Source organism: Arachis ipaensis, chromosome B5 (assembly GCF_059453495.1).
Source record: "Arachis ipaensis isolate K30076 ecotype BB chromosome B5, ASM5945349v1, whole genome shotgun sequence".
Classification (NCBI taxonomy): Eukaryota; Viridiplantae; Streptophyta; class Magnoliopsida; order Fabales; family Fabaceae; genus Arachis; species Arachis ipaensis.
The window spans coordinates 2,034,336-2,316,783 of NC_142440.1; the positions used below are offsets into that span (position 1 = coordinate 2,034,336).

General features: G+C 32.9%; 31 protein-coding genes, 1 non-coding gene and 2 pseudogenes across 57 annotated transcripts in view; 15 read left to right on the forward strand and 19 right to left on the reverse strand.

The window, feature by feature from the left end:
* The first annotated feature begins 566 nt into the window (after positions 1–566).
* LOC107641617 (protein BREVIS RADIX-like) lies at positions 567–8,610 on the forward strand. Its single transcript, XM_016345099.3, has 7 exons — positions 567–823; positions 1,078–1,125; positions 2,606–2,796; positions 6,909–7,303; positions 7,530–7,659; positions 7,867–8,177; positions 8,272–8,610. The coding sequence occupies exons 3-7, from the start codon at positions 2,686–2,688 to the stop codon at positions 8,348–8,350; spliced, it is 1,026 nt and encodes a 341-aa protein (XP_016200585.1). The 5' UTR covers positions 567–823; positions 1,078–1,125; positions 2,606–2,685; the 3' UTR covers positions 8,351–8,610.
* Positions 8,611–10,628: 2,018 nt separating this feature from the next.
* On the reverse strand, positions 10,629–16,025 carry LOC107642395 (Protein kinase superfamily protein). Its single transcript, XM_016345732.3, has 16 exons — positions 15,424–16,025; positions 15,262–15,340; positions 15,114–15,182; positions 14,931–15,020; positions 14,705–14,843; positions 14,334–14,436; positions 14,201–14,253; positions 14,035–14,101; positions 13,776–13,884; positions 13,122–13,187; positions 12,951–13,019; positions 12,746–12,806; positions 12,549–12,665; positions 11,677–11,708; positions 11,334–11,409; positions 10,629–11,097 (listed from the first exon to the last, which is right to left on the reverse strand). Exons 1-16 carry the CDS (start codon positions 15,429–15,431, stop codon positions 10,874–10,876), a joined length of 1,362 nt encoding a protein of 453 aa, XP_016201218.2. The 5' UTR covers positions 15,432–16,025; the 3' UTR covers positions 10,629–10,873.
* Positions 16,026–16,453: 428 nt separating this feature from the next.
* Positions 16,454–17,721, reverse strand: LOC107642397 (uncharacterized). Its single transcript, XR_015883819.1, has 2 exons — positions 17,405–17,721; positions 16,454–16,499 (listed from the first exon to the last, which is right to left on the reverse strand). It is a non-coding gene; the product is annotated as an uncharacterized LOC107642397 (transcript).
* A 7,036-nt stretch (positions 17,722–24,757) lies between these two features.
* On the forward strand, positions 24,758–26,386 carry LOC110271685 (putative disease resistance protein RGA4; annotated as a pseudogene). Its single transcript, XR_015883799.1, has 2 exons — positions 24,758–25,773; positions 26,249–26,386. The product of XR_015883799.1 is annotated as a putative disease resistance protein RGA4 (transcript).
* An 838-nt stretch (positions 26,387–27,224) lies between these two features.
* Positions 27,225–32,429, forward strand: LOC107642398 (disease resistance protein RGA2-like). 3 transcript variants are annotated; one of them, XM_088489130.1, is made up of 5 exons: positions 27,334–30,684; positions 30,783–30,935; positions 31,150–31,313; positions 31,561–31,872; positions 31,985–32,429. In XM_088489130.1, exons 1-2 carry the CDS (start codon positions 27,345–27,347, stop codon positions 30,902–30,904), a joined length of 3,462 nt encoding a protein of 1,153 aa, XP_088345256.1. In that variant the 5' UTR covers positions 27,334–27,344; the 3' UTR covers positions 30,905–30,935; positions 31,150–31,313; positions 31,561–31,872; positions 31,985–32,429. The 3 variants fall into 3 exon arrangements, with proteins under 3 accessions (XP_088345255.1, XP_088345256.1, XP_088345257.1); XM_088489131.1 differs by having other exon boundaries at positions 31,561–31,614; XM_088489129.1 differs by lacking the exon at positions 31,561–31,872 and having other exon boundaries at positions 27,225–30,684.
* Positions 32,430–33,242: 813 nt separating this feature from the next.
* Positions 33,243–37,341, forward strand: LOC107642399 (disease resistance protein RGA2-like). 5 transcript variants are annotated; one of them, XR_015883802.1, is made up of 4 exons: positions 33,243–35,719; positions 36,299–36,691; positions 36,776–36,960; positions 37,007–37,341. XR_015883802.1 is itself a non-coding variant. In XM_088489134.1 (3 exons), coding segments are annotated over exons 1-3 (2,673 nt in total). In that variant the 5' UTR covers positions 33,243–33,441; the 3' UTR covers positions 36,778–37,341. The 5 variants fall into 5 exon arrangements, 2 of the variants coding, with proteins under 2 accessions (XP_088345260.1, XP_088345259.1); XR_015883801.1 differs by having other exon boundaries at positions 33,243–36,691; XR_015883800.1 differs by having other exon boundaries at positions 33,243–36,670.
* A 523-nt stretch (positions 37,342–37,864) lies between these two features.
* LOC107642400 (putative methyltransferase PMT20) lies at positions 37,865–42,809 on the reverse strand. Of its 3 annotated transcripts, none has more exons than XM_016345741.3 (8): positions 42,562–42,809; positions 40,825–41,108; positions 40,586–40,734; positions 40,273–40,468; positions 39,869–40,079; positions 38,830–39,502; positions 38,630–38,707; positions 37,865–38,536 (listed from the first exon to the last, which is right to left on the reverse strand). In XM_016345741.3, exons 2-8 carry the CDS (start codon positions 41,086–41,088, stop codon positions 38,320–38,322), a joined length of 1,788 nt encoding a protein of 595 aa, XP_016201227.1. In that variant the 5' UTR covers positions 41,089–41,108; positions 42,562–42,809; the 3' UTR covers positions 37,865–38,319. The 3 variants fall into 3 exon arrangements, with proteins under 3 accessions (XP_016201227.1, XP_016201228.1, XP_088345261.1); XM_016345742.3 differs by lacking the exon at positions 42,562–42,809 and adding an exon at positions 41,644–41,862; XM_088489135.1 differs by lacking the exon at positions 42,562–42,809 and adding an exon at positions 41,445–41,650.
* Positions 42,810–54,327: 11,518 nt separating this feature from the next.
* Positions 54,328–57,773, reverse strand: LOC107642401 (uncharacterized). Of its 5 annotated transcripts, XM_021122789.2 has the most exons (5): positions 57,606–57,744; positions 56,619–56,791; positions 56,211–56,498; positions 55,010–55,610; positions 54,328–54,552 (listed from the first exon to the last, which is right to left on the reverse strand). In XM_021122789.2, the coding sequence occupies exons 2-5, from the start codon at positions 56,763–56,765 to the stop codon at positions 54,533–54,535; spliced, it is 1,056 nt and encodes a 351-aa protein (XP_020978448.1). In that variant the 5' UTR covers positions 56,766–56,791; positions 57,606–57,744; the 3' UTR covers positions 54,328–54,532. The 5 variants fall into 5 exon arrangements, with proteins under 5 accessions (XP_020978448.1, XP_016201229.1, XP_088344832.1 ...); XM_016345743.3 differs by lacking the exon at positions 54,328–54,552 and having other exon boundaries at positions 54,762–55,610; positions 57,606–57,773; XM_088488706.1 differs by lacking the exons at positions 54,328–54,552; positions 57,606–57,744 and adding an exon at positions 56,993–57,505 and having other exon boundaries at positions 54,762–55,610.
* A 798-nt stretch (positions 57,774–58,571) lies between these two features.
* LOC107642402 (replication protein A 70 kDa DNA-binding subunit A) lies at positions 58,572–62,305 on the reverse strand. Its single transcript, XM_016345744.3, has 2 exons — positions 61,718–62,305; positions 58,572–61,173 (listed from the first exon to the last, which is right to left on the reverse strand). Exons 1-2 carry the CDS (start codon positions 61,993–61,995, stop codon positions 58,839–58,841), a joined length of 2,613 nt encoding a protein of 870 aa, XP_016201230.1. The 5' UTR covers positions 61,996–62,305; the 3' UTR covers positions 58,572–58,838.
* Positions 62,306–69,124: 6,819 nt separating this feature from the next.
* LOC107642403 (uncharacterized) lies at positions 69,125–73,776 on the reverse strand. Its single transcript, XM_016345745.3, has 5 exons — positions 73,605–73,776; positions 71,453–71,798; positions 70,464–70,658; positions 70,240–70,365; positions 69,125–69,853 (listed from the first exon to the last, which is right to left on the reverse strand). The coding sequence occupies exons 1-5, from the start codon at positions 73,774–73,776 to the stop codon at positions 69,730–69,732; spliced, it is 963 nt and encodes a 320-aa protein (XP_016201231.2). The 3' UTR covers positions 69,125–69,729.
* Positions 73,777–73,846: 70 nt separating this feature from the next.
* LOC107642406 (exopolysaccharide production negative regulator) lies at positions 73,847–76,598 on the forward strand. Its single transcript, XM_016345747.3, has 5 exons — positions 73,847–74,054; positions 74,800–74,930; positions 75,170–75,295; positions 75,445–75,572; positions 75,945–76,598. Exons 1-5 carry the CDS (start codon positions 73,847–73,849, stop codon positions 76,255–76,257), a joined length of 906 nt encoding a protein of 301 aa, XP_016201233.1. The 3' UTR covers positions 76,258–76,598.
* Positions 76,599–76,865: 267 nt separating this feature from the next.
* LOC107642405 (protein CYCLOPS-like) lies at positions 76,866–81,701 on the reverse strand. Its single transcript, XM_016345746.3, has 10 exons — positions 80,720–81,701; positions 79,971–80,017; positions 79,640–79,780; positions 79,480–79,528; positions 78,656–79,391; positions 78,257–78,300; positions 78,106–78,151; positions 77,687–77,735; positions 77,455–77,583; positions 76,866–77,287 (listed from the first exon to the last, which is right to left on the reverse strand). Exons 1-10 carry the CDS (start codon positions 80,909–80,911, stop codon positions 77,164–77,166), a joined length of 1,557 nt encoding a protein of 518 aa, XP_016201232.1. The 5' UTR covers positions 80,912–81,701; the 3' UTR covers positions 76,866–77,163.
* Positions 81,702–89,889: 8,188 nt separating this feature from the next.
* CLPP4 (CLP protease P4) lies at positions 89,890–93,166 on the reverse strand. The gene is made up of 2 exons (XM_088489182.1): positions 92,605–93,166; positions 89,890–90,593 (listed from the first exon to the last, which is right to left on the reverse strand). Exons 1-2 carry the CDS (start codon positions 93,051–93,053, stop codon positions 90,110–90,112), a joined length of 933 nt encoding a protein of 310 aa, XP_088345308.1. The 5' UTR covers positions 93,054–93,166; the 3' UTR covers positions 89,890–90,109.
* A 1,687-nt stretch (positions 93,167–94,853) lies between these two features.
* LOC107642408 (uncharacterized) lies at positions 94,854–96,530 on the reverse strand. Its single transcript, XM_016345750.3, has 2 exons — positions 96,303–96,530; positions 94,854–95,683 (listed from the first exon to the last, which is right to left on the reverse strand). The coding sequence occupies exons 1-2, from the start codon at positions 96,443–96,445 to the stop codon at positions 95,032–95,034; spliced, it is 795 nt and encodes a 264-aa protein (XP_016201236.1). The 5' UTR covers positions 96,446–96,530; the 3' UTR covers positions 94,854–95,031.
* Positions 96,531–98,268: 1,738 nt separating this feature from the next.
* LOC107642410 (uncharacterized) lies at positions 98,269–100,793 on the reverse strand. 2 transcript variants are annotated; one of them, XM_016345752.3, is made up of 5 exons: positions 100,452–100,793; positions 99,972–100,067; positions 99,843–99,891; positions 99,510–99,629; positions 98,269–98,565 (listed from the first exon to the last, which is right to left on the reverse strand). In XM_016345752.3, exons 1-4 carry the CDS (start codon positions 100,776–100,778, stop codon positions 99,541–99,543), a joined length of 561 nt encoding a protein of 186 aa, XP_016201238.1. In that variant the 5' UTR covers positions 100,779–100,793; the 3' UTR covers positions 98,269–98,565; positions 99,510–99,540. The 2 variants fall into 2 exon arrangements, with proteins under 2 accessions (XP_016201238.1, XP_088344937.1); XM_088488811.1 differs by having other exon boundaries at positions 98,470–98,562.
* Positions 100,794–118,374: 17,581 nt separating this feature from the next.
* On the forward strand, positions 118,375–124,449 carry LOC107642409 (polyadenylation and cleavage factor homolog 4). 2 transcript variants are annotated; one of them, XM_088488114.1, is made up of 7 exons: positions 118,375–118,502; positions 118,605–118,862; positions 121,771–121,872; positions 121,966–122,229; positions 122,474–123,433; positions 123,514–124,052; positions 124,146–124,449. In XM_088488114.1, exons 2-7 carry the CDS (start codon positions 118,809–118,811, stop codon positions 124,228–124,230), a joined length of 2,004 nt encoding a protein of 667 aa, XP_088344240.1. In that variant the 5' UTR covers positions 118,375–118,502; positions 118,605–118,808; the 3' UTR covers positions 124,231–124,449. The 2 variants fall into 2 exon arrangements, with proteins under 2 accessions (XP_088344240.1, XP_088344241.1); XM_088488115.1 differs by lacking the exons at positions 118,375–118,502; positions 118,605–118,862 and adding an exon at positions 120,479–120,861.
* A 3,402-nt stretch (positions 124,450–127,851) lies between these two features.
* Positions 127,852–138,256, reverse strand: LOC107642412 (putative polyamine transporter At1g31830). 2 transcript variants are annotated; one of them, XM_016345754.3, is made up of 2 exons: positions 137,901–138,256; positions 127,852–129,613 (listed from the first exon to the last, which is right to left on the reverse strand). In XM_016345754.3, the coding sequence occupies exons 1-2, from the start codon at positions 138,078–138,080 to the stop codon at positions 128,156–128,158; spliced, it is 1,638 nt and encodes a 545-aa protein (XP_016201240.1). In that variant the 5' UTR covers positions 138,081–138,256; the 3' UTR covers positions 127,852–128,155. The 2 variants fall into 2 exon arrangements, with proteins under 2 accessions (XP_016201240.1, XP_016201241.1); XM_016345755.3 differs by lacking the exon at positions 137,901–138,256 and adding an exon at positions 130,057–130,385.
* A 3,890-nt stretch (positions 138,257–142,146) lies between these two features.
* Positions 142,147–142,977, reverse strand: LOC148563200 (uncharacterized). Its single transcript, XM_088486070.1, has 2 exons — positions 142,711–142,977; positions 142,147–142,650 (listed from the first exon to the last, which is right to left on the reverse strand). The coding sequence occupies exons 1-2, from the start codon at positions 142,975–142,977 to the stop codon at positions 142,147–142,149; spliced, it is 771 nt and encodes a 256-aa protein (XP_088342196.1).
* Positions 142,978–143,549: 572 nt separating this feature from the next.
* On the reverse strand, positions 143,550–148,519 carry LOC107633312 (RINT1-like protein MAG2). Of its 2 annotated transcripts, XM_016336953.3 has the most exons (6): positions 148,397–148,519; positions 147,279–148,277; positions 146,201–146,530; positions 145,998–146,099; positions 145,656–145,756; positions 143,550–145,570 (listed from the first exon to the last, which is right to left on the reverse strand). In XM_016336953.3, exons 3-6 carry the CDS (start codon positions 146,460–146,462, stop codon positions 143,678–143,680), a joined length of 2,358 nt encoding a protein of 785 aa, XP_016192439.2. In that variant the 5' UTR covers positions 146,463–146,530; positions 147,279–148,277; positions 148,397–148,519; the 3' UTR covers positions 143,550–143,677. The 2 variants fall into 2 exon arrangements, with proteins under 2 accessions (XP_016192439.2, XP_088344242.1); XM_088488116.1 differs by lacking the exon at positions 148,397–148,519 and having other exon boundaries at positions 147,235–148,277.
* Positions 148,520–148,529: 10 nt separating this feature from the next.
* On the forward strand, positions 148,530–149,129 carry LOC148563201 (putative disease resistance protein RGA1). Its single transcript, XM_088486071.1, has 2 exons — positions 148,530–148,658; positions 148,842–149,129. The coding sequence occupies exons 1-2, from the start codon at positions 148,530–148,532 to the stop codon at positions 149,127–149,129; spliced, it is 417 nt and encodes a 138-aa protein (XP_088342197.1).
* Positions 149,130–150,035: 906 nt separating this feature from the next.
* Positions 150,036–152,399, forward strand: LOC107633314 (P-loop containing nucleoside triphosphate hydrolases superfamily protein). Its single transcript, XM_021117335.2, is given in 3 exon segments — positions 150,036–150,173; positions 151,482–151,966; positions 151,968–152,399. Coding segments are annotated over 3 exon segments (771 nt in total). The 5' UTR covers positions 150,036–150,170; the 3' UTR covers positions 152,251–152,399.
* A 7,893-nt stretch (positions 152,400–160,292) lies between these two features.
* LOC148563202 (uncharacterized) lies at positions 160,293–161,390 on the reverse strand. The gene has a single exon (XM_088488117.1). The coding sequence runs from the start codon at positions 161,274–161,276 to the stop codon at positions 160,293–160,295; it is 984 nt and encodes a 327-aa protein (XP_088344243.1). The 5' UTR covers positions 161,277–161,390.
* Positions 161,391–164,912: 3,522 nt separating this feature from the next.
* On the forward strand, positions 164,913–166,868 carry ACBP6 (acyl-CoA-binding protein 6). The gene is made up of 4 exons (XM_016345757.3): positions 164,913–165,068; positions 165,793–165,910; positions 166,287–166,349; positions 166,557–166,868. Exons 1-4 carry the CDS (start codon positions 165,057–165,059, stop codon positions 166,634–166,636), a joined length of 273 nt encoding a protein of 90 aa, XP_016201243.1. The 5' UTR covers positions 164,913–165,056; the 3' UTR covers positions 166,637–166,868.
* Positions 166,869–169,656: 2,788 nt separating this feature from the next.
* Positions 169,657–170,521, reverse strand: LOC107639941 (RING-H2 finger protein ATL52-like). The gene has a single exon (XM_016343501.3). The coding sequence runs from the start codon at positions 170,342–170,344 to the stop codon at positions 169,760–169,762; it is 585 nt and encodes a 194-aa protein (XP_016198987.1). The 5' UTR covers positions 170,345–170,521; the 3' UTR covers positions 169,657–169,759.
* Positions 170,522–173,651: 3,130 nt separating this feature from the next.
* Positions 173,652–178,195, reverse strand: LOC107642416 (Ribonuclease P protein subunit P38-like protein). 4 transcript variants are annotated; one of them, XM_016345761.3, is made up of 4 exons: positions 177,275–178,195; positions 175,069–175,124; positions 174,789–174,981; positions 173,652–174,175 (listed from the first exon to the last, which is right to left on the reverse strand). In XM_016345761.3, exons 1-4 carry the CDS (start codon positions 177,968–177,970, stop codon positions 173,825–173,827), a joined length of 1,296 nt encoding a protein of 431 aa, XP_016201247.1. In that variant the 5' UTR covers positions 177,971–178,195; the 3' UTR covers positions 173,652–173,824. The 4 variants fall into 4 exon arrangements, with proteins under 4 accessions (XP_016201247.1, XP_016201244.1, XP_016201246.1 ...); XM_016345758.3 differs by having other exon boundaries at positions 173,652–174,178; XM_016345760.3 differs by having other exon boundaries at positions 173,652–174,178; positions 174,789–174,978; positions 177,275–178,185.
* Positions 178,196–194,109: 15,914 nt separating this feature from the next.
* On the reverse strand, positions 194,110–195,520 carry LOC107639942 (phenylalanine ammonia-lyase class 3 pseudogene; annotated as a pseudogene).
* A 2,071-nt stretch (positions 195,521–197,591) lies between these two features.
* Positions 197,592–217,472, forward strand: HAF01 (HAC13 protein (HAC13)). 4 transcript variants are annotated; one of them, XM_088489011.1, is made up of 21 exons: positions 197,592–198,321; positions 198,652–198,758; positions 200,540–200,602; positions 200,772–200,868; positions 202,209–202,451; positions 202,819–202,940; positions 205,621–205,771; positions 206,010–207,120; positions 207,848–208,050; positions 208,265–208,502; positions 209,096–209,432; positions 209,739–209,948; positions 210,125–210,217; positions 210,738–210,941; positions 211,948–212,154; positions 212,834–213,320; positions 213,518–213,702; positions 213,848–213,973; positions 214,931–214,987; positions 215,597–216,637; positions 216,792–217,472. In XM_088489011.1, the coding sequence occupies exons 7-21, from the start codon at positions 205,681–205,683 to the stop codon at positions 217,152–217,154; spliced, it is 4,953 nt and encodes a 1,650-aa protein (XP_088345137.1). In that variant the 5' UTR covers positions 197,592–198,321; positions 198,652–198,758; positions 200,540–200,602; positions 200,772–200,868; positions 202,209–202,451; positions 202,819–202,940; positions 205,621–205,680; the 3' UTR covers positions 217,155–217,472. The 4 variants fall into 4 exon arrangements, with proteins under 4 accessions (XP_088345137.1, XP_088345138.1, XP_016201251.1 ...); XM_088489012.1 differs by having other exon boundaries at positions 202,819–202,925; XM_016345765.3 differs by having other exon boundaries at positions 200,772–200,817.
* Positions 217,473–221,074: 3,602 nt separating this feature from the next.
* Positions 221,075–229,034, forward strand: AFH14 (Formin Homology 14). Of its 2 annotated transcripts, XM_016345767.3 has the most exons (17): positions 221,075–221,312; positions 221,439–222,142; positions 222,274–222,495; positions 222,624–224,239; positions 224,499–224,625; positions 225,059–225,130; positions 225,274–225,372; positions 225,899–225,940; positions 226,038–226,118; positions 226,191–226,241; positions 226,322–226,403; positions 226,541–226,635; positions 226,982–227,053; positions 227,180–227,296; positions 227,588–227,656; positions 227,752–227,818; positions 228,370–229,034. In XM_016345767.3, exons 1-17 carry the CDS (start codon positions 221,240–221,242, stop codon positions 228,525–228,527), a joined length of 3,747 nt encoding a protein of 1,248 aa, XP_016201253.2. In that variant the 5' UTR covers positions 221,075–221,239; the 3' UTR covers positions 228,528–229,034. The 2 variants fall into 2 exon arrangements, with proteins under 2 accessions (XP_016201253.2, XP_016201255.2); XM_016345769.3 differs by lacking the exon at positions 221,075–221,312 and having other exon boundaries at positions 222,006–222,142; positions 222,278–222,495.
* A 105-nt stretch (positions 229,035–229,139) lies between these two features.
* On the reverse strand, positions 229,140–233,241 carry DUR3 (urea-proton symporter DEGRADATION OF UREA 3 (DUR3)). The gene is made up of 9 exons (XM_016345770.3): positions 232,741–233,241; positions 232,191–232,298; positions 231,949–232,044; positions 231,719–231,801; positions 231,288–231,508; positions 230,938–231,200; positions 230,551–230,789; positions 229,733–230,382; positions 229,140–229,630 (listed from the first exon to the last, which is right to left on the reverse strand). Exons 1-9 carry the CDS (start codon positions 232,921–232,923, stop codon positions 229,335–229,337), a joined length of 2,139 nt encoding a protein of 712 aa, XP_016201256.1. The 5' UTR covers positions 232,924–233,241; the 3' UTR covers positions 229,140–229,334.
* Positions 233,242–236,398: 3,157 nt separating this feature from the next.
* Positions 236,399–240,791, forward strand: LOC107642422 (ubiquinol oxidase 2, mitochondrial). Its single transcript, XM_016345772.3, has 4 exons — positions 236,399–236,696; positions 237,551–237,679; positions 238,459–238,947; positions 240,483–240,791. The coding sequence occupies exons 1-4, from the start codon at positions 236,433–236,435 to the stop codon at positions 240,540–240,542; spliced, it is 942 nt and encodes a 313-aa protein (XP_016201258.1). The 5' UTR covers positions 236,399–236,432; the 3' UTR covers positions 240,543–240,791.
* Positions 240,792–243,639: 2,848 nt separating this feature from the next.
* Positions 243,640–246,050, forward strand: LOC107642421 (ubiquinol oxidase 2, mitochondrial). Its single transcript, XM_088488710.1, has 4 exons — positions 243,640–244,378; positions 244,476–244,604; positions 245,070–245,558; positions 245,674–246,050. The coding sequence occupies exons 1-4, from the start codon at positions 243,968–243,970 to the stop codon at positions 245,731–245,733; spliced, it is 1,089 nt and encodes a 362-aa protein (XP_088344836.1). The 5' UTR covers positions 243,640–243,967; the 3' UTR covers positions 245,734–246,050.
* Positions 246,051–246,456: 406 nt separating this feature from the next.
* Positions 246,457–255,730, reverse strand: HGL1 (heteroglycan glucosidase 1). The gene is made up of 23 exons (XM_016345774.3): positions 255,398–255,730; positions 254,601–254,889; positions 254,280–254,348; positions 254,060–254,197; positions 253,836–253,953; positions 253,258–253,340; positions 252,619–252,714; positions 252,243–252,411; positions 252,012–252,154; positions 251,807–251,893; positions 251,387–251,572; positions 250,915–251,082; positions 250,081–250,201; positions 249,930–249,999; positions 249,612–249,699; positions 249,379–249,499; positions 249,075–249,268; positions 248,823–248,931; positions 248,193–248,348; positions 247,897–247,999; positions 247,600–247,773; positions 247,115–247,260; positions 246,457–246,969 (listed from the first exon to the last, which is right to left on the reverse strand). The coding sequence occupies exons 1-23, from the start codon at positions 255,559–255,561 to the stop codon at positions 246,776–246,778; spliced, it is 3,186 nt and encodes a 1,061-aa protein (XP_016201260.1). The 5' UTR covers positions 255,562–255,730; the 3' UTR covers positions 246,457–246,775.
* A 2,426-nt stretch (positions 255,731–258,156) lies between these two features.
* Positions 258,157–265,751, forward strand: RECQL2 (RECQ helicase L2). Of its 2 annotated transcripts, none has more exons than XM_088487857.1 (20): positions 258,157–258,277; positions 258,397–258,617; positions 259,267–259,413; positions 259,541–259,756; positions 259,906–260,010; positions 260,119–260,223; positions 260,374–260,496; positions 260,926–261,014; positions 261,194–261,230; positions 261,345–261,378; positions 261,795–261,847; positions 262,206–262,283; positions 262,583–262,648; positions 263,234–263,300; positions 263,409–263,462; positions 263,624–263,731; positions 264,044–264,108; positions 264,497–264,575; positions 264,769–264,986; positions 265,240–265,751. In XM_088487857.1, exons 3-20 carry the CDS (start codon positions 259,282–259,284, stop codon positions 265,417–265,419), a joined length of 1,809 nt encoding a protein of 602 aa, XP_088343983.1. In that variant the 5' UTR covers positions 258,157–258,277; positions 258,397–258,617; positions 259,267–259,281; the 3' UTR covers positions 265,420–265,751. The 2 variants fall into 2 exon arrangements, with proteins under 2 accessions (XP_088343983.1, XP_016201261.1); XM_016345775.3 differs by having other exon boundaries at positions 258,161–258,299.
* Positions 265,752–282,165: 16,414 nt separating this feature from the next.
* KUF1 (KAR-UP F-box 1) overlaps positions 282,166–282,448 on the forward strand; it is a 1,342-nt gene continuing 1,059 nt past the window's right edge. The window contains exon 1 of the mRNA XM_088488400.1: positions 282,166–282,448. This exon is cut by the window's right edge and continues 1,059 nt beyond it. Within this exon, the coding sequence (XP_088344526.1) occupies positions 282,287–282,448 (162 nt within the window). The 5' untranslated portion in view covers positions 282,166–282,286.

The following is a 282,448-nucleotide window of genomic DNA, read 5'->3' on the forward strand; positions in this document are numbered from 1 at the left end:
ACAAATCCCCCCAAAAATGATATCCACAAAATCAAATACTTATCTTCTTTTAATTACGCAGTTACTTTACTATTTTATACTATATTTAAAGATTCACTTCGAGTGATGATGATGATACGTTAATAAAAAACAAAAAAAAAATTAAATTATAGATAATTAGAATACTAATAATAAATAATAATGATGACAATATTATTCAGCTATGATTATTATGATTATCAAGATCCAACAACAATGACATCATTGAACAGCACAACAAAACCTGGATGGGAAGGTTCCAAAAAATAAAATAAATCCCCTAACTAAATCCTAGCCCTCCAATAATCCCATCAAACTCAATCACAAAACGCCACGTGGCACACGAACAAATAACGTTAAAAATCCCCACCCTTGGATCAACCAAGAAGAAGGACATGTAGGCCCCACGTGTCTCCCATCGGTTGATACTCAAAAACATTTTCCGTCAAACTTAACGGCGTAAGGCTAACGCCGTGAAGCCTTACCCAGTAGATGTATAAATACGACAACCTCAAACGCTGTCTCCCTCCTTCTCTAGTCTTCCCCCCCTTCAACCTCGTCTCAATCTGTAACCGTAATTCTCTCCAATTTCTCGCGCTTCAAACAAAATCTTCAAAATATCGCCACCGTTCACTATCATTCATTATTTTCATATTCTCATTCACGCGCGCGTACGATCCTCTGTTTCCAAAAACAGAGAAACTCTGCACCTCGCAGCTCATCGATTCTTCTTCTTCTTCTTCTTCTTCTTCTTCTTCTGAATGCGATTCACCTTCCTTCAACTACAATCTGAACCTCACACAAGGTAGTATTAATAGTAGTAGTAATGTTAGTAAAACGCTAACACCATTCTTCTTTATCCACTTTTTTCTTTTATTCTCTCTGCTTTCAATTTTTGTTTGTAGCGTCAATATTTTAATTTATTTGCATATTTGTTAGCTCGATAACACGATAACCAAGCTTCAGATCCCAACATTAGAGTCTCGTTTTCTTCTTATTATTGTTATTATTATTGTTGTTGTTGTGGTTTTGAAGAGTTTAGCGTTTTTGCATTTTCAGAGGGACAAAGGAGAAGGTGGTGGCAGAGGAAGCTGAAACGATTGTTTGGTAAGTCGTTTTCGAATAACCACTTTTTTTTTCAGCAGAGAAAAAAAAAGGCAAACAACATTATTGAATGTGCAGAGAAGAGTTAGAAGAATTCTTCTTCTTCTTATTATTATTGTTGTTGTTGTTGTTCTTTTTATTTGATCCTCCGCCCCCACACTTTTTTCTGTTGTGTTTATATAATAATTCCTCTGCATGTGTCTGTTTGCCCCCCTTCCCCCCCTCTTCTTCTCACAACACATTCAACTCGATTTGTCATTTTCAATATCTCAACCATATATTAATTAATTACCAACAAACACAACTCAGTGAAATTTCCAAACAAAAATAGCCTCTACCTTGGTATCTCTATTTTACTACTTGTATATATTAATTAATATGTGTCAATGTTTGTTTTAGAATTAAATGTAGTTATTCATTTATATATAGTAATAGTACACGGTTTTTGTTGTTTTGTGTAGTGAGAAAGAATGTGTAGTGTAGTAGTGTAGCTGCTTTTTGGTGATGGTCTTGGAGAATGGGGATTGATTGTGATTTACACAAAAGATAAAGAGAGAGAGAGAGAGAGAATCAGACTGAGTAGACGGGTGGGTGGAGGAGCAACAATCACCCATTATGTGTCAGAAAATTAAAACTAATTAAATTTTGTTCTTCAATTCAAACCACTTTTGCCTTGTTTCTTTATTATTATTTATTATTATAGCATCATTTGTTTTGCTTTGCTTTGCTTCATTGTTGTTTCTTGTTTCAATTCTTTGTCTAACAAGGGGAAGAAGCTAAGGTCCCTTTGAAAGCCTTTGCTTTTTGCTTCCCCACATTTTGTTCTTTTTTTAATCTCTTTATCTTTTCTTTCTCTCCTTTTAATTAAATCTTGGCCCTTTTTTTCTCTTCTTTAATTCATTCATTCATTCTCCTTCTCTTTGCTTCTTTTTGGATTCTGTGATCTCCTAAGCTCTGATCCCGAGCCTATAACATTCAAGATTGCTTTTCCTTTTTGGTTTTCTACCTCAGGACCATCTTGTTTTGCCTCATTCGGCACCTCATTTATTCATTCATTCATTCATTTTTATATTATTTATTACATTCCCCTTCCTTCAGTTCCATTCCAACTTAGTTACATACTTTGCTCCTCTCATTCTCTTGTCACTGTTTTATTCAACAAACAAAAAAAGTGATTGTTTATTTTCCTCCCCTTACCTATTCTCAACTTTTTTCTCCCCTTGAATCAATTATATATAATAACCAATAACAACAACAACAATAATATCGACAACAATAATAAATAAACACTTTACTAAATTAGTACAAATGTACAATGCATTGTTGTTATTATTGTCCTAGTTCCATTGTAAACCAATGACAGTTGATATATAGCTTTTTTGTTTTACCTAAATTTCTTTCCAACACCGGAACTTTAAATATTTCTTTTGAATATCTAATTCAATGTGATGACCATTAAATGAATTTGTTTGTTTTGGTGCAGGTATAATTAGGGGGAAAGAAAAAAAAAGTATATAAATATATATATACATATAGAGAGAGAGAGAGAGAAAAAGAGTGAAAATGTTTACATGCATAGCTTGTACAAAGCAAACGGCGGAAGAGAGGGAAGAAGAAAGCCGTGAAGGTGGCACGCCCAGTACAAAAGAAGCCGTCAAAAGCCTGACCACGCAGGTTCCACCCTCCTCACTTTCTTCTCTTACCACCATTATTAACTTCCATTAATGATACTCGAATCAATTATGTTATGTGTACATAAAAAATCAGTTAGAAAAATGCTATTTGTACACTAAAATCAGTCACTAATGTATTTGTATATAAATACATATGTGGTTTAATTTATTGTTAATGTGTATTTATATTTTACCATGTATTTTATACTGGTGACTGACTTTGATAGCTGATTTTAGTATACATTTAGCATTTCTGAATTAGTTATTTAAAATTATTTGATATATACATCTTGAAAAAGAATACATGTAGAAGTGATATTTTTTAATTTATTTTAGAGTAAAATAACATAATTTTTTTAAAATTTATAAAAAAAATAGTAAAAAAATTTTTTAAAATGATAGAGGTAAATAAATTAGTTTAAATTAAGACATTTTATTCTAATCATAATATTTATTATATTAAAAGATTTTATTAGTATTTTTTTGTAAAAAATTAATATATTTAAAGGATAAATTTTTTAAGGATTTATAAATGTGATTGTAGTGTAGCATTTTTTTTAAAAATTCTGGTTATCTCTTTGCTACCTACAAGTTTTGCTTTTGCAGCTTCTTTTTTTTCCATGTTGGTGAAAACTAACAAAATGAATACCTATTAGGTTGGTGGGGGGACCACATTTTGATTCTCTCTCTAACCTCCACGCATACCTATAAGCCCCCCCTATGTGTTTACACAACTCCACACTCACACATCTTTCTCTATTTTTTATGCATATTAATATTCATCAGATGTTTTGTGATCTTGTCATGTCATACCACAAAAACAAAATTATTCATACAATCTAATTTTGTATACTATATTATAGGCATTTAGCCAAATTTGGAATACTTGTAGGTAAATTTGTCCTCTTCTTACTTGGTTTCATACTTCAAAGATAAAAGATAGTTACAAAAATTTCAATTAAATTAGTCCATTTCTAATAATAAAACCAAACCAAATGCACGTTTATCCAATTAGATGTAGCTACATGCTTTTTACAACTTAGTTAATTAGACAATTTTTCACTTATGAAAAAGAAAATCCTGGTCCAATAAGAATGCACATGACACACGGACACACGAGACATGTTTTTGTGAGTATCAAGGAGGAGGGAGATTGTTTAGGATGACGTTTGTAATGGGCCCACCTATGGTGTTGAAGAGGATGGTCCACTTGTTGCCATGTATTGGTCCAATTTATTGGTTTATTTAATGGCATGTGGTGTTACTGACCGGACGTGACCATCATGATCAACCAATCAATCCCCTATATTCCTTCTTCTTCTTTGTAGACTTTGATTTGATTTTACGGGGAAAAAATTCCAGCTTGTCAATTAGGTCCACTTATAATTGCACTTGTATAATACACCACCTAAGTTTGTTTTTAATCAAAAAATTCTATCATGATTGTGACATCTTTCAACTAGTAAGGGGGTAAAAATTTAGAAAAGTTTTTAAGTATGTCAGTGAATTTTAATTATATATAATATAGGAAACATTTCAAGTGTACTGGGAGTACCGGTACACCAATTGTTTTAACCGTTGATCTGAATTATAAAAAAATATATAATATATATTAATTGAAATCAACGGTTAAAATAACTGATGTACCGATACTTTCTGGTGTATTTGAAATATTTTTTATATTATATATATTTTTTATAATTAAGATTAATATTAAAAATTACTAAAATATCAGTATACTAATATATTTAAAAATTTTTCAAAAATTTATAGGTGATTCTTATGATATTTAAAAAGGTTAAAAATTATTTAATTTTAAAAATATAAAAATAAATAATTATTAAATAATCAAAATTTATTATAAAAATAAGTTAGACAAAAATTATAGACACCATAAAATTTACTAAATTTATAAAACATATGATAAAAAGCACAAACACATTGGCTTCAAATCTAACTACACATGCCACATTTTAATAATAACAATAATAATAATGCACTATTATTCTCTTAATTCCTTGTATTTTGATTCCTAAAGTAAAAGCAATATAGCAGTATTTAGTCTTTGGTCAAATATTCTCCAAAATTTGTGTGTGGATAATGGCAGCAGTGGGAACATGTTCAACACATCCATCGGTTTGGTTAATGTTAAGAAAAGATGTCTAGGACACAAGGGTATGCGAATCCATTGTATGGCCCATCCATTAATTCTTGTCGTCCTACTTTTTTTTTTAGTTTGTTTTTAAAAGTATTTTATTATATATCAATGCTTAAAAAAAAAGAAAAGGGGAAATTAAATTTGTATAGAGAAATTTGTTCATGATTGGACTATTTTCTTGATGGAAGAAAAGTATAGTGACATTTACTATTAACTATTTGTGTTTTACAGTACTTGTTATATTAATTTAATAATTTTCTTTCAGTCAATGTTGCATGGAATTTTTATCCTTATCTAAATAGGTAGGCACTTTTTTAATTTGATGCCTATATATCCTAACAATTTAGAACCAAATGTATCTGAATTGTGGAAAAAAAAATTGACAATTGATATTTGGATAGATATTGTTGGAGATATCTACAAATAGAAAATGCTTTCCATTTGGGGTACATAGATTGATTCTATGACATATGTAATGTAACAATGTAAGGTTTCTGTAGGATATATAGTAAATGGTTTTTTCACACGTTAAGGTGATGTTGTTTTCACCCACTTGTATGTAGTGTTCTAGATATAACATAACAAGTACATTCTCCACTATCCTAGCTGTAAAGTATTTACATGGTGCTTTGAAAATGACCCAAGCCTGTGAAACCTTAAGACTCCATTCAGCTTCATCCAAACACACTTTTTTTGGTTTTGTATTTCAGAAACTTGCAGGGACTATGTTTCCCTACTTGTGTGTCATTTTGGACAGATACTTTGTTATTCAGCAGAACCAGTTTCAATTATTTTATTTCTCACTTTTAGGTTTAATTAATTAATTAACTTCTAGAGATCTTTTTAGTTTGACATGGTTTTTAATTAGGACTATAGTTTTAAAATTTTTAACCAAGTTTCTAGAGCAATTTTTTGTCACAGTTTTTTGTTGAATGGAATATATTTTTAGCTTAGACCTTAACCTTATAATAAAATTAGATATAATAGAAAAAAATTGGTTTATCTAGCATGCAAGGTTACTTAGAAAGTTTTTATGAAAAATATATAAAATTATAGAAAGTTAAAATTTTCACTGACAATGTTAACATGTTTTTTTAGGACATATGTTAGCTAAATTTCTTTGAAAAAAATTTAGGGACATTTAGTACAATTAAACTACTTTTTATGGGATTGGCTTTATTTATATTATAGCAAGTTGTGAATTTTGTATTTTTTCATGTTCTGGAAAGTGGAGAAGTGTGGTTATCCTTGCATGCCTTTCCTCCATTTAGTGGATCATATTGGATGAGACAAATGATATTCAAATTCAAAAAAGAAAAAGAAATGTGTGTAGGGTGGATCTACACTGGGGGGAAAGTGCCACTCAGGTGTCTAAGAAAGCCTTAAAACATTATTAAGATATAGTGAGTTTCTTTTATAGGGCCCCACCTGCATAGTTCTAATTATAGGAGTCAATGGTCAAAATACATGTAGATACAGAATATTTGTAACTATTCAGGAATCTATATTTTCCTAAAGTTATGATATCAGATACACATTTTGTTAAAGTTACATGATCTATTGTGATCTGTAAAAAGATGATTTATATTGAAGTTGTTGACCAAGTATATGTATGTATGACTTTCATGAATTTTTAGATATGTTAAGCTTTTGTTGGCTTATTATCAATTATTTTTTTTTTTTAATTTTCTAGTAAGACTGAACAGTATTATTCTATTTAATCATAACACTTTGATGATTGTCATATACCATTCTTAACTGTGTCAAATATACTTGTGTTTTATGACATAATCTAAATTCTAGAATGATATATTCTCTATTAATTTAAAAATCAAGCAAATACAAATACCAAAATTAAAAACTTTTACATTATTAATCACTAGCAATTAAACTCTATTTGAATACAAGTTTGAATGCATTGTTGTTAATCTGAATTTGATGATTGTTATATGCAGTTAAAGGACATGGCACTGAAGTTTTCAGGTGCATACAAGCAGTGCAAGCCATGCACAGGGTCAAGTACCTACAAGAAAGGACAGAGACCTTATCCTGATTTTGACACCATCTCAGAAGGGGTTCCATACCCTTACATGGGAGGTGCAAGCACAAGTTCAACCCCTGCTTGGGACTTCACTAGCTCCAATCATCCTGGTAGAACTGACCCAAGATTCATGAGAGGATTTGGTGGGGATCAGACCCCTAGAGCTCGCGATTCGGCCTCGGTTTGTGATGTGGTGTTGGAGGATGAGGGTGAAGCCAAGGAGTGGATGGCACAAGTGGAGCCAGGGGTTCACATCACCTTTGTTTCTCTTCCTAATGGTGGAAATGACCTCAAAAGAATTCGCTTCAGGTTTCTTAAACACTCCATTATCCTTGTTAATTACATGTTTAGTGTATACAAGATTATCAAACTCTCAAATTAACTCTAAATTTACAAGCATGCTAGTTGAGTGTTGTGTCTTGGGACTCAAGCAACCTTAAAAAAAGTGCCAACCTTCAAGTTTCATACTTGTACACCAGATATGAGAATTTAGTTCTTCAAATCTAATCATTTTTTTTTTTTTTTGCATTTGAAGCCGGGAGATGTTCAATAAATGGCAAGCACAAAAATGGTGGGGCGAGAATTATGACAGAATCATGGAACTTTACAATGTTCAACGATTCAATCGACAATCTCTTAACACTCCTCCAAGATCCGAGGATGAGGTATGAAAGGACTATATAACAAGGTGAAAACTCAAGTCCAGATAACTTCATGTGAAGTTGATAGTTGAGAGCACCTGTCAACTCATTTAACGACTCTTATCTATTAACTTCATATGAAGTTAACTGCACCTGAGTTTTCACTAACACGCAACAAACACAAATTGAATTCAAGATTTATAATGTGTTTGCATTGTTGCAATTGAACAGCCAAGGGATTCTACATACTCAAGATTGACATCTGCGCGAGAAAGTCCTATGACCTCATCTTTAAACAGAGATTGGACAACACCAAGGCATCACTATAAACACTTGGAACAAGGTGGTTCCGGCCACCAGTTCCATGCAGCAGGGTCATCCATGGAAGCATCAAGGACTACAACCTCTTCTAGAGACGAGCCTTCGGTGAGCAATGCGAGCGAGATGGAGACAGAATGGGTAGAGCAGGATGAGCCTGGAGTTTACATCACAATCAGGCAGTTAGCCGATGGAACGAGGGAGCTTCGACGCGTGAGATTCAGGTAACATTAGTGCATATCAAGAACATGATCTAGAAAACTAACATGATTCTTGTTTTATTTGAATTGACACTTGATGAACTAACTATTTCTGCAGCCGGGAAAGATTTGGGGAGGTAAATGCAAAGACATGGTGGGAGGAGAACAGAGATAGAATACAAGCTCAATACCTTTGAAGACATGAAAATTAAGGATGTCCTAAACAAAGATGGAATCCCCAATTTTGATTGGTAGTGATTATTGTAATGCAGCTTGTTACTTTTGGATTCTTTTGGAGTTAGAGAGTCCTATACACAAAAACTAGTTAGTCCCTTCACACCATTGGTGATAGTCTCTGGCATATTATTAAGATTGACACTGTCTTATTATACAGTGCCAAATTCTGAATTTGTTTTTGTGATCCCTATTTTTCCCAAAAGTTCTATCACCATGGGATTTGGAGGTCTAATATTTTCTTTCATTATATTATATATATAATATATATATACATATCTATATTTGTTTTTTAATTCTCTCCCTTTAATCTTGGTTTCTTACACTTTTCCTTTTGTCATTGTAGTTGCTGTTAATTATCATTTATTTAATCACAACATAGTTGAAATCTTATGTTGACAAATTGTTTACATACATATCAACCAATCATGTAAGTTTCATGCATCTAACTTTAATTCTAAAAACTAAAACTAATACTTCAAACAATTCAATCGAAATAATAAAAACACTTAAATTTATGCATTCTGAACTAAAACTAAATCATTAAGCTTTAGCCTTTACTTTTAGAAACATCGCTATATATGTTGGTATTAGTGACTTAATAGAGTTTCTCTCCCTACACCTTCAAATATATAGCATTTTCCAAGAAATTGACATGATCCTCAACGAGGTGGAGGATCACACACACGAGCTTATGACTCATCACTTTGGTAATTACCTAATTGAGAAATTTTTCACATCACGAAAGCTCTGATACGATAATAAAACGGAAAGAGTACCGAAAGAGTACGCAAAGATAATAAAATTGTAAAAGAATAATAAAGAAAAGATGAAGAAATTTTATTGATTGTTGATTGATTGAAAATTATAAACTATGAAGGTAAAACTAAGTATATATAGAGCATTCCTCTATGAAAGATAAAAACAAAGATGAGATAAAAATAAAGATAAGATAAAATAAAGACTAAAATTATAATTGAATTTATGTATTCTGTTGAGTTGAATTTGTGGGCCATAAAATGTCTTTATTGTTGTCATGAACTAAGGTAGAAGAGTGATTTAATATGACTCATAAATATTAAGTCCTAATAGATCTTATAGTATAAAACTTGCATATTAACATACTTTATTTTACTAATTTTCCATTAAATAAAGCAAATATCATTCAAATTTGATTGATTTTTTCAATTCATACCTTAATATTTGCAATTATTCGATTTCGGAGAGTAAATGGATACTTTCGTGTTTTTCAAAAATTGGATTACACACACTTCACACCATATTAATAGAGGAAAAAAGAAAATTAAGAAGATCCATTTCATCCACTTTGCAATTGTTAGTTGGGTTAGTTATGGTCCTCCCAAATAAAGATGCAAGTTACATTTTATGTGTGCATTTATGATTGGTCAATATGTTCTTTTAAAATTTTTATATTGACCCCATTTAATTTTCTTATTATTTTTACTACATTTTTTCACTAACGTCAACCCAATATACCCCACGTCGCCCCTCCCCTTCTTTTTTCGAGTTCTTCGATTTTTTTTAATTAAAATTATTAAAATATAAATAATTCTACACATTCAAATCTTTTTATTAATCAAGCTAATCAAATTGATCTAACATAACAAAGATTAGTTATGATTAATATTATTCCAAATTTTATTGTTTAATTTGATTGTAGTTGATTCATAAAAAGACTTAGATATGTAACATTAGTCTTATCTTTCTAAATACAAGGGAAAATAAGATCTGAACTACAAAAGCCAAAATGGCACCAACGATGCTGCTGGTGTTTTCGGCAATGATTTCAAACTCATCAGCTTCCTGAAGGGCCAAGACTCTCAAGTGTCAAGTATCAACAAAAGTGGTTTTAAAATATGAATATTACTTTATTAATGAAAATTTGCCTCCTTTTTAAAGTTTTGGACGATGGAAATATCGACTTAAAAAATAGTTTCTGCTAGTTATATATGTATGTCCAATGTGTTGCCATTTATTGACCGATTGATGTTACTTCTTGACAAAATTATACAAGTATATCATCACTTAAACAAAAGTTTGTTCGTAAGAAGTATAGAATGCAACAAGTAAAAACGGTGGTTAGTTATAAAAAATATTCTTTGCACTAAAACTGTGTTGTAGCTAGAACGACGAGAAGATTTTCGTAACAGTACTCATTTTCAAAATATAATTTTAGTTTAATAACCACATCACGCACACAAAATTAAAGTGGAGTTCGACTATTTACATAGGGAAAGAAAAGCATTTTATTTATATATATAAAAAAACATCAGCACAACTGTATATGTCCCAACAACTCAGAAATATCAAACCATTATTAAAAACAGACACAAGCAAGACTAGTTTTGTAGATTAGACTCGAGTCAACAGATAAGTCGAAAAACCCACAAATGTGATACTAGAAACAGTCACAGTATTGACTATCATAGAATTCTCCCACGGTAACAGTAACGGTAACGCAATCCTCATCCAGCAACCTTTCGACTGAAAGTTCTTCCGGTGGGGATCGGCTGTGCAGCTCTCAGCATGAAGTTTCCAGATTCAGAAATCCAATTAACTCCAGCCTTCATTGGAGGAGGGCGGGGTTGTCCTATAGAATGTCTTCGAGTACCACTACCAACATTCATATTGGTCAACCTATCCGCTGTTTCAGAAATTGCCTTCGCATTCCTACCCTTGTTCATAGAAGCTGCCAACACCAACATGAACTTCTCATAAATAGAGCACCACATGAATAGATCACAAGAAGATAGTATTTATTGATTTTAAGGCAGAATGGAATTGAGGAGAAGTAACAAGGAATACTGGGGGAGTTGATTTACTTGTTCACACCAAATACATGCGTAAATTAATATATGGAATCATCCCAACAAATGATTCCAGTTATGAAATATCCAATACAACAATTAAGGCCAAAAATCTTACTTGGGCTATCCTTTCCAGGCTGTCGATATTTTGATTGTTTAACAGTATTCATGGACTTCTCATTCTTACTTCCATTCTGCAGAAAAAAAACACAATGTTTACATCACATTGGAGACTGATGAGTAGCGCCAGCTTAGATGAGCAGCTAATCACTAATCAGTGCATCAAAAAGCATATTACTAATGTAGAGCTACTCCACTAATATGAAGAACGATTTTGATTTGAGATAAGAGCTACTCTAGTATGTGACCGAATTCAAATGATTAGCAGATTAAGATTTTCTTGCTGCCACAGTAAAAAGAAACAGAGAGCTGAGATGGGTGGCAAGATCAAGACAACTAACCTGATTCACCATATCCAGCTTACGTTGCACACCTGTAATATTAAATGAAAATTCTTCAGCGCACAGCATGAAATCAATTAATAAAATACTGGTACAACCCAAAAGAGTAAAACCCGTCATATTCATCAGAATTTCCATCAATGGCATATATAATAGTAGTATCTGACTTAAATATATTTTCGGGTCAGACTGGTGTTTTGAAAACCAACAGCTTAAAGGCACCTGTGGAAGAAGTATGGAGAAGTTTCAAGTCTCCAATCTAATGCCTTACCCATTCATCCACTCATTAGAAAAAACCAAAGAACTATTAACCACTACCAGCAACCCTTGTGGTAATAAAATAGAGAATGCATGCATAATGTGCTGAGGCAAGAATCCCCCAAAGCGTTTGGTAACCAAGGCAGAGTTTTCAGGCTCCTCTAGCATGACACAGGAATATCCAATCTAGGCAACTGATACTTAGATGAAACATGATGGTAAGAATCGACTGTTATCCAGTCTATTCTTGTGTTATGGATCAACAATCAACTTTAAGTCACTACGAAGAGTGGTGTTCTACAGAGCAGTTGACAAGCACCTTGAAACTTTTTACCAAATTTACAGGAGCCAATAGCATTATTTGATTCATATAACTAATCCCAGCTTTGAGAAGACCAAATATCTTACTCTGTTTCTCTAACATTGTCAGATTTCTATAGCAAGATGTGACTTTTTGGTTCCCTCCAACTCAAAAAAACAATCACCCTTGTCACCTTTAGGCCACAACCTTTGCTTCAACGTTATAACCAGTGTGGAACTCAATTTTTTTTTTTAAAAAAAAAAAGGCATGCAGGGAAATATAATATATAAATAGAAAAATCCAATCAGATCACCTGAAGCTAAAGGAGGATGTAATTTCGGAGAAGAGAAGTTATTGGTGAGCTTTGAATTAGGCAACATGCCAGAATATCTCCTAACCCCTTGCTGATCAAGGGCTCCCCTTGTTCCAGCTGAGAAAGAACAGGAGATAACATGGTGTCATCCAATGCTTTCGTAAATCAAGAATGTAAAGAGATAGATAAATACAAACCAGATGGAGGAGTTCTTGACACTGCTCTAGTACGAAGGGATGGAGGAACATAAAAACAAGTCTACAAGTTAACAACAAACAAGTGTGTCAAAAAATCGCTCACGGTTCTTTTATGTTGGGAGGGGTATTGTTAACATACAGATCAGTTGACAGTTAAGACCAAAAAAACATGAAATAATACAAAATGCATGAGCCAACTGACTACCTGGAAAAAGGGATGTTGAAGGGCCTCTGCAGCTGTAGGCCTCTTGCAGGGATCCCATGAGCAAAGTGACTTCATTAACAGCAAACAAGAGCACGGGAATTTATAGACAAACTGTTAGTTTGTGGTGCCTCATCCTAACAGCTATAACCAGTAAATGAAAAACTACTTTACCCTGATAAGGCTGACTGCATCATCACTCGCAGATGGTATCAGTGCCGAAAGATGTACACCAGCAAGCTGCAGCAGAAGGCAAATACCACTAAGCACGAGACGGTTTTAAATTAAGCAGAAAAACATCATATACCATATGCAATATCTAGCTACACCCAGAACAGGGAATCAAGCAAGAGACTTGACACTGGACAAAGCACATATTCAACAACAAAGATAGAATACCTATATCATCTTATCTACCTAGCAACTATATATAACAGGATTCCCTTTTGTAATAACTTTTTATTATCTGTTAAGTAGATTGAAAACAATTAAGCCCCACAAATATTTAACAAATATCTTCATACATATATAGAAGCAACTCCATTCAGTAACAAAATTTTATTCTCTTAAGATTAGATTGAAATCAACTTAATCTATACAGAACTACTGAACTAATATATAAAGATAATCAATTGACATAAAAACTGCACCAATAATTGATCACACTCCAACTATATTCACTTTACAACTAGTTGCTACAAACCAACAGCACAGTTTATTAGTAATTGTAATTTATTTTGCAAAATAAAAAATATATGCTTGATAGGAAAAATAGTATTCCTGAGGTATACTAACAAAGACAGCAACGCCAAACTAAGGGATTCTAACCTGTGGGAACTGATAGTTTATATCCCTTGCAAGTTTCAGCCCATCAGCCCATGATTCAATGGTTGGGCTGCCTATCACACTGCATATTTTGTAGATCTCATCCGCTTCACTGCAGGCACAAATATGAAGGAGAATATTTATTTCAACATAGTAAGATATGAAACCAAATTGCTTTGAAACAGGATATTAGTCATGGTCTCTATGCTGTAAAATCATAATAGTTTATAGCACCAGGGGGAGAGAGAGCGAGAGAGACTACCTGGCACCAGGGAAAAGAGGACGAAGAGAGAACAGTTCAGCCATTATAGCACCCATTGCCCACATGTCTAAATGAGTGACAGAAAATTCAGTAAATAAAACGGTACTTATCATCACTCCAAACAATATTAATTTGATCATTATCGCTGTTTAAAGCATATACTTACCAACTTTGGAGCTATACAGATAAGATTGAAGTAGCACTTCAGGAGCACGATACCTAACAGAAGCCAGTGTACAACTTATAAACTGCACAACACACAACTGAACAATTTACATACAAGAGTTGAAAGCACTTACCACCGTGTGGAGACATACTCAGTGTAGGGTGGTTGTGAACTGATCTCACGTGCTAGGCCAAAATCAGCAATTTTTATGATATCCTTGGTAACCAGCAAGTTCTCTGCCAAAAAATGAGTATACATTGTGTCAAAACAAAACTTGCAATCAAGTGATAAAATTAATCAGAATAGACCATGGTATAAATCTCCATTTGCTGCACAATAACAACTTCATTAAAATGTCAACCAAAACGATGCATAATTTATAGAAAAAGCTAGGTAATTCTTGAGAAGTTTGAAAAAAAAAAAGCCAACATATTCAAAAAGCATGTTCTCTATTTTATCATATAGCACATTTAACAAAGGATTCGGATGCAATGATAAACGTACCAGGCTTCAGATCACGGTGGAAGTATCCACGCTGGTGCATATAAGCAAGACCTTGGAAAACTTGAAAACACCAATTCCTAACTTCACCTTCAGAAAACATCTTCTCCCTGTCTTTCATAAGTTGGTACAGGTTGCATTCCTAAATCACCCAAAAAATTGAAACATCAATTACTGGACTTTGCACAAGATGATGCAGACCACATCTAATGAAGAACTGGCCACCCACCATGTACTCAAAAACAAAGTACAGAATGTCACTTTCTCGAATAACTTCCTTTAGCTTCACAATATTTGGGTGGTTCATTTTTCTTAGTGACTGTAAACCAAGAGAAATTGAAGTAAGTTATAAACAGAAAATAAAAAACCATATGGCAAATAAGGTTTCAGAAGGATCGGCAAAATGAGACACCTTGACTTCTCTCAGGTTTACACACTCCTCCCAAGAGTAATATTTCTTCTTCATTTTCTTAATTGCAACCTGCAATTTTATGACTTAATTATTACTAAAGCAAACATCAAATGAAGCACATTGATCATGCAACTTGGAGCACACTTACAACTTCTCCAGTTTGCTTATTAATAGCTCTCCAAACACTCCCAAACGTTCCATCACCAACTTCCTTAATTAACTTGTACCTGTATCCACAACCAAAAAATTTGTAAGAAATTCTAACATACGGGTATAAGGAAGGGGATAGCAACTTCTGGGGAAAACGAACCTCTCCATTGTTCCCGTGAAAATACAAATCAGCTCTTTCTTTATTCAACTAAAGTAAACAAAAACACAAATGATAGATGGCATTTATCTATTGCAGATGATGCTCAGAGGTATATAAGATATTAACAGATGACTGCTGATCCAGCAAAATCCACCATCAATTTTCTGTCGTAGCAAAACAGGGCATGGAAGCAGAAACTATCTGATGGAAGGGCTGCACAGCCTTATTCATTAATAGACCCACGGCTTTATAATGGTTGCAGGACAACGGTAGTAGAAATGAACAAGTACCAGAGATCATACTGATGCTTCTCAGGTTCTCAGGTCCAACCACAAGAGTGATCAAAGCATTAGCATTAATCTCTAGCTAAAATCACTGTGACCCAAGACTTCAAGACTATGGTAATATCTACTTCATCTAAACTATGCAGTATTTGTTTCAGAACTTTCAGGTAACTGATGTATCGTCACCAACTATACCCCATCAAGAGCAACAAGAAGACAATTGCCAGAAAACTACAGTCTGCAATGATTCAACGCAAATGCTTCACTCAAAGACTAGTCAGCATCCAGTATACAGTCACCAATCTATATACTTCAGCCCTGTAAAGGAAGAAATATTATATTAGATTTTGATAAATCTAAACAGACAATTGTTGTTGAGGCTCTCCATTGTAGATTCTTACCCCAGAAGAGGTTCTACCAGATATAATAACTGAGTGTTGGGTCAGCAATGCACTGCCAAGGGAACAATGATCAAGAAGCTACCATTGGATTGGTGTGTCATCCAAAACAAGAAAAAGAAAAAGTTCTTACTTGTACAAGTGCACTAAAGATGCAGCACCTGTATCAGAAGAAACTAGCATCACGTACCCTGTGCCGATCATTAAACGGGAGCAGAACACTAAGTGCAATTAACAAAGGAAACCAGAAGAAAATTTCCGATGATGAAGAACCGCCAGTCGAGCACTTCTTGGAATGCAAAAAACCGATACTGGTAGCAATTCGTCGAGAAACTAACTCCCTCCATGTCTGGGAAAATATATCACAACTACTTGGATTCAAATTCAGGCCAACCTGCAGCAGATAACCGGGTCCAAACCTTAGATTGGATTATAAATCCCAGAATGCACATTGTTAACATGTCTCCCTATATTAATAAGAGCAAAAACAAAAGTATCAACAGAATGCTGAGTGACAGAAATTAGACAGCTTATAGCTTCAGATGCTCTAATAAAAACAGTGAAATTAGAAAAACCCTATCCAACAAGTGAACGTTTTCCGGATTAATATTTACTATTTAGTAACGAAACTATGCAAGTACTGACTCCACAAAACCAATCATGTATAGACCAAGCTGAATCCCAAAACTGAATTCACGTTTCAACAGCAAAATTGTAAAGGTAATCAGGCAAGATTTCCAGGTCTTCATATGAAAAAAAGATAGATGATAAAACACACCAAGAATACCTAACAAACAAAATTGTACAGGAGAGTTCAGACGCCAATAATTGTCCAACAACCACAAACGCAACCAGAATCCCAATCCCCAAACCCTAATTATCTCCGAAGCTCAAATTAGAAGTCACAAACCTAATGAACAAACTATCCAGACACATGACGATAGCCAAATTCAACCACGGAGGTATCTTACACAATCCATAAAACAAAAGTACAAAACCAATCCTCATGATCTTCAATCAAACCGAACGCCATTCCTCGATCGCAACCGTCCAAAGAGAAAAGATACAAGCAGAAATCGAAGAAATCCAAAGCAAAACAAAAAATTAACAAAGAAACAATCGTAAAATCAAACCGCGCAGCTAAATCATAAGGATCTAAACGAAGATCAGATCTGATCTGAAAAAAACGCGTAGAATAAAAAGATAATAACAAATTGGCGTCGGAGAAAGAGAGAGAGAGAAACAAAGAGCGGTTATAAGAAAGCTAGAGAGAGAGAGAGAGAGAGAGAGAGAGAGGACCTGAAAAATAAGCAGCATAACCACCGTCTCGAAGGACGGGAAGAGGCGGAATCCAGAGCTTCTTCCTCTACGATACCCCCTATTTTTTTTCCTCCTTTTTTTTGTTTTGCCTTTCTCTCTATTTGTGATGTGTTATATGCGATTCGTGCCAACAAAGAAATAGGGGAATTGTGTGTCTACCCTTTACCTAATTTATGCGCACCTTTGTTTTGAGGCACCGCCTCGTTTTCTTTGTTCATTTTTTAAAAATAAAATATTTATTTTTGAATTTTAAAAAAGATAAAAAAAGATTTGGGTATTTTCTGGTCTTGGAGTCCAACTCCGATTCACACTCTTGGATCTATTTATAGCTGCTTTTCTGCTACGCTCTCGCTTCCAACCTGTGGGTTCTCATATGTCGCTCTCCTTTCTCATTCCGCGTCCCTATTCATGTTTTATTCGTTTTTCTAATAATAATATGGAGTTTAATTTTGAGGAAAAAAATTTTAATATTGTAATTAGGTTTAGTTTGGAAAATTTTTACTCTTTAAAAGTAATTTATAAAAATTAATTTTTAAAAGATAATTTTTTAAAAAATGTAGTATTTACTATTTATATTTAGTAAATCAAATTAAAAATAATTTTTAATAAACACAAGTAATAATAATTACATTTAATAAAATAACTTTTAAAATTTAAAAATATTATAAAAGACATAAATTTAAGTGTTAAATTTGAAAATTAGTTAATATATAAAATTATATTAGACTTTTAAATTTTGAAAAGTATAAGTTAACTTTGAAAAGCTTCACTTTAGTTACTTTTAGCATATAATCTTTTTTATTTACTAAACACAAAATAAAAAATTTATACTTTTAAAAAACACAAACATCTTTTTAAAAATCATCAAATATTTTTAAAAAATATCAAAATTTTTTAATATTTATTAAAATTAATCTAACTTTAATGTATTAACAATGTAAAAATATTTTACAATCATTTATTTTTTCAGATAATTATTTATGTAATTAATTAATATAAAAATATCTTTTTTATTAGTATAATATTACATAATTAAATACACACGTAAATTACATGATACATTAAATTCAATTCAGTAATATATCACAATTATTTAATTCTTTAAAAAATAATTTCTCTTAAATATTGATAACTATTATGATACTATAAACTTAGTATTTAATTTTGGCCTTAAATAGATATTAAGACACACAATCTCAACACGTATAAATTTGACTAATATATACTAAATTGTATTTTTTTATATATGTAGTTTATCTTATAATTTAATGTTGGTTTGAATTGGTTTATTTGAAAAAAAAATTATTTTTTCTATAAGTACTGTTACATATTTAAATTTTTTTATGAATTAAATTCAACCAAGTTAAACAATAAAAATTAAAATAATGTTAGTCATAACTAATTTTTGTTATGTTAGACCAATTTGATTAAACTTGATTAACAAAAAGACTTAAATAGGTAGCATTATTCGTTTGTTATTATTAAATTTTTATTTTATTTTTATTTATTATCTTATCTTTTTTTTCTAGAAACAAAATTTGATATACTTATTTTTTTTTATGTTAGTTATGTTTATCTTTCTTTAATAGAATCATCTAGAGATTCTGATTATTTTAGCTTATTTTAAAATTCAAAATCAATTTAGTAATTAGTATAAATAAATAATATTATTCTCTCATAAAAAATAACAACAAAACAATGAAAATTATTCATTTTTTATTTTCTCATTCTTTCATAAATTTATTATGGTATTACTAAGTTTTAGATATATTTAGATAAATCTTTATAAAAAATATTTTTTATAAAAAATATAAAAAAATTTAAAACTAACAAAACCTTGTTTAAAAAAAATAAAAAATTACATTTTTTATATTTAAAATTTATTTTTAAAATACTTATCCAAATATAAAATAATTCTTATTTATTAAACTTTTTTTAAAGGTCACCATAAAAAAAAAGCTTTTTTTTAAAGATAAAAAGATATAAATATTTTTTTAAAAGTCAATCTAAACTTACCTTAGTAGTTAAGTAAAATTTATTGTCTCATTTAAATGAAATGCTATATTTGACTCCTATCTTCCTTTCCATATGCTATTATTTGGGAGATATACACTATTTAGTTTACATTGAGTTAGATTCGATCAATCTTAAATTTTAAATAAATCCATGAAATTTATAAAGCCAAATTATAACATATAAACCAAATCAATATTATGTTATCATTCTTTGTTCTTCATCAACCTTATGAATTTCTAAAACTAACAAGTTTAGGTTTGAAGTTAGAACTTAGAAGTGATCTATTTGCACTGTATTTGTAACCATCTCCTAGAGTGTTACAAGTCATTTTACTTGCATTGATTTATATAAGCACCTAGCTAGTGTTAAAATAAAGTGATAATAACAACTAATAATTAATGTGTTAGTAATTTTAAATATTATTAATCCTATAACAAGAATATTAGTCATAAACAATTTAAAGTGATAACATGATAACGGGAAAGAAAATCAGATATGATTGGATTTTCGATTGTTTTGAAAAGAAAGAAGCAAATAAATTATTAGTAGTGACAAACATAAAATATTAAATTATAGAGTAAATGTCCTTTTTGGTCTTAAGACTTTCACCCCCTAAAAAATATAAATATCCAAATCGGTCTCTATTTATTTTGGTATATGTACGTTTTACTCTCTGGTTAAAGACTGAAAAGGGTATTTACTCAAAGTAGATAGGAACTATAACGTACATATATCAAAATAGATAAAGATCGATTTTGGTGTTTAGATTTTTTAGGAGGTGGGAAGTCTATCAGACAACTGGTTAGAAATCGGAAAAAACATTTACTCTAAATTATATTATATTATAAATTTATAATTAAGAAGATGGGCCTACTACAATCACCGAGCAATAAATATAGATCTGATCACAAACTTTTTCCCATTCGTGACCTAAGACAATACGACATGTTATGGTCATTATTACACAGTGGAATTGTCAAATTAGGTATGCCTTTGGTTTCTTCATAATTAGAATGGTGATGATGTTGACCCATTTAGGCTGGCCATCGTAATAATTAAACAAGAATAATGTTTCATTTCTCTTGTTACTTTCTCGCAACGTTACACAAATAGTAATGAGTAATGACCATTATTTTTTAATATAACCCTTAATTAGCTTCCACAAAATAACAAGTTGTAAATGATTTCTTCCGGGGAAAGCGGATATATTATATATATAGTTGCCAACCCAAACCGGACCTAATAATAATAATAATCAAACTTTCAAATTAACGACTTTGATTATTATTGTCAATAAACTCAATAATGAGTAATGATGCAATCGTATATATGAACATCCTGAAAAAAGGTATGTTTAAATTTACGTATTCCATTTATATATATTTTTTTTCAAAAATGTTGGTAAAAGAATTGTTAATGTTGTAAATATGAGAAATACACGAAATTAGTCTCACATCAAAAAAAATAAAAATGAGTGAAAATTTTATAAAATAAAAGGCTCATTAATTTAATATCTTAAAATTTTAAATTGAATATAGTGTTTTTTTATTTTATAATTTTTTATTTGGTTTCTTTCTAAAAAATTTTCCATGATTAAGAGTTTCTCACAGTTGCTCAACAGGAATAGAACGAAAAACATGACCCATAAACCATTGGAAGAATTTCAAATGTACCGGAAACACCCGTGTTTCAATTATTTTAACCGTTTATCTAAATTATAAAAAATATATATAATATATATTAATTGAAATAACAACTGGAACACCGATGTTTCCGGTACACTTGAAATTTTTCCTAAACCATTATTCGAATTTTTAACATTTTTGTAACCATAGGCATGCACTAGAGCGACTTACAATTCAAGCCTTCTTATAGTAACTTGGATTCCAATTTAGGCATGTCCTTATATATTATCATATGTTCACTTTTATTTATTTACTTATTATTTATTTTTATTATTTGTTCTCTATGTTTTTTTTTTTTCATTGATCTTTGGTTAATTCAAGTGTTCAATAATTATTTCTCTAAAATTAAATAACTTCAAGTTTGATCTTCATGAAAAAGAAAGGGAATGTTGAGAGAACGAATTTTAGTTTATAGTTACAGGTAATAAATATCTAATATTAGTAATAGATTTTTAAATAAACTCAAAAGGATAACAAAGAAAAAGGATAAGACTTCATCACTACCAATTAGAGTGTTGTTTAGTTTATTTTGATATCTTATGTTTAATTTTAATACAACAATAGTATAATAGTTGTAATTAAGTTGGGACCATAAACCTTAATAACATAATGGATAAAGTTCGGTGAGGCCAGTGGCCACTGGCTACTAGATGGTGTGAGATTTGTGGCTGATTTGATCTAATTGGATGCTTCGATTAGGTCACAATTTGACAACCAATTTTCATGGATCATATGCAGATGAATGTTATCTTATCTTACCAAAACTTTTGATTTACATACAAAGTCACAAGTCACAACGCATATTAGGTGTTTTTTTTAGGGTTTATCTATTTTGTATGTTAAGTTTATAAATTTAAATTTTTTAATTGAAAATTAAAAAAATTAATTTTTTTATGTATTTATTTTATATTTAATAAATACAAATATTTAAAATTTTTTATTAATGATAAATTTATCATGTATAATAAGAATACATATTAGCTAAATTTTGTTAATATATTATCGCACGAATTTAATTTTAATATAATAACAGTATAAAACATTTTATATAATTTTTTGAATGACTATTCATAAGGGTGGCAATGGGTAGAGTTTAAAGTCAACCCTAACTCTATTCGTAAGTTGAAATTTTTTATATAAACCCAACCCTATTTTATTTGCGGGTTGAGAATATCTCAACCTTAATCCTATCTGTTCTTAATTCGCGGGTTACAAAAAAGATGCAATATTATTATTTATTATATAATTTGATGATAATTTAAAATAGAACTAATTTTTATGTTAAAAAAATATTAAATTATCAATTAATGATCTTTTTTTAGTGGCTAAGAATCTTTTGCATTTAGTGAGAGGTCTTTGGTTCAACATCTACTTAAAACATGTTTTTATATAATTATATAACATATTCATACATAGAGTGTGAGTTAGTCGAGTAGGGTTGAGGCTCAACCCGTCTCTACTGGACCTGCACCCTACCCTACTCGCTGTGGAGTGTGGATCGGGTTGAAAATCCAATTAGGTGAGGTTGGATTGGATATCTGCAAATAAGATGCATATTGCCACCCATAACTATTCACACGATTAATATAAAAAATAATTATTTTTACTGATATAATATTATACAATTAAATATTCATATAAAATTATTTTATACTAATAGTATATCAAAATTAAAGTAAAGAGAAATAACAATAACAATAATAATAATGCTTATATACATATATCTATTATTATGATTATAATAATATAAAAGAATGGAGAAAGACAAATTTGTGGTTGAAGAATGCACTCCAAAAAAGAATGGAATATTCATGAGACAAGGTGTGTGCTAATGCTATCCTATATATATCTTTGCCGAAAGATGATGAGGTTGTATGAAGATATGTTCTAACTTCTAAGGTGGCAAAATGCTGGCATGCCACCACACAAATTAGGTCTCCTATATCCTAGGCAAGCAAGTCAACAACTTTGAGCTGCTAAATTATTGTTTGTGTGGTTTAAAAATTATAAAAAGTATTTTATATTTAAATATATTTCTAATTTTTTTATTGGAATCATATTTAGTAAATTATTTAACTATGATAAACATATAAACCTTTTTATAATAAAATTCCAACAAAGATTATACTTATATTTGAAAAAAAAATTATATGATTGTTTTTAATTATTTAATAATTTTAATTTTTAACATTAAAAATAAATAATTTAATCATTTAAATTATTAGTAATAAATAAAATTAAATTATCACTTATATTTTAAATATTTTTGTTTAAAAATATCATTTTAACATTTTAAAATAATATTCAATACTCAACATAAATATTTTTAATAAGATAAAAATATCTAATTTAAACTAAAATATATTTTGTACTCTCTCTATCTCTCTCTCTCTCTATATATATATATATATAAAATGTTAGATTTGTTTTTTTTTTAAATATATGTAAGGATAGATTGAAACAAAACATTGATCATAAAATATTAACAGTTATAAATGTTTATATTATTTATTTTTAACGGCTTCTCATAAAACGTTGAAAATGGTGTATTTCCTACTTTCAAGTTTTAGAAGCATAAATAAATGACTACAAAAATAAAACAAGTATTCATTTTTTTTCTAAGAAAATATATTTTTTTCCCAAAAACTTAAATAAACAAGCTCATTTCCTAATTAAATTTATTGGCTACATCAAACTTTTTTTTAAAAAGGTGTTGGTTGGTGGATTGATTCAGGTATAGTATAACTATTCATGTTTGTCATGACAAATACTTGTTCAAAAAATTCTGAAGTTAAGGGATGAAAATCATGAAATTCTTATGAGAAATGGGACACAAGTTGTTGGCAAGAGCAATTTGAACTCTATTTCTCTTTAGAATGTAGTTATGACTTATGGTGATGTTAAGAAGTGCATCTTATGTGCATGACATTAGAAACAATTTAATATCTTCCAATTTATTATGTAAAATGGGACTGAAAATTTACAAACCAATAGTCATTAAAAAATTTGTTCATTAAAAGAGATTTTTTTTTCCTACGATATTCTCTAATTCGACAAGTCAAGGACTAATCCGTCACAGATCTGAGCTCTATTTGAAGGTCTATCGCTGGCCAACGAGTTGCTATATGCACAACACTTATTTAAGCGAATGAGTAAACTAACTACTCGACCAATCCAAATTGGTTTATTAAAATTTTTTTTTTTCACGACCGTGGGCCACAAAGGACCAGACCCAGAAAACAGAAACCTTATTCCCACCTGAGTTTTATGTAGTAGTTTTTGGACATGAAAGGGCCTAGGCGGACCAACAAAAGAAAAGAAACTACCAGGCCCATTTATGTTGACGTGGAATCTAGTTTCTCCAAAGGTGAATTCCAAATCTTAATCTTGAGATTCTGGTTTGTCAAAGTCAAAAGATTTGACTTTCTACTTGAAAGAATGACTATCAAACGGTACCAAAATGAGTGGCGCGTTTTAACCTCCGGCCACCGTTTACGTGTTACCATAGATGACGTTCTCCATTGAAATCTTCAGTGCAGAGCCAAACCAAACGAAGTCAAATTACCGATCTCTCTCTCTCTCTCTCTCTCTCTCTCTCTCTCTCGTTGCAGTGTAGCTCTCATATCTGCAAATGGCCGATGCTCTACTTGGAATGTCGTTGAAAACTTGCACACTTTCTGCATGACCAGCTCGCAGCCTTCTATGGCGTTCAATCGCAGATCCAAGAACTATCCAGTAATCTCACTGCAATCCATGCTGTAATTCAAGATGCTGAAGAGAAGTAGATAACAAGCCATGCCGTTAAGGATTGGTTGAACAAACTCTCTGATGCAGCCCACGTGCTCGATGATATGCTGGATGAGTGTTCAATAAAATTCAACGCTCTGCAAATCCCGCACAGAAATTGTTTTTCTTGTTTCAATCCGGAGATGATTTTGTTTCGTTTTGATATTGGTAAGAGGATGAAAGCTACTAGAGATAGGTTCCTCCAGATTGATGAAGAAAGAAGAAGGTTTGAGTTGCAGCCAGGGGTTGTAGAGAGGCTTCAAGAAGATGAGGAATGGCGCCAGACGAGTTCTCTCATCACGGAGCAGAAAATTTATGGTAGACACCAGGACATAGAGACTATTGTGGAGCTTCTTTCAACGGGTGCTGGTGATGGTGATGGTGAAGATCTTGCTGTGTATCCCATTGTTGGGGTTGGTGGACTTGGAAAAACAACACTTGCTCCATGGGTCTTCAATGACGAAAGGGTAATCAAACATTTTGATTTTAGAATCTGGGTTTGTGTTTTCAATATGATGAGAATTTTGAAGTCAATTGTAGAGTCTGCCACTAAAAAGAACCCGGACCTATTTACTCTGGAAGTGATGCAAAAGAGAGTTCAGGAAGAGTTGCTAGGCAAAAAGTGCTAGATTGTTCTTGATGATGTGTGGAATGAAGATCAAGATAAATGGGAGAAGTTGAAGTATACCTTGCAATGTGGAAGTGGAACTAATGGTTGCTTCGATTCTAGTTACCACTCGACTTGAGAGTGTTGCTTCCATCATGGGAACATTCCTGTTTCATCACTTGTTACCTTTATCTGAGGATGAAAACTGGTTATTGTTCAAACACTATGCATTTGGTCAAGACAGGGAGGAGCATGTACTATATACCTCTCCATTCTCTCTATATTTTTAATACAGTCTGTGCCACTTATATTTCTTCATTTGTTCCTTTTTTACATGATTTTATAAAACAAACTTACATGATTTAGATTTTCACTCCACTCCATATTATTAGTTCTGTGTGGATGATGTTTTTATTCTACATTTGTTTTCAACTAGCAACTACAATCAGCATTCATCTATTATCTAGTATATTCCTCGCATTACTTCGTTCAAATAATGTGTTTCTTCCTTTTTTAAACAAAGCAAAATATTCTTTACTAATGATAAAGTTTGTGTTTCCACACGCATATAACCCTGTTTACTATGACCAATTATGGCAAAATTGAACTTCAACGTTGTTCATAAAATTTGCATCCATTTGTAGCATGATACTGTTTTGGCTTATTCTACAACCTGAAAATTCTATGTTCAATCATACTGAGAAATCTCTTCATTTTTTTTCATTGAAGCTGAGGTTGCAGCGTAGGCATGAGTCCATGCAATCACACTTGAAGAAAGTAGTTTCCGGTTCTATCAAGATTCCCAACTTGCTTGACCTTTCATATTCAACTTCACATATTTGAAGAAGTGTTTTGCTGTTAGTTTTGCATTGAAGTACCACCTTCTCATATTCTGCCCGTCAAGCAAAGTGGCTCTGGTGTGTTTTCCATTGACTTTTATGAGACAACATACTACGTTGGAACTTTAGCTAATTTCATATTCGTTTAACTAATACTCATGAAATAAAGAATACATTATATTTTGTAATCATTTGTAGTGAATGTTGTCTTTGGTAGTATACTAAATTGAGGTAATAGGAAGGAAGGGAAATGCGGGAATGTAATGAATTAGGCTTAGATGGCACAACAAGAAGAGATAAAATGGCAAATAGCTTTGAGGGGCCACTTTGTTCTCTCTTTTAATTTATAAAAAATAATAAATAGATATGATCTGATAGCTCCAAAGAATTTGTCTTTTCTGTTAATTTGAGACTGATGAGATTGGTCATGGGGGCCAGGACTTATGGAGGTTTGGAGTTGGAAAGTAAGGAGGATGATATTGTAACTTAATTAATTTAAACATAATTTCTTAATTACATGTGTTAATTTTATAATAAAACATTCCGACCTTTGATTACAAGAATTAATGGCAAAGATGGAAGTTGCATGTAACACACAAACATGTTAGGAGCATGTAAGAATTCACCTCTAATCATATATGTATATATGCATACTCACATGGAAGACTTATGTTTACCAAGGTCTGCTTAAAAATACTAAAAAATTGTCACAACCACCCACCAAATGCCTCTGTTCTTGAAAGGTAGGCCTACCCCAATCATTTTTTTATTCTTCTAATTTGTTTTCTAATGGCTCGTTCTTTGGGAGTAATGAGCACGAGATTCCAAAACTATGTTAAAGTGATTCAAATTGCAATTTGTGAACTTGCATGTTCAACGCATTCACATTCTCACTCAAAAACAGTTTCATAATATAGTAGATCTATCCACCTTCCTCACCAGTCTCTTTAAGCTCAGAGACCTAGTAGTGCACGTTGTCAACTTGCATGTGCATAGCATTCAGTCCAACATCTGAGCTTTCATTCGTTCTAGCTTTTCAAATGGCTGAATCTCTACTTCAAATGGTGATTGAAAACTTGCAAGCTTTTGTTCAGGACGAGCTTGCAACTCTTTGGGGCGTCCATTCGCAGATTCAAGAGCTGTCAGGGAACCTTGCTGCAATCCATGCAGTGCTCCAAGATGCTGAAGAGAAGCAGATCAGAGAGCGTGCTGTGAAGCTTTGGCTGCAGAAGCTTTCAGATGCAGCACACGTGCTTGATGATATCTTAGATGAATGTTCAATAGAGTCCAACCGTCTACACAGTGAGCAGTGCTTAACTCGTCTTGATCCTGTGACGATTATGTTTCGTCGAGACATCGGTAAGAGGATGAAAGAGATGGTTGACAGGTTTCGTCAAATTGATGAAGAAAGGAGAAGGTTTGAATTGCGTGGAAGAGTTCCAGAGAGGCAACAAGAAGATGAAGCATGGCGCCAGACATGTTCTGGTATCACGGAGCACAATATCTATGGAAGGGAGCAAGACACAGAAAATATTGTGGAGTTTCTTTCAAGGAGTGCTGATAGCAGTAACAACCTCTCTGTTTATCCAATTGTTGGCATGGGGGGCCTTGGAAAAACAACTCTTGTCCGATGGGTTTACAATGACAAGAAGGTAATTGAACATTTCGATCTGAGAATTTGGGTTTGTGTTTCCACTGAATTCAATACCATGAGAATTCTAGAGTCCATTGTGGAATCTATAAGTGGACATAACCCAAACCTCTCTACTTTAGAAGCACTGAAAAACAAAGTTCAAGAAATACTGCTAGGCAAAAGGTATTTACTTGTTCTAGACGATATGTGGAGCACGGACAAATGGGAGGACTTGAAGTCTGTTTTGCTTTGCGGAGGTGGGACAAAAGGTGCTGCAGTTTTGGTCACTACCCGAGTTGAGAGTGTTGCATCTGTCATGGGAACATGCCCTGCTCATCACTTGTCACCATTATCCGAGGATGACAATTGGTTATTGTTCAAATACCATGCATTTGGATCAGACAAAGTGGAGCGCACAGAGCTTGTGGCAATAGGCAAGGAGATTGTAAAGAAATGTGGTGGTTCCCCTCTTGCATCTAAAGCACTTGGAAGCCTTTTGCGCAATAAAAAGGAGGAAATACAGTGGGTGAATGTATTGGAAAGTAAGTTTTGGGACATACTTGAGGATGATGCTATTATTGTACGTGCTTTGAAAATCAGCTACTTCAATTTGAAGTTGTCATTAAGACAATGCTTTGCTTTCTGTGCCATTTTCCCCGAAGATTTTCGAATGGAAAAGGAACAACTTATTCATCTTTGGATGGCCAATGGTTTGATCAAATCCAAAGGGAAGTTGGAGATTGAGGATGTTGGTAATGTGGCTTGGGAGGAATTATGTCAGAGATCATTTTTCCAAGAAGTTGAGATTGATGAATTGGGAAGAACTACATTCAAGATGCATGATTTATTTCATGAACTTGCCCAATCCATAATGGGAGAAGAGTGCAGAGTTTATGATGAGTCTGCAAGCTTGACCAATTTGTCTACAAGGGTCCACCATGTCACTTGTTTAAAACCAGAGATGGAGGTAAACATGGATCCCTTCAAGAAAGCTGAATCCTTGAGGAGTATGATTAATCTTCTTCCATTAGATGATCATCGCAATCTTAATGGGTTGCCACCATTCAATTCTCTCCGTGCACTACGTACAAATGCTTCTCAACTCTCAGCACTGAAGAGTTTAACGCATTTGAGGTACCTAAATCTGCGTAGGAGTGGTATCACAACACTGCCTAAATGTGTTTCGAGGTTACAAAAATTGCAGATTCTGAAGTTAGAAGACTGTCTAAATCTTTCTTGTTTGCCCAAACACGTAACACAATTGAAGGATCTTAGACATCTCCTAATTGAAGAATGTCATTCATTAGTAGAGATGCCTCCGACTATCGGCGAGTTGAAATGTTTGAGAACATTGAATCTTTTTATTGTGGATAAAAAGGCAGGGTATGGGTTGTCAGAGTTACGTGATTTACAGCTTGGAGGCAAACTACACATCAAGGGGATTGAAAATGTCATAAACGAGGGTGATGCTAGAGATGCTAATTTGAGTGCTAAGAAGAAGTTGGAAAAGTTATACCTGTCATGGGGCTCCTCTGATTCAAGGTTTGGTGCCAATGCTGAGAGAATACTTGAAGCCCTTGAGCCTCCCTCCAATCTCAAGAGTTTTGGGATGAATGGTTACAGCGGAGTAGAGTTGCCTAGCTGGATGCAAAATACTTCAATTCTTTCCAGCTTAGTTATGGTGATACTCTATGATTGCAAGAACTGCAAGCACCTTCCTCCGCTTGGTAAACTACCACATTTAACCGTTCTTTATATATCTGGAATGAAAGATGTGAAGTACATCGATGAGCACTCATATGATGGCGTGGATGAGAAGGCATTCAAATCGTTGAAGGACCTGACCTTATCAAAGTTGCCAAACTTGGAAGGGATGGTACAAGACAAAAGAGTAGAAATGCTTCCACTTCTTTCTAGCATAAACGTTTCTTGTGTTCCTAAGATTAAATTGCCACTCCTTCCATCTCTAGAGCACATTTGTATTGAAGGAACAGAGTCAGACTCTGATCATGGTGATAGCGAAGACATGGCTTTGTCTTTCCCGGAAGCTATTGTGGAGAATATGCATCGTGTTAAGGTCCTCCATATTAAACACTTTCCTACACTCAAGGCATTACCCCATGAACTAGGCAGCCTCAATTCACTACAAGAGTTAGAACTCTACTATTTTGATAGACTCGAGTCTTTTTCAGAGAACGTGGTGCAAGGTTTGGGTTCACTTCGAACTTTGATTATTGGTTGTTGTAAGGAACTGAAATCTTTGTCTGAAGGTGTGAGACATCTAACTTGTCTGGAGCGCCTTGATATCATATACTGTCCAAAGCTGGTGACTCTACCGAGTAGCATGAATCAGCTAGTTTCCCTTCGTCATAGTTACATCTATTCTTGTGATACATTGCCAGAAGGCTTACAACATGTCCCTTCCCTCCAAAGTTTGGATGCGCGTAACTTACATTCAATTCCTGAGTGGTTGGGGGACTTAACTTCTCTTCAAAAGTTACAACTCCAATGTGAGGGGTTAAGGTCACTGCCCAGTAGCTTCCGAAACCTGACAAACTTGCGTGAGCTATCTATTGGTGGGTGTCATAAGGAGCTGCAGAAGCGATGCACCAGAGTAACAGGAGAGGATTGGCAAAACATTGCTCACATCCCACAATTCAAATTGTTTCCCATTCGTCAAGAAACATTTTCCGGTATAAATTCATCCCTTTATTCTGTTTTTACCATTAATTTATGTTTGTGTGAATTAGTGTCTCGCCTTTCATAACTAAAACTTAATCAATGTGCGTAGATAAAATCAGATCCAAATGGAGATCATGGCAGCTAAGAAGAGATCGACGTCATCATCATTTCGCTGAAGCTGATACATTTGACTATCTGGTTGAAAGGCTCTTTCATTGGTACAAAATGTGAAAATGGATGATGATTGAACCCTGATCATGAGGTCAGAAACATTGGATGGAATAGTTAGCATTGAATACCATCGCTCTCTCACTGTCTGTGTAAAACTGTAAATAGAACTCTAGATAGATATTAGTACTCTTATCTGTTGCATTTTTATCATCCTGTTATTAATGTGATCAAATTCCATTTTGTTTTTGCTTTGTTTTAAATCAATCAACTCTTATGACGGATATATGATTTTTTGAAATCAACAGGAATACAGGATGATATCCTTTTTGCCATAAATATGTTGAATCAACAGCCGCTTCCATTTAGGCAAAGCTCAAGAGATTTATGGATGCCAATGAATTACAGCTCAAATGGCATAGTCTTTCCATACTTACCTAAGAGGTCGCGGGTTCGAGTTTCTCTATCTTTGGTAAAAAAAAAAAAAAAAAAAAGAGATTTTTCCTTCTCTCATTTATTTATTTTTTAACTGATGCATGTGTAAGATATATTAGTCAATATTCAGCTACAGTGCAGAAGAAACAGAAATGAATAAAAGAAAATATTATATTCTTTTCAAAATGAATTTCAATTTAGTTAAAAGTGATATATTTTTTAAAGAACCAATTTATCTGAATAATAGATTACTTCAGTAACATGCTTGAGTTTGTGTATTGCAGATTGCCCTGAATTACATGTTCATTCCATTAATCTGGGAGCGCATTCTAATCTTAGTTTAGTTTCCCTCCTTCACTATTAATCCTTAATTTGCTGCTTCAGCTATATATATAATGTGTTTTAAGTAACAAAATCACCTTCTGATTCTCTGAGTTTGTGACTTTTTCCCCATTGCAAACAATTCAAAATACTCATTGCTAGGATAAGACGTGTGTGATATCTTCAATCATATGACCCTCTTTTACATGACCAAATATTCTAGCAGAACTTTTCCAGGCACAAGAAATTGTATTTCAAAGTTGCCTATAAGATTTGTATGCATCCTTCCTTGACCATATTCTTTTCATGCGTTGATGTGTTTTGATCTTTGGATTGTTGATTAATTCCTTACTAGAAAATTACAAATCTTCTTATTTATTTATTCAGGGGTTCAGCCTATGGGGGGAAGTATTGGCACAAGTGATTGCTATCGCGACTTGTGGCCTCATATTTGCAGAATGTGATGTTTTAATCATAGCATGGTTCCAATTTCCAATCATGGCCTTGTATATTCAACTTCATACGCTTGCAATGCAGCTGGCTTGAAAATTTTTCACATCTTCAACATAGTTTATAGAAATGGTCAAGGGGAAACCAATTATTTTCAGTTACAGTCGTGGGTTTCGCAATGATGATAGAGTGATGATAGCTAAAGCAATAGTCAAAAGTTGATAGGATATAGAGAACTTGGGTTATAGCAGGGCTTAGAGTTATACGTTAGTTAGTTTGTTGTTTTTATGATCAAAATAGTAGCAATGACTTCAAATTTGTAATAAGATGATGTTGTTCTTCTTTTGCCTTTTTAAGATGCATTGTTATTTCTTTGAACAAACAGTTTTATCTTGATTACCAAAAAATCACATAAAATAAATGTCATATACCACAAATTAGAAGTCTGGTATAAATGTATAATGAAGTCAGAAATTCATATGGTTTGAGAATCCAAAGCCATTGATATTTGCTAAGAGGAACATGAGTTCAGCAATCAGGTATTTATAGTGGCATAAGAGATAAGACCATAAATTAGAAGTCTAGAAGCCAATTATTTTATGAACCACGAAGGATGACTAAGCTTTGAGATTGTGTTTGAAAATGAGTGATATTTTAAATTGGTCTTTAAATTAGTTTTTGATTTAGAATATTAGACATTATTCTTTATTAAAATAAGTAGATAATTTAGTTCCACATATTTAAAATTTTCAAATAATTTATGTCTCCATAGCTTCTGTAACTCCAATTTGGGATATATAATGTTCCATTTATTTCAAGAATTATTGTTGTTGTTGTGTTTCATACATTCTTCAAGCTTATGAATATCTATTTAGAAAATCATTATCAGAAATATTACTTTGGTAATGGCCAAAAAGCTCTACAAGAAATATCTCATTGCGAACAGAATTTGTTTATTCCATAGAGAGAGATATTGTAAACAAGAGATACGAATATTCTTAGCTTCTAACTATGGAAAAGGGAAGGAAGACCATGCCTAAATTCTTGTATTCTTAGCTTGGAACCAGAGAAAAGAGAAGGAACAAAGTGAAGTTGTATGAGAATGATGAAAGGCTGTTAGGTAACTGATATACTTTGAGTAAGAATCTTTGTATGCTTTCCTCAAAGAGCAAGTAGGAATCCCTCTGTAATGGAACCTACCCCATAATTTTAATCTTTTCTAATGGTTGATTGTCTGAGAAGCAATGATGGATTACATTGAGAGTGGTGTTGACATTGTGCAAATCCAGACTATCCCTCACTAAACTTTCACATATCCTTGCTTTCATCTCTGAAAATGGCAACTGATGCTTTGCTTGGAATTCTCATTGGAAACTTGAAGACTTTTGTCAAGAATGAGATTGCAGCACTTTCCGGTGTTGACTCAGATCCAAGAGCTGTCTGATAATCTCGAGGCAATCCGTGCATTGTTCCAAGATGCTGCAGAGGAGCAATTCAAAAGCCATGCCATAAAGGACTGGCTGAAAAAGCTTTCCGATGCCATGCACGTGTTGAAAGATATCTTGGAAGATTGTTCAATGGAATCCAATCGACTTCAAAGTGAAGGGTGGTTAGCCCGCTTCCAACCCAAGACTATTTTGTTTCGTCATGCTATCAGCAAGAGGATGAAAGACATGGTCAAGAGGTTCCAGCGTATTGATGATGATAGGAGAAGGTTTCAGCTGCCTTTGGGAGTCAGACAGAGGCAACAAGAAGATGATGATCAGAGGCTAACTGGTTCTGCCATCCCTGAGCACCAGATGTATGGAAGAGACCAAGATAAACACAAGATTGTAGATTTTCTCACAGAGCATGCCAGTAGCATTGATGGCCTCTCTGTGTATCCCATTGTTGGCATGGCAGGACTTGGAAAAACAACACTTGCTCGATGGGTCTTCAATGACGAGAGGGTGATCCAGCATTTTGATTTGAGAATTTGGGTTTGTGTTTCCACAAACTTCAATATGATGAGAATTCTACAGTCCATTGTAGAATCCTCCACCGGAGTGAACCCAAACCTCTCCACTTTAGAAGCAATGCAAAACAAAGTTCAACAAGTGTTGCTGGACAAACGGTGTTTGCTTGTTCTAGATGATGTGTGGGACAATATCAAATGGGAAGACTTAAAGTCCGTGTTGCATTATGGAGGAACCAAAAGTGTTTCAATTTTGGTCACGACACGTGATCAGATTGTTGCATCTGTCATGGAAACATGCCCTACTCATCACTTACAGCCATTACCTAAGGATGAGAATTGGTCATTGTTCACACACTATGCATTTGGCCCAAACAAGGAGCAGCCTGCAAAGCTGGTGGAGATTGGCAAGGAAATCGTCAGAAGATGTGTGGGTAATCCCCTTGCATCCAAAGTTGTTGGAAGCCTTTTGCGTAATAAAAGAGAGGAAAAACAATGGCTCAATGTGTTGGAAAGTAAGTTTTGGGACATTGATGCTGTCATGGGTGCTTTGAGACTAAGTTATTTTCATTTGAACCCATCAGCACGGCAATGCTTTTGTTTTTGTGCTCTCTATCCTGAAGATTTTCGAATCTCAAAGGAACAGCTAATTCATCTTTGGATGGCCAATGGACTTATTAAATCCAAAGGGCATTTGGAGGTTGAAGATGTTGGTAACCAGCAATGGAAGGAGCTGCTCCAGAGATCATTTTTTCAAGAAGTATCGATTGACAAGTATGGAAACACCACCTTCAAGATCCATGACTTATTCCTTGATCTTGCCCACTCCATAGTGGGAGAAGAGTATAAAGCTTATGATGAGTCTGCAAGCTTGACCAATTTGTCAACAAGGGTCCACCATGTAAGTTACTCTGGCTTGCCTGAGTTAAATCAGAATAACTTGAAGAATATTGAGTCCTTGAGGACCTTTATTGATCTTGATCCAGCAATTAGCAATATCTTCCTTATGCCTCCAGTAATCGTTTTGCGTAAAGAGCAGTTATGTAATTCTCTCCGAGCATTGCGTACAGGATCTTCTGAACTCTCTGCACTGAAGAGTTTAACACATTTGAGGTACTTGAATATCTACAATAGTTACATTACAAAGTTGCCAAAATGTGTTTCTAGGCTGCAGAAATTGCAAATTCTAAAGCTAGAACAATGCTATTTGCTTACTTGTCTGTCCAAACACATATTGAAGCTGAAGGATCTCAGGCATCTCTTAATTGATGGATGTCAGTCATTAGTAGAAATGCCTCCAAAAATGGGGGAGTTGAAACAACTGAAAACACTGAATATTTTTATTGTGGATTCAAAAGCCAAACATGGCTTAGCAGAGTTACATGATTTACAGCTTGGTGGAAGACTACACATTAAAGGTCTCGAGAATGTCCAGAGCGAACATGATGCTAGAGAGGCTAATTTGATGAGTAAGAAGGAGCTGAGTTATTTATATTTGTCTTGGAATTCTAATTCTAATTCTAATTCTAATTCATTATGCATTAGTCCGGAGAGAGTACTTGAAGCCCTTGAGCCTCCCCATAATCTCAAGAATTTTGGGATTAAGGGTTATAGGGGATCACAATTCCCTGGTTGGGTGAGAAATACTAACATCTTTTCAAGCTTAGTTAATGTTATACTCGTTGACTGCAACAACTGTGAGCAGATTCCTCCACTTGGTAAATTACCACATTTAGAAAGTCTTTATGTATCTGGTATGAAAGATGTGAAGTACATTGATGAAGACTCGTATGATGGCGTGGAGGAGAAGGTGGCCTTTAAGTCCCTAAAGGAGCTAACTTTGATAAAGTTGCCAAAGTTAGAGAGGATTGTAAGGGACGAAGGAGTAGAGATGCTCCCACTTGTTTCCAAATTAACCATTTCATGCAGCCCCAATATGAAGTTGCCACTCCTTCAATCTGTGGAGGTACTTCAAATTGAAGGATTGGAATCTGACAATGAAGACGTGGCTTCCGTTCTGGAAGAAATCTTTCTGAGTGTGCGTTGTGTTAAACAGCTCACGATTCATAGGTTTCCCAAACTGAAGGTGTTACCTCAAGAACTGGGCACCCTATGCTCACTCCAGGAACTGGATATTGATGATTGTGTTGAGCTTGAGTCCTTGGCAGAGAATGTTTTTCAAGGCTTGAGTTCTCTTCGAAGATTGACCATTTACGATTGTCCAAGACTAAAATCCTTGTCTAGTGTTGTGGAACACCTAACTTGTCTTGAGTCCCTTCGTATCTTTTTTTGCCCAGAATTGATGACTCTACCAACTAACATGAATAAGCTAACTGCCCTCCATGATGTTAGTATCGGTGGTAGAGTACCAGAAGGTCTTCAATGTATCCCATCCCTCAAATCTCTGATACTAGTTGAAGTCGATTCATTGCCAGAATGGTTGGGAAATATGACTTCTCTGGAACGCTTATGCATTGGTGGCTCTCCAAGGATAAGGTCACTTCCAAGTAGCTTTCGAAACCTGACAAACTTGCGTTCCCTCACAATTGAGAAATGTGCTGGGCTGGAGCAGCGATGCCAGAGAGAGACAGGGCAAGATTGGCCAAACATTGCTCACGTTCCACGCGTTGAGTTGATTCCCATGCAGCAACAGAGATATACGTGTTGGGGTAAATTCAAGTCCTTCTCTTGTTTTATTTTCTTTTGCCACTGCTTAATGTGTCCCAAGTTCCATGACTCTGCCTTCTTGTACTCATGTTTGAAATACTTGACAGAAATTGCCAAATTGATATGGAATACGAGGAAGTCAAACATACCAAGACATCCAGGTTTTACTACATTTGACGAAATGATTGAAGATCTCCATGAGCAGAAGCAAGATTAGTACTCAGATATCACATGTTTAGCTCATTAATTTGGGAGGAACACAGTACCAAGCTCACTCGCGGCCTTCACATGTGTAAGCATGTTCAGCCACAGTGAGGCTTTTTCTCTTCTTTTTTCAGTTCAGGATATGGTGGCAGTATATGCATGCATACCTACATACATACAATCACACATATTGGAAGAAACCTTTTGCTGTTAACAAAACTTGGCCCTGCTGTGTTTTTGCCAATGTCCTTTTGACTTAACATTGCGTTTTAGAATTTTATATTCTGAATATGTTGACCTATTTGTTAATTATTTATGAGTGGTTCTACATTAGTTTGTGATGGAAACTGTATTGGACAGTTATTTTTATACACTTTATTTTATGGAAAAAAGACTATGTACCATCATAGTATATTGATTCAAACTGGATTCTATTTCTATATATACTATTTTCAGATGGGTTATTGTGGATTTGTGGTTAAGAAAAGTTTCACATAGCTGAATTACAGGGAAACCTCCAACTAACCGTTTTTCAATTACAAATTGGGGTATTAGGATGCTGACAGTGATGGTGGCTGCAACAATATTTAACACGGCTTAGATCTTTCATGTGTTAGTTTCATTATTGCTATAATCAAAATAGTTACAAGGATTTTAAGCAAACTGAGCTTAGTTGAACAAAGTCTTATTTGGCAAATTATATTGCATGTGAATAGATTTGGCCTTCAATATATAAGAACTTTAAAGCTTGAGCAGTGTATTTGAGCACTGAAAACCAAAACTGCAATCAGATATCTATAATTTATGTAAAACCAAAATTGCAATGATGCAGAATTGACTGAAAACAAGGGTTTATGAGAAAGAATGCAAACAACGTTTCTAAGGACCAAGAAAAGTGACAATACTTTGTGATTATTATGTGCCTAAATATTGTTGCAAGCCATAGATCTATCATCCACTTCATCTACAAGTTATCATGAACAAAATCTGTATAGTAAGTAACACTCAGTATTAGTATTGTGTTATTCTCTTGTAAAGTATTGGAATTCATGTAAAACATAGCATATCATATGCTTCCTGTGAGATTTAAAACTTTGATTTCTTCACGTGAATTATCCTGGATATTACACAACAAAATTAAGATAAAAGAAGAAAGGGAGAAAGAGGAGTTTCCGATACATTTGATGCCAAATAAAGAATATATGTATATGAAAATTTTCTATATAACTTAAAAAAATCAGATTATTGTTACCAAATCTTCATTTTGATATAAATTTGAACTTGACTGATTCTTGGTTTTCAACTTTGTCACAGAATGAATCAATCATCAATCATCAACCTTTGTTTGAGAATGCCTTCTGAATTCGTTTCCCTTCACTTCTACTTCTGAGGAATTACGATTCTAGCCATCCCTTGTCTCATATCACTGCTTCAGCACACCAACTTGTCATCTTGAACTGGATGACTGCCATAGCTTCTTCTGGCATATCAATACCTTCTCTTTCTCGCTGCTGTACTCCGTGTTCTCTATGCGGCATGTCCATCTCATACCCTTGGCAATGGTTGCAATTGCATCCACAAAATAAGTAGACTCCCTAATGATAGCGTGCCCAGTAGGTCTCAAAATTCTGTCCATCTCCAGCAACACATACTTCATCTCACATCTGCCAAGTAACAAAGTTCAGAGTTAGTTAATACAGTGTGCTTGATACATTTGATTATCACAAACCAGAGTAAGTTAACTATCACAAAGTTACCTGTGGCTTTCTGCAGTGAAGAGTCCATCAAGATGAAGGAGATCATAAGTACGAGGATATGTCGAGAAAGCTTCACACCTGCCAAATATTAAGATTAACATGAACACCAGATATTATGATAAGAGATAAATACATTTATGCATCAAACACAGAACATTATGGTTCACATTTATGACTTCATGAAGAAGAAAAATTGTTACCAGTCCTGGAAGGTTCCAATGAGGCCGCGATCATAGACCACAGGGAGCGTATTCTTGCCATAAGATGAGACCACATTCATAACCCACAGGGGATCATTGATCAAGGCTGCAGCGAAACCTCCATATACTGTGTTCATGTCCATCACATTCCTAATCTTGCTAGTTCCAAGATCAGGCAACAACTTCTTGTAGTGCTGAATGCGCTTCTTCCACTTGCTGTTATCATGACTAAAAGTACTAGAACTGGCGCCATGGACGAGCATAAGCCGTTCAGGTGCGTAGTTCAATCGCTCAGGCCACTTAGGCATGTATGTTAGAGCTGATTTCTTATACTTTGGTTCTGGAACCATGAAACAATGACGGAGTGGCGTGTACCATCCTGCATTAGCATCAAGGCTGTCATCACATTTCGGAGGATAGGTCTCTCTTGGAAGCTTATCATAGCAATTGTTGTCTTTTGCCTTCTGCCACACAGCAATATCATCCTTTTTGTTGTACAACTTGAAGCACAATGAAGTTAGCAAATCTTGCAACTTATCGTAGTCTGATTTTTGCTCTTCCACGGTCGTGTTCCATCCTCGCCACCTGCGCTCATAGTTGACTGGTGGGCCGGACAAGACCCAGAATCCTCCGGGACGAAGAATACGGTGTATTTCGAGGAGATAAAGTCCACCTAAAAGCAGATAAAATATCACTTCAATTTCTAAACTCTAAACAGTTAACAAATCATCTAAGCAGAAAAAGTAGAATGAGATTTTGCAGCCTGAAATAAATGTGGAAACTTTATTACATTAGTTACATGATCAAGGATAATTAACAATCCTACACTTGAACATGCTTATCAGGCCAATTGAAAAAAGAAAGCAGCTCTGAATTTACATGATTTAAAACCAAAGCAATGAAACAAAAACATGCTTAGTAAGATCTGACAAAATTAGATGCTTATTGGGATTAATTGTAAAGCTGAGTTCTTAACAATGTTGCATAAACAAATAAATCATGTCTAACAACTAAAATCCAAAATTCTCTGAAGAATTACCGAATTCTGTCCATGGGATAAGGCATCTGGAGCAGTGAGCCATATCAAAGGAGTTTGCTGGGAATGGTAATCTCTGTGTAGAAATGACACCAAGAATTGCAGGGATACCACGCTCTAGAGCGAATTGAACCTGAGCTTCATGGTTATCTCTTGGAGCAAGAGAAACAGTTAGAATCCCTCGATCCAACAAGTCACCTCCCCAGCTAGCAACCTAAAACAAATCAGAATTATGGTGATTAATTGAAATTTCAAACTGTGAAATTCACATTGTAGTCACAACACAATAATTCATTTTAAAAAAGGAATCTTCAGAAGTGTAATTTGCATTGCTATTGGCAGAACATATACCAAGAAAAGAGAAAATAAATAAATAAATGAAAGAAGAAAGAATCATCTAAACTCACCCCACAACCAGTATCAATGGCAGTTCTCACAGTTCCATCTTTCATTCCTGGGATCAGATCTTGCATTAAATCAACATATTCACCAACACCATTGGGGAACATGGTACCTCCACCAGGAAACTGGAATTTGTCACCTTCCTTTCTCAACCAATGCTGATTAGATTTTTGCTTGTTAATCCAGTCATATGGCACATTCCTGCCATTAGATATAACAGAAAATTTGAACATTAGAGATGTAACCAAAAAAAAAAATCTTTACAAAGAGATTATCAATGTGATTCAACTCATAAATAGTATATTATAATTATTATACCTGTACCAACATTCATCTCTACTCTTTGGCCATCTAATTGGAGGCTTATATCCATTTGGAGGAGGAACTAAGCATTCTTTCCTCTCAAAAATCGGAGGGCAATGGCGTTCCAACAAGGTGAGCCGATACGTCCCATACTTTCTCCATCTCTGTAAGAAATTATGCATGGTTAATGAATAACAAGATTTTCTTGTAGAAATCCAAAAGCACCTACATGAACTGCTATCAATAATCAATACCTTTGGATCTGTGCATGGGGTGTAGTCTTGATATTCCTTGCTGCATTCTGGGAAACTGATGGCTTTAGCTACTAGAGAAACCGATGTTTCTGAAGAAGAGTCCATGTTCCTATGATCGGTGATGGCGACAACAGGATCCTTTCCAGAAGAAAAGACTCCACCGAGGTAGAAAGATGCTCCACATAGAACAATAACTGTGATTGCCAAGCTGACATTCCTGTTCTTGTCTGGATGGTTGATCGGTTTTCCATCTTTATGCTTCATTGTTATATTCAATTAACTATCTGCAGAAGTGCCACATATTAAAACTTCAGTGACAATTCCTCCCATCAAATCATATAATGATAGATACAAGCAAACAACAAAAATAGATATCATTTTGTAATCATGGATAACCATTATTCTAGAAAAGGACACCAGCAACTAACAATAGCTACTCTAACCACCCCCTATTACAAGAATCCAAACAAGAACCAGCATCTGGCAGATGCCTGAACATTGAAAAGAAGTGGAAACATCAGATGAAACAAACCAAGCTATTCAACTTGAGAATCCCAATTCATGAAGTATGGCCTTATTCAACTTGAGAAAACCATTTGATCAGAACTACTACTACTCACCCTCCCACAAAGAAGGATAAGGGCCAACAACACACTTTTAGATCAAATTATTCACATCAGTGGCAAAGGTAGAAAATAACCATGAAAAGACAACAAGAAGCAATGCTGGTTAGATTAACTGAAAGCAGAACAAACACACACACACACATATACATAACAGTACTTCAAAGTAGTACAGTTCCCCAGCCAGATCTAGTACCTGACACAAATTCCCAAGGTAGATCCAATTTTGGCGCACAGAAAAAATAGCAAAGTGGAAAAATAAAAAAAGAATTCTTTGATAAAAAAAAAAGAGTAGAAAAGGTTTTAAATGATTAATTCCAGCTGGTCAATATTCAATAACAAGATGGGCAAGGTTAAGGTGTTAGTAAATGCATGAAATCTGATTCTACCGACACTAAACAACACTTTCCACTCCATGTTAGTGCCACATTTGCCTTTATGACTTTCACATGGGAATGGTCCCCACCAAGAACACAGGTCCCACTAGAAGCAAAAGACACAACCAACCTTGTGAGTGAGATCCCTTTCCTCCTGAGTTCCAATTTCCAACCCATATACTGACACAAAACAAAATACTAAAGGGAGAAGCGGTGGATCTCACCCAAAAAAAGAAAATGAAAAAAAAAAATGGTATAATCACTTATTAATGAACATCATTTTCTTGACATGTACGAAAAGCTCCCATCATTCTTTTGTCAGTGATGAATCTCTGATCAGCTAACTCTGTTCTTGTTCTGAACCATTGCAACCATTGGCTATGCAAGTGTACGTTTTTACACAAATTGAGCAAAAGCAAAGAAACACACAGCTTTAGGAGCTGGTTGTGATTCAGAGACAAAAAGGAATGATTTTTTTTTAACAATTCTGAGACCTAATCACGAGTCTGGTTGAAAATTGAGCAAAAGATAAAATCTTGAACGAGAACACACTACACACATAGCAACAGCGAAAAGCAATAGAAGTAAAACAAACAAGAACATTGATTGATAAGAGCAACGAAGGTGGAACCAGATCTGTGAAGTAAAAACTAAAGAATGAAGCTTGAAATCCAAACAGATCTGAAAGTGAAAGACGAAGAACAAGTAAAAGAAATGGCACGCACAAACACACGTACCTTGAAAGAATTAATGTTGAAGAAAGTGGGAATTGCGTGAAGGTTGAAGAAGGAAAAGGAAAGAAAAGGAGAATGAATGTGTGTGAAGGGAAGAAGTGAAGAATGAAGAACCATTTATACAACTATTAAGACGCCATATGCTTCGCTGTTTCAACTTCCATAGCTTCTTTCTTCTTAAGAGTTAAATCATTCTCTTTGCCTCCAACAAAATTCTTAACATAAATGGTAACTAAATTTTTTCCCTAACTGAAATAACCGAAATATACGTACTCCATTATTATTATTATTATTATTATTATTATTATTATTATTATTATTATTATTATTATTATTATTATTATTATTACAGAATAATTTGATTAATTGTTCGTGTAATATTAAAAAAAATATTAATTATTTCTAACAACTAAGTGCTCATTTTACTCCTTGAAATTTGACGCTTAAATCAGATTTGTTATTGAAATTTTTTTATGTTGAAATCTTCTTCATGAATCATAGTAGACCGTATTAGCACTTTGATTTTGTTATTGTTAACAAAATAAAAAAATGTTATTTGTACACTAAAATTAGTCACTAAAATCAGTTATCAATGTATTTGTATATAAATACATGTATGATTTAATTTATTTTCAATATGTATTTTATATTGGTGGCTGACTTTGATAACTGATTTTGGTGTACACTATGAAGCACGGACACTTCCTTGATTTGTCATGTCCCCGTGTAGGATACATTTCAGACACGACACACGTCAACACTCGTCCGACACGCGTGTCTTCTGTGTCTAACTGTATTTTAATAAAAAGTAAAAGATTCTTCTCCGGACACGCTTGGACACACCTAAATACTATTACGTGTCAGTGTGTTTAGTGTTATTCTTAACATGTATTATTGAAATGAGTTTAGAAATAGTGTATATTATTAATTATTAAAACAAAATATATTTTAAATACTTTATATAATTAAAAAAATATTAAAAATAATTCAAAATTAATTTATATTTTAATATTAATAAAATACTAAAATATTATTACAATTTATCTAAAAAATATTTTATACTTTATATATATATCGTGTTCCCATATCTTATAAGAATTTTAAATCTGTGTGTCCGTGTGTCCTGTGTCGTATCGTGTCCTGTGTCTATAACTCTAAAATAGTTTTGATGTATAAATTAAATACTCTCAATCAAATAGTTATTATTTATGTAAAATTGATAAATGTTAGATCATACAAAACATTTTTTATCATCTTTTACCAACAATTTTCATAGAAGGAACTCATGCCTCTAATAAAAAGAAAGAATAAAAAATGAATTGTCATTTTTCAATCTTGGGTTGTCTAAATTAAAAATGAAAAAGGGGTTTTAGTTCTTTTTTTTTCTTAGACAATTTTTTCTATTGGGTGCAATCTACAAAGTACGTACTTATATAGAAGGAAGCTGATTGAGTAACTTGGTTGGCCGTACCCTGCTTTCAAGACATGCACTTTGGCCAAAAACTCTTATTATTATTTGTTCATTTGATTTATTTATTTTTATGACTACAAAATTTTCTCTCCTTGGCTACAAACATTATTGCTTCTTCCATGGTTAGTTACTTTCTTTTATCTTCTCAACATCAATAATAATGTGAATGCGACTGATCAAACTGAAAGGAATGTATTTTACTATTTTTGTGTCTCCCTTTTTTCACTACTCTCTCCGATTTGATATCATATGAGTTTCTTTTACTTCAAGAAAACAATTATAGTGATCTTGATGTTTTGCTCCAAATTAAATCAATCACTACTTTTGTAAAGGTTAGGACATTATTAACAATAATAATGTTTAATTATTTGCTCACTTGGTTCAAATTTCGTTGGATTATTTCATACTTCAAGATATATATACTACTTATTATTATATCAATTAATTATTTTTTAAATTAACATAGTATTTAATAAAAATAAATATACAGATTTTTATATTGGATTGTAAGTGTAATTAATATTTAGTATTTTCTTATATTGCAGTTATATAATTATCTAATTATTATAGATCTGTAAGTAGTTAAAATACACTCTTACTCACATTTTTTTTTACTGAAAATACGTCTATGAGTTAATATAATAATATAACAAAATATATTTATAAGAAAGCTAATTACTCTAATAAATGTATCAAAATTTTTTTCGTAAATTTAACTTTGAAAATGTTTTTTTATAGCAAGTATAATAGCCACTAGATATAGGTTTTCGGCATGTTCATCCTAAATTGGTCAACAACTGCATATAGTTAGGTATAATATAGTACTATATGATCTAAATTATCTGAATTAAGAATCTTATTCTTGAAAAACTTGTAATAGAAACATATTACATATATACTTTATTTATTTAATGTTAATTTTGTAGACCTAATTATTTCAGTAAATTAATAAACTTACGGAAACCTAATTCGTACTTCATGCTTGCCATGATGACGACCACTGTAATCTAGTATACATTTTTTATTAAAAAAAATTATTTTTAAAAATAATTTATTAAAATTGTTTTTATGATATATATAATTTTTAAAAATGATAATAGTTACTTTGATAATAAGTTGAAATAAAAATAATTTTTAATAAATATAAACTACAACATATAACGTTAGTAAAATAAAAATTTCATACTTTATTTCTTCAATATATACAATGCTTTTGCTGCATATACCTGGTGCTTGAAAATCAAATTAAAATGGGGATTTGAAATTAACCATATATAAATAAATATATATAATTATATATCAAAAGGAAAAGTTGCATTAGATCTATTCTACGCAAGTAGTGTGCCCACAAAAGTTGACAAAATTGATAAGTCTCAATAATTCAATTCACTGCCGACACAAAATTGAATATTGGATATTGGATGAAATAAAGCTTAACTTATATATTTGCTATATACAGAAATTTCATGATATATAAAGTCTATATTATTTTATTTGAATTTAATTTTCAAGTACTATCAATATAAAGAATTTTAGATAAATAGTTAGTTATTATTACATCATAAATAAAAGTAATTAATTTTTAAAATTATTATTTAAAAATATCTTAATATATGAATTTAATTAAATAATTATATAAAATTATTTATACTGTTATTAAGGTAGGTATCAAAATTAAATTATTATTTTATTTTATTTTATTTTTCTCTTTACATGTGGGCTGTGGCACATAATATATGTATAGAATTGTGTATTTGAATGATATTCAAAAGATGTAATTTTGATAATTAATTATTAGTAAAATAATTTTTATTTGTTATAGTATATTATTATTAAAATTAAAATATTTGTGCATTATTGATAAAAATGTTAATTATTAGAATATATACTTACTTTAAAATGTGTTCACAGTAATTACTAATAAAAGTAAATAATATATAAATGGAAAGTAAAAAAGAATGAGCAAAGATCAATGTTGGGTAGATTCAATATCAGTACCACTAATTAATTAAGTACTAGTAAGTATTAATGAATATGAAAAATTGAAAACCCTTAGCCACGTTCTCATATGAATTTTACATTTTAATATTCCATGTCCCTGACGGTGCTGCCTCGCTCATGTCTCCTTTCTCAATTTGATTTAATTTTACTATCAATTAATCATTAATGCACTGAAATTCATGAACATAACTCTATTTTAATAATTATTTCTTCTTGGGATTCTGTGAAACTAAGCAACTCTTTTCATTCTTTTCTTATTTTAGTTTTGTGCGCTTTTATTTATTTGTGGGTTTAGTCCCTCAAAACTAAGACTGGAAGTGAGCCAAGTTGAGTCGAGCTAGACCAAGTTTAAGTTCGACTCACAAAAATTGAGCTTAGCTCACGACTCGACTCATTATCAATCAAACTTATTTCTTAAGCTCAAACTCGGTTCACCAATAGCTCACGAGCTGGCTCGAGCTCACGAGCTGGCTCAAATAAGAGAAATATAAATACATAATCTATTATTTTATATCAATAAATTATAACTTATATATTTTTAAAAATATTTGAAAAGATCAATTTTATATATTGTTTATCTATCAATAAATTATAAATTTTTTATTTATATCCTATATTAAAATTATATGTAAAAAATAAATATAAATATTAAATAATTAAGATTGTTATAATATATATATATATATATATATATATATATATATATATATATATATATATATATAATCGAGCCAGTTCACGAGCTAATAAGCTGAGCTTATCCAAGTTCAAGCTCGGCTCATTTAATTTATGAGCTCAATTTCAGGCTCAAGCTTGGCTCACCAGCTTACGAGCTTAGCTTATCAAGCTGTTAACGAGTCGAGCTCGAGCTGACTCATGAGTTAACTCACTTCCAGCCCTACTCAAAACATACTCACATTTTATTTTGTTGTTTTTTGGGTGGTGAAAATTCGAATAGAATAAAATTAATAATTTAGAATCATTAAATAAAAATTTAGTCAAATTAATTAAATTATTTAACTGTTTTTATCTATTAATTTTACATAAAATTGCCGCATCTGAGTTTTTATTATATCGATATGTATCTCTGCATGTATGTATGATGTGAGATCACATATTTGGACATTAGGACAATCAAAAGAATTTTAATTTCGGTCTTTATTTATTTTTTTATATAAAAAAAACACAAAGATGCTATCTATATACATTATACAGTGAATTAGTGCTAATTAACTGATGTAAAATTTTACATAGTGCTTATTATTATTAGTGTTTGTCATAATATATAATAACTATTAACGCGTGATAGAAAATTTAAAAGAAAAGAAAAAAGAAGAAATAGATTGCATGTGATGTGAGGCCATGTATGTTGTCCAAATTAGGAAGACACATGCTAATTAATTATGTAAAGAAATTAAACGCGTTGAGGAAAGGCTAAACAAAACCCAAGGGAATTATTAGCTCTTTTGTTTCTTATTATCTCTTGGTATAAAGTTTAAAAGTAATTTAGTAAATAATTTTTATTGGAGCATACATAAAGCAAGGATTTTTTTTAAATAAATAAAAAATGTTTTATTTACTGAAATAAATCATTTTTAAAATAATTACAAAAATACATAATATGTCTTATTTCATTTACATTGTAAACAAGATATGTCACTTATTTCATTTATATACACATATCGTTTTATCTGTCTTATCTCGTTTACAATACAAACGAGATATATATAAACTTATTTTTTTTACATTATAAATGAGATAAAATATATTACATATTTTTATAATTTTTTTAAAAATTATTTATTTTAATAAATAAAATATTTTTTTTGTTTATATATATATATATATACACTCCATGCTATGTTCTCTTTCCCTTGAAAATCCTAATACCGCGTGAAAGATACAGCTACATATAATTAATTAATTAATCCATTGCCAAATGGAAAGCTACTTGACAAGAAATAAAAAACTACTTGCATGATTTCATCTCAATAAGCAGATAAAAAACCCATTGTCTTAGTAAACTCGATGAACAAAAGTTGTCATATTTTTGTCCATTCATTAATTCATAAAAGCTTTATTTAATTTAATAAATATATAACTATTTATGTCCTTATTCTTATCAAGTTAATATAAATTTTTAGAACAAATAATTTCACGCGACACTCACTATAGGATAAGCGGAGGATAGTGGCAAAAAAATTTTGGCTGTTTATCTAACCGTCGCAAATATTAGAAATTGCAGCAATTGACATTATGTGCCACAGAGTCAGATTGATTAGCGGCTATTTCTTGAATAACCGCCGCTAATCAGCACCTCGATCCTATTATTATTATTATTATTATTATTATTATTATTATTATTATTATACTAACACTATCATATACAGTTATACACTACTCCCCTTAATTGCCGCAAAATATTGATTCAGCGGCAGTTATATCAGCGGTTGCTGAAAACCGCCGCAAAATTATCTCCCGGCGCCAATATCCATATCATTCTAATAAACCGCCGAAATTTAATTTTGCGGCGGTCGCTAATAGAAAAAAAAAACTACTGCCATATAGCGTCTCTCTTGTAGTGACTTTTAGTTAATTACTATTTAAGTAAGTAGTACTACTACTAACTTTTCTTTTCATTTTTAATTAGTTATAATAGATATAGCTAAATTAATTAAGTAAACTTGATTGTTTTCTATTTCCTACCTGGAAAAGGGTTTCACCATTTCCCTAAACAAAACCAAAAAGGAAAACGTCAAAGTGTAGCAAAAAAATATTCCACCACACCGACATATTCATATGACTATGGAATTACTTTATTCCTTTTGCTTTGGTTAATATCATTTTATTGACATAAATAAATTAAAATACATGCACTTTTTCTTATTAATAATTCTAGGTTAGTTTTAGAGAGAAGGATAATAAGGTAAAAAGTAGAGCGGAGTGTGAATGCCAGATACTAAAACCAAATGCAAATAAAACTGAGTTGTTTGGAATCTTATGAAATTACTACTATATTCGATACAAAGAATATTTTTAATTTAAAAGAAAATAAGTATTTAATATTATGTTATTATTAATTAGTACAAGGACCAAGGTATAGTATTTTTCATTTTTCCTTTACCTTGTAAATTGTAATAGACTAATAGGTCAATTAGCTTTTTCCATGGTATTTTGTGTATTGCTTTCATTAATTAATCAAAATGGTATATATACTAATTTCTTTTTACTCCCTTAGTTTGACTATGAATCTATGATCATATACCTAATTTGCCACACCACTTGAAAATGAACCACCCCAATTACCCTACTGGAGAATTGCCTAATAATGTTACATTAATTTCCAGTATAACTTGTTTTTGGTTGATGTCTTAAGAAATAATAATAAAAATAACAATAATATATAATAATAATTGTCACAATGAAAAAAAAAATAGCTACATATACTAGTAGGTAGTGTTTAGTGGAGAGATAGAGACAGAAAGACTGAAACTGAGAGACAGAGATTAAGAGATAGAGATTAAGAGATAAAGATTGAAATAAATTTCAGTGTTCTGTTTGGTGTAAAGTGAAAGACAGAAATTGAAATAAGAATGAAATTCTAATTTAATTTATAGAAAGGGTAAAATTAGAATTAATTAATTGAAATAAAAGTATTTTAGGTATAAAATGTTATTAAAGTTTCAGTTTCCATCTCTAAAAATTTCAGTTCTCTCTGTTCTCACATTTTGGAGGTATTGAAATACTAAAATTGTGGGAACAGAGACAAAAATTAACAGAAACAAAAATTTTAGTACAAGTCTCTAAACCAATAAATATAATACTAAATCTCAATCTTTTAATTTCTGTTTTAGTATCTCAAAATAAATGCTACCGTATAGTGTAACTATCACAAAAGCAATTATAAAATATAATTAATTAATTAGAAGTGACTAACGAGTGGAAATGAGCTGGAATTTTGTGGAAATATCATTATAACTTATAAGGTGGGGTACCCTTAATTAATTTGTTAGTATACCATTACCAAGGACCCTAATGCATATGATATTTTTTGTTGATTTATTTATAGTTCTAAAATTGGGTCTCCTAATAAAATCTTGAATAATAATCCGCGTTTAAATTTGACTATATGACACTTCACCAAATTCAAGTCTTCCCATGAAAATAACAAATTCTAAGATCAAGTGCATAACGAACAAACTTTCATTGTTTTGCCACTTTCTTCTCTACGTTTTTCTACATGATAGTGCCATGAAGTGATTAATTGGGTGTTTCAAAATTCAACATTATCTTTCGGGTGAGCTACAATTTGTTCATTGTTCAAACTCATTGAATTTATTAGGTCTTATTGGAGACTAAACTATATATATTATATTGTAACTCCACTAATTATATATTCCTTGATATTTAAACTTTAAGGTAATAATGGTAGGAAAATATATTTCTTCATTATTAGAATAGCAAAATTATAGAGTATACAAATAATATGTCGGAATATATATATATAGTCCTCAATCTATTATTGCATGATTAGGACTTGAGCTAGAAAGATATTTTGATTACACATTCAATTCATAACTGCTTGGATGGATAAGTTCATTATCTGGCCTATATATATGTGTGTTTTTTTTTTTTTTAATTATTTTATTAGTTTTTATAATTTTATTAAATTTTTAATTAAATTTTTATTTTTTTTATTTTATAATTAAGTTATTTTTATGTTAAAAATATTAAATTAAACTTAATATTTTTTTCAAAATATATGAGGTAAAAAATTTAATTAAATTTTTAATTACAAATATCTTTAATTTATAAAAAAATATTTTGTTAATTTTAATATTTTTTATACTAAAAATGATCTAATTATAAAATTAAAAATAGTATATATAGAGACTCAATTAAAATAAAAAAATATAAAGAATTAATTACAAATTTAATAAAACTATAGAGAGAAACAGAATAATTTATATATATTGATAGCTAAATCTTTGTTTATTTGTAGGTCTCTTATGGTGCAATACACAAGAAACACTCTAGCTGTAGTGTATCTTGTTTTGTGCATTATTGGTTCCACTTCTTCTCAAAGTTTTGATTGATTTTGAAGAAAGAAAAAGGAAAAAAAGAAAGAAATTGAATATAAATAAATGGTGTCACATGGGTGGGGAGGAGAGACCATGAAACAAATTAAGATCTAAATGCAATGACGGTGGAGAAGCACCAAAAATGGCACTATTATTTCATCTTTAATTATTAAAAGAGATAATAGTGTGTGTTTTTTGTGAGTAGAGAGTGTGATGAAAAAAAGTAACATGGCATAGAACGTAACATGAGGAACGTGTATAAGGTTTAATTAGAGATAGAGATACTGTTTGTTAAATAATGACATAGCAACTAACTACTTCTCTTTGGGTTTTCTTCATTTCATTCCAAATTGGTGTCTTGCATTTTCCCTTTGTTTTGCTCAAATAATAGTGCATCCTTATGGGCAATTCCATGTGCATTATTTAATAAATCCATGTGTGAAAATGAAAGTATAGCAAGCGTTGAAAAACAACACCAAACAAATTAATATATATTCTGACAAAAAAAAAGTAATAAATGAGAAATACAAAGGGTTAATGCTAAAAATTGTTTTGTCTTAATTTGATCCTTGAATATCAATTTAAGGTAATAAATTAAAGTTGATTTAATTTTTTTAGCCAATTGATTGTTATATGTACGAAGTAGAATTTGAACTCCTAATATTTGTTTAAGTGGAAGAGTGACCTGACTACTCGACCAATTCAAATCAGTTAAATATTGGTTTTATTAGTTTACATTTTGAGCATTTATTTATTTATTTATTTTTACTAGGTAGACAATGACTTTTGTAAACAATATGAACAATGAGCTCTAAAATTGACCCAATAAAGTAAAAAAACACTTTACCTCCAAATTATCTTTTAAACCCTAATATTAGATAACCATCCGCACACTTAGTATATTGAACATCAGCCATTATTAACTGTGCATGAGTAAATTGAATCAAAAGAAATAATCATCCAATTAAAAATAATAAACATCATCATCTGTATACATATTGAATTGAACATCTGACATATCTATTGTTCATATTATTTAGTATTCTCATTATCTATCTATATTTTTTTTTTATACCACATGCATAAATTTATTACTAGATAGCATGCATTTATAAATCTTAATGACACATTTATCCTTCATGTTGAAATGATTTTTTATAAGTATAACGAATAGAATAATGTTACGATCTATAAATAATCAAACATCTTTTAACAGAAGACGTTGACATTGATTGATATACACTGAAATTAAAGTCTCTTAGCTTGTTCAGGACCAGTTTCCATGGACCCTTCATCACAAGTAGCACTTTCTTCACGTATAGTCTCAATTTTTAACTCATTATTTTGGATCTGATACATACAACTATATGTTCGTATAGATTAATATAATTGATCCGGATATACATAAATAATAACGTATGGTCGTAAAGAAGTAAGATATATATATATTATTTTATTTCTTAAAAAATAATAATAATAGTAAAGATATTATAGTGATAAGTACTTTGATTCTTTAATTAGTAGTCTTGATATTTTGAATTCTTACTAAAAGAAACCGAATATGATGTTCCAATTTGAGATTAAAAAAATGTGTAAGATATTATTGGGGGCATTGAAATAAATAATGGAAGACATAGCAATTAATTGTATACGCAATTCAATGTGAAAAACCCATCCAACTGAATTTGCATCCTCAGAATTTATTCCATGTGTTTGGTACAGTCTAGCTAGTCATGGATGCTGAAATTCTAAGGTGCTATCTAGATAGGAGTAAGAACTATCTCTAAACTATTCTATTTACTACGTTGATAAATGTCGGTGCTCAAGAAAATCTTCATGTGCTGAAATCAGAGACAATAAATAAATTAGAACAACAGAAACTTTATCCGAGAATAGTAATGTTAGATAATTATTTTTAGAATAAATAGCTATTTTTTTAACAATAAAAAGTAAAGTATTTACAATAGTGATTATGATTAATTTAAATAAATTTCGTAACCATATAAATTATATCCGTTTGATATTTTTAACTAAACTTTAGTCTATAAAAAACACGGTTAATAATGTCATTTAAATTGTTTCTTTCTCTTCGAATATTCTCCTTTTTTTTCATTTTTTTTACTAAATTAAAACTCTAAGTCACTATCTTTTCTCACTCCATTCTCATTCTCATTCTCATCGTCACTACTCCTAACATATCCTCTATTCCTATCACCACTTTCATTGCTATTGGTGTCTCGGAATGAACCAATCCTCAACGAAGTGAAGTCAATCAGAATCCTATCATAATAGAACGTAACTGCTCTGTTGAAGTCGTTAACAAAAGCGAAAGCCCTGACTTTTAAAACGGTGTGTTTTAGCGCACGAGCGTTAAAATAGAGGAAAGAAGAAGAGGAGCATGTACCAAAGAGAATGAAATTGAAGATGAAACGATAGATTTGGATTCCTAAACGAAGAGAAAACTAAAAATTATAAATCTTAAACTCTAAAATTAGTTAGTATTGACTAACTAAAAATTGCTTTTCTAAACTTTCTGATTCAAAAAATGCAAAATGTATAAATTAATTAATTAGACTTATTTTAGTTAATTAGTTTTTATATTAATGTAAAGATTAAATTTAGTATAATCAACTAATTTGATATACTTATTTGATTATTTTAAAGTCTCAATTACATTATCTTAATTACCATTAGAAATACTATATTGGTATTGTAATATTTTATATCAACATTATGTTAATGAGAGTTAAATTAAGGATAAATAAAGATTCACAATTTGTAAATTTATAGACAAAGTAATACTAAAACATGTTTGAAAACTATTGAAGAGAACTATGCATTCAATCTTGAATGAACAACTTCTAAAGAGAAGTTAAAAAAATACTAATTTTCTGAGAAAATTTTTGCATTGAATGTAAAATGTAAAATGTGATTTTGTCGAATAGTCATGTGAGAATGATTTCTTTTTCCTTAGCAATATGTAATATCGGTATCATTATTGAATTATTGATTGCAAAAAAAATTCACTTTTTAGTACAGAAATAGACTTGTCTTCAATGAAAAAAGTGGCATTCAATAAAAGAGCGAGAATCCTTTCAAAAAAAAATAAAAGAGCGAGAATAGTTCCAAGAATGAATTATCTTTAATTTCCTTTCTCAACTTTTTTAAATATTATAAATTAAAAAATGCTACTATTCTTTCTTTCGGTAATTACAATTTTGTTTTTTTTTTCCTTTAGGTCCTCCAGTCGGTGAAATTGATTATCCACTACGAAATTTGCTTCCCTGTTGTGATGGATTTGATGCATTGCTGCAAATTGAAAACAATAAGGATTCAAACCTGTTCCTCTTCTATCATGTTGTGGTGTGAAGTGTGACAAAACTCAGCATCATTTGATTTAATTTTTGGGCTTTGGATTCGTTCACCGGTTGCAGCAGAATGCTAGGCCCAAGAAGAATGAGGCAACAAAATCATCATTTGATTCAAGACCAAAAGATTAAAAGAAAAAATTATCTGCTCACATAGCACAAGGGTTTATCTTTTATTTTTCCCATTTTTCAATCTATGAAACATGTAAATGCAATCGGAACCAAAATGAATGTTGTTACTTCAGTGCCATCTCTGAAAATTTGGATAGTTTCAGGCCAAGATAAAGAACTGAAAGTTCTATTGCTAGACAAGATAGTAGTATTTCTGCATGCATAGTAATTGCATGGCTGAATTCAAGTTCATATTAAACATATACAGATCAATAATCTTTTATTTATAGTAATTCATCTTGTTAACATTTGGTTCATCAAGATAGTTCAAATCAAACTTGAATCGATTACTTCCCCTCTTTTTTTTTTTGAGGTTTAATAACACACATTGGCAGTTGAAGTTGAACCAGTGTCCTTACCGGGAAGCGTCTTCAGAACCATCCCCTCCGGACCACAGCAACCAACCCTAATATCACCAATCTGCATGGGATTATAGTTGGCCACGCTGCTTGCAGTCTCTGCTGCCACTTTTCCGGTCTCAGCTACTGCTGCTGCTTTCAGCCGGATACGCTCAGCTCTTGAGCCAATGACCTGGCCGAGGATAGAAGCTGCAATGGTCAATGCCATTGCTGATTTAGGCATCACTACCGACTTCCGAAGCATGGCTATAAAGGGAACAGCAGCATGCACGGCTGCAAACCAAGACAGCGAGAATTTCTTGGTGTGTTCCTTCCACATGCCCAGGGGCACATTAAGTGCCATGCCCATTGCTGCAATACAAAGCATTTTCGCAGGAAGGGGCTGTGGGCGCAGGTTTTTCACAAATGCTGTACGAGCAAGAGCAGCTCTTGCAGCAACAACAGCAGGTGGGCATCTAATCTTTATTCCAGGTGGTGGCCGAAAAGCCGTAGCAACAAGTGGGAGAACATTGCTTACAGCTCTATAAGACTTGGCTATAGGGCAATTTCCATTTGCTAGCCATTCATTTCCAAGCGCTTCATGCTTTGATGCATCCCCTTCCTAAAATGTTTGGCAGGAGAAAGAAAAAGCAACATAAGTCAAGTTTCTTAAACAGTTAGCAACTTCAACAACAACAACAAAAGCCTTATCCTACAAGGTGGAGTAGGCTATGTGAATCACACAACACCATTGTTGCATCTTATCATGAACCATTTTTGTAAACAAGCCACCAAGTTTAATTCCTTCATAATGGTTTGATCCATGTTTCTTCTTAAGCTACCTTCCACTTTTACAAGTCTTCTCCCACATGATCAAACCACTCAGGAATCTTAAATCTATTCTACAACAGGTGCTACCCTAACTTCAATGCATTCATTCTTAACCCCATCCTGTCTAGTGTTATTTCCACTCATCCATCACACCAATCTCATCTATACAGCACAGCTGCTTCTATTGTTGGATTTTACTGCTCAACATGTAGTCCTATACAATAATATAGGTATCATAAATCGTAGCTGTAAATCATATTATCATGAGGCTGTAAATCAAAATGGTAGTTGTTTCGTCCATACATCATGTCACAATGGAAGTTCTGTTTAGTAAACATACTTGTAAGAGGGTAAAGAAATGGTAAAAGGAAACACAAATGAAAAATTTTACCAGGGACGAGTGTTCCTTTTTCTTTGATGATTCCGACTTCTGCTTCTTCCATTTCTCAGAAAGATTCCCAAAATTAAATAGGCCACCAGGTCCAAATGCTGACAGACTTATGGTAGCAGCTCTTCCTGCTAACGGGTTAAAAACAGGCATAGAATCAGCTTCCCTACAGCCATTGTTAAAGTCAGATCTCTCAAAGAGGGGAACAACTCCATCTTTCCCATGGAAGAGCTTAAATGCCATGTCAAAACTAGGACCATCTTCAAATATAGGACCTTTTCTTCCATGGACCTGAACATTAAGAACACAATTAGCCAAACTAATAATTAACTATTAATCCCAATTTGAAATTTCATCTTCAGACAAAATGTCAGAGGAAACGGTACAACAATCATTAGATGAACAACTTACAGGAACAGACATATAAGCTGAAGAGAAGGAGAAGTTTGTAGGTTTGTTGATGTTCCTCAAGAATGGGCACCTTTGCATGTCCATTGCATCAAAAGGGCACTCAGATTCATCACCAATCCCATTCATTCCGTTTAGAAAAAAGTCCATTGCTTCTTTTGTTGAAAAAACTTCCTCTAGAAACAAGGAAAAAAATACGTTTCATATCAGAAGAAACCAATCATATAACATAAATAGAAAATTCTATTGCAAGGAACTAGGCTTATGCAAACTAGTAACCCATAAAGTATATGACCAGTCCAATAGATATTAAGAAACTACGCTGCAAAGCATCAAAGGAATGCTGTGAGAAATGAAAGGAACAATGAAGCTATTACAAAAGTTATAAAAACTCCAAAGGTGGAAAGCCCAATTCACTAGTATCCACATCACAGTCACTGTCTTCTCAAATCACCTGGTCTGATAATCAAAATAAAGCAACCCCCCCCCCCCTCCCCTCTCCCCAAACCCCCAAATACCCATATTCAGACAAATCACAAAATAAGCACAACAAATTAAACATACAATTCATCTCATGAAAGAAGAAGGGGATAACAGATTGCACAGTGCTGTAGTGAAATCATACTATCACCTTTCACAAATACAGTGTTAGACAATGATTTCAAAATATCAGGAACCAATCAGAAGCTTCTAGAAGACATACACACAACAATTAATAATAACAATTCAACCATAAATCGAAATACAATTAATTCACAGTAAGAAACAAAAAATGCAATTAAGCACAAATTGCAGCAAAATGAAAGTATCAAAGAATCTAGAAACCGAGAAATGAAAAGGGGACCAATATGAAAACCAACAAATTTCAAAAAAAAAAAAAATCATGCATTTCTAACACCGAATCGAAGGGGGAAAAAGGATTGAATTTCAGAGAAACTAAGAATCGAAAAAGCGAAAGCGACTGGCGGAGAGAGAGGAGGAAGAAGAAACCTTGTGGAGAGAACTGCGGTGTGTGGTGACCACAAGCACGGGCGTACGGAGGCCACGGGATTTACAGAGGAGGCAACAGCTAACCTGCTTAGCCGGTAAATGGCACGTGCCTTTACTTCTAAGTACTGTTTCGTTTTTGTGGTTCCCTGATCCACCTAACCGGTTCCCACTTTTGGTTTGATACGGTTCAGGTATACTTGATTCTGGTGCTAGAGAGTAGATTCTGCCAGAATTAATATTAATATTCACTTAGATGTTTATGCGTTTAATTTTAGTTGTATTCTTTTATAATACTTTCATTCTCTGGATTAACAATGCTTTTTTTGTAATATATATTTTAAAAAATAATCTAATGCATTGGTATGTAATAACGTATTATTTCTCTTTATTGTTAAGTCTTTTTTTTTTTTTACCTTTTCTTTCTCTAACTATAAAAATACGGACACTTTTTTTTATTTGTCATATCTACCTATTAGACATATTTTAAACACATTTTTTAATATTCGTTTGACATTCATATTTTTTATATTTAATTGTATTTTAATAAAAAAAAAAATTTTTAAACATACTTAAATACACTTAAATATTATTACACATGTTAATTTTATTCATTTAGATACACTTAAATACTATTATATATGTCAATATTATTTTTAATATATATTTTTAAAATAAATTTAAAAATAATATATATTATTAATTAAAAAAAATATAAACAAATAACTTCTAATTAACCAACTTTAAACAACTACAATTAATAATCATTAATTTTATATTTTAAAAAAATAAAATAAAAATAAAATAATAATTAATTAATAATAATTAATTAATATAAAATATAATTTAATAATATTTGTTAGCTTGTTATTGATTAATACCTTATTAGTTATTTAACAAAATTATATTATTAATTATTAAAATAAAAAAATTTAAAATACTTTATATAATTAAAAAAATATATAAAACTAAATTGATAACTACATAAAACTTCTTATATTATCAATGTACTAAAATTAAATTAAAAAAGAGAAATGCTTGAAAATAAAATACAATTTTCGCAATTAGCAAAATGACGGCATCGAGAAAAATGCCGCATTCAAAAAGCCACATAATTACGTGAACTATATTTACACAGTTCAGATACTGCTCAGATTCTAGACCTGACTTAAACCTAAACAAATTATTGCTGTAATAATCATAAGGTAACAAAACACGGCGGGGTTTTCCCAAATTTCAATATCCTCCATATTGTTGCTTTGGGGCAATTCCATATCTACCTTGCATTCCGTTAGCGCTTCCATAAGCTGGTGGTGCTGCACTGTAAGCAGGGCAATCTTTTGCCCAATGGCCAGGTTGATGGCATTTAAAGCATTCGCCGGAGGCTCCTCCTGATCCGGCAGATGCCCTGCTTGTGAATCCACCGCCTCTTGCTGCCGGCTGAGCAGGCATATTCATCATATTGTTAGGGCATTGTGCAGAGCTGTGACCAGAGCAACCACATATGCTACATGACACATATGAAGCAGGAGCAGGAGCACCAGTTGAAGTTGCAAAAGAGTTGCTATATTGGGTTCTATAATCAATACCGGCACTACTGTTGCTCATCACAGAATTGTAAACCGGTGGTGGCATAGATTGTCCAGTTCCAGTGCTGACTAGTCCGGCAGTATTAGCTATGGAGCTAGGATTGGTACCTTCTCCATTCTCAGACTTAAGCTTATCAATCATATCCAGAAGAAATTTAGATTCAGATGGAAAGCTTACCTTCTCTGCCTTTACTACCGTCGACTTGACACGCTGCTCATCACTGTACGTTTCCTCCTTTACTTTCAACTTGAACATATACTTACCAAAGAGAACCTTACGCATGATTTCTGCAAATTTTTCATCATCCATTTGTTCGAATTTAAGGTTATACAATTCTTTAGCAGACGTACCCATGATCTCCTCGCCACTCTCCTGGAAAGCAGTAACCCATGTCAAGCCAGTGTGATCCTGAATCTGGAATTGCAGAATGTACCTATAATCACAAGCATCAACAGTCTGATCACACCTTTCACATCGCCATTTCCCATCTCCATTATTAGTCACTTTTTTGTTGCATTGCCTGTCACCTATCAGGACAGGGCAAGCTGTGTAGCAGAAGTTATCAACCTTCATGTATGAAATACTTGCACAAACAGATATCCAATCAGGCTTCTCAGATGTCCCTAATTTCTCATCTTTAATCTGGGATACGGTCTTCCGCACATCAGACTTGCCAAAATTAGATGCTTCTCTGGAAAGAGAAATAGTAGGAACGTTCCTCCCCTCCTTGTCAAACCATTCCCTCAGCCTACAAGCATCCACAAAATCAGGCTCTACAAATAGCTGGCTAGTGGCTATGGTCCCAACTGACTTCCCGTTGAAATCACTTACTCTGACGGCTTTGGCAGCCAAAACTGGAAATCTTCCAGCATCACAGAGACTTTGTAGCCTTTGTCCTTCTGCATTGCAAAAATTTCCCCACATGGTTAATTCAACACTCCGACCAGACATGTCTTTCAACTGGAGGGTTCTCTTTTGAGTTTCAGTGCCATTTTTCCTCATAATTGAAGCAGTAGGACTAATAGAAGACACCACACCAATCACATCCAAAATAGTATTGTTTTCAATAGTTTCAACTTCAATAATTGGACGGAAGTTAAAAGTCTGCTGTGGAATTGACACATCATCATGGCACGGTTGTATAATGGTGCCTATATCAAGGGTCAGTTCTTGATCATTACGAAGGTGATTGAAGTTCTTTTGTGCTGGCTTTATATGTCCCCTGGAAAGCAGATAGATATTTCCAGCTTCAATTACATTGTAAAACTGATCAGCCACAGTATTAAAGCAAGTTGCCCGGATTTCTCCACCATCAGAATCAAGAAGATCAAAAGAAAACACTTTTCCATCACCTCGGGCATTACTATAGTGCCTGAGTTCTCCCTTAGCTGTTACTCTAGCTTTAATTGTCCAGTTACTCTGGTATGGATTCAATGCGGCTATTGGAATGATCCTAGGGTGAGCTTCATTTCTTGCCGCAGGGCCTCTGTTATTGTACACTGGAGATGGCTGTCGATACATGGGCTGAGGTGGACGAGCATAAGAATTTTGAAAGGGCCTTGATGCCTCAGATTGGGGATTGCGATAACCCACATTCTGATCACCATAAGACCCACCAGACTGTCCTGATCTAGGTAATGTAGCTCCAGACTCTGGTTTAGGATAAGTAAAAGGAACATTTGTTGAACTATAACCTGCAACGCCAGAACTAGGTCCCATAGCTCTAGGCTCTGCTTTTGGATAAGCAGGAGGGGCATTTGATGCACCAAATCTCCCCATGTCAAAACTAGAAGAGCCAACACTACTAGCAGGTTGATTTACTTTTGGGGGTTCCGGAGAAGGACCAGGCACATTATTCCCAGAGGTAATTCCTGATTGATCAGTTGCAGATTGTGACGAAGCAAATTTTGTTGCACTGACCGGTTTTCCAAGTAGCTCGCATTTGTCCAACAGAATATCTAGCTCAATGATAATAATGATCCTGTTTATAATGAAAATGAAGCCAGATCATCACAAATTATTGGTATTGAGGCCAAAAATACCTAAAGCTGCAATCAATACCAAAACCTACAGACACAGTCACACACACACATACAACAGGGCAATAAAGCATTCAACTGTAAAACTGTTCCTGCGCCTTCAGAAATGAATATAAAATTAATTTCCTTTCATTTAATTCTTCAGCTATCACACAATACCCAGTCATCCTCCTTCCAAAGATCCCATTTTCCGAAGCATTAAATTTCATGAGATTTCAAAGACAACACAAACTTGGAAACCCGGAGGACAGAACACAAAACAGATTGAACTTCATCAAAACTTGAATAAACAAGAATAGATATTAAAGCCGTCAAACACACCAGAAGATAAGAGAACAACACAATAAAGAACCACCTTTAACAAACCACCACCCCCAGAAAATCTTCTCAATCCAAAGCAACAACATCCCCTTTCCGCTGACTCCAAAGCTAAAAAGATAAAATTGATAGCTAAGACAAAGAGAAAAAGGGAGAAACAACACATACGATCGGCCTTGGACAAGGCTGCATGTGTACTGATTGAGAACGATGATAGAACCTCTCTGCAACTTGCCAGAATGGATCAAATCGTTCTTCTGCGTAGCGAGCATGCTTTGCTGGTAATGGGAGCCATCAGAGAGAACCAAACGGAACCTCTCGGTATTGTTCTGTTGCGACTGCACAAGTTTGAAGTCCATTACTTGCAAAATCGGCTTCAGATCCTCAGCCGAACTGGAATTCTCGCACATCTTAGTAATCGCCGATTCGGTGAGTTTCACCTCCATTTTCGGGAACCCTAGCAAGAAATTGAAACCGCGTTTAGTGATGTAAAACGAAACGCCGAAGTTTGGTTAGAGAGCGTTGAAGCGTTTTGGAGAGAGAGAGAGTGGTGGTGACTGGTGAGTTGAGAAAAGAAGAGTGAGAAATTTGAAACCCTAGAGGTTGGGGGGGAAGAATTTAAAGAAGCGCCATAATTAGGGGTACGTTTTGGAATTGGAGGAGGAAGCGCGAAATTGAGTGTGTGGGATCTAATTTGAAAAGGGCAAAAAACAGTGTTGGGGTTTTACTGAAATGACGAACGTGTCCTCCCTACGTGTGGGCATCACGAAATCTAAAAGGCTTCTCGGAGAAGCCATGGAGTTTACACGTGGGGTTGATTGAAGAGAAGTCATAGGTGCTTAGATTTGATGTTCCAGGTTAATGAAAAATGCTTCTTTTTTTTGCTGGATAAAATAAAAAATATAGGAGGAAAAGAAAAGAAAGTAAGAGTCTGTTTTTTTTTTTTTTTTTTTGGTTTAGTTGGATGAAAAATAAAAAGAAAAAATAAACATGTTAGTATAGTGAAAAAGTTCTATAATTAAAGTAAAGGAAGCGGTTCCGGTATGGCATTGTACGACGCCGGAACGTGATATTCCATTCTTATATACCGTTTAGATATAAAATAAAAAATGTAAAAGGTGCAGATTGATAGGACGTGATCTCAATAGACACGGACCGGATGGGAGCAGGAAGAGTGTGCAACCTGTTAGAAAGGTAAGCATAACAAGGGCAAGCTATGTGAAGCTATGTCCAAGCTGGATTCAAGATAGTCTCCATAGCCGTTAATAATTTATGTGAAGCCGAGTCAGAGCATGTGGGTATTGGGAACTTTTTGTGCGTTTTGGCAAACATAATGGCAACAAAGTTCTAATCAAAATAGCTCTGAATGCATACATGACAAATAGATTTTTTGTTAAATTAAAAAAATAAAAAATGTAAATTAATTTAATAAAAATTAATATTCAAATTCATATTTAAAAGATCATCCGCTTTTTAAATTAGTTTAAAAAAATTAAATTAATCATATTAGTTTCAGATAAAATATAAGTTAAATTGGTCCTCTAGTAATTAGATGATGACATATCACAGATTAATTAACGTGTCAAGCCAATAACACATGTCATAAATTTATTTATAATCAAATTAGTTTTAGAAAATACAGGCAAAAATTATTTTCATCTCTAAAATTTTAAAAAGTGATCAAATTAGTCCCTATATAAATCTCTCTTATTTTTTTTTGTAATATTATATTTTTAATATTTCTTATCCTACTAATTTTAATCATATTATTTACACTTTAATTAACAATTTTTTTAGATAAAATAACAAAAATAATCAAATTATTACAAAGTTATTTTTTATTTGTATTTTTAGATTTTATATTTTTAAATTTTAGTTTTTTTAAAATGAAAATTTTTAACATAAATAATTTTATCAAATTATTATTAATTATATACTAAAAGTGTTAAATTTTTTTAGATTTTATTAAATAAATATATAAATTTCAAAATTTACTCACTCAAATTTTAGTGGAATCTATCATTAGTTGTCAATTTTAATATTTTTATATTTATTTTAGTTCAATTTTTTTGAACTAATTAACTCTAAGTTAGCTCACTCTTAGTTGGTTTACTAGTGGAATTGAATTAAAATGAGTTAGAACCAGTATTTTGAGCGACATCTCTGGCCCACAAGCTACAAAAAAAGATAAAAATTTTATATTATAAGATAGGAAGCTGTTTTGGTATGGCAATGTATGTAACGGAATGTGATATTCCTCTCATTTTGCAACAGGTTTTATAATTAACAAGTATATACACGCACACAATATCCCTTCTATCCATGACCCATGTGACTGATATGAGATAAAAGTGTGAATGACTGAATGCATAATTTTTAAGCGAAACCGTTTTATTGGGTAAACTAAATATATCATCATCATTATTAAAAAATTGTTTTTCATTTCATATACATCAATTTCCCTCTATCCCTCCTAACATCCTTCTTTGTTTCTTAAATTAATTAACAACTCATAAGTTTTACAATTAAAATCATATTACATTAAATTTAGTTGGTATTAGGAAAAAAATTAAACTAGAAGAAATCAATGATTAAACGAAAACCATTTGAATTTCAATTAATTGAATATAAATCAAAGCATCCAATTACAAATTTTAACATTTATATTTATAAATTTAAATAGTATTTAATTGTAAACTATAATTAAGTGTACGATAATAAATTATTTGTTTAATTTATAAATTTTAGATATCAATATCTAAAAAAAATGAATAATTATTTTTAATAACAGTAAAAATTTTATCACTAAAAGTAATATGATAACATATTATAAACTAAATAAGAATATTATATTCCAATCTCAATAAAGGTTAACGAATATATCATTAAGATGAATAAGTCATTAATTTGTATAAATGCTAAATTATGATATTAAAAAAAGTGATTTAATTTTTTTATAATAAAATTTTTTATCACTATTTTTAAAAATAAATATTTTTTTAATTATAAAATTAATTATAAAATAATTTATTTAATTTATAAGCTATTTTTAATACAAATTTTTATGTTTAAGGTCAATTTTAAATTTGTATCTTTTTAATGTTTTTAAAAAATAACATACAGATTTAAATTTTTTACTATTTTAAATATTAAAAGATCAATCACTGACGTACATTATTAGTAAAATATATAACTTGTTACATTTTTATGTCGGTCTTGTAAATTTTTTGAAGGCATAAGATAGTACATTATTAGTAAAATATATAACTTGTTACATTTTTATGTCGGTCTTGTAAATTTTTTGAAGGCATAAGATAATAAAATAAGTTGACTTTAATATCATTAGAATCTAAATATAATTATTCAAGTAAGCACTACTAATTATGTTAATAAAAAAAATTTGTAAAAAAATGTGATTTACATTTTAAATCTTTTGAGTAAATTTATTTAAAAATGTAAGAATTAGACTCAATTATGCTACATTTTTAAATGAAATATAGAATTTCACAACAAAATTAACATTCATTAAGAAAATAAATTTTAGGGGTGGCAAGATCACTATTTGGCGGGCTAGTCCCCCTTCCCGTCTATTGAAACGGTCCTAAATTTCTATCCCGTCCTACCTAATGGCAGTTTGACGGGTTCTTTTTCTCTTTTTGAAAAATTATTAAACCATTAAAATAAAAAAATATATAATTTTATGAGTATTTCAATAAATTTATAATTTCTAAAGATATAAAAAAATTATAATTTTTAAATTTACAAACATTAAAGTATTTATAATTCTAAATATCTAATATACATAATGATCAACCAAGTTTTTTAAAACAAAATAATAAAATCAATATTGTTTAAAGCAAAACAAACATTGTTTAAAATATATAATTAAATATTGTCCAACTCTATCTAATCAATCAAACATAGTCTAAAATATATAATTAAACATAGGTTAGTGAATGTTGTAGAATGCTTAGAAAGGGGGTTGAACCTATGACCTTCTTTTAAGTTACTATAATAATCCTTTTAAAACAAACTTGCTGTCTAAAACTGTTTGAACTAAGCAGCGAAAAATTTATGAGACAATTTCATTTTGTCTCATGAATATCAAAAAACATGACAGAGTAGAGAAGAGAAAAGCTAACATCATCAATTAGCACACAAATGAACCAAAATAAACTTAGAAATAAACCAATATTGTTTAATGATGGTACCAGAAAAAATCAAAACCAATAAAAATGTTAACAAAATGTTGGTATTGTTGGTAATGACGATAACAAAAGGAGGAGGAGGAGGAGGAGGAGAAAATAGAGAAAGAGAAGACGCATGATTTGAAAAGCGGTTATAACAACTTAGTTAGATTTGGTTAGGAAATTTGCTTGAACGTAGAGTTTTATTCTAATAATTAATAATTATTTAATTAGTTTTCATGTAACAATAATATAGACATGTGATATTATTGAACTTAGTTACTATGTTTTTCAAATATTCTCTATTAAAGTGTGTATGAGACATATTTTTAGCAATAATTTTCTCCTCACATAAAATAAGAAAAACTTTGGTAGTATAATAATTTCATCTAACTTTTTCAGTCATTTGTCAGTTAAATTTTTTCATTAGTTAGTTTAGGAATTAGTTTTGGAGCATGCTATTTTGTGTAATTATAAAATAAGACAATATCAAAATTATATGTAATTTTTATTAGTATTTTTAATAATACAAAACAAAAAAATAAGAACTAACTAATCAATAAAATTAGTGTCATAAAAATCAAACTTATTAAAATACTAATAAATACTAATCAAACAAAAAAATTCAAAAAATTTAAAATTATAAAAGCAACATAACTTTGTAAAAATAGAAAACAAAAAATTAGAAAATAAATTTATAATTAACCACAAATAAATAATTAAAAAAATAAAACCTTAAAATTACTTTGAATTAATCAATACTCATAAAGCTTCACGTTAATTCTTGTAAGTCAAACTTAAATTAATTTGTATATACATCTTATATGATTAATTAAATGTGTAACTAAAATTAATAATCAAATACAATAAAGTATGGCGATTTGAGGAGTCCTTCTAACGGAGTAATAAGAATTAGAGAGTGGTACTAATAAAATACCAATAACAATATAAACTCTATTCTTTTGAATATCAGTGTTTAATTTGGATTGAATAGAATGAAGATGATATATCTATAGATCAAAAGGTGTAAAATTAATAAAGAACAATCTTAAAATGTGTTTTGTCCTAAATTAAAATGAGAATAGGTGTAGAAAACATTAAAGGAATATACAAATGTAAATGTGAAGGGGATTAGGATATGAGATTTAGAATTTAGAGGGAAAATTAAGATTTAGAGAAAAATTAAGGATTTGGAGAAAAAAATAAAATTAAAGATATAAATTATAGTTATTAATTATAATAAAAGATATTTTTAATAGATAAAATATTTAAAAGTTGTTTTTGCTTTTATGTACTTCAGAAACCAACTAGCCATCGATCCTTGTTCTCAAGCTGGTCATTTATGTCAATTCATTATCAAATTCAAGGATTTCTTTGACATTTAGTACTTCACTACACGACAACAATAAGCTTGGCAACTTGTTTGTACCTACCATACCATATTCCTCTCTTTTCGACTGGTACATGGGATAATTTTCCTAAAGTAAATTATTATAAACGATTTTTTTAAGAGTTTATTGTTTATGAAAAAATACCATGCTCATCATGAAGGCAGTTAAGACTTGCAGTTTGTTTTAATATCTATTATTCTATTTTTAATATAAGTTGTCTCGTTTTTAGACATTGATTGTGGACTACTCTTTTATCACCCGAGTAAATATCGTTTTTGTCCTAATATTTTGGGTAAGCCTCAAATCCCTAATCTTTCAATTGTCCTATTTAAGTTCTTAATATTTTAAAATTGACTCAATGTTGTCCTGTCATTAGGGATCTGTTAACAGAATTGACGGTAGGACAAAATTGAGACGATTTTGAAACGTTAGAGATTTAAATAAAACGAAAAGGTTAAAGACAAAAACGATGCATAAAAATAAATTTTAATTTAATTTTATCTTTTAATAATATTAATTTTTTACTATACATAGTATTCAATTATTTTTTAATTACATCTAAATAAATTACACTTAATCACATTACTTTTATTTTAAATAAATTTATTTTTTTTATAATTTTAAAGAATTTTGATACATTAAAGACAAAAAGTATAATTTATATTTTATTGTATATATATTATTTTTTTCTTTTCTACAAGTTTATATACTAGTAATTTTACAAACATTTTATAATAACTAAAAATCTTTAAGAGTAAAATTATAAAAAAAAATAATTTATTTAAAATGAAAGTAATATGATTAAGTGTAATTTACTTAGATATGATTAAAAAATAATTAAATACTCTGTATAGTAAAAAATTGATATTATTGAAGAATAAAATTAAAATTTATTTCTATGTATCATTTTTGTCCCCAACGTTTTCGTTCTATTTAAGTCCCTAACGTTTCAAAATCGTCTCAATTTTGTCCTGCCGTCAATTCTGTTAACGAATTCCTAACGGCAGGACAACATTGAGTCAGTTTTGAAACGTTAGGAATTTAAATAGAACGATTGAAATGTTAAAGACAACTTTAGAACTTATCCCAAACGTTGGGGACAAAAACGATACTTTACTCTTTATCGTTCTATCATACATAGAAGAAAAATGTACCCTATTCATTAATCCAAAGAGAAAACTATGTGGAAGATGAAATTTGATAACATTAATCTCGTATAAATTTCTTTGATAACGTCAATTTTCAGTCAAAAGAATGGCTAAGCTATGAGTTTGGAATAACCAGCAGTTGCACGTTGCACTCATAAAATTATGAATAATATTATACATTTTAATCTTCTTGTTAAACAAATTTAATAAAATTGGTCTAACTTAATAAAAATTAGTTATCACTTAATATTATTTTAAATTTTATTATTTAACTCAGTTAGGCTTGATTTATTAAAAAACTTAGATGTGTAATATTAGTCTAAAATTAAAGAGGAGAAAAAGATGCAAATTATTTTAGACTTAATCAAACTTTGTAAAAAAAAATCAGTAAAAAAGTGACAAGTATATTTATTTTGGATTTAATGAAACTTATTTAATTATTAATCAAAATGTCACTATTTTATAGTCGAACTATATTATTTTATTATGAAATAATAGTATTGAGTTATTTTTATGAATTGCATTATTTGCACTACTTTTTTAATATATTTTTCATTTTTAAGTATAAAAGTGAATATGATAAAAATAACTAAATAAAAATATTATTTCTAAAAGAAAAGGACACACAACATTTAGGTTGCATTTGGTCCTCGGAACAGGATAAAATAATATGCTGAAAACAAGACAAAGAATACAGACACAAAATTAATATATTTATATTTTGTTTAGTCATAAACTAGAATAAATTAAAAAATTATAATTTATTTTCATTTTTTTCATTTAAAAATTTAGAAAGAAACATAAATAATAAAAGTTATAATTATGAAAAATTAACAAGAATAATAAAAGAAAATATAAAAAATACACTGTGCCTCTTGTTTGTATTTATGATTGTTCTTGTCATGATTGAATACAAAATACAATAATTCATGTCTATGGATATAATGTCTTTTTCCATATCTTATCTATCAAACACAATTTTGTATCTCAGGGTTTTGTGTCTATAAACAAATACAGTCTTAAAAAATTTAAATCTTCTAAAGTAAGGAAGTTGGTAAAGTAATAAACTCAAAGGTTAATAACCGCCATTGATTTTGTAACTTCTATGAAATATATGCCCCCATTATCTTAATTTAAGAATAATTAACTCTTTACTTTACCACTTTACCAACTTCCTCCCTTTAGACGATCTTAAATCTATGAAAATATACCAAAAGAATTACATTAAGTAGATGTATACCAAGCCAATGAGTTATATCTCAAATGACATAATCTCTCCATACTTATCTAAGATGTCGCAGGTTCGAGTATGTTAAAAAAAAAAAAAGATGCATACCAAAATTTAATGACTAAATCATCTACCGTAATATAACAAAAAATGCTACAAATATGTCTATTTTTCTCCAACAATAGACTTCAGATATACTGAGTTTGACATGCAGTAATACCGAAAATTAGATCCTTCGATTTTCCGACAAAATTCCTTGAATCGCTTGTAGGAGTCGCTCTTTCTCGCCTGCCAACTCTGCATTCTGCTTCCGAAGGTCTTTTATCTGCTTTCTTTGTTCTGAATCCTTCCTGAAAATTCATAACATAAATGATTATTATATCAATCAATTCATGCATACATTGTGTGATATGGTATTAGGCTGGTAGGAAATAGGATTAATAGTTACTAGATTCATTGCAAGTGCTAGCTCCGTCTGTTTATGGTTCTTGTGGACCAGCCATATGAAACATACCATTGTTTGCTTTTTAATCTAAATTCTTTGGTTCATAAGTTCATAAAATCAGAACATCTAAAACTTTAAGGTATCCAAACACAAAATATACTTGGATAAGTTAAAATTTTTTATACATCAACTATTCAATGTCGTCAAATTATAAGTTATTGGCGGACAAAAGTAATTAGCAAATCAAGTGATTTATGTTAGCAAGAACTAAACTATGATATGGTTTGTTACCTGTTGATGAGGGACAAACTATCTTTTAATGATTGAACTTCCTTTTCAATGGTTTCACACCGCTTCCAGACAGCTTGAATATCCAAGCAAACTGATGGTGTGAAATTTTCCTTTGCCTCGGGCATTCTGCAACACAAGCAATCCAATAGTCAATAGAATACTAGATAGGAAGAAACTCTATTGTAGAACGTTTCCTTTTTAGGGATTAATTTCCAGTGACATACTTCATTGGCTGTTGATGCATGGGCTGAGGTTGATGAACATAAGAATTTTGAAAGGGACTTATTGAAGCCTGAGATTCATGATTGCAGAAATCCATGTTTTGATTTGCATAAGATTCAACGAAATTGGCTGACACAGGAGTTCCAATTAGATTACATTTCTTAAGTATCACATGTAGATCAACGATGATGATAACACTGTTTACATTGAAAATCACAGCCAAATCATCAGCCAATCACAAATATTGACATCCAAAAGCACTAAAGAAGCTTCCATCAGGTCCAGTCGAGTGTTCAAGGTAGCTAAAATATGGATTTAAATCTTAAAATCTTTCTAGTGTTGAATAAGTTAGTTTATTCTGAACATTTATAACATTTGGTGATTTTACTGTTTAAATATATTACAGTTTCAAGTTCAAGTATTTAATTAATTCTTCTGATCTTTTGGTAAAAATATTGATTTTCAAACATGTTAGTATGTTACAATTTTGTGTTTCAAATAAGACAACAACTAATCACCTCACTCGTTAGTTTAAGCAATTGTCGAGAATTCGATCTCGCCCTAGCAACCTATTAGCCAAATAGCTTTAAATCATGGATCCAAGATGAATTAGTCCTTAGCGAAATAAGGAATACCAAACCATTCACACTGTACTCATACATCAAATGACCATCTCATGTATGTCTTTCCATGTCTTTCCCTATCTCTCGCCACATGTCTATCTTCTGTTTGATTCAATTTCCGCGAGATTTTCTCACTTATACGTTTCAAATAAGAATGTTAGCTTAAATAAATTGATCATATAAATAATCACATTCATCCGCTCATCCCTTAGTATAACACATACAGCAATCCTAAATTATTCAAATTTGATTAAGCAACACAGCTAAGGTCACCAGCACGTTCAACAAAATCAAAACCCTAAAAACTGAATAAAGAAAAGGGGAAAAAAAAAGAAGGAAATTAAGCGAGAAGAGCGAAAGATACGTACGTGCTGTTCTGGATAACGGAGGTGGTGAACAAAGTGAGGACGATGATGGAACCAGTCTGCAAGGTGCCGGAAGTGAGCAAGTGGTTCTTCTTGGTGGCGAGTATAGATTGCTGGTAGTGAGAGCCATCGGAGAGCACCAAGCAGTACCTGTCCTGCGACGGGAAAAGCTTCACGTGGATTACTTGCAAAACCGGCTTCAGATTCTCAATCGAACTGAAATGGTTCGAGCAAATTGTGGTTATCGCCGATGCGGTGAGTTGCACAGCCATTAGATCAGAGTCAGAAATCGGAGACGAGAGAGGGTCGAAGCATGAATTTAAAGGGAAGCGCCAAAATTGCAAGGTAGCTGCCACCATGAGTCAGTTACAAATAATGGTGGAAACTCAGGTGCCGTTTTAACTAATTTGATTAAATTTTGATTTACACAGTGTTTGGTTCAAACGAAAATAAGGGGAAGGAAAATACAAGGAAAGAAAACGGGTGGAAAGTCAAGTTTTTCATTGTTTGGTTTATCAAAGAAAATGAAGAGGAAAAGAAAAAAGTGGAGTGGGATCCACGAAAAAATTTTCTCCTCGGCTGGGAAATGAAAACTAACGAGAAAGAGGAAATAGTGATATAATTACAAATTTACCCTCTATTTAATAAAAAGATCAAAATATTTTATTTTATTTTTTTTACATTTAAAAATTATCTTTTGTGCTCTTCTTAATTTTACAGCACTATCAAATTTCATTTTTTTCTTAAATATAATTAAAGAGATTAATAATATAATTTATGAATAATTATTTACTTGTAAAATTATTTATTTGTAAAATTAATAAATTATAATTTATATATAATATAAGTAAGGATATTAATGTAATTTTATTCTAACATAATTTTCTTTCTTCTCACTTTTCTTTCAAACCAAACAAAAGAAAATTTTCTTTCTATTTTCTTTCCATCTATTTTCTCTTAATCCAAACAACATACAAATAATTCTACTTTTCTTTCTATTTTCTTTTCTTTCATTTTCTTTCCTCTTATTTTCTTTCCTTCCATTTTCCTTCTTATATCCAAACAAAGTCTTAACGATTCTCAAATATCAATTTTACGTTAAGCCGACTCCAGCTAAATTTTTACCACAAATAATTTATAACAAAAAAAAATGTCTTGGTGCTAAAAAAAAATAAAAAATTTAAAACCTCAAAGGACTTATCGTCGTAATTTCCTGGCTGATGATAAGCAACAAAGGGTTTATGAGAAAGTAGACCGAACAATTATATTAATGATCAATTTTTTTTTTGTGATTAAAGACAAAAGAAATACACAGGAAAAAAAATTAAAAAAAGGACAATTTTTTGATTATTTTCTGCTAAAAATCAATCAAATTTTGCTAGAGTAACAATCACTCTCTATAAGAAGTATTATATTACATTTACACGGCAGTTTTTGAGTTTTTGTCATGTAATCTGCCGTCACATTTGCAATTCATTAGATTAAAGTCAAATTTACAGTTGAAAGTCTGTTATACAATTCTTAAATCTTAATAATTATGTTAATGATTAATTTAATTAGCGCTAAAAGTGAGTTACTTTTCTTCAGAATTTATGCTCATTTGCTTAAATTATGCATTTTGTTAATTTGTGAATAAAAGAGTATTTAGAAATTAAGATATTAAAACATTTAAAAATCATTTTTAATAATTGAATTAAAATCATGAAATAAACTTAAAAAATTATTAATTTATCTATTATTAATAGTTAAACAAAAAATCAAATAAAATTCATGGTTGACCATAAAAAAATTTTTATATTCTATTTTCAATAAATTCTTACAAAATTTAAAAATAAAAATAAAAATAAAAATAAAAATAAAAATAAAAAATAGAGAAAATGATAAATAGATCCCTGACCATTTGTCCCGCAAACATTTTCGTTCCTGACAATTGAAAAATACTTTTAAATTCTGACCTTCACAAAACTTAGACGGACCAGTCCTTGACGGAGACATTTGGACGGATCAGTCCTGAAGGAGGCATTTGGACGGAGGGACTGATCCGTTCAAGTTTTATGAAGGTCAGACACTTAAAAGTATTTTTCAATGGTCAGAGATAAAAATGTCCGCAGGACAAAAAATCAGAGACTTATTTATCGTTTTCGCTAAAAAATACCTCTTCTTCGTTGGAGTTTTTGACCATGACCGTAACAGTGGTAACACTCATCCAACGGGGTTTTGTCTTCTCTTACACCTTGACCCCCAAAAAAAAATCTTCTCTTTCTTATTCTTCTCACCTTTGCTCCGATGACCAGATAAATGGTTCCGGACTCCGGCTCCGCCGTCATATCCGTCACTTAAGGCCTTAAACCCCTAACACCCCTTCCCTTTTAGATTTCTTTATCATCATAATTATTGATGGATCCTTCGTCTGAGCCGCACGATGAAGTTCCCAACAAAATCCCCGTTTGGCTTTCCGTGCTGCGGTTGGCTCTGGCAATTGCACTCCCCTTGATGGCGCTCTTCTCGATTCCGTTTCTGGTAGGGTTGTTGTTGGTGGTTTTCGACGATTTCTCAATCCCTAGCCCCATTTCTCTCCCATCACAGTGCAAAATTGTCTCCAGAGGTTTGCTTCGTTCTTATTCAATCACTTCCCAAACTTACGTTCATTTGCTCAAATTAGAACCACAACAAGAAATTTTTCCCTTGGTTTTTTGGGATTGTAGAATTTAGCTCAGTAAGTAGTGTGGTTAAAGTATTGAAAGCTGGGAGTTGTTCAAGTAAAAAGGAGTTTAGTGAATGCTTAATTTAACAAAATATTGAATTCAATTAGCTGCTCTACTTGTTCATTTAGTTATTTATTTATCTTTATAAGAAAGTGAAAGTCTGAAATTGTTGTGGGAAATGCTAGTTTTGAATTGTATACATTTTGATCACAATTGGGTTACTTAGTGGCAAAGGCAAGAACTAAGGCATTTGTTATTGTTGGTGTTGGGTCATGGAAATGTTGAGTCTGTTGACGTTCTAACTTTTGTGGTCTGCATATCAGGGCATAATAGTCCTTATCAGTTTAGGTAGACAATATCACTCATTTATGTGTTCTTCATGGAAAAAATGTGCTCATGTATGTTGTCTTTTTCAGTATATAATAATTTGGTTGCAAAGGAAGTAAATTAAATGCTTTAAACTAGTGTTGCACCTTATAGATATTTTTTTGTGCTAATCATTGCTTTGGTTTATGTTTTTTCAGTTCTGGTATTATTTTGATTCATAATAGTGATTTAGTTTGAAGCCTTGTGAAGAAATGTCATTTTTATGGCATATTTTAGTTCTCATCACATTGTGTCTGCTGTTACCATTTTTTACTACAGGTGTTGATCTTAGGTCATCCAAGATTTGCGAACTTGGATTGTTAAATTATAAAGCAAAAGATGTATTTCATCATTTTGAAAGGAGTAAATATCGCTGCAGATTTGATTACTATTGGGCTTCAGTATTCCAGGTTATTATGAATTGCTGCCAATCGTCCATTCAGTGGTTATTTATTTTCATCTCAGTGACAAATTATTGTTTTTTGAGATGTAATAATCAGTAATATTTATATCGTGTGTGCATGCGCTCGAGCGCACATGCAGCACATATAGCTTATCCATGGTTTATCATCTGATGATTGTGATTATTAAAGAGCAAGTGATAATTGTTTTGGGGGGTTTTAAATAATTTTCCTTAACACTGTTTCAGGTGGAGTATAAAGATCACTTTTCAGGTCAGATACAAGTTGCATTTGCAGAGGCTCCAAATGAGGCCCTTCCTCTTTATTGCAGGCCTAATTTTGGTGCTGCATGGTTGGCACAATACAAATTTAAGGTTGGAATCCCAACCCGTGGTCTTCAATAACATCTTTGATTATGTGAACGTTTCTTAGAAGTGTCATAAATAATAGTTAACAATTATCACGATTTAGGTTAGCTCTATAGTATTACAATATCATTTATATTTTCTGTTCCTCCTCTTAGGTCAACGAAACTTATGATTGTTGGTACACATCTGGTGCATCTAAAGTGCGTTTTGATCAAGATAACCTTTTCAGTTGCCAGGCAGATGGGCAGTCTGCTCTTGAGAAGATTAAACTATATTCTAATATGTGAGTACTTTACATTATTTCTATGCCAAACCAAATATTTTATTGCTTATTTGCTATGATCTAAATTGTTAGACATAATTAAAATGTGTTTGTAGAGAGTGTATAACATTGTAGTTGTCATTTTTGTGCCAAAAGGTTTTATGATCAGATAAATAGGTGTGGCATTGCCTTAGATAGGAATTTTTTACATATAAAATCAATTCTCATGGTAAAGTCTATAATTCTGGAGATAAAGTTACCGTTCATAGAGATATTTTTGCATCACCATATGGTTGAGTTAGCAAGCCGTATATGCCTGCACTTTTGAAAACTATAATTATAAATATATTTTTATGATGTTGTCATTTGTGTTGTGCATGAATCTTCTATCAGGGCCACGGAGATGGTGCGCTCGTGGTTTTCCGGTAGGATAAGGAACAAGTATTGGAAATGGGAAACCATAGCCGGTCTCGTGGCTGGGTTCTCAACTTCTTTGATCTCTATAACCTTTTTTAGGTTCCTACAATTACTACTATCTAAAACATATCGATGTTTTACATCATGGATATTGTCTCGACGAGTCAATGCTGTTTTCATCAAGCGGGCATGTTTTCTTTTGGCATACTTATCCTTTGTAGTTTGGTTAGCTGTTGAATATGGGAAGAGGCTTGGTCTAATGGATATTTTCAGCATCCATAGATCATAGCACTTAATTTTGACAAGTGCGATGCCCTTTAATTGTAACATTATAATTGTAGAAGGCGACATTCTTGTCCCATGAAAAGTAAGCGGCTGCTTCATATAGTTATGTATAGTATGAGTGAAAATTAAAGATGTAATAGTTTGATTTGAATGAAAGGTCTTGTTCCGCCATAGTAATCGGAAATAACAAATCTAAGTTCGTGGTTGAATTGGATTACACTCTTGTTCACTCAAGTTTATGACTTGAATTGATAAAAGTTGTTAGGAATCATTTTTGTATGAAAACTGAATGGAGCTACCATATTTTAAGAAATGAATCTTCTCAATTTAATTTATGCGACAAAATTAAGTGTGATTTCTCATAAGAGTCTCTTTGTATCACATGTTTTGTGATTGTGTAATTAAATATCATATTTAACATTTTCAAGTTAAAATTAAATTGTGAGGATCAATTTCCCTTGTGTTTCTTAATTATGCTTGGTGTTAGTTGATGAAATATTTATATTTTATATATACAACATAACACAATTCAATTAAGAATTCGTGTATTTTTTGAGTCTAAAATTGATTCAAGCAAAGAATACTCAAGAAGCAAAAATCAATGCTAGATGGAATCCGAATGCCAAACACTTGTTATATAGCCTACTAGCATTTGCACATTTCTTACAACCCTAAATGATGCTAAGCTTTATAAGTACATTAGATTCATGTTCTAGTTCACCAAATTCATTAGCAATATGATATCCTAATCTGCACTTCTCAAATCTCAGATAACAGTTAGATTTTACAAGTTACAAAATCAATATGAGATTTACGGAATATTTTGCAAATAGATTTCAGAGGTTCACTATTTATCAGGTGTTGGCCTAAACTGTCCCCCATAACTTAACTATGGTGAGATACAAAAGCATTAGATTTTTCCATTTTCTGATAACATTCTTTCAATCTCTTCTAGGAGGCGCTCTTTTTCGTCTGCCAACTCTTCGTTCTGCTTCTGAAGGTCTTCTATCTGTTTTGTCTGTTCAGAATCCTTCCTGAAAATTCGCAGCGTATGATCAATATATCAATTCATGTATATACAATTTGTTTACTAAGTTTAACAGTTAGTAGGAAAATAAAGAATGAAAATTCAAGTGATTCTATAATGTATGTTTCATCTTACTATCTTAGTAGGTGCTAAACTTTGTTTTTCTTTGATTACCTATTCATGAAGGACAGATTAAGTTTTAGCGACCGGACTTCCTTTTCAAGGGTCTCGCACCGCTTCAAGACAGCTTGCATGTCCGAGGGAACTGATGGTGTTAAGTTTCTTTCCTTTGCCTCAGCCATTCTGCATCACAAGAACATGGCTTTACAAATGAAACAGGTATCGAATACAATACGAGATAGGAAGAAACTCCATTATATGTGTTTCTAAGGATTGATCTACATACTTCCTTGAACGTTCCACCCTGCGCTTTTTTGTAGTGTCTACTTTTTCCTCTGCACAACCATTTAGTTTGAGAGATAAGAGAGTAGTCAAACAAAAAGCCATAATTTCAACTCAATCATTTTCTCTATAGTTCCCATCATGTGATCCAGATAATCATGTCAAAATGATTAAGCAATTGTGTGAGTTGTGGTTTGGACATAAAATCTCTGTCTTAGCATAAGTTAGAATTTCACATGGTAAATCTTAATTCCAATATTTAATATGCGTCTACCTTTATTCGTTAACATTACGTCGAGGATCTAACTAGTATATTTTGTTATATTAAGATCCATGGATTTACAATTATCTAAATGCATATGATATTGTAGAAAGTAGAATCTAAAGAAGTAGTCATTAACATGGTAATCTATAAATGGCTACCTGAGACTGCTGATGATACAGATCCATATCTGTCTAGACTTCTCCTCTGCACAATTTAACAAGATTTAAAGGAAAAATGATACAAATATTAACTTTTGTTGAAACCATAATTCTATCGAAGTAAGTTACGATATGAAGGAGTATGCTATACCTTTCGATCATCTTTGAGATTATCCATTATCTGTTCTCTGAAACCTGCACGTCCACAAAAACACACTTGTAGTTTAACGGGAAAAAGATGGACATTTGTTAAAAAAAAACCAAATAATATAAAAAACATTCTATACTGATTGAAAACCAAATAATCAAGAAATATTATATTCTGAGTTCTGACCTAAAATGGCATTTGAATGCAAATTATAAATTGGACATAATAATGGTGTGGACTCCTAGTTAGTACATTGTAGTCACTTCTTTTGGTGGATCAGTTTTCAAATAAAAGAGCTTCCGCAATGAACTGATTTAGTTCATTTTTGATATCAAACAACATGAACATGATGAAGGAAGTCGAATGAAAATTATTTAGGATAATCCTTGTTAAAACTTATACCTTTGACTTTATTTTGAGTATTCTCGGAACTTTTACTCACTCCCACTTGTTTCCATGAGCTCTCGCCGAGAGTTTGATTTGAATTGCTGGGACCTTCACAAGCATCTAAACCAGAGGAGACAACAGGTGCAGCAGCGGAGGATTCACTTTGAGAAGGTTCTTGTGAAGCTGTCCCTATATACATTTGGTTTGTCTGATTAGCAAAGCTATCCATAACAAAGTTCATCGATCCTTCGAGCGTTTGCAGGACTCCGTGATCAACTTGGCCATTGGACATAGCTTGAACATTCACTGGCTTCTGATGACTCCAATTTTCTTGTCCTTCAAGAAAACTAGTTTGGAAAACAGGTTCTTGAGGACAGAAGATTCCATTTAGGCTTTTATCTGCGGCTTCCTTCTCGGCTCTCTTGCGTTGCAGTGTGTCTTTTAGTATGCTCACAGAAGATGAAACTTTATCTGCATCACCGAATTGAAGTGTCTTGAAGGTAGATGAAGATGAGTTGGATGGAGTCATGAATGATCGCTGCTGGTTTGGAAGCTCATACATTGAGTGATAATCAATACCATTTAAATTTGCTGCTTCTTGTTTCAGAGTGTCAATACCATCACCATGTTGAGGCACCATGCACATAGATTCGATACCTTGTGCTGCCTGCGCATTTTGCATTTCAGTATACCTCCTCCTCAATTCGGACGACCGGCTCCTAGTCATTCTTTGATCGCTAAGAAACCATGCCTGCATTTAACAATGAGACTTCAAATGGCTAAGAATATTAATTGAATAATGACTTCAGCCGAGATATCGATACATGATGTAAACATACCTTGGCCAGGAACAAGTTACCAGGTTGCAGTTCTCTATCTGCAGGATCTCTGAAGAAAATTGAAATTTCTTAGTCAAACAGATTAATATAAAGGTTACAAGGCAAATTTCAGCATAGATTTAATGAGTATAGGTTGTTTGAGGAAAACAAAAGTAATTACCTGACTGAAAAATTAAAGTCACCTGAAACATCATTGGATAAAGGGTTATTAGTTTGTACATATGATTTGTCATTGCTTCTTTCTTCTGAAATTACACCAACATGCTGCTGATTAGACACATTAGCGAGTTCTGTGGACACCCTGCAGTTAAAAGAGAGTCGCAATGTCAAAACAATATATAAAATCAGGACTTATGCCTCATATAATAAACAAAAGAAAAGAAAAGAAAAGAAAATAATATGAAGGAAAGTCACAATTATCTGCATACAGAGATTATTAGAAACTAAACCACTTAATACTTTTGTGAAAGTGTATCTTCATATTAGCATACCTCTTTGATAATCGCCTGTTAAGTCCCATGCTTGATGAATTGTAAACCTGATATGAAAAACAAAGGTGTTAAATAATAGAAAATATAAAATGCAGCAAAGTGTAAGGTATAAGCAATATCCAATTACAAACTCCATACTCAAATGGATCACTACATGGCATTGATATCATCGCCAACAAAACTAAATACAAGCCATAATATTGTCTGTTTGCAGACCTTATTGCAGTAATAATAAGTAAAAAGAGTAAAAAGTGCAGTCAACTCAGAGGAACATATTCTTGAGACACAGGGAACTTTATTGTTTAATTTTAATTGCTGCTTCTTGGTAATCCAACCTTGACATAACAATGTTCTAGATAGAACCAAATTGTATATCTAAATGTCATTAAGTAATGGAGAAAACTGAGTTCTTGGTAGAAACTCAGGAAATCTAAGCTATACTGGTGAAATCCAGAAGAGTGTGAAATATGGTATTAGGAGCAGCAGGCACAACTCTCGAGCCAAATTAGTCGGATTCTCGGAACTCGGAAGTAGGAATAATTTGGGTATCGGCGGCAAAGATCAATGAAGTAGTATGTGTGATCATGTGTACTCAAGTAAAAGATATAGAGTTCAGGAATTCATGTTGAAAGATGTGTATGTCAAACAAAACTGCCATCATGGAAATTTTCTGCTCTGCTGTGAGACAAAACAGAACAGAAGCAACACAAGAAACAGGATCAAAATGTGATGATATATAGCAATCTTGCCTCTCCATTAGTTAGCCAGCGTTTGAAGAGCTCCTCGCTGTCGACGCGAAAGCTTTGAGAAACATTCTTGAATCCCAAGGTCTCCATGGTCGGAACTGGCATTCCAATAGGGCTCTCAATCACAGTCTTGAGGAACAACTCATCACTTGTGTTCTTGTACAAGCCAGAGAATCCCCTCCCTTCCATTTCCATGGTGATGGTAGTTTCTTCTTCCTCAAGGTCAACCACTTGAAGTAACTACTTTAATACTTTTTTCCAACTCAAAGTTTGTCTAATTAGCACTTAACAAGTTTCAGAAAGAAAGATTCCTATATGAGTTCTGTGTTATCACACTAACACAACTCCAAAAACCAAGTGAAGGAATAGTATGTTTCAAAACTTTGTGACATTACTTCACACACTATAAAATTGAACCCCACAAACTCAATCTTTGAACTTTGTCAAACTAGCAATTTCCCTTTTAAGAGGAGAAAAAAGAAAAAGAGCTGATCAGTTTTAGTTCAGGAATTTTTACATACACCCTTCAGGCATAACAACTAACATACAAGTTACAACACATGAACAGGTCTTAGTGAAACTTCACTCAACTTGGAATATAATAATATATTTTATATAAAAAAAAAAACTTCATTAGAAGTCGGTATCTAGTATTTACTTTGGTCAATGACAGGCATTACTGTATATATGCTTTCACTAACAATGAAAAAATGACTCCATAAGATTCTGTTTCATTCATTTGTCTCTTCTATGCAATGAAAGCAGAAAATTATAAAAAATAAAAAATAAAACAACTTGCGGCGGTTAATGTGAGTGCGTCAACGGTTTAGAAGGCGCGTTGAAAATGGGATTTTTTTAAGGGGCAGGATTAAAAGTGAGAAAAGATTTCAGCTTTTGGGTGAAGCAAAGAGAATAGTTGCATTAGTTTAATGACAATTTGAAGATATTAATTAAAAAAATTAGTGACTAAGGTGGGTGGTATTGGGTGATGGGAGAATGAGAGTGACATTGAAAAGCTTCATTGGTTGAAATTTTATAATAAGGAAGCTGTTGAGATGGCGTTTTCATTGTTGGCTTAGGACTGCAAGCAACTTTCCTTAATCTCACCTCCATCGAATTAAGGATTAATTTCTGCGTTTGTTTACAGAGACAGGACACTGATACAGAGACACAAAGACATAAAATTGTGTTTGGCAAAGGAGACACGGATAGAAATAGTGTGTCCCGAAACACTGAATTAGTGTATTTTATGCTTATCATGAGGAAGGATACGGAGACACTAATAAAAGACCCAATTTATTTTTTATTTTTTTCTTTATTTTTGTTAATTTTTCATAATTATATATTTTATTATTATATTTTTCATCTCAAATTTTGTAAATGAAAAAAATGAAAATAAATTGAATTTTTATAATTTGTTCTACTTTATCACCAAACAGAATACAAGAACACAAAATTTTGTGTCTCTGTCCATCAGTGTCTTATCCTATCCCGTTCTCAGTGTCTTGTCCTATCATGTTCTCAAAAACAAACGTATTAAGAACTAATTTGTTAGGTTGTATTTATTTATAAGGACAGAATATATAAAGATACAAAAATATAAGATTATTGTATTTTATTTTTTATGTCTTATTCTCAATATTTTGTCTTGTTTTATTTTCGAAACAAATCTAATGTCACTAATCGAAATTCTATTAAAAATTAATTATTAGCCAATAAATTATTGTATAAATACATATTAGACTTTTAATTATAACTTCGAAAAACATCTTTATAAATGTTTTTAGAAATAGTCCTAACTTTTAAACGCCTTTTAAAGAAAAATGAACTTATACTTAAAAAAAACATAAACACTTCGTTAAACATTACTATGTAGTTTCCTTAATTTATAGTGCAAGTGCTGATTACATAAGAAATTAAGAATAATAAAGTAATGAATGGTGATTTGTTGCCCACAACAACGCATATACGTGCCATGCAAATGCAATTATCAATTTATCATTACTTTGGTGATAGGATTAGACAGAGAGAGAGAGAGGGAGAGAGAGACCTTAGAAAAATTATTTGGGTATCTCAAGATGCTTTTTTAGAATAATATTAGAGAGAAAAAAATAAATTTATTTTATTTAATATTTATTAATTATAATAATAATTAATAAATACTGAATAAGAGAATTTAACTGATTTTTTTTTTGTTCTCAAACATTATTATTATCCAATATTCAATACGAAGAGTCGAAGACATCGGTGCAGGCTACATTATTCTTGAACAAATTACATTCTTTTGTTATTAGCTTTTAGTTAAAAAATAAACTTTTTATTTAACTCAAGAGGCATGTATGTTATTATTACTTATTAAGTTATTATTACACTCATAATTTGTACATCATTCACTACAAAGAAAAAAATAAAAATTTATAAGATAAAAAATCTATTAATTTATTATCTTAAGGTTTTGATGTGTTAGATTTATATACATACTCTCATGAAGTGATATTTTTTTTTTCCATTCTCAATTTCTATTAGATACTGACGAGTAGTTAATTAAAACATACATAATACTACTGTCGAAAGATTATTATTAAAAATATTAATTAAAATATATAGTAGTGTAATGCATCATCACTTGTGGAATCATAATAAAGGTTTAAAACAACTAAACAAGTAACTATTTGGTTACATATAATTATAATTAGTTGGAACAAGAAGAAGAAGACATGGTTATGCACATCACATCACCTAATCATGCAATTTTTGCAGGCAAATTACTCAATATACTATTTCAATCTTGATAGCAATTGCAACATTTTCTATCTATATACCCCTTTAGTATATATTTTACCATAAGCAAATCTGATACCGTTAGTTTTTAGTACATTTCTTAATAAAAAAAATTAGATACAATACATTAATTTAACAAAAGGAAATCTAACATAAAATAATATTTGATAGTCTTACAAAATGACACAAAATATTTAGAGATAATAAAAGAAATGAAAATAATACATAGAAAAAGCTTTCTATTATCTTACTCTCTTATTATTGCTTTTCTTTTGTTGTCTATCATCACCGCTTGAGGGAAGAAATATACAAAATGCACAAAATTTGTGTAGTAAACACAAGAAAGATATACAATATAAGAATAAAAAAAATGCTTTTTATACACTAAAAATTAGTTATAAAATCAATTATTTTATATTTGAGTTTAATTTTACAAAAAAAATATTATGTGCACATTAATATAGGTTTTTAAAATATGTATTATATATTTGTGTATAAATATATGTATTGTTTAACTTATTTTTAATATATATTTTATATTTTAATATATATATTTTATTAAAATGACTAATTTGGTGACTGATTCTTAGTATACACATAGTATAATTGATTATACATATTAATTCACGTATTTTTCTAACTATATAATTAGTCACAAGAATAATCAAATATACCATAATAAAATAATAAAATGTACAAGACGGATAATCAAAATTGTTTATAATAACAAATTTTTTTTTTAAAAAATATCAAATATGTTGGACAAAATAAGTAAGGAGGATACAAGAGAAAAATTTGGAATGACATTTATTGTTGAAAAAAAAATAGAATTTCTTTTGAGATGGTTTGAATATATGCCAGAAGATCGATAGAACATCTAGTTAAGAGAATTGATAAAAAATAGACATATATGGTGAAAGATAGAAGAAAATCTATAAAAATTATGTACGAAAAACATAATATATATATATATATATGAATGATAGAATTCAATGATATTGTTTGATTCATGCAGTTAATTTTATCTAATGAAATAAGATTTTATTATCATTATTGTTATTATTATCAACTATATATTTCTATATGCAATTACCAATTAATAAATATTTTTTTTTATTTTGAACATATTTTCAGTTCCAAATACATTTTTGTATCTTAAGACAATATTCAATCTTGTGGATTCCTGTCAAACTTAACCTTTAAAAACTTCGTTATGAGTCAACTGTCTATGAAACTTACTTTGATGAGAGAGGATCGAGGAAAATAGAATGAATCATATAAGGTAGTATGTAACATGATACACATCATGCAAACATAAAATAGAGCAAGAAACAAATTGACTTATATTATTTTTTAAAAATGTTGGTTTGAACTTTGAACTTTGAACTTTGAAAATTAAGAGTCAAATTATGAAACGGCATAATTAGAAGGAATATTATGGTACATTCCTCATGGTTGGCCAATTTATTTTCAGCAGCAGAGAAGACAATGTTGCTCTTTTTAGCATTTAAAATTAGAAGCACTCAGAGTCAATAACACGGTTTTAATTATTTAATTATTACTTCACTAATCAAAATTCAATAGTGTTGCTGATTAGTCGGCAGCATATTTTGTTTGATTGGTGACTTATGAAACAGTGTCTATCATTATCATAGAAAGTTCATTCTTCACCATTAGTTTATTTACATTAAAATATTTCTAAAATCAAGTTATGTTATGTGCATATATTAAATATAGACAATTGATGTGATATTTTATATATTTTTGGGTAACATACGGATTTGCTTTAAATAAAATTCATAATTCATCTAACCATGTACTATAAGTTTTTTTTTTTTTTTGAAAGAGACACAAATAGTAGAGCAAGCAACAATGACAAAAGATAAATAAAAGGAAAATTAGCTGTGGCCGAACACCTCTATGTCATCTCCGACATTGCTATCAACAATAAAAAGGGTTCGCATCTAACCACTCAGTGTAGTTCTGAAAAGACATGTTCATAATCTCCTCCACTCGTTTTTCTTTATTCTAAAAGATCCCCCTGTTCCGCTCCAACCAGATATTCTACAGAATGGCACAGAAACTCACCATCCATCTCTTGCACTCTTCCTTCCTGTATGATATCTCAATCCAACTCTGAAAATGATCTTTGATCGTACCCGGATAAATCCATAATACACCAATATATGATATCCAAGCACACCATACCTGCCAAGAGAAACTGCATCCAAGAAACAAGTGGTTGCCATTTTCATCACCTCTATTACATAAAACATATAAAGTATCTGTTCGGTTGATAACTCTGAATCGACTTAGTCTCTCCTTCGTATTGACCCTATCAGTCAAGGCAAACTAAACAAACAACTCCACTCTAGGTGGTACAAGCCCTTTCCAAATAGTCTTAGTAAAGCTGTAACTGGATATATCCTCCGGCGCCATTTCCACCCGCAACACCTGCACAAATGAGTTAGTAGTAAAAACACCTTGTTTATCATATTTCCACACGACTCTATCCTCTCTGCCATATACAAATTTGACTAGTCTCAGAGTATGGTGAAGCTGGTTCATTAGTTCCAATTCCCATTGGAATAGTTTCCGCCTCCATTGGAAGTTCCATATCCAGTCTAACCCATCCCAAAACCCACAATCCCCTATCACATAACCTTTTTGGTTTGAAACAGAGAAGAGCCTTGGAAAACGAACTTTGAGGGACCCTCCACTAATCCAGACATCCTCCCAAAATTGAGTACATCTCCCGTCACCCACCTCCATAGACAATCCAGTAATCATCTTCTGTCTAACTTCTTGATTCTTGAATTGTAGCTTGCAAATATCCTTCCACGGGCCTCCCCGATCAGGCAATTTCTGAGAGGATAGAAGCTCATTTGGATTCAAGTTATTACAAGAGCAAACTACCCTCTTCCACAACGGACACTCATCTTTTGAGAACCTCCACCACCACTTAAAAAGAAGGGCTGTGTTGCGAACCGTAGCATCCCCAACTCCCAGCCCGCCTAGTCGCTTAGGAGTCTGCACCACTTCCCACTTAACCATTGCCTTACCATTCCTCCCGTCCTCCTTACTCCAGAGAAATCTTCTTGCAAGGCAATTAGTTTTTCTGCAACCGCTTTCGGCATCTTGTATAGGCTCAAATAATACACCAGAAGGCTATTCAGCACAGATTTGATAAGCACCAACTTACCAGACTTATTTAGCACCTTCGCTTTCCAGATGCTCAGCTTTTCCTCCACTTTGTCTATTATTGGCTTCCACGTCTTAACCAACCTCGGATTCGCACCCAATGAGATGCCCAGATATTTAACTGGCAGAGTGTCTTGCTTGCAGCCTAGCACACTACACATACGTTGAACCCACTGCTCATCACAGTTGATGGGAATCAAATTCGATTTATCAAAATTTATGCTTAAGCCTGACATTAACTCAAAGCAACGAAGCAGCCTCTTATAATTCTTGATGGTCTCTTCCTCAGGAGGGCAGAATAAAATAGTATCGTTAGCAAACTGGAGGTGCGACAACTCAATATGGTCTCTCCCCACCAACAACGGCGATATGCGACCGTTCCTAACAGCCTCTCCCAGCATTCTATGCAGGACATTAACAACAAGCACAAACAAGAACGGAGACAGAGGATCACCTTGTCGCAGTCCCCTTTCCAATTTGAATGGCTTGGAAGGCGAGCCGTTTATCAAAATTGACATGGTACACGAACTGACACATTCCATAATCTAACCCCTCCATCTTCGTCTAAACCCCATCTTCTGCAGCACTAGGTCTACGAAACTCCACTTTACTCTGTCATAAGCCTTCTGGAAGTCTAGCTTTATTATTGCCGCTTCCTTCTTTCTCGACTTGATCCACTGAACCGTTTCACACGCAATAAGGGCCCCATCATGAATCTTCCGACCCTTGACGAATGCACTCTGCGTCTCACCTACTAGTCCTGGCATAACTGCTCTCATCCTCCGAACTAACACCTTCGAGATTACCTTATACACACACCCTACCATGCTAATCGGGCGCAAATCTTTGATCTCTTTAGCACCGGTAAACTTAGGGGCCAGTGCCACCCAGGTGACATTAGCATCTGCTGGCAACCTTAAAGATTGGAAAAATTCCAATACCGCTTTCGTGAACTCAGAGCCAATTTCATCCCAACACTTCTTTATGAAGTTCATATTGTACCCATCACTTCTTGGAGCCTTAGACGATTCACAATCCCATACTGCCTCCCTAACCTCCTCAGGAGTTGGAAGCCTCTCTAGTTCTATAGCATCCTCCTCATCGATCCTTTCCACCAGCCCATCTCTAAATCCCACCATAGGAGACTTCTCTTGATGGTATAACTCCTTATAAAACTCTCTGATGGCAATTTTGATCCTAGCTTGATTCCTTATCAATCTTCCATTAACAACCAAAGCATCAATCCTATTATTCCTCCTTCTCGCAGATGCTAAGTTATGAAAATATCTTGTGTTTTTATTCATGTGCTTCGCATGCCTAGACCGCGACATCTGCTTCCAATGTAGTTCTTTCCTCACATACCACTTCTCGCAACACGTAACTAACGTCCTCCTTCTTTCCTTATCAATCTTCCTTATTGATACTACTAATACACATAGATAACATTTCTTTCAAATGAGCAAGCTGATCCCACCATGCAATTTGCTCTTCTGAAAAGATTATTATAGAAAAATCAATTAAGAAAGATCTAGATGTTGATAACTTAACTATAAATATAATGTACAGTTGAATACTAGTGTTGCTTATAAAAAATGGGATAGAATGTATCTTAGACTGTGTTTATGTTTGTTTTTGAGAATAGAATAAGATAAGATATTAAGAACAAAATATAAAGAATAAAGATACAGAATTTAGTGTTCTTATATCCTGTTTGGTGATAAAATAGAACAAATTATAAAATATACTAATTCAATATTTCAAGATATAATATTTTTGTTCATGTCTTATTTGTCAAACACAATTTTATGTCTTAGTGTCCCTATCTCAATATTTTGACCATGTAAACAAACGCAGTCTTATATAGTGTGAGTGACCAATATAACTTATTAGAATACAAAATGGTAATATGGTAATATGACAATTAGTTCATTTTCATTTTATTTGATGTATAATATGATACTCTGATATACTCTCTATTAAATTTCTAGCTCCACCAAAATCATTAGAAGCACGTAACTATTTCTAGTGGAATAGGATCTAGTTGTTATGTTGTTTTCTTTTTTTACTTTCTAAATTCTTTTTTCTTTCAGGGTACCCACAACTATTGGCAGACTACTAAATCCCTTGGCACATGAATATTTATGTAGTGTTTAGAAATGAGACTGAGAGACAGAAATTGAGAGATAAAAATTAAAAGATAGAAACTTAATTTTTGTATTGTATTTGAGGTAAAATATATAAGACTGAGTTATGTCTCAATATCTTATTTGGTTTAAAATAGAAATAAAAATTTAAATAAGTAAAATTATTAAAATATCCCAAATCCTTCCCCTTAGCTAATTAAATTTAATACAATCATGTAAAGTGTATACCAAAATTAATCGCTAATATAAAATACATTAAAATATACATTAAAAATAAATTAAATAGCGCATTAATTTATATACAAATATATAATATACATATAATAATTTTGAACTTCATATTAATATTGACAATAAAGAGAGTATGAAGAAGCCAATGAACTATACCTCAAACAGTGAAATGACATAGTCTCCTAATACTTATTTAGAAATCGCGGATTCGAGTCTTCCTATCTTCTTCGATAAAAAAAAAAAAAGAGTACGAAGAAACAAATATGGACCCCCAAAAAAGCCTAGATTTATGCAGCAAGACCTTACCAAATAAGACAAAGGGGTAGCCGGTCTTAGCTGATCTCACGTTTTTGCTTAATGCAAATCACCTCAATTATTGGCAGAATCAAATATCCTTTTTTCCCCCTTTATATAACTTGTATTAGACCAATTTGGTTGGATTTAGTTAATAAAAAAAATTTGGATATGTAGCATTATTCTTATTAAATTCTACACCAACTTTGAAAATAAGTCTCTCATTTTATTAGTATAGAAATAGGTTCACATTAGAAAATTCTTAGTTTTAAACAAACAACAAACTTTCTAATCATAGTTATGCAATGGTACCAACAAATCCAGCCCTCAACATTGAAAGCTCATAACAATTTTCAAATTCCTCTATTTGTTCTTGTTTATCTCGCACTGGTCCTCTTTAGTACATTCTTAAATCAATGTATCTAAATATGATTATACTTAGATATATTGATTCAATGATGCAATAAAAATTGGTAACAAATAAATAAGAACCAAGAGAGTAAAAAGTAAATAAAAATAAAATGAGAATCGAACAATAAGAGCTTTATAACAATAAACATGATGAATAAACATCAAATAACAAATTTCCCCATAATTGGATTACAATTCTTAACAACCAAAAAGTGGCAATCATAACAATCCTAATCGTTAAGCCAAAATGTTGTAAACTGCTATAACCAAAAGGGAAAATTTTTAAGTTTTGAACATGTAATGATGTACCAGTAATTGTAACATAAGAAACCTAGTATATCTCATCATCAGGGATGTCTGGGTTCAGGAATTTCTTAGGGTCCTTACTAATTTCTTCATAATTCAGTGTTGATTTCACCCTTTCTGGAACTGGCATCAGAGGAATAATTCTATCTCTATCTATTACACCATCAATGATTCCATACTCAACTGCTTCAATTGGAGACATGTACCTATCCCTATCAATGTCTTTCTGGACTTGTTCAAATGAGCGACCGGTGAAGCTTGAAATAATTCTTGTGACGTTGTTCTTGTTGTGCATAACTTCTTTCGCCTGAATCTCTACATCTATAGCTTGTCCGCTAGCACCTCCAAGAGGCTGATGAATCATAATTCGTGTGTTTGGCATAGCAAGGCGCTTGCCTTTGGTGCCGCCACCGAGGATGATGGACGCAGTTGATGCTGCGATTCCGAGTGCAACTGTGGAAACATCGGCCCTCACAAGCTGTACGGCATCATAGATAGCCATCGTAGCACTAAATACATGATATCATGAAAACCAAATTAGCTGCGGAAAATGACATCAAACTCAACAAAATATTGCATTGAAAAACAATTAAACAGTGATTCCTCATTTCCTAATTTCAACAGCATGCACAACCAATATGTTGACACTACTTGAAACAACATGAGCGAGAACATGTACATCTTGGTTTAATCGGTGTCAAACTATACAATACAAAAGGGAAAGTCAAAGAATGACAGCCATGATGTCTGGTAAAAATCATTGTGTTTCCAGAAAGTAAGAGACATGAAAACTAAGAAGGGAAGAAAAAGAAACACTTCATCTAAGCAGAGGCCTCCTATCTCTCTGCAACAAAGAATCCAAATCTTTAGTCTTAAAATTGACTAAAGCTGAAGTTTGAGATGTTAAAGATATCTTGAAGGGCGAAGTACTTCAGAGGATTTGGCCTGTATTGGGCAATAATGGACTCGCACCTTTTACAAAACATATGGAGAATTCAAGGTGCAATCAGGGGCTGATTTGATTGTGAGCTAATTCCATTAGAAAGCATGGTGATATGGTCATAATGATTAACGAATATGCTACCGCAAGAGCTCAAAGTTACACCTTTCCTTCAAACCACAAGGAGGCAATGCAAAAATGGGTAACAAGTTTTTTCACCAAAACTAGAAAACGAGTTTGAAGGCCCTGATGCAAAGTTGTACACTAAGTTACTAAAAATCACAAACTAGATAGTAGATATTAATATGGAAATGGGAGAAAACTTAGACTAACGAAGGAGTATCAACAAATCACTATTGATTCTTGAAACTAAATTGTTCAAGGCCAAATTTATATCTAAAGCCTGGTCAATTGTCTAGAATCCCTAACCTTTGTCTCTCTTTATCCATATGGAACACAACTTTTTTCCAATATCTATGTCAAATCCACATAAAAAAGATACAAACTTCAAGTGGCTGTAGTTCTGTCTTTCCCTTGTTATTTTCCTCAATTGTTTGGTACAATTTCCATTTAAACCTCCAAACGCACCTATTTAAACAGTTTAAAAATTTTGCAAGCCAAAGGAACCTTTGAGGGAAAAAAAAACCAAAGCCATCCATTGATTATCATGTTATTTGTTTATATCTGTGTTTATTTCCAAGTCATAGTTTTAACTTTTAATGCCAGCTAGTGTGGAGCACTCAACCCTAAAAAAATGATATAGCAAGATGGGTTGTTACATGCCTAGGGAAAGTATCATCAAGGTGAGAGGGCTGATAAATGCAAGGAAGGGCTGTAATAGAGAGTTATTCTAAACCCCGGAAAGCTGCTGTCAAAGCAGAAGCAAAACTGCAAAAGTCCCTAAACTATTAATGCAAAACAGTAGACAAGAAAAGAAAAAGAAGGGGGGGGGGGGGGGTTTTCTATCTTCAAATACTAAATTAGCAACATTGCAATTATGCCTCCAAGCACTCCCTTCCACAATGCCTCTATCAAACTGCAGCCGGACGCTATAAGTAACTATGTTCAGACTTCAATGCTATAATCAGAATAATATGCATACAAATTGTAATTCCTGTAAACGACTTGCGCATTGCCATTTCGCAGCATAAATCACGAAAACAAAAACTCTTTGTCCAAGACTTTTACATGCTACAACCCACGAAACCTAAATGCAGTTTGACATTACTGAAATAGTAAATACTTAAGACAAATTCACTTCAAACAAATTGCAATAATCTAAACCTTCATGAAGTATAATCCTTGATTCGAAATCATCAAACATTGAGCATCAGAACTCAGCTAATCTAGTCAATGAAACTATATGACTGTGAATTTCATTGGAACTATAAATCAACCCCAAAGTTGGAACAGCATTACTCTAATGTACATCATAAGAACAATAATTCTAAATTCAAAAGCACCATCAAACACTCTTAACTCAACTCAGCTAAACCATATAAACGGTGACCACATGAACTGAAACTCATTGCAAAATTTCTTTATGCAATTTGAAAGTAAGAAAAGTTAAAAAAAATCACCTGAGAGAACCACCAGGGGAATTGATGAAGAGCCTGATATCTTTGGTTGGGTCCTGAGCATCCAACAGCAACAACTGACTCATAACGGCGTCAGCAACGAAGTCATCAATGCTGCTGCCCAAGAACACGATCCTCTCTCTCAACAACAGACCCATCACATCACTCTCGGCACCTCTCAAAGCCGTGGCCGGCGTTTGGGGCGACGAGAGATGAAAAGTGATACCAGGTTTTCGCGTTTGGGACCCAAAGTTTGCAGCTTTGGAGGGTGCAGGGGAAGCGGCGGTGAGGTGGCACCGGAGTGGGGTTACGGTGGTTGAAGATTGGGGAAAATGGGTTTTGGGGTTAAACGAAGAAATGGGTGGCTTTGGAAAGAGGGTACGGAAGGGAGAACGAGAGAGCGAGAGAGAAGAAGTTGAAGGGTTAGAAGCTGAAAGTGAGAGCAAATCCATGGTGAAGAGTTAGAGAGAGAGAGTGAGAGAGAGAGTGCGAGAAGAAAGTGAAGGGGGAAAGCTTTGAAGCCCTGATATTCAAGGATAATTCTGTCACACATTTTTGTTTTTCTGGGTTATTTTTAAATTTTGTTATTTTTTTAAAAAGAAAGTATTGGAACCGATATTAACTGTGTACAATAAATTAAAAAAATTAAAATTAAAATTAAAAATTAGATCATTAATTAATTATTTAATTTTAAATTTTAAAATTTGAAAATTAAGATTAATATTTAAATTCATTCACAGTTTCACATTATATACGGTTATTTCTAATTTTACCGTAACTTCCAATACACATTATCCAAAACTTACTTCATTTTCTCCAATTCTCACCTCGCGTCACTGAATTTCTCGTACATTAATATTATACATAGAAAAGATCAATTAATTATATTCTCTGTTATACGTGTTTATTAAATAATAGAGACTAATTTATCAAAAAAAAATTTATCAAAATTTGATGTAAAAACTAAAATTTGTTGAACTACTAAAAATTCCTTGAAATTTATTTGAGATATTACTTATAAAAAAACTTCCATAAATTTTACTTAAAAAACAATTACGTGACAAATAGGAGGTTTTTTATTTTATTTTCACCAGCTTTAAGTATACTTCTCAAAATATACTAATTAAAAATTAAGACTAAGATTATTATTTAAAAAAATTAATAATTTAATTTGTAATAAAACCTTACTCTCTATCTAAACTTTGTGGAGCAATTTGCCATTTTCAACATCTTCAACGACTATGGAGTAAATAACTAAATATATTCTATATATGTGTGAATGAATTGGATTTGAATCTACAAATAAAGGAGTTGTCTACCTGTGTGTTGATGAATCATGCATTAGATAATACTATAATAGTGAAGCTGAGTTTGTGAACTTTTATTGACTTGAAAATTCAAAATTGCAATGTTCTATGTATGTATGTATCAAATTATGCAAATTCTTCGTCATTCGTTAGATTTATCCAGTCATAATAATTAATAAACCAACTTTACATAATAGTAATTTTTTATTATTCAGATGAATATGCTCAAGACAGGAAATGGATTTAATTAGTAAGGAAGTATTGAATTGCAATCTTCATTTTCTTGAACTACAGCTGATTAATAAAGAAATGTTAACATGCACCTTTTATTGTTGCTTTCTCTGACTTTGTGAGGTCTCATCTTCACTCCAAAGCTGCGCAGAGTGTAGCTACTAGAGAAGGCAGCTTCTAAAATCTCTAAAACATCACTTTTTCATCCTAAATTCTTAAGTTCTTTGTCTGAATTCAATGGAGACTCACAAGACACAATTGAAATATGACGTCTTTCTTCCACCTCATAAACTCTACACAAGCTTATAGAAATATAATCAAGGCACTTAAGTTCTCAACTTTTGGCCTTAAATCTAATGAAGACATACAGAGGTAGATACTTACAATAGTCTACACACAAAACTGAAGAGAGTACTAGTGATAAAGCTTTTATGTAATCAATTATTATGGTCGCTCAGCTTCTTATTTTATATACACAACTTCTATGAGCGCAGATCAATACCAATTTCTGCTGTTCTACCTTATCCCACTAGATAAGATCAGCTATATTAGAGACTCACAAAATATGTCTAAAATATCTGTTCTTACTTCCGGTATGTTCATTCTATGAATGTTTTCTAAGACTTATATCTTACAATAGTGTATGCACATGAGATTCCTAGGATACAGACACCCGAAGCATATGGTAAAAAGCAAAAGCAGCAACTCAAAATGTGAAAAAATTCTCAAGATGATATATAATTGTATTAATAGTATATTAATAAACAGTAAATAGAAGGTCTAAGTCTATCTAATTTAAAAAAAAAAAGAAAGAAGAAGAGATTCTAAATCAGATACTATTACAGACTAATATAATAAAACTTCCTTTCTACTACACTATGCCTCTGCCAACCTACATGTCTTCTTCTTCTTCTTGGATATCATCTGAACTTTGGAGATGGCTCAACTTAACTTTTGCCCTCTTTGATTGTGATGAGTCTTCTCTTGCGTCCTCTTCGTTAGCCTTCCTCTTCTCTCTATCACTATTTTCGTCATCTTCATTAGTCTCTGTCTTCTCTCCGTCACCGTTTTCTTCATCGACAGCCACTGCAGGCTGTTTGGCACTTGAATTATCTTCTGATTCCAACGTGGATGCTTTTGGATCAGACTGTTCAGCTTTATCTTTGTTGCTAGATGCTCTGTTCTTGGCTGATCTTTCGAATTCCTCCAGGAACGAGCGGACTTCTTCATTGTTAGCAAGATCCAAAGGAGTCTTTCCTGCCCTTGTCTTGGCAGTAAGACTCGCCCCTTTCTTGGCCAAGTACCTAACAAGCTCCAGATGGGAACCTTGAGCTGCGTAGTGTAATGAATTCATGCCTTTGCGAGTACAAGCCTTGATGGATGCACCAGCTGCAACTAGAGCCTTAACAACTTCTAAATGCCCCTTCTGAGCAGCAAAGTGTATTGCAGCCATGTCATCCATAGCAGAAGCACCAACATCAGCCTTATTCTTGCACAGATAACTTACTATCTCTGCATGTCCAGCAAATGCTGCTAAATGAAGTCTATGGTCCAAAGCTAATTGTCAAAGGAACAAAGTGGAAATGCTATAATTTCCAAGACAAACCAAATTCATTTTACCCTATATAAAACATCCTTACTTATTTCAAATTCTTCCTAGGGTATCTTTAATTAGAGGAAAAAAATTGGGTGAAAGTTTTCTTTGATGATCTCCATGAGTCCATGTGTAATTTTAGTCATCAAACACTTCCATGAAAAATTTCACCCCATTTTTACTCGCCAATAAAACAACCCTAACCTCATAATAACAAGTTCATAGGGCATTACACATTAAGCACATAACAAAGTACCAAATCATTTTCAGATAAAACATGCAGCACAACTCTGTTCTTGCAACAAAAAAGATAAAAAGCATAAAACAATAAGTCAACAGAGATTCCAATACAATGGTATTAGGGAAGCTAATCCACGATTCGATCCAGATAGGTCAAAAAGGAAAGGGAGGAAAATCATGGTGCAATGGATTCAATTATCATCAGGAAAGAACAAGTTAAACTTCAAAGCAAGCGAATTGAATGGAGAATTTACCATGGGAACCGAACAGAGTGTTAGGGTTCCGTTAGCAATTATTAGTAGTAGTGATAATAAATGAGAGGAGGATACGGTGTTCTGGAATGCTTGTCTCTGGAATTAACAGCCAAAGGGTTTGAAGTCAAAATCATCTGAACAGCGACGAGATCACCGGACCTTGCCGCCGTATGAAGCTCGTCGCCGGTGCTTCCTCTTTGTGGGTTGCCTTTACCCATCTCCACGCGTTCCTCTCTGCTTCTTCACTTCACACACTGACAATGTTTCGTTTTGGTTTTGTTTTGGATTCTTTTAAGTTTGTGTTATTGGTTATATTGTGTAATTAAATTATATAATTTATGTTATACGATTATTTAATTAAACAATATGTAATTATATAATTGTTTAATTACACAAATAAAAATATTTAGTGACAAGGTATTGTTTAACTAAAAAAATCGTATACAACAAAATTTTTATTTGACATAGAATCTAAATATGGAAGCAACAAAATTGTCTTTTATCCAAACTCAAGTTATGGGGAACATATCTAAATTCTTTTAAAGTTTAAAGTCGTAGCTACTAGATCTTAAAAGGATGATAACAATGTATAGACACATTTTAATCTAGTCGTATGCCTCTTATCTGAAATAATTAACTCTTATTGATGTTAGGTACTAAAATTAATAGGAATACAATAATGCAATTAAAATTTGTGAATAAAAAATGAATGAAATTGAACAAAAATTTAGATATTAGTAAAAATAATATAATTAAGTAATAAAATTATAATCTTTTAAAATATATAGAGAAGTCTATAATATTTTTTATATATTATAAAAATTTATGCAAATAAATTATACATATAAAAGATCATACTAATTTTTTTTAGTTTTCACTCACTAATTTTATGCAATCTTAACTATCTATATATAATTTTCTAAAAGTAATCATATGAGAAACAAACAAATCACTACTTATTTAAGTTGTCATGATACTAAGTTTGATTAACTTAATCTTATCAAGCTATTATCTTGTACAACTTTATCAAGTTGTATGATATCAACTTAATCTTATCATCATGTACAACTTATTTTTAACATATGATTAGGTAACAATTTATTATTTAATTAAGTTAAAGACGACAACTAAATTAGCTTATTCAATTTTGACCTTAGTAAAGATTATCTGTAGATATTCTAGACTTTCATATACTATATATATGTATCATTTTTAAGTTGATCAAGTGATAGCATTATACTTAGACTCCAATCAAAGTTTTATAATGTTTTTTTAGTTTTTTTTTTTTAAACTTTAACTTGCTTCACTTGTACAGTTTATAATCTCTAGTCATTTTGTTCATTTCAAATAAAAAGAATAATTTTACTTCTTCTTTTCACAATTGACACCATCATTATCATTCTAAACATAACCAAAACATCCTGCTCACCACGATTTACTTAAATCTCTTCAACTAAGCTAAATTGTTTAAATATATCATTTCAGTCAAGTTAAATGATAGTGACTTTCAACGATTTATGTAAATTCTTTGAATTAAGTTAAATAGTTAAAGTCTCAAATAATTTATTAATGTATTTTTCTCTAAGATAAATCTTGATGACGTTCCACAGTTTAATATAAAAACCTAATTCGTTGTTAACTATCACGATTTACATAATTTAGAACAAAAATAATTATTTATGTTTTAAGATATTTATATAAATAATATTGTTATGAGTTGTTTTATTCATGTCATTTACCCAAAACTCTCCTGCATGGCTGCATGCATATATAGGTCCATTATTAACTTTTAAGTGGTATATTAATTCAAATAAAAATTTTAATAAATTGTAGAAGGAAAAAGATTACTCAATCTAGACAATTGGAACCCGAAAGACAGATTTAGATTAGTTGTTTTTCAGTTTTTATGCAATCGAATTTGGTTTCCATTTACAAATAGTATTTGCGTGATGTGGATGAATTGTTGTGGAAAACATTATAAATGGAAGTCACTTAAATTTTAGTATTAAGATTCCGCTTCAAGCGACTTATTTAGAAATTGCAGCCACTTACTCACAAAATTCATTCAGATAAAAATATCTCAGTATTATTTACTCATTTTTTGCTTCAACAGAGAATGGAGTATTTTCTTTTTTTTTTTTAGAGAAAAATATAACACATACATAAGGACTAAGGACTAAGGAGTCATGCCCGTCGGAAAAGAAAAAAAAGAGACTAAGCCCAAAGGAGTAAGGAGTAGTGAGCCTGACAAAACGAAAAGCTAGAAAAATTAAAACAAAACCAAGGCGTATCCTTCTAGCCGCCACCATAATCCAGATTGCTGCTTTCTGTTCCTCTTCTAAGCATCAAAATTTAGGCAGTTTGATCAAGTTAGATATGAAGGGACGGACAGCTATGCAGAAATATCTCCCAGAACAAAGACTTGAAAGAATAGTGGGAACGTTCAACAATCTAAAAAAATCATGGGAGTGCAGCACTTTTGCTCCCAATGAGACATCTCCATTATTATTATTATTAGCAGGATAACTTTAAGTAAAATTCTTTAAATAGTTATATACAGTATTAGTATGTTATACCAAAAACACAAAAATGAGACAATTACATGTATTTTTATCAGAAAATAACCCATTCACATTGAAAACTCTACTAAGTTTTAACTGTTTTATTGCTGCATTCGATGCATATTGTTTTGGGTAGGAACTCATATATTGTTAGTTGAGAACTGTTAGATGATTTGACATGTTTGACTAAATTATCTAACGACTCTTAATTATCAACTTCATACAAAGACTACTACACGTGAGTCTTCACCATTGTTTTTTGCTAATTCTATTGCAGCACGCCAGTATCTTTCTCTTACTGCAAGTGCAAAATATAAGTTCGACTGTTTGCGGAATCCTTCCCTTTCCCCTTATAAGTTTTTATTTTTCCTGTTTGCTCTCTAATATAAAAAAGTAACTATATATATTTGTCCTTTTCCTTTTTAGCAGCTTCATCTTTACTTTTTCTTCTCTTATCATTACCTTTAAATGCTAATCACTAAAACTCAAAAAAACAAAAAGCAGATAATAAGATTATCACTATTGATCTTAATTAACTAGGCAAATTATCATGTTAAAAATACTTATGATGCTTGCTATCCCACCGAATATATCAATTGAATATGCACACAATTATTTAAGGCAAAATGCAATTATATGTTTCAAATCAAAGGGCAGAATGAAATGGATATATAGCAACCAGGCATAGACTCAGAAACCATGACCAGAAATTGATACTCACCTTAGAGAACTCAGAATCTATAAAATGACTGTTAATTTGACGAAATCCCATAACGGTTTCGAAGGGAGTCAATAGCCTTCTCAAACGACTGTGAAAGCTCGGTGATTGAAGTTTTGCATGCTGCAATTTTCGAATGAGAATTACTATCTGTTATATGTAAGCAGTATATGTATGTGTATGTGTATGTGTGAATAATTGACATCTGAATACGAATATGTTAAACCATAGACAATGAGGCAGGTAATTAACTCCAACTGCAGTTTAAATACATTATCAATTGAATTTTCATGAATCGGAATATAAGCACATGCAATTGAATTTTACTACGCATACCACGAGATGCGCTGGCCTGTGCCTCTGCCATGAACTCATCATAAGATGCCTGGACATAGACCTCGTTACGATTCTTAACAGTTTTTTCCAAATCACAGATCAAATAACGTTAGTCAAAGAGGTGAAAACCTTCATTGCCTCACGGCTTTCAGTGATCCGTTCGGATAACTTCTTGTACTCCTTTTCTGCTTCATCCATCACTTGGTGGCATGCTTGAGTCTGCATCTAAAATTTCAAAATAAAAACAGCAATGTGATTAATAATTACCCTACAGATCTATCACAAACTCTCAGAAATTTGTCACAGGTTTACCATTCTTTGATCAAATATGCCAGAGTATCTAACTGTTCTCTCAATTTCTGCTTATACTAGTTCCGAATGTTCTAGCTAGGCACCAATGTAAGCATTCTAATTCCATGTTAATCTGTTTAACTTCTAATAATATGTGAATAACATCACAGATCTTCAATTTCATTCATATTTCACATGGTCAGGTTCTCGAACAATTTTCAGCCGTTATGTTATAAATTGATTTCATCAACATGATTATACAGTATTAAAGAGAGTGAGATTATTAGAGAAAAGCGCGCGAAATTAAATAAGTAAAACCTTCAAGCGCTTGTGCAGACGCGAATGAGAAGCTTCAAGATCCTTGAGAATCTCGGAGTGAGAACGATCGCTTTGGCGCCGGATATCGTCCACGCCTGCGGACGCCATGGCCTTGAGGTCGGCGATGCTGCTCAGAGGCCTGTGGCTGAGAGGCGGAGAAGCGCCGGTGAGATCGACGGCAGCTCTCTTAGCGGCGGCCTTGGAGGTAGTAGCTGTTGGCCTGCTGAAAATCGCCGATTTCGGAGAATCGTTCGTCGGAGAAGCCACCGGCGACGGCGTTTTCAGAAAATCGGCCATCCTCAGCTTTGTCTTCTTTCCCTTCCTCATATTTCTCTCACTGAATTTTCGAATTTCAGATTGTGAGGTTTTAACTCTGCTCGCTGTCAGTATCTATATATCTGGCGGGCTTTTTAAATCTTGACGCAAAAATTTGAAATCACTATTTTTTTTTAAGTTTATTTTATAAAAATATCTTTATTATAATTATATTGAGTAAATTACCATTTGTATTCACGAAAGTTGAAAACGCTGACATATCTACCCATAGAAAAAAGAAATTATTATTTGTACCCATAAAAAATTGTTTTTACAGGCAAAATTATCCAAACCCTAAAAAATTATCTAAAATCCCTAAATTACCCTTATCTTCACCACCACACCACTTCCTTCACCCAATCACCTTTCTAACCCTAACCCTCTTCACCAGCCACCAGCCACCACCACTCTCTTCACCCAACCACCACCCCTCTTTTCCTTTCTAACACACTCTCATCATTACTTTCCACTCAGTCCCCACCGCTGCTCCAATGGCTCCTTGCCACACCCTCCTCTCTTTCATCCTCACAGTCATAGCAACACTTGCTGCCGCTTCCCCGGAGAAGAAGAGCACCTTCACGGTGCAAGTCCACCATGAAGCCAAGCCCTCCATTTTCCCAACCCACAAGCACTGGTACGAATCCTCTCTCGCTTTTATTATCAACCATGCCACTGCAGCTGAAACCACCACCACCGCCGTCCTTCACACTTACGACACTGTCTTTCACGGCTTCTCAGCAAAGCTCTCACCTTTAGAGGCCCAGAAGTTGGAATCTCTGTCCCACGTCGTCGCAATGATCCCAAAGCAGGTCCGCCAACTCCACACTACCCGCTCACCGCAGTTCTTGGGCCTCAAAACTGCCGACAGGGCCAGCCTCCTCAAGGAGACAGATTTCGGTTCAGATCTCGTCATTGGAGTCATTGACACCTGTCCTGACAGAGAGAGGGGGTTGGCGCTATTCCTCCCAACTGGAAAGGCAGCGGCGGTGGTGGTTCTACGACGCAGAAAGAGGTGAAGAGGGTTGGCTATAGCGGCGATAAGGTAGCGTGAAGAGGAGCGTCTCTGACGCGGTAGGCTCTGGTTTGAGGCCGATGGTGATGGTGGCGAGGAGAAGCTGGCGCAGTGCTCCTGGGCTGGCGGAGGTCTGCGACGTTGCTAGCGGAGAAGGGTGAACGATGATGAAGAGGGTGAGACGGTGGTTTGTGGTTGATGCTGAGATTGGGTGGCTGAGAAGATTGAGAGAGAGGAGGGATGAAGGAGATGATAGTGTGGAGAGAAGGGTAATTTAGGGATTTTAGATAATTTTTTAGGGTTTGAATAATTTTGCCTGTAAAAACAATTTTTTATGGGTACAAATGGTAATTTCTTTTTTTTTATGGATAGATATATCAGCGTTTTCAACTTTCGTAGGTACAAATAGTAGTTTACTCTAATTATATTATAATTAATATCTATTCTATCTATTCTATTCTATTATATAAAAATCAGATTTCTGCATTTAATGATGGAGTTGACGTGGCATGTCTCTGAAAGTGTTTTTTGATATATTTTTTAACTCATTAAATACAAGTTATTACGATAAATTAACTATATCAACTAATTGATTTGATTAAATATTTAAATATCATATATATTGATTATTTGGTCGTATTTTATAATTTATTTATTTTAATATTCTGTTAGTATTTTTTAATTTATTTTTGTTAATTTATTAAACCAAATTTATTGTGTACTAATTAATTAATTTGATTAATTTATTAGTCATTAAAATAATAAATCTATGAATAAAATAGACACCTTAGATATTTTTAACTAATAATTAAATCAAATCAAAGCAAAACATATATATTGATCTAAATTCAAATCATGTAAATTAAGGACTAAATTAAAATAAAATAATTTCTTACTTATTCAAGTTGAGTGCAATAAATACAAATTAATTTTGTTAGATAATCATAGTTGTTTGGTCTACTATATATGAGTTAAACCCCAAAGTGGTCCCTGAGATTCACGATTTGCACCAATTTAGTCCCTGACTTACCAATTGCACCAATGTTGTCCCTCCCCACATCTCCGGCCAAATTGACTGCCGCCGGCAGTGACATGGCGCTAAGATGCCATGCTGGCGTAGGTAACGGCTAGCTGAGGTGGCAATTGAAACTGTTTGACCCAATTTGGTCCCTTTACCTAGTTTTAACCCTATTTTCTAGCATGTCGCCGTTATCCCATTTCATCTTCTTGTCTCTGCCCAGCAACGTTCTTCTTGTCTCTGCCCAGCAATGTTCTTCTTGTCTCTGCCCAGCAACGTTCTTCTCATGCTTCCTTTTTGTTACTCGTGGAACTGAAGCGACAACCATGATTGGGTGTCGGAGCCAGGGTCAGGGAAGCTCTACACGATTGACGACGAGCTCGCGGAGTCGGACCAGACCGTCGCGGGTGCCAGAGCGCTGTGAATGCGGCTGCTGGCCCGTGCTTCGTTGATCCGGAACAAATACCAACCCAGATAAGCCCTTCTTCGGTTGTCCAAATTACAATGTGAGTTTTTGGTGAGAAAAATTATTTAGTGATTTTCTGTTCTTTACTTCTTATCATATCTCATATTCAGACTAGGGGCAAAACATGGTGTGGATTTTTTCTCTGGGCTGATGATGTAGAAGAAGAAGAGGAACATGAAGGAAGAGTGGATGCGACTGTAGTTGACAATGAGCAAGTGAGAGTCAATTTAGCCTGGAGGATTGAAAAATTGGAAGCTGAAGTGAGGACCCAAAAATGTTTGATACAATTGTTAGGTATAGTGGTGTTGTTCATTGTAGTTGTTGTATTGGTTATGAGTTTAAAGTTCTGACAATGTTATGTTGTATGTAATGTGTTCATGGATGAATGAAAGTAAGACTTGGTTTTTTATCTTCAGTTATATTATGCCCTGTTTTTTATAGACTAGTTATGTTAAAGAGAAATAATTACAGATCATCTGAGTAGCAAAGATAAACATATCTAAGTAGCAAACATTAACATGTTTGAGTTGCAAAAGGAACAAAAGAAGTGCCACAGCTAATATATCAAGGCTGGCAATACAAAACTTTTGACAAGCAAACCTACACAAAGCTACTATCTATTAACTGCCTTTAACAAAACAATCAAGTATTGTCCTAAACATCCTGATGTCAAAGTCATGAATTGTTCTTTTTTCTTGGTGCTCTGAAACCGGGAGTTGGAACGAACTTCATAAAATTGGCCAATCTGAAAGTTGTTGCCTCACTGGCTCCTAGCATTAGATCCATACGAATGGATTGAGGTGGTGGTGAGGTCCTCCTTTTGGTGGGCAACTTCTCTGGCCTTGATGGTGCAGGTGCAGTAGATCCTGGTATGTCCTACAGCAGGATAATAGCTCAACACATTAGTTCAGAAAACAACAAAAATATATTTTGCTATGTTGTGACATCAAGAACTGTATTACCTGTGATTCTTCATAGTTTGGTTATGATATCTCAATCTCCACAACAGGAGGTTTATCAACGAGTGCAGCAGCAGTATAAGGTTAAGGGCCAAGATCTGAAGCAGAAGTAGTAGTTTGTGGTTGAGGGCCAGCATGTGAAGCAGAAGCAGCAGTATGAGGTTCAGGGCCAGCCTCTGAAGCAGCCTTTGATTTGGCTTTATCTGCAGCAGCCTTTGCAGCTGCAACAGCAGCAGCTACTTCATCCAGTCTCTTCTTTGAGCACCCTTTCTTAGTATGCCCTTTTACCCCACAATACCTACATGTAAATGACTTCAAAACCCTTTTCAAACTTCCACTTGGTTTGGCTTTCTTGTTACCACTGTTCCCCTCATCAACATCTTTTCTCCTTTTCTTTGTCAGAGCTCCAGGCCTCCTCCTAATGTTAGGGGCCTGTGGCTGAGTGTACATGGATTTCTCCCACAATGATTGACCAGGAAGAGGGTTAATGTGATGGGCATAAGTGTTGTTGTATGCCTCCATAGTACACAGTTGGTGACAAAAGTCTTCTGGCCTCTTGTTTACCCTTGCAAGGGCAGTACAAGCATGAACACAAGGAATGCCTACAATTAGTAATACAAATGCAGAGTAAGACAATCACAGTCATCAAAGTACACAAGTATTAATAATTAAGTTAAAGAGATTGATAAAGTTTACCGGTCAGCATCCAGAATTGGCAAGTGCATAGTCTTTTTCCAAGATCCACGACCATGTTTGTTGGATGGCCATGAACCTCGAATTTTTCATAGTCTTCATCACCGGTCCAGATAGGCATCCAGTTTTTTTATTCTTTTCTGATTTTATCTAGGCGACTTTGAATTACAGGGGGGAGTATGCCAACATGATTAGCCAGTTTTACCTTATTCTTCGCAATAGTTCTCATGACAAACATTCTCACCTCCTTAAGTAATGTGATGATGGATTTGCTTCTGGCCTCTTTGATTATTGCATTGAAAACCTCACAGGAGTTGTTACAAATGTTGTCCAATTTTGGCCTATGGCTGAACTGGGACTTTGTCCATGACTCTCTAGGCCATTTGTTGAGATATGCCCAAGCCTCCTCGTTCACCCTTTTAATCTTGTTCAGATTATCAATGAAATCCTGGAATGTTGTTGATCTGGCACATTCCCAAAGCAGCCCCCTCAACTCAAGGTCCTTCCATTGTTTGTTGAAGTTCCTCCATAGGTGCCAAACGCAGAAACGGTGGTGAACTCTTGGCATCACCTCCTGGACAGCATGAATTAAACCCTGCAAGACATTGTGTTATAACCAAAAAGTGATGTACACACTTTTATCGTGCCACAGAATAGTCCCTAAGTTTACATTAATGACCCTAATATAGTCCCTGACTTTTGTCGTCTTGATACAATATAATCCCTTAATTAAGATGTAACATTATTCCCCTTATCTCTACTGCTACTTGGACATAATTAACTATGCATATTATCAATTCCCTTCATCTCTACTGCTACTTGGACATAATTAACTATGCATATTATCCACAAGCAACCTAATGCATATGAAAGGTAATTTGTAACAACCAATATTGAAAGCAACCTCATGCATAATTAATTGTGCATTTTTTCGACAAGAAACCTCATGCATATGTAACAACCAATATTGCAAGACAGTTCATTATAAATCCAGAGACTCATACATTGTTAAAGGCATATGAAAGGTAACATTACCTTCTGCATATCAGAAATAAAGCACCATCCGTTAGTCTTATAGTCTTGTAGTCCTCATCAGATTGTAGCTCATCCTCTGAATTAGGAGGAGTCTTCATCTCCTCTGAGTGCCAAGAATTAGCACCATCAGACTCTGAACCTGGGTCAAGTGCTTCATACAGATCAACAGTCCCTGGAGTTCCCACAAACCCCAAGTCCACCTCTCCATCTGACACATCCTCAACCAATGCATCATCTGGTTGCATTATGTTCTCTTTTGTCTTAGAAGTAGCATATGCACCTTTCTTAACTTCTTTTAGTTTCCTATTTCTCAGTTTGGATTTGGATATACTTGCATTGTCTTCACTGCTAGAACTGTCTTCTTGGATTGGCTTAAAGGAACTATCCTATGAACTATCATCATCACTGGAGTCATCATTTACAGTTAAGTCAACATGAAGAGCTTCATTGCCCTTATTAGCAGACCTTCTATATGTTCCAACAGCTTGAGATCTTGTAATTCTCTTATGTAAGAACCGGGGTTTGGACTTCATTTTTTATTTTTCTTTACCTTTTGCTGTGGAGCATGCCTTGGTAGTCTCTCTCAGCTTGGTTTTCAGGCTTGGATTGGGCTTTTGAATGGGCTTTTTAGTCAGTTTGGGTTTGGAGATGGATGTTGGGTTGGGCTTTGATTTAGAATTGGGCTTTAGAATGGGTTTGTCATGAGCCTTAGCAGGATTTGGATTGGGGGTTGTGTTATCATCAATGGGGTTTGGAATAGTGACAGGGATGGTTTCAGGGGGGGTTGGAATAGGATTGTTTTTGGGACTTGGGTTTGCATTTGGGATGGGATTTGGTTCTGTAGTTGGGTTTGACGTGTTGCCATCAGATTTGGGACCCTCACTAGTGTTCTTCTTGCTCACCAAGTCTCTCTCACAAGTATCATCAAGCCATACTACAACTTCCTTCCCTGCAATCACCTCTGGTGTGGACACCCCATGCTCAAAATACACATCAACAACTCCATCATTCTTCTGTGCAGCAAAACACATCTCTCTTAACTCACCATCACATGTAAGAGCTCTCAGTCCACCATCTAAGCTCCTCCCCGGAGGCAGCCACCAACACTGAATTATGTTATCATACCCAAGCTCCTTGTAATAGTTCCTTACAAAGAACACATTTAACGTGTCCTCATCTAAATCTCCTAAGCAAGTTCTGTTATCTGGTGAGTACACTGATATTCTATCATCATTTTTTTTAAATGTTCCCCCATGATGGAACATGATATCCATCAAAGTCTCCATCTGCATTATGCAAAAAACTAAATTCAGGAATCAAACAATCAGATTTCACACATGCAACCACAAAAATTGACATTCAATCACATACAAAACACCACAAACACCCATCAACTAACCCAACTAAAATTGCATAAAAAACAGAGCATGGAAAAAATTTCTCCACTACCCACAAAAACCCTAGCAGATATTTAAAAACTTTAAACTTTCATCACCCCTAAATCAAATTTTCAACAAACACAGACATTGATGCATATTTTTTTGTTGAAAAGAATTGTTTTTTGCGAGTTCAGACGTACCTGAGTTGTGCTCCCAATGAACTCCTTCTGCTTCCGTCAACGACAACGATTGCACAAAACTTTCACAGTGGCAGCGAACTCCACAGAACAAAACGTTTTCAACCTTCAACCCCTAATACAGTGCCCAGAACTCAGGGCTTCATGGTGCGTTATTTTGGTTTTCAGAAGACGAAGAGGAAGATGAAGTGATCATGCGTTATTTGGGTTTTGTTTCTAAACGTATATCAAACGACGTCGTTCCGTCCATCCATATTCTTAGCACCAAAAGTGATCCAGCGTGGCACCCAGCATGGCATCTCAGCGCCATGTCACTGCCGGCGGCAGTCAATTTGGCCGGAGATGTGGGGAGGGACGACATTGGTGCAATTTTAATAAAGTTGGGGACATCAATGGTGCAATTGGTAAGTCAGGGACTAAATTGGTGCAAATCGTGAATCTCAGGGACCATTTTAGGGTTTAACTCACTATATATAGATGGCCACACAAATTATAAGAATCGTGATTTTTATCGTTCTTGCTATTCCAACTCTTCTTTTCTTCTTTTTTTTTCATCATATATAATTTCTTTTATGTATATATGTACCCAAAATGAAAATATACGGAAGAGTGTTTTATTAATTGTTTGTTTGATGAATATATCTCAATTTAGGCATTGTACTACTGCGGTTAGAAGTTGACATGTAACAATTCAAAGTGGTCAATGTATTTTTTTTATAGTATTAGAAAGTAGAATATTTGTTAAAATTAATATTCTCATTGTAATGATTTTTTTTTCAATTGTTATATTTTTATGTCAGTTGTGTACATTTTTTGAAGGTATAAGATAATAAAATAGGTTGACTTTAATATTATTAGAAGCTAAATTTTTTGAAGGCACTAATTATGTTAAAACAATAATTTTGTAATAATAATGTGATTTACATATTAATTTTTTCGAGTAAATTCACTTCAAAATGTAGAAATTATACTCAATTACGCTAAAATTTTAAAGGTAATATATAATTTGACAATAAAATTAACATTCATTAAGAAAATATATTTATTTATGCTTATTTCCTAATTATAAATAATAACAAGACTTATGAGAAAATATTAATATCAACATCCTTATTAATTAAATCATAATATTAGGTAGTTGATAGTTTCATAGATGGAAATTATTAAGTAATTACTAATTAAAAATAGGTGTTATAATTATTACAAGATATTTTTTAATTCAAATTAAAAAAATTAATTATCTCTTTTTTAGTTTTAAATATTATCTTCTAATGTAATGAAAAAGTAAAAATAACAATAATCACTCGCATAATTGAAAAAGATAATCTTAATATATGCATGACAATATATATATTAAGAATTATTATATATGATATATAATATTTTTTTTGTTTCTGTAATGATTATCTAGATAATTGTTTGGCATGAACAGATTGATGGTTCAGCCATGTATATCCTAGCTCAAAAATTAAAGCGTTGTCGGCATAAGATTGTCAGATGGCAGCAAGAACACAGATCTAATTCGAAGGTGGAGATTGATTTACAACAATCAGAATTAGAGGAACTTCGTTTAGCAGGAATTCATGGAGGCGACATTATTTCAGAAATAGATGACAAACTTGAAAAAGCATTACAAAATGAGGAATCTTATTGGAAAGATAAGTCTAGAGTCAAGTGGCTCAAATCTGGTGATGAGAATACAACTTTCTTCCATCAGAAATTTAGAAATCGAACCCGAAGGAATAGAATTTGGCAACTAACTGGCAGTGACGGTGAAGTGGCTACTTCAAATGCTGGTATTGCTTCTGTGACTGAATCTTATTTCAATGACATCTTTTCCTCCACTTGTCATGAGAACCCTGAACCTCTGTTTACTGATTTTGAACCTAAGGTTACAGCTCACATGAATCGTAGGTTTCAAAGACCAGTGACTATAGAGGAAGTGAAACGCACAACATTTAGCATTCATCCTCAACGTGCTCCAAGAGATGATGGTATGACAGAAAATTTTTTTAAAGCTTCTGGAACATACTTAGTGGTGATATGTTTCGAGCAGTTAAGAGCTTCTTTTCAGGGGGCAGAATCTTGAAGGGTTTTAACCACACTCAGATCTGTTTTGTTTCCAAGATTTCTGATGCTAAAGATATGACTCAGGTAAGACCAATAAGCCTATCTTCAGTCTTTTACAAGATTATCTCCAAAGTATTTGTACATAGGCTTTAGGGTATGATGAATAGACTAATTAGCCCTACACAGAGTGCTTTTATTAAAGGCAGATTAATCTCTGATAATATCCTAATTGCTCACGAGTGTATGCATTACTTGAAGAACAAAAAAAGGGAACTCGAAAATGAAATGGTGCTAAAATTAGATATGAGTAAGGCATATGATAGGGTGGAATGACACTTTCTTTGGTTTATATTGGAGAAGTTTGGTTTTGACTCCCGGTGGATCATGTGGATTCGAGAATTAGTGACAACTGTTTCTTATTCTGTTAATGTGGAAGAACAACCTTATGGTTTCTTCAAACCAAACAGAGGTATTCGACAAGGAAATCCTCTATCCCCCTATCTTTTTCTTTTCTGTGCATAAGGTCTCTCCTTCTTGCTACACAAGGCAGAACAAAACAGACTAATTTAGGGTCTTCAGATACATAGGCGATGTCCCAAGGTCAACCACCTCCTGTTTGCTGATGATTCCATCTTATTCTGTAAGTCTAATCCTGAAGCATGTTCAAATATCATGCACTTATTGAATTCTTATGAAAGCATCAGTGGCCAGAGGGTAAATCTTAATAAATCTGCTGTATTCTTTAGCCACAACACTCGCTCTACTACTCGTACACTACTAGTTAACTCTATGAATATTAATCATATTGGGGCTCAGGATAAATACCTTGGTTTGCCTTCTACAGTCTCTAAATCGAAAAAAGGCTTCTTTTAGTACGATCAAAGAAAATGTTTGGAAAAGAATCCAAGGGTAGAAGCGCAATCTTCTTTCGTCAGGTAGTAGACACGTATTGCTTAAGGCAGTGGGAGAAGCTATTCCTATTTATACATTGTCTTGCTTCAAGTTGTCTGATGGTTTAATTTCGGAAATTCACTATCTACTTTCTCAGTTCTGGTGGGGACAAAAAGGTTCTGAAAGGCGGATGGCTTAGATTAGCTAGGACACTATGACTCGCCCACGAAAAGAAGGAGGCCTTGGATTTAAAGATCTTATAATCCAAAATATGATGCTTTTAGGCAAACAGTTTTGGCGACTTGTAACACATCATACTTTCTTATTATCCAAAATCCTAAGAGGTAAATACTTTAGCAATGGTAATGCTATAACGGCAGAAATTGGAGTCTTACCTTTTTGTGGATGGAGGAGCATACTGGAAGGCCGAAAGATTGTTGAAAAAGGTCTTAATTGGGATGTGGGTACTGGTGAGAATATCCGAACCTTTGAGGATCCTTGGCTGCCTCCTCCGTATCTTTTAATGATTTCTGACATGCCAAATAGACAGGCTATTTCTGAGTTGGTTCCAAGAGTTAAAGATCTAATTACTGAAGATAGGAATTGGAATCAGAATCTCATTCAAGAATTATTTCCCCAAGACGTTGCAAACTGAATTTTGTCAGTTAAAATTCAGCAGAGTAGGGACAAATTGCAATGGGATTTGAACAAATCCAAGCAATATGATACAGCTTCAGGTTACAGAATTGGCTATTTATTTTACCATCCACCTCTGGAGCTTTGCCCTGATTATATGCAGTAGAAAAAGCCGTGGATTGATCTATGAAAGTTGAACTTGCCTCACAAAATTAAGCTATTTATCTGGAAAGCTCTCCATGGCTGACTTCCGGTGCTTGCTTAGATTCATCACCGCATCCAATCTATATCACCAATATGCCCCTGTTGTCATGAAGCAACGGAAACAGTCACTCATTGTTTGATCGATTGCTCTAGAATTAAAGATGTTTGGTCTCATAGTTATCTTCGTGACTATCTTCCCCCTCAGAGTTCTAACGACTTTTGGACATGGTGGACTGCATCAACAGAGATACTTATCCCATTAAAGAATGCTGACCGTAATCATCAATTGCTTGCCATCATTTGCTGGAACTATTGGAAAGCTCGCAACCAGTTGATTTTTGAAGGTTCTACTTCTATGCCGTTTGTCATTCTAGCAAGCTCTGTCAAGTTGCTCCGTAAAATCTAAAGAACTCTCAGTTTAGGTCGTCATCTCCATGAGGCAAGCTCTTAGTTGTATTCAATTTGATTTATCATTCTTTCTTCTTTAAGATTTTTCTTCGTTTTTCAACCACGCACCGTTGGAATACCTTCAGTGTAATGTTTTTGGGAAATCCCCACCTTTTATTATGATGTCCTACTTTTGGACATCGTTATATTTCATTTTTTAATAATTAATGAAATATAACCTACTATCTTTGGAAAAAAAAGATTATCTATATAATTTATTGAACAATTTTTCATCTTAATATTTAATAAATTTAGCATACAAAATAAATAACTTAAGTTATCATCTAGGACAATAAGTATAATAGTACAAATATTTATTTATTTATTAGTAGTAAGAAAATCTGTAAATAGTATAAATTGATATTTTTTTTAGTATAAAAACAACAATAAAAGTTACTAATTAAGTTAATTACATAATAGAAAAATTATGAAGAATTTCTTAAATAATAATAAAAAAATAAGATCACTATTTTCACATATTACAAAGTTTATGAAAAAAATTTTGGATAATAAATCAATTCTCAATAAATTATACATTAATTCTGTAAAAAAAAAAATCAATACATTAGATATTATTATTTACGTATTAATATAATATATAATATCGATTATTAAGTTTAAAATTAATTTTTAACCTAATTTTTGGTAATTAAAATTTAAATGATTAAAATTATTAAATGATAAATATTTTGCATGTAACCAATTTATTTTTTTATCGAAATTAAAAAAGATGAGTTGTTAATCAATTATAAATTTAAATTTAAATTTGAGTAAAAAAAATATTTTAAATTTTATCTCACTAACCATAATTAATTTTAAGATAAGAAATTACTTTGTACATCATATATATTGTAGGATAGTATGGTCATTTGCTATTTTTCTAATGATAAATATTATCAAATAAAATAGTGTAAGAAATTAGAAGAAAATGTATTCACAAGTTTAGAAAATATTAATTTATTTTTCAATAGAATAAATTATATATTGAATAACAAAAGTTGCTATTAGTTTCTCTTAACACTAACTAATACTTAACCATGGTGTTTTGGTACACCATGTTACCAATAAATATTAAGTAATCTAATAACTTTTGTAATGGTATAAGTTTATGAATTTGAAAATTGAAAAATCATTTTATAAAATGTGAAGTTTTAACAAGTAACAATGTTGATCATATTATTTTGACTTCAAAAATGAATACGATACCAACAAATAAAATTGTCCCAAGTAAATTTTAACCATGACAAAAGTCCATAAGTATTGTTATTAATGAAAAATTAATCTATTTTAAAGACAAATACAATTTTTTCTACGGATTTTCTAACTCGACAAATCGAGAACTAATCCACCACATATTGATGCTATATTTATTAAGAGTCTGTTACTAACTAATGGATTGTTGTACACACAAGGCGAGATTCGAACTCCAAATACTTGCTTAAGCAGAAAAATGAGATGACCATTTAACCAATTAAAATTGATTAAAACAAATATTAATTATTTTTAATATTTTAAGTTGTAAAATATTTATAATAATAATTATTATATATATTTTTTATTTAAATTTTAATAAAAAATTTTTATATAATTTTATGTATTATTCCATGTAGGGCACGAAAACATATACTAGTTTAAGTAATAATGCATAATTATACTAATTTAGAAAATTAAAATATCTTTATTTTTAGAAAGTACTATTTTCATGTAATGAAAGCACTATTCTCTCTTCTAAAATTATTTTTAGAAAAATATATTTATTATAAATATATTACAATAATTAGCGTTTAATGAATAATGCATGATCATACTAATTTAGGAAAATATCTTTATTTTTAAAAAGTACTATTCTCATGTAATGAAAGCACTATTCTCTCTTCTAAAATTATTTTTAAAAAAATATCTTGATTATAATTATATTACAATTAGCATTTAATGAATAATGCATGATTATACCAATTTAAAAAATATCTTTATTATAAGGAATAAGTATGATTTTGGTCCCTAACGTATAGGTTGAAAATTTATTTCGTCTCTAGCCTTTTTTTCGCTATAAAATGGTCCCCAAGGTTTCAGTTTGTTTTAAAATCGTCATTTTTACCAATTTTATTTTTTTATTACCAAATTACCCTTTATTAAAAAATAATAAAATAAAATAAATATAAAATAAATAAAAAAAAAGAAAAGAAAGGGAGAGACAGAATCGGGGGAGGAAAGAAAGGGGGTGGGGGCGAGAGGGGGGGAGGGGAAGGGAAGAAGGGGGAAGGGAGAGAGCACCACCGCACCGCCGATCCCGCCACTGCCCGCTTCTTCTTCTTCTTCCACACCGTCGTAGCCGCTCCACGCCGCTCCTTTCTTTCTCAGCAAATACACAGCGCCGCCGAGACGGGGGAGGGGGAGAAAGAGAAGCGGGAGGGGGGAGAAAGAAAAGCGAAAGGGGGGTGTTGTTCGGGAAGAGGGAGAAGGAGAAAGGGGGAAGGGGGAAGGTCGCCGCCGCAGCATCTCCACACCACCGCAGCCGTTCCATGCCACTGCTCCTCCACGCCGCTCATTTCTTCCTCAACAAAAATACAGCGCCGCCGAGACGGGGGGAGGCGAGAGAAAGAGAAGTGGGAGGGGGTGTTGTTTCTGGAAGAGGGGGAAGGGGAAAGGGGGAAGGGGGAAGGTCGCCGCCGCAGCAGCTCCATACCGCCACAGCCCCTCCTCTCCACCACCACCGCAACTTTTTCCCTCTGTTTTAATTTTTTATTCCTTTTTCTTTAATTTTTCAGATTCAAAGGATTTCATTGTTGTTGTTGATGATGATGCTTCTGGTTGTTTCTGTTTATTCCTTTTATTTCATTGTTGTTGTTGATGCTTTGGTTGCTTCTGCTTCTGCCTGCGTTTGCGCTTTTGTTTCTGTTTCTGGTTGAGGAAGAAGAGGGGAGGGAGGGGTATTTTTGTCCGAAGGACCATTTTAAAATAAACTGAAACTTTGGAGAATATTTTGTAGCAAAAAAAAAGGCCGAGGGCGAAAAAAATTTTCGACCTTTACGTTAGGGACCAAAATTGTACTTATCCCTTATTATAATTATATAAAATAATCTACTTAATATACTAAAATTGGATTTTTCCCCAACTAGTGAAAGTAAGGTGTAAATTCCTCATGAATTTATTTTCTTTTCAAAATAAAATCACTATTCTCTCTTCTAAATTTATTTTAAAAAATATCTTTATTAGAATTATATTACAATTAGCATTTAATGAATAATGCATAATTATACTGATTTAAAAAATATCTTAATTATAATTATATAAAAAATTAAACATAAATTTATAATTCTAATTACTATAAATATGATACTAACGTCATATTGATAAATTGATATTGCAATAATTAATTTCTATAATTATTTTTGTACTACTAAAGGCTACATATAGTGTTTTTTTGTAGTTAGTGAGTCTAAATTTAAGAATCAAAGTATTTTTTTAATCTGTTATTCTTCTTTGATTGGGCAATTATTTATAAGGAGTTTTGTAGGTCAAGTTCAAGTCACATCCTCTCCACGTTTTCTACGTTTATCCGAAAATATTCGAAGTGGAGCATATAATAAGATTGAATTTTCTCAATTTAGGTTCAATTTTGAAAAATTCGTGCCAACCTTGAAGATGCAATTCAAAAATTGGTACTATATTTAAATTTTCTTTTCTTAAGCTTTTTGTATTAAAAATAATTTTATAACATATTGTTTTTTTTTTTTCATAAACTACCAGCCTTTTGGTGCATTAATGCAATGCCATTGAGGAGAATAAAAGTTAATTTAATTTGACAATTTTAATAAGAAGATAGTTTAAATTTGTACGGATTCTAAGTGTTCGATCTTATGATATTATTTCAGTTGGTTGTTACGAGAATAACTCTAATCTATACGTATCTAAGGATTAGAATATATTAAATATTATTTAAATAATTTAGTTTTAATATTGGTAGTTGATTAAATTAGTTTTAGAGAAATTTAAATTGTTGTCTCAATTTATATATTATGACTATTTTTTATGGATATGTTATTTTTAAACTTTTTAATATATATTTTTTTTAAGTTTGTTTTCTTTTTTGGATATATGTACCACTTTTTTTTTTTTGTATTTCAGATTAGTAATGCAATTATTAAGAGAAATGTAATTCATCAATAAATTAGAATGATTAAAAGTTTAATTATATTGTGTGGGCACAAGATTGATTAATTAAGATTAAGGCGTGAAAAAGAAAAAAGAGTCACAATACATAGTTTTGCTTTCTTTCTAATATATAAAAATATGTGAAAGAAAAAAATTAAAATAACACAATTAAAAAAAAATGTTAATCATACATATGAAAAGGGATTGGGAAATATGTATGGATATAAAAAAAAATTATTACTCGATTGTAGAATAAAAAATAATCATATATATAAAAAATAATCATAACAAAAAAAATAATTAATATATATGACTTAAATTTTTATATGTATAATTAATATATATAAACAAATATTTAGAATTATTTAATAAAATTAATATATAATATATATATAGATAAATAAATAAATTATTATAATTTATAAAAATTACTCATACGATAATATTAATAATAAAGAATAAAAAAAATTATTAAATGATTGTAGGCTAAAAAAAATTAATCATTATAAAAAAATAATTAATATATACAATTAATATATATATATATATATACAAAATAAATATATTTTAAAAATAAAAGATTATTAACTAAACAATTGATATATATACATATAAATAAATACGAAAATTAGTATGATTTATGAATATTATTATGCATATGATGATAGTATTAATAGAATAATAAAATCATTGAATGATTGTAGGCTAAAAAAAATATTTATAATAAAAAATCAAAAAATAATTAATATATGTGACTTAATATATATATGTATACTTAAATAAAGAAAAATTTAAAATTATTTAAACAAAATAAATAAATATATTCTACGAAAAAAAATATTGACTAATCGATTAATATATATTGATAGTATAAATAAAAAAGAAATAGTTTGTTTTCAATTTTGGGAATAAAACGTAAATAATTATAATATAATAATTTGTTTAATTATTGATATTTATAATTGTTATTTTAAATCATAAATTTAGAAAAAAAAAGTAGATTAACAAAAATAATTAATAATTATATTAGAGTTGATACACATAACACTATATTAAGAAAAAATAAATGCATAACATGTTACTTTTTTATTAATCAAATTACTACAATTTAAATTAATTTCAATAAAATAATTTAAAATTATAATTTCAACCTTATCACGTGCATAGTACGAATTATTGAACAATTTATTATCATGTACATGGCATGGATTATTAAAAATTTCTCATGTATTTTTTTTTCCAAAATAAAAATACTATTTTTTCTTATAATTATTATTCTTTATCAATTCTTTCATTTGAACACTAATATTATTTATTAATTTTTTTTATTTTTATTCCTCACATTTATTAAAAATTCTTTTTCAATATTTTAGGTATTAATTGTTGTTATTTAATTAACTTATTTTAGGTATTTACTTATTAAAATTTTAGGTATTAATTATACCTCAATTACGATATTAAGACTTTGAACATAATTTTAATTTAATTTCGGACAATATCAATATATATATATATATATATATAGATATTTTAGGTATTAATTATTATTATTTATTAACTTATTTTAGGTATTTAATTATTAAAATATTAAATATTAATTATATTCTGTTTACCATGTTAAGTCTTTAGACATAATTCTAATTTAATTTTGGACAAAGTTAGAAGCAAATATATATAATATTAAATTAGAAGAGTAGATTTTAATTTTACATAAAATAATATAATAGATATAGAGTATAAATAAATTTATTTGACAAATATAATTGTTCATAGTGTGATATTTTATTATGATAACATATCTTTGTGTATTGACTCCTTATATAACAATAATATATATATATTAGTTTATTATTTTTCTATCACATGACATATTTATTATTATATTTTAAATTTAGAATTTTCTTGGTTTAACATTACAGTAAAAGAATAGCAAGCAAAAAAAATAAAAAAAAATATGGAAACATTCCAAATATAATTACCGTTAATTTTTTTCTTTAGTTTTTAAATATATTATTTATTTTATTTATTTAGAGTAATAACTAAATGTATTATAACTATAGTAAAATAATTTTTAAACTATTAATATTATTAGTAAATTTTTAAAATTATTGATATATTATTAGTATAATAAGCTGTAAATTTTCTTTCATGTTTATTATTTAAAAAATTTATAATTTTTACATAGTCTTTATTCTATTTTTTTTATATCTAATGACTATTAACTACGATTTAATAGTATCATCTATAGTAGATTATACGAAGAAAAAATATAAAAAATAAAGACAAAAATTATAAGATCATAAAAAGTCTCATTCAAATTTAACAAGAATAAGACGATTTATATAAAAATAGTTCTAATAGATGATAAGATTAATTAATTCATTTAAACAGTCACTTTTTTAACGAAACTAGGTGTGTGTTGTTATTACACAGTCCACTTTTCTTAACAAAAGAGAGGGTTAAAAGCCCAAAGAAGAAATAAGGAGAAAATAGGAAAAGAAGTGAGAAAGAGAAAGAGAACTCAGAGAAGGCATATGGTCAGTTGGTCACTGATTCTTCTTCCCTTCAACAATGGTGTGCCTCTTTTTTTTTTTTTTTTTTTTTCTTCTTCTTCTTTCGATTTCATAGTTTTTTTTCTTAATTTCAAATTTTTTATTTAAACCTTTTTGGTTTTAGGTCATTCATCCTCGATGATTCCCTTTCAAGGCCAATCAGCAACACCTTATTCTCCTCCGGCGATGCTGCTCACCGCGACCGCTCTTCCACGTCGTGCGTCTTCGATCCCCCACCAGTGCATCGCTACCGATTTGCCGCAGTCACCGATGCCACTCCGTCTCGTTCTCGGCGGAGAGCCGGTGGCTTCATCCGGGACCTCTATCGATGAAATTTAAGATGACTTCCACATGGACGAAGCTAGATCTACCTTCGTTTGAGGTACGAACTTTTATTTTCTGAAATTTTTGGTCGTTTATTTTTAATTTCTTAAAATTTTATCAAATCTTTGGTTCTACATTATTATAAGGACATGCATAATTGTCTTTAATCACAACTTTTTTCAGGTTTGTTATTTTGTTTTATTCTTAATCTATTGTTTTTCTTCGCTCTAATTTGCCTTTATATAGATAATAATTTGTTCTGATAAAAGTTGATCATTTTTTTTATTATTATATTTATGGGAATTTGTTATCTAAAAACCAGTAATCATGGTTTCATGTTAAAAGATAAAACCCTTTTTTGGTTAGAAAAATTGGCACGCATATTGTCATTCTGGATATGCATAAATGTATATGTATCAGAAATGTTGATTTTTCACCCTTTTTTTTAACTATTTTTCATTTTCAGCATATGTTTCTTTCCCTAAGATGAAGATAAACTCTTTAAGATATGTGAATCAATGTCTCTGATTTATGCTAGCAAACATAATATTTTATGACGTTGAAGGGTTCCTTATGTTAGAAAGATTGGTTTTTAGTGGAAATGAAACAGTTCAGCACAGTTTTATTTATCTTTTCCTTTTCTTTGATTGTCCGACTAAGTATCTTTATAGAAAGAATTTACTAGGTACTTACAACCTTTTAGTTTACATTATTAGCACCCTAATTTGATTTAGTCTTACGTTACCTATTTAAGATTCGACTTGGGAGCATCTAAGAGAAGAGTAAGACTTAACCATTTCATTAATTATAGAAATTTGAATCAGTTCTTTAAATATTTAAAGGTATTAATCATATTAAATAATTCAATATACTAAAGTATTTAATAAATTTTAATTTTGTTATATGAAAATATTCTAGATACTATTTACATGAATAAATTAATTTTAATATATAAATTTTAAACATATCAATAATATGATTGAAATAGTTATTATTTAAACTGACTTGAATTATCTCGATTAATTTTTTTAAAAAGTTTTGAATTTTGATAAGAATCTTGTTTCTTAATTAATATAGTTATGTGGTGTAATATATATATGAGCATTTAACCAAGAAAGAAGAAGATTAATATTATAACAAAAATAAAAGTTAATTTTTTAGAGGAAGAAAGACAGAAAAGTAAACTTATTTTTTATGTCTTAAATATTATAACAAAAATAAACTTTTTAATTGAGTGAGAGATATAAAACTACTTTTTATTTTTATTTTTTTATATTGTTTAAAGAATTTAGTTATACACATATTAATATATGATATAATTTTTTTATATCTTTATTTAAAAGTACTATATTTTGACAAGATATATCAATTTCAACAACTCAAGACCTTCACTTGATTTTGGAAAACTCCTCATCTTTAGGGTTTTATTTCTCCACCTAATTTTATTAACAAAGAACCCCTTCACTGCAAGCCCGCATGCATAGATACTAAGAAAAAGTCAAATCGCCTAATCTAGTTTGACCCAGTTCCACTCCCTTTAAAAAGAATACATCACTGATAAAAAGAAAGGCCCAGCCCAATAGCATTAAGCTGACTTGACGCGCACGGCAACAACATAGGGTATTGGATGGCAGGGACTTAGAATTCTATAAATAGTTATTTAGAGGCTACAATCCGGTTTATTAGCAGATTGTTATTTATTTACTGCAGTTAGTTAGCCTTATTTAGAGAAGAATCTTTTCCGTTAGATTAGGGGTTTGTTACGATATAACTCCAGTTCTCCTTGGTCAAAGTTAAAAATTCTCTCAAATTCTCCTTCCATGCTTGTCAAGCCTCCTCCTTCCATGCTCGTGGGTCGGTTTAAAGCCTTACTTTCACAGCGCCAAGGCTACCCCAAGTCTTTCCCTGCCGAAGAAATTGTTCGAACCTATGGGCTATTGTTGTCAGAACTCACCTCCAATGTGAATCCCATCATTACCGATCTCACTATCATTGCCGGCCAGCAGAGGAAACACGCCAAGGGCATCGCCGATGCCATTTGCAACCGGATTCTTGAGGTCTGTCTCCATTGCTGCGGAAAGTTATCACCTTTTCACATCATTTGTAACGAACAAACCCTACTTTTATTGGGGTCGAAAGTTGTCCCTCTATGGGGGTTGTTTCAATTTTGGCAGTTACCCATAAATCAGCATTTAAGTTTTATTTTTCTTTCCCAATCCTATTTTATATTTTATTTTTTATTTGCTTTACGGTCTTGTTTGATTGCGAACACGACGAAAAGTCATTACTTCTAATTCCAACGGGCTTCATCGTTCCATCTGTTCTTGCCTTTGATTTATTTGCGTGAGAGTTTACCGCGAGAGAGAATGGATTCTAAATCATTAATTATTATTATTATTATTATTATTATTATTATTATTATTATTATTATTATTCAACTAAGAACAGAGAATTTTAGGATAACATAACTTCCCGGATAACTAGCAATTGGCACATGAATCCCGTAGAAAGGACGAAACTGAGCTTAAGACGCAAGAATAAAACAACGCATTTCAGGTCTTGACTGAACTGGAACGAAATTAGTAGAAGTTGGGGCACGTCCTAGCTGTATCTCATATATTGGAGATTTCAGGGGCAGAGTAATTAAAAACATGTGTTAAGGTTTAAGGTTTATCTTGTCAATAAAGTCTCAACCCTTTGTTAAGATCGAGTCTCAGAGATCACTTTCTCTACCGCCACATAAAAAAAAGGGCATGATGAGAATTGTCTGTAAAGAAATTGTAAAGAATGGCTTTTTAAATGTTACTTTTGCTTCTGAGTTCTAATTTAGCAAATAACAATGATATTCTGTCATGCATTTTTGCTGATATTTGTGCAGCAGAAAATTAGTAAAACTATGCTATAATATTATTTAAATCTCGATTGTTTATATGGTTCCTCAATTGTTTAAATTTATTCTCTCCCAGGTGCCTGCTGATAAAAAACTTCCTTCTCTCTATCTTCTGGACAGTATTGTGAAGAATTTTGGCCAGGAATATGTTAAACACTTCTCTTTACGTCTACCTCAAGTAGGTTAATTAGAGCATGGTTATTTCTACTTATATTTCATTTTTATTTTATTCTGTTACTGAAAGATTGAAACAATTCTATTGTGTGCCAAGGTTTACTGTGAGGCATACAGGCAGGTTCAGCCCAATCTGCATTCTATTCTGCAACGTCTCTTTGGTACCTGGTCAAAGATCTTCCCTCCCTCTGTTCTAAGCAATATTGAAGCTCAATTGCAGTCTTCACCAGCAGTTAATAATCAACAATCCTTTGCTAATCACCTTGGGGAATATGATTTTCGTGGACCGATTCTTGGGGCACATGTCATTAAACCACAATCCTTGCAGCAGATGGAACACTCTAGTTCAATTATGAATAATGTAAGCTTTTGTGTGAAAAATGTGTTGTATGCAAAATTATCAGTGATTTTGTTGATACGTTAAGGCTGTTTGTCATGATTGATGAAAATAAAATTTATGTATATATTTTGTGTTTCTTAATCAGATGTGGCTGCCAAATTTTTGTTTTAATAGAAAGGTGTCTGTTTATACCTGTTAATAGAAAGAGAGATCCTGCTGATAGATAAGCTGCATTTTGACAATGTGTTGGTTTTCATCCTCACAGGTTGGTGGTGATAGGTTGGATTCAACGGGAACTGTAGGTAATACAAGAGAAGGAGGGTTGAATGAATGGCAGCAAAAGAGATTTTCTAGTGATAGTTGGAACATATTTCAAACTTCCAAGACTTATAATCTCAATGATGAACAACAACGTCAAAGTCCAAGAGCTCTTATTGAGGCATATGGTTGTCACAAAAGCCGTGAAATTCCTAGTACTAAGCTTTTGTTGGTGGAGCAGCTTGGAAGAAATGGTTTAGGGAGCAAGTTTCCACTGGCATCATGGCAGGACACTGAAGAAGAGGAGTTTGATTGGAAAGATGTGAATCCAGGATTAGTAGACTGTAGTAGAAACAACAGTTCTATGCAATCAAGTGTTAGATTCTCCAGGAAAAGAAAGTTATCTAATGATCTATCTAATTTTTCACAGTACCCCTTTAATATGGGGGCTACTCATCCTTCCGGCTTGAATCTAGCATTTCCATTGCAAAAACGTCCTAGGAGTCTGTTTGAACCAGTAAACGTTAATAATAACACCAATGTAGGTCATGGCCCAAATAAAACTCAGTTTATACATGACCAATTGCCTAATCAACCTGGACCAATTTCCTCTAACCTGCAAATTCATGGACAAACACCTCAACTACAGTTTTTTCCACCTCAAATTTCATCTTCAACACAAATTAGTCATGGGAGCTCTTTGCAAGGACATGGTGCCTCAATAAGTACGCCCATCTCAAATCCATTACCTGATATGCAGGACCAAAGTCTACAGTTACATGGGGGAACCTTGCCACCTTTATGTCCAAGCCTCCCAACTGCTCCATCACAAATGATGTCTCATCCCCATGCCGATGCTTCAGTGACAAGTCAACCACCACCTGCATATCTTGATTTGATTAGTTCACTAGTGAACCACGGTGTGATCTCGGTAACTAATCCACCCACCAATCCACCCACTGGACTGGTAACTATACTTTTATTAATTTTCCTCCCTTTTTTAGTTTGTTGATTTGAGATAGTAATTTAAATGAACTCGTGTTTTAGGATTCCATTGGGACGGAGTTCCATCCAGATATCTTGAAGGTTCGTCATGAAGGTGTAATCAGTGCCTTATACGGTGATCTTTCTAGACAATGCACGAGCTGCGGTCTCCGATTCAAACGGCAAGATGAGCACAGTAGACATATGGATTGGCACGTGACTAGGAACCGAATGTCAAAAAGCCGGAAGCAGAAGGGGTCTCAAAAGTGGTTTGCAAGTGGGAGCATGTGGCTGAGTGGTGCAGAGGCTTCGGGAAAGGAATCAATTCCAAAGTTGTTGGCTCCTGAGGAGACAGAGGAAATGAAAGATGAGGAAGAGTTGGGCGTTCCTGCTGAAGAGGATCAGAGTAGATGTGCACTATGTGGAGAGGGCTTCGATGAGTTTTACAGCCACGAAATGGACGAGTGGATGTATAGAGGAGCCACATACCTTAAGGCACCCATGGGAACAACACTGGCCACCATGGACAGACATCAATTAGGGCCCATTGTTCATTCCAAATGCAGATCTGACTTTGACTCTACTATGCCCTCAACCAACAGGTATTTGCTTTTTATATAGGATCTTAGTTACATTATATTAGCTTTCCTACTACTATTATTTACTCTTCTTCCTTGTTTCACTTGTGTATGCAGGGAATCTACCAAGAGAGTAGTAAGAGAAAAAGAATGCGGGTCGACCAAATATCAGTTTTGTGCACCCTTGATTAGGACTTACTAATACCTTTTAGGGTAGAGTTGAATCATGTATAGCTATAGTTGCACTAGTAGTGTTCCAATTTCTTGCAGTTAAATACTATTAGTTGTTGTTGCTAGTGCTCTATTATTGTTCCGGTGAGCTTCTGCATTAGATTTCATTTATCAGCAAAATCACATTATATTACTGTATCAATAAGCACGTTTAATTCATGAAATTTAATAAAATTCTGCGTTCCGACAATTTTTATTAGATTCGCTACTCATTTCGTTTTCAATTGCTACTTCTCAATTTGTATTTTTCTAGTTCCATATACAAGATAATGTCACGGTTATTCCTCTTTCATCGTTTTTAATATGACAGAATATTTAATTTGCACACATTGTAGATTGCTACTAATTTATCCTCTCTCTCTCTCTCTCTCTCTCTCTCAAAAGCCAAGAACCACAAGACATATTCCTTGTGATGGCACTGATGAATACATAGTATGTACCTCCATTCTCTTTAAGGTTGAAGGTATCTCCGTGTTTGTTAGCGGTTTAATTTCCTTCTTTTGAATTGTGTTACTAATGTCATTTTTAACTTTTACTTTGTCACCTTAATAAAATATAAAATTGGAAAATCAAGCTGTCGTATACATATATAGTTTGTACCTAAAGGGAAAATGGCAATTTGGCGTATAATTCGTTGAGAATATATAGTTGAAAAAGTCTAGGGACCAGCAGTTTTATTGAATTTTGGCCAGCATATAACCAGCAGAGAAAGATGAGCCATTGGATAAAATCTCACACCAATATCACACCATCAAATCATCATTGATGGCTAGTTGATGGCTAATAATCACAAAAATTACTGGCCCCTAGCATTGCTCTATATAGTTCATTACTCCCATGCAAAGTTTTCTTTGTAAAATTGTTAGTTGGATTGAGAATGGTGATTTTGATATGGGAAAAAGTTTAAAGACCAACAATTTTAATTTACATGTGTTAGTATTTATATTCAGTAATTTAATATTTTTAGTTTGGCAGACTAACACTATATTTTTAGTTAATATTTTAAAATATTATTGTCTAATTATTAGCAAAAAATAATAAATTGTGTTAATTTTATAGCATTATTCTTTAATATATGCGTGTGAGTGGATACAATTTAAATGAAGACAATTGCTAAAAGTTTTGTTCTTTGGTGTTTTGTGAAGAAAAGTGAAGAATTTTCTAATTGATTCGTAGAAATAGTTCTAATAGATGATAAGATTAATTGATTCATTTACTAAATTTTTTTAAGTAATGCTAAGTTCAATTTATAAATAGAATTTAATTTTGATACACTAACAGTGTAAAGCGTTTTACACAGTCGTGCAATCACATTCGTTCTTTTGGTTGACCATTCACGCGGTCAATGTGAAAGGTATTTATTTTTATTGATGTGTCATTACGTAATTGGATGCACGTGTAAAACTACTTTACACTGTCATTGCATTAAAATTAAATTCTTATAAATATTTGTAGTTCATATTTTAAGTTAATTTTATAAGTACAACATTTCACAAGTCAAAGACAATTCTTTTTAATATTTTTGTAAATGCTAATAGCTTTTATATTTAATTTATTTTGCAATACGATAAAATTCATTGTTCAATCAAGAATTATTTGACAAAAATATTTTAGAATGAATTGGTAGAAAGGAAGGTCTATGTCTTCTCAAATTTTGAGATTGACTACACATGTGCAAAATATCTTTTAAGATAGAGTCACTTATAGTACATTTGGTCCATGATCGTAAAATTCTGGATAATCATTTTAATTTGCTTGCCTATGCTGATATATTGAAACAAACAAATGAACGATTCTACTTATTTGGTATGTAATTAATTTATATTAAGCCACACAAAGTTATTTTCCTTTTGATTTTAAGTTTTGCCAAAAAATTGTATAATAGCATCATTTTATCGATAACAAAAATTTTAACAGTTTATTTATGAAAATATTTGAAATTGTATTGTGACTTTTTTAAAGGTATATCCTTTTATTAATATACTATTGTTAGTTTTATCGTTTAATACAAAATAAATCAGTAAATTCTCTTTATTTTATACACGTACGAAGTTATAATTTCTTATATTATTCACTCATTTGTCCTTAATTTGGTACTTTTAATTCAATTTTTTTTATCAATTAGATGTTATTAGATTCTTGACTAGAAAAGAAAAACTTATATCATGGTCAAAAATAGAGAAAAGTGACCAGTACATTGTGATTGATCTTCATGATTTGCAGTATGTAAAATTTTAATATGAAGATTTCTTTTGGTTATAATTATGTGTTGTGGTGCAAATTTTTTTTTCTTTATGTATTACTACTTACTCTCTTAATTCTCACTTTCATTCAAAAATGAGAAAAAATAAAATGTACACTATGAGATCAATTTACAATCCAATTACTTGATCATCTATGTGATCACCAAGCAATCGAATACATAATTTATTCTCTAATTTATAAAATTTAACAAAGACATTGGTAAACATATTAGTTTTGCATTTATTTATATATTTTATTTATTTATGTTATATTTGTAATTATATTATATCTATTTGTATCAATATATTTTTTAAAAAAAATATCGTTAGTATCAGCACATTGTGTATTAAATAAATTAAATGATAGAAACACGTAACTATTTTCTTTTTCAGTCAAGATTCATTAAAATACTGTAATTTAGACTTGCAATATCAATATATTAAAAGTAAAGTGGAGAAAAAATGTAATATTAGATCAATTTTTTTTAAATCATAATTTAAATATTTTAAACGAGATAATTTCATTTAGAGAATTCATAATTCAAACATAATTTTTATACACTTAATAGCTACATTCGAGTTAATATATTTAATATTATATTTAAAAAAACACGAATAATGAACATTATATTATTTATTTATTAATTAAATTATTACAATTTAAATTAATTTTAATAGAATAATTTAAAATTATCATTTCAATTTTATCATGTGCATGACACGGGTTATTACACTTGTTTTATTTTTTTACTGAACTGTTAAAAAATATAAAATAAATAGGAATCATATTTTTCTTTTTCTTTTTAAATTTTGATGTGAACCTGTGAAGGGAGAAAGATCAAGTAGATGTTATATCGAGCTCTCGAGTTCGAGTTTCACTCCTAATTCTAAAAAAAAAAAATAGATGTTATATCGATTTATTTTGTGAAGAAAAAGGTAACCAATAGATGTTATATTGTTATAAACACTTATATTTTTTAAAACAAAAATATTATTTATATATCAAAATAAATCACTATATATTTATGTACAAAATACATATGTAGTTTAGCTCAATTTAATATATATTCTATTCTGATAGCTTATTTTAGTGTATATATACTTATATAGCATAATTATTTTTAAAAATAGATAAATTTTATACGCATCACAATTATATTTATGACCATTTCAATTCTATTTTATTCTCTAACCCTGTATAGTGTGCTGGAGCCTTGAAGCATACAAATGAAATAATTTTTTATAAATAAATAAATTTGATGAATAAAATTATCCATAAAAATCACATGTGAATTTTCACCCAAATTTTGCAACCTCCAATCAACCAAACCCTAAAATGACAGGACTGATAAGTTGAATTTTCTGTCTTGCTCATTCACATGTATTACTTAAAAACTTACAATTTTTTTATCTATTCCAAAAAAATTCTTCCCAAACACTAAGCAAACCCAATCATGCAGTTTGTCTAAACATGACAGGGGGGAACCAAATCAAATTACAAGTTTCTTAGTGGAGTGGCATATTAAACAGCTAAAGAACCAAAAGCATAAGATACAAAGCTGCCCCTTCTATGCAGCTATAATGCATTAACACCTCAAAAAAATAACCTCAACACTGTCAAAAAATAAAAAATCTAGAAACATGATAAGTTAATTAATTCACCAAAGAGTGAGTGCTCTCCTCATGTTCAAGATCTGGGAGATCAGCACTATGGGAGAACTTCAACCACCTCTTTTTCTCTACATATTTGATACAAGGCTGCAAGACAAGGCCAATTGACACAGCAATGAGGCTTACAACCATTACTTTGAGGGTGGAGAAATACAACACGACACAGATCAATGCGGTCGGAGGGATGCACATTAGGATCGCCCCGGCTGCTCCTCCTGGCACCTTGTAAGGCCGAGACGCATTGGGGTGCTTGATCTTCAACAATATGAATGCAATAAACTCCAAAATCATTCCGAAACAGTACAGGAAGTTTTCTGCCGCTACGATCTCTTGAAAGCTCATCCATGACAGTAGAATTACACCAGAGGCAGAGAAAAGTATACCTACAAGAGGGGTTCCATGACGAGATCTCTTGCTGAAGAACTCGGGCAACATTCCTCTCTCGGCCATCCCTAGAAGCTGGAAAGAGTCGCTGCTCATTTCAGCAACAAACATTCCCATATTTGACATCGCGGCAGCAGCCTGAAGCCACCATCTCAACCATGCTCCTCCAAGAATCATAGCAATATCCGAGAAGTAACCATCAGTCCACAACTCTCGATTAAGGGGAACAGCGCCAGTGCCAATCAGAAGTGGGAAGAAATACCCCAGAACCACTAGGATCAATGCCAAAAACAAAGCTTTTGGAAGAGTTTTCTTAGGATTCTCAACTTCCCCAGAAAGAGTACTTATAGAATCCCAGTAATTGAGATTCCAGAACAAAGTATTCAAATACAAATTCCAATCAACATCTTTAGTGTTTACCACAGTCCATCTCGAAGGTTTCAAGTCCGGAATTGCCAAAAACCCCATAACCACAAAAGGGAGGAGCGAGAAAACCCCTAAAAAAACAGCAACATATCCTACAATTGTTAAACCCCTGTAGTTCAAGAAAGTGAGAACAATTGTCAAACCCCAAGTTGCAAGGATTCTAGGTAATCCACCCCCTAATGCAGGGACTCCAGATTTCAGATAATCAAGAAACAGAACAGGATATAAAGCATTGTCTATCACACCACTCAGCCACTTCATCCAACCCTGCTGAAACCCCCAAAAGGGACCCAGTGCAGTCGAGACCCAAACGACATACCCGCTGTTTTCGGGGAACATTGTGCCCATCTCAGCAGTGATCAAAGCTTCAGGGATGCTCCATATGAATGGGAAAACGACGAAACCAAGAAGCGCTAAGAGTGGACCTGCTGCATGAACAGTGTCCTCAACACCAAAGGGACCACCTGAAACCTCATAGAAGATTAGGAATACAAGAGGGAGCATTGAAACTTTCTTCATGGTGTGAGTTCTCCTTGGGGAAGGTAAATCTACAACGGTGACATACTCAACATTGCTGTTGAACTCTCCCATTCTTGAAGCTTGTCTAGTAGTAGCTGCAGCCCTCAATTTCTGCACTCAGAAAAAGTCAAGAAGGTTGTTTTTTCTCAATTTAAGAAACATCAAAAGCAAAAGCAATTAAACTAAAAAAGAATAGAGATATCTTTTATTTTAGATCACACGGTTTCAACTTTCTTTCATTTTGGCGCAAAAAGAATGCAACTTTGGAAATTTCACCAGCAAAATTTCGCATATTCATTCACAGAAACAACAACCAGATAATAAAATTCAAGGAAGTTCGATCAACCCACAAAAGAAAGGAGATCTCGGACATAGATCTAAGTTGACCACTGGGTAATTAGAACAAGCTATTCACTTATAGCAACAAAAAAATCAACGAAGAACAACTTAAAAACTAAGCAGAAACTGTGACTCAAGAAAACAGAGTCGTCGATATAACAAAACAAGGACATTGAAAAAGAAGAAAATCGAGAGGCAGAATTGAAAAAACGAACCATGAATGATTGACATATTCTTTCAGGGTTGAGAAGATAGCAGCATCATCCATTGTGGATTGCGATGAACACTACGGTGTGCGCGGTGTGATTTCCGTTAAAAAAATGGCTGCTTCTTCACACCGAGCGCAGAACGGAAAGAGAATAAAAGGTGAAGAACAAAACCTGAAGAACACCGTGGCACGTGCATAAAAGTTTCGGTTTTTTAATGCAAACACGTGCAACAAGCAAGGGTTTTTCATGTGTTCCCAATTCCCAACCAAAATTCCTCATCAAGTTTGGTAACTAAATTATGCTTAGAGATTTTGTTGTCCACTAAATTATTCATTAACTAAGCCAACAATTATTCATGTGGTTCTGCAAATCAGTATTATTTGTGTGATTTGGATTTCTGAACAATGAATGAATGCATGTGCAAATAGAAGTTTTCTTTTATTTTTTGGGTACATATATAATTTTGGAGGAGTTTCAAGTGTACCGGAAACATTAGTCACCGTTGATCTGAATTATAAAAAATATATATAATATACATTAATTAAAATCAACGTTAAAATAATTAGAACATCGATATTCCCAATATACTTAAAATTTTTTCTATAACTTTTTAGTAAAAATTTTATCCACTTCACATGAATAAATCTTATGGTAATTGTAAATGCTCATCCTTAAATAAAAAAAAAAATATTATATTCTTTGTCAATTAAATAAATTATCACTCTTTATTTATTATATTTTATATTAATAATTTAAATTTAAAATTTAAAATTTAGAATTTAAAGTATTTTTTTCCAAAACCATTAGTATTTACTAATAATAAATAGTAAAAATTAAAAGTACTAATGTATCATTATGTAATTAAATCTAAATTGAATTAAAAAATTAATCCTATTTTAACTAATATTAGTTAATTTTTTAATTTTATATTTTTTAATTTCTAGTTTTATATTTTATATTCTAAATTCTAATTTTAAACTTTTAAAAAGAGACAATTTTAAAAAATATATTTATAATAAATTACTCAATATTAACTAATTAAAAATTAATATTCTATAATTATTCTTTTACTTATTATTATTTACGGTATCATTTTTCTAAGAATGGATAAAGTTTAAATCTTGGTTTTTTTTTTCTTTTGCACTGAAGATGACCTTTATCATTTATCTTTCTATGCCTACCTCTCATTTCTTTTTTTCTATTTGGTCCTGTTAATATTTATTTTTTTCATTAATATCACCATCTCAAATATCGGCTGCATCCACAACTACGTCATTTTACCACGTGGTTCATTTTATTACTGACAAAAGATACTTACTATATCTTTCTGTAACAAATTTAAAGTGGTTTTAAATAACAGTAATAATAATCATCGTCAAAATCAAAATGTCAAATATTTTTCTATCTATAATAATAACTTTGACATAGACACAAGTATTTAATTTGGTATGGAAAAACTTAAACTGTGGACCACATATAATTTAGGATTTAGTTAATATAAGAGCTGTTTAAATATTTTATTTTAATTAATATATGATAAATATATTAAAAAATATTTTTTATAATTTTCAATTTATAATTTTATCTAAATTCTATAATTTAAAAGAATTAATCTCGTGTATATCATTATCTGAATTAGATTGTTTTTTTAATTAAATTCTTCTAAAATAAAAATATTAATAAAGTATTTAAATTATTTTAAAATAAAATAGTGAATTTTCCACGTAATAAAAATTATAAATTTTAAAATAAATATATTATTTATTGTTTTATCAACTTTTTATTTTAATAGATTTTTTCTTCCTTTTGACATGTCCCATGGGTTGTACCTTGTCCAATGCAAATTAAAGAAAACTTCCATAAACTCTACTGATTCAATCCAGAATGAATGTTAAGAAAATAAACAATTATGTGCATTCATATAAAGTTCATATTTTATATTTAGGCATTTTAAAGTATAAAAAAATATCTTTAGACATTTAAAATAAAATATATATTTTTTTAGGACAATTCACTTAAATAAAATAAGTAGAGATCAATTTTATTAGATTGCAACTTTTTAAACTCCAAAACGCAATTGAAACTTTTCACTAATTTATAGAAACCGTTACTGACAGTAACAGATTAGAAGATTACGTAAACCGCTACTGGCAGCTACGATTTACATGAAACACTGGAATAAGCAGAAATTGTTATAGGCAGCAGCGATTTCTGTATAAGTGGAGTTGCTCATAAACCGCTACAGACAGTAGCGGTTTATGTGTTGTGGGGCTTGTTCGTAAACCGTTGGAGGCAGCCGCGATTTACGTTCAAAGGGGCTATAAATCCGTGAGAGCCAGCCGCAGATTCTTCATTTGGCGTAGAGTTTGAATATTCTTAGAGAGAGAAAATTCTAGAAAGAGGGAGAAAAACTTTGGGATCGCGAATTCGAGTTTTCTCAGTAGTGACCTTCAATTGGACATTATGGTAGACGAACAGAGCTTGTATCGACTGAATGGCGTTGCCATTGCCGGTGCCATTGTCGATGAGGTTAGTTTCTTTTTTATTTTTCTGAGTATTAAAATTTGTAAAATATATCTGTTAGGATTTGGTTGAATTAGTCCCACATTACTTAGGATAGCAAATGAAGTGGGTGGCCTAGGCTATAAATATGAGGCTAAGTTCTCCATTTGTTTTTGCACCAGTCAGAAACACTTTAAGCTTGTATCTGATTTTTCTTTTTCTCTGTACTCTTTGATTAGAGAGTGTTGTGAGGTGTAGTTAGATATTTGCTTTGAGAGAGTGTGGGTGTATTGGGGTGCCGGTGTTAGAGAGAAAGAAGTCTATGTGTTGTAACAATTTTCACATAGTGATATTCTCTGGTTGTCATTTGACAACGGCCGTAGTTTTTTCTCCAGTAATTGGAGTTTCCACGTTAAATTCTTGTGTTGTGATTATGTCTATTTTATTTCTTTGTCAAAGGTGTTTTCTCAAGGGAGAATGGTGTCTTATTCCCAACATGTGGTATCAGAGCTTCGGTTCGGTGGGATTTATTCTTAGTATACTCTGTGGTTGCAGCCTAGTCTGACCTTCTACATCAGAAAAGAATTTTGTCCTGTAGCTTGAGGTTGATCTTTGGTTGCTGTTGTTATTGCTGGAAGGCAGTGTGACACTGTGAGAGTGCTGTTTGAAAAGGTTCTGGCTAAGGAAAGACTTGGTATTTAAGTGTGTCCATTGTGACCCACCTCTCTTTCCTGGGGACCCTTCCTAGTGCACGGTTGAGTTATACTATTCCAGTATACGGTTGCAACTATGTCATGATATTCAAGTGCTGTGAAGCTTGAAAAAGAAAAATTTGATGGAAGAATCAATTTTGGCTTGTGGCAAATACAAGTCAAGGATGTGTTGATACAATCAGGTTTGCACAAGGCGTTGAAGGAGAAGATCTCTGGTTGCTCTCTCTATGAGAGAAGATGACGTTCTCTAGAAGACAAGAAGTATCCTCATGGTATTACCGCACTGCCATGGATAAGGATAAGTTGTGGCAATCGGGTCCACAATTGCACACGGGCATTGGTTGGCGTTGAGATGCAAGGTGTGTGACGGAGTTATGTCGATGGCTGAAGAACTTCCAGGAAAAGCCAATTTGGAAGTTGCACCATGAATTTTCAGCAAGGTTTCGATCTGTACCAAGGCGAAATGCTTGAGTGGTCTAATTCCAAGTGAGTATACTTTCATGGTGGAGTATGATAGTTCTCTGAACTATGATTGTCGGTATAGACAATGGCAGTAAAGAATTGTCGGTGTTGACAATGGAAGCTGAAGATGTGTGACTATTTCAATCAAGGTGGAGATTGTTAGGATTTGGTTGAATTAGTCCCACATTACTTAGGATAGCAAATGGAGTGGGTGGCCTAGGCTATAAATATGTGGCTAAGTTCTCCATTTGTTTTTGCACCAGTCAGAAACACTTTAAGCTTGTATCTGATTTTTCTTTTCCTCTGTACTCTTTGATTAGAGAGTGTTGTGAGGTGTAGTTAGATATTTGCTTTGAGAGAGTGTGGGTGTACTGGGGTGCCGGTGTTATAGAGAAAGAAGTCTATGTGTTGTAACAATTTTCACATAGTGATATTCTCTGGTTGTCATTTGACAACGGCTGTGGTTTTTTCTCCAGTAATTGGAGTTTCCACGTTAAATTCTTGTGTTGTGATTGTGTCTATTTTATTTCTTTGTCAAAGGTGTTTTCTCAAGAGGGAATGGTGTCTTATTCACAACAAGATCCCAGTTGTGCCTCTGCCGTCGGACCCCAAACAACAAACAATTATGCAAGCTGTAGATATGTCGACTTCACCAACGAAGTGACTGGTAGACTCCTGGTGTCCTTCAAAACAGAGTTGACACACTCAGATATGTTGGTCGTCATGTGGCCATATCGTTTGCCGCCATCCTTGTTCTGTATCCACCTCCCGTACTCCATTCTATTTGCCCAATCACACTTGGTCGGATTTTCAGTTCTCATAATATCAAACCAATACTCAAACTTGGCCTTCGTCTTCGCATAAGCAGCATTCACCAGTAGCCTCCTTGCATCCCACCCCTTGAAGTTGAGAGCAAAATTGGCGGCAACATGACGAATGTAAATGCCCGATAAGCATGAGGAAGTAGCCAACCACTATTAGGTGCCTCTAGTGCAGCCTTGATGCCATTGTACCTGTCAGATATCACCAGAATACTTGGTTGTGGGGTCACATGTCTTCTCAGGTTAGTCAGGACGTATGCCCAATACTCTGCATTTTCTCCTTCCACAAGTGCAAACACAATGAACAAGATATTCGAGTTTCCGTCTTGAGCAATAGCCAGTAGCAAAGTCCCTCCATACTTGCCATATAAGTGCGTACCGTCGATACTGACTAGCGGTTTGCAGTGTCGGAAAGCCTCAATACAAGGAGAAAATGTCCAGAAAAGACGTTGAAAGTAGACAGTTGATTCATCAACCTGATCACCCACTCTAACCGGAAAGGTCTTCAACAGAGCAATCGTACCCTCCATGGTGGATGTCACCCCAAGGATCCAATGGGGCAACTCGCCATAAGACTTCTCTCAGTCACCGTAGATCTGTGTTACTGCCTTCTACTTCGCCATCCAGACCTTCCTGTAACTAGGCCTGAAACCATAGGTTGCCTCAGTTGCTTCCTACAACACCTTTATCGTAACCGATGCATCAGCTCTGACCAACGGAAAGATCCTCGCACATATCACATGATAATCAAGCTGTCTGTGATCGCTCGATATCGATGTGGCCAAACCCGATGGCCCATGGGTATATGTGTATTTCTCAGAATAATCATCACTGTCCCCAACAATGTCGGCCAGCTCATCGTCCGAATCATCGTCTCGCATCGCATTTTCAACTCGATCCGATCTAGTCTCAACTTCAAAATCAGGAACACCATGAGGCACACTAGCAATACGAACCGCAACACATGGAAGATCAGGGATCAGACAAGCAGGTGCTACCACAGGCATCGATATTGAGGCACCCCCATCATCGTCGACTGAGGATTCAGCGCTGATGCCCCAGAGCTGTCGATGCCATCTTCAAACTTCGCAAACAACTCGGGTATTCTAACCTCAGGAAAACTTCGCCGATAGTGAAACCAGACCTGCATATCTTCATCGAACCCTATAACAAATGTCTCATACTTGACACAAGCTGACACAACAGCAATAGGAATCTTGTAAAACAACTTCTTTACTCACTTTGTCTCACGCACACCCAACTTCTGTAATATGATGTTTTTCTATCTCTGTCAACGTACTCGACGACCGGATAAAAAGGCTAAGCGATTCCCTATCCGTAAATTTAACACCGTGCCTTTTGCTTTTTTGAATTTTACCAGAGTAATAACTAGAGCTAGAAAACTCTCCTCACCATCCATTTGTGAAAAATAGCATTCCAGTACTACCTCAATGCATTGGAGGGATATATATAGCCAATCACCACATGCATACATCACACATAAACTGCTACTGGCTGTAGCGGTTTATGACCAAGCCAACTTGTATAGAAACCGCAGCTGCCTATAGCGGTTTTTGTTTGGGCAACATTCCACATAAGCCGCGACTGCCAGTAGCGGTTTACGTGCTCCTCTAAACTGCTAGTGCTAGTAACTATTTCTATAGTTATATGAAAATTTGCATTTGTGTCTTGCTATTTAAAATATTGTATTTGAGTAAAATTCTTCTCCAAACAATTTATTTAAGTAAATTGTCCTTTTTTTACTTAAAATTTATTAAAAATTTTAAAATTATCTCTAAATTTTATTTTATTTTAATTTTATCTTATAACATTTCGATTTGTATCAAATATATCACTTGCAGTTAATTTTTTTAAAAATTTAAAATTATTTCAATAATAATTTTACAAAAATAACTTTTAACACAAACAAACTAAATATAATTATTGCTAAATTTAATTTAAATTTTTAAAAGTTTAACTATCAAAGATATATTTAATATAAATATAAAAACTTTACAATAAAATTTTAGGATTTTTTAAAATAAAAATATATTTTACTTTTTATTTAATTTCTATAAAAAAAAAGAAATATCGTCTATTGCGTACATACACCAAATAACAAAAAGTATATCTTAAAAAAATTATATCAAGTATATACTAAAATTAGTAATTAGTATAAAATATATATTAAAATATAAATATACATTAAAAATAAATTAAACTATATATATATATATATATTTCAACATAAATATATTAGTAGTTAATTTTAGTTATTAATTTTAATATATAAATAATATTTTTAATCTTAAAATTGATAGGTCAAATGTACTTTTCTCGGTAAGTGGAGCTGGACAATATATATAAGGGACGAGGGAGACTAAAAGCCTAAAAATTCATACTAATAATGTTTTCGTGTAAATTAAATATTACATGTATTTATTTATTTATATACATGAATATATAATATGGGTTGAATTTTGTATATGTTATTTTTTATTTTATTTTTTTATATTTGTGTGTATTCTATAACTCAATATATCTAACATACTATAATGATTAGATCAATCTGGGTCAAATCAATTAAGTTGAGTGTAATGTAACAAAAAAAATATTTAAGTGTAAATAATTTTGAAATGGTTAGTTTAGAAATTTAACTTTAATATTGTGAAACTTACACACTGAGACACACAATACAATACTTGTTTATTAATTTTATATCGTATAAATTATGGTGGAAATTCAGGTGCAGTCGACTTTACGTGAAGTTGATACCTGAGAGTCGTTAGATAATTTGACTGATTTGACTAAATTTTCATCTAACGGTTTTCAGATATTAATTTCATGTGAAGTCGACTTCACCTGAGTTTTCACCATAAATTATATATATAATTTGATGGACGCTCACTCTCCAAGCAAAACCAGTATATTATAACTTGAGAATCTCTTAAATAGTGGTAATAAACGTGACAAACACGCACTAACTAATTAAACAGAGAAATTCGATAGAGGTTCTTTTTAATAGAAAGTAATTTAAGTGGATTTATTTGCAAGATTATGAGTCGAATCTACTCTGGTCCGTAGGACTAGGAGTCTTGCCACTTAAATATTAAAAAAAAAAATATAATAAAAATATTATCTGTAAATTAAAAAATAAGTTATCAATAAAATATAATTCAAATGATATAATATTTTTATTCTGGTTTAAAGATTTTGAATTCGAATATCGTTTTTAATTTAAAAAAAAAAAACTAAAGAATAGCCTAAATCCTCTTCAATCATGGAAATGAAAATAAAAATATAGTAGGAAGAAAAAAGCACATAATGAAGGAGCAAGTTGCAATATCCAAACCTCTTGGTTCTGGGAATCATTATTATCATGTGGCGCCTGATGAGTAGTTTCTTGTGGCTGTGGAGAAGAACTGTCGGCAGCAACAGTAGTCTCTTCCAGAGAGTCAACGGTGGTTCTTTCTTGCTTTGCCGCTACTCCCTCATCGTTCTTCACTTTCTCTGATTGTACCATCGTCACCATGTGGAGTTATTATAATAACTTATAAGAGAATATAAGATATTATTGTGGAAGGGTTTTAGTTTGTTTGCCTATTATATAGAATGAAACCTGAGGAATGGGGAATATTATTGGGGGAATGAAAATAACATGAGGGTGGAGTACAACTACTGCAGCTTCACCTTCAACTTCAATAATTAAAGCTCAGGGAAAATATTTTCTTATAATATTACGCGGAATAATATAATATAAGACGATAAAGGGGAACAAAATAAAACGTGATTCTTAGTTTCTTACTTTCTTAAGTGCCTCTACCAAAAAGTCCCAAAAATCTTTTTACCGGATTATAACACTAGCAGTTTTTTTTTAAATAAAAAGGAACTAGCTAGATTCCTGTGCATAAGGGAAATAAATCTTTACCACAAGATAATCAATCAATATAAATCAAGATAAGTGAAAAAAGTCTAGAAAATCAACTATAATATAACCTAATTCAATAATTTTATTTTATTTCTAACTTTAAAATTCTAAAAATTAAAATAGCGGGGTTATTTATTTTTTTTTTATCTTTTTTAGTAACGAATCTGTTTTTCAATTTGTTAGTTTTATTGATTACATTTTTAGTTGGTTCTTAACGAAACTCATATAAGTAAAATGAGACCAAATTCCTTCTTATTTAAGTAGATCAGCCACCAAATTAGATTCATGTTGAATTAAATCAATTTGTGTTGATTGAGTAATAAGTTCACTCATCCGCTTATTGGGAGTTCAAATTCTGTCTTGTATATGCAGCAATTCATTAGTCAATGACAAATTATTAAGTGAAACTTAATTTGCAATGAATTGATCATTGACCTATCGAATTAGAAGATACTAGTTGACTACAAAAAAAAAAAAATTTCATGTTAAATTAGTGTGATTGAGATTGTCAAATCTTTTTACTTCAATTTAAAGATCTTACTAAAAATATCTATTTTAACACGACATTCTGGCAACTTCCCATGCATAATAAAAGAGTAAGCATTCAGACAGTCAATCTTAACCTTATATCTAACTTCTCCAACAAGAACCAAATCTTTTCAATTGGCAAAGATCAGAGCTTTGTCCTCAAAATTCTGTCTTTGAGCACTACATCGGAACATTCCCACAGCCACCCACCGAAACACTCAAAGGTTATTACTATTAAAGACACAACCATCACAATTTAGCATAATAAAATCGTATTTTGGACAAACCTATGAGATATATACAAGCATGAATAAGTCAAGGTTAAAAAAAAAGGGTTAAAGTCACCAAAATGAGGTGCGAAGATTCGAACACGAACTGCCACAGATGATACAAAAATAACAAAATGACATGAATTTTTTTTTGACTTAAATGAATTAAAAAAAAAAAGTGTTTCCATCTCTTATAATCAAACGAAAATCAACATGACAATTCTAATACATGATATTTCTTATTTTGAGCATGAATAGATTAATAAATCTAAAACCATCTTGGTGATTAGTAACAAGATTAAACACTTCCACACAATCCGCCTCACAAATAATATCTCGTTGACCCACATCCTAAGCTAAGAGATATCCTCTCCAAATAGCAAACAATTCTCCTTAAAAAATACTATTATTCTCAATCATTTCCAAACACCCCCTTTGCCAACTCCGATTACAATATCTAATAACGCAAGTAAAATCAACACTATCACCCGAACTAGGATAACTAGCATCGCAATTAATTTTGAAAGTACCAATGGATGGGATTCCAAAAACTATTTAGAATAGAGGGATGAGACATACGTTGTAATTCAAAAATATTCCTAAGCTCTGTTTCTGAAGCTAATGCCAGACAAATCACTTTTTCCAGATGTCAAATTTCATGAGTATTAAAGATGTCATTATTCCTTACTCGCCATATCCACCAAAGTCCCGAAAAGAACCTGAATGGATGCTCTCTGTTATGATACAAGAACCAATTCATCAAATCCAGAGGATGACAAGAAATATCCAATCTATGTCATACAAGTTGAGCTTTTGGGCAATTGCGAATACAATGTAAAACCGATTTCTGACTAGAAAGACATCTTGGGCACCTATCCAATGACGACATCCCTCTTCTGAAGCAAAAACTTGCAGTAGGAAGAGCCTCCTTAAGACACAACCAAGCAAAAAACTTGTGCTTTTCCGGAATAAACTGGCGCCAAAGCCAAAGTCCCGCTCCTCCCAACCAACCAGCTGCTTACACAACCACAAGTAACCATTGCGTGAGTCATAGACTTTGACAGCAGACCCAGACCAGTACCAACCCACTTCCGGACCTGTTTGCACATCTGGATTGTAAGAAAGAATATTACCTTTCAGATTTTGAGATAAAAGGGAATAAAGAGTATCCAAATGCCACCTACCAACCGAGCAGATATCTTGTATCCGGAGGTTCGAATTAGAAATGTGAACATAATCCATCTTATTAGATAACTACCATTCTCTCCTCCAGCTAGAAAACAAAAAATTCTTGTTCAAATTTCCAATACACCAAGCAAATCCATCATTCAACACTTCCCAAGCCTTGCAAAGATTCCTTCAAATGGGAGAGCCCTTATTTTTAGGACAACCAAAACAGTCGTATAGAGATGTTCGATATTTGACATCTAACAATTGGATCCATAACTTGTTTGGCTGCTGGAAAAAAGTTCAAACTATCTTTCCAAAAAGATGTTAAAATTGAAACAAAAAATAAAATAGATAGATTGAAATTGAATATAAAGTTATTTTTTATCTAATTTTTTAATACAAACAAGAAAGAGATTTCTCAACCTAACTTATTCACACCATAGTTTAAGAATTGAATTGAAATGACTCTTTAACATTCTATCTAATTCCCCATTCAATAAGAGATGGACTCACTCAATCTCACTTGTCTACACCATAATTTTATCATAAAACCAAAAAATTAAAACAAAAAAAAAACCTTAAAGTTCACGAACATAAAATTCAATCTATTAACTAAATAAACAACAATCAAAATACATCAGAATAAATTAATAACTTTTTAAAAATATTTGATTTTTTCATATTACAAATATTTAAAGCACGTATAAAATATCTTGCAAAACATAGATATTGAGTTCCATTAACCATATTTTATCTTTTGAGTAATAAAATATCTTGGTTGCTTCATACACAACGACAAAAATTTTTTATTATGGAAGAGAAATGCATGCAATTCAATTTTATTGGTTGTGCATGTGTTTTTATTTTGGTATGGAAATTAGTAATTGGACCTACCGATTACTTTGCAAGTTGATTTTTCAAAATTTTTTAATATCAAACTGGAGGGTCCAATTGTTTATTGTGATTTAAAAAAAAATATTCATAAATCGGAGGATACAATTTTTGTTCGTAACAAATCGAATGGTCTAATTTTTGTTCTTAAAAAATCAGAAGATCCGATTTCTACATTTTAAATAAAAAATTTTATATTTGAGAATAACACTTTTATAATTCATAATCCTAAAGAACACCGTTTTAATCCAAATATAAAAAATAATTTACGTACACAACACAAAGAAATACAAAAACATAAATTTTCTTTGCTAAAACAGAAACAGTAAAAAAGACCGAACACATGACATGATGAGTGTTACTGTAACTAGAAAAAACCCAAAAAATCTTAATGTTTGGTCTAAAAAAAATTCCAATCCACCATATCATAGATCTTTTCTAAATTAATTTTGAAAGTCATAACTCTTGTTTTGGATTTTATCTTATTCATAAAATATAGCAACTCTTTAACAACTAAAACATTATAGGATGTACTCTTGTCCAGCCTAAATCCTCCTTTAAGATGACCAATAATACTCTTAAAAAAAGAACACAGTAACAAAAAGTTTCATATGAGTATACAATTATGTAAATTTCAAAAAGTTTGAATTTTACCGACCAAAAATATGGTGTGAATATTAAATACAAAACATATATTAAATATTTTTTTTTGAATCAAAGGGAGCTCAACACAGCAGAGTGGAGCAAATAGCAAAGCTATAGTAAGAATAAAACAAGATAACATACAACTCCTAAACACTGTGACCCGGCCATCAACACCTAAAGGGCTCAACACCATTCCATTCTTCGTAGAATGTAAACGATCTGTTAATAATGTCCCCTACTCTTGAACTCTTATTTCGGAAGAGCCTGTCATTCCTTTCTAGCCAAATTGTCCAGATAACAGCAAATAATCCAGTGAACCATCTCTTCCTATCTACCTTTCTTCCTGTAAAGTTCGTCCAACTCTCAAAATGTTCCTTCAAAGTACCCGGAAAGCTCCATCTTTGTTGAAAGACCATTAGCCAAGCACACCACACCTGCCATGTAATCTCACAACTAAGAAACAGATGATACGCGGTTTCCACAGGCTTACCACAGAGAAGACACCTATTGTCCTGCTGGTCAATAACCCGTAATCTGCACAGTCGATCCTTTGTGTTGACCCTTCCGACTAACGCAAACCAAGAAAGGAGTTCAACCCTCGGGGGGACAAATCCTTTCCAAACAGCACTAGTGAAGCTATAGCTGGTAACCTCCTCCGGTAGGACTTCCTCCTGCATCACTCACACAAAGGATTTTGTTGAGTAGTCACCTGTTTTATCAAATTTCCATACCACACTATCTTCCCTCCCATTTGTAAGCTTGAATGACTGTAAGATCTCATGAATCTGGTGTACTAAGTCCAACTCCCACTGGAACAACTCTCTCCTCCACTGGAAACTCCAAATCCACACTAGCCCATCCCAAAAGCCACAGTCTGCTATCACAGATTCATGAAGAGTTGAGACCGAGAAAAGCCTAGGAAACATATCTTTCAATACTCCAGCCGATAGCCATCTATCCTCACAGAATCGGATTGTTCTGTCATTCCCTAACTCCATCGACAACCCACTGATCATCTGATCTCTCAGCCCCGGCTTATTAACTTGTAGCTGGCATATATCCTTCCAAGGACCCCCTCACATATATTAAATATTAAATAAGCATTTTTGTAATTTTCTTCCCTTTTATCGATGATACTACCTTTCTCCTTTTTTCTGAATAAATATATATTCATGTGATTTTGATGCCTAGAATATAAGGATGATCTGTTTATTTCCCTTAACATATGTAGCTTTTTTGCGGTTGTTGAAAAAGAGGACAAGCACACATCTGCTTTTTAGTTTTTATCAACACGTTTTTATTTTGGTTTTGGTCTTCGTCAACATGTCAAAAATTGCCTCCTAATGGAGTCAGTAATTGTCATTTTGGTAGTTTGGTGGTATTATTGTGCTATTCATGGGATGTATTGTGCTCGTATTATTAGAAAAAACTATAAGTTTCCTGTGATTTTTCTCTTTTATTCTTCGAATTGTTTCTGCCAAGAAAATAATTTTTATATGATATTACTTCGGTTTAGAAGTTCTTTTTTCTTAGCAAATTTTTTTTTGCTTGCTTCAAAATTTACATATGGTTCTTCAAATCATAATGATGTTCTTTTATTTTTTACACCGACATTATCCCAAACACGCAAATATGAGAAAAAATATGAGAAATTTTTTCCAAAAGTTTTAAAAGATCATAAAGCAAAGCAAAAAAGTTTCAACTTGAGAACACCCTATTCTTCACAACCTTTTCTGCTTCGGTTACAGTCAGATGCCTGATCCCATTTTCCTTCAACCATCTCTTCCCACCAGCAAGACATTCTTGCACTCTGTTTTCATTCAATTTCAACAACTTAAGACCTTCACTTGATTTTGGAAAAAATCCTTCTGGTCTCAAACACCATGCCCCAAATACCCCAAATAAAACACCAATATCGCTGCTGAATCTTTCGACACCACCATTATGAAATTTTACACTACTTATAAGAATACCATTAAAAATCAATTGATCAATTCCAGTAGCCAAACTTCTCCATACCCCAACAAAATCCCTACTATTCAAAGCTTCTTCTACAACTGACATTTTGCTTTGCAAATAATCTAGGGCATCTATCAGTGTCTTTGACACAGTCCACCCTTCTTCAACCTTTTGCCATTGCCTCTTGTTCTTGATGTAATCTCGAGATCGAGCATCAAAACCTCTCAAAATAACCAGAGATATCCTTTCAACCCATTCTGTTCTAAAATCTTCCAACTTCTTGATCTCGTCATCCAAGATGACCCTACCAGAACTCTTTGACAAAACTTCGCCATTTCTATCTGCATTACTTGGCAACTCTGCTTTATCATCCAGATCCAGATCCATCTCAAGGAAAAAGACATCCTCAGACCATTCCCTTAATGCAGATTCAAAGTAATGGGCAGCATTGTTGGAAACTGCTACTTTAATTACAGCATCATCATCAGCTAAGGCAGTTAGTCCTTCAGCTTCTTGGCAACGGACAAGTATGGAATCAAAAAATTTTCTTATAATAGGCACACCTGCTAATCTGAGAAATTTGGACCTCAAAGTAACACTTGGTAATGATCTACATCGTTCAATAACAGCTGATAGATGGCAAAGAAATGCACTGGAAATTAGGGGAGACTTGAGATCATCAGTACATGATGAGAGAACTGCAGCTTCAACTTTCTTTCTCCAATTATTCTCATCTTCAATGTCAGGTTTAAGCTTATCAAGGGCATCACCTAGCTCTATTTCTGCCCACAGATCAAGCCAGTCTGGTCTATCACAAAATACAGATAGTGAAGAAATCCTCTGCAACATACCATTGTCATCAGAAAATAGCAAAATTCCAGAACGCTCCACCAAAGACTTGATCCTTTTATCAAAAGCTATCATCAGGTCAATCAGATGCAGCCACGATATTCTAGCAGATGATTGAATACCTGTAACACTCTCCTCTTCTAGTTGACTAATATAACTAGGGAAAATTTCTTTTGCCAAGTATGTTGATAAGGAAGTAACCATTGCTGAAATCCATTCTTCTCTGCAACTATAGCCAACTACTTTTGCTTCATCAATCAAAGGCTGCAACATTTCATCCATTGAATCAACATAATCGCTTGTGATCTTATATACAAGCGTAAATATAAATTCTGGTTTATCAATCCATTTTGAGAAATGTCGCTGGGAAGCCAATGACAAGGGATTCGCAAGCTCTTCAATTACCCAAAGTGGTTGTCGCAGAGCAACCTCCCTATCATGGCCCTCAAGCTGTCTACATTTTCTTTGCCTTTGCAACTCTTGTAGGTTGCATAAAGCAAGAAAGTTTCCAGAGTACTTGAGTCTAACATCTGCTTGCATACGCAGTAGAGGATTCAGTCCTTGATTTGCAGAAGCCAAAGAAGAAAGAGGTGGGGGCCATCCAAGGGAAGCAAGAAGTGCTTGATGATCAGCAATTGCCTGGGGTCTTAAGATAGCTAGAGCTCGATCTACTCTATGATCAGCTGCTGATAAAAGACGCTTCCACTGAGGCTGTGTCTTTGTAATTGAGGTCAATAGTCCTTCTGTTGTTTTTAGCATGTTTATAGCAACCAGACGCAGTTCCTGCAACATTTAGCCGACATCAACGATGTAATGATGCAATAGTTCCCAATGGATATTGGGGTCCATGATAAGAAAGATTTCTCACTTCTGAATTCTGACTAGAAGGCTTCCTCAGGTGTTTGTTCATGGTATTTGATACAGCATCTTCAATATCACCAATCAAAGTATTAAGTTTCAGCGCTGTTTCTGTAAGAAGCAGTATCAGAGTATTAATAAAAGTTGCACTAGCCGTATACTGAAATAAGCAGCATTATTCAACAAGTATGACCAGTATGATATCTAAGAAATCAGCCTAAGCAAACCAACATATATTTGAGAACCACAAATCCATTTCACAAAAGTAACCACAACATAAGTATTCCATCCAATTCATGCTCTTCTGACGGTGATAATTGAAAACCAAAAAATAATAATACTGATAACCAACCTGCATAAACACGAACATTCTCCAACCTGGCAACTTCCTTCGCCAAAGCCGCAAGTTCCTCTCTGAAACCCTTGCCATCACCCTCTTCGCCTCTTCCTCCATCTCCACCCAACAACAAACCAATTCAATTTCGCAAAATTCAAAACACCACAAAAACCTTACAATTAAACCAAAATAAAAGAGAAAGATCAATGGAACCGAACCTGGCACGGCGTTGGAAGAGCAAGTGGAGGCAAGGGCACTGAGGCGGTTGTTGACGTCGCCCGAGAACGAAGTGTAAGCTGAGAGACCCTCTCCTAGTCGGCGAGTGGACTCGTTCAGAGACCGATCCAACTCGGAGCACTGAGTCTGTAGCTCGGTGACGAGGGTCGAAGCTTCGCAGAGGGCATCTTTGGTGTGGAACTTGCCGTCAAGGAAGGAGAGTGCGGAGGGAGAGAGGTGAGAGGGTGCAGGCAGCGAGTCCATGAACAATGAAATCTCGAAGGTTCTGGATGGAAGTTTCTTGGCGTGCAGTTGTTCTCCGGTGTCAGATTCTGATGAGAGATTGTGTGTAATTATAATCCAATACAAATTTTAAAATGTCTTTTAAATTTAAAGTTCTACATCAATCAAAATCTAATATAACTTTATTCGATCATCTTATCTAGTTAATTGATTTAATTTAATTAATCTATTTATTTATTAAAAACAAAGATGACAAAATTTATTTCTTCTCTAACAATAGAAGTTGTGACAAACTTTTAACAAAATTTTCATTATAATTTCAATAAACATTAACAAGGTTTTCAGCTTATCACAATTTTAACAAGATTTCAGTACAATTTTAAAAAAGATCAACAATTTTTTTCCAAAAATTAACCCAGAAAAAAACACAGCAGTGAACTAATCATTTAATGATTCAATCAACACCAAGAATACCCATTTCAGAACAGCACAGGAGCATATCTAACCATTAAATGATTTAAGTTATGGAAAGGAAAGCTCGAAGATGGTTAAATCATCGCTAACAACCAGATATGCGTTCAATCTTCCCAGAATCAAGCAACAATTTAGCAATCGTCAACCACAATTTCAAATTCAAAATCAACAACAACAAAAATTATATGATTGCAAATTAGTAATTACAATGGAGCAGCAACACAGATTCGGCAACAACAGAACCAACCGCAACAACTAAAAAACTTCATGCCAAAATTCAAAAATCAGAGATGCAGTAGAAGAAGTAATAGAACTGTACATTGAGAGTTTAGATCTAAGAAATTCAATTGAGCAAAACGCGACCTCACACACTGTGGATCTGTTCCGCACGAGAGGAATCAGACACTTTGAGATGGTGGCGCGACGAAGGCGACGGCTACGACGACGAAGCTGCTAGACGAAGACGACGGGTGGCCGTTTGAGCCTTTGAGATGCTTATTTTGCTTTGAGAGGCTTTGTTTGCTGAATCAGGAAGGGGCTATGGGGAGGACGAAGCTGAGCGAGGTTTTTTTTTTTCTTTTTTTTTTTTTAAGTCTCGCGAAACGGCGTCGTTTAGTTTGAACTGGCCGGTTCCAGTTCAGATTCGGCCGTCCGATTCCCGTCTGGTTCGGCAGTTTGCTTCCGGTTCACGTCTGAGCGGTTTCTGTATATGTACCGAATCATTTCCCTTACGCTCTGCGATGAGACGTTAATGAGAACGGCGCCATTGAATGGAGAGTACAGCATGAAATTCATTCATTTAAGATCCAAGGAATGAAGGAGGTTGTGAAGGTAAGAGGAACATTGCGGTGGTCAGGGAGTGATCAAGCTGTCCGCGCAAGGTCTGTCGAACAATGGCGTGCACGGGATGGACCAGGCAAAGATTGAAGCAGCAAGTCAGCAACAAGGAAGGGTACGAAGCTTGGTTGGAAGATTTAATGGTGTTCCCCGGCGAAAGAAGAACATTGACCGGCGATAGGACTTCACCAGAATCTATCTCGTTAACCTCTGAGGCGGAACTTCTTGCCGAGGTGATGCCAGCAGAGAGACCTGATTCGGATCTCATCAACCGATTCGCGACTTGAATTCAGACCCGAGGATCAACTGGAAAGAGGCTGGAAAGAGGGTTAACCATAGTCATTGCATGGTGGGCTGGTGGCCATGGAAAGAGCTTCTCGGCGCTAAGGTTCAAAATTCTGAGAGAGGAAAAATCAATTTGGGGTTTGGTTCGGGCGGGTTGGGGTAGTGGGTTCGGGTAGGGTTTTTGGGCTTAGCCCAAGACCAAAAAAAAAAAGGTGAACTCCAAATCTTCATCTTTAGATTCTGGTGTTTGTTTGACCAAAAAAAAAAAAGATTCTGGTGTTTGTCAAAGTCAAATTTCTACTTAGAAAAAAATGAAAAATTACTATCAAACGGTACCAAAATGAGTGGCGCGTTTTTACCTGCAGCCACCGTTTACGTGTTACCATGGATGACGTTCTCCATTGAAATCTTCAGTGCATAACCAAACCAAACCAAATTACGGATCTCTCTCTCTCTCTCTCTCTCGTTGCAGTGTAGCTCTCATATCTGCAAATGGCCGATGCTCTACTTGGAATTGTCGTTGAAAACTTGCACACTTTTCTGCGGGACCAGCTCGCAACCTTCTATGGTGTTCAATCGCAGATCCAAGAACTATCCAGTAATCTCACTGCAATCCATGCTGTAATTCAAGATGCTGAAGAGAAGCAGATACGAGCCACGCCGTTAAGGATTAGTTGAACAAGCTCTCTGATGCAGCCCACGTGATCGACGATTTGCTGGATGAGTGTTCAATAAAATTTAACGCTCAGCAAATCCCGCACGGAAATTGTTTTCTTGTTTCAATCCAGAGATGATTTTGTTTAGTTTGATATTGATAAGAGGATGAAAGTTATTGGAGATAGGTTCTGCCAGATTGATGAAGAAAGAAGAAGGTTTGAGTTGCAGCCAGGGGTTGTAGAGAGGCTTCAAGAAGATGAGGAATGGCGCCAGACGAGTTCTCTCATCACGGAGCAGAGAATTTATGGTAGACACCAGGCATTAGAGACTATTGTAGAGGGTGCAGAGGAAAAGGCTTTTAAGTCCTTGAAGAAGCTGACTTTGTTCCGGTTGCCAAATTTGGAGAGGATGCTGAGAGATGAAAGAGCAGACTAGCAGAGATGCTCCCACTTCTTTCTGAATTAAGCATCTCATGTGTCCCCAAATTAAAATTGCCTCACCTTTCGATCTGTTTCACAACTTCAAATTCAAGGATTGAGGTCTGTATTTGATTATAATGGTAATAAGGGCATTGCTTCCTTCCCTGAACCGATTTTAAGACCCTAAGAATTGAATATTTCTATGAAAAGGTATTACTAGATGAACTTGAGTCTCTTTCAGAGAATGTGTTGCAAGGTCTGAGTTCTCTTCGAATTTTGAAGATTATGTGCTGTGATAGATTAAATTCCTTGACAGAAGGTATGAGGCACCTAATGCATCTTGAGCGCCTTGAGATTTGGGCTTGTCCAGAGCTGGTAGCTCTGCCAAGTAGCATGAATCAGCTAACTTCCCTTCTTGATGTTACAATATTTGGTGAGGACAATAACCCTATCATACCAGAAGGGTTACAATACATCCCTTCCCTCCAAATTTTGACTCTATATGATGTAGATTCATTGCCAGAGTGGTTGGGACATGGCTTCTCTTCCACAGTTACACATTGGTTTGTGTCCTGAGTTAAGGTCACTGCCCAGTGGCTTTCGGCACCTGACCAACTTGCATAAGCTATACATTAATGAGTGCCCGAAGCTTGCAAAGCAATGCAAGAGAGAAGCTGGGGAAGACTGGCAAAACATTGCTCACATCCCACATTTCGAATTGGTTGCAATGCAGTAAGAGACATTTTGTGGTAAATTCATCTTTGTTTCCTTTCTTCGTTTTCCATTGATTTGTCGCATCTGTCCTTGTAAAATAATATCCTATCTTTTGAACGATATTTCAAATCCTTTTTGCAGATAAAATCAGTACTAAATGGAATCCAAGGAAGTCAACCAGAGATCAGAGTTATTATCTCACTCCAGATTACGAATTTGACAGAATGGTTGATCAGCTCTGAGTGAAAAGCAAATAGATGGAACCAATATTTGCACATGTCATTGCCATGTTCTGCAACATAAAGAATTTTACTTGTGGACGAGGCGACCAGCCACTGAAACAATGGTTAGCATTGGCCATTGAGTAACATAACTCTTTCAATTTTTACTTTTTATTTTTTATTTTTTTTAATCTTGAAGAAATGTTTATCTATTCCAGTAAATGCCAAATGAGTGACTTAATTACTATGCATTCTTGTTTTAGATAAGTCTAAGAATGGTCGAGCTAAATAGATTTACTAAATTGCATGACTCGAATTTCCGTTCCCTGATATTATTTGTGATCGAGTTATAAGTTGATGGATTATGTTATTGTTTGGTTAGGATATCTTAGAATAAATCTTCTTTCTTATATAGAATAAAAAGAAAGGGCAAAATGAAAAGCTATACCATCTTACTGATATGACAGATATAGTATGTAGACCATAAGTAAAACCTTTTTCCTCTATCAAGATTCCAACATGACTTTATTGGATCTGGAAGTGCACATATTTGGAGTAGCATTTGGCTGTACGATACAAAAGCATCGCCTACCTATCATATTCTCCCCCTTAATAAGCAAAGTCGGCTCTTGTGATTGACATATATCTAATTTAGTTTTCTAGGTTAGTATTAGATTGATTCTATCATTATGTATAAAGTTTGTAGGCTCATCCAGTCGTATACATTTCAGACTGATCAATTATATAGAAGTTTTCTTTGTTTTCCTAATTTCCTTTCATAACCATAACCTATCATTTTCTATGATGATTAGCCATGATTCTTAACAAGAAGATACCAAGGTTTGCATCTTTATTTGTTGGTTTCATTCTTACTACTATTAAAATAGTCACAATGATTCAGAAGTTGGAATATTGATGAATGTTTCCACCAAACCAATAGAAAGAGTAAACTAAGTTAAACTTAGCTAGCAAACTGAGTTGCATTTCATGTAAGTAGATTTGGCCTACAATACATAAGAATTCAAAGACTTGAGTAGTGTATCAGTATCTCACACTGAAAGAGGGTAGACATAAAGTCAAAGAATAGAAAAATAAGGCAGTACCAATTATATTGACTACCAAAAACACAGAAACTATCACAAACACTAATCTGATAATGCAAAAATTCATGCGCTTTGAAGAGACAGTAAACAAACACGAAAGAAAATAATCAATTTTTGATCGCACAATTTTTTATGGTTGATTATCTGAAAAGCAATGATGGATTTGAGTTGAGAATACATTGAGAGTGGTGTCGTCCTCTTTGTGCAAACCTGTGAATTTGCAATCCAAACTACCCTCTCTAAACTCACAAATTCTTGCTTTAATCTCTGAAAATGGCAACTGATGCTTTGCTTGGAATTCTCATTGGAAACTTGAACACTTTTGTCAAGAATGAGATTGCAGCACTTTCGGGTGTTGACTCACAGATCCAAGAGCTGTCTGATAATCTCGAGGCAATCCGTGCATTGTTCCAAGATGCTGCAGGGGAGCAATTTACAAGCCATGCCATGAAGGACTGGCTGAAGAAGCTTTCCGATGCTGCATATGTGTTGGAAGATATCTTGGAAGAATGTTCAATGGAATCCAACCGTCTTAAAAGTGAAGGGTGGTTAGCCTGCTTCCATCCCAAGACTATTTTGTTTCGTCATGCTATCAGCAAGAGGATGGAAGACATGGTCGAGAGGTTCCAGCGTATTGATGATGATAGGAGAAGGTTTCAGCTGCCTCTGGGAGTCAGACAGAGGCAACAAGAAGATGATGATCTGCGGCAAACTAGTTCTGCCATCACTGAGCACCAGATGTATGGAAGAGACGAAGATAAACAGAAGATTGTAGAGTTTCTTACAAAGCACGCCAGTAGCATTGATGGCCTCTCTGTATCCCATTGTTGGCATGGCGGGACTTGGAAAAACAACACTTGCTCGATGGGTCTTCAATGATGAGAGGGTGATCCAGCATTTTGATTTGAGAATTTGGGTTTGTGTTTCCACAAACTTCAATATCATGAGAATTCTACAGTCCATTGTAGAATCCTCCACTGGAGTGAACCTAAACCTCTCAACTTTAGAAGCAATGCAAAAAATTCAACAAGTGTTGCTGGGCAAACGGTATTTGCTTGTTCTAGATGATGTGTGGGACAATGTCAAATGGGAGGACTAAAAGTCTGTGTTGCATTGTAGCGGAACCAAAGGTGTCTCAATTTTGGCCGCTACGCGAGATCAAAAAGTTGCATCCGTCATGGGAGCATGCTCTACGCATGACTTGCAGCCTTTGTCTAAGGACGACAATTGGTTATTGTTCACACACTATGCATTTGGTGCAGCCAACAAGGAGCATGAAGAGTTGGCGGAGATGGGCAAAAAAATCGTGAAAAAATGTGTAGGTTCTCCTCTGGCAGCTAGAGTTCTTGGAAGTCTTTTTCGCAATGAAAAGGATGAAAAACAGTGGCTCGATGTGTTGAAGAGTAAGTTTTGGGATATTGATGATCTCATGGGTGCTTTGAGAGTAAGTTTTGTGTTTCCACTCGCATATAACCCTCTTTAATATGACCAATTATGGCAAAATTGAACTTCAACGTTGTTCATAAAACTTGCATCCATTTGTAGCAAGATACTGTTTGGCTTTTTCCACAACCTGAAAATTCTATGTTCAATCATACTGAGACATCTCTTCATTTTTTTTCATTGAAGCTGAGGTTGCAGCGTAGGCATGAGTGCATGCAAATCACCCTTGAAGAAGAAAGTAGTTTTCCGGTTCTATTAAGATTCCCAACTTTCTTGACCTTTCATATTCAAGTTCACATATTTGAAGAAGTGTTTTGCTGTTAGTTTTGCATTGAAGTACTACCTTCTCATATTCTGCCCCTCAAGCAAAGTGGCTCTGGTGTGTGTTTTGCATTGACCTTTTGAGACAATATACTATGTTGGAACTTTATATTTTGAATATGTGGTCCTATTTTTTATTATTTATGATTATTAGTCTAAGTGGTACTTAGATTAGTTTGTAAAGGTTGGTGAAGGAATCTGTATTGGACAGTTATTTTGTATCTCTTTCTTTGAAGTACCTAACTTTTTATGACTGAAGTGAAGGCAGGTATGTGGTTGTTATATTTCCTTGTATCATATTTATATGGTTATGAAGTTTTCAACAGAGCTGAATTGAAAAAAAGGCAACCTGCAACTAACTATTTTTCAATAAAACTGGATAGGTAATAGATGAACAAGAACCTAAAGAGAAATAGATTTAGGGTGAGGATGAGGAGGTAGATTTTGAATTGTGACAGAATGCATCAAAGTAGCACAAAGTTAAATTTAGTGTGATTTGACAAAAATAGTTGCTTATTGGAACTAGTGATAAGCCTAATTATAAGAATCCCACCCACTTCATTTACAACACATAGGTACCAACTGCATCAAGATGGTTAAATTCTTAAAGTTGTCGCATAATTGGAAATAAAATTTAAGCTTTTAGTTCTAAAATTCAAAATCCATTAGAATTCTGCCTATGCTCTATGGCATATATTTTTTTATTTCATAAAAATATATTTTAGTAAACCCTGAATGGTCATTGTCAAAATTCATAAATATCTAAAGATTCGAATGAAGTATTAAATCAACATGATAATTAATAATTCTTTTGTTGATCCCTTTGTTGAAAACTTTTTGTCCCACAACATTTAACAAGTGACTATTTTTTGTTCAAAATATTTAATTATTTAATATTTACTTCTTAAAAAACTAATAAGATGCTTGAGATATGATTTCATATAATAAATAAACATAAGAAAGTAGCATATATTTGATAAGATATAATGTAAAAATGAAAGCAATTTAAATTAATAGAGTATATAGCAGGGGTGAGAAGATATGATATATAGATCCAATGACTCAATGAGACTGACTATAAAAATGGATAGTTAATGCGTAATTAGGGGTGTATATGGTAGAATGAAATTTGGTTTGTCTTAATCTAAATTCGATCTTAAATAATGATCGGATTTATTTTTGAGATTCTTACCGATTTTAAATTTGGTAAAATCATGCTATTTTTGAATTACACTAAAATCGAGTCTAGACCGATAAAATCTGAGTCTTAATAAATTTATGTTAAAAATTTATGATATACTTATTTATAAAAAAAAATATACTTATTATAAAAAATTAATATCCATATTTAAATTTGAATTTGTTTATAAATTCTAAATAGTAAATACAGAATCTACCTGTTCATACCCTGGCCCAATAAATAGGACCCAGGATCCAAGCAAAGAAGCCCAACCCAAAGGGGTTGGCCCTCCCCCAGTACCAGCCTTCATCCCCAGAAGTCGGTACTGAACACGACCTACTCCAAAGAAGTCGGATACGAGGGTTAGCTGGCAGATAACACTCATTCGAATGAGTAACCGCCCCTAGAAACTCTCTAACCACTTCATAGAGCCATATCTTAACCTCCCTAAGATATGGGAACGGTTATCCACCTAAAAAGGTGGCACTACTTCAGCGGTGGTTATTGGTTCACCACTATAAATACCCTGACATCCCTCAGGTATCACTAAGTCCCAATACTTTCTCAACTTGCTCACACTCTTGCTAACTTAGGCATTGGAGTGTCATTGCAGGTACCACCCCCCATTCTTCCAGACGCACAAGTCGAACGGAGGAACACCGAGTTTCAGGTGCACCAGCTGGCCACCTCCCTCACACGTTTGGGTCAACCAACGTCATCCGGCCCACTAATCTCCGGTTACCCACCGTAACATTGGCGCCGTTGCCGGGGACCCGAGAGATTGACCAGTGATGGCGGAAAGATCCCCTGAAGAAGGTCATGTGGAGACAGATTCTGATCAAGAGAATTTGAACACCGGAAACAATGAAGCAGATCAGAACCTCCACCAGGAAGCTAATGATCAAAATAAGGAAGGTACTTCCGGAATCAAAAATCCGAAGGCAAACTCCTCGGAGGGGCGCGAGTCAGAAAAAGAAGGACCCCCTCTCGCTAGTGAGCTTATGGGGCTAATTCATAGCCGCCTCGAGCAGCTAGAGCAGGAGCGGGAACGACAAAGGGAAGCTGAAAAGAACCTAAAAGAGGAGATGGAGCGACGAAAAGAGTTAGAAAGAAAACTCTTAAAGTTAGAATCCTCCCTCAAGGGTCGGAATTCCCAAGGCGATAGAGAAGATTCTCCCTTAGGAGAGAAAGATCCGTTTAGCGAGGACATAATGAGGGCAAAAGTTCCGAGAAACTTTAGAAGCCCCGATATGGACCTCTACGATGGAACCACCGATCCAAAGCATCATCTGAGCAACTTTAAAAGTCGGATGTATCTGACCGACGCTTCAGACGCTACGCGATGCAAAGCTTTCCCGACAACCTTGTCCAAAGCAGCGATGAAGTGGTTCGACAGTCTCCCTCCGAGGTCAATTACCAGTTTTGAAGACCTCTCAAGAAAATTCTTGATGAGGTTCTCCATCCAGAAGGACAAAGTAAAACATGTACCAAGCCTCCTGGGAATAAAACAGGAGGTCGGGGAGTCCTTACGGGCCTATATGGAAAGATTCAACAAAGCATGTTTGGAGATTCAAGACCTGCCCACCGAAGCGGTCATCATGGGGCTAGTCAATGGTCTTAGAGAAGGTCCCTTCTCACAGTCCATATCAAAAAGACACCCCGCCTCTTTAAATGATGTACAGGAAAGAGCTGAAAAGTACATCAATATGGAAGAAAACGCTAGGCTAAGAGACCCGAGTTTGCGAATCGGGCCCCCTCCCTCAACGAAAGAAAGGGAGAGGGAAGCGAAGAAGAAGGAAGAGCTCGGCCTTGATAGGCCAAGAAAATATCACTCTTATACTCCATTGAAAGTTCCTGTAGTGGACGTATACAGAGAAATTTGCAATACTGAAAGGCTGCCTCCCCCCAGACCCATCAAGAATAAAAAAGGGGGGAGCCGCAGTGATTACTACGAGTACCATAAGATATATGGACACTCCACAAACGACTGTTACGACCTTAAAAATGTGATAGAAAAGCTAGCCAGAGAAGGTCGGCTTGACAGATATCTCATAGAAAGGTCGGACGGTCATGGAAAAAGAAAGCGAGAAGATGCGGATAGAAGAGATCCACCACCACAAACTCCGGAGAGACATATCCATATGATCTCAGGAGGATTTGCGGGAGGGGGACTCACAAAATCCTCCCGAAAAAGACATCTCAAGAGAGTCTACCAGGTCGAAGAGGGGTCCCCCGATCTTCCGACCATTTCATTCACAAAGGAAGACGGGCGAGGAGTAATCCCTGGGCACGATGACCCAGTGGTAATTACTATGATCCTGGCAAATGCCCATCTACACAGAACCCTAGTAGACCAAGGAAACTCAGCAGACATCCTCTTTAAGCCCGCTTTCGACAAGCTAGGTTTAGATGAGAAAGAGTTAAGAGCCTACCCCGACACCTTATACGGATTAGGTGACACGCCGATAAAGCCACTAGGATTTTTACCCCTCCACACCACCTTTGGAAAGGGGGAAAAATCAAAGACTCTGAGTATAGACTTCATAGTCATCGACGTGGGGTCGGCTTATAATGCTTTAATCGGCAGGGCTACCCTTAATCGACTTGGAGCGGTGGTATCGACACCCCACCTATGCATGAAGTTCCCGACCTCGTCGGGAATAGCGACGATGAGGGGAGATTAGAAGCTGGCAAGGAAGTGCTACAATGAAAGCCTAAACCTGAGAGGAAAAGGCAGAGAAGTCCACACAATAGAACTCGGGGGAGCAAGGGTTAAAGAAGAGCTACGACCACAGCCCGGGGGAAAAACTGAGGAAATTCAGGTCGGCGAAGAGGAAGGAAAAAACACTCACATAGGAGCCAACCTAGGGGAAACCCTAAGACAAGGGTTGACTAGGCTCCTAAGAGATAACTCCGATCTCTTCGCCTGGAAGGCCTCCGACATGCCTGGGATAGATCCCGAGCTCATGTCTCACAAGCTCTCGGTCTACTCAGGGTCTCGACCTGTACAACAAAGAAGACGCAAGCTCGGCCCAGAGCGAGCCCTAGTAGTAGAAGAACAAGTGCAGGCGCTCCTAGAAGCCGGCTTCATCAGAGAAGTCAAATACCCAACATGGCTAGCCAATGTAGTGCTAGTCAAAAAACAAAATGGTAAATGGAGAATGTGCGTCGACTACACCGACTTAAATAAGGCATGTCCCAAGGACCCCTATCCACTACCAAGCATTGACGCCCTAGTGGACTCTAGCTCGGGGTATCAATACCTGTCATTCATGGACGCCTACTCAGGGTATAACCAAATCCCGATGTACGAACCAGACCAGAAAAAAACATCATTCATCACGCCCAGAGCCAACTATTGCTACGTGGTCATTTGGATTGAAAAATGCAGGGGCCACATATCAGAGGCTGATGAATAAGGTGTTTGCCCCCCACTTAGGGAGCTTAATGGAAGCCTATGTCGACGATATGCTGGTAAAAACCAAGGAAGAAGTGGACCTCCTATCCGACCTCTCACAAGTCTTTGATACCATAAGGTTGCACGGGATGAGACTAAACCCTGCAAAGTGCGCCTTCGCAGTGGAGGCAGGAAAATTTCTAGGATTCATGCTAACACAAAGAGGGATCGAAGCCAATCCCGACAAGTGTAGAGCTATCCTAGAGATGAAAAGCCCGACTTGTTTGAGAGAAGTCCAACAGCTGAATGGCCGACTAGCAGCTCTCTCCAGATTTTTGGCAGGATCAGCATTAAGATCCCTTCCACTGTTCTCCCTACTGAAAAAGGGGCACCAGTTTGAGTGGACTCCCGAATGCGAGGAGGCGTTCCAGGAGTTCAAAAAGTTTTTGAGCCAACCTCCTATCTTGACCCGACCTATAGCCGGAAAAAACCTCATCCTATACCTCTCCGTGGCAGACAGGGCTGTCTCAGCAGCCTTGATAAGAGAAGAGGAGGTCAGGCAACACCCAATCTACTTCATCAGTAAAGTTCTACAGGGCCCTGAGCTAAGGTACCACAAATTAGAAAAGTTTTCCTACTCCTTAGTAATAGCCTCTCGAAGGCTACGGCCTTACTTTCAGGCTCACACAATAAGAATCCGCACGAACCAACCCATGAAGCAGATCCTCCAAAAAACGGATATTGCAGGAAGAATGGTACAATGGGCAATAGAGCTCTCCGAGTTCGACTTAAAGTATGAAACTCGGACGGCGATTAAAGCCCAGTGCCTCGCCAACTTCGTTGCTGAATATGCAGGGGATCAAGAGGACAAACCGACTACCTGGGAACTCTACGTGGATGGATCCTCCAATAAAACAGGAAGCGGCGCAGGCATAATATTGGTAGATGAAAGGGGAACCCAGATAGAAGTTTCCCTCAAGTTCGAATTCCCAGCTTCAAATAATCAGGCAGAATACGAAGCCTTGATCGCAGGATTGAAGCTGGCTGAAGAAGTCGGTGCTACGAAAGTGATGGTATACAGCGACTCCCAGGTGGTGACCTCTCAAATAAGTGGGGAATACCAGGCAAAAGACCCAACTATGAAAAGGTACTTGGAGAAAGCCTCGGAACTCTTGGGGCGCTTTGCAGAAACCGAGGTGAAGCACATAACTCGGGATCTAAACAGCAGAGCAGACGCCCTATCCAAGCTAGCAAGTACCAAGCCAGGAGGAAATAACAGAAGCTTGATTCAAGAGACCCTCCAGGAACCCTCAGTGGTAAAAACGGAAGACACACTAGAAGTCTTTGAAGTGGTCGGATTAAACCTCGGATGGATGAACCCCTTAGTCGAATACCTAAAATTCGACATCCTCCCTAAGGAGGAAAAAGAAGCCCAGAAAATCCGAAGGGAAGCACAACATTATACTTTGGTGAAAAATGTTCTCTACAGAAGGGGGATATCAACACCATTGTTAAAGTGTGTACCGACCTTAAAAACCACCGAGGTGTTGGAGGAGGTACATAGCGGAATCTGCGGGAACCATCTCGGAGCCAGGTCATTGGCCAGGAAAGTAATCCGAGCTGGATTTTACTGGCCAACCTTACAGAAAGATGCCACAGAATTTGTGAAAAAGTGCCAGCCATGCCAAATGCATGCAAATTTCCACGTGGCTCCCCCAGAAGAGCTCATTAGTATCACTTCTCCATGGCCCTTTGCAAAATGGGGAATGGATTTGTTAGGTCCTTTTCCCCAAGCGCCAGGACAAGTTAAATACCTAATAGTGGGAATAGATTACTTCACAAAGTGGATAGAAGCAGAACCACTGGCCACCATCACTGCACAGAGGAGTCGGAGGTTCCTCTACAAAAATATAATCACAAGGTATGGGATACCTTATTCCATTACCACAGATAACGGAACCCAGTTCACCGACTCCACCTTTAGAAGCCTGGTAGCCAGTATGAAAATTAAACACCAGTTCACCTCGGTGGAACACCCACAAGCCAATGGGCAAGCCGAAGCAGCCAACAAAGTCATTCTGGCAGGGCTGAAGAAAAGGTTACAAGACGCGAAAGGGGCTAAGGGAAATAAATTAGCAAAAGCCCTTAGTAGCAATAAGGTACCTCTTCAATTAATAAAGAACTCTTTCATTTTAAATATCTCTTTCAAAATTCCCTTTTAAATTTTCTTTCTATGAAACGCGCCGATTTAAGCTCGACAAAACGTAAAAATCCCATGAACCGACCTAGATGGTCGTCAGGATAAAACGACGAGGTACAAGTCGGTGTAAAGAGGCTATAGAAGTCGATCATGATAAACTCGGGATCGGTCCGACTCACAGGACGGAATGCGAAACCGAGTACAATTAAAATGAATCGCAAAAGTAGCCTAAGTCACGAAAAACTCAATAAAACAAAATTGAGTACTAGGAATACCAAAAGAGATAAGGAAAAACTAAGAAAAAGGCTGCCTTGAGAATCAAGGAAATTCAGAAAAGCAGGCAAATCCCAAAGAAAAGATTTTTTTCCAAAAAAGATCAAAGAGTCAAAGGAACCACGAAAAGCATGCGCGCATAAGGTAACTCAAAACCCTTATCCAAAAAGGGTATTTATCTAACGATAAATTAAACCCCTATTAAAAAGGGGCATTACTGTTTTGTTTACGACCTTAAAAGGCCAAAAAATTGTTCAAAACACCAACAAATAAATATAAAGAGTTCAAAAAAGAGGGGCCCACAAGCCGGGCCCCGATAGCCAAAAATCACTTTTTTAGATCACCACCAGCAGGATCAGGGGGAACGCCAGGAGTAGGAGTTGAAGAGGAAGTCGGAGGAACGGTAGAAGAACTCGGAGCGTCCTTAGAGCGAGGAGGGGACTCTACGATCCTCTGCCCCCGAGTCTTTAAATCAGACTCAGATTCCACTATGGGGGCAGGAGGATCCACGATGGCACCATCAATAACAATCTTATCAGGGTCCAAAGGAGAAAGGTCCAAGTCAGGAGCAATAACTCTGACATGTTCCTTGAAAATCCTCCAGGCCTCATCAGCACCATCCGCAATAGAGTCCTCCAACTCGGTGTAGGCCTTCCGAGCGTTCAGTAAGTCGTTCTTTACAGACACAAGATCAGCAAATAAACTATTATAGCTGGCTTGCGCTGCCTTCCTCAACTCCACCTCCATGTTGCATTGGGCTTGCAACTTCTGCCCCTTCTCTCGGAGGCTGTTCCTCTCCCCCTCCAGTTTGGCAACTTTCCCCTCCAACTCCTTCTCATGCTCCTGATATATACGAAGCCTACCCTCCAGCTCCTCGACCCTCGAGGTCGTCCCTAAAGAGCTGATGGGAGTCTTCTCAAATATATCCAAGAGTTTGCCACAAACCCCCGCCGTCTTGAGACTCTCCTCAACCACAGTAGTGAGGTAGTGTCGAACAGAAACATCATCCATACTCATACGAGCATGAGGATAGATGTTCTTTCGGACGAACGCAAGAGCGTCCGCCTCACCAGAAGCGCCAGACTCTAAGGTCTTGCGCTTCTTTGGTTCTGGTTCGGGAGTAGGTCGGACGGAAGGGGGTGGCAGAGAGGAAGCAGAGGAAGAAATTACAATAGGCTGAGAAGGAGTCCCAACGTTCCGAGGAGGAGGAGGAGGAGAGACAACCATCCTAACACCTCCAGACCTGGCTCGAGACTTTGCCTTGGCTTCCTGAACCCTCTGGTAAGACTCTTGAGCGTTTTTCTTTGCCATCTCTACAAAAAACAAATTGGTAGCCAAAATCAGACAAAGTCGGTAAAAGAAATTGCAAGTCGGAAACAAGCAAGAAACGCAAAAAGCTACCTAATTGTGACTGGACAAAGGACGGCGACCCCTGGAGAAATTTTTTAGTATCCAAGTATGGGGCCCTCCCCCACGCTTCTCGGAGGAACCCCACAATGGCTGCTTCTACCTCAGTTAAATCATCCAGACCATATTTCTCGCAAGGGGAGGCCTCCAGCCAATATAAAGGAAATCGGGGAGAAGAATGATCATCCAGGAAAAAGGGGTGGTGACCCTCTACAGCTTGCACTTTGAAAAAGTAGTTCTTGAAGTCATGAAAGGACTCGTCAAAAAGGGTAAAAAGTCTCCGACCTTGTATGGCTCGGAACGACACCCACTGTTGTTTATTGTTTAGCCCACTGAAGGGTTTTGTCATATGGAAAAGATGGAAGAAAATCTTTAAAGAAGTCGGGAACTCTAAAGCCTGGCTGACAAATTGATAAATTTTCAAAAAACCCCAAGAGTTGGGGTGAAGCTGGGTGGGAGCGACTCGACAGTGACGCAAAACAGATATCTCAAAATTCGAAAAAGGAAGAAAAACACCCAAACGGGTGATCATGCACTCATACATAAAGAAAAAATGAGGGGCCGCCTCATCGACTCTTCCAAAACAAACCCGGTCTTCAGGACCCGGGACTACCAATTCGTATTTTGGTTCGTCATCCTCAGAAGTACAAATTCTGTGATGAGTGCGAAGGTTGATAATGAACTCAGAATCGACTGAGGGCTCCTCCCCTAAGACCGTGACATCAACCCAGTGAGAGAGAGCATCTACAGAAGCCATTTCTTTTTATAAAAAAGGGGGGTAACAAACCTACAAGGGGAAAAGAAATGTCACCAACACGGTCTCTAAAGGGAGGAGGATGCGAAACTAAAGTCTACAAATCAAATTTATCTACAAAGGCATATTAAAGAACTAACCTTTATCCGGAAATAAGGGTTGGAAGCAAAAAGCCTTTGAGGACGCAAGAACGCAGCACGAACGAAGGTAAGGAAAATTTGAAAGATCGCAGAAACGAAACAACGAAAGAGAGGGAAAATATTTATAAGAACGTTAGGGGCATAACGGTAAAATCGGGGCAATCATTAATGAGGATGCACCGTTACCAAGGCTATTAAATCCCTACGCACACCCCTAACGGACACGACGCTTGATTAGACGTAACTGTCAGAACCAAAAGGTCACGAAAAATCACGTCGGTTCTCAAACCATCACGTCGGTCCTCTCACAAATCGGCTACGACCCCGAGTTGAATACTCGAACCCAACTCTTAAAAATAAATTGGGCTCGAGTAGGGGCACTGTTCATACCCTGGCCCAATAAATAGGACCCAGGATCCAAGCAAAGAAGCCCAACCCAAAGGGGTTGGCCCTCCCCCAGTACCGGCCTTCATCCCCAGAAGTCGGTACTGAACACGACCTACTCCAAAGAAGTCGGATACGAGGGTTAGCTGGCAGATAACACTCATTCGAATGAGTAACCGCCCCTAGAAACTCTCTAACCACTTCATAGAGCCATATCTTAACCTCCCTAAGATATGGGAACGGTTATCCACCTAAAAAGGTGGCACTACTTCAGCGGTGGTTATTGGTTCACCACTATAAATACCCTGACATCCCTCAGGTATCACTAAGTCCCAATACTTTCTCAACTTGCTCACACTCTTGCTAACTTAGGCATTGGAGTGTCATTGCAGGTACCACCCCCCATTCTTCCAGACGCACAAGTCGAACGGAGGAACACCGAGTTTCAGGTGCACCAGCTGGCCACCTCCCTCACACGTTTGGGTCAACCAACGTCATCCGGCCCACTAATCTCCGGTTACCCACCGTAACACTACCTTTTTACTTCTCACTTGAAATCATAGAATTTTCTTTTTTTTTCCTTGACAGTCATATTATTTTAGAAAATAGCGAAACCTAGTGTCAACATTTCAATTTCAACCCATGTGTCAACATTAGTCACCAAAAAAAAACCCATGTGTCAACATTTATATATAACCTAACAGGCGGGCCTAGCTGCCTAAGTGACAGGCGATTTAGGTAATATAATTGGATGAATGGAAGTTCCTCCAAAAAAAAAAAAAGGGAAGTTCCTCCTATACCCTTATTTTCGAAGAGAAACGTTACTAGATCTCTTTATTATTATTATTATTATTATTATTATTATTATTATTATTATTATTATTATTAATAAGGTAAAACACCTTCAAAAACCAAAAAGAGATGGATTTGAGGTGAATTCCGTAGATTAAAATTCGTTACTACATACTCCAGAGCATATTTTTATATAAATCAAATTGATCAAATTTAAATTATTAGCAATAAGAATAAATTGAATTGATATGATTCGATTTAGTATGAATGTAAGTTTGCTTTAAAGTAAATCGATCCTATCAAATCAAATTTATCCTTATTTTTAGTAATTAAAATTTGATTAATTCGATTTATTCGATTTACTATTTGTATACCTAAATCAAATTGATCTAAATCGAATTGAATCAATTTGATTTATATAAAAATATGCTCAAAACATGCACGTAATGAATTTTGATTTGAGATTCATGTAAAATTCACCTCCTTTTAGTTTATGAAGGTGTTTTACCCTTCTTATTATTATTATTATTATTATTATTATTATTATTATTATTATGATAAAATATATTTTTTATTTTTAAAATTTGTCAAAAATTTTAAAAATATTTTTAAATTTTATTTTATTTTAATTTTGTTAAAACAATATCTTATTTGTATCAAATATATTTCTAATAACTAATTTTTAAAAAGGTTTAGAATCAATTCACTAATAATTTTACAAAAACAATTTTTAATATAAATAAACTAGACACATAATTATGTCATTGGCTCCTAATATCAAGTATGAGAAAGTCTTGAGCCAACGTTTTTATTAAAATTTAGCTAGTACTTAATTAATATTAGATATAATTTTATACTATTAAAAATACTAATAATAACTAATTAATTACTATAAATTACAAAATTTACTGATTTTGTAGCACTTCTCATCAAATATTATTACTAAATTAGTTCTAAATTTAAAAATTTAGCTATTATGAATACAATTGATTCAAGTAAAAAAATTTTAAAATAAAATTTAACCAAAATAAAAAAAATATTTTTAAATTTTTTTATAAATTTTAAAAATAAAAAATATATTTTATCCTCAATTTTTATCTCCAATATTTAAATAATAATTTAAATAAATTGCTTCGGTAAGATTTTAGAAATAATTTTATATGTTCAGTATATATTAATTATTTATGACATTTTAATTTAAACTTTATTTTGATATATTAATAATCTAAATAAATTTTATCCATATATCCAATTTCTTTTTTACAGTCATAAATAGCCATTTATAAAATAATATAATTAAATAATACAATAATAGTTTAAAATTAAACTTTTTATTTTTCTTTTATTATTATTACGAAACTGGTGGGTGTTGTGGTGTGGGGACCAATACAGTTGCGTTACGCAGACGCACGTGACTAGCCATGGATAAAAAAATAAAAATAAAAATAAAAATAAAAATGACGTGTCAGTTACAGAGTAGAGAGTAGAGAGAAGAGGCCCATACTCTGAGAATCTATATAACGCTACGCTTCGAACGTAACGCTTCTCGGAATCTATAACTACGAACACAAACAGATCGGAGGGTCAATCTCATATCTCAACGCATTCATCATCATGGGTTTGCAGGTCTTTCTTCTTTCCATTTTTCAACCCTATCTTCTTTCTAATTGAACTCACTGCATCGAATTGATTAATTTGCTTTCGCATCATTGAATTTCTCTTTTTCGGATCCATGTCATTGTTTAAATCGTTGCAGGGACGATGAAAAAAGACTCGTTTTGGATTGATGTTTGTGTTTTTTGAGATTTTACCTGAAGTTTGTGGAAAAATTTATTGTGATGTTTTTGAATAACAGTCCTTTTGTATAGTCTCAGCATGATAGCCGTTTGGTTTAGTTTTTGGTAGTTTCTGTGGAAATTTATCATAAGCTCTGTTTTTTAGCTTCAGGACTAATGATTTGTGGTAGGAATCCCTTGATCTGAAGTTCCTTGTTTTTTAGCCACAGTGAAATCAAATTTATGGAAATATTGAGGATTGTTCTTTTAGAAGTTTAGTTTGGTTTGCATCAGAATCTTATTTCGGAGTAGTTTTATGCTTCTATGTTTATTATTAGGAAAAGGTTATGAGAATTTCTTTGGCAAGTTATAACTAAATTTTTTAGAAAATGTGTATTACATATAATTGTTTTATTTGTTTTTTATTTTATCCATATCGTCATCATAAAAAGAAAAATTCTTACTATTTCATTGAAAAAGTACTCTTCACGATAGCATGAACTTTTGGAAATAAGATTAGACTGGAACTTCGGAGAATCTCATTCTTTAGAGAGGGCATTGTTGTTGTGATGCAGGAGGATTTTGAGCAGTATGCTGAGAAAGCAAAGACTTTGCCAGAGAGCACATCAAATGAGAACAAGCTTATCCTTTATGGATTGTACAAGCAGGCCACTGTTGGACCTGTCAACACCAGTGAGTGCACTTATTCATATATTTAAATGAAGCAGATATATATCTACTTTCTTCTAGTCCTAACATTTTGATATTGACATCAACATTTTAGTCTCTGCACTTTTAGATTTTACTTCTATTTCATGCTTCCATCAAATTCTTGAATAAATTTCATTATAATTCATCTTATTCGGGTGAGCTGTGTTATTTGTGTATCTTCCTTGACTGATGAGAGGAAACAATTTCTACCTCATGAGCTTGAAAATATATATACATATATGAAAAATGAAAAAATCAGACACAATTTGTTCACGTTACTTTTTGTATCTCTGTCATGCTTTCCACTGTGGGTTGATTTTCTTTTTTCTTCTCTTATTTGATTATATGATGTGTACAGGCCGTCCTGGAGTGTTCAACATGAGGGACAGAGCTAAGTGGGATGCATGGAAGGCTGTTGAAGGTAAAAATCCTCTTCTCTTATAAGCTTCCTTTCAAAGAGATGCGCTTTCTTGTATACCAAGTCGACACATACGCGCACACTCCTCTACCTCTGTCGTTGGATATCTAGTATGTGTCATTGTGTCATCTTGGTATACGAGGCAAAATAAGTACACAAAACATTTTTCTTCCTTTAAGGTCAATTTATATGTTTTTGATCTTTTGGCAGGGAAATCCAAGGAGGAAGCAATGAATGACTACATCACCAAGGTGAAACAGCTGTTGGAAGAAGCTGGCCTCACTGCTTGATAACATTGTCACTATCACCTTGATGTCTTGCTTTCTGATTCTGTGCTAGAAAGTTGTTATTTAAGTGTTTTGGAAATAAACAATGGCAGTGTTTGATCTAGAACTCCCATCTCAAGAATGTATCATCTTATTTATGTTTGATGAATTAGATATGTTGGTTTGAGTTGGGTTATCTATATCGCTACAATTGAAACATCTATTAGAATTAAGACTATTTGAACTTTGGACTAAAGCTGCTTAATCTAGGGTTTTTCATTTTGAGATCTCTATCATATGAATGGAATTCATAGAATGCCTGATTAATTAACTCGGCCATTTACCTTTCTCGGATTATTGGGCTAAAAAAATGTGTGTTTATTGTCAATAAATTTTGGTGTTTTCTTCTATTTTTTCTTCAAAAAGTTGTGTATTTACCTTTAAAAAATTTGAGTTTATGTCAAAATTTTTATATTTTTGTACAAAAAATTATTGTGTTTAATTTTTAAAAAATGTATTAATCATAATTTTTTAATATTTATTGTTAATAAATGTATGGATTTTTTCTTTCAATATTTTTCTTCAAGTTGTGTTTACCTTAGAAAATTATGTTTTTATCATCACAATGTTTTTGTGCTTAATGTGAATAATTTTTTTTCTTTAATGTTTCTCTTAAAATATTGAAATTAATATTCAAAATGAAGTTTGAAATTTAACTCTTGACTCAATTTTGTTTTTTAATTTTTAATTGATCAAAATTATACCATGAAACTTTAAGGGGTGACTGAAGTTGGCCTCTTTACTCTCCTTTCTTCTTCTTCCTCCTCCTCGACTCTAAACCTCCTACCACTCCATTGCCACTACCCTCAACCATACCTTTTCAACTCCATCATTCTCACCACCACCACCACCCCCTTCTTATAGTTTCCGGTCCTCTGCACCTCAAGTATCATCTTATCAACTTAATATATAGCACGTTTATTATCTTGAACTTCAATCATGACCAAGTTCATCTCTCCTTTCTCACCCAATTATCATTCAATTTCCAAATCTAAATCATAGTTCAGCTTCTCTGTTAACAGTATACAGAATCTTTCCATAGCTTGTGCGTTTTTATTAGAAGAATGTGGACATATCGTTAATTTTTAGATATATAAGTATAGGACATACATTACTTCATATTATTCAACCACCTCTATAACCTGTCCAAAGATGAGATTAATATTGTAAGATGTGAGTATCATGGTTGGTGATAAATTGTGATTATGTAAAATCTCGCTATTGGGCTCCATTTTTTGGTATGTTTTATGATCAATCAAGGTCTTTATATTATTTCCACCTAACCTTGCTAAAAGAAAAATAAGAAATCCCATATCATTAGATGAAATCTCACACAATTAAAAATATTATTGATGATTACAAATCACAAAAATTACTGACCTTTAACATTTTTTTTTTTAATATTGGATTCAAGCCTTAGAAATAGAGAAAAATCCTGTCCAAAAAAATAATAAATAAATAGAGAAAAATGTATATTTTTTATGAATTATATATAATAAACGATATTTTAATAAAGACATTTGTATGCCAACTATTATGTTAATTTTAACGTTTTTTATATAAAAATAATTTAATTACAAAATTAAAGTAACGTAAGAACCTAATTAAAAGAAAAAAAATATAATGACCTAATTACAAATTTGATAAAATTATAAAAATCAACAAAATAATTAAATTTTATTATTTTTATACAGGTTTAATTTATAAAAAAGATGAACTAATACGCACATTAATACCATTTAATACACTAATAATAATGCATAATACTATCAACAATGATGAAGATCCTACAGAAAAATATATTACCGTCATTTAAAATAAAAAAAAAAAAGATAAAAAACCATAACTGCTATATTCATTTCTATATTTTTTTTTCTTAAAAGAAATTGTTTCCTTTAGCCTTCCCTTATCATAAAGAGGGCAATAAGCCATTTCTTATATTGTGTGAAATTTGTGATATATGTTTAGGTAAAATAGGAAATATCACTCCCATATAGTAATAATGAAGTAATGAACCCATCCTTCAATTTAATGGAATGCATGGGCCATGGGTGCCACCCCATATATTAAGAAAATAAAAATCTTCCCCACTTCTACCCTATAAAAAAAATGGAGACAAATAATTAATGAGGAGTACTTTATATTTGTTGAATGAGCAATAGTTTAAAACTTTAAATATTTTAAAAATATCTACAAGATGTGGTATGGTTTTAGAAATAAAAAAAATATTTCTTAAATGATATTATATTATAGTAGGAGTGAACACGGTAGCTGGTACCCGATTACCCGTCCGAATCCGAACCGAACCAATTAAATTGGTTCTGAAATCAACGGGTAATCGAGTCCAACCCAAACCAAACCGATGACTTTTGTTAGTGATTGGTTTGGATATCGGTTTTGAGGGTGCGGAACTCGAACCAATCCGTAAACACGATCATATATTAATTAAATAAAAAAATATATATGGCTTTTTCATTAGACAATAATTATTCATTATTAATATGTTTGGATTTTAATGAGTTTAGTTTTTAATGTATTTGGTGTTTAACATGTTTGGATTATTTCTATTGATGTTACATGTTTATTGTACTTGTTGAATTTTTAAGATAAAAATTTGGTTTTTTTTTATGAATTTCAAAGTCATTGAGTATCCAATTATCCAAACCGAACCAATCCATTCTTAATCGGTTTGGTTTGGTTCGGTTCGGATACATGTAAAAAAAATACAAATCCAAACCAAACCAAACCAATTACATTTTGATCGGTTCGGTTCTAATTTACCATAAATCCGAATCAAATCGACCCGTGCTCACCCCTATATTATAGTTATACAAATGCAATCACACCACAAGAAATTATTAAAAAAATGAATCATTTGGAGAAAAGGTGAATCAAACTAATACAATGTACTATATATTTTTTTGTTGCGACAAACTTAGAACTAATTTATTGTGAATCTAAATTTTATTTAAGTGTCTCTCGTTCATAGAGTTTTGCATTCAAAAGTAATATTTGAATTCCCACACTTATTTAAAGGAACCAGTCCACACAAGTTGGTTCAATATATTACATATTTAATTCCCTTCTTTACCTTCGAACAAAACCACTTTGGACAACAGCAATTTGCACCATATCAATCCCTTGGCGTGCATTATTATTATTATTATTCAAGCCATAACCACTATGATCACCAAAAACATTTAAAGGGCCATGGTTGAGCCCCACCGGCGACGGCGTGGCGCTGGCGCGGCAAACGGGACAACTTGTATGAGAATAGAGCCACATATCAATGCATGGCACGTGAAAAGAGTGCATGCACTCCGGCAAAGTCTTCAACTCCTCACCCTCTTCAAAATCTCCCAAACACACGGCACAAGTGCCGCCACTGCCGCCACAATCATCAGCCTCTTCGCCGTTCTCATTAACCTTTTTCTTGTGATACTTATGCGACGGAATCAAATGCGCCACAGAAGTAGAAGTGCTTGGTTCACCACCATCTTGTTGATGTAGATTTTGCTCATTATTATTTGAATTTTGCCGGTTATTGCAAAAACAAATTGCTATGAGATGGTAAATTGAGACAACAAAAGCAGCTGAACCCATTGCAAGAAGTAACACAACAATGTTGTTAGATAATGGATTACCTTGGCCACCACCACCATCGTTATCCATAGATCATATCATAGATATCATGTGATGATGATGATGATGAAGGTATAATAATGAATCATCATAGGTCTACAAAGATATGTATGTGATTGAAATGAATTTGAGGCATTAAAAAAATTTGAGCAAAAGTGACAAATTAAATTAAATGCCAGCCTAAGACGACGGCTACAATGTTTTAATGTGTTCAATTATTATGTGTTTGGCATGTGGCGGTGAATTCAAAGAGGTTGGTGTTAATTTAATGACTTGTGATTTAAGTTTTGCTTCTTTTTTTTCTTAATTTGGTCAAACACAAGAAATTACAAGGAGATACTCTTACATGCTAAGGAAAGTTGTTGTGCATTTAGCTGATGACTCTGTTTCATTTCAATACCTGTGAATTACTCTAGTAGTTTGTTAAAGGACTTCAACAAATAAATACAATTAGGTACTTATTGGGTAAGCATCCTATGATGATGAGAAAATTGTGGAGACAATAGGAACATAATAGACATATCTAAGGAAGGGGTGTGCAATAACGGTTTTGAAACAATCTCTGTAAAAATGTCTCTGGAGCAATAATGTTGACTCAAGAATAGTTTGGGATGAAAATGATTTTTCAAACTACTATCAAACTTGGTTAAAGAGAAAAAGACAAATGAATTTTTGATTTTTTAATTTAAAGAAACATAAATTTTTTACTAATTAAAAATATAAAAATCTTTTAGTTTTTAAAATATAAAATATTTAAGTCTCTTTCTCTAAAATATAAAGATAAATAGGTCTTTTAGAAGAATTTAGATATCTCATTTTTTAAAAAGAAATAAATGACCATTTGTACCCATAAAAGATGAAAACGCTGACAAATGTACCTACACTAAATTGAAACTAAACTTATACCCACGCAAGATGTCTTCCGTGTGATAAAAGTACCCTATCTTTAGAGGATTGGCGTGCCACGTAGGGTACTTTTGTCACATGGAGGACATCTTGCGTGGGTACAAGTTTAGTTTCGATCTAATGTAGATAATATAGGTATATATGTCAGTGTTTTCATCTTTTATGGGTACAAATAGTCATTTATTTTTTAAAAAGTGATAGACGTTTTGTATTTTTAATTAATCAATAATATGTTTATTTTCAAAATAAAAAGTCAAAGACGTATTTGTGGTTTTCTCTAAATCTTATTGTATTCGTATATTTTGTCTTGAAATATTTGCTAAATAAGTCCAAAAGTATATCTTAAGTTTATTATATTTATGAGTGTGACATTGCAGGCTATTTTTTTTTATATTGTAACAACCTGTGTGATGTACCCCAATATTTTAGAATATGTGAGTTTTACTGTGCTATGAGATATTTTTTATTTTTTAAAAGGCACAAAATGTCATATAAATATATTCTTTTAAATTCATTAAATACAAAACGGCAGTGCCGTTTTCATTAAAAAATAATTAAAAAATTTTTACTCCACAAAACAGCAGAGTCGTTTTGCATATGATCAATTTTTTTAAAAATTGGAAGATGAAAAACTTCAATGATTACACCAATGGAAGCCCAATATTAAAAAAAAAAGTTCTGACATTGCATGGTTTAATTTTTCTTTTACAAAATCTAAATTTGAGATCTAAGAACTGATACGAGAATTAAATGGTAAGCTGATAAGCTCTTTGAAAACCTGCACCATTATGCTAAAGTTCTAAAGTAGCCATCACCAAAGTTACGGACATGTAAAATTAAATATTTAAATTTCGTTGAAAAAGTTAGATGAATATATTCCATAAAGGGTAAAGTATATTTTTTGTCCCGGAAGTTTGACAAAAATTTTAAAAATATCCCTAAGTTTTATTTTGTTTCAATTTTGTCCCAAAAGTTTTCGATTTGCATCAAATATACCCCTAACAGCTAATTTTTCAAAAAATTTAAGACCAATTTAACAATAATTTCATAAGAACAACCCTCAACACAAGCAAATCAAGCATAATTTTCATGCATTATTGTTAGATTGGTCTTAATTTTTTTGAAAATTTAGCCAGTAGGGATATATTTGATGCAAATCGAAAACTTTTGGGACAAAATTGAAACAAAATAAAACTTAGGAGTATTTTTGAAATTTTTTTCAAACTTCAAGGACAAAAAATATACTTTACCCTTCCATAAATGATGTAAAGACAACCACCTTGGCAAATATAAAAAAAAAAAAGAAATGAAGGTTTGTCCCGTTCAAACTAAGTATTATTTAAACGCATAACGTGCATTTTAACAATCGGATAGTTCAAATCAGTATATGCATAAAACAACAGAAATCTGACGGTTCCAACTTCCAAGTATATGAAGACAGTGCAATTATATATTTATATTCCTAGGTATGGATAGACCATATAGGCTTCATTTTTTCTTTAGTCTTTATTCATTCTTAAAGCAACTTAGTTGTTTTGGCCCTACCACCTTCTGTGGCAGAGCTTTTTATCAATCAAGCCATCCATTGAATTGAATGCAGAATGCAATAACTTTAATCATCGGTTGGTACCAATATTTATGTAACTTCAATAAACAAAGAAGAAAGAGGGAAAAAAAGTTTACAGAATATGATATTGATATCCCAAGGAGTCATTGCATTTTTTTCCCCTTAGGCACCAATATCTTATCATCTTATCATGTTATCATAAGAATATAAGATTGACTAATTCAATTTGAAAAACTGAGTATCATTTCCTCAAACCAAGGCTACTTAAAAGGCAATGAACCTTGTTCTTATAGAGGAAGAAATTTTATGACAAAGACTAACAATAGAAGTGGACCAATTAAGAAATAGGATTTTGAATACTTTAAAGTGAGAAAATTGATAAAATAGTAAAGTAAAGAATTAATCATCATTAATTTTGTAACTTCTATGAAATATGAGCTACACCATCTTAATTCAATAATGATTAACTCCTTTCTTTACTACTTTATCAATTTTTTTACTTTAGAGAATCTTGATCCAAGAAATGGATATTATAACTTTTAACTTTTTGTGTTCTCTTTCGGCCCTTTTCTCTTTCTCTTCCCTTTTTTTACTTTGAATATTTTGGATTGTGGTGTTTTTCTTGGGATTTATTATAGGAAGAATTTCAAATGTTCCAGTTGTTTTAACCGTTGATCTGAATTATAAAAAATATATATAATATATATTAACTGAAATCAACAGTTAAAACAACTAGAACACCGGACACTTGAAATTTTTCCTTTATTATATGATGATGATTTTTCAGTAAGTTCCTTCTTTCTTGACCGTTACACAATATATACAAATTGGGCTTGCATTTAAGATGGATGTCCTCAATGGGGGGGAAAAGAAAGGAGAATAATTAACATACCAAAATAAGTAGATCTGGCATGATTTCATTTTACAGGGATATCCAGCTACCACTTTTATGCATTGAAACATATACATAGCAAAATAAGATAATTTGGTTAGATTTAGAGTGGTGAGGTGAGGCTTCCTAAAAGTCACTTAAGACTCTATTGAACAAAAGGGTATCTAGAAATGTAATATTCTCTTACACGTGATGCACCATCCCTTGCCAGAATCCCCTCAAGATCACCAATGATTCTGGCCAACCATATCTCCAAATTCCGCTGGATCTCTTTCAAGTTGTTCCTGATCGAGTCCAGCGACCGCCTTGCAGTTGGCATGGTCTCGCTCCTTAGCTCGTCCCTGTAATGGCTCTTCCCAATTTCAGTTTGCAAACCCATCAGTTTCTGTCCGGTTTCAGATGCGCCCTGCTGAAGCCGAAATGCTTCAAGTAAGAACTCCGTTTGGGTTTGTGCTCGAAATTCTGAACTGAGGGAGGGTTCGGAGGGATCACTACCCTGCTGGAAAAAAGGTGATGTCAGCAATGAACAAGCTTGACACAAGCCTGTTGTTTTGCAGAAACATACATGCAAAGTAGTTGCAGCCAACTTCAAAGTCAACTTTCTTCATGTTGCATCATGCTTGCAAGAATTGAACTCAGATTTTGATGTCTGCCTTAATTATATGCACACATTATAACAACGTAGCCTATGATTTCCTATTTCTGGGATCAATCACGGTTCACAAAAAGAATAGAACTTAACAAACACTAATTTTGAATAGACATTGACAGTGAGCTTTCCCCAACCACCAGACAGACCTTTGCTTTATCTGTTTATCCAATACACTTAATTGTAGCACATGCATAAAATATGGTATGTACTCATACAGCAACCATTAATTATATAAGCTGATTGACATTAGGAATTGGTTATCAGAGTTTCACCATTAATTATATACAGTTCTGATCAGACTGCTAACATTTCAAAACACGTAGGTGGCTGACTTTAAATGATTGGAGAATGAAGTATTTTTACATAAAAGGGATATAATTCAAATCCCAATTTATGGATTAATTACTAGTTGCAAGATTAGGGGGTGAACTTGAAGCTTGAGGCTAGAGTTACTTACTATTCTCCTGCATAAATCATCAATCTTTTCTGAAAGCACTTGATATCTCTTGGTCTGCTTCTTTATTAAGGACGACACTTTGGATAGATCACTCTTACTGATCTTCTCCAAATTCAATAATTCCTGTTCAAGTAATTTGAGTTTAGAGGTCACTCCCGCAGAATCACCTTCTACCTTCCAAGGGGACTCCCTTCTGGACCAAGAACACTCACCCTCAATTAGTTGCAGATTAATGCCAATGCAACAGAAATTATCAATGTTAGGGTTACCAACTATTTACCTTGCCACAAAATGCTTGGTATTGTACATAGATTCAAGGGATTCATACTGTACATCCTGCAAGAGTAAACATCTACTGTTCAGAAATTGACAAAATGACTGATCAACAACATCTTTATATGAATTGCCAAGCAAATTTCAGTCAATTGACTTTCATAAACACTTAAATTGCTTTCAGGATATCCCATGTGATTAAACATTTAATTGATAACTACTCAATTTTTATTGCTTTTAGACCATCCCTTCTGATAACACATATAACTACTCCTTTTAATTGCTTTTAGTTTTATGGCATCCTATGCCAATGGATTTATGGCTTTGAGAGGCTCAGAAAAGCCATCTTTCAGATCCAAATAATTCAATCCTAGGTCCATTACAACAAAGAAAAACACGAAGTAATTTGCTACTTATTTTATGTGCAAGATGCAATCTAAAATCAAATTAAAAAATGGTAAACTACAGTTGACCTCCCCGAAAAAAGTGATATTAATATATGAAATCCCTTGATCCTTTATGCCTACATGCCTAAACTGACCTGAGTGTCATGTTTGGTAGGGAAATTCAGTGTCATATTTTGCAAAATAAAGTGATATTGTGTGTTGTATAAAACCTAGTGATGCAAATGAACGGGTGTGTATCCTCAAGAGAGTTTGCTGTAATTTACAGACACAAATTTACCATAGGAGACACCAATAATGTTAGAGCTCTACGGAACATATCACCCCTTATGGGGATTTCACATATATTCTCAATCCTACAAGCAACATTGTCACTTTGTCAGTACCTTTTACCACAGCTTTATCCAAATATATTAATCCAAGGAGGTAAAAATTTTTCATAGAGGAACGTAGCGAATGAGTTAGTAATTAATAGGCATTAAAACCACAAGCGCAACAAGCAACCGGGAGAATGATACCCCTAGATTTCAGCACTAGATAAGAAAAAGTGATCATCGCCTCTGCTGAAAGTAAAGTGGACCAACCATGCAAATAGCAACACCAACGTAACAGTAACACCACATAACAGTACCAAAAGTGATACAAGAGAAAAGAAAAAGATGGGGGTGCAAAAGCAGACAAATAACACATGGATGCATGGCTCCACCATCATGAACCATTACGAAACCAAAACCAACTCCATCTGAACTTGATAGGAAAAAATAAGACCCTTTTAGGACCCATTAAAAAAAGCAACATCTTTATCTTTCAGTAGAAGAAATGAAGAAAGAAAGTCAAGCCTAAAACACAGTTTTTTGCTGTACTAAGCACCAACACAAACACACGTCTCCTCAGAAAAATAAAAAACCACTAGTTTGAAAAATTGGGTTAAAAGAATATAAGCTGTGGTAAAAGGAACAGGATACTGTGTTTCCCGAGCCAGTCCAAAAGTTGATAATGATCTTTCGTTAACAAAAATAATAATAATACCAATAAAAGGGGTGTCACTTTATGCGGTGAACTACACTGTAATAAGTTAATAATCATACCATATAAAAATACAAAATCCCTCCCCCACTTTAATTATTGGCTTGACTGTGGACAGCCTTGTAAAAGAAATGTATAGGAACAAACTACACCAAAAGCTAATTCAAGTTAATTTTTTTGTATTTTTAGTTTTAAAATTTGAAAAATTAAGATAATAGGAAGCTTTTTTTTATAATAAATAATAACTAAATCGATAATACTAATAAGACCAAAAAAAACAGTCATAAGTCATAACTTACTTTATTTATTAATTATTAATTATTATAATAATTAATAAATACTAAATAAAATAAATTTAAACTGTTTTTTATTAATTATTTTTTTTTACCAAATATTTTTTAAACCAATAAATAACAATTAAAAATAATCAAGGGTTCTAATTATCAATCTGAATTCTTAACTACACTATCAAAACAGCAGTGTCAATGTCCAAGCCTTAATAAATTCTCTTAAACATGTCCTAACTAGTAAATCAATCTCTCTCTCTCTCTCTCTCTCTCTCTCTCTCTCTCTCTCTCCTCAGTATTTAGGAATATTTTCAGATAAAACAACATAATTATGCTTAATTATGCATTATGATATCACAAATTATGTCAATAGACACGTCATTAAAAGACTTAAGAACAATAATAATTGACATTAATTTTGGTTTAATGAAGGGGAAAAAGGTAAAAAATAAAATAAAATACGAAGAAGATGGAGGAGGAGGAAATTTGAAGGAACCTGGAAAAGGGAAGCTTTTTCCGCCCAGAATTTGGAAGATGCAGAAGCCATAAACTCAGAATCAAAACCATTTCCAAGAAACTCCATAAACCCACCACCATGTCCATGATGCGATGCATGTTCATTCTCATGCGCATAACTAACAACTTCATCTTCCTCCACCACACTCTCTTCTTCTTCTTCTTCTTCTTCCTCCTCCTCCTCCTCTTCCTCTTTCTTGAACCACTCTCTACTATTCCCCGCGACCACACCGTAACTCTCCCTGCTCCCGCACCCACCGAACCTCTCCTCCGCCTCAACCTTCTCCCCATTTCTGACCCTCGACCTCGACATGAAGCTCATTACCTCGTCCCTCTCTTTCTGGAGCTCGGTGAGGGTTCCGCGGAGGCGTGAGATTTCATCGGCGGCGGCGTCGATCTGGCGAAGGAGTCGCTTCTCCTCTTGCTGCCACGCGTTGCGGTGAGAGGCGAAGATCTCGACGACTCTAGCGTTGGCTTTGGAGTCTTCTTGCCTCCTCCACCGCATTTCTCTGAGGTCTGCTTGGAGCTTGTGAACGAGGGAGACAGTGTTCTTGGGGAGTTGGGCCAGGAATAGGCCCAGGCCCAGGCCCATGTAGATTGAGATGAGCTTCTTCATATTACGACGTTCCTCGTCTTGTCTAAGTAGTGGCGGTGGTTGGTCCTCTTCCTCTGCCATTTGGGAATGAAGATTTTAATTTTGAAGGTGGTTAGTGGTTAGTGTGGAATCTGTAACAGAAAAAAGATGGAAAAGAGAGTGCAGAGTGCTGAGTGAACCTAAGTAAGTTAGCTACAAGCTACTACACAGAAAAAAGAACATTGCCTTTTTGTCATTTCTCTTTCTCTTTCTCTTTCTCTTTCTCTTTCTGCACCTCCTAACCCCTATCTCTCTATAAGATATTTTAATTCTACTATATTCATGTTCATAATCAGAAATATTTGGCAAGCAAAGAAAACAAGCTAAAACAGTTATAACTTGCCTTATTTAATATTTATTAATTTTTATGATAATTAATAAATATTAAATAAAATAAATTTTAGCTGTTTTTTTTTTTGTCTTTCTAGTATTATCCGTTCATAATATAAAGAGAAGTGAAATATTAGCCATTAATATTTAGTTATCAATTCAATTTTTTTAATTTTAAATTTAATAATATTTTTTATTTTTAATATAAATTATTATTTTGATATTTAAAAAATTTTAGTTTTTAATAAAATAATATCTAAAAATTAATATTGGCAAAAAAAAGTCAATTTTATAATTAAAATAATACATTTTTGTGATAAAAATTAAATTTTCTACTTATCAAAATGGTGGTTTACATTTACTCATTATTTGACATTTTTAATAAATCGTACCGTATCCTTTTTTATTAATTATTATAAATTTATATATATTTCTTTTTCTTAGAAAAAGTTCCCAGAGATCGAGAAGTGACAGATCCCCCGAATCAGATTAGATTGACACTAATGTCTGCCGAACAGAGACTATATTAGTATTGATTTCCTTGGATTTTTTTTTTTTTGTGAATGTTATGGTGCTTAAAAGATGATGCTTATTTTTTAAAAGAGGTTAAAAAATAATATTTAATTTAAAAGATATAATAATAAATAATTTTTAAAAAATTAAAATTTACTACAAAAAATAAGTTAGGCAAAATTTAAACACCAACTTATAGACACCGTAAAATTGGTCTTTTTTTTCATTCTTGAATATTTTTTTATTTCACAAGTTAATAATTAATTCATTGTAAATTTAATTTTTATTTACGAATTTTTTGTTAATTAATAAATTAATATATATAACATGAGTTTTAATTTTTAATATTTAATATTTATTTAAATAAATAAATAAATTATTCAATCAATTTAAATTGGTGTTAACTTTTTTAGTTTATTTTTTTATCAAAGTTATGCAATTTTATTATTGAAAATTGATCCAATTTAAACTACAAACAAAAATTGTAATAAAGAAAATAGAAAGTTTCAAATTTAATAAAATGACTTAAATATAAAGAGTAAAAATTCAAAGGTCTCATCTTTTCTCACGTATACTTCTTCTGACCATTTCTACCATAGTTCTTGAAGGAATGATTTTACCTTCAAATACTCAGGCATTTTTTACTAACTAAATTTGTCGCAAAAAATTTGCTGCTACAACTCTTTCTTCGTTCGGATTTTTCTCCATTATCTTGAATCCACCACTTTTATGGTTCTCAAACTTAAATCTGTCATAACAGATTTAAATATTTTCAAATTTCAGTCACATTTAAGCATTTTCAAAAACAATAAAAAATACTTTTTTATAATTAATTGTATTTTAAACACCAAAATTCGATGAATTATATTCGAACATTCAACCTTTCTTTTACAATAAGTCCTTCGTACATCAATTTTCAGAACAAATTTTGTATGTATTGAAATAGTATTTTTTTTTTTTCTTTATGTATTGAAATGTACACGATGGGACTGCAGCTACTTTAACTGTGGCTTTAAAGATTGACGTAATTGCAATTAAATGAATTTACAGAGAGAGAACCTCTCTGCCCCAAATCTCAATTCCTCTCTGTCCGGAATCTTCAACGCCAACTACGAAAACCAACTCTAAGTCTCTAATCTTAGCACTTTCCTTATTTATCTATCTTTTTAAAACACACTTGGTCTTATAAATTTTAGGATTCGTGCATTTAAATGCTCTAAATTTTAAATTTTATTTAGAGTAAAAAATATTATTTATTATTATTTATTTTATAAGTAGAATAAAAAAATATAAAAAAATTATTTAAAAGTAAAAAATTATATTTTACTTTTTAAAGTAAAAATTTAAAATTTAAAAGATTTAAATTCTAAATTTTAAGAACAATGTTATGTGTTCGATTATTTAATTTTTATATTTATCTTAACTTAAATATGATATTGAAATATAATTCAGTTTAATATATTTTATATCAAACACAATAACAAAACTTAATTTAACCTTAAATATATGTCAATTCATAAAAAACATAATTTAAAGATAATTTATCTAAAATGCACTATAAAAATGTCAAAAATTATTTTTAATATAGAGATAAAAATAATATTTTAGTTGAATATTGATATTTAAAGTGTATTATTACAATATTATGAAAATTATTCAACGCACCTCCAAGTGATAGCCAAAATGTTGCCATGTGTTCAACAAGCAGAATATTGCCGCGTGTTGTAACACACCCCCCACGTATTTCTCCTTACAAAATTTATTCACTTGCAATTACATCAAATAATTTCATTTTTAACCCAAAAAAATACCAATACTTTTTCATATAAAAAAAAAGAAAAAATTTCACTCCCATCTCCTGCGAGATGTTAAAATGACACTCTCTTCTCCTCTATTTTATAAATGTACATTCCCCACCCTTCTAACTTTTAAAAAACTTCCTCTTTAATCCATTTAAAACTTTTTGTGTTAACTAATGCTAACTTTATCCATTTTTTAAGGAAAAAAAATTATTTTTTAAAAAAATACCCACTAGTAAAAATTTTATTTTTTATCATTAAATTTTGTTTACCAAAATATCCTTTAATAAATTATTCTTTTATTGATTAAATTATATTTAAAAAAATTAATAATTATATTATTTTTTTCTAAAATATCCTTCAACAATTTTTTAATTATTAAATTATAATTTTACCAAAATTTTCGTTAACAATTTTTTTATATTTTATTATTAATTTTTCGATATCTATATATATTATTTTAATATTAAATAAAAAATTTTAGTAAGATTATTTTTCAATATCAATATATATTAATTGTTATACATATTAAAAGTGGTAAAAAATTTTTTATTTAATGTTAAAATAATATATATTGATTTAAAAAAATTAATAGTAAATATAAAAATAATTATTAACAAAAATTTTAGTAAAATCACAATTTAATAATTAAAAAATTATTAAAGGCTAGGTATCTTAAAAAAATAATTTAATTATTAATTTTTTTAAAAATATTTTGATAAAAATACAATTTAATCAATAAAAGAATAATTTATTAAAGGATATTTTGGTAAGCAAAATTTAATGATAAAAATAAAATTTTGTTAATGGGTATTTTTTAAAAAATAATTTATTTTTCCTTAAAAAATGGATAAAATTAACATTAGTTAACACAAAAACTTTAAAATGGATTAAAGAGGAGGTTTTTTAAAAGTTAGAAGGGAGGAGAATGTACATTTATAAAATAGAAGAGAGGGAAGTGTCATTTTAGCATCTCATAAAAGAGAGGAGTGAAATTTTCTCAAAAAAAAAAAACAACCTAAAAATGATGCATAAATTTATCTGAATTCTTTTTAACTTTTTCTTCCAATATTTTAATTAACAAACATCGAAAGGCAGAGGAAGACTTAAGAAGACTATTCATGAGGTGGTCAAACGAGATCTACATGTAAACGGTCTCTCTGTAAACATGATACATGACAGAACACAATTGCGTCGTTTGATTCATGTAGCCGATTCCACTTAGTGGGACAAGACTTTGTTGTTGTTGTTTTATTTTAATTAACAAACATACACAATATATGCAATGTAACCCTAATCTTCGTGAAGATGCTCATTTGGAGCAGAAAGATCCATTGTAACCTCATATTCTATAAACTTATGTTCAACTATAGAGGATAATCTTAATCTCTCTTCTAAAACAATGCCAGTAAAAATGAAGAGCGAGCACATAGAAGATGACAAGTTTTTGTGGCCTTTGGCAACAGTAAATACTAAAATAGTGAGTGAGGATGAGTGGTCAAGTCATGAATCATGATTGTAGTCACAGCCTCACAGGTTCCTCCTAAACTCCTATTTGCTTTTGCCTTTGTTACTTTCCCTCCCTAAGCAATTCTTATATTAATAACGAAGACAATTGTTTTCAACCAAAATGAGTAAATAACTAAGACTAGTGGGCCTTAATTAATAACGATTTTTATTTGTTGCGTTGTGGTGTAGGTGGTGTTTCCTAACCACGTAGAAACTTGGTATTTTTTTTGGTATTGGTACTATAAATTTTAAGGGTTAAATTTGTAATTTTTATTATTTTTAAAAAAATTTACATATTCGACCTAAAAGATTTATTTAAAAATTTTTAAATATACAAATATAAGGATTAAATTTGTATTTCAGCGTTGAAAATTTTTTTAATGCAAATTAGACTCTCTAATTTATATTACATTAAAAAAAAATATTTCATCACAAATCGAACCATCCGATTTGTTATTTAAAATAAAAAATAAAATTTATATCAAAGAAAAACACATCAATTAACCATAGAATAAATTATTGTTTTGTCTCGAGACTAGTCAGATCCTTTTAGAATTCACTATTGATACGACATGAGGCTTTTTTCATTCATTTTTTTCTGGATCAGTCGTGGTCTTATAAACCCTACCAAAGTTATGGACGAAACAACTGCTTCATAAAAATGTGTAAAAAATGGAGTTGCACTTAAAAGCTGAGTACTCTACTATTGAGTTAGCGACTCCCTTCCCCCTTCAACGTTATGTTCCATTATCTTTCTGTCATTGATCCCCACAAAAAAAGAGACAGGATATCCTAAAATAAGAAAAGTTTTGTTCCGATGGAACCTTTTCTTTTATCGAGAATTAGGATAGGAATAAACAAATCATTGATAAATTTAAATGACTCTTTCTTAAACGCAAACGATCTTTTCGTAGGCCTTTGTCCCGGATCCAATCGGGAGATCGAATTGATTATAAAAATATGATTTTAATTAGTCAATTTATTAATGAACAAGGAAAAATATTATCTAGATGGGGAGTTAAACCCCAACATGGTCCCTGAAATTGGCGTCGTGCACTAAAATCGTCCCTGAGATTCCAATTGCACCAATTACGTCCCTGAGATTGAAAAAAATGCACAATATTAGTCCCTGACCTATTTTTCATTAACGAAGTGATGACATGACATGATGACGTTGACTGTAAGTGACACGTGTCACTTCATGATTTGGCCACGTGTAATAGTATGATAATGTGGTGACCAGTGATACGTGGCATACTGACGTGGATGGTTGTGCCACGTGTCACAATATTATTTGGCCACGTGTCCGTTTGTGCCACGTGTCGCAACAGTATTCGTCCACGTGTCATCCATTATGTCATCGTTGTATATGCACTAAATTAGTCCATCACTTTGCATTAAGTGACTCATTTTAGTCCCTGAAATTGAATGTCGTGCACCAAACTAGTCCCTTCACCAATTTTTTCTCATTTTTTTTAAATTCAAAATTTTAATATCTTAGATACACTAATTTCAATTCTATTTTTTTATATATCATTTAAATACAAGTGCTTTTATAAAAAATTTTAAGATTTTAGTTTTAATTATATAATTTTTTTTAATAATTTTACATTGGTAAATTTTGTAATATATAAGTATGTTATTATAAAAAATAATTATATGATCGATTAGACATATTTTTTTTAATAAAAAAATATGTGTTTTTAATAATAAATTAATAATTAAAATAAATATTTTTTTCTTATGAAATACACGTTTTCATTATGTGTAAATGAGTTATATTAAAAGCACTTCAAGCACCCTCACTACCATATTTGACATCTACAGTCTAGACGAAAGAGATCAGAGATGGTAATGAGGGAAGCTTGAAATACCTTCACATCAACTCCAAGACGGCGGTTATTAGGGATATCCGCAAGAAAAAAATTATTTTATAAAAGTATTGAAAAAGGTCGGAGATGGTAGTGAAGGTGCTTGAAAAGCCTTCACGTCAACTCTAAGTCGGTGGTTAGGGTATTCGCAAGAGACAAAATATTTTATAAAAATATTTTTATTTGAAGAACATGTGAAAAATAGAATTGAAATTAATGCATTAAAAAATATTGAGAATTTTGAATTTATAGAAAAAATGAGAAAAAACTAGTGAAGGGACTAGTCTGGTGCACGACATTCAATTTCAGGGACTAAAATGAGTCACTTAATGCAAAGTGAGGGACTAATTTGGTGCATATATAACGATGACATAATGGATGACACGTGGACAAATACTGTTGCGACACGCGATACAAACGGACATGTGGCCAAATAACATTGTGACACGTGGCACAACATCCACGTCAGCATGCCACGTGTCACTGTTCACCACATCACCATACCATTACACGTGGCCAAATCATAAAGTGACACGTGTCACTTACAATCCACATCATCATGCCATGTCATCACGTTGTTAATGGAAAATAGGTCAGGGACTAATATGGTGCATTTTTTCAATCTCAGGGACGTAATTGGTGCAATTTGAATCTCAGGGACAATTTTAGTACATGACGCCAATCTCAGAGACCATTTTGGGGTTTAACTCTCTAGATGGGTGAATAGATTGACCTTATTTATGTCCCTAACATTTAAATCGTCCTATTTGTATCCCAAACGTTTATAACAGTGATTCAATGTTATCCTATAATTAATTATACTAATAGATCAGATTGTATTTTTTAATTATTCTCACTTTCACTTAGATCTTACTTGGATGTATTCGATTTTAATATTGTACCCAAAATTTATGTTCAAGTTTAATTATGTCCCTAAAAGAGTGAATTATGCAAATGTTGTAGGAATTAGTTTCAACTTTTAATGAGTTATTATACAGAGTGGATCATTAGTTCTTTGTATTCTAACTTTAAAAATTTATTTCTAGAACTCTAACTAAAGCTCATAATGTATAATTGACGATAGGATAATATTGAATCATTTTTACAAACGTTAGGGATATAAATTAAACGATTTAAACATTAGAAATACAAAAAAAATTTATCCCAAATATTGAGGACAAAAACGATATTTTATTCTTAACCATAATACTAAATTACAGACCATTCCTTTTTATTACTAAAAAATTAGCCCCTTAATAATACGTTTTTGATCTTGTTCAGTGCGTATGGAGCCGAGGTATAGCGACTCCTTCTGCCTGCTACTGTGCTCAGGTGGAAGAGGTATACGTCAGCTGAATTGGAACACCGCGGTGGGAGCACCTGCAAAAAGCACTCTGACGCTCAAGTAAGAATGTGAGTTATGAGAAAATAAGAGAAATAAATCAGAGTGAGTTCTGTCACCTGTCTTACTCCGGGGTTACCTATCTGTTTATATAGGCGTTTGAGGTTGCTTACTTGGAGTTAATTTCAGGATTCTCCGGATTTACCGAAGTTATCCACAAGGCTAACGTTTGACCTGTTAGTTGTGGTTCCGAACTTTGTTAAGCTCATCCAGATTTTGTGGTAACGGTTTTGGAGATAGTTTTTTACTTGTTGGGAGCTGTTATCAGATTACGTAGCCGAGCTCTGATTTAACTTTTTCGGGTTATTAGCCGAGTTTAATTTTGGGTTGTTAGCCGAGGTATAGGGTACGTATCATAGCCCCCAAGCTTGCCTTGTGTTCCAGAGGAAACATAGGTGAGCTTCTAGTTTCTTCGTATACCTCGGCTATTGTAGGCATGATACCCCCGAGCTTGCATTTGTTTCTGTCCAGTAATCTAAGCCAAGGTATAACTTCTTTTAGTACCGAGGTATAACTTCTTCTTCCGTATGTATGGAGTTTTCTGTCCTAAGAGCACAGACACCGAGCTATACTTCAGTTGTCGAGGAACATCGGAGGAATTTGGGACCTGCAAAGAGACTCCAACGCTCAAGTCAGAAAGAATGTTTTAGCTTTCTTTGAAAGAGAAAATAAAAGGGAGAGTTCTCCGTGTACTTATCCTGCTATGTTTACTTGGTTCTATTTATATAAGATTTGTATATGACTTAATTGTGGTATATATGTTCTCCTCATTTCGAGATATGAGGCTTGAATACCATCCGAGAATCTCATAGAGAATCATTTGGTGACTTCTTTGAAAAGGTCTTTTTAGGGTTATCAGCAATTAACCGTTCTCTTTTTGGATTTGCTGCACATGGCCGAGTTATAGCACACGCGGCCGACTTATAAGGACAGATTAGACCTAATCTCCGAATTATAGTTTGTATCTGCCGAGTTATAATGACTAGATCACAGCCTCCAAGATCAACCTGATAATCTTGAAAATAAAATTGGACAAGTTTGTCAATGAAAAATGGGTTGCTTATTTCAATATATTTTTGAACGAGCTTAGAGGTGATTGTTTGTTAGAATGCTGCCGACTTATAGGTGATTGTTTGTTAGAATGCTGCCGACTTATATGTGATTGTTTGTTGGACTGAGGCCGACTTATAGGTATCGGTTTGCTTTGATTGATTCAAACTTATAATTATCAGTTTGTTTGAAGTGATTCCGACTTATAGGTGTTGGTTTGTTCGGTTGATTCCGAGTTATAGTTGCTGGTTTGTTGCATCGATTCCGACTTATGGTTGCCGATTTGTTGGGTTGACGCCGACTTATAGGTGTCGGTTTGTTTGGATTGATAGAAAGCCGAGTTTTGTTCTCGAATTGTTTGATAGTCGAGTTTATTCTCGGATTGATTGATTGATTTTGAAGTTGAATGATTACATCAAAGTATTACTTGTGTGAGTTGTACTTGAGCTTGAGTATCCGATCTTTATGGTCGGTTATTAGGGATAATTGAACATAATGGATAGGTTGGTATCTTGTGCGTTCGGAAATTGGAGTATAGTTCGATTTTGATTTGATCATGTACTGAATGGCTTATAGATCAATTAAGAAGATTAATAGAAAAAAATTGAAAGTAAAAAAGTAAAGATCTTTTATTAATGAAAGAGAGCACATAACTGTGTTTCGACGTATAAACTTAGCTGTAATACATCTTTGAGAAAAAAGATATTCCCTGTATTTGTTAGAGTATTGCCACAAAATGTATGCATCTCGTCTGATGAGCTTTGGGTGTCTATCATCGCGGCTTTAGCTTCCGAAGGTATAGTCGTTATCATTACTACGATTTTTCTGCTCCTCCTCATTGCCTCGGTTGTTTTGTTTCCAGTTTAATAATTTGGCAATCCACTAAGCTTTTTGTTCACAGCGACTTATTAATAGCTAACAGCTCGGCCTCGGTGGGAGGAGGTGGATTATTTTACTCTTCCGCTATTGATTATAACCTACAAAATAGGATAAATAATTGGGTAGAAAAAATGGTAGTGGGGTTAAATAAACTCGGCCCCACGGTGGGCGCCAAATGTTCCGTGCGTATGGAGCCGAGGTATAACAACTCCTTCTGCCTGCTACTGTGCTAAGGTGGAAGAGGTATACGTCGACTGAATTGGAATACCGCGGCGGGAGCACCTGCAAAAAGCAATCCGACGTTCAAGTAAGAATGTGAGTTATGAGAAAATAAGAGAAATAAATCAGAGTGAGTTCTGTCACCTGTCTTACTCCGGGGTTACCTATCTGTTTATATAGGCGTTTGAGGTTGCTTACTCGGAGTTAATTTCGGGATTCTCCGGATTTACCGAAGTTATCCACAAGGCTAACGTTTGACCTGTTAGTTGTGGTTCCGAACTTTGTTAAGCTCATCCAGATTTTGTGGTAACGGTTTTGGAGATAGTTTTTTACTTGTTGGGAGCTGTTATCAGATTACGTAGCCGAGCTCTGATTTAACTTTTTCGGGTTATTAGCCGAGTTTAATTTTGGGTTGTTAGCCGAGGTATAGGGTACGTATCATAGCCCCCAAGCTTGCCTTGTGTTCCAGAGGAAACATAGGTGAGCTTCTAGTTTCTTCGTATACCTCGGCTATTGTAGGCATGATACCCCCGAGCTTGCATTTGTTTCTGTCCAGTAATCTAAGCCAAGGTATAACTTCTTTTAGTACCGAGGTATAACTTCTTCTTCTGTATGTATGGAGTTTTCTGTCCTAAGAGCACAGACACCGAGCTATACTTCAGTTGTCGAGGAACACCGGAGGAATTTGGGACCTGCAAAGAGACTCCAACGCTCAAGTCAGAAAGAATGTTTTAGCTTTCTTTGAAAGAGAAAATAAAAGGGAGAGTTCTCCGTGTACTTATCCTGCTATGTTTACTTGGTTCTGTTTATATAAGATTTGTATATGACTTAATTGTGGTATATATGTTCTCCTCATTTCGAGATATGAGGCTTGAATACCATCCGAGAATCTCATAGAGAATCATTTGGTGACTTCTTTGAAAAGGTCTTTTTAGGGTTATCAGCAATTAACCGTTCTCTTTTTGGATTTGCTGCACATGGCCGAGTTATAGCACACGCGGCCGACTTATAAGGACAGATTAGACCTAATCTCCGAATTATAGTTTGTATCTGCCGAGTTATAATGACTAGATCACAGCCTCCAAGATCAACCTGATAATCTTGAAAATAAAATTGGACAAGTTTGTCAATAAAAAATGGGTTGCTTATTTCAATATATTTTTGAACGAGCTTAGAGGTGATTGTTTGTTAGAATGCTGCCGACTTATAGGTGATTGTTTGTTAGAATGCTGCCGACTTATATGTGATTGTTTGTTGGACTGAGGCCGACTTATAGGTATCGGTTTGCTTTGATTGATTCAAACTTATAATTATCAGTTTGTTTGAAGTGATTCCGACTTATAGGTGTTGGTTTGTTCGGTTGATTCCGAGTTATAGTTGCTGGTTTGTTGCATCGATTCCGACTTATGGTTGCCGATTTGTTGGGTTGACGCCGACTTATAGGTGTCGGTTTGTTTGGATTGATAGAAAGCCGAGTTTTGTTCTCGAATTGTTTGATAGTCGAGTTTATTCTCGGATTGATTGATTGATTTTGAAGTTGAATGATTACATCAAAGTATTACTTGTGTGAGTTGTACTTGAGCTTGAGTATCCGATCTTTATGGTCGGTTATTAGGGATAATTGAACATAATGGATAGGTTGGTATCTTGTGCGTTCGGAAATTGGAGTATAGTTCGATTTTGATTTGATCATGTACTGAATGGCTTATAGATCAATTAAGAAGATTAATAGAAAAAAATTGAAAGTAAAAAAGTAAAGATCTTTTATTAATGAAAGAGAGCACATAACTGTGTTTCGACGTATAAACTTAGCTGTAATACATCTTTGAGAAAAAAGATATTCCCTGTATTTGTTAGAGTATTGCCACAAAATGTATGCATCTCGTCTGATGAGCTTTGGGTGTCTATCATCGCGGCTTTAGCTTCCGAAGGTATAGTCGTTATCATTACTACGATTTTTCTGCTCCTCCTCATTGCCTCGGTTGTTTTGTTTCCAGTTTAATAATTTGGCAATCCACTAAGCTTTTTGTTCACAGCGACTTATTAATAGCTAACAGCTCGGCCTCGGTGGGAGGAGGTGGATTATTTTACTCTTCCGCTATTGATTATAACCTACAAAATAGGATAAATAATTGGGTAGAAAAAATGGTAGTGGGGTTAAATAAACTCGGCCCCACGGTGGGCGCCAAATGTTCCGTGCGTATGGAGCCGAGGTATAACAACTCCTTCTGCCTGCTACTGTGCTAAGGTGGAAGAGGTATACGTCGACTGAATTGGAATACCGCGGCGGGAGCACCTGCAAAAAGCAATCCGGCGTTTAAGTAAGAATGTGAGTTATGAGAAAATAAGAGAAATAAATCAGAGTGAGTTCTGTCACCTGTCTTACTCCGGGGTTACCTATCTGTTTATATAGGCGTTTGAGGTTGCTTACTCGGAGTTAATTTCGGGATTCTCCGGATTTACCGAAGTTATCCACAAGGCTAACGTTTGACCTGTTAGTTGTGGTTCCGAACTTTGTTAAGCTCATCCAGATTTTGTGGTAACGGTTTTGGAGATAGTTTTTTACTTGTTGGGAGCTGTTATCAGATTACGTAGCCGAGCTCTGATTTAACTTTTTCGGGTTATTAGCCGAGTTTAATTTTGGGTTGTTAGCCGAGGTATAGGGTACGTATCATAGCCCCCAAGCTTGCCTTGTGTTCCAGAGGAAACATAGGTGAGCTTCTAGTTTCTTCGTATACCTCGGCTATTGTAGGCATGATACCCCCGAGCTTGCATTTGTTTCTGTCCAGTAATCTAAGCCAAGGTATAACTTCTTTTAGTACCGAGGTATAACTTCTTCTTCCGTATGTATGGAGTTTTCTGTCCTAAGAGCACAGACACCGAGCTATACTTCAGTTGTCGAGGAACACCGGAGGAATTTGGGACCTGCAAAGAGACTCCAACGCTCAAGTCAGAAAGAATGTTTTAGCTTTCTTTGAAAGAGAAAATAAAAGGGAGAGTTCTCCGTGTACTTATCCTGCTATGTTTACTTGGTTCTGTTTATATAAGATTTGTATATGACTTAATTGTGGTATATATGTTCTCCTCATTTCGAGATATGAGGCTTGAATACCATCCGAGAATCTCATAGAGAATCATTTGGTGACTTCTTTGAAAAGGTCTTTTTAGGGTTATCAGCAATTAACCGTTCTCTTTTTGGATTTGCTGCACATGGCCGAGTTATAGCACACGCGGCCGACTTATAAGGACAGATTAGACCTAATCTCCGAATTATAGTTTGTATTTGCCGAGTTATAATGACTAGATCACAGCCTCCAAGATCAACCTGATAATCTTGAAAATAAAATTGGACAAGTTTGTCAATAAAAAATGGGTTGCTTATTTCAATATATTTTTGAACGAGCTTAGAGGTGATTGTTTGTTAGAATGCTGCCGACTTATAGGTGATTGTTTGTTAGAATGCTGCCGACTTATATGTGATTGTTTGTTGGACTGAGGCCGACTTATAGGTATCGGTTTGCTTTGATTGATTCAAACTTATAATTATCAGTTTGTTTGAAGTGATTCCGACTTATAGGTGTTGGTTTGTTCGGTTGATTCCGAGTTATAGTTGCTGGTTTGTTGCATCGATTCCGACTTATGGTTGCCGATTTGTTGGGTTGACGCCGACTTATAGGTGTCGGTTTGTTTGGATTGATAGAAAGCCGAGTTTTGTTCTCGAATTGTTTGATAGTCGAGTTTATTCTCGGATTGATTGATTGATTTTGAAGTTGAATGATTACATCAAAGTATTACTTGTGTGAGTTGTACTTGAGCTTGAGTATCCGATCTTTATGGTCGGTTATTAGGGATAATTGAACATAATGGATAGGTTGGTATCTTGTGCGTTCGGAAATTGGAGTATAGTTCGATTTTGATTTGATCATGTACTGAATGGCTTATAGATCAATTAAGAAGATTAATAGAAAAAAATTGAAAGTAAAAAAGTAAAGATCTTTTATTAATGAAAGAGAGCACATAACTGTGTTTCGACGTATAAACTTAGCTGTAATACATCTTTGAGAAAAAAGATATTCCCTGTATTTGTTAGAGTATTGCCACAAAATGTATGCATCTCGTCTGATGAGCTTTGGGTGTCTATCATCGCGGCTTTAGCTTCCGAAGGTATAGTCGTTATCATTACTACGATTTTTCTGCTCCTCCTCATTGCCTCGGTTGTTTTGTTTCCAGTTTAATAATTTGGCAATCCACTAAGCTTTTTGTTCACAGCGACTTATTAATAGCTAACAGCTCGGCCTCGGTGGGAGGAGGTGGATTATTTTACTCTTCCGCTATTGATTATAACCTACAAAATAGGATAAATAATTGGGTAGAAAAAATGGTAGTGGGGTTAAATAAACTCGGCCCCACGGTGGGCGCCAAATGTTCCGTGCGTATGGAGCCGAGGTATAACAACTCCTTCTGCCTGCTACTGTGCTAAGGTGGAAGAGGTATACGTCGACTGAATTGGAATACCGCGGCGGGAGCACCTGCAAAAAGCAATCCGACATTCAAGTAAGAATGTGAGTTATGAGAAAATAAGAGAAATAAATCAGAGTGAGTTCTGTCACCTGTCTTACTCCGGGGTTACCTATCTGTTTATATAGGCGTTTGAGGTTGCTTACTTGGAGTTAATTTCGGGATTCTCCAGATTTACCGAAGTTATCCACAAGGCTAACGTTTGACCTGTTAGTTGTGGATCCAAACTTTGTTAAGCTCGTCCAGATTTTATGGTAACAGTTTTAGAGATAGTTTTTGACTTATTGGGAGCTGTTATCAGATTATGTAGCCGAGTTCTGACTTAACTTTTTCGAGTTATTAGCCGAGTTTAATTTTGAATTATTAGCCGAGGTATAGGGTACGTATCACATCTCATAATCATTAGTATTGTGTTTGAATTTCAAGGGCAGTAAACAAAAATTTACATGAAAAATCAAATAATAGCAAAGACAATACATAAGTAATGGAATGCAAATACCTAAATCCTGAATTTTAAGAGTAGAAAACAAATTTAACTGAAAAAGTGAATAATAGCACAGAGTCAAAGACAAGACATAAGTAAAAGACTGAAAGACCAATGCAAATACCTAAATCCTTTTTATATATATGCTAGTTGCTAGAAGATATATAAGAACATCTCTAATATTGGTTTCAATTCAATTTTGGTTTGAATTTTATAAAAAATTTAATCTCACTTCATTGAAATGAGAAATTAACATGAAGCAATTAATTATTATGAATTATGACACTTGTTATTTTAATTTTTATTCTTAATTCATTTCAAAATTTAATTATCACCATCAAAACTTTTAATAAAATCCCTATTAAGAAGCTAACAGATAGGCCCTTGTTCATTATTGTGCTAGGAAAAAAAAGTACGAAGATATTTTTTAATTTGTTGGATTTTCTTTCAGTACTTTTCAAAAAAATAATTATTTAATTAATAAGTTGCTAACAATAAGATATATGACAAATATCAATAATGAAGACTTAAGAGCAATCCCATTTTAAATATAACCGAATGTAACTCATTTTCCAAAAAAATCTTTATCCTTATCACAAGTTATTTTTCATTTTTGTCCAATGAAAATGTGGAAAAAAATGTTTCATATTTACTGATAATAATGGTGAATTCTATGGTGTTTATAATTTGGTGTTTAATTTTTGTCTAATTTATTTTTTATGGTAATTTTTGAATATTTAATAATTATTTATTTTTATAATTTTAAAATTAAATATTGATTTTTAACCCTTCTTAATAAGTTAGACAAACACTTTTAGACACCATAGCAATTACCGATAATAATACATGCAAAAATAACCAATCTATTTTGCTTCGTTTTCACTGTCAATACTCAAAACCAGCAAAAATTATATAATTTTGATTTTTGCAATTTTAACTTGCGAAAATACAACTGAATGTGTATATTAGTAAATTCTTATGTTAATTTATTTGTGTAAATAATGAGATTTTTTATTTAAAGAAAAAAAACCCACTTAGTTAAAGAATAAAATGTTTAACATCCTCGTAAATCTCACATTTACTATTATTAAGCTACTAATAGATTAAGATCAGTTTAGGTAAACAGAATAATTAAGTTTCTTTTTAAAAATAGTTTAAATAATAAATATTTATATTAAAAGTTATTTATAAATAAATTATTTTGTGTTTGATTTTTTAATTCTAAAAGTGTTTATTTTAAGAGAAGAATGATAAAAAATTTTGAGTAAAGAACAAATAGGTCCCTGACCTTTTTAAATGAAGACATTTTTGTCCATCAAGATTGAAAAATACATTTCGATCCCCCACCATTTAAAACGCGTGACAATTATATCCTTTCGTCAAATTTGTACTGAAAACAGTAACAGAGATTGTGAGCTGGAGGGGTGGATAATGATGTGTTCGTTACGGTTGCTGAAGTGGATGGGGAACAAATTGTTGAAGGACAATTTGATTCTTATTGGCCAAAACGAAGTCGTATTGCTGGAATGAGCCCTATTTCATCGAAATGGATCGACGAAACAATGACCATTGATGGAGCGATTGTCGATGATGAGTGAAGGGGTTCTTTATGCATCTTCATTCGTCGTGCCAGGAGGAAACGAGCGTGATGGGGTTGTCCTCCTGGATATGTGAGTGTGCGAGTTGTGGAGGACCATCAAGGGAACAACGCAAGGGTGGTGGCGGATTTCGTGGTTTGCTGCATGCTTCTTTCCAGGAATTGCTTTCGTGATTCTAACTGCAATCAACTTTCTGTTGTGGGGCAGCAAGAGCACTGGTGAGGCAGTTTTCTCCCCGGTGAGCAACCCTATTCCGAGTTTCTTTTTAACAAACTTATACACTGGGTATGATATGCTTTTTGCAATTCTATCTGGAACTGTTGGATTCCCATTCTCATAGGCCACCCTTGCACTTTCAACCTTATTTGGTAACATACTCTTCAACTCATTCTCAAAAGCTCCAATTTCCTCAAAAACTACGCTCGCATTTTTCTTCCCGCTGATGGCACTCGCTTGTGCTTCCTCATAAAGTATTTGTTTTAATTTTGGCATCAATGGATACCTAACATTGAAGGGATCATCAATATAGGAGAATACATATTCCCTATCAACTACTTTGAGCAAATCTCTCTCACATGATCTAAACAAATCCGTGCTTAATGTCTTCTTTGCAACTCCGCTTATAGTATCCTTGATTGTGCTCTTCAAAATTTCCTCCAAATGCCTCAAGTCAATAGCTTGGCAAAGCGCAACCAAATACGTGGAGCACATTAGCTTCAATATCTCGACAGATTCTACGGTTTTCCAAGCAGAAATTAACCCCAAGGAATTCACATCTTGGTTATGTTGCTCAGCACTTTGCACGTGGTTGGTTATTGGGTTTGCCAAATATTGATGTTCAGAGCAATAAGCAGCCTTGGCAACCTCAGATGCCTTAAAATCATATTCCAGACTCGGTATTCTGCTGACAGAAAGATTCATTCGATGGCAAACCGTTGTTATACAAGTCATTGACTAGTTCGGTAAATTGGGCAAAGATGAGTTTGCCAATTGAAGCAACAGCTAAACTTGCACTATCCATCGAAAATCCAATTGGGGTGCCTTGAAAATTGCCACCATTCAAAGCCTTGCTACTAGTGACATCAATCAGAGGATTGTCGTCGACAGAGTTTATTTCCCTCTCAATTGATTTAGTCGAATACCTAATGACTTCAATTTGTGGACCAAGCCACTTAGGAGAAGTTTGGAGAGCATAACGATATTTTTTGGGTTTCTGCAATGGATCTGACTGTTGCATTCTGGCTTATTTGATGTAAGAGCTACCCTCTAAGATATGCTCCATAATAGCAGCAGCTTCAATTTGGCCAGGATGGTACTTCAGCTTATCTATCAAATGATGTGTAAATTCTATAACTTCGGCGAAAACTGCTGACAAAATTTTAGACAATAAAACTAAGATGTTTGCCTCAAAGAGCACCACATAAGCTCTTTGGCACGACGAATGAAGATCTCCCGCCAGTCTTGTGCATGAAGAACCGCTTCACTCATCATTGACGATCGCTCCATCAATAACCATTGCTTCGTCGATCCATTTTGATAAAATAGGGCTCATTCCAGTAATACGGTGTTGTTTTGGCCAATAAGGACCAAATTGTCCTCCAACAATTTGTTCCCATCCACTTCAGTAACCGTAACGGACACATCACTATCTACCCCTCCAGCTCAGCAATCTCCGTTAACGTTTCCAGCACCAATTTGACGGGAGGATATAATTGTCACGCGTTTTAAATGGTGAGGGATCGAAATGTATTTTCCAATTTTAAGGGACGAAAATGTCCTCGTTTAAAAAGGTCAGGGACCTATTTGTCTTTTACTCAAAAGTTTTTTATTATGAGAGAAGTCATTTTATTAACTTTTCTATAAGCATTAAAATAACTTTTTAGAAAGCTGCAATTTAGTTTTAAAAATTGTACCAAATATTAACATTATACATTTTCATAAGTTAAAAATTAAAAAAAGTAACTTATAAACCTACTCAAACGGACTCTAATATATACTTAAGTGTCTATGAAATATTAGCTAATACGAAATTAGCAGTTAAAATATAAAGAAAAAAGAAAGTATTAAAAAAAAAAGAGAAAAGGACAAATAGGTCCCTGACCTTTTGTCGTGCGGACATTTTTGTCCCTGACCATTGAAAAATACTTTTAAATCCTTGACCTTCACAAAATTTGGACGGATCAGTCCCTCCGTCTAAATGCCTCCATCAGGGACTGATCCGTCTAAATGCCTCCGTCAGGGACTGATCCGTCCAAGTTTTGTGAAGGTCAGGGACTTAAAAGTATTTTTTAATGGTCAGAGACGAAAATGTCCGCAGGACAAAAGGTCAGGAACCTATTTGTCATTTTCTCAAAAAAAAAAGACCAAATACAATACCTTAATTTTTTATGAATCTATCTTTATTATATTATTGTTAATTTATAAAATATCAATCAACACAAGATTAATCATAATAATAAATTCTTTAATCCCATAACCAATGGTTTTGAGTTTAAATGTTAAGAGAAGAAAATCTATTTATTCTAGAGAAAGGTCCAACAAAAGAAATCAACTTAAATACCACTATGTATACAAGTTCAAATAATATATTTAAGAGTTCTCTTTACATATTTTTTTTATTCATATGTATCTCCTGCTTGAGGTACAGTAGTGATTTTAAATTTTAAATTTTATTCCTTTTTTTGCACATCGATATTAAATTGTACATTAATTAATTATAGAGAATAAAAGGTTTACAATAAGATATTAAATTTATAACTAAAATTAGCTTTAAATTATTATTTGTTATAATTTAATTATAAGTTATACACCCTTCTTCTCATGACATATATAACTATTTTTAATTTTAATTATTATTTATTATTATAAGAAAAAAAAATCTTAATCCTAATGTGTATGTATTTTTGGTAAATATTTAACTTCTTTTTTTTTTATCATAAAAGAGATGTGTAACATAATATTAAAATATAAATATTTTTAAATATATATTTTATAAATATTTGATTTATTTTATTTATATATAATTTTTTTAGGATAATTCACACTAATAAACGGAATGGAATTTAAAATTATGTAGATATTCTAAATTAATTTTCGTTATATACCTCTCATTGAATATTTTATGTAAATTGCATTAATTAATTAGATTCGATTTAGCTATATTAGTAGTAAATTAAATCGACTAGATTTGATTTATTATACATATATTATAGATATGCATTTTTTTTTTACCAAAGATATGAGATTCGAATCCACAACCTCTTAATTGAGTATGGGGAGACTATGCCATTTGAGTTATTACTCATTGGTTAAAATTTGGAAAGATATGTGACTCGAACCCGCAACCTCTATGTCATTTGAGCTATAACTTATTGTCGATATGTAGATATTTTAGAACAGATGTATAACCAAAATTAATTAAAAAAAAATAATAAATCAATGATTGAATCCTCTCTCTTCAGCTATAAATACCCCCAATGGAGATTATAAACGGGTGTGATTACGACCGTGTTTGGCACAGAGAAACGATTAGCGATTAAGCATAAGCCATAAGGCCTTCTCTCTCTTTCCAGAGCAAAGGATCTCACTTTTTAAAATAACATAATCGTGTGCTCTCTGTCCCAAACCAAACAAACCGCGGCAACTCAGTTTCTCCGATCACCGACTCAACAATATTCAAACCCTTCGTTACTTCGATCGGCGAAGAAGAGAACCCAAACACCGGTGCTTTTTTTTATTTTGTGGGGCCCCGAATTGAATCTCGTCGGGGGAATAGCTTGAAGAAAAGGCGCACGGAATCTTAGGGTTTAGGAGCGCGGAACGAACGGTTTTCACTTCCCGAGCTTGGATTGATTTGGAAATGAACCGCTGATTGAGGAATTTGGAGGGAAATTCGCAAGGGGAGGAAAACCTAATTTTCCAACTTCATCTTTTTTCTTCCACTTCTGTTCTCTTCGTTTGCATGATTATCAGAGTGGAAGTGCGTCAGTGAAGTTAGGATTCGAGGGTTTTTGAGAGCTGTGATTGTATTTGATCGCGGGTGGAACATCCATCGGCGCAGAAAACTCGAAACATGAAGATAGTTATTTGGAATTTTGAGGTTTGAGCTGTGTAAGTGTTCGCTTTGATGAGGTGTTGGTTAATGCGTTGAATAGACATTGGTCGGTGAACACGACATGGACTACGATTCAGATAACCCATCGCAAGATGGGAGGGATGAAGGTGAGCTTGTTCAATGGAAAATTGCTAAAGTGCTATGAACATTTGAAAAGAGAATACTAATGAGAAAGAAGAAGCTGGAAAAGTTTATTAGCTGGCATAGTTGAATATATGGTGTAGCTTGGTGTTTTAGGCTGGGAATATAGTTCTTTATCTGATCTAGTTTGTTGTTTTAGACTGTTTTACCATCATGGTTATTTGCAGAGAAATGTGAACTAGAGTTCTTAATGGAGCCTTTTCTTTTCCTTTGTTTATTTATTTATTTTTTGATGTTCTAGTTTGTTACCTTACCATAGTTTGATGACTTGAATTTTAATTAATTCAAATTGATAGATGATGAAGAAGAATATGAGGAGTCTGGCAAGGATAGTGGTTTTTTAGCCCTCATGTTTGGAAATTTCGATAATTCCGGTGGTCTTGATGCTGATTACTTTGACGAGGTAATTTTATGCTGCTTTAGACATTCGTTGTAAACTTAAATACACATAAATTATGTTCAGATTGCAGGTCTGATGTTTGTTTCCTTTTTAATAGTTCCCTCCGTCCATTGTAATTATTAATCAACAGTTCATGTTTCCTGAAATTTATAAGCCATTGTAGTTTTTATGATTGATATGTGAGGTTCCTGAGAGAGATTCTTTTACTGGCCAGTTGCACTGTGTGGATGTCTAGGCTGAAAGAAACTATATGCACTTCATCTTCCTTTGAGGATTTAGTTAGTGTGCAAAGATTTTATCCTATGATAGTATGATACAATGGTTAAGCAGGAACACGTTATTTCTTTACGATCACACTTCATGAAATACTATGTTTAAATGCTAAATTTGTAGCTGAGTTCTGAATGTGAGATGACCTTAGTAATCAATAGTGGATAGCGGTTCATAGCAACGAGCCAAAATCTGCTATGAAAATATATAGTGTTGCAACATATAGCAGAAGGCATAGCAGTGTATATATGTATATACGAATGTAAAATATAACAATGAATAATATACATAAATCAAGCAAAATAGGATTAGAGACGTTCAAGATTTCTAGGAAATCTAATTCATCAAATGTATCACTAAATGAAATAGAACACACAATCATAGGTATAATATACTACACAACTGAAAGCAGAGAATGCAGATCACACAAGCAGAAAAGGCAAAGGCAGAAAATGTACATGAATAGGGGATAGGAAGAGAGATTACTCTTGGTGGCTGAATGGGTATACTTAAATTGAAAAAGTTATGGCTTTTTCAAAAATAGAAATTAATATCACAAGTATGTCCTATTTCTCTCTTTATTTTTATATAAAGAGAGGTTTCCACCACTATTTTCGTGTCTGGCTGCAATGCTGCGACAGAGAATAGTGGCTGCTGTGGTCGTGATGTGAAGTCTAAATGCTGTGCGATTCTCGTCGTCGGTTGTTGTTGTTGCTTTTGTTTTGTTTTGTTTTTTTTTTTAATGCTTTTAAATACTATGTCAGACCGCGAAACATCTGTTTGGTACTGGGTTTGCATATATTTGGTGCAACTTTTGGGAGAATTACTTTTAAAATAGCCAAGTTGAAATAATTACTTTAGTTTTAGGGAAATCACTTCTAAATAATTGAGTTGTTTGTTAAAAGTGAGAGTTTAAGAGACTGTTTTTGTATTGGTTGGATGGAGTAAGTATTCTTTTGAAGGATACAATATAATTTAAGACCAAGCAGATGAATGGCTGTTAATGTATAGGTAATGGAGGGTAGATTTGTGCATTTTGTGCTCACTTGCTTGCCTTCCATTTAGGTTGAGAGGAATGAAGGTCTGTTGTAACATGACATTTGATTTTGATAGAAAAGCTGTACTATACAATCATGCATGGATTATTTACTTTTAAATTCTCTGAAGTGTTGGAGCCTGATTAGCTGTATATGTTTTCTGTGTCTTAAAATTTTGGAGATACTAGGATGCCCTGTCCAACATAGATGTTTCTATACGAGGGAGAGAGATAAATTATATGATCCCATATGTAGCGATTTTAGAATGCTGACCGTATTTTGCTTATTGTATAATAAAATGTGTCTTTTTCTATAGCTTTGAGCTGCTTGTGTAAATCTTTTATTATGGTTTCAAGGGACTTTTATTGCTTATTCTCTTTTTGTCACCTTCTGAATTCATTTTTGCTTATGCATCTCGGTAAGAAACTGTGCTTGGTGCTAAATAAGAGAGAGTGTGTGTATTTTTTCTTTTTCTAGGATGCAAAGGAGCATATTCATGCATTGGCCGGAAAGTTGGATTCATCACTGACAGATATAGATGTAAGCAGTTATGAATTTCATTGTTTTGGCTCTATTCGATTTTATAGTGTTCAAAATGTTATGCTGATGTGATTAACAAGTGTCTAACGTTCAACTCTTCCTTCCATATTTAGTTGCTTCCACATCTTCATCTTGTTTGATGATGAAAATAATGGTGTCTTGCTTGCAGTTGTCAGGAAAATCACCACAAACACCACCTGATGTTGTTGAACAAGGTGAAGTTGTCTGCCAGGAAACTATATCATGCAGTTTTTGATATTCTGTTGGTATCATTTTTTTCCCTCATCCACTGAGAGCACTTCGCCTGTGTTTTATTTATGCTTAAGTACTTTCCAAAATGAAGTTTGCTTGGTGGAAATTTCAAAGAGAGAAGTAACTTCCATTTTCTTTCCACTGAAACAAAGTAGTTCCTTCTTACATCCAAAACCATGTGTCTCCTGGTGGTGGTGCTTCTCTACAGTAAATGGTTCATAAGAAAACTCATTTTTTATTTTGGAAAATAGAAGGTTTGTAATTGCGGCTAGTGCTACCCATTACTAAGGGCTAGGCCTTCATGTCAGCTGAAGGACTAAGAAAGCAAAATGTTATGAGCAATGACTTGTAATTTTTAACAAAAATGCACGAAACCATAGCTGTCCATTAGTGTTTACAGGAAGTGTTATAGAAGGGCAAAAATAAAAAAAAAGCAAAAAGCCTTCTATGTAGTGTAGCTTTCCAATCTCCAAACTTATCCAAGTGAAAAGGACCTCTAAAAAGATCATGAGTTTAACACTAAATAGAGGCCCTCAAATCATATCCGATAAAACTTGCATTTCTTTAAATCTTTCATTGTAGGCGTGGAATTGCACTCTTAACTAAATACTCTAAGCAGTGGTGTATGCTGCACAATGGCACCAAAATTTTGCCTCTTATTAGTAGAACTAGAAAAACCTAGTAAAGAGATACTGATCTAAGATAGTGGGGACCACAAACACTCACCCAAGGTACCGAAAAAGTCTTTCCTAAAATGTCAGCCACAGGGAAATGCAAAAATTGAGATTATCCTGATTCTAGTTTGCTCCACACATAACACACACATATAGGGAAATAGTTTTATGTTGTCCAAATCCTTGGTGGAGCGTATTTTCTTTTACACAGAGTTGCTGAATATTTGTATGACGATCTAGTTTTATGTTTTTCTGTTGGGAGGATTACCTGCTCTGCATATATCTTCATTCTTGTCAAAGTTTCATCCTAAATCCTATAAACCTAATGGAGATCATATACTTATATTCTGACAAAAAAAAGAGACACATCATCTCTTTCCCTGGGATTTCTGTGTTAATGGGCCAAATTTTATGCTACTTTTCAGACATCATCTGATATACTTTGTCATTTGTAGTTTGTCAACTAGGTTATACTTGTCTGTTTCTTAATCATAGATATGCTTTTCTTTGCTAAATTGTTAGAAGAGAATCTTATTATTAAACTTTAATAGCAAGTGTTAACAATTACAGTTAATTCTTCTGACATGCATGCTCTGTTTGAAGTCTTGCTTAGCTTGGGTTTCTAATGTCTAGTGAAGCTATCTGTTTAACTTACTAACTGGGATTCTTCTGATGTTTAGACTCTATTGAAAAGGCTGAAGATGCAGTTGATTATGAAGATATTGATGAGGAGTACGATGGCCCAGAGACTGAAGCTGCAAATGAAGAGGACTATTTACTACCAAAAAAGGAATTTTTCGCTGCTGAAGCCTCCCTGGAAGCTCTAGGGTCTAGAACTTCTGTCTTTGATGATGAAAATTATGATGAAGAATCTGACAAGGAACAAGATGGAGTTGATGATTCAAAAGCTGTCTCATTGGCTGGTAATATTTATTTACCTGACATGCATCACTGGTATTGCTGTTGTACTTTCTGTACAGTCGACTAAAGGTGTGGTTTTGTGCCAATTCAGTTTAAATTTGATATGTGAAGAAGTACTTCTAATTTATGTAAGAAAAATGTTTCTTTGTTTGAAAGTGCCTTGGTGAAGCAAGTCCATTTTACTGTTTATCAAAATGTAAAACAATGCCTAAATGTTGGCCAGGTCCTTATAAAAGTCTGTTGGTGTCACTTTAGTCCACCTATTCACTGGGTTGGTAGACTCCTCTTGATAATGCTTTCAAAACCATAAATGGTAGGGGAAGCAAATTGAAGTATTGTAGTTCACTTACGTCAGCTTTTCTCTTTCAGGGGAGCAGGAAAAGAGTGTTGTAGATGCATCTAAAGAAGACAAAGACAGTGCGCTTGAACGTGATGTACAAGTTGGGTTGCACCAGACTGAAGAATTGGCCATCAAGGTAAAGACACTTGAGGTTGGTTTCATTTTCGTCCTGCTTACTATATGTCTGCTTTCACCTCCTTTCTATCCGTCTAATGTTTATTAACTTGATTGATATTTAAATGATGTAATTTTCTGATGATTATGGGAATACACTGGTTTAAACGTGCGACAAGGTAGACCTTGAGTTCTATCATGATTGCTTTTAGTTTTAGTTTTAGAATGCTTGTAGACTCTTAATCGAGACTATGAACGAGTGTAACGTTTGAAACTTCAAAAAAAGATGATGGAGGACTTTGTTTATATTTTTTGGACCAGATAACTTTAGAAAAAGATGATGAAGGACTTTGTTTATATTTTTTGGACCAGATTAAAAGAGGGCTAATATTCTGTTTAATAAGGCATGTTAAGTAGCAGAACCATAGTTTTTGATTGCAGATGGCGGCTCATGGCGGTGAACCAAAAATCCGCCATAAAATAATGGCGGATGGCGTTGCGGAAAATGGCGGAAATGGCAGATTACCTTGAAAATGCATATATATGTACAAAAAAACATGCAGAAAAATTGCAAATATAATAAACTATAAAATCTAATCTATATAAACATTTTTCTAGTCATAAGACATCCAATTAATGCAGCAAATATAATAGGAAATTCAGCAAATAAACATAAGATATAGAACATAAAAACTAAAAGCTTAAAAGAAAGACCAAAGCCATTGTCTCATCATGTCTTTAAACTAAAGAATGATGAAATAAACCATCTAAATTCTAGCTCTCAACAACTTGGTCCACCCTTTGGAGCTGCAGGTTGTTTGCTTTTTCCATTTTGTTGTATTCTCCTAGTATTTGCCGTAGGCTTATTTCCCCCATTGCTTCAATTCTACTGGAACGGACAGCAGCTGCAGGATGAGCAGGAGCAATGCCAGCAGCATGACCAGCAGAGGCAGAGAGGCAGGAGCAGGGGTATTAGAATCAGGGGCTGGTCTGGAAGTTGACATAGTGAACTGAACTGAACGGAAAAAAATTGGAGGAAGAGAGGTTTATGAGGGAAGAGAGGAGACGATGAACTGAACGAACAACAAAGAAAAAAAAAGGGAATGTATGTAACTACGAAACAGAGAGAGGGAACTGTGGTGATGAGCGGCGGCAACCACCAGCGGCGACGGGTGGCTACCACCAGCGACGATGGGTGGCGAAGATCAACGCCGACGGCAGGCACAGAGAAGAGAGAACAAAGACGAGAGCCGTTTTTGATGTGAATAAGAGAGGAAGATAAGTTTTTGAATAACAGAGGCTAATTAGGGTTAAAGGTATCACTTAGGGTTTCCTAAATTACCCAATTACCCCCAATTTTTTTCAAAAAATCCGAAAACCACCGCCATTTCCGCCATTTCAATGGCGTTCCGCCATGGCGCCACCGCAATTGCGGCCGCCTTTTCACCCGCCGTGAAAACCACGTTGCGGTGGCCTCTGTATGGCGGCGAGGCCAAATTCCGCCACGCCATACCGCCATGGCGCCGCCATAACCGATATTTTAAAACACTGAGCAGAACGACCATGCTACTAAGGAAGCTGATTGATTTAATGACGGCTTTCAAATTCCTTTTACCCGCGGGTGAAACTCTTAACTAAAAATGGAAATCATATCTCTTACAATGACTCAACTCATGGCCATTTAACTTAAAGCATTCACAAAACGGAAATCAATTTACAAGTAATATTAAAATAAAGCTTCACTAGTCAAATTCGTTATTAAAGTTCTTACATTGTGTACAAGACATATGAAAAGAAATGGATTACTGTTATATTTAGACACCAGCAACCCAAAAAGTGTAGAAACAAATGGCATGAATATGTATTTCAACAAATATATACCTTTAGGTGTCAAAGAAACCTCTTTACATTCTCTTCTTTGCAATAAAATATTTTCTTTTTCTATCAATATCGAAGTATTTCAACAAATATATACTTTTGATTGAAAAATATGTTTCAAACAAATGCTTGTCCCTCATTCTTTTGTATGGCATCAGTCTCATTTGTAGGCTACCCCGTCTTGTGGGAAAAGGGTTCACTGTTTGTGGCTGAACCCCCTATGACCGAATGATATTGAGTACAAACCTTGGCAATGCCACTCTTCCTTTACAGTTATGTAAAATTCAAGCATAGATGGTTCTTTGTCTTGGGAAACATTGATCGGCCGAAAAGTCATTCATTTATCTATCCAAAAATTGAAACATCTAGGAGAGATAGCTATTAACTGGTATTAAAGCTTCTATGACAAAATGTGTTAGGGTTGGTCTTTGTTTCCCCTAACTTTTTATATTAGTCGGTACAGGTAGGTGGACTTGCTCACTTTCCATGCACAAACAGCCCTTATAAGTGGCATGTTAAGATATAGAGCCATTTGTTTGCTTCTGCCCCATATCTCTCCGGATTGTAAAAAGCCTTTGGAAATGTATAGGTTATGGAAGAGTCAGTCAGTTCCTCTGTGTGCACCTTGTTTGTGATTAAGTCTATAGGTGTACTCATACTAGTAAAAGTAGTAATTGTAGATATAGTTCAGGTGTACTACACTGGCAAAAGCTCAGTTCATGTTGAATAAACTAATAATAATTTTGTCTAACTTGATACATTTTTGTTGACAGGATTATAAAATTATCATGGTTGACTTTCTATTGACATGTTAATGTCTTAATTCATGAAACAAACAGGAAGGGCCTGAAGTTCTGAAAAGGTCTACGCCGTTGCCAGTTTTGTATGTGGAAGATGGGATGGAAATTTTACGCTTCTCTGAAATCTTTGGTATTCATGAACCTCTGAGGAAAGGAGAAAGGAGAGAGCATCGGCATTCTGTTACACACGGTACTTACCTAGATATAGGGGATATTTGTGTGGGTTTTGTTTGCAAATGTGAATCTATTGTGCTATTCTATGAGGAGTTTTATTGGAAAAGTGAAATAGTTTTAACACAATCGCTGTTTCATGTGGTTGTAATTTAGCAGTTGAGAGATTTTAATGGCAAAATGACGTGCTTTCTATACAATGTGTCTTTGTGGTTTCTGTACTAATTGGCTGCTTTTCTCTCCTGTTGTATTTCCAGATAGATACAAATCATTGGATTTATCTGATGATATTGTAGAAGAGGATGAAGAGGCATTCCTCAAGGGATTCTCTAGTCTTTCACTGACCAAACAGGCTTGTGTAGTCCATAATGATGCATCAGAAAGTAATGATGTTGATTTGGAATTTCCAAAATTTGGATTTCTTCATGGGGATGCCTCGACACCTACGAAAGATGATCGACAACAAAAGGACTCTTGTCTTAGTGCTGAACCAATGAAAGGCGATTTCACGAATGAGCTTCCATGGAAAGATACTTATGTCTTGTCAGCCAATTTTTATCCTCTTGATCAGCAAGATTGGGAAGATGAAATCATTTGGGGCAATTCTCCTGTTGTAAGTGACACTAATTTTGAGAGCTGTGAAATTTCGGGACCAGAGTTGGGAGCCTCTGGTGGTAGTGAAATAGAAATTGAAAGTGGGATACAGAATATACAGTTGGAGCCCCAGAAAATAATGGAGGAGAAAAAAAGTAATGTTTTCATGTGCAGCTCTCCTTTATCATTGGAACCATTTGGCTCAAGGGACTCTTCTGATGCTAAAACTGATTTATTATCTAAAAATCTATTTCATCCCCAGCTTTTGAGGTTAGAATCCAGATCAGAGATGGATGACACTGGTTATGCAGATGGAAGAGGGGAGTACACATCTGAAAAGCATAATGAGCTTGGCCATGTAAAGCGTTTTACCAAGGTGATGTCTCAAAATAGAGACCTGGCTGAGGGGTCTTGGTTAGACAATATTATATGGGAGTTCAATAAACCTTCTGTGAAACCAAAGCTTATCTTTGATCTTGAAGATGACCAAATGCACTTCGAAGTTTTGGATAACAAGAATAGTAGCCATCTTCACCTTCATGCAGGGGCTATGATTTTGACTCGTTCCCTAAAATCAAGCAGTGGGGATTCTGAGCTACCAGTACAGGGAGGTCAATATGGATGGCGATATGTTGCTAATGATAAACATTATTCAAACAGGAAAACTTCTCAGCAACTGAAGTCAAATTCTAAGAAACGCTCAGCGCATGGTGTCAAAATTTTCCACTCCCAACCTGCACTGAAGCTGCAGACAATGAAGTTGAAGTTGAGCAAGTAAGAATTTATAATTATTAATTATTGGTTTGTTGACTCTGCCTTCTTACTTTTGCATGGAAAGAAATCAAGTAAACAATAATAATATGCTGTTAAAGAATTATTTTTGGAGTGTGCTTTTGACCATTAAGTTAGTTTACAATGAAATTATGTCTGTGGCTCCTCTTTGGTGTTCTGCTCAAGTTGTTCCAACGGTGTTCCTATTTTTGATGTTTGGATTGACTGGACATACTTGCTGCATGCTTTCGTTGTATTCTTGTTCCTTGCATCTCAGTGTTTTTTTTGGAGTTATCTTATTGGCTACGGATCCAATAATCTTAAATATGGTTTTTCTAAAATCGACAAGTATTGCTGTGCATTCGTGATGATCTTCCTACTTAAAAAAAAATCTGATTATCATTATTATCTCTGAACATCTGTATTAACGTTCACTCATGTGTATCGTAAGAATTTGTTCATTGGTTGTGATATCTGACACTTTCCATGGTGCACCTGTAATTAGTCATCACTAATCTGTTAGACCTACGCATTCTATGATATATCTGTTGCCTCTCATAACATAGGCATTATGTATGTCAGTTATCAAGTTCTTGCATTTCCAGTTTGTTTTGAGTGGTACATACCAAATATGATTTTTTGTTTTATTTTATTGTATTTTTCTTCCTGCTATCTATTGTCTTCTACATTGCATATTTATGTATTTATAATCTTATTAATTTTCTTGCAGTAAAGATATTGCAAATTTTCACCGTCCCAAAGCATTATGGTATCCCCATGATAGTGAGGTTGTTGTCAGAGAACAGAGAAAACTGTCAACACAGGGACCCATGAAAATTATTATGAAGAGCTTGGGTGGCAAGGGGACAAAACTACATGTTGATGCTGAAGAAACTCTAGCTTCTGTTAAAGCAAAAGCTGCTAAAAAGCTAGGTTGTCATTTTTGTTTTTCTTTCCTCTGGCATTAATCTCTCTCTCTCTCTCTCTCTCTCTCTCTCTCTAACTTTAAAACATATAGTAAGATCATAGTTTGATTTGCAGTTTTGATTATTTTCTCTAATATTTTAATTTCCTTATGCTTTTGTTTTAGTCTCTTACTTTCATCTCTTGTTTGCACAACTTACTGGGGATTATTTTTGGGCGACAGATTTCAAGGGATCAGAAAACGTGAAAACATTTTATTTGGGGAGGGAGCTTGAGGATCAGAAATCACTTGCTGCACAGAACGTTCAACCAAATTCATTGTTACACCTTGTACGGACAAAGATTCACTTGTGGTCAAGGGCACAAAGGGTTCCTGGTGAGAATAAGTCACTGCGTCCTCCAGGGGCATTCAAGAAAAAGTCTGATCTGTCCGTGAAAGATGGCCATGTTTTTCTGATGGAGTAAGTGGCTTGAAACTATTTTGGTACTCTGTTTGTGCTTTAAATTGGAGTTATATTTATTATTTTGTTGCCATAGGAAAAGTTCGTCTTTAAGAGATGGAGAGTGACAATCTAAATTACTATTTTCTGAAATTCACTGCTATTTGCTGGTTTCTTTATTTGCTGATTGACAAGCGACCTTCTTATCATAAAACCTCCACTGGCTGTTAGCTTTATATATGTTTTGGTGCCTGATAACTGAACTTATGCAGCACCCATATTGAAGTATACATAATTATGCATAAACACTTCCCCATTTTGTCTAGTGATTTGTCTGTTGTCTTGTCAAGTTCCCCATGCATTTCTTGACGCATGCACCTAATATCATCCTTAACTTGGTTTGTGGCTGATGCAACTAAGCTCCCCCCTTTTCGACAAACTTCTTTCTTCAGTGGTGATAATCTGATTGCTTTGTTTTCGCAAAGGATGGGCATTGCAAAGACTACATTTGAAATCTCATTGTCTTGGTTTCCTTTGTACTGTGTTCATTGCCAGATAGGATTATCATTGCAGATACTGTGTTGGAAATCACATTAAATGTGTCCTCTATGTAGGTATTGTGAGGAAAGGCCTTTACTTTTGGGCAATGCTGGAATGGGTGCAAGGCTTTGTACGTACTATCAAAAGTGTTCTCCAGATGATCAATCTGGCTCTTTATTACGCAACACTGATAATAGCTTGGGGCACATTATATCTCTCGATCCAGCTGATAAATCTCCGTTCCTTGGGGACTTGAAACCTGGCTGCAGTCAGTCCTCACTGGAGACAAATATGTATAGAGCACCTATATTTCCTCATAAAGTTCCATTAACTGACTACCTGCTGGTACGCTCACCAAAGGGAAAGCTATCGCTAAGGCGCATTGATAAAATTAATGTTGTTGGACAGCAGGTGTGTACCATCGTTACATATTTTGTTTGTCAGTACTTAATAGTTGTCTTCATCAATGTTTATGAATGTTGCCTTAGTTCTAAGCTAAGGAATTTCTATACAAATCTTATATTGTTTGGCAAATCTCTATGGCAAAATGTTTCAAGCAGACATAAGGTGTCATGTATCTCGATTAATTTGCCTTTGTTGCATACTGCAATTGAGCTATTAAAATTGTATCTGGAAAATTTCCAATAGAATGAAAAAAGAAAATAAAGTTCATCATTGCGATGAGGATACAATGGTTTATTCAATCACTTTCTGCAGGAGCCTCTGATGGAGGTGTTATCACCTGGAAGTAAGAATCTTCAGACTTACATGATGAACAGGCTATTAGTACACATGTGCCGTGAATTCCAAGTGGCAGAGAAGGGGCACTTCCTCCCATGCGTCCGTATTGATGAGCTCCTGTCACAATTTCCTTACCTATCAGAAGCCTCTTTCCGTAAAAGGATTAAGGAATATGCCACTTTACAGGTATTGTTGCTCAGAATGGTTGTTATTGAAGTTATTTATTAAAGATGGTTGCTAAAAGAATTCCTACATTTCATTTTTGAATTGACTTTTTCAAGGTGCTTTTATATATTGTTATCATATTTTTCAGTACTGATTATGCTTCTCTTTATGCATCCTTGTTTCTTCATTGCTGCCAGAGGGGAACAAATGGACAGTCAATTTTGGTTAAAAAGCGAAATTTTCGCATGTGGTCTGAGGACGAATTAAGAAAAATGGTGACCCCAGAACTTGTAAGTTGTGTATTATGAGATTCAGTTTGTTTTGTGAGGAATTAAACACTACATTTCTGTTGAAATGCAATATGATAACACAGGAGATCATCTGTTGGTGATGATGTGATGGTCCATCAATGGCTTGTTTCATTGGGGTCTTGTTTCTTAGTGCACCATGGGTTGATGAAAAGCTGGGTTTTGATAAAGTATTAGAGTTATCATAGATTTGTGTGCTTGTGTGTTTGCTCTTTCTGCGTTGTACTGTTTTGATAACCTCGTTAGTTTCTTAGTTTACTGTCTGGATTGCAATAATTTTTAATTATAAATTCTTCATGCAACTTTGTTCTGCGCTCTCTCGCCATAATTTCTAATTTTATTTATTTGTTTTTGGTATGTGTGGGTTAGGGGAACTAGGGGTGGGTGCATGTTTTTTGAAAATTTTTTTGGCTGCTTGTCAATCTATGTCCTGAATCTTGTTTCTTGTGCCTAACTGCTCATTATTTTTAGATTAATATTATTCTTCTCATTCCTGTTTTAGGTTTGTGCTTATGAAAGCATGCAAGCTGGCCTCTACCGTCTAAAACATCTAGGCATAACCGAAACACACCCTACTAATATTTCGTCTGCAATGAGTCGGCTTCCCGATGAAGCGATTGCACTGGCTGCTGCATCACATATTGAAAGGGAACTGCAGATTACTCCTTGGAACTTGAGTAGCAACTTTGTTGCCTGTACAAGCCAGGTGATCTATGTTCAATTCGGTTTGGAGATGTTCTAGAATGATGTAATTGTTGGTTGTCTTTGTTAGATGTGCATATAATTTCTCCATGCAGTTGCCAATGTTCTTTCACAGTGGCATTTGTTATTTATTTTGTACAAGATTTGGAAACTCTGCAATGTGATATTGATTTTTTTACTCCAAATCTCATGGCAAGGCCCAAATACTGCAAAAATATATATACATATTTTTGCAAGCAGAGGGTGCGGGTGGGGGTGGGCGAGAACAAAAAGAATCAATCGGCATGGATTCATGAACCGACTATTATAGAATGATTGAATTGTTGCTTGTCTTTGTTTAGATGTGCATTTAATTTCTCCTTGCAAGAGTTGCCAATGTTCTTTTGCAGTGCCATTTGATTATGTATTTAATTTTATACAAGATTTTGAAGCTTTGTAATGTGATATTGGTTGTTCACCACAAATCTTGTGCCAAGGCCCAAATACAGAAAAAAAAAAACTAATTATTTTTATATGGCTATTTCTTCTATATTTCACATCCCTTAATTGAAAAAAGTTTTGCGACAGCAAGTCGTAAGCTTTATCCTTTCTGAGATGTTCCATTAATAATATCATGCCTTCACTTGAATGAATTTTGTTTTAATTTAGTCTGAAACATTCTACTCTGGCATTCACATAAGGCCAAGATATACTGCAATTCATGAACATAAACTGTTCTGTTATTATACTTGAATTTGTGTTCGGACAGCAAAGTATTGTTGCATTTATTAGCGCTTTAGTGATGGTTTACTTCTATTGCTGGAAATAAATGGCTATGCTGCTTTCATTTATTTATTGTTTTCGATTTTAGTATTTTAAAATAGGAATTAGCTGTTGGAAGGTGGGGATCATTAAGAATAATTATAAATAATATTGCTGTGCAATGTAATGAGAACTTTTCACTATCTGATGGTTTCGTATTTGTTAAGTTTTCTTATAAATCTGTAAATTTTTATCCTTATTTTTGGCAGGGTAAGGAAAATATTGAACGAATGGAAATCACTGGTGTCGGGGATCCATCTGGCCGTGGCTTGGGATTTAGCTATGCTCGGGCACCTCCAAAGGCACCAGTGTCTAGTGCAGTGGTGAAAAAGAAAGCTGCTGCTGGCCGGGGTGGTTCCACTGTTACTGGTACAGATGCTGATCTCCGTAGATTAAGCATGGAGGCTGCACGGGAGGTGGGTCTTTTTTAGATTAGTTATGAGGAAATCTGAGATAATTAGAGATTATCTCGTTGAATTGCTTCCATCATGAACTTGAGGAATATATATATTTGTTAGTTCTGCAAAGTGCTTAATTCATACTAAAAATGTGGTCCACTAAGCTAAAGGCAATTTTTATTTGAATAGGATAAGTATTCAGAAGGCACCTTCTTGGTCTCCTTTCTTGAGTTGTCTTTGCGTTGAGCTGTCTCCGTTTGACCTTAAGGTTGGGTTCTTAGATGTGGAATCAGCCGCTGATGCTTGCATCAGGTTAGGCTGCTCACATTGTAGCTTAGGTGCGGGCTTTCCCCGGACCCCATGTAATGCCGGATGCTTTGCATCATGATACCATTCATATTGAGACTTCCCCTGTCCATTCTATTTTTGTTTATTTTCATTTTGTGTGTGTGTGTGTGTGTGTGTGCAGCATCTAGACAAGTTTTTGTTTTGTTTTCATACATCTTTAAGTATTAGCTTCTTCAGGTGTTCTCTCTTTTTTTTTTTTTTTTTTTGGTGAAGGGAACAAATACATATCTCCAGTATTGGCTTCTCATCCTTTTGTCTTATTGGGTTTTGTTTACTAGTTTTGTGAAGGGATAGCATATTTCATCCATGTTGATTTCTATTTGTTATCTCAAGTATGCTCTTATAACAGGTGCTGCTTAAATTCAATGTTGCTGAGGAAGTCATTGCAAAACAAACAAGATGGCATCGCATTGCTATGATACGCAAACTTTCAAGTGAGCAGGCTGCATCTGGGGTTAAGGTCGATCCAACTACTATCAGCAAATATGCTCGTGGCCAGCGAATGTCTTTTCTTCAGTTACAGCAACAGACCAGAGAGAAGTGCCAAGAGATCTGGGATCGACAACTTCAGAGTCTTTCAGCTGTAAATGGTGATGAAAATGAGAGTGATTCAGAAGAGAACAGTGATCTAGATTCTTTTGCTGGTGATCTTGAAAATTTACTTGATGCTGAGGAGTTTGAAGAGGGAGAAGAGGGTACCAATGACTTGAAACGTGATAAGGGAGATGGTGTTAAGGGTCTCAAAATGAGAAGACACCCAACCTCAGCCCAAGCTAAGGAGGAAAAAGAAGATGAAGAGGCTGAGGCTGCCGAATTATGCAGGTTGCTTATGGATGGTACGATACACTATTTGTCATTGTAATGACTTGATCTTTTTCTTTCGTCTTTTTTGTGGTCAGCATGTATAATTATATATTATAAGACAAGAATTTGTATAAAAATATGAATCAATGTACTTCTGCTGTAAGTAACTATAAGTTGCGAGTTGAAATGACTGTTTTGAAACTGAACTCAAAATTGCTGTTTAATCCAGATGATGAAGCTGACAGGAAGAAAAAGAAGAAAGCTAGAGTTGTGGAAGAAGCTAGACTGGTACCAAAGCCGCCACCAAAATTCATCATCTATGACAGTACTGAACAAAATAAGCAAGTAACAAATACTTCACAACTAGATGGAACCATTCATTTGAAAGATGATGCAATTACAGATCTCAGGGAGGCAAGGCAACTTCCCTCTAGTCTTGTACTGTTGTCTGTTTTGTTTAGCACAACAATTTCAGAGTTTTGCGTGATGCTCAGATCATAAGTAAATGGTTACTATTCTGTCCATTATGCTTAATTGTTCTATTATTATGTTGTGGCAGGAGGAAACTTTTCCTGCTAAAAAAGCGAAGTCAGTGAAGGTCACAAAAGCAAAGAAGAATGAAATTGCACCTATTAGTCTACCTAATAAAAAACTCAAACTAAATATAGGAGAAGGAGCAATCAAGGTAATTGTAATTTATCACCGTCTTCTTCCCATATGCAATTCAGTTATAGTGGTTCATTCTAATTTTGAAAGCTATATAGTATATCACTCTGAAATTTCTGTGTATAATTGTGGTAGTTTATTAAGCGAGCAACGGAAACCTTTTATTTTCATTTATTATACTGATATTAATAATACTTAATCAGTAATAAATTATTATTTTAAACCCCAATTTTTTGGCAAATTAGGATTGTATAGATTGTTGAATCTGTTTCTCCAGATTGGTGTTTTTCTGTCGACAAGTATTCTTTGAGAAGTATTAATTGTCCTTATGGTTGTTATGCTACAATGACTTTAGGTTCAGTGAAACGTACACGTCTATGAAGTGGGATAAGTTAGGGGAACCAGTTGGGTTACTTATATAACTTTTGATTTCAAGTCTCAAGTTATGGTCTTTCTTCCATCGATCTCTGTTTCTCATGTGTTGCTAAAGTATCATATTTATTTCAGTCTACTATTATTTTCTTTGCTCTCCTCATCCCAAATAGAAAGTCATTCCTTACATGTTCCAGTAGCACACTTTTACATTTTTGGGACAATAAGTCAATTCTCTGGCAACTTACACATGACTTGAGTTAAACTCTGAATGTCAAATCCACAATTTAATTGTGGTAACTGCTTTTTTTTTGTCTGAATGAAGGGCTTAAACTGTTTTTAAGATGTCCGTTTCAGATAGTTCGGGCATTTTATCATTTATGACTAATGGCATAAGATGTATGGAATAATTTATTAGATGTATCATGTACCATATAGCAACATGTTTTTCAGATATGGTAAAAGCTTGAAGCTTTAGGGTTGATCTCTCTGTGTATGTATGTGAACTATGAGTAATGGATTATTGTTGGTTGTTTCAGTAGTCAGTACCATTGTTATAGTGTTTTTATTTTTAACTCCTGTTCATTTATATCTGGTGAACCAGGTATTTAAGGAGAAGAAACCATCCAGGGAAACTTTTGTTTGTGGAGCATGTGGCCAGGTGCGTGTATTTTGAGTTGTATTAATATAACCTAGTAACCTTTAGTTATTCCAGAAAATTAGTTTTTTATGTGTTGTAAGAGGTGTATTAATTTTTTATCTATCAACGAACATCTTCAATTCACTTTTCTAATGTTTATAAAAACAACTCAAATATGTTGTCTTTGTAAATATCTTAAATTTGTTTTTCGACCCTTGAAAATTATGATAATTTGATTATATTATTCAAAATGACTTGAATCAAATTATTATAATTGTTTAGGACTTTAAACAAACATACTACTTTGATGCAGGAGTTTTCAAGCAAATAAACGTAGGGAGTTGAACAAAATATTTTGGATATGTTTGGATGTAAAGCAATAAAGATAATTTGGGATTAGGGATTAAAATCTGAATTTACTATGTTTTGATGGGTAAAAATATATTTTGGCCTATACAAGTTTATTATATCAAGAAACTAAAGATATATTTATCTCTTATATTTTATATCTATAAGATTTCTTTGAGCAATTCTTCCAAATAATCAATAGTGCTGTAAGGGATGTTTTTCGTTTCATAGAAGATTTTGCATCCAATGGGTACAGTAGTAATTATTTTGTTGATGAACCAGCTTGGGCACATGAGGACCAACAAGAACTGTCCAAAATATGGTGAAGATCTAGAAGCACAGATTGAATCTACAGACATTGAAAAACCATCTGGAAAGTCTATCATTTTGGATCCCTCTAATCAGTCCCAGCAGAAAAGCCTCACGAAGAAGTTGGTGCCTAAAACTGCACCCAAAACCCCTTCAGTTGACAATTCCACAAAATTGAAGTTCATATGCATCTCCACTGAGAAGTCTTCTGATAAACCTGCTTTAGAAAACCTGCAGAGTTCTGAGAAGCCAGTCACATCTGATTCTGAAACTGTTAGGTCTGCTAAGGTTAATAGAATAATTTTTCCTAAAAAAGTGAAGCCAGATGATACACAGGCTGAATCTGTAAGACGTCCTATCGTTATTCGGCCTCCTACTGATTCTGCTAGAGGTCAGGTTGATTCTCCCAAGGTCCCAATTAAATTTCGGCCACCTACAGATATAGAGAGGGAGAGACATCATCAAAAGCTTGTTATTAAACCTGCAAAGGAGATTGTTGATGTGGACCTTGACAGTCCTTATGGAAACAAACGACTAGAACACAGAAAAACCAAGAGAATTGTTGAACTGGCCAATTTTGAGAAACAAAGAAAGCCAGAGCCCATGTATCCAACTGAAGGTTTGACAAAATGGCAAGCTAAAGAGAGGAGATGGTGGGAAGAGCAAGAGAAACGAAGAAACGAAGCGAGACTCAAAGAAGAAAGGGCTAGAAGACATCACAAAGAAGAAATTAGGATGTTCAGAGAGCAAGAGGAGAGGTTAGACGAGATAAAAAGATTCGAAGAAGATATTAGAAGAGAGAGGGAGGAGGAGGAACGGCAAAAGGCGAAGAAGAAAAAGAAGAAGAAAAAGCCCGAATTTACAGACGACTATTTAGATGACCACAGAGCTAGAAGATATGATAAGAGGATGCTAGACAGAGACAAGAGCACGAAGAGGAGATCCATCGAGTTAGGAAAACGTGGCGCAGACTTGATGCCGCCAACAAAACGGCGAAGAGGGGGAGGGGGAGAGGTACATTTCGTTCCTTAGTTGTTATTTCCTTTATCTTGTGGTGGTGCTTTTTTATCAAAGGATTTTTTTCCATGGCTGTGATGGTAGGTCTTACCATTTAGCTATTGTTTCACTTGGATTGAGTTGTATGTTTCAATTCAACTTTCCATTATAGGTTGGTTTAGCAAACATATTGGAGAGCATTGTGGAAGCCATTAAAGATAGGTATGATCTGTCATATCTTTTTCTGAAACCGGTTTCCAAGAAAGAGGCTCCTGATTACCTGGACATTATAGAGAGGCCTATGGATCTTGCTCGAATCCGGGAGAGGGTTCGGAATATGGAGTACAAGAGCAGAGAGGATTTCAGACACGATGTTTGGCAAATAACTTATAATGCTCACAAGTATAACGATGGGCGAAATCCTGGGATTCCACCCATCGCAGATATGCTTCTGGAATATTGTGATTATTTATTGAATGAGAATGATGATAACCTCACTGAAGCGGAAGCTGGTATTGAGAATAGAGATTTCTAATGTCATGTAAAATTCAGATCATGATTTGATTAGGTAGAGCAGTCTAAATTTTTTTTTAAATTAGTGTAAGTTCTTATTATAAAAAGAAATGAGTGTTTTCTGTACCAATCCCCCATAGTCTCATTAATTTTTCATCGTGTAACAGTGTAGATCAGGATGTTTCCATTTGAAAATTCTCTTAGAAGGCTAAACAAAGTCGAGCAGATAAGTAGGGTACTAGGGTTATAAATATATGTCATCAATCAAGAGGACTGTTATAGTGTTATAAAAGTTATTTACATGTTCATATTTTAAATGAAAACATCGGAGCTTTCAATAGTTCTTTCTGTTTTATAAGTCATTTCAAATAGATGCTTAGAATAGTTGCACGTAAGAACCTCGTCATCTTGAGCAGATAAAAGTAGACCACCCAATATATGTGTTCGAGCCATTGGCATTTCAAGGGCTTAAGTAAAAACAATTCCGATTTATTGTCGTTCGTGTAATCACTTTCAGTCTTTCACCACGTGTGATGCTGCCTTCAGATATTGAGTTTTGGTGCGCGTCAAAATTCCATGTTCCAACGAAAACTGTCGTATACTGCGAATTCCATATATATGCTGCTAGAGTCCAGAGGTTCATTCCTTCAAAATTCGGCAATTTGTGGCAAATTGGCAAAGCATGTTTTTAGACACACTAAGGAAGCTAAAAAAGTAAAAATGATGTTTGTATTGTTGGATATTTATAGTTATAATTCAAGGTCTCTAGAAATGAAATTCTAAGAATGATATACAAAATTATATAAACTAGAACAAGACCCGCGATGCGTGGGATAGTAAATTAATGATAGTATAAAATATATTTTAATAAGTATTATATTGTTTAAAAATTAATTAAAATATGTACAAATTAATATTAAATTTGATATATTTTTTATTTAAAATGTTGATATAAATTTTTTATATTGAAGTTGTATAAAAGTTACATCTTTATTTGTTGTTTTTATTTTTGTATTTTTTTTAATTGACGAACTTAGTCTTCTTATGTAGTATTTATTCTTTTTTTTTTCGATTGTTGTTAAACTTGTTTCTTTTTTTCCATATGTTCTTCTGAAGACATGTTCTTTTTAAACTATTAACTTTTATACATTTTCTATTGTCTTTTTTATTCCATCTTTGTATGTATGTTTTTTATCTGAAGATGTGCCTTCGATTCGTTTATTTTTCTTTCTCCTTAATCTCTTGATTGGTATGTCATCTAGATCTGATGATATGAGTATTGGTGAAGTTGGTTCTTATAATTAATAAAGAATATAAATAAATAATATAAATAATTTTTAAATAAATGAAATTTTTGTAGTATTACCTGTTAGATTTGTTGTAATCGGAATTATGTTTTAATATTTTTTGTTGGGACAAATATCTTAGTAATAGTGTATTATTGAGAGCCATTTTTAAAGTTAAAATCATTTACTTTGAATTTTAATATAAGTGTGAGGTTGTATAAATTCTTCAATTGAGATGATGCTTTAGTGTCATTGGTAACTTGGAGTGTAATTAAATTTGAGCAAGTTGTGTCTAATAATTTTTTTATTTTTTATTAAATAGCACAAAAGTTATTGTAGCACTTTGATTTGTAATTTTTAATTTAATTTTAAATATATAATAATTATTGAATTAACAATTTATAATTTGATAAAATTTTTTATGATAAGTATAATTTGATAGAATTTGATAAATTTTTTATAATTTGAATTTATAATAATTTTTTATGTTGTAGCACAAAACGTTATTTTTCGTATTTATTTTGTAGATTTTTCTTTGATATTTATTTGTTTTTCTTCTCCTAGTGCATACAAATTTTTAATGACATCTATAATAATAAAAATAAAAATTTTTAGAATATTTATTGGCTTGTGTGTGTGTGTCTATATATATATATATATATATTGAATAAGTTATTTTTAATAAGAATAATTTAAATAATATAAAGTAAAAATGTCTATTAATAGTTTTTTAAACCTGCTCTATCACACAATTTTTTGAGTGATACAAACTCAAAATAGTATTAGAAAATAGTAAAAATAATAAGCTTTTTTTTGTAAATTTATTTTAAAAATATAATAAATATTATTATTTTGTAATCATGATAGAATTATTTCTAAGTAGATAAGTTCCTCTTCATTTATTGGTGTAATTGTTTTTTATAGGCGAATCACAAATTATAAAATGAAGTAATAATGTTAAAAGTCTTATATATGGTATATAAGTAGGTCAAATAAGATAGAATTTGAATATTTTGTAACTTCAAATTTATTATGATAATATTATTATTATAACACTTTTAATATAGATATTTATTATATTTAATTAATACTTTATATTTCTATTGAATAAAAATATGTAATTAATTAATTAATTAATTATGCATGGGAGTTATGGTTTTAATTTTTTTAATATTTTACTAAAATTAATTGGTTAATTTTTAAAGTTTTGCCAAGTAATTAAAATTGATTTCGTGGTATCATTAAAAGAAAAAATATGACTGAAATCTAATATAAAAAGAGTTGGTATTAATTTCTTTATAAGGCTTTTAAGATTTTATTAGGTCAATGAAATTTAACAAATGATTAACAAACTATAATCAACTAATGTCTAGAAATGGTTACAAGTGTAAGGTGCTTGTTTGTTTTAACAGTTGAAGTTCGTTAAACTCATGACCAAGGCAAATAGTCAACAGTAGGGGTGTAAGTTACCGAACCGGACCGAATTTTACCGCAAAACCGAACCGAAATTTACAACAACCGAAAGGAAAACCGAAAAAATCGTTTTTTTTTTGTTTTTTTCGAATTAAACCGATCGGTTCGGTTCGGTTTTCGGTTGGCTCAGTAAAAACCGAACCGAACCGAACCGAACCAAAATATTGGTTAAGAAACCTTGTTTTTACACATTTACCCTTTAACCTTGTTGTTTTGCTAGACATTTTTAATTGTCTTTGTTTTATGTTTAATTAGGTTGAATTTGTATTGGATTTGGATGTGATAAATTCTTGTTTTTCTAGTTTATTGAAGGTTTTAAATTTTATTTTATGGCATTTTAAATTTAGATAAGTAGGTGTAAAAAAACCGAAAAACCGACTGAACCAAACCGCTGTTGGTTCGGTTCGGTTCGGTTCGGTTGCTCAAACTGCAGCCAACCGAACGGTTGGTCTCTTTGAAGAACCGATCAGGTCGGTTCGGTTGGTTTTCGGTCCAAAACCGAACCGAACCGAGCCGATTACACCCCTAGTCAACAGATTATCTCTCCATTTATCAAGAGCCTGTGGAAATAACTTTTCTTTTTCACAAAATTATAACCAAATAAGTTACTAACTGTATAATTCCATAATATGTTGCAAAATAAGGATTAATGGCCGTTTAATAAACAACTCAATTAATTTTTTTTGATAAAAAAACTTAAAATATAAAAATAAATTATTTTATATTTAATTTTTTAATTATTGAAGTCCTTATTTAAAAAAAATGATAGACAGTTTTTAAAAAATAATTTTTTTAACTTCTTTATAAATACTTTAAATAAAATTTCAAAAAATCACAAACTAGTTTTAAAATTATACCAAATATTAATATTGTGATTTTTTGTAATTTAAAGATTAAAGAAAAAATAATTTTTGGACCTTCTCAAAGGGAATCTAAGTATTTAATTCTAAATAATCATAATTCTGATAGTAAAAAATCGAATTAAAAGAAGAGAAATAAAAGAAGCACTATAAAAAACATAAATAAAATCTCCTTTTTTTTTTTATTTGTAGTTTTCTACTTTTCTTAGTCAAGTATCTAAACAAAATAGATGGAAAAATATAACTAGATTTTCCATGCCCATAATTAGTGAAATTTCAACAAAATTATCTTCTCACAAGTCACAATAATATACCAAAAAAAAAAAAAATTAAATTGTTATCCTTTTCAAATTTCAAAAACTTCCCCATTTCTCCTCTTCCGTTTCAGAACTCCATAACTGCAGCTACTACCTTCTTCTGTTATTTTCAGCTTCTACTCTCTGCAGCTCCATTCTCCATTCATGTGATTCAAATTCAATTCAACCACCATGTCTCTTCTCAGCAGATTCTTCTACAAGCGTCCCCCTGATGGATTACTCGAATTCATCGACCGAGTCTACGGTAACAAAAAAAAAAAAAAAAACGAAATTTTCATCATTCCCATTTCTTATTCCCAAAATTTTTCCTCATTTTCCTCCTCAAGATTCTTTTTTTTTTTTTAATTTTATTTTTATGAATATTGTGCAGTTTTCGATTCGTGTTTCTCCACCGAAGTGTTGCCCGAAGGAATGTACCAGCTGCACCTCCACGAGATCATCACGGAGCTCCATGAGGAGTTTCCAGAATCTTCTTTCCTTGCATTCAACTTCCGCGACGGCGAGAGGCGCAGCCAATTCGCTGAATTTCTCACAGAATACGATGTTGTCGTCATGGATTACCCAAAGCAGTACGAGGGTGTTCCAATTTTGCCCCTTTCTCTTGTTCAGCACTTTCTTAGAGTCTGTGATAGTTGGTTAAACTTAGGGAACCATCAAAATGTGATTTTGTTTCACTGTGAAAGAGGGGGCTGGCCCCTACTTGCATTTCTACTAGCTAGTTTACTTGTCTTTAGGAAAGTTCATAGTGGTGAAAAAAGGGCGCTTGAGATGGTTCATAGGGAGGCACCAAAGGGTTTGTTGCAGCTTTTGTCGCCTTTGAACCCTTTGCCCTCTCAGCTTCGATACATTCAGTATGTGGCGAGGCGGAATATTTCACCGGGGTGGCCGCCTCCGGAGCGCGCACTGTCGCTGGATTGTCTCATTTTGAGGGCAATTCCAGGCTTTGATTTGCAGAATGGGTGTAGGCCGATGATTAGGATATTTGGTAGGAACTTGCTCAGCAAGGATGGGCTTTCCACTCAGATGATATATTCAATGCATAAGAAGAAGAAGAGCTTGCGGCATTACCGCCAGGTTCTGTGTGGAGTTGTTTTGTTTGCTTGATTGATTTGTTTTGCATTTTTGGCTGATTTTTTGTTGTATTAAATTTATGTTGCTTTTAATTGATGTTAGGCTGTGTTCTGTGTTGACTTTTTTATTATCAGGCAGACTGCGATGTGATTAAGATTGATATTCAGTGTTTAGTTCAAGGAGATGTGGTGTTAGAGTGCGTTCATTTGGATTTGGATCCAGAGAGGGAGGTGATGATGTTTCGTGTAATGTTTAATACAGCATTTATTCGGTCCAATATATTGATGCTGAATGCTGATAACTTGGACATTCTTTGGGATTCAAAGGATCGGTATCCAAAAGGCTTCAGGGCTGAGGTGAGTGCTTTTTATAGTTTAGGATTGTATGGAAAACTAAGACTTCGATTACTTGTGGATGGCTGAGTTTTTCTTTCTAGTGAGGGTACCTGTTATTATCCTGACAATTTAGAACTTCTTGAATTTAGGTTTTGTTTGGAGAGGTAGAAAATGTAAGTCCTCAACGGGCTCCCACAACCATGCTAAATGGTGAGGAGAAAGGTGGATTGCCCATTGAAGCGTTTTCACGGGTTCAAGAACTGTTTAGTGGCGTAGATTGGGTTGATAGTGGTGATGCTGCTGCTGTCTGGCTTCTTAAACAATTAACTGTCCTAAATGATGTCAAAGAGTTTTCAAGATTGCAAGGAAAAGGAAGTTGGTATTCATCGCCTGCTGACTCCGACGAGGAAAATAATGAATCAAGCACTGCTGATAGTTCGGATGAGGCCTTTGATGTTCCCAGGTTGTCTTCTGATACTCCAAAATTATTGACACCTGACATCCCTGATTCAATCCATTTAGCTTTTGAGAATCATGGTGGTAATCATGAAAATCGCGATTCAGCAACACCTGATCAGTCATTGACAGATAATGGGCCCTCAATTTGTCATGTTCCAAGCAATGAATATTCTCCTTGTTCATCTCCATCATCACCGTTATCAGTTCCTGCTACACAACCTTTGGTTCCAACTCCAGCACATGCCCCTCATCCTCCACCTCCACCTCCACCAATGTCTAGTGAACATGATCCGGTAACTTCAGCCCCACCACCACCACCTCCTCCACCTACTCCTCCAGTACTTGCAAGAACAGGTTCAGCCCCACCTCCACCCCCTCCACCTCCTCCAATACCAGCTAGAACAGGTTCTGCTCCACCACCTCCAGCCCCTCCACCTCCTCCAATATCTGCAAGGACAGGTTCTGCTCCACCAACTCCACCTCCACCTCCTCCAATACCTGCAAGAACAGGTTCAGCACCACCACCTCCACCTCCAATACCTGCAAAAGCAGGTTCAGCACCACCACCTCCACCTCCACCACCTCCACTACCTGCAAGAGTAGGTTCTGCCCCACCACCTCAACCTCCACCTCCTCCAGCACCAATAAGAACAGGTTCATCCCCATCGCCTCCGCCTCCACCTCCTCCACTGCCTACAAGAACAGGTTCTGCCCCACCACCTCCACCACCTCTACCACCTGTAAGAGCAAGTACTGTCCCACCTGCTCCACCTCCTCCTCCTCCTCCTTCAGCACCTACACCTAGACGAGCAGGTTCAACCCCACCAGCTCCTCCTCCACCTCCACCACCTCCAGGACGAGCAAGTTCAACTCCACCACCTGCCCCTCCCCCTCCGCCAGGACCTGTGCGAACAAGTTTAACATCAGCCCCACCACCGCCACCTCCACCCCCTCCAGGGTCTGTACGAAAAGGTCCTGGTCCACCACCTCCACCTCCACCTCCAGGTGTTCGAACAGTTTCAGCCCCACCAGCTGCACCAAAGCCTCCAAATGCTCCTCCTCCCCCAGTTGGTCGTAGTGGAACACCTATACCTCCTCCACCTCCTGCAGGCAGGGCCTCTAGTGTGCCACCACCACCTGGCAAAGGTTCTTTAGCACCAGCAAGTCTTGGAAGAGGCCGAGGTACTGGTGCAACTGTTAATGCACCTAAGAAAACTATGTTGAAGCCCCTTCATTGGGTGAAAGTTGCCCGAGCAGCACAAGGGAGTTTATGGGCTGATTCACAAAAGCAAGATAATGAATCAAGGTAGTGATTACCGAATTAGTATTTTCATTCTAATATTACAGTAAGTTTCCTTGTAATTATCCCATAAAATACATCGGAGTTGTCATTTTATGAAAACTCTTTCCTTTTGTAATTTTTGCACTATGGTTGGGCAATTGGGCCTTTTGTTAGAATTTCCTGTCTTCTCCACCCACCTAACTTTCTTTCGACAGGACCTAGGATGGGTGGGATGCTATTTCAATTTAGCACTTCTGATTCAAATCATAAAACTTTGTGTTAGGGCCCCTGAAATAGATATATCAGAACTTGAGAGCCTGTTTTCAGCAGCATCTGCTTCTGATGGGAGCAATGCTAAAGTTGGAGGTCGGCGCGGTTCTAATATCAACAAACCCGAGAAAGTACAACTGGTAAGCAATTTCTCTAGTGGCATAAATTTGTTTAACAACCTGTTGCTTAAGGGTTCATATGCCTGTTCATAATTAGAGTACTCTTGAATGGGACTGGTACCCAAGAGATAATAAACATCAATAAAAACTCTACTGAGAGACTTTGTCTATTCTCTCCAATTGCATTGTAAATGAAGAAGCAAAATAATATGGGAAAAGTATAATGAATGCTAAAAAAGTAAAAAGAATTTTTTTTATTTGGATTAATATGTAGTTTTTTGACAAACAAATATTCCATATTGCAGTTTGCTCTATGAGTATGATTGTGTGCTCTGGAAATCTAATGCAAATACTTCGTCTTCTTTCTTTTTTTTTTTCGTTTCAATTTTTGTCTAGCGTATGTTATCAATTGAACAAGGGCTAATATATCCTTTTTCTTTATCTCCTCTGCCAGATTGACTTGCGTAGAGCATATAATTGTGAAATAATGCTCTCCAAAATCAAAATTCCTTTGCCAGATATGCTGGTAAGTTTCTCTATCGTTTTGTTCAATTGCTTGGTTGTCTTTTTTTTTTTTTAGGGCACTTTTCATTTGGATATAGCTTGATCGAGGGCATTAGTTTTCATGTTTGCTCTAACATTTGTCATTTTTTGTTATTTGGGTTTCAGAATGCTGTTCTAGCATTGGATTCTTCTGTTCTGGATATTGATCAGGTTGAGAATCTCATCAAGTTCTGTCCCACCAAGGAAGAGATGGAGATGTTGAAGGTACACCACTCTTCTACTCTCGTGTGCATTAACTTATCAAAAATTGTCTGAACTGTAAGGTATAACTTCATGTAATGCATATGATTTGGTATTTCTATGAATTGTATCTTGGCTGCAAATATCTTCATTTGCTTAATATACTCAATTCCAGGTTAAAAATCTTGAATCATATCACTGTTACTTGCATAGATGGACTTTCCCATTTTTGCTTCATTTAGGCCATATGCATATTTGTGCATCCTCTTAACCTTAGTTCATTTTTTTTAGGGTTTTGAAATTCACACTGTGTGTTTGCTAATGGTTAGGTGTCTTTGATAAAAAAAATATATATATATGCATGAACAGTTTCAGATTAAACCTTTTAAGTAAACTGGAAATCTTCCCAATGGCACATTAAAAAACAAGAAATTGCTCAAAAATTAAATGTAAAAAGTTTCTAATATTTGTATGACATGCTTCCTTGTTTAATATGGAAAAGGAACTTTTTCTTTGTTCTTTCCCCAGCTGAAATGTCTCTGTTTTACAGAATTATAAAGGGGACAAGGATATGCTTGGAAAATGTGAACAGGTTCTTTCTTGCTTTTTGTTCTTAACAATGAACGTTTAGTTCTTTACAATGCCTACATTAATTCTAACGAAGTTCTTATTCTGATGACCCCTATCAGTTTTTTATGGAGCTGATGAAGGTTCCACGAGTAGAATCCAAGTTAAGGGTGTTTGCTTTCAAAATCAACTTTTCTTCTCAGGTATGCTATCCAGTTTATGATTATCCTATATTGCTTTTCATTCTTAAAGACAAATTCTTCTTGCTTCTTCAGGTGAATGATTTGAGGAAAAATTTGAATACAATCAACAATGCTGCTAAAGAGGTACTGTTTAATGGCTCTTAGTTGGAAAAAAAATGAAAGAATTACCAAGCTTATACTCATGTTATTGCTTTATAATACAGGTGAAAGAATCTGTGAAATTACGCCAGATAATGCAGACTATTCTTACCTTGGGCAATGCCCTGAATCAGGGAACAGCAAGGGGTATCTATTACTCCATTCCAACTTGACTGTCTTATATTTGAGATTTGTGTTGCATCCTGGTTCAACTCAATATTTATTATAAAATTATAGTTTCAACCATGCCGATTAGATTATATTTTACGTTTTATCAATGGCAGGATCAGCAGTTGGATTCAAATTGGATAGCCTTCTCAAGTTATCTGATACTCGTGCAAGAAATAACAAAATGACTTTGATGCATTATTTGTGCAAGGTAGATATACCAAAATCTTTGAACAATATTTTGTATTATACTATGATATCTTTGACATAATTTTGCTCTGCTCCATCCGTGTGAAAATATATTTATAGGAGATAATGCTAAAGAAAAAGTTCCATTTTCCTGCTGATAATGGTTCTCTCTGTAAATCTCCAGTGTTTCATACTTTGCTCCATCTATTTTGCTCAAATTTGCATTTCTTGCTTAGGATTGTGATATTTGTAAAGTAACTTGTTCGCGTCCCTTCCTTCACACATGACAAAACATAATTCCCTGTTTGGTTGGCCACTGTTGCTTTTTTGTTATGATATCTTACAATGTTTTGTTCTTATCTCACTAGCTTCTTGCTGAGAAAATGCCAGAATTGTTAGATTTTGACAAAGATCTTGTCCATTTGGAAGCAGCTTCAAAGGTATTCTTTTGTCAGTAATCCTTTGTGGTTGGCTTCTTGATGATAAATCATAAATGTATTTCAATAGAACTTGGGCAATGAAGGTTAATTATTTACGAATTTATGACTTTGATGTCTAAAACATAGATCCAACTGAAAGCATTGGCTGAAGAAATGCAAGCTGTGAGTAAAGGTTTGGAGAAGGTTGAGCAAGAACTCACTGCTTCTGAAAATGATGGTGCCATATCTACAGGATTTCGTAAGGTAAGGAATATAAAATGGCAGCTTTTACTTCTGAACTTACTGAAGAGAAAATGATAAATCTATAGGCCAAAACCGTGATTCTTCAATTACATTGTTACATGTTATCCATCTGTATGAAAACTAATGCTGTGTTCTTCACCAAAAGATTACTGCATGGTGAACAACAGCTACTTATCATGTATTTTGATCATATTTTTTTTATGCCTAGTTAGATGGCCAATGGGAAACCTTGAAAGAGAATCAATTTTAGGTAACTTTAATTGGTCTAAGTATGATTATTCTCTTGCTCAGGTGTTGAAGAATTTTCTTGATACTGCTGAAGCCGACGTGAGGTCTCTCATATCATTGTATTCTGAAGTGGTGGGTTCTTCACTTTATTTTTTCCTGCACATCAGAAATTTTAATGAACCGTCCTAATAATCATGATTTGATACTGATAACTGGTTCTCTTTCAGGGAAGAAATGCAGATTCTTTGTCCCAGTACTTTGGGGAGGATCCAGCTAGGTGCCCTTTTGAGCAAGGTCTGACATTCTCTTTATGTATATACACATGCATAATGACCCAGTTTTTCAACCCTTCTTTTGGTTAAAAACTTTGTTTAGAAGGGTCCATGCTTTCGGGTATGGTAAAAGTACTAGTGCGCGTATATTCATTCACCCTACAACTAAGTTCTTTATTTATGCTATATCATCTGTCTTTTGCAGCTTAGTAAAGAAGCAAAAGCTATTTTAAAAACCCTTAATCATGTAGAAGTAGAAGGTTTTTTTTTTTGGGCTGAGTAATTAGAATAATAAAAATAATGCAAATGAAATATGTTGGGATTAGTTTTGCATTCAACTCTAAATTTCTAATCATGAATCTAACCCATTCAATTTAATCCCCCATTTTCACCCTAATACAAAACTGACCTCATTACAGGCAACATTTTGCGAGTGTGCTTCATATTGACGCAACGTGTCTCAAGCTTCAATGTGCCATGTTTTAAAAATAGAAAAGCATCTAGCAAATAACACTGTTAATGCCCATAAAACACTCATCTTCATTTATTTATTCAAGTTGTGTTCTTTTGCAGTTACACAAATCCTTGTTGTATTCATGAAGATGTTTAACAAGTCAAGAGAAGAGAATGAGAGGCTGGCAGAAGCTGAAAAGAAGAAATTAGAGAAAGAAGCCATGAAGGAAAAGGCAGCAGCAAATAACACAAACTCCAAAAAAGAAATGGTTAGATAGATATCTATCTATCTCAACAAGCGTGAGCCATGGTTTCTTCAATTTCTACTATACCGAAATTGAAATACTGAATTTTGGACCATCCCAAATGCAATTCACTCATGTCTGCATCATGCACCAGTTGGATCTGTATATTCAATGTCATAGTTCCTTCTGATCGGATCATCCAATTGCATCATCTATCCTTATGGCTTGAAGAATGAGAAACTCATCAGCAGGCTAGTGATTCCATGTAATTATAAATTTATAACACACGAATGCTAATATAGAAAATTCTTCTCTTTTTTTCATAGGTACTATAGATAATCTTCTTTTACTTAAATTTTAGTTATATATTAATATTGTACTAAATTGTAATCTAGCTGTAGGTAAGTTTTTTTAGTTCAGAGATGTCTACCATGATACGAATTCTTGTGTATGATTCATTCCATGTTTAACATAGCTAACTAGCCATCATTTTCATTATTATATGCAAAGAAAAATGTCAAAAAACTGTTTAAGGATGCACATTATTCCAATTTTTATATTGAGCATATTTTTTACAAAATTAAAAAGAAATAAAGATTTAGGTATATTAATAAGCTTGAGGATTAATTTTATGCAAATTAATTATTGAAAGGAAAAATTGCAAATCTTTCTAGCATTTCAAATCTTCTCTCAGTTTCCTGTAGTGTACAATGTAATAATGTATACACAATGCAAGAACATGCACCTAAAAAGCTTGACAAATGTAGTGTTCTATTGAAAATCAATCAAGAATGAAGAGAACAAGAGAAACTTAAAAACTTAGTCTGATCCATCAGCATTTCATGCCGGAAGGGAATCATCCTGTTTCTCGGAGGCTTCTAATCTTTTCGCCTTTTCCTTCTCAAGCAAGTAAAGTCTCTCGGCTTCCGGCATTGCCTGGATGATTGTCTGCAACTTGTGATTCAACTCTTCCACCTTTTCCATGAGCCTGTCATTTGTGAACATTCCAAGAATCACAGTTCGGATGGTTTCCCAACTTTCCATGATTGGTAAAACAATGATCACAGCAGACCCAATAGTACCCCATCCTATAGCAATCACTGCCCAGAAATAGAAGTATCCTTTGCTAAACTCTCCTGTGGCCATAAACATGAACATAAGTTACAAAATGCATTCTTTTTCTAACCTTGAAATCATAGGAGACCAAATTCAAATGTGCATAACTCAAAATTAGTTACCTGCTGGTAAGGAGAGAATAGGCCAAAGTATAACTATCAAAACAGTGAAACCAACACCACACTTCACTATCCATGATTTTGCTCTTACTAACTTCTCTTCATTAAACTCTTCTGCTGGCAATTCAGTCTTTTCCTTTTCAACCACTGTGATTTGCTTAGTGCTACTCCAATCATAGTTCTGAGGCCAAAGCATGCTGCAAACACCATGAACACCTCCTCCAATCAGAATAGAAACAAGGTTCCCAGCAAGCATTGGAGCATTCCTACCAGTTGTATCAAGATTTATGTGTCCATATTCTGCTTTTGTAACAGAAATCCATGTGGTGATTCCCATAATGCAGCCAATTATTGTTCCAAGAATGGCACCAATTGCATTTGCTTTTCTCCATAGAAGCATGAAAGCGATAGGAAGAACCGCTGATCCGATAAGAACTCCCATTGCAAGGTACATCCATCCTAAGGAAACTCCAGCTTTGTTTAGTATAACCGCAAGCAGCCCCATGAAACAACCAAATCCTAGAACAACAGACCTTGACACTTTAAGGATTTTCTTTCCACTTGCATTTGGATTTATGTAGGTACGGTAGATATCATATGTGCATAATGAAGATACTGCTATTAGTTCTGATGAACCAGCAGAGGTCACTGCCCTGATCATAAGCGCATTAAGAACATGAGAAAGTAAAACAATGATGCACAAAATATAAGTTCAAGGACTTTCAGTTTAGTTGAACCTTTACACAAGTTGTATCATCAACCATTTGAAAATTCAATCTTGTAACATATTGTAAGTGTTTCTGATCATGATCATCACTTACATAAAAAGCATGGTTAGGAGAAGAATGGATCCACCTTTCCCCATCAGAGCCACAGCAGTAGCAGGGGGAACGAGTCCACGACCTGCCTCGCTTTCATTGATTGGTAAATCAAGGGCCAAGGCCCCCAGACCCAATGATGTAGCCAAAGAAAATGGCACAGCAAACCACACCAAGCCTCCTAACAAGTAGCCCTTATGAGTTGATGAAGGTCTTGCAGCAATGGCACTCACCCAATACCCCTAAACATTCCCATTTGAGGAATCAGTAGTTGACAAAAGGAGCATAAGTTACAACCATGAATATGAAAAGCTAACTTTCATGATTGCATTACATGTAGAAATGAAACAAATTGAAGATGGAAAGACACATATCTTAAGTCATGCTTACATTGTCAACAAAGACAGTGCCAAAGTTACCAACTATGTTTATAATCCCAAAAACTAGGCCTCCTGAACTCAACATTGTTAGGTAAGATCCTCTGTGATTCCCACTCACAGGACCACAAGCTTGTCCATGGTGTGATATAGGATCCTGACATGTTCTTGATTTGCTAGCAACCTCGAGCAGGCGATTGTAAACAACACTTGGGCTACCAAGCTCACTACTCGCCGTATAGACAAGATAGACAAAAATCACCAAAACAATGTGCACTGAAAACAAATAGATGCTGGATTAATCGGATTCCTGGTAATAAGATTCAGAAACCGGTAAAGATTAACAAAAATCTAAGTAGAAACCTATGACAGAATGTATATAGCTTGCCAAGAATGTGGCTTTGAGTCCACCAGCTAGTGTATAGACAATGACTCCAAGGGGAATTAGGAAGCTTGCAGCATAAATGTTCACTCCAGTTAATGCATTTACAACGGCCGAACCACCGAGGAGCAACATTGCCGTTACAATTATATTTGTCAAGAAGCAGAAAAAGAGGAACACAATGTGTGCTGCAGTGCCCCAACTGAGAGGTAAAGAAACTTTGTTATCAAATCAGTGCTAAAAAAGTTGCAGTGTTCTTGAAACATCACTTAGCTTAGCAAGACTAAGAGAGTAAAAACTACTTGTTCATCCAAATTCTAAAAACAAGAAATTTAGCTCTAGAAAAATTTGATAATTTATACAAGAAAGTTTGATATGACTTTACTTTGTTTATGCAAACCAAGATACATACCGGGCTTTGACAATTTCGCAGACTGTATGAGCATGAGGAGCCTTTCTTTTAATCTCTATAGCCATTACTCCAAACAAGAATACCTGTTCATGTTCAATGCATCATATCAAATCTCAGGCTTACTTCACTTTCCAAATTCCAAAATTTAGGAGGACTGAAATTTGAAAAAGAAGAAAATGAAAAAACAGCAGCATGCAGAGGAGATATTTAATGTAATATAACATTCATGCCTGGATTGTTGCTCCACTAGCATACCAGAAAGGACCACTGACTCCATATTCCCAAGCAACATTTGAGCTTTGCAAGATTGTAGCAGCCCATGTCCACTACACCACCAATTCATAGCAATTAACAAAACATATGTGATAAAGAAAACTGATACAGATTCATCCATCTGTGCAAACTTCAAAGGCTATTTTAAATTCATAGTTTTCGGCCTAATATAAGCGTTTGATCCAACAGAAATGATTACCTGTGAAACAATGACACTAGCAATGAGTCCTGTCTTAACACTTCTTCCTGCAGTATTGAACCATTCCGAGGTGTGGCGAGACCCAACATATCTCTTCTCCAACCATACCTGACCATAAGAATCAAAGTTTCTATCAATAATTTCAGCTTGATGGAAAATTATAGAAAATAAAATGTCATGTTAATAATTTTCTACGAGTTAAGCCCCAAAGTGGCTTTTTAGAATTGGCCACTAAAATAGTCCTGAGATTCCGATTGCACAAAGTACGTCTTAGGTTCAAAAAGAGGCACCATCTTAGTCCTCGGCCCTTTTCCATCAAATTATGTAGTATATTTTTGCGAATCTCAGTAACGTAATTGACGCAATTGAAATTTCAGAGACTATTTTAGTACATAAAGCTAATCTCAACGACCATTTTGAGGCTCTAGTGTATTTTCTACTGTACTAACTCATAACAAGGTGAATCTAATACATAATAACATGTGCATTATTTGAAAGATTATAAATACTTATAAACTAAACAAACAAGATTCAATTAAGGATTGCAGACCAAGAAAGAGGTGAAAACAGCAAAGAAAGCACCAAAACCAAGAATGACAGAGTAGCCAACACCCTGATTAAGGACTGGTTTGCCTTCAAAGAAACTAGTCTGCCTCACACAGCTACCTCCATTTTCAGAATGATAGTACTTTGCAGAGAATTCAAAGGGTGGACACTGTGTTGCAGAAGCCATGAACAAAAGAAGTAGTGGATATAAAAACTAGAAACTGGTTGTGCTAATTAATTAGTTGCTATTCAAATTAAGAATAGAATATAACCCTATCCCTATGGCTATGATGCAGATACTCCATAAGTCCCCATTTCTTGGAAAACTAGAAGCCCATCTTATTTCTCTAGGTGAGTACAGAGAGGATAGTAAGTCAAACTAAGAGGGTATCTTATATTTTAAGATTTTAATCAAAGGAATCTGTAGAATGGATCCAATCATGGAAACTCTTTTAGTCCAAAGTGTTGAATTTTGTTACACTATAGATATTTTGTCTGATTGGATAGGAAACTAACAAGTTAACATATATATATATATATATATATATATATATATATATATGTGTGTGTGTGTGTGTGTGTGTTATTTGTGAACAGAAAGAGATGACAACGAAAATTGGCTTGTGTATGAGATTCTTGAAGCCCCACTTTGAAATTCACAGCTTTAGGTAGGAAAAAGAAAATTCTTGTATTTATTTATATTTTAATAGACTCAAATAGATTTAATAGGTCTATTAAATTATTTTGTGAGTTTGGATCTGACTTATTAATAGAATTAAGCTTTTAAATTCGTCTCGATCTAAAACTATTTTATGACAGGTTAGATCAAGAGAGATCAAATGTAAATCAAATTACAAACACTTGACAAATTGTCTGATTTATTTTTATCTCTATTTATGCAATATAGACATGAAAAATATTGAAGTGACTACTCATAAGTAAATGCTTTTTTTTTTTTTTGATATATAAAACTGTCTTTATATAAGTATAACCGTTAAAAAATGTTAGAAAATTTGACTAAATTACTCAATATACGTATTTGCATTTCAGTTATATTTTTATACGAAGTAGTTTTTTCATTTTTTGTATGAGTAACTACGAAATATTAATTGGTAGTTACAAAACTCAATTTGTATACAATAATCTTGTTACGGATGTAGTACATCCTATTAAGTAGTTTTATTTCAACTAGAATGAGACATGCGCATCGTGCGAAGCGATAAATTAATAATAGTATATAATAAATATTAAAAATTGTTATGTTTTGTAAGATTAAATTAAATATGTAAAAATTATAGTTAAATTTAAAAGATATTTTATTTAAAATAATTTATAGTATAAAAAATTTGGATGTTAGAATTGTACAAAATGATATTTTTATTTAGTAGTTTCATTTTAGTATTTGTTTTAAATTTTTAGTTTATGGACTTCTAGATGTGTCTTGAATTTGTATGATTTTCTTTCTCTTTAATCTTTTCATGGATATAAGATCTTCGTCTGAAATTGGTTTCTATAATCAATGAATAATTTAAATTAGAAATAAAAATAATGTCTTAAATAAGTAATTTTTTTTAGAGTATTATCTGTTTTATTTGTTGTAATGAGTATTGAGGTTCAATATTTTTGGTTGGAACAAATGTCTTGGCAACGGTGTATTGTTAAAAATTTTTTTTGAGATTAAAATCATTTACTTTGACTTCAAATATAAGTGTGAGATTGCACAAATTATTCAATTGGGGTGGTGCTTCAATGTTATTACTTTTTTAGAGTGTCATTAGATTTGAAACAATTGTACCCAACAATTTTTTTTGTTTCGCCATCAAATAGTACAAAAGTTGTTATAGCACTTTGATCGAAACCTTTAATTGAATTTTGAACCTAAAATAAGTATTGGGTTAGTAAAAAAATTGATTATATGTATTTTTTTAAGTTATTAAAAAAGGAATAATAAATAACATGAAAGAAGCATAATTTTAACGATATTAAAACACAATTATATATAAAGTATTATGACATAATATAAAAAGTATAAATAAATACAAATAATTAAAGTATTTTTTCGTTAATTCAATTTAAAAATACAATAAATATGTTTGTTTTGTACATTTTCATATAATATAATCATTTCTAAGCAAAGATGTTCCTCTTCATTTGTGGGTGTTAATGTTTCCCATAGATAAACTACGCGAACTTTGATAAATCAATTGTCTGTTTGTTTGGTGATATTGTCCAAAGAATGATGTTCCATTGAGTAAATGTGAGATGTTGTGTAATTCGGAAATAAATTGTTTGTGCTAAATTTGATGTTATTTGAAGGAATAGTGATAAGAGACTTATATAAATAGTTCAAATAGTATGAAATTTGAATATTTATAACGTAAAATTTATTATGATTAATAATATTATTATAACATTTGTAATATGGATGTTTATTATATTTAATGAGTTAGTTATAAAAATTAATAAATTAATTATTAGGGTTATAAATTTATTATATTGTTTATAATGGTAAGATATAATAAATATAGAAATATGAATTTAATGTCCTTTTTGGTTTTTTTTGTATAATTTTTTTTTATTTAAAAATAATAGTTGATTTAACAAAAATTTAGTGGTTGATTCTAAAATTTTGCCAAATAAATAATATTGCTAACATAATATTAATAAGAAGAGCAAAATATCTTAAAAATAATATGATAAACTTATTCGTCTACTTTTATATATTAAGAATAGATAATATACTTATGCTTTAGCTTAAAATGTGGCCCTCCTGTTTTGACTTTGAGAGCTATATTATAAGTCAACGTCACATATAATAAATAATTAAATAGTACTAGTTGACGTGAAGAGATGGAAGAACAAGAGATTCATGCATGTAAAGCAAACCGTGACAGGAATATTCCAATGCGTTTATGATTGGAGGTTAAAAACTTGAAGAACTTGGTCTCCAAGAATTATCAGACTTTATTATATAATTTCTTTTTTTTTAATTGATCAATTTGCCAGGAAAAAAAATCAATAAATGACCAGCATCATTGCTGTGAAGTACAGATTCTACGACGGGGAACTCAAATTTTGTAGTACAAATGCAATACATTTAATTTTAAATAATGCAAGATGTAATAAGAATTTATTACTTTTTCATTTGAATTCATAGGATATTTTATGAAATTCCATTTTTTTCCACCAATCACTGTTTAACTAAAATAATTTTAAATTACTCGATTCTCATAATGATCTTTCAGTTCTTTCTACAATTTGATTTTGATTTTGTTATGATATCTATCTAGAGCCGCCAAATTGGTACGACATAGTAGTGTAGTACTAATACATTACTACAGCTCAAATATACGAAGATAATTCTAATTAAATAATACAAGATGTAATATAAAAAATTACTTCTTTCCTTTGAAATCACAAGATATTTCTACAAGTTGATCTTATCACCAATCATTGTTAATCAACTTAGTCATTATATAATTAAAAAAATAATCCTCTAAAATTAATAGTTACAAATATTAACCGATTATTAGTTAAAAAAAAATATTGTTTGTCATTTTTTTCAAAATTAAATTATATTAAAACTTTTTATTCAATAATTATCAACTTTAAAAAAAAAAAGTATATAAATCCTCCTCCCTTAAGCCTTTTTTCTTCACACCAATACAAGAAGTCAAAATAATAATAGTCCCTCAAATGATGATGATGAAGGGTGGTGGTGGTGGTGGCAGGGTGGCCAAGGAGTTAGGCTATTGGTTTAGAGGCCCTCTTATTCATGGAAATGGTGTAAGAAACACTATGACCACTTTGACCTTTTCAGATAATAATAATAATAAGAAGAAGAAGGAGAAGAAGGTTGAAGAGAATAATAGTAGTGAGGGTATTGTGAGTTATTGGGGAATTCAGCCTTCTAAGGTTACCAAAGATGATGGCTCACAATGGAAATGGAATTGCTTCAGGGTATGTATATATGCATATTTCTTTTATTTTTACTAGAGATATATAATATAATCAAATCTCGACCAAAATATTAGAATTCAATTTCTTTACTCCAAAAGAAATAAAAAAGGTACAAATTAAATAAATAAATAAAAGTTTATATAATAAATTCACATAAATCTAAAAAAATTATTACATTAAAATCGTGTTAAAAATATAATTATTTATGGTTTTCTTTCTAATAGTTTAAACTTTTAGAATAAATATATAGTTTTATGACAATTTTAATTTTAGTTTTAGAGAATTTAGGTTTAATTATTTTAGCCTTTATAGTTTCACTAAATTTTTAATTATGTCTTTATATTTTTTTTTAGTTAGATCTTTACACTATTTTTATTTGTAATTAATTTTTTTTATGTAAAAAACGTTAAAAATAACTGAATATTTCTCTCAAAATATATACATGCTGTCAAAAATCTAATTAAGTTTTTAAGAATTATGCTAAGTGTACACCAAAATCAGCCACCAGTATAAAATACATACGGGAATAAAGATACACGTTGAAAATAAATTAAATTACATATGTATTTATACACAAATACATTGGTGGCTAATTTTAATGACTGATTTTGGTGTACGAATAGCATTTTTGAGTTTTTAATTATAAATATCTTCAATCTGCAAAGAAATATTCAGTTAATTCTATTTTTTTTAAACTAGAAAGAACTTAATTATAAAATTAAAAATAATGTAGGAATTAAAATGAAAAAAAAATATAAAATTTTAATTATAAATTTAATAAAATTATAAAAATCAATAGAATATAATTAAATCAAAAATTTATTTGATGTTGATCTTTCTTGTGTTATATGAAGCCTTGGGAGAGTTACAAAGCAGATATAAGCATTGATCTGGAGAAGCATCATGCGCCTAAGACCTTTACGGACAAGATGGCCTTTTGGACTGTAAAGGGTCTCAGATATCCCACTGATATCTTTTTCCAGGTTTCCACTACTTAGTTTATAATTGTATTCATGCATGCATGTATCTTCCTACTAGCTAGGTTAGTTTCTTTTACTTTTGCTTCTCGGATCAATATAGCATGCATGAAATGATGCATGTGATGTTTCCTTACTTGGTTTTGCTTCTATATTTTCCAATTCATCTCAACAAGAGTAGACAATCCGACATAATATATTTAAGAGGAGTGCTAGGGCAGCAATTTTTGTGATTCCTAGCTATTAAGTAGTTATTAATGATGTTTTTAATGGTGTAAGATTTTATCCAATGGGGTGGAATTATTCACTTTTCTTTTACTGATTACATGCTGGTAAGAATTTAATAAAGTTGATGGTCCCTAGACTTTTTCTATATTTAATATTATAATATATAATACTGATTTAATAGTTTATTTTTAGTATACATAAAAGAAAATATTATTTATACACCAATATTAGCTATTAAAATCAGTTATCAATGTATTTATGTATAAAGAGAAAGTCTAGGAGGCCAGCAACTTTTGTGTTTTGTGGCCAGCACTTAACCATTAAAAGAAAAGTGAGTGATCTCTCACCATTAGATGTAATCTCACACCATTAAAAATATTATTAATGGCCAATTAATGGTTACAAAACATAAAAATTGTTATCCCTAACACTCCTCATGTATAAATATACGTGTGGTTTAATTTATTTTCAAAGTATATTTACATTTTAGCATATATTTTATACTAGTAGCTACCTTTAATCAAATATCTTTATGTATGCAAATGTTATATGTACAGAAGCGATACGGATGCCGAGCTATGATGCTAGAGACAGTTGCGGCTGTCCCCGGCATGGTAGCAGGCATGCTCCTACACTGCAAATCGCTGCGGCGATTCGAGCACAGTGGTGGGTGGATCAAAGCACTGCTAGAAGAAGCAGAGAACGAGCGCATGCACCTAATGACGTTCATGGAGGTGTCAGATCCAAAATGGTTGGAGCGTGCTCTGGTAATGGCAGTCCAAGGTGTTTTCTTGAATGCGTATTTGTTGGGGTATTTGGTGTCTCCGAAATTTGCACACCGCATGGTTGGGTACCTTGAAGAGGAAGCAATACACTCCTACACAGAGTTTCTTAAGGAGCTTGACAAGGGTAATATAGAGAATGTGCCAGCACCAGCCATAGCCATCGACTATTGGCAGCTTCCACCTGATTCTACTCTAAGGGATGTGGTTATGGTTGTTAGAGCCGACGAAGCACACCACCGTGATGTCAATCACTTTGCATCGGTAATTCTCACCAATTTTGGTTAATAAAACTATGAATTTAATTAAGTGGAAACCTCGCATGAACTTAATAACTAAGAGTCGTTACATGAAAATTTATTTAAATCAATCAAATCATTTAACCGCTCATCTATAACTTTACATAAAACTCATCTATAAAGTAATTTTACGCATGCATTCACATCACTAAAATAACTATCTTTTATATTGACCGAATAAACGTAATTATACGACTATATAAAACGTTTTACACTGTCAGTTAGTGGATCATAATTAAATTCTTAAACTCTTTATATTTAGTTATAAACTTAATTAGTGTCCTAATAAGTTTTTAGTTCCTTCAAGGTGTGATGATTACCTTCTCCATTATTTTAATTTAGATCGATTTTCATAATGCTATATATAATTTCAGTTTTATTAGCATACCAATTTTTCTTCAACTAACTAAGAGTTGATTTCAAATCTTTTTCAATATATATAATTTTACAACATAAAAGAAATAGAGAACAATTATATACTATATCTTGTAAGAAAAATTATTTATCTCACTTGATATGCCCTTATGTATAAGGGGAAGGATTTGGTAACTAGATGTTTTATTGGTTTTATTACTCTTGTTGGTTCATATAGTTTTGCGAAATTTTCAATTAGGTTCCTATACTTTTTTTTTTCTTTTAATTGAGTCCTTGCGCCAAATTTTTTTTTAATTGGGTCCCTACACCTTTTTTTTCTTTTATTTAGGTCCCTATACCAATTCTTTTTTTTAGTTGGATCCCTATAAAATTAAGCCAATTACTACTAAGAGGAACTTAATTGAAAAAAAAATTTAGTGCAGGAACCCAATTAAAAAGAAAAAAGTATAGAGACCTAATTGAAAATTTTACGAAACTATAGGGACCAACAGAGTAATTAAACCTATTTTATTTATCGAATCTTATAGTAAAAACTAGAATATATACTAGAAAGGAAAAGATGGATTTCTTAAATAAATAAATAAATAAAGGGTAAAGTATACTTTTTGTCCTTGAAGTTTGACAAAAGTTTCAAAAATACCCATAAGTTTTATTTTATTTCAATTTTGTTCCAAAAGTTTTCGAATTGCATAAAAATACTCTGGCGGCTAATTTTTCAAAAAACTTAAGACCGATTCAACAACAATTTTATAAGAACAACCCCTCAACACAAGCAAATCAAACATAATTTTCATGTATTATTGTTAGGTTAGTCTTAAATGTTTTGAAAATTTAGCCATCGAAAGTATATTTGATGCAAATCCAAAACTTCTGGAACAAAATTAAAATAAAATAAAACTTAGAGGTATTTTTAAAACTTTTGTCAAACTTTAGAAACAAAAACTATACTTTGCCCATAAATAAATTACTTATCATGTTTTTAGTGGCAATGATATACATTACACTTATCTCATATGTATTAGAATTTTATTTATTTATTTATTTAAAAAACCTGAAAAAAGGGAAAAATTTTAAAGGAGATATTGTGTGATGTAATATGCAAGAATGATGGTGATGTTATTGCAGGATGTGCATTATCAAGGCCGAGAACTAAGAGAGACTCCTGCTCCAATTGGGTATCACTAAGAATTCAAGGGTCTTTGGCTAGAAGCCTAGAATAAATAAAAATGTTGGTTTGTGACAACAATATTGTTGTGTTTTGTTATGGATAATAATCTGAATAATGCTGATGTATCTTGTACAAAGTTGGTGAGTTGAGTTATTTAGTGGGGAATGAAGAGTTTGTCAATACACGTTGACAAAAATCTCATGTATTCAAATAAAATTTGTAAAATATCTTAATAAATGATCGATTTAAATTTTAGTTTTCATCTATGATATACTCCTTGTTGGCTTCTGCGATCCTTGTCAAGTTAAAGGGAAAATTTAATTATCATTAGAAACTTTAATTAATTAAATTAATTAAATTTTTATAATAATTAATTTATTTGCTAAAAAGATTTATTTTTGTATTGAATATGTTTAAAATTATGATTCATGATAGACGTACCACAAACTATGCAAAAAGAGATATGATTCATGGTATTATTACTTAAATTGTTATACCAGACACCTTTAAGTAAGAAAGAAAAATTATGTCATTTAAATTTTAAAATATATCTCATTAGCTAAAAGTGTTACATTCCTTATTAAGTAAATATATTTTAGAAGAATTCTCCACGTACAAGCATTTTTCCATACAAGTAGAGATATGATTCAAGATATTATTACTTAAATTGTTATACCCGAGACCTCTAAGTGAGAAAGAAAAATTATGTCATTTAAATTTTAAAATATATCTCGTTAGCTAAAAGTGTTACCTTCCTTATTAAGTAAATATATTTTAGAGGAATTCTCCACGTACAAGCCTTTTTCCATACAAATCATACAAGTCATTTATTTCTTCTTCATTTGATTTTGCAACATTATGTATTTTTTTTTTCTTTGTTTGATTTTTTCCTCCCAAAAAGAATGATGAGAATATGAAATAAGAAAATGAAGAAGAAGAAGCAGCAGCAGAATATGAGAAGGAGAAAGAGGAAGAGTTCTGAATTATGCATAAGGTGTACTTCAACGAATTTTTGGTGTATTTTTTAAATCCTTTGGGTGTATTTTTGTAATCCTTTGGTTGTATTTCTGTAATCCTTTGGGTGTATTTCTATAATCGTTTGGGTGAATTCCTGTAATCGTTTGGGTGTATTTCTGTAATCGATTGGGTGTATTTCTGTAATCGTTTGGGTGTATTTCTGAAGTTCCATTATCTTCAAAACGATTTCAAAGCTTGATTTCAGAAACTATAAAAATCGAAAAAAAAAAAAACAAAGCAAGAATACCAATGATAAACGCAGATAAAACAACGAATGAAAAGGCAAAGAGAGAACGCACAAAGGAGATCGAACAAATTTGACAAGAAACTCGTTTTCATGGAGGAAGAAGAAGAAGAGTAGGAGAAGAAGAAGGAGAAGATGAGGAAGAGAAGGAGGAAGGCGAAGCACGTCATGAAAATCGAATATGGGCCAGCGTACTTTTTGTTAAATTTCTCTCAATTTATGTGACTTGTAAACCAAATGACTTATATGTGTAGCACTTCTCTATATTTTAACCATATATTTATTATGTTTTATATGGATAATTTAGATTCATATACAAAACAAAATTGTATTCTAACTGACCAAGTTTTTTATAGTAGAATATTTGTGATAATAAAAATCTAAATATTTAATTTATTATACAAATATATAAAAAGTTATTTATTACGTTTTATATGGATAATTTAGATTCATATAAAATAAAATTATATTCTAACTGATCAAATTTTTTAATTTATAGTAGAATATTTGTGATAATAAAAATCTAAATATTTAATTTATTATACAAATATATAAAAAGTTTTATGTACTGTGCTATATATAAAAAATGTTGTTTTCTTTTTTTTTTTTTTTCAAATCTCATTAATACTCACCTCATATTATAAACATTTTAGTCTAAATACAGAAATATTGCTCCCGTTATATTAAACCACAAATATGAAATATCTAATGTTAATTTTGTGGACGAACAAAATTTCTAGTCAATTTTACCGGAAAATACGAAAGGAAATGCGTGTGTGTATGAGGACCAGTGAGAGAATATTCCCTTAGGGTCTATGATATTGAGTTGGTGTGAACACGCAGCAGATAAGACCCAACTACTTGATCCCCAAGAAATGGCAAACTTTAATTATTATTATTCAATTAATGATCAGTTAAGAACAGCCGCATTGGTACGACAGGTAACTTGAATTTGATAGTACAACTTTAATACAACTTTTTTGGTAGGAAATCATAATTTTTTTTTCATGTGTTTTAACTTTTAAATTGTCTAAGCTGAAAAATTACCAAACAATGCAATTTCCTTTCGAGAATTATTTTCTTTTAATTTTCAGGTGATAAAATTGATTCTTATTAAACTTTTGAGTAATTACCCAAATCAGTCCTCAAAGATTTTAAAAGCGGACATTTTAGTCTCCAAGAAAAATTAATACACAGATCAATCTCCAAGGTTTTATTTTGGCGGACAAATCAGTCCTCATTTCATTTTTCTTAGGAACTAAAATGTCCGTTTTTAAAATTCTTGGAGACTGATTTGAGTAATTACTTTGCCCGAAAAATGAACTGGAGACTGATTTGTCCGCCAAAATAAAACTTTGGGGATTGATCTGTGTATTAATTTTTCTTGGGGACTAAAGTGTCCGTTTTTAAAATCTTTGGGGACTGATTTGGGTAATTACTCTAAACTTTTTAATGAAGTCATAATATGCTATTAAATTAAATATAATTTATATATTTTAGGGTTTTTATTTTACAAATAATGTAAGACTTCAATAATTTTGTATTTTATTATGTAAAAAAAATATATAAAATTTAAGTGGATGAAAAAAACCTTAACTATTAGATCTTGCATGAACGATGAGGATATATATTAAACTATAAAATACAAGAATATACGTTGAAAATAAATTTTATTTTTTTATGATATTATTTCACCTCTATTATTTTTTTTAGTCAGACATAAAAAATTCGAATTCGTAATTTTTTAATTGAGTAAAAAAATACTATGTCATTTGAGTTATAACTCATTGACACTCGTATAATGATGATAATAAATTGTTATTATTAACAAAATCAACCTTAAAAAATATACCCAAAAAAATTTGTGGGAAAAATAGTTAATTAAGTAAGTAAAATATGGTTCTAGAATATTTTCCATGCCAAACCCAAACACATGCATTCCACCGCCATAGTTGCCAACTAACACACCAACGTATCAACGTTACTCACCTCATCTTTTTCGCTCTCTTCATATATATACACAACCTCTCTTAAACCCTTTTTTTTCATCACAACAACGAAAAAAGCAAGTCAAATTCCCTTTAACAATTTCTCATCTCATATTCTTCTAGTTTCTAGTTTTCCCGAGAAAATAACAAACACTTCTACCCCGCGCTTCTTGGAATCATTGTGGTGATTATCATGATGATGACGATGGTTCGTACCGCTGCTGCTGGTGGTGGTGCTAGGGTGGCCAACACTGCTGTGATTGTTGTAGCTAACCGTTTGTTCTCCACCGCGGGCCGTGGCGGCGTGGCGGCGGCGGCGGCGGCGAGAGGTGTTGGTAATGAAGTCGGTGTTGGTGGTCCGAACAAGTTAGGGTATTGGATTAGAGCATCAATGATTGATGGAGGAAGGAGCGAGAGCACTATGGCCTTGTCATCGGAGAAGGAGAAGAACAATGAAGAGAAGAAGAAGATTGGATCGTCTTCTGAAAGTGTTGGGAACAAAGAGAATAGTAATGATAAGGGTATTATTGCGAGTTATTGGGGTATCCATTCATCTAAGATTACCAAAGAGGATGGCACAGAATGGAAATGGAACTGCTTCAGGGTACATATTTTCAGATCTGTTGTTATTTATTTTCTTGAAAAGTTTTGTTTTGTTTTATTGAATATATATATATATATATATATGTTTTTTAATGAAGCCATGGGAGACATACAAAGCGGATCTGAACATTGATTTGAAGAAGCACCATGCGCCGGTAACATTTCTGGACAAGATGGCTTATTGGACTGTTAAATCGCTCAGATTCCCCACTGATCTATTCTTTCAGGTATTCATTATTCATTGATATCTTTTCAAGTGGTACATGATGGTGCATGTGATGTTAGGTTGCCGAGGGTTAGGTCATAAGTTTGATTAACCAGCACATGATGAGTGATTGGGTTTGAGAACTAAATTATGCAATTGATAATACAATACCTTTTATCTTTTGAAGTAGGATAAAACAAATTTCTGAAAGTTAAATGATCTTCATGAAGATTAATAGCTTAGAGCCTCTTTAAGAAAATTAAACCGATGATTACATAAAAATATAAAATACTTTGTTTAATTTGGGTAAGTCCATATTACCAATTTGTTCTTCGATATAGAAATATTACATCTTACATACCTTCAAAGACCTAACACAACCCTCCTCCTTTATCCGGGCTTATAAGCCTTGATAATTTCATAGTCTATAATATAAAATGCTTAATTAAGCTTTGTTCTTATCATATGTTTTATGCAAATGTAACAGCGCAGATATGGATGCCGAGCAATGATGCTGGAGACAGTGGCAGCTGTTCCTGGCATGGTGGGAGGGATGCTCCTTCACTGCAAATCGCTGCGACGATTCGAGCACAGTGGTGGCTGGATCAAAGCTCTGCTGGAAGAAGCAGAGAACGAGCGCATGCACCTAATGACCTTCATGGAAGTGGCCAAGCCAAAGTGGTATGAGCGTGCTCTGGTGATAGCAGTTCAAGGTGTTTTCTTCAATGCCTACTTCTTGGGGTATTTGGTGTCTCCCAAATTTGCACACCGCATGGTTGGGTACCTTGAGGAGGAAGCAATACACTCCTACACTGAGTTCCTTAAGGAGCTTGACAAGGGCAATATAGAGAATGTGCCAGCACCAGCCATAGCCATCGACTATTGGCAGCTTCCACCTGATTCTACTCTAAGGGATGTGGTTATGGTCGTCAGAGCCGATGAAGCGCACCACCGTGACGTCAACCACTTTGCGTCGGTAAGCTTATTTATACCCTTTTATTAATCTTGGATGAAAAAATATTGAAGGTGTGTTTGGTATATGATATTATGATTTGGATTTCTAATGGTGTCATTTTTTGAATGAATTGCAGGATGTACATTATCAAGGCCGAGAGTTACGAGAGACTGCTGCTCCAATTGGTTATCACTAAGACTCTGATTTCTTGTCAAATTTTTTAGTGGAGTGCAGATTGAGTCAAATTACATGGTTAATGTAATTTTGGCTAGAAGCCTAGAATAAATAAAGCTTCTAGTTTGATGACAACATAGTAGTATTTTTCTCAAGGTTCGTCTAACAATGTCGATGTAAATAATGTGGAGTCTACTTATTGTTCTGAGTCATACATCTCCTTGTTTGTCTTAAGTCATATATCTGAATGATTTGTTATTCTATTGGGCACTGTTGAGGGTGCTCATAGAGTTATACGAGATCTCATAACTAGAGAGCTCCACTACATTTTGCCTGATATTTACTTGATGCTGCTCCTTTTTGACGGTAGATTGCATTACTTTCTTCATGGCTATGGATCTTAACATCATCAGACAAGTGCTGCTATTTTATCTTAAGACTGGACTGGAATTTGCTAGATAATTTAGCGGAAGGAATAGATGAAATCTAATAAAAGATTTTACAATAAGTCTGGCAGGTCATGATAAAACTGCATCAATTTGAGTGACACCCGGCTGTCAGATAAGAATTATAATGAATCTATAACCAGTTTGGTATGATTATTGGGAAATGTGTTCGTTAGTGTATCGTCAATGCAAAAGTAAAGACTGCATCTTAGAAGCAAAGTTAAAACACGGTGTTAAACAGCTAGGAAAGCTGCGTGATGGTAATGGAGGGGTAAATGATTGGTATTGCCATCAGAAGATGAGAAGACGGGAGAGGGGGTGTTACTTAATTGATCCCACAATCAAGGAAAATTTAGGTTCCAAGATAGCAATTTTTGTTGCATTTAAACAAACATGGCATCGCAAACATTAGGCAATTTGGGATAATACTATTCCCAGTCCTTCCTTTATTCCTTACTTCCATTCCCAATTTCACGCTAAAGTTCCAAACATATATACGTACAGTTAAGTGGAAGGCACCTTTTGAATTAGCTGCAATGTTTTTATATGCAAGTTATTAGCACTGTTCTGCTGCTCTGAACACGCGGATACCTTGTGCAGTGAGCAGTTTAGAAATAATCATGGGATTCTCACGACTTCGTACTGATGGGAAATTCTGAGAGGGGATTGATTTGAAACGGGCCGGCTCTCAGACCATAGCTCCAGGTTGACCGTGCCGCAATCCCAATGAACAAGACACTTGAAAACCTCAGTTACGTTAAATCGATTGACCAGCGCCAATCCAAGACATTTATCAATGAGCCTCCACTCACCTGAGATAAAAAATTCATCATCCATTTTGCTGAGATACATTGACTTCAGTTCTGAATATTGATATGAAAATTATACTCCACATATGAACATTGTTAACATAGGCAGTAATGAATAATGCAAAGGATAAGATAAAATGACCATTACCATTTGGAAGAAGGTCTCCTTCAAAAAATTGCTCTCCACTTTCGGGAAACACTTCATGCGTTGATCCATCAATTGAGGTAAAAGAAATAAAAGATTCTGATGGGTGCAAAAGATCAAATGTTGGGTGAACCCTTAAGCAGACCAACCTGCAGAAAGTAAAATGGACCATAGCAGAAATCAATAATCTGAACAAATTCAAACATTTTCAATTGAGCAAATAACAGAACACAAGGATACTGCAGTCACAGAGGGTAAAACTCAAAAATTGTTAACCTAGCTAAATACGGTTTCTCATCAACGCTAGCTAATATTAGTGTTTTCTTTTTTCGGATGATTAATCTATAAATAGCTGAGTAAAATATTCTGTAAAATCTGATTCTGAAGTACTGAAAATGTTGAGTAAAACCACACACCAGTCCTTGAAAAATTCAATTTGTAACCCACACAATGCTATTAAATGTTACAATACAAAAAAAAAATAAAACCTTGAGAATCCTCCAGAACCAGCTCCAACACTGCGGGATAATATGCTTGATTCTACTTGAAACATGCTAACAGCATTCTTTGGAAAATAGATCTGCCGCTGAAGAACCAATCCTCCACCAATATCACCCTCTAATACCATAGATTCTTCTTCCCCTGCAAGCTCAAGTTCTCGACTGCAAGAAAGAAACCAAGAAATGTATGTTGAACACCAAAGTTAAGAGGGTGTGGGCGGACCAGCACGGACAAAAATATGCACACAAAGAATGGGTTAAAGGGGAATTTGAAGGAAAACTAACTCAATGATAGAGTATTCCTCTGAACATCCAGCAGATCGATACTCTGTACCACTATACTCCTCGTATCCACTGATTTCTAACCTGCTATGCAGCCATTGTGTTCCTGAAGGCAGATAATTTATCATGAACAATACAACATTTGTTCCATCCATGCAACATAAAGTAATATGATCTCCTTTATAACTGGATCTAATGAGAAACGCAAAGAACCAACAGGTCGTATGGAAAATAAAAGGAGTTTTATTTCCAGATTAATTTACTGATTAAATAAATTGCTAATGGACAATCAATTTTACCTGAAGGAATGTGCACCATGGAAATGATTCTGCCGCCAATCCAGGGAACAATTTTAAGAACCCACTCACTATTTTTCAGTTCAATGGGAGTTCTTGAAAGCTCTGTCCCCTTGGGTCCAGAAAGCTCCTCCGCATCAGGAATCTGAATTGCCCTTTCTGCATAGCATTCATGAGAAATTAGCACACCATGATACAGAGTATGCATTATTAGTGCATGCATCTTATACACAACTGAGAAGAAAATGCAATGTCAATTGCCAAATACTTCTCTCCCTGCTTACCCTCCACTTTGCTCATGGGGAAAGGAAGAGTGAAAAGCATGCAAAACTCTCAATTCTCAAAAAAAGGAAGGAAATGAGAAACCCATATACATGTGAGGAAGACGTGAAACTACTGAGCAATAGCACGGTGCTAAATATTCATGAATATCAAAACCTAAGAATATCTTCAACAGAGGTCATATAATATTATATTTTTCAAAAGCAGACTTGTTGGCAGAAGATAAATAAAGCTATAGCATCGGCAGAGAAGGATGCTAAAGAAGATGAGAATTTAAGAAAATATGAGCATATATACTCTATAAGGAAATATTCATAAACCCACAAAGTAAAGATCTGAGCAAGTGCCTACCTAATTGTTCCTTGTATTCCTTCTCACTAGTAGATACTAACTTCGATACCTCCTCTTCAGAAGGCAGAATAACTTGCAGAACTTCTCCATCCATGCCCCAGGTATCAAGCTGTATACAAAACCTAACTTATCAATATGAATCTCAAGTGGAAAGGATAATGTAATGAATAACTTCTAAGCACAACACTTGATTACTTCTTTCTATATAAGTTTCATGTTCCTCATAAATTCCTTTTTTGAAGAAACACATACCATTGCACCCCCACCTAGCAATATTTGAACATGAAGGCGGCGTTTGGGTCTTCCCCATGATCCTTCAGCTTTTTGTACTCTCACAGTAACAACCGATGACTGAAGTTCAGCCACATATTGTGTTAATAAATAATTGCCTTTGGTGAATTCATATCCATCACCATCATCCTCAAATAGAACACCTTCAGCTTTCCCTGTAAATGAATATATCTTATTCATACATTATCTAAAAGTACATTCATCTGAAAAGCAAATATAATGTGATTACAAGCATTCTTAGGGAAAACAGAATGCAGGGACTTACCTTGTTCATCTAAGGCCACAAGAAGCATCAAGTCATCTGATGGACGAGCTTCTCCAACATGTTGCAGAGGGAGACCCACAGGAATAATTGATCCACCTTTTAAATATAAAGCTGGCAAATCCTGTCATGCCCCAAACAGCACAAAAAATAAGTAAAGATTTTGAAGACAGAATAAAAAATAGAAAGAAAAGTAGAAATGACATGCAAAAAGTAGCAGAAGAAAGCATGGATACCGGATGTGCATCACCAAAGTCAAAACTCAACCAAATACCCTTAGGCAAAGTATACTCCAGCTTATCCAACCCCTGATTGCGTAAGGTGCTGATCAGATACAAAGAACACGTCAAATTAGTGCAAATTGTACAGCATTGTGTAAAACTTTCTATCAACAACTATAAGCTTCACCACATTTTGTGCTAGCATGAATAATAAAAATAATAATAATAACAACAACAACAACAACAATAATAATAATAATAAATCCTGCAAAGGCATCTCTCAATAATCTACCAGTGGCATCTAGATTGACTACTTTAAGTAAGGGGAAGAACCTTGCATATACTAAAACTGGTCCAAGCAAAAACGAGTTTTCAAGTTTCCTCAGGCTAGGATCTTTTGGATCTGCAAGAAGCGAGAATATAAATCCATCATGTGTTAACCAAACAAAAGACAGTAAATTTATTCTTCAGAACACGGAATCACCGGCAAAGAAAGTAGGTGTTGCTACTGGAGTGCCCCTTGTATGAGCAAAATAAAAAAGTGTGTAGATAAGTGGGATAAGGCGGTAGCGCCTCTTCAATGCCAATCGACAAACTTCTTCGCACTAATAATTAAAGCTGAAGTCAGTGATGCACAGTTTTGAGCATAGAAGTAAATTTCAATCACAGAAAAACATCACAGCAAACAACGGGGAAAATGAAATATAAGGAGTAAGGACTGTAGCTGCACATCTTCCCATTCATTATAGAATCTTATCTTCAGCCTCCAGCTGGGCAGCTGGCAGTGAGATTCCTTTAAAAAAGCTTTAAATGAATTTTCTAATCAATAAAATATCAGTTGCTCAAAATCTAGTTTTAAGGTGCTAGCAAAATATTAATAACAAACTAACACCCAAATTTCAAATCATGGTTTAACAGGATGTGGATACTGATACATCGGCAACAATCACATGCTTAGTAAGTAGTTGGGCGTAAAAAAGAATATATGATAAAACCAGTATTTTCTTTTTAGGTGCCCTGAATAATATAAATGAACAGAAGTACATAAACAGTTATCATTTTTCACAGAAGTTCAAAAGATTTCAGGTAAAACAAGAGCAATTTTTAAAGTTAGCACTAAATAAGTTCAAAACGTGTTGTGCAACACCAAAACTTAAAGCATGAAATGAAGTACATGTGAGAATATATTTATTTATTTCAATTAACTCATTTTAAAGTTGATGTCAAGCAAAGACAAAGAACTAGATAAAGTCCAGTACATTACCAGTTGGAAACCATAACAAAGAAAAGAATTTAATATAGGCAACTGCGAACCAACCTCTTCCCCAAAAGACCAGGGTTCATGGTCTTTTGTGCCTTCTTCAGAATGACCTCTGCAGAAGGGAAACAAGGAACCTACACCCATCCACCTTCCAAAAAGCCTAGGTGTTGCATTTCCAGCAAATCCCCCAAGATCAGGACCAGAAAATGGCTGACCACTGAGTCCCTGAACACAACAAATGCAAAAAATGAAGGGATGCAGAAAACTTACTGGATGCCAATATTTATGTTAGAAATACATAAATATCCTTCTGACTTTATCTTTCTTCCAGCACTGAACATAGTATTTTTTCAATACAACACCACTCACAAAGCACTGAACATAGTATTAAAATGTGTAAAATACAAAAAGCTATAAGGAGGGAGCTACGAGGACTTAAAATATTCTTCACAACAATTTGCAGGACAAAGTGGTACCAAGATGATATCAAATGCAAATGTTGCTCAAGAAGCATTGGTTTGATTCATACCAACTGAAGTACCATAGAGATACTCATATGAAAATGCTCCCAGGTTGAAAGGTTATCTCCAGTCCATGTTGCGGCATACCTTTGGCTACCAACGAATCCAGCTCTGGTGAGAACAAATGGTCGTTTGTTTTCGTTTGCCAGTTTCATACCTTCGTAGGTTGATCTTGCCATTAGTAGACCATAAACCTACAGCGAACAGTCATAAGAATAACTAGTGGTTCAAGGTAGACAATATTACCTTGCAAAACCATTGACACACTCAACAAAGACAAACTTCACAAAATAAATTCAGAGTCAAGCTGCAGGACTGTAGCTTACTATTATATAACTGAATCACATCCTACTTGCATGTATCACCCACAAGTTTATTATAAAAAGACATGTTACTCCAAAACTATGATAAAGGTTAAAGAATACTACATTATGATAAAAAGAATGATTCTGATGACCGCCAAGTTCACTGTCTCCCCTATGAACATTGTTCTCAGGCATTGTTTTTGTTACAACCTGGAAAAGCATAATAAATGTAAAATTCAAATGTCAAGACCACAAATACCAAAATTTGGACAGAACCTTGTTTATAAATTATAATTTATTGAAAACATATTAACCAGATTAAAAATACCTTAAAAACAGCAGGTTCATTCATATCATTCCATATGCCATCAACACCATTGGAAATGAAATCTTTAACTAGATTAGCCCACCATGAACGAACTTTTGACTGTGTATAGTCAGGGAAGGCACAAGGCCCAGGCCACACCTCCCCTAAGGAAAAAATAGATAAGCACAATGCATCACTAGGAGGAAAGAAGAATGTATAAAGTGAAAAAAGCATAGTGAAAATAATAGTTACCAACAAAAGGTGTTCCATCTGCCTTTTGGACCCAAACATCACTTTTACAACCACTATCATATACAAAATAACCTTCTTCCTGTTTAATGCCAGGATCAAGCATCCAAATAGCTTTAAAACCATTATAATGGAGGCCTTCTGCTAAAGACTTGGGATCACGAAAACGCTCCTGAAGGATATCAGAAAACTTATTTTCCAAATAAAAAATACTGCTAAACACATATTCAAGATGGTCAAACCCAAAAATTAGTGTGCAATGGGAACTTAATCTTGGACAATACATCCCCCCATGTGTGTGAGCCACGGAATGCATGTACTGATTGCAGCATCAATCCATATATTAGTTACTGCTATTTATCTAAGGAGAATAACATGCCTTGTCAAAGGTGAAACAACGAAAACCATCCATGTAATCGATATCCATCCATATCACATCACAAGGTATAGACTTTTTCCGGAATGTTCTTGCTACCTGCAATTTTCAATAGCTAACCAGTCAAGGAAATATGATACATGCCTTTCAAAATCTAACAACTAAACATATCGCTAGCTACCCACAACTCCAAAAGTACGCAAAACTTCAATACTGTTTGCTATGCACAATACATAAATACGCATCAAATCTTGAAAATTTTTAAAAGAAGTTAATGAAACATAACAGAAGTTAAAGAAAGTTTTACAAAATTAAAAGTAAAAGTTATCCATTTTTCAGTTTAATTTTATCAAAAGCCATTGAAGGTGCATTTGTTTTAGTTTTCTTCTTAAGATACTCATCTCTGCTTCTCCTGAATAGCCTAAAGTAGATCCCATATATTTCTTGTAATCTTTTGAGTAGAAGTTGAGATGAGTTGTTCTATGAAGTGGTGATTTTTTTTTTCAAACGTAGTAAATTCACTTTTATCCAAATATAATAAAAAAGCAGAAACAGGCGAACCTCCAGAAGTAGAGTAAATGAATGCAATCAGTCCCTAGAGTTATTACTATTTAGAAAGACAAGATAAGAGCAGTGCAGTACCTCCAGAACCCTCTGGTCAGACATGTAGCTCCAACGGCACTGTTGATAGCCTAATGACCATTTGGGGGGCATAAACACGGTCCCTATAAATAAATTGATGACAATGGAACATAATATCAATCACATTCTAATATATGAATGCTGAATAGAACTTTAACATTCTAATATCAATCACATTCTAATATATCAATCCTATACATAAATTTACAGTTAAGCAGTTATAACAGAGAACTTAAAAGTACATTTATCAACTCGTTTTGTGCTTCCAGGATTTGAATAACAGAGAAATTAATATTACCAATAATATCCTCATATTTAGGCATGGATTTGAGAAACTCCTAGTTTGATAAAAACACACTTTGCATTTTCATGTTCGCTTATTAACATAACTTGCATATAATTCATGCTTTCACATGGTACATAAGTTTTTATACTGATTCCATGAGCTATGAAAGAATTCATTTTCCCCTAAAACTGCATTAAACCTTCTTATGTTAAGTCCCTCAAGAAAGATGAAGCACAATGGTTAGAACTAGAGCAATAATATTTAAAGCTGGATTTTTATTAAAGAAAATTACCTATGGCTTTTGATAGAGATATCAAAACAGCTGTGGGTGAAGCAAAAGGACCAAATGTAATGACAGGATATGAGGATGGAGCAACAAACTGTATTGTTGATTCTTTTCTCAGATCAATCTGCTTATGAACAGAACAAATGACCATCGATCATATCAATATAACATCAGAAATGTCTCTTAAAGGTTAACCTACATAAATGACATAAATCCAAAGGTTACAGCACCTCACAACGCTTTGTAGTATCAGCAAGAATTCCTAATGCCTCCCCATTTGGAAGAATAGCTAACACCCATGGATGTGATTGGTACAAGGACATAGTTTCAGGACCATAACCATATGCATCTGTGTTCCACGTGAAAACCTACAAGTGCAATATAACTCATTGTTACAATGATACCAAAGAGGACCCTTTTAAACTTGACTATTCCATCCAATTGACTCACTCTTTTCCCTGTCCTTTCAAGCTGCCCACTAGCTTCTCCAGTTCCGTAGAGAGAAGTACCTGTAGGGAACTGTTCAGAAACAAATTCAATCAATTTCTGAAGAGCAGACAAATGATATAATAAGCAAAACAGGGTATGTTTCGTTGAGCTAAAACTGGGGTCAAATTTTTACACATCAAACTCATCATGAAAATTTTCATCCAGGTTTTACCCCCCAGATCAAACATACCCTAAAATGTGAAAAATACACCTGAAAAAGTAATCAAGATGGCTGAGATAACATCCAAAAGCTCTAACTTGTAAACTAGTAAAGCAACGAACCTCAAGTTTGACAACCTGCTGCTCCAGCAGGCACTCAAAAGTAGGGGTATATACAGGAACCTTGTCACTAGTTATAGGTGTGTCTCGATCTCTGCTATTCACAAAAGAAATGCTGGGAAATGCTGCATCTCTATCATTTACAGAACAGTCAAATCGGAAGACTCCATCTCCCAAAATAGGCTTGTAAATCATTTTCCCTGAGCTGACACCAGTGCCATCACTAGTGACTGTCTTTCTTTCATAATTAGCCATTTTAGCTAAAAACTTCTCACAAAATCTCCTTTTTCTTCTGCATTCCAAAAACAATATTGTCAAACCTTATATAACTGTTTAATGCAGTGCTTTAACCCAATAATATAATAATAATAATAATAATAATAATAATAATAATAATAATAATAATAATAATAATAATAATGTTGATGATGATGATGATGATGATGATGATGATGTTGATGATGACGACGATGATGATGATGATGATGATGATGATGATGATGATGATGATGATGATGATGATAATTCAAGGCAGTGAAATGAAAATTTCAGAAATATACAGTTCAACTGAAATAGCATGATCATCTATCAAATCATGTAACATGTAACACTGATGAATAAACTACTCAAAATTCCACGACCTAAGAACTCTAATTGACGATTAAACATGCAAGAACTAAAAATGCGGTATTAAATTCAGTTAAATTAGCATAAATTCCTGGAACCATGCACTTTTCACTGCACAGCGTGGATTTTGTTGACGAATGATGAAGAATTATAAAAGGGAAATCAGAAGTAACCTGAGAGTGATGAGTGATTGTGAAGATGGAAACGGTCGCGTATTGGTGTTCCGAAGAAGGAGAAGATGGTGGTTAAGTGTTGACGCGAACTTCGATGGAATCGCAGGGACGGTTGTGCTCCAACTGCAACAGTAACTGCTGCAACCGAAACTGAACACTTCCATGATCGATGCTTTTTGCTTTCTATTTATATTTACATTTTAATTTTTTTTATTAATAGATTGTTATTAGTATTACTATTTTCGTCGACTTATTATTGGTGTGTGTTTCTGTTGTCGAATTTGTTGTTGCCGTCATGCTCCCACTTTCAAGATATAATGATTTGAGTAAAGTAAATACTATATTCAAAGAATTTAAATTAAATAAGATATTTAGTTCTCAATAAATTTTTATTTGAGACACATATAAGTTTTTTTTATATACAAATCTATAAAAATTAGTCCTAACCCAATAAAAATAACTCTCAATTTAGAGAGCATATATTTCCTCAACTTTGAATATCGCAAAATAAAAAAATTCTTTTTTAACATTTGTATTCCACATTCTTCCTCCTCCTTTTTCTTTGTATTCCTCTTCCTTTTTTTTCGCATTCTTTCTTCTTTTTCTCCACGTGTTTCATCCTCGTGATTCTTTTTATTGTTATTATTATTGCTGCATTTTTTTTTCTTCTCCTCTTTCTATTGATTTTATAACATTATGTTCTTTGTTTAATTTTTTCTCCCAAGATGAATTATAAGAAAACAAAGTAAGAAGATGAGGAAGTAGCATTAGAAGATGAGGAGGAGGAAAAAGAATAATTTTGAATTATGCAGAACTCAAAATAAAAATACATCCAAATATTTTCGTATTACACCCAAATTTGCTGTAAATACAAAAAAAATATTTTCTCTAATGCTGCATTTTTTTTCTTCTTCTTTTAGTTAAATGAATATAAGTTTATCATTTTCCAAGTAATTTTGCATCATTATGTGTTTCTTCCTTTTTTTTTTAGTTTTTATTCTTGTTAAGAGAGTAAAATAAGAAAAAATTTGAGAAGATAAAACAATAAGGAAAAGACGAATAAGAAAAAAAGAAGAAAAAGATGGTGATGATGATTGAAAAAAAAGAAGCAAGATGAAGAGGAGGAAGAGGAAGAGTTTTAAATTATACAGAACTTATTAGAATAAAAATACACCCAAAATTCTTAAAATACACCAAAATATATTCGTATTACATCCAAATTTGCTGCAAATACAGAAAAATATTTCTTCTAATGTTGCATTTTTTCTTCTTTTTTTCTTATTTCTTTTAGTTAAATGAATGTAAGCTTCTTCGAAGTAATTTTGCAGTTTCTTCTTCTTCTTTATTTGATTTTTTTGTTTTATTCTTGATAAGAGAGTAAAACAAGAAGAAACTTGAGAAGGTAAAACAAAAAGAAAAAGATGAATAAGAAAAAAAAAGAAGAAAAAGATGGTGATGATGATGAAAAAAAAAAGAAGAAGAAGTGGAAGATGAGGAGGAGGAAGAGGAAGAGTTTTGAATTATGCAAACTTAGCAGAATAAAAATACATCCAAAATTCTTAAAATACACAAAAATATCTTCGTGTTATACCCATATTTACTGTAAATACAGAAAAATATTTCCTTTAATGCTATATTTTTTTTCTTCTGAATTAAACCACACCTCAGTCACTTGATTGGATTTAAAACAATAATCAATTTCATTCTGATTCAATTGACAATTTAAATCTGAATTATTTATTATCTTCAACAACGAGATAACTGATGATGGAGGAGAGAGAAAAATAAAGGAGGAGAAGAAATTCCAATGAAAAAAGGAGGATGAAGAGAAAGAGGAGAAAGATGTGGTGTTGATGATGATGATAACAAAAAAGAAAAATAATGAAAAAGAAGAAAAACATGCAGTAACAGCACAAAACGCGTAAATATAAATAACTTGTAAAGACTTATACGAGAAAAATACTTGTATGTGGAGAATAATTATTTTTTATTTTTCAAAAATCACTTGCATCAAATAGATTGTATTTTTTCTTTATTTTTAATTAAATTTTTATTACATGATGGAAAAATATGTTTTAAAATTTATTATAATAAAAAAGAATAAAATTTATTAAAAACAAAATATCTAGTTTAATTTAAAAACAAAAAGTCTATTTGAATATTTATTCTAATGATTCTTATGATAAATATTTTAGTAAACTTTTTAAATGTTATTGATTTTTTTAGAATAATAAAAATATTTTTAAAATTAATATTATTTTTTAAATAACATATAAATTCTTTTAAATTTTCAATAAAACACAAAAATAAAAAATAAGTAAATTTAAGTTTTAACAAAAGGAATAACATTTAAAGTAGCGAATGATAAAATCTTACTTGACATATAAGTCGGGTTAGGCATATAAAATGAAATTAGTCTTTATTTGACTGACTTTATTTTTGGGTTATGATATAAAGTATAAACAACTAACAACTAATTTTTGATAAATAACTTCAATGACAAGCATTATCTGCAACCAAATCATATAATTAATTAAAAAATAATTGAAACTTTTAATTATTTCCTTAATTTCTAAAAAGGAAATTGAAATCTTTATTTTTTTATATTTTCAAAAAATAATATATATCTTTAAACTTGTACTTATTTAAATATTAAAAAAATAATTAAGAAAATAAATTAACATTACTTTAATTAATTTTCCCATATACTACTTAATTAATTTATCTTTATAAAAAAATAATTAATTAATTTATGTTGCCATTAATCACCATGTCGCTTTAGAGGCCCTCCCTGCGTTTCATTCAGGTCTCAGGAGTGAGTTCCCAAACATGGAAGATGAACAAACCAACGAGGTTCTCCAAGAGCTCCTCAAAGTCGAGGTCGACATTCAAGATGTTCAGGGTTTATTTTTTTAACTCCCTTTTGTTTGCCGCCAAATGTTAATACCTCGAGCTTTGTCAATTTTCAATTTTTATTTATTTGTTGGTGGTTTTTGCAGAGCAAATTAGAGTGTTAGTTGAGAGGCAAGAGAAGTTGTACGAGAAAAAATCCGAGCTCAGTGCTATTCTGGAAGCGTGCAGAGAATCTGGGAATGAGGTTAATAATGGGGCTTCCATTTCTGTGGAGAATTGGTCTGGGGAATTTCAATGGGACTCTCAAGCTGATGATCTCAGGTTGAACATTTTTGGCATTTCCTCTTACCGTGCAAACCAAAGAGAGGTAACATGAAAATAAAAATGTTCTTTTTTTAATTTTATATTTTTCATTGAAAACAATAGGAAAATTAGAATGTTACACTCTTACACTGCAGCAGCACCTGTTCAGTGTTTTGTTCTGAACTGAAAATTGTGTTGATGTTGATTGTTGTCATTGTATTATTGTGGGGTCTAATGTAGAACACTTCATGAGTTCATGTTAAGAGTATGAATACAACAACAAAGCCTTAGGTGGGGTCGGCCTAATGTATCGAACGACAGCATTGTGCGTTATCATGCATATGTTTACAGTGAGACTGTTTATATATAGATCTCGTGTGTGGTCTTCTAATTGTTGTGTTCCTGGAAGTTACTAAATTCTTCCCGCTGGTTGGTAGAGCTCTGCTACCTGGTTCACATGTATGATGTCATAGACATAATGGTTAGTTTCTTAGTGTTTAACCATTATATAAGTACTTTGATTGATGATACATTTTTGTTCTTAGTTAATATTTGCTTTAAAAAATTGGGATGTGTTTGCTGTAATGAGCACATAAAAAATGTGTAGTTTGAACTTTGAAGGCTGTACTTTTAGTATCTTTCTTCCCCCTCTATTGAAGAAATATGACTTTTGTGTATATGATTTTAATAACAAGTTGTCTCATTGATGACAGATAATTAATGCCATTATGAGTGGAAGGGATGTCTTGGTCATTATGGCTGCAGGTGGTGGCAAGAGCCTTTGCTACCAGCTTCCAGCTGTTCTTCGTGACGGGATTGCTCTTGTTGTCAGTCCCTTGCTTTCCTTAATCCAAGATCAGGTGCATTTAGTTATGTTAAAAATCCAGCTCAAAAGGTCAATCCATAAGCTTTTCCACGAGTTTAACATGTTTTCCTCTTTCTCTCCATTTTCGTTTTTCCCTTTAATGGGTTGGACATGTTCCTTAGGTAATGGGTTTGACTGCCTTGGGCATTCCGGCACATATGTTGACTTCGACAACAAGTAAGGAAGATGAGAAATTCATATACAAAGCATTGGAGAAGGGTGAGGGGGAACTCAAAATATTGTATGTCACTCCTGAAAAGATATCAAAAAGCAAGAGATTCATGTCAAAGCTTGAAAAGTGCCATCATGCTGGTCGTCTCTCTCTAATTTCAATTGATGTGAGTTCATAATAAAATACCATATCGATTGGTATTGCTTTGTGTTTGGTAATATCATTGTTAACAATTTTCCTACCAAGGTCTGAGTTTTCAATAACAATGTTATGATAGGTGAGTGACAGATTATTTCTCGTTTATTCTGTTTGCAGGAGGCACATTGCTGTAGTCAGTGGGGCCATGACTTTCGACCTGACTACAAAAACCTTGGTATTCTCAAGACTCAATTCCCTAATGTTCCTATGGTTGCTTTGACTGTAAGTCTTTATTATCAAACTTAAGCTAATTATTATAAATAAATGATCGCATTTTATGTTTGTTTGTCATTTTGAATTTTGATTTATATTTTGACATTTATTATCCAGGCAACTGCTACTCAAAGGGTCCAAAATGATCTGATGGATATGTTGCATATTCCAAGATGTGTCAAATTTGTCAGCACAGTGAATAGGCCAAACTTATTTTATATGGTATGATAATATATCTTCCTGTTTTAACAGACTTTCACATTTTCTACATAGACCACCCAAAAGATCAAAGAAGTTATATTTTTCATTTGGCTTCAATAACAACTCAACAGGAAGGTCTATGATCAAACAGTTTCATAATTCACACTGCAGGTGAAGGAAAAATCATCTGTTGGAAAGGTGGTTATTGATGAAATTGCTGAATTCATTAAAGAATCTTATCCAAATAATGAATCAGGAATTGTATATTGCTTCTCTAGGAAGGAATGTGAACAGGTACCTGTGATTTGGCTTTCTTCTCCTAACATTTAGGCACACATATTTTGAATGTCAAATTTTACCCTCAAGGAAGCATAATGCGCTCATTTCAAGAGTTACTACCAAAATAGAAAAACTTTGCCCCAAGACCTGATGAGCTAATTGAATTCTGATAGTGTTTGCTTTATTTTCTAATGAGTAATGCTATATTATACTGAGAATCTTCTTACACATTCTCCTAAAGGCTAAATGGATCAAACGTAGAAACTTCAAGTTTCTTTAAATCTTAAAAAGCAATCAATTATTCCTTAATTTAGTAATGAAGAGGGTGTTTAGGAAGATTAGTGTTTTCTCTTTGTTAATATGTATATACTTCAGATCCTATGTTATATGCTATTTGTGAGGTAGAGTAGATACTTATCCCTTTCGTTGGCAAGATAATTTTAGGTTGCAAAGGAGTTACGGGAGAGAGGAATTAAAGCCAATTACTATCATGCAGATATGGATGTAAATGCTCGAGAAAAAGTACATATGTGGTAAAGTTTATCAGAATTTCGTCACTGTTACATGTTAATGGTTTTGAACAGGAATCAAATAAGTTGTCTTAGTAAAGTTGCACTTGTTGCATCCATTTCTCAGATATAGTTGTCTATTTGTCATTGTAAACTCTTTCTTACAAGTGAGCTGATTAGGATGTCTATGTTTAATTGCACAGGTGGAGCAGTAACAAGCTGCAGGTCATAGTTGGTACAGTATGTATCATTTCTTCTGTCATAGTGACCAATAGATTTGTCATTTCTGGGTTCTAGTCTATTACAGCCCTTGTTATATGTTGTCTTATTTTTTATTTTCAATTTTCATTACAGGTAGCATTTGGTATGGGAATCAACAAACCGGATGGTTAGTATTGCAAAGCTCTCTCAAAACTCCTCAAGAATATCTTTTCTATAATAGATGTATGCACAATTTTCGTTTTTTTAAGGTAAATATGGATAAATTAAACCCCTTTTCAACGAAAGAAAAAAGAAGTGCTGATTCACATGGACATCTTACTTTTGTTACTGAGATATTGTTTAGCAATCATTTTTTGATGTTCAAATATTGGTGTGATAACTTGTAATTACTACTTTTAAATGCATGCCCTTCTTGATGCTTACATAATCGGAGAACTGGAGATTCTGCTGCTTCTTTTGTTGGATATAGAAATCTGCTTATTAATCCTTTTATAAGTTAGAAGTCCTTGATGGACATATATATCGTATTTGCTTTGCATTCATCGAGGTCGAGAATATTTCATGCTAGATATTTTCATATAGTCAGGTTTGTCATCCATCACAGCTTGAGCAAATCAATGGAAACATACTATCAGGTTTTTCTCTGATCCTGCTACCATTTTTTCCATTACATATCCTTTTATGCTATCTGTTAATGGTCAATCATCCTAGCAGCTTAAGTTGTTGGGGGGAAGGCCTATGAATGCCTTTACTGTTGCAGCTTCCTAGTTAAAATTTTCTTGGGCTTGAAATGCAGGCATAGGCCATGCTTACCATACTTATCCTATAAATCAATTTAGTGAAGAAAAAATTGGAGTGTCAAAGATTGACAATTTGGTCTATTGTCAAAAGAGACTTCCATTGTTAAGAAAGTTAGACCAAAAACTTAAGCTGTCAAGTGGATGAGGCTTAGCACTGTTTTTTACTTAACATAAATACATTCTTTTTCAACAGGAAAGTGGTCGAGCTGGACGAGATGGACTTCCTTCTGAATGTCTACTATACTTTAGACCTGCTGATGTTCCACGACAGGTAAACCTTTGCCATTGATTTAGACTAAAATGCATTCATATTTCTTTACATTTCATTTCATTGAGATCAATCATATTTTCCAGTGGAATTTGATGCCTACTTTTGGTGGCAACCTCCCATTAAAAAGTGTAATGAGATTAAAAAAAAAAAAAAAAAACTTATCTAGGAATATGCTAAAGTTGAATTTAATCTCTTTTTACATGCTTGCCTTTATAAATATGCTTGTGCATATCTACTTTTGGGCATCGATATCAGATTGCTGGACTATATGATTGATTATCACAGAAAATTTCTGACAGAGTTCAATGGTCTTCTACGAAAATTCAGGATTGCAGAACTTGTATGACATTGTACGATATTGTCAGGTACCAATACTCATTCATTTGTTCAGATTTTCATAGATTTCAAAGTTCAAAATGCCTGTTTCTTTCTTTCTTCTCTCTCCTGTTTTGGCAACGGTTCTTAATTTTAATTCTTATTCTTGGCCTATCTGTAACAATTTGAATATACCCATCCTTCCTTCTCATATATGCTACTGGAACTAATAGAATGTCCAATCCTTTAAACTGAACCTACTCTGGTCTGAGACTGACTACAAATCAATTAAGGTCTCTTCTTTTTCTTGGTCATTTGCTACAAATTTATATAATCAGTTATAATGGTGATGATGCCAACTAGTAAATTTTGTTTGCCTTTGTGTGATTTTATTTTTAAGGATAAGAAAATGACCATAGAGTTTTATAAGCACAATGAAATGTTTCGAAAGCTTACCAAAAAAAAAAACATGTTTCAACTGTTGTAATTATTTCTTCTTTGTAAGCTTTTTATAAGCATAAGTCCATTCTGCATACTCTCTACTTTGTCACTCTGTAACGTGAGCATCTGACCCTTTTTTTAAAACAAATTCATTGAATTATTTATACATTATAATTTTCGTTCTCTCCAACCAGTCCAAACGACAATGTCGACGAGCTGCCTTTTTCCGGCATTTTGCTGAGCCTCTGCAAGAGTGCAATGGTACTTTTTGATGTCAACATCTACTTTTTTCATTTTCCCCCAATTATTTCAGGATGGTGTGGTGTTATACAATCAAGTGATATTGATAGACTCTTGATGTTGTTACAGGGATGTGTGACAACTGTGCATTCTCAAGTGAGGTGAAGGAAGTGGATGTCTCGCGTATGTTGCTTTGTCATTTTGTCTTCTCATTTCCCCAATATATTCGTTGTTATAGTAATTGATTCTCCTTTTTCTTTATTCTTACTCTGATCTCTAAATTTGTTTTCTGTTTTATTCCTCCATTTAGTTAACAAAAGGACTTTACATGGGATGCTTTTCAGGACACGCAAAACTGATGGTTTCATTGTTGCAAGATATGCAAGCAAATGATCAGAGGACAACAATGTTGCAATTAGTTGAAAAAATGAAAGTGAAGCAAAAGGAACTAGGTTAGTTTTGTCCTCGCTTATATATTATTTGTTGATTTGTTCTTCCAACCACACCTTTTCCTTCAAGTTTGTTCCTGCCATTGAATATGGTTGAACAAAACTTTGGAGGTGTAACCCGAGCCCCCAATATAACCCCACCCCCCACCCCCCCCCCCCCCTTTCTTTATTTTTTCACAATTTAAACATCTTTTCTTTCCTGCCAGTCTTAATCAAAGAAAATTTCAATATTCATCTGTGAATTTTGATCTGAATACTGAAGTAGATTTATCTCAAATATCATGGGATAAAATATTTCTGCAATGAATTGTCCAGGTTCGGATTTGAAAAAAGAGGAAATTGAGCAGCTCATCTTACATCTATTGCTGGAGCATGTTTTGGTAATACACTTTGATGCCTTAATACTGAAGTTTGAAATATTTCTTGCTCTCATCGTTGTTCTAAGTATTACCTTTCATACTTTTGCATGAGCTATACTTTAGTTTAATTGAACAACTCTACTCACGCTTGGTTCAACTCTACTCTGGCAAGGATTTCACTCCCTTCATTGGTCATCTTATAGCTCAAACTAAGATCAGTTAAAGTATAAATCTTAAAGAGACAAGCATGCTAACTCTAGTAAATATTGTCAAAGAATAATCTTAAATTTAGAATTGCACTATCTGTTAATCAAAGATTCTTAAGCTTTCAGCAGACTAGTTACTGTAAAAATGTATATTATCAATCTTTAGTGACTCCGTGGATAAAGCTAATATTTTGCTTGTGTAGAAAGAAGAATTTCAGCATACAGCTTATGCAACAAATGCTTACATTGCTTTAGGACCACTAACCAAGCCAATATTGCAAGGTATGCACGCAGTTTTCTTATTAAAGATGCTAAAAAATGTGACGCACAAATTGTCGATTATCAAGTTATACTTTTATTGCTATTACCCGAGATTTTATTTACAGTTATACTTATATTCTTCTGTTCCCACTTTAACTGCTACACTGTCCAGAATGTTCTCGACTCTGACCTGGCTGCATTGTTTTACACGCAGGGAAGAAGGCTGTGAAGCTTGAGATTTATAGTGAACAAAGAACTAAGGCTGCTGTAAGATCAGCGAAACGCAGCCTTGGGTCCTCTGGTTTGGAGCTAAAGCTTGATGAGTTGAGAAAAGAATTGTCTTCCGTTCATGGAGGAATATTACCACACTCTATCTTGTCCACCCAACAAATCAGCTTATTAAGTTCTCAAAAACCAAAGTCATTAGAACAGGCAAGTTTCACAGTTTCTATATATAATGTAACTTAGATTTGTGCTGTTGCATTTTATATTGTTTTTGGTTTTTCGGTTTTTGCAAAAGAAATAATGAAAGCAGGAAATAGTATTTAATCGTTCACTTTTCTTCACAAAATTCTAAAAATATAAAACACTGAAACCGAAATTAGAAAATGAAAACAGAAACTAAACAAACCCTAAATGTTTTATGTATAATCTAGACTTATATATTTCATATTGTCTTATGCAGTTGGAGAAGGTAATTGGGAAATTGAAGACAGAAAAGTATGGCAGTAGAATTCTTGAGCAGATTGAAAAATATTCTGATTTCAAGCCGGATGATCAGCAAGAAAGTGGTGCTAGTGTTGCTAAGAGATCAAGGACCAAGAAGAACCTTGTTCTTATTGAGAGTAGTGAAGATGAAGCATGAGAAAAGATGGTAGAGTCAATGCAATTTTTTTCCTCCAATTATATAGTGCTGTTTTATTTGGGAAAAAAAAAATGAAGCAAATCCTTGTTAAATAGAGCTTGTGGATCATCAAAAGATGAAAAGGACTTGGGAAAAAAAATTCACAGGTTGGTTTTTCTGATCTACAAATTTAGTTGATAAATTTGATGGGATTATGAGTGTGTAACTCAAACCAAATCTGGGTTGTTGTTAATTACTAATTTAGTGCTTTCTAAAAGTAAGAAAGATTTAATTTTGATTGTATCAAAAGATGTACAAGTTTTGGGTTATCTAATCATTTGTGGTCAAATAAATATAGTATTTGACTTTTTTTTCTTTTTTTTTTTTAATCGAAAGAGAGCTTAGCGTCCAAGACTGTAAAAGACTTATTATTTCTCGTTAAAATAAAATATTCTTAATAAAATATAATTTAAAAGATAACTTAATATATTATATTAAAAATTTATGTAATTATTTTGTCTTATACCAGAAAGTAAATAAATAATAAAATAATTATACTTTTTATTTTTTGACAATATCTTGTTATGTAAAATGGTGTTTTTTCTTCACGACCATAATTGTAAATCTATATAAAAAAAACTTATATATTTGTCATATTTAAATAGTTGACTATTTTATTGAAAAGTATTTCTATAAATATATTTAAATATAAACTTTTTTTTTACTTTTATTTCTATTTCTGAAAAAAAATTTGCTCCCTCAACTGCATAAACAGAATGAATCCAGTATACTTTAATTTCACCTAGAAAAAAATTAGTTTAAAAAAGAAAAAAATTAACTAATATTAATTCAAATATAAATACTTATCCAACATTTCTCATTAACTATATATCGGATTTTGAGGAAAGTAAACTGCATCCATTTATGTCATACTTCATTTTCAAAGAAAGTTTGTAACATTTCCCCTAAAATGTGGAATCTGTGATGTTTTAGATAAGGAAAGAAGATACGAATAAATAAAATGAATATTATTTTCTAAAGGTAGACAAAACAGCGGCTGATTCTTTTTATATGAAAAAATATTGGTGTTTTTTTTTTTTAAAATGAGATTATTTGGTGTAATTACAGATGGTGAATTTTGTAGGAGAGAAGTTAACACGTGGGGGACGTGTTGCAACACGTGGGGGGTGTACTGGATACGTAGCAGCATTCTGGCCAATACGTGGGGGCGTATTGCAATACGTGAGGGGCGTGTTGAATGATTTCCACAATATTATAATACACTTTAAATATCAATACTCAACTAAAACACCATCTTTATTTTCATATTAAAAATAATTTCTGAATAACAGCTTTCAAAAATTATTCAAATCTATTGTCGATAAGAATGGTGCAGAATGACAAAATATATTTTCTCTGCCATGTTTTCCGAAGGTTCTTTTTAATTTGGGATTTCCTACGGTATCCCAAGTCAATGACAAAATAAAATTTAAATTCGTGATAAAATAGTGTTTAACCTATTATTTTGTTAAATAAAAAAATACGCGACAAACAAAAAAAATTAACAGTAAATAATATAACAGATAATATCATATCAATAATGATTGTGTTAAAAAAAAATTAGCCACCTTTTCCATACTTATAGCATCTGCTACGCCTGGTTGGACTTGGCAGTTGGCCCAGCCACCGAATTCATAATTATCTTCTTTTTTTTTTTTCGGTGTAATTTTTTAGTATTATCTTCTAGCAGTTTAGTTAAACATCCCTGTCGTCAGAAACTCAGAATATGTAAGCTTTCTTTGAAATTGTACTTTTTCTTTTCTTTGATTTTGCATTAGGTGCTTGGTATATTTATAAAATACCCTATCCCCAAATATATTCTCTTAAATATTTCATATAAATGCTTAGAAAAAAATATATAGAATTGCATGTTAATCTTTTATTCTATATGTTTGGATTACCACTGCTAAAACTTATTTAATTTGTTTATTCCAATAAATTGTATAAAGGGTGATTTAACTTAAATATTAAACCTAATGTTATAAAAAAAATTAGATTCTTCAATCATATTGAATTTTTTTTTTGAATACTTGATTTTTATAAAAAAGTAAAATAAAGTATTACATATTTAATTCAAACTCATATAAAACAATTGCTAAATGAATGTTTTCCCTGTATAATATTAAATCGCAACCTGACATCAAAGTTGGTAAAAGGATCAATTTGTTATAGTCTTTTCATTTTTATCTGAGAAATTTCAGGTTCGAATCTTACTCCTAATTTTAGAAAAAATTATCAACGAACTATAATTTAAATAGCATAATCTTTCCATATTTACCTAAAGATCGCGGATTCAAATTTCGCCCTAACTTTAGAAAAACAAAAAAAAAGGATCAATTTGTCAATGTAATCTATTTATCATAACATGGGTTAGGTTAAACATGAGGCAGAGCAGGTCGACCTAATTTATTTATAAAATGACTAATGTGTTCAATTTAAGAATTATAATTCTATCTAGTTTGATGAAACTTTGGAGAATTAATTTTTTTTTAAAAAAATAAAATAAAATAGATAAACCGCCTAACCTTAGTAAAAATGTTGCGAAAAAACAAGATTGTTTTTTATTTTAAATTCTACTAAATTATATTTTTACGTTTAATTATTTTGTTAGTCGTTATAGTTGATCTTGTAACTGAGTTTTTATATTAAATATAATATTTTAATTAGATTTTTGTAAGAAATTTTCTTTTATAAAGATTACAATAATATTAGACATTTGTTTCTATAACATTATTCTACCATCTATCTTATATCATATACAAAAAAAATATGCCAATAATATTTCACATTTTTTAAAAAATAAATTTAAAAGATATTTAATTAAAAATTTTTATGTCATATAAAAGTTTAATTACAATTTTTAATAATAAAATTTAACTTTAAATTTAATAAAATTATAAAAACTAATAGATTAATTAATTTTTTTTATTAACTCATGGATTGAATTACTTACGTCTTCAATTGTGAATGAATAAATAAGGATCGAAGAGATCAACTAACCTATCTCTCTTATCTCTAATTTGCAGATTATAGTGAAGACACAAAATAAACTTGATATGCACAAATTAAGAGAGATAAAATAATCGTAATCACATATAGCCAATATAAAAGTAAAGAGAAACAAAAGAGAGAGAAAAATAAAAAAATACCATGTGTGTATATGCATAAAAAAATAATTATTAAATTAATTATTATATATTTATATATAAATATATATATATAATTTAATCTATTTTTAATATATATTTTATATTTTAATATATATTATATACTGATGATTAATTTTTTGTGATTAATTTTAGTACCTATTTTAAAAATAATGGTTTCTAAAATTTTTGTTAATTAATCACAAGTTAGCATTTGTATAGGAGAGATTCTCAATGGTGTTAGAATCTCGTTTCGTACATGTAGTAATTATTAGTCAATAATAAATTATTAAATAAAATTTTGATTCGCGATAAATCGGTCTTTAGTTTGTGGAGTTGGGAAATCCTGTGACAACAAAAAAAAAATAGTTGTTTTAAATAAATTAAAGAAGTGGCTGAGCATCATGCATAGCATTATGGGGATACTTTAAGAACCATTCATTCATCATTCATCATTCATCATTCACATTCATATAATCCTCATTCTCTATAATACTTTCTTTTCCAAACTAGATTACTTTCTAATTCATCGTATTATTACAAAACTATATTTGTATACAAGAAAATTAAATAATTAATTAAAAAATACATAAATAATTATATATATTATTTAATATGTTTTAATTTATGCATATTAATTAGTTATAATAAATTACAATGATATATATGCTTTGTTGAGGTTAATCAATATTATTATGTAGAACTCTTCTTAAAAATTAGTATAATATTTATAAATAAGATTTGTGTTTTATTTGAGTTTACACCATATATAAATACCAATTACAACTAATAAAATATTAGAGAAGATTAATATAAACTTTTACGAATTAAATCTTACGTAGGTACTATGTATGCATATATATAATATGTCAACAAAAATTAATTAAGGAGGTTAATACAATAATTATCCTTATTAATTAGTCAGTAACAAATAAAGGAAAAGATAAATACTAATATATATCTTCAATAATTCATCTGTTAATTATTTACAAAAATATTTGATAACCAAAGAAAATCAGTCAAAAACAGTCATAACTTGTCTTATTTAACATTTATTAATTATTGCGATAATTAATTAATATTAAATAAAGCAAATTTTAAGCTTTTTTTTTTCGTCTACCTAACATTACTCATTATTTATTCTCTCATTTATGATGGAGTATAAATAAACATCACTGCCAAACTGCTATAAGATTTTGTCTAAATTCTTCTGCTCCAATCACATAACGGATAATATTAGAAAAACAAAAAAAAATTAATTAATAAATATAAATAAAATAAATTTTAATTATTTTTAATTAATTATTTTTAATAATTAAATATTTTTTATCTCATAAAAAAAAATAAGAGACCAAACTTTTTAATTAATGAATTGTCCTAAATCGTAATCATAATTTAGACAATTCACGTGGCCTTTAATTTCTAGCAATAGACAAGCCTTATCTTTGCTTTGAAGTCTTTAAAAAGTTGAGGCGCATTTTTTTTGCTTTAATTTTTGGACTCAAATGGGATGGAATATAAATAATGGTTACCAATAGTTTGGAGGATCACATGAAACACACAAATTATGAGGTCCCAAATACTCCCATGATGATTATTTCATAGAATATATGGTACGTCCTCGAAATACAGATATTCCATTTCTACCTTTTGTTTATATATTATTATTCTCTTAATGTTAATAAAAGGATACATAAATAGAAATTAATTTTTTGATAAATATATACATATAAATATCAATTATCTTTCTTTTGTTTGGGAGCCCATTTTTTCTTTGAATGATTCAGTTTGCCCACTTAAAAGAATCCTTCAAATTTTTAGTTATACCCTACCAAAAGGAAAATTAAATGCAAGCAACAATCTCAATAATTTATCGTCAACACTTGTATGTTATAGATATCTCATTAAAGAATAGTATATATTTATGCAATTAAATATATGTAAGATGGAGTTAATTACAACTAATGTGAAAATTTAAGATGGTGTGACAGAAAATTTTTTTATTAGCATAAAATTACATTAGAAATTATTTTTAAATCCATACATTTTTAAATTAGTTTTAGAAGTACTTACAGAGTATATCCAATAACCTGTATCATAGTGCATATTTTTTGTCGATGATGTCGTCCTTATAGGAGAGTCAAAAAAAGACCTAAATAAAAAGTTGGATATATGAAGATAACCTCTATAAATATATGATCTGCGTATAAGCCGTAGCAAAACGAAATATATAAAATGTAAGTTCGGCCGCTGAAGAAAAAACATTAATATAGAGGTGAAAATTAGAGAAAACATCCTACGAAAAGTTAAAAGTTTTAAATATTTTGGGTGCATTATACAAGATCATAGAGAGATTGAAGAGGATGTAAATCAGAGGATTCAAGCAAGTTGGTCAAAATAGCAGAGTACATTTAGTTTTATATGTGACAAAAAAGTGTCTTTAATACTTAAAAGTAAATTCTATCACACTGATATTAGACCGGCTATGCTTTATGATACAGAGTGTTGAGCGACCAAAGAGGAGCACGAACATAAGTTAAGTGTGATAGAGATGAAAATATTAAGATGGATGAGTGGTCATACGCGATTGGATAGAATAAGAAAAGAAGATATAAGAGAGAGAGTTGGAGTAGCACCTATTATGAAAAAGATGGTAGAATCGCGTCTCAGGTAGGTGGTTTGAACATGTGAGAAGAAAACTGACAGAGCACCTAATCAAGAGGGTGAATGAGATGGAAGGTGGACAATGGGTGAAAGGTAGAGGAAGACTTATGAAGACTATCCATAAAGTGGTCAAATAAAATCTACATGTAAACGGTCTCTCTGTAGATATGATACATGATAAAATTCAATGATATTGTTTGACCTATATAGCCGACCTCACCTAGCAGACAAAGCTTCGTTATTGTTGTTGTAGTGAAGTATTTTTAATATTTAATAATAGTAAAAAAATGTCACATATTTTTAATGGTAAAAATTAAAAGAAAAATCAAATTTCACATTGCTTAAAATAAAAATCTAACGGTTCTTTATAAATATAAAACAATTCTTATTCCTAAAATGAGTTTTTTAAGTAAGTTATTATAAGAAAATTATTATTAAATCATTCTCACACCCAAAAATAAATTAAATCAAGTTTAAGTTTCACCTTCTAAATTCTTGAGATAGTTTTTGGAATAAATTTAGACCAGCAGAATATTACGTAACAGAAAGACAACTTTAAGTTGTCGAAATAATTTTTAAAATATTTTAAATTTGCTTCTTGTGCTAAGTTCATTGGCACGCTTGAAAAAAGAAAAAGTGAGCAGGTAAAAAGGGATTATATAAAAAATTCCACCCTAGCCTTAAATTCGAGGTTGACTTGTTCGGTAGCCTAAAATTGGGACCAAAACCTAAAGTTGCCTTTATGCCAAAAAGTATAACTCATCCTAATTGAGATTTTTTATTTTTAATTTTTTTTTTTCATGTCATTGCTTTCTGAGCAACCTTCCATTTCGGTGGGAAACATGATGTGGTTTCTTCTTGACATTAAAAGTTTATCCTTTATTAGTTATTCTTCTTTTGTCTTATTGATTTTTATTTTTTATTTTTTTTACACCTTTTATACATGAATATTGTATGTATTATTTTTATGGATATTTTTATATTTTTATTTTACTATTATAAAAATGAAAAAATAAAAAAATATAATATACATGAATAAAAAAATAAAAATATTATTTTTCTTCTCATAAAAATAATATTTGAGTGCATGCATATAGTTGTGTGATAGACGGCAACAATGGATTCGGTAGGGATTATTGTCCAATGAAGACTTTATTAAATATATATAATAAATAATAACAAATTAAAGTAGTTGGTACACTTGACATACATACATACAACTAGTTATTTGAATAATGTGATCACTTTAGATCTCAAAGTATATTTTATGGTGAAAATTCATCAAGTGTAGTAATTTTATATGAAGTTGATATTTAAGAATCAGGTACGGATCTATGCTTATGAATGAGGGGGCATTTACTCCTAGTGTCATTTGATTTTTTTAAACCAAAATATATATATATATATATATATATATATATATATATATAATATGTTCCATTTTAAATTTTAAATGACTCCACTATAAATAAATTAAATCCAATTATTAAAAGTTTAAGCTCATTTTTATCTTTTTATGATTTTAATTATTAGTTAACTTAATTAAATTTAGTCTTCTTCTGTTTTTAAATTCCCGCCGCCACTTATTTATTTTCTTAAACCCTTTTCTTAGTTTCATATTTTCAACCTTCTTTTTCTATTCTTTGTCTAATGGTCATCTTCTTCATCAAAAGGTAAATTTTAAATTCTCTATTTTGTTTTATATAACTCTCTATGACTCTATGTATCTTTCAATTTCATTATTTCTCTTTTTGATATTTCAATTGTAAATTTTAATTCAAACAATTATAATTTAGGTATTAATCTATTTTTTTATTCTCTTCATGAATTTATATATTTTATTTTATTCTCAATTTATTCATCTTAATTACTTGTTTTATATTTTTTGTTCTATTATATGTACCTATGTTACATATAAAATTTTAAAATGAATTGATTAATTTACTAATTTAGAATATATTTTTTATTTTTAAATATAGTAATAAAAAAATATTTAGATTACAATACATAATTAAATAGATCCATAAAATTTTTTATCTAACATTATATTAAAATTAAATTAAAAAATATATAATAAATTTAATTATTTTAAAAAGAAAGAAAGAAAAAATTGTAAATTGTGTTTTTATTATTTTATATAAACATACTTTTTATAAACAAATTTAATTTTTCTAGTATTTATATATAATTCTAGTTTTAAATTATAAATACTAGTGTACCATTAGTCGTTAATGTGCTAATTGATTCAATTTTTTATTATTAAATGTGTATAAAAAATTAGTTAGGATAACAAATTTTCTATAATTTAATTAAAATATTTTAAGTTCAAGTTTTAGAAATAAAAAAATATTTTTTTATAAATTATATATAATGAATAGTATTTTAAGAATAAAAGTGTTTACTAATTTTTTTTAATTTTTATATCTCCATATATAATTAATAATGTTTAACAAATTTTATTTTAGTGTATATATTTTTGCCTACACTCCTAAAATTTTCTAGGTCCGTCACTGTTAAGAATGGTTAAATAATTTAATTAATTTAACTAAATTTTTATCTAACAGTTTTTAATTATCAACTTCACATTAAATTGACTGTATCGGAGTTTTCACCCTACTTTATTTTGTGAAGCATGAAAAAAATGGTAAGATTGAAAACATTTGCTTCTTAACAAATTAACTAATAGGAAGAAGAAGGAAAAAAAAAAAAAGGAATAAATGCAATGCATGAACATTTCTTTCTTTATAGACAAATTAATCTCTACCCATCCTTTAGTGACAAGAATATTTTGAAAGTAAGTTAACTAACTATGATGTATACCAAGGAATAAAGTCATAAAAAACTATATAATTAAGTACACTACTTCAATAAAATTAAAGAGAAAAGCAATGCTGATGATTAATGCTCACGTTAACTTTTTTTTTTTTATATTTATTATACATATATATTTTGGAGTAACATGATATATGAGTAACAACAACAAATATTGTCCCATGAGTGAAACTCACTCAATTAAGACATGATTAAACACTTTCGATAAAATAAAAATAAAAATAAAAATACATAACTTAAATAACATAACTAGTTAAGTTTATCGTCAGTTGAATTTTACGATTTAAATTTAGTTAAATTCACATAAATAATTATGTCCCATAATCCCATTTTTTATGAAATTACTGTCTTACCAAATAAAAAAATTTCGCGTTAGAAAAATCCGTCCTAAAAAAATGAAAAATATTAAAGAGGTCCTTGACGTTTGTTTTTATTGGACACGTTAATTAAGTCCTGCTAAAAAAAAAAATACTTGTCGCTATTAATAGACAGAGATCATGTCTAATTTAAAAATTTAAATGATTAATATGTCTAATTTTAAAGTTTAGAGAATTAACATGTACATATATTAATCAAATTATCAGATATTTAAAATCACTCAATCAATAATACCCACTTATCAATCTTAATATATTGGCTGATTCTATATCTGTCCATAAAAAAGATGAATATATATATAGAACTAGTGTTATAAATTCCACCCAAAATATTTTTACTCTATTTATGTTGTTTTTATTTTAAATTAGACAAATGAATATCCAACACTAACAACAAATGTTTTTAATAAAAGAACTTAACATATTTAATCTATGAAGCTTTGATTTATTGTGTTAGTTTATTGGACACATTTTGGACACGACACTCATGACATTCGTCCGATACGCGTATCTTTTGTATCCAATCGTGTCTTAATAAAAAATAAAAATTTTGTTTCAAGACACATTTGGACACATCTAAATACTACTATTACGTGACAACATGTTCAATTTTATTCTTAACATGTATTCTTAAAATGAGTTTAGAAATAGTATATATTATTAATTATTAAAATAAAAAATTTTAAATACTTTATATAATTGAAAAAGATATTAAAATAATTAAAAAACTAATTTTTATTTTAATATAAATCAAATACCAAAATATCATTATAGTTTATCTAAAAAGTATTTTATATTTTTTATATATGCCGTATTTCTGTGTCTTGTAAAAATTTTAAATTTGCGTGTCGGCATGTCCATATCATGTCGTATCGTATCTTGTGTCCGTATCACTGTATCATGTGTTTGTATCACTGTATCAGTGTTCGTTAAGGCTGGAAGTGAGTCGAGATGAGTCGAGTTAGACCAAGCTTAAGCTCGGCTCACAAAAATTGAGCTTAGCTCATGGCTCGACTCATTAACAATCGAACTTATTTCTTAAGCTCAAACTCGACTCATCGAAAGCTTACAAGCTGATGGCTCATATAATAGAAACATAAATAATCTATAATTCTATATCAATACATTATAACTTATATATTTTAAAAAATATTTGTAAAGATCAATTTTATATATTGTTATCTATCAATAAATTATAAATTTTTTATTTATGTCCTACATCAAAATTATATGTAAAAAATAAATATAAAATTTTAAATAATTAATATCATTAATATATATAATTATATATTACTATTTCATATGTATATATATAATATTAAAAGTATAGATAAAATACATATAGGATATGTGTATTAATAATTATATACAGGGGTGGAGCTATATATGTAGTAAGGAAAGGGGGGTAATGGTCCCTAATTTTAAATTTTTACATGTAAATTATACGTAAATTTCAGTTTAGACTCCCTTAAAATTTTATTTTAGTTTTATTTTATTGTGTAAATATTTTTGGCCCTTCTCTAATATTTCATCTAGCTCCACCCGTGATTATATATATAATCAAGTCAGTTCACGAGCTAATGAGCTGAGCTTATCCAAGCTCAAGCTCGACTCATAAATTAAATGAGTTCAATTCCAAACTCAAGCTTGGCTCTCCAGCTCACGAGCTTAGCTTATCGAGCTATTAACGCTATTAATAAGTCGAGCTCGAGTTAGTTCATGAGATTACTTGACTCACTTTCAACCCTAGTGTTCGTACATTATAGTGTTTAATTAATGAAGCAAATTTCAAAACCTTATTTAATTTAATACTTTTCAATTTTTAAAAATCAAAATTTTTAACGAATTTAAAAGAAAAAAATTGTGACTTTACTCTAAAAATTAAGAATATATAATACAGTCCCATGAGTGCAACTCACTCAAGCGAAAACAAAACGGTAAACTTTGAATAAAAATTTCTCCTCCTTTTTTGTCCCCTTTTCATCGTGCATCTTTCTTGATGGGAATGTGACCCTTTAATTTCTTCTAGGTCCGAAAAGAGCTTAACACCAAAAATATATAATGATAAAACAAACTCGAAAGGACTTGAAATTAAAATAATAATTTGAGGAATGATGAAAACTATAAGATTCGATAAGTATACCGCACTTAATACAATTGGTATCCGTCGCAATTTATTTGTCTCTTCTTCTGCATATAGTGATCAAGTAATAAAAGTATCATTCAAAAATTATTTTTATCTTTTGTCCACAAAATTAAGCACTATAAAGTAGCTTTTCGTTAGAATTGTACATGTGCCAAGCTATTCTCAATCTCCATCATTATTGTGACTGATACCATATAAAAATTACAATGTTAACTATATATATGTATATGTGACATATATATAGCATAATATATATATCTTAGTTTGTCCTTTCCATATTTCAACTCTTAATTAAAAAAATATATATATCTTGACATCTGGCATCATGGTACATATATTTTGTTGAATTATTGATTATTGATTACGGCAAAATAATATATAAAATTCTTCAGACTAAATTGTAAATCTCATTATATATATATATATATATATATGGTGGATTTTATCCCATCTCTTCTAAAATAACATGTAAATTATTTTTTATGATGTGTCATAATTTAATTGGTTATTATTTTAACCATAGCTGAGTTATTTTGTAATTTATTATTTGAGATGGATAATGATATAATTTCTTAAAATATCAAAACTCCACTCCCGTTAAGTGAAGCACCTTTCTACTGTTCTATTCTTTCTTCCCGTTGTGACAAAAAGCGCCGACGTCATCTACTGTCCTCTCACGCAATCTCTCTTTCTTGAGTGCATCATCTCTTAACATAATTTTGCCGTTTTAATTTTTTATTTCTCACAACGTAGGTGCTTCTTGTCACGATAGCGAGTCGCGACTGATGTTATTGGAAGGACCCAAGTTACATGATAAAGAAAGAATGAAGGAATGGAAAGCTGCTTCAATTAACAGGAGTGGAATTTTTATATTTTAAGAAATTATATCATTACCCATCTCAAATAATAAATTATAAACTAACTCAACTATGATTAAAATAATGACCAATTAAATTGCGATATATCATGAAGAGTAACTTATATGTTATTTTAGAGGGAGTTGAGTAAAATTTATCTATATATAAACCACAAGACAATAATATCTTTCAAAAATTAAAAATTGTAAATCGATAGTTCATTATTTTATTCAAAAGGGTATTGATATTTAATTAGTCATTTTATATAAATATATGTACATCTATATGAAAGATTAATATACTATTTTATCTCTCTAATTTTTGTCAAAATCAAAATTGATGGAAACAAAAGCATGGAAGCTGAAATTTATTAAAACATATACGTTGGAGCAGTTGAGAATGAAGCAAAAAGGTGAATTGAAAGAATCATCATTCGCCATAAAGAATTTCATTATCTACCGTCCGGGACATAAGAAAATAGAAGTAACTTTTGTTTTGTCTTCATATATTTGTGTTATTTAGCAAAACAGCTGGATTTTTTCATTCAATTTATAACATATTATTCTCATAGTATACATTGTGTTTACATTTTTTGTATCTGTATTAGGTAGCTATTTGCACGAAAATATTTTTATATAAAAATAATAATTAATAGTTAAATATATTAAATAATTTTTGGATAAAAATATTTTGTTGTCTAGCCAGAGCAGTTACTTCAACCCTATTTTGAGGTGAAACAATTGTACTAATTAATATTCTAGCTCACATTATATATATTTTTGTGGGTTATGTTACACATCCAAGTTTTATTTAAGTAAGTTTAACACCAACAAAAATTACTCTCATTAGAAGAGCGTTATTATAAACGTGTTTTATCTTCTTCTCTTTTCCTCACTTCTTATTCTTTTAAATATAGGCATACCCATCTTCTTCTTCTTTCAAATTCACTTATACTTCTTCCTCTTTCTCTTCCTCCTCCTCCTCATTTTTCTTCTTCTTTTTTACGCATGGAAATTTTTCTTTTGCTTCTCTTCCTCTTCCTTGTCTTTTTTTTTCTCCTCTTTCGTTGTCGTCATCACCAATAATACTAACATTTTGCTAGTGGATTATTTTTTTAATCGAATTAAATGGAATGTAATTGTTAAATTGAATTAAATTGAATTGAATTAATAATCTCTAAATTGTAGACAGGGATGTTTTGAATTTGATTTTATAAAATAGATTATGTTTCGTTCATTCAGTATTATACAATTGTTTCACCATGAGCACGTGTTATGATGCAAAAAACTGTTTGAATTTGATTTTATTCAAATATGCTAATCTTTAAAATAGAAAAAAAGAAATAATAAAGATCAAAACTAAATATTTAAATTTGTTTGAATCAAAATTAAAGAATAAACGACTTGATTTAAAATTAATAAATTATAAATAAAAAAGCAAAAACTTATTTAAATATCTTTCCTACTTGTAATAATAAAATCATTGTACAATTTTTTTGGTAACAAAATAAAATAATCTTCTCGTGAATTAAATAATAACACTGTATATACTAAAAATTAGTCACCAAATAAGTTAATATGTAATTGTGTATAAATATATATACATTTTAATTTATTTTTAATGTATATTTTGTATTTCAATATATATTCTACACTTATAATTTATTTTAAGGTAGAAACTCAGGTGCAGTCAATTTTATAAATAAATAAATTTATTTTTTATAATTTTATTCTTAAAAATTTTTACTCATCATAAAATATTTGTAGAATGACTAGTATATAAACTTGTGAAAAAAAATGATACATATACAATAAAGTAATGTGATTCTAGTCAGTTTATAAACATTTCATGAAGGATAAAATTAAAATTTATTTCTATGTATCGTTTTTGTCTTCAACGTTTTCGTCCTATTTAAGTCCCTAACGCTTCAAAATCGTCTCAATTTTGTCCTGCCGTCAATTTTGCTAACAGATTTTTAAGGACAGGACAACATTGAGTCTATTTTAAAACGTTACGGACTTAAATAGGATGATTCAAACGTTAGAGACAACTTTGAGACTTATCCCAAACGTTGGGGACAAAAATGATACTTTCTTCTAAATAAATTTTGGATAAAAATAGTTTGTTGTCTAGCCAGTGCAGTTACTTCAACTTATGGGTGGCAATATGTACCCTACCTGCGGGTACTCAACCCGACCCCACCCGATCGGGTAGGGTTGCCAACTCGATCCGCAGCGGGTAGGGTAGGGTGCAGGTAGGGTTCTCGTGCGGGTCGGGTAGGGTGCAGGTTGAGCCTCAACCCTACCCGACCAACCCGCACTCTATATATGTTTATGTTATATACTATATAAAAATATGTTTTAAGTGGATGTTGAATCAAAGACCTCTCACTAAATGCAAAAGATTCTTAACCACTAAAAGAAAATCATTAATTGATAATTTAATATTTTTTTTACATAAAAATCAGTTCTATTTTAAATTATCATCAAGTTATATCATAATGTTGTATATTTTTTGTAACCCGCGGGTAGGGTCGGATACCCACAGGTTAAGAGCGGGTAGGGTTAGGGTTGGAATATTTTCAACCCGCGGGTAGAGTTAGGGTTGGATCCAAACCCTACCTTACCCTACCCATTGCCACCCCTACTTCAACCCTGTTTTGAGGTGAAACAATTGAGCTAATATTTTAGCTCACATTATATATATTTTTGCGGGCTATGCTACACATCCAAGTTTTATCCAAGTAAGTTTAACACAAAAAAAAATCACTCTCATTAAAAGAGCGTCATTACATGCGCACTTTATCTTCTTCTCCTCCCATGCGCTTCTTCTTCTTTCAAATACAGGCATACGTCATTTTCTTATTCTTTCAAATTTACGTATACCTCCTCATCTTCTTCCTCCTCATTTTTCTTCTTCTTTTTCGCGCACGGAGATTCTTCTTCTGCTTCTCCTCCTTATCTTCTTCTTCTCATCTTTCATTATCGTCATCACCAACAACACCAACATTTTGTTAATGAATTATTTTTTTTAATCGAATTAAATGGAATGCAATTGCTAAATTGAATTATATTGAATTGAATGGACGCAGGTGTTCTGAATCTGAATTAAATTAATAATCTCTAAATTGTAGACAGAAATGTTTCAAATTTGATTTTATATAATGGATTATGTTTCGTTCATTCAGTACTATACAATTGTTTCACCATGAGCACGCGTTCGGTTCATTATGCAGAAAACTGTTTGAATTTGATTTTATATAATGGATTATGTTTCGTTCATTCAGTACTATACAATTGTTTCACCATGAGTACGTGTTTCGGTTCATTATACAGAAAGCTGATTGAATTTGATTTTATATAATGGATTATGTTTCGTGCACTCAGTATTATATAATTGTTTCACCATAAGTACGTGTTTCGATTTATTATGCAGAAAGCTATTTGAATTTGATTTTATATAATAGATTATGTTTCGTTCAGTCAGTACTATACAATTGTTTCACTATGAGTACATATTTCGGTTCATTATGCAGAAAGCTGTTTAAATTTGAATTTATATAACGGATAAATGTTCCATTCATTTAGTACTATACAATTGTTTCACTATAATAACATGTTCGATTTATTTCTGTTCTACACAATTCAAAATTCTTCCTCTTCACCTTCTACTGCTTCTTCACCAGAAAGAGAAGGAGGAAAAGAAAAAAAAATATAGCAGCAAAAGCAACAAAAGAATGATAATAAGAAAAAAATATGTGAAAAAAAGGAAGAAGCACAAGAAAGAAAAGCGCGTGATTTAAAATTGTTTGGATGAACTTGAATGCGAAAATTGTTCGAATGTAAAGAATATCTCTATTTTTACCAAATATGCTAATCTTTAAAGTAGAAAAAAAGAAATAATAAAGATCAAAATAAAATATTTAAATTTGTTTGAATCAAAATTAAAGAATAAACGACTTGATTTAAGATTAATAAATTATAAATAAAAAAGCAAAAACTTATTTAAATATCTTTCCTACTTGTAATAATAAAATCATTGTACAATTTTGTTGATAACAAAATAAAATAATCTTCTCGTGAATTAAATAATAACACTGTATATACTAAAAATTAGTCACCAAAACCAAATAAGTTAATATGTAATTGTGTATAAATATATATATACAGTTTAATTTATTTTTAATGTATATTATGTATTTTAATATATATTTTACACTTATAATTTATTTTAAGATAAAAAATCAGATACAGTCAACTTCAAGTAAAGTTAATAATTAATAACTGTTAGATAAAAATTTAATCAAATCATTTAAATTATTTAACAACTTTTAACTATCAATTTCAACGTGAAATTAACAGTATTGAAATTTTTACCTTATTTTAATATATAGTTATCATAATTGAATGATAGTAAATAAAGAATTACGTATAATTTTCTTCATATAAAATTAATAATTAACAATTATTAAATAAAAATTTAATGATCAAATATGTTATATTATTTAACTATTTTTAAATTTTAACTATCAAACTGTCCATGAGTTTGTACTATAATATTATTATATTTTGAGAAATAAAATAAAAAATGAAGGTGTGTGTATATTGTGTATGGAAATCTAGTTAGAGATATACAGTGATACAACTTTTTATGACATTTATTATTTATTGTTGTTATTTGGACAGCAGAGCAGTTGGAAAGGCAGCCTTGTGATTTTAATGAACCAAAAAGCTGAAACCCCATAAGTCTGAAGTCTCCTCTTCTTACATACTTTACCTTTTCAATTCAAATCTTCTGATCTGAATCATGAAACGGCAAAGAGTGAATAATGAAGAGGAAGAAGAAGGTGGTCCTCCATTGATACCAGGTCTACCAGACCACATAGCTCACCTATGTCTCACACGAATCCACCCTTCAATTCTCTTCCCAATCTGCCACTCATGGCGCCGCCTCATTTACTCCCCTTCC

What these genes read in the sequence shown, in the direction of transcription:
- LOC107642398 (XM_088489129.1), top strand. Translation starts at nt 27,345, where the DNA reads ATGTGCATAGCATTCAGTCCAACATCTGAGCTTTCATTCGTTCTAGCT. An exon ending in TCGTCAAGAAACATTTTCCG is followed by an intron (nt 30,685 to 30,782) that starts GTATAAATTCAT and finishes CAATGTGCGTAG; the next exon opens with ATAAAATCAGATCCAAATGG.
- LOC107642408 (XM_016345750.3), bottom strand. Translation starts at nt 96,445, where the DNA reads ATGGGTAAAGGCAACCCACAAAGAGGAAGCACCGGCGACGAGCTTCAT. An exon ending in GACAAGCATTCCAGAACACC is followed by an intron (nt 95,684 to 96,302) that starts GTATCCTCCTCT and finishes TTTGGACCATAG; the next exon opens with ACTTCATTTAGCAGCATTTG.
- LOC107642400 (XM_016345741.3), bottom strand. Translation starts at nt 41,088, where the DNA reads ATGAAGCATAAAGATGGAAAACCGATCAACCATCCAGACAAGAACAGG. An exon ending in AGAGATGAATGTTGGTACAG is followed by an intron (nt 40,469 to 40,585) that starts GTATAATAATTA and finishes ATCTAATGGCAG; the next exon opens with GAATGTGCCATATGACTGGA. An exon ending in CCATTGATACTGGTTGTGGG is followed by an intron (nt 40,080 to 40,272) that starts GTGAGTTTAGAT and finishes GATTTGTTTTAG; the next exon opens with GTTGCTAGCTGGGGAGGTGA.
- LOC107642402 (XM_016345744.3), bottom strand. Translation starts at nt 61,995, where the DNA reads ATGGAGGTGAAACTCACCGAATCGGCGATTACTAAGATGTGCGAGAAT. An exon ending in AGCCTTGTCCAAGGCCGATC is followed by an intron (nt 61,174 to 61,717) that starts GTATGTGTTGTT and finishes CATTATAAACAG; the next exon opens with GATCATTATTATCATTGAGC.
- LOC107639941 (XM_016343501.3), bottom strand. Translation starts at nt 170,344, where the DNA reads ATGGATAACGATGGTGGTGGTGGCCAAGGTAATCCATTATCTAACAAC.
- LOC107633312 (XM_016336953.3), bottom strand. Translation starts at nt 146,462, where the DNA reads ATGGACTCGCTGCCTGCACCCTCTCACCTCTCTCCCTCCGCACTCTCC. An exon ending in CTCTTCCAACGCCGTGCCAG is followed by an intron (nt 146,100 to 146,200) that starts GTTCGGTTCCAT and finishes TGTTGGGTGGAG; the next exon opens with ATGGAGGAAGAGGCGAAGAG. An exon ending in GAATGTTCGTGTTTATGCAG is followed by an intron (nt 145,757 to 145,997) that starts GTTGGTTATCAG and finishes TGCTTCTTACAG; the next exon opens with AAACAGCGCTGAAACTTAAT.
- HAF01 (XM_016345765.3), top strand. Translation starts at nt 198,276, where the DNA reads ATGGACTACGATTCAGATAACCCATCGCAAGATGGGAGGGATGAAG. An exon ending in AAAAGCTGCTAAAAAGCTAG is followed by an intron (nt 208,051 to 208,264) that starts GTTGTCATTTTT and finishes TTTGGGCGACAG; the next exon opens with ATTTCAAGGGATCAGAAAAC. An exon ending in TTGTTGCCTGTACAAGCCAG is followed by an intron (nt 210,942 to 211,947) that starts GTGATCTATGTT and finishes TATTTTTGGCAG; the next exon opens with GGTAAGGAAAATATTGAACG.
- LOC148563202 (XM_088488117.1), bottom strand. Translation starts at nt 161,276, where the DNA reads ATGGCAAAGAAAAACGCTCAAGAGTCTTACCAGAGGGTTCAGGAAGCC.
- LOC107642422 (XM_016345772.3), top strand. Translation starts at nt 236,433, where the DNA reads ATGATGATGATGAAGGGTGGTGGTGGTGGTGGCAGGGTGGCCAAGGAG. An exon ending in GGAAATGGAATTGCTTCAGG is followed by an intron (nt 236,697 to 237,550) that starts GTATGTATATAT and finishes TGTTATATGAAG; the next exon opens with CCTTGGGAGAGTTACAAAGC. An exon ending in CCACTGATATCTTTTTCCAG is followed by an intron (nt 237,680 to 238,458) that starts GTTTCCACTACT and finishes TTATATGTACAG; the next exon opens with AAGCGATACGGATGCCGAGC.
- LOC148563201 (XM_088486071.1), top strand. Translation starts at nt 148,530, where the DNA reads ATGGCCGATGCTCTACTTGGAATTGTCGTTGAAAACTTGCACACTTTT. An exon ending in ATCTCACTGCAATCCATGCT is followed by an intron (nt 148,659 to 148,841) that starts GTAATTCAAGAT and finishes GATTTTGTTTAG; the next exon opens with TTTGATATTGATAAGAGGAT.
- AFH14 (XM_016345767.3), top strand. Translation starts at nt 221,240, where the DNA reads ATGTCTCTTCTCAGCAGATTCTTCTACAAGCGTCCCCCTGATGGATTA. An exon ending in CAAAAGGCTTCAGGGCTGAG is followed by an intron (nt 222,496 to 222,623) that starts GTGAGTGCTTTT and finishes TCTTGAATTTAG; the next exon opens with GTTTTGTTTGGAGAGGTAGA. An exon ending in TCAACAATGCTGCTAAAGAG is followed by an intron (nt 226,242 to 226,321) that starts GTACTGTTTAAT and finishes TTTATAATACAG; the next exon opens with GTGAAAGAATCTGTGAAATT.
- LOC107642406 (XM_016345747.3), top strand. Translation starts at nt 73,847, where the DNA reads ATGGATCCTTCGTCTGAGCCGCACGATGAAGTTCCCAACAAAATCCCC. An exon ending in GTGCAAAATTGTCTCCAGAG is followed by an intron (nt 74,055 to 74,799) that starts GTTTGCTTCGTT and finishes TTTTTACTACAG; the next exon opens with GTGTTGATCTTAGGTCATCC. An exon ending in TGGCACAATACAAATTTAAG is followed by an intron (nt 75,296 to 75,444) that starts GTTGGAATCCCA and finishes TCCTCCTCTTAG; the next exon opens with GTCAACGAAACTTATGATTG.
- LOC107642403 (XM_016345745.3), bottom strand. Translation starts at nt 73,776, where the DNA reads ATGACGGCGGAGCCGGAGTCCGGAACCATTTATCTGGTCATCGGAGCA. An exon ending in TCCGTTATCCAGAACAGCAC is followed by an intron (nt 70,659 to 71,452) that starts GTACGTATCTTT and finishes CAATGTAAACAG; the next exon opens with TGTTATCATCATCGTTGATC. An exon ending in ATGCATCAACAGCCAATGAA is followed by an intron (nt 70,366 to 70,463) that starts GTATGTCACTGG and finishes CTTGTGTTGCAG; the next exon opens with AATGCCCGAGGCAAAGGAAA.
- LOC107642395 (XM_016345732.3), bottom strand. An exon ending in GAGTATGTCTCCACACGGTG is followed by an intron (nt 14,254 to 14,333) that starts GTAAGTGCTTTC and finishes GGCTTCTGTTAG; the next exon opens with GTATCGTGCTCCTGAAGTGC. An exon ending in TAAACTATCAGTTCCCACAG is followed by an intron (nt 13,188 to 13,775) that starts GTTAGAATCCCT and finishes CTTCTGCTGCAG; the next exon opens with CTTGCTGGTGTACATCTTTC.
- ACBP6 (XM_016345757.3), top strand. An exon ending in TGTTGGACCTGTCAACACCA is followed by an intron (nt 165,911 to 166,286) that starts GTGAGTGCACTT and finishes TGATGTGTACAG; the next exon opens with GCCGTCCTGGAGTGTTCAAC. An exon ending in TGCATGGAAGGCTGTTGAAG is followed by an intron (nt 166,350 to 166,556) that starts GTAAAAATCCTC and finishes ATCTTTTGGCAG; the next exon opens with GGAAATCCAAGGAGGAAGCA.
- LOC107642399 (XM_088489133.1), top strand. Translation starts at nt 33,442, where the DNA reads ATGAGATTGCAGCACTTTCCGGTGTTGACTCAGATCCAAGAGCTGTCT. An exon ending in ACAGAGATATACGTGTTGGG is followed by an intron (nt 36,671 to 36,775) that starts GTAAATTCAAGT and finishes AATACTTGACAG; the next exon opens with AAATTGCCAAATTGATATGG.
- LOC107642409 (XM_088488115.1), top strand. Translation starts at nt 120,625, where the DNA reads ATGCTTGTCAAGCCTCCTCCTTCCATGCTCGTGGGTCGGTTTAAAGCC. An exon ending in TCTCTTTACGTCTACCTCAA is followed by an intron (nt 121,873 to 121,965) that starts GTAGGTTAATTA and finishes TTGTGTGCCAAG; the next exon opens with GTTTACTGTGAGGCATACAG. An exon ending in CTAGTTCAATTATGAATAAT is followed by an intron (nt 122,230 to 122,473) that starts GTAAGCTTTTGT and finishes TCATCCTCACAG; the next exon opens with GTTGGTGGTGATAGGTTGGA.
- LOC148563200 (XM_088486070.1), bottom strand. Translation starts at nt 142,977, where the DNA reads ATGGAGTTAGGGAATGACAGAACAATCCGATTCTGTGAGGATAGATGG. An exon ending in ATGGGAGGGAAGATAGTGTG is followed by an intron (nt 142,651 to 142,710) that starts GTATGGAAATTT and finishes TGAGTGATGCAG; the next exon opens with GAGGAAGTCCTACCGGAGGA.
- HGL1 (XM_016345774.3), bottom strand. Translation starts at nt 255,561, where the DNA reads ATGGAAGTGTTCAGTTTCGGTTGCAGCAGTTACTGTTGCAGTTGGAGC. An exon ending in GTTGTTTCACCTTTGACAAG is followed by an intron (nt 252,412 to 252,618) that starts GCATGTTATTCT and finishes GATATCCTTCAG; the next exon opens with GAGCGTTTTCGTGATCCCAA. An exon ending in AGATGGAACACCTTTTGTTG is followed by an intron (nt 252,155 to 252,242) that starts GTAACTATTATT and finishes TTTTTTCCTTAG; the next exon opens with GGGAGGTGTGGCCTGGGCCT.
- CLPP4 (XM_088489182.1), bottom strand. Translation starts at nt 93,053, where the DNA reads ATGGATTTGCTCTCACTTTCAGCTTCTAACCCTTCAACTTCTTCTCTC. An exon ending in TCCCCTGGTGGTTCTCTCAG is followed by an intron (nt 90,594 to 92,604) that starts GTGATTTTTTTT and finishes TCATGTATTTAG; the next exon opens with TGCTACGATGGCTATCTATG.
- LOC107642416 (XM_016345758.3), bottom strand. Translation starts at nt 177,970, where the DNA reads ATGGCAGAGGAAGAGGACCAACCACCGCCACTACTTAGACAAGACGAG. An exon ending in ACCAAGCATTTTGTGGCAAG is followed by an intron (nt 174,982 to 175,068) that starts GTAAATAGTTGG and finishes TTCTTGGTCCAG; the next exon opens with AAGGGAGTCCCCTTGGAAGG. An exon ending in ATGATTTATGCAGGAGAATA is followed by an intron (nt 174,179 to 174,788) that starts GTAAGTAACTCT and finishes CCTTTTTTCCAG; the next exon opens with CAGGGTAGTGATCCCTCCGA.
- DUR3 (XM_016345770.3), bottom strand. Translation starts at nt 232,923, where the DNA reads ATGGCTTCTGCAACACAGTGTCCACCCTTTGAATTCTCTGCAAAGTAC. An exon ending in CTAGTGGAGCAACAATCCAG is followed by an intron (nt 231,802 to 231,948) that starts GCATGAATGTTA and finishes GAACATGAACAG; the next exon opens with GTATTCTTGTTTGGAGTAAT. An exon ending in GCACTGTCTTTGTTGACAAT is followed by an intron (nt 230,790 to 230,937) that starts GTAAGCATGACT and finishes GGGAATGTTTAG; the next exon opens with GGGTATTGGGTGAGTGCCAT.
- LOC107642412 (XM_016345754.3), bottom strand. Translation starts at nt 138,080, where the DNA reads ATGGTGACGATGGTACAATCAGAGAAAGTGAAGAACGATGAGGGAGTA. An exon ending in ATGATTCCCAGAACCAAGAG is followed by an intron (nt 129,614 to 137,900) that starts GTTTGGATATTG and finishes TTCTGAGTGCAG; the next exon opens with AAATTGAGGGCTGCAGCTAC.
- LOC107642410 (XM_016345752.3), bottom strand. Translation starts at nt 100,778, where the DNA reads ATGAGGAAGGGAAAGAAGACAAAGCTGAGGATGGCCGATTTTCTGAAA. An exon ending in AAAGCCGTGAGGCAATGAAG is followed by an intron (nt 99,892 to 99,971) that starts GTTTTCACCTCT and finishes GTCTATGTCCAG; the next exon opens with GCATCTTATGATGAGTTCAT. An exon ending in ACAGGCCAGCGCATCTCGTG is followed by an intron (nt 99,630 to 99,842) that starts GTATGCGTAGTA and finishes CGAAAATTGCAG; the next exon opens with CATGCAAAACTTCAATCACC.
- LOC107642421 (XM_088488710.1), top strand. Translation starts at nt 243,968, where the DNA reads ATGATGATGACGATGGTTCGTACCGCTGCTGCTGGTGGTGGTGCTAGG. An exon ending in GGAAATGGAACTGCTTCAGG is followed by an intron (nt 244,379 to 244,475) that starts GTACATATTTTC and finishes TTTTTAATGAAG; the next exon opens with CCATGGGAGACATACAAAGC. An exon ending in CCACTGATCTATTCTTTCAG is followed by an intron (nt 244,605 to 245,069) that starts GTATTCATTATT and finishes CAAATGTAACAG; the next exon opens with CGCAGATATGGATGCCGAGC.
- LOC107642401 (XM_016345743.3), bottom strand. Translation starts at nt 56,765, where the DNA reads ATGGACTTTTTTCTAAACGGAATGAATGGGATTGGTGATGAATCTGAG. An exon ending in CAGCTTATATGTCTGTTCCT is followed by an intron (nt 56,499 to 56,618) that starts GTAAGTTGTTCA and finishes CTTAATGTTCAG; the next exon opens with GTCCATGGAAGAAAAGGTCC. An exon ending in AAAAGGAACACTCGTCCCTG is followed by an intron (nt 55,611 to 56,210) that starts GTAAAATTTTTC and finishes CAAACATTTTAG; the next exon opens with GAAGGGGATGCATCAAAGCA.
- LOC107642405 (XM_016345746.3), bottom strand. Translation starts at nt 80,911, where the DNA reads ATGGAAATGGAAGGGAGGGGATTCTCTGGCTTGTACAAGAACACAAGT. An exon ending in AACAGGCGATTATCAAAGAG is followed by an intron (nt 79,781 to 79,970) that starts GTATGCTAATAT and finishes TTTTAACTGCAG; the next exon opens with GGTGTCCACAGAACTCGCTA. An exon ending in ATCTCAAAGATGATCGAAAG is followed by an intron (nt 78,152 to 78,256) that starts GTATAGCATACT and finishes TAAATTGTGCAG; the next exon opens with AGGAGAAGTCTAGACAGATA.
- LOC107641617 (XM_016345099.3), top strand. Translation starts at nt 2,686, where the DNA reads ATGTTTACATGCATAGCTTGTACAAAGCAAACGGCGGAAGAGAGGGAA. An exon ending in CTCCAAGATCCGAGGATGAG is followed by an intron (nt 7,660 to 7,866) that starts GTATGAAAGGAC and finishes GCAATTGAACAG; the next exon opens with CCAAGGGATTCTACATACTC. An exon ending in CTTCGACGCGTGAGATTCAG is followed by an intron (nt 8,178 to 8,271) that starts GTAACATTAGTG and finishes CTATTTCTGCAG; the next exon opens with CCGGGAAAGATTTGGGGAGG.
- RECQL2 (XM_016345775.3), top strand. Translation starts at nt 258,227, where the DNA reads ATGGAAGATGAACAAACCAACGAGGTTCTCCAAGAGCTCCTCAAAGTC. An exon ending in GCCTCTGCAAGAGTGCAATG is followed by an intron (nt 263,301 to 263,408) that starts GTACTTTTTGAT and finishes ATGTTGTTACAG; the next exon opens with GGATGTGTGACAACTGTGCA. An exon ending in AACCAAAGTCATTAGAACAG is followed by an intron (nt 264,987 to 265,239) that starts GCAAGTTTCACA and finishes TGTCTTATGCAG; the next exon opens with TTGGAGAAGGTAATTGGGAA.